The sequence below is a fragment of the Mobula birostris genome, chromosome 11 (assembly GCF_030028105.1).
Source record: "Mobula birostris isolate sMobBir1 chromosome 11, sMobBir1.hap1, whole genome shotgun sequence".
Lineage (NCBI taxonomy): Eukaryota > Metazoa > Chordata > Chondrichthyes > Myliobatiformes > Myliobatidae > Mobula > Mobula birostris.
The window spans coordinates 105,978,032-106,221,824 of record NC_092380.1 but is presented as its reverse complement, the minus strand read 5'-3'; the positions used below and the strand labels follow the sequence as shown (position 1 = coordinate 106,221,824).

At 41.7% G+C, this 243,793-nt stretch overlaps 3 protein-coding genes across 8 annotated transcripts; 1 reads left to right on the top strand and 2 right to left on the bottom strand.

Annotated features, from left to right (window-relative positions):
- The first annotated feature begins 3,068 nt into the window (after positions 1 to 3,068).
- tcp11l1 (t-complex 11, testis-specific-like 1) lies at positions 3,069 to 35,185 on the top strand. 4 transcript variants are annotated; one of them, XM_072272792.1, is made up of 11 exons: positions 3,069 to 3,247; positions 8,553 to 8,662; positions 9,878 to 10,078; positions 11,495 to 11,627; positions 15,437 to 15,557; positions 19,217 to 19,437; positions 23,155 to 23,291; positions 25,277 to 25,464; positions 29,036 to 29,217; positions 32,239 to 32,411; positions 33,411 to 35,185. In XM_072272792.1, exons 3-11 carry the CDS (start codon positions 9,925 to 9,927, stop codon positions 33,644 to 33,646), a joined length of 1,545 nt encoding a protein of 514 aa, XP_072128893.1. In that variant the 5' UTR covers positions 3,069 to 3,247; positions 8,553 to 8,662; positions 9,878 to 9,924; the 3' UTR covers positions 33,647 to 35,185. The 4 variants fall into 4 exon arrangements, with proteins under 4 accessions (XP_072128893.1, XP_072128896.1, XP_072128895.1 ...); XM_072272795.1 differs by having other exon boundaries at positions 3,070 to 3,110; XM_072272794.1 differs by lacking the exon at positions 3,069 to 3,247 and adding an exon at positions 4,327 to 4,406.
- A 1,415-nt stretch (positions 35,186 to 36,600) lies between these two features.
- cstf3 (cleavage stimulation factor, 3' pre-RNA, subunit 3) lies at positions 36,601 to 135,470 on the bottom strand. Of its 3 annotated transcripts, XM_072272789.1 has the most exons (21): positions 135,267 to 135,470; positions 116,529 to 116,630; positions 116,265 to 116,360; positions 59,221 to 59,253; positions 56,133 to 56,230; positions 55,965 to 56,031; positions 55,836 to 55,870; positions 55,605 to 55,731; positions 52,852 to 52,929; positions 52,572 to 52,734; positions 50,505 to 50,614; positions 48,799 to 48,915; positions 48,165 to 48,239; positions 46,365 to 46,508; positions 45,746 to 45,848; positions 44,957 to 45,026; positions 42,329 to 42,524; positions 39,870 to 40,023; positions 39,649 to 39,743; positions 38,527 to 38,587; positions 36,601 to 37,372 (listed from the first exon to the last, which is right to left on the bottom strand). In XM_072272789.1, the coding sequence occupies exons 1-21, from the start codon at positions 135,291 to 135,293 to the stop codon at positions 37,167 to 37,169; spliced, it is 2,157 nt and encodes a 718-aa protein (XP_072128890.1). In that variant the 5' UTR covers positions 135,294 to 135,470; the 3' UTR covers positions 36,601 to 37,166. The 3 variants fall into 3 exon arrangements, with proteins under 3 accessions (XP_072128890.1, XP_072128891.1, XP_072128892.1); XM_072272790.1 differs by lacking the exons at positions 116,265 to 116,360; positions 116,529 to 116,630; positions 135,267 to 135,470 and adding an exon at positions 109,972 to 109,992; XM_072272791.1 differs by lacking the exons at positions 59,221 to 59,253; positions 116,265 to 116,360; positions 116,529 to 116,630; positions 135,267 to 135,470 and adding an exon at positions 57,507 to 57,561.
- Positions 135,471 to 153,015: 17,545 nt separating this feature from the next.
- slc35c1 (solute carrier family 35 member C1) lies at positions 153,016 to 165,574 on the bottom strand. Its single transcript, XM_072272787.1, has 2 exons — positions 164,881 to 165,574; positions 153,016 to 154,615 (listed from the first exon to the last, which is right to left on the bottom strand). The coding sequence occupies exons 1-2, from the start codon at positions 165,383 to 165,385 to the stop codon at positions 154,056 to 154,058; spliced, it is 1,065 nt and encodes a 354-aa protein (XP_072128888.1). The 5' UTR covers positions 165,386 to 165,574; the 3' UTR covers positions 153,016 to 154,055.
- Between the last annotated feature and the right edge of the window lie 78,219 nt (positions 165,575 to 243,793).

Below are 243,793 nucleotides of genomic sequence, written 5' to 3'. Positions count from 1 at the left end.
GAACTCTATCAGGCATGTTAGACAAAATCTGCCCTTCACAAAGCCATGCTGACTGTCCCTGATCAGACCATGATTCTCTAAATGCCTATAGATCCTATCTCTAAGAATCTTTTCCCACAGCTTTCCCACCACAGACGTAAGACTCACTGGTCTATAATTACCCGGACTATCCCTACTATCTTTTTTGAACAAGGGGACAACATTCACCTCCCTCCAATTCTCCGGTACCATTCCCTTGGACAACAAGGACATAAAGATCCTAGCCAGAGGCTCAGCAATCTCTTCCATCACCTTGCGGAGCAGCCTGGGGAATATTCCGTCAGGCCCCGGGGACTTACCTGTCCTAATGTATTTTAACAATTCCAACACCTCCTCTCCCTTAATATCAACATGCTCCAGAACATCAACCTCAATCGTATTTTCCTCACCGTCATCAAGTTCCCTCTCATTGGTGAATACCGAAGAGAAGTATTCATTGAGGACCTCGCTCACTTCCACAGCCTCCAGGCACATCTTCCCACCTTTATTTCTAATTGGTCCTACCTTCACTTCTGTCATCCTTTTGTTCTTCACATAATTGAAGAATGCCTTGGGGTTTTCCTTTACCCTACTCGCCAAGGCCTTTTCATGTCCCCTTCTTGCTCTCCTCAGCCCCTTAAGCTCCTTTCTTACTACCCTATATTCCTCAATAGACCCACCCGATCCTTGCTTCCTAAACCTCATGTATGCTGCTGCCTTCCACCTGACTAGGTTTTCCACCTCACTTGTCACCCATGGTTCCTTCACCCTACCATTCTTTATCTTCCTCACCAGGACAAATTTATCCCTAACATCCTGCAAGAGATCCCTAAACATCGACCACACGTCCATAGTACATTTCCCCGCAAAAACATCATCTCAATTCACACCCGCGTCAATAGTAACTGGGAGCAGTGCAAGCTTAGTCTTCCTAAAGACCATCACCATCTCCTTTGTCTTACTGATGTTGAGCTGCAGATGATTCAGCTTGCACCACTTGACAAAGTCCTCCACCAGGGTCCTGTATTCATCCTTCTGTCTTCCCTTTATAAACCCAACTATTGTTGAGTCAGCAGAGAATTTCTGCAGATGACATGACAGTGTTGTATCTAAAGTCCAAGGTGTACAGGGTAAACAGGAATGGAGCTAATACAGTCCCCTGTGGGGCCTCAGTGCTACTTGTAGCCATGTCTCACACGCGTTTGAAGCTACACAAACTGTGGTCTGCCAGTCAGGAAGCCTATTATCCAGGATACAATGGCATCGATGCTTCACTACCAGATGAATTCAATGCCTTCTATGCACGCTTTGAAAGGGAGAACACAACTACAGCTGTGAAGATCCCTGCTGCACCTGATGACCCTGTGATCTCCATCTCAGAGGCTGATGTTAGGCTGTCTTTAAAGAGAGTGAACCCTGGCAAGGCAGAAGGTCCCGATGGAGTACCTGGTGAGGCTCTGAAAATCTGTGCCGACCAACTGATGGGAGTGCACAAGGACATTTTCAACCTCTCACTGCTACGGGTGGAAGTTCCCACTTGCTTCAAAAAGGCAACAATTATACCAGTGCCTAAGAGGACTAATGTGGGTTGCCTAATGAGTGCTATTGCCCAGTAGCACTCACATCGGCAGTGATGAAACGCTTTGAGAGGTTGGTTATGACTAGACTGAACTCCTGCCTCAGCAAGGACCTGGACCCATTGCAATTTGCCTATCACCCCAATAGGTCAATGGCAGACACAATCTCAATGGCTCTCCACAAAGTTTTAGACCACCTGGACAACACATACACCTACGTCAGGATGCTGTTCATCGACTTTAGCTCAGCATTTAATACCATCATTCCCACAATCCTGATTGAGAAGTTGTAGAACTTGGGCCTCTGTACCCCCATCTGCAATTGGATCCTCGACTTCCTAACCAGAAGACCACAATCTGTGCGGATTGGTAATAATATCTCCTTCTCGCTCACGATCAACACTGGGGTACCTCGGGTGTGTGCTTCACCCATTGCTCTACTTTCTATATACATATGACTGTGTGGCTAGGCATAGCTCAAATACCATTTGTAAATTTGCTGATGTTACAACAATTGTTGATAGGATCTCAGGTGGTGACGAGAGGGTATACTGGAGTGAGATATGCCAACTAGTGGAGTGGTGCCACAGCAACAACCTGGCACTCAACATCAGTAAGATGAAAGAGCTGATTGTGGATTTCAGGAAAGGTGAGACTAAGGAACTCATACCAATCCTCATAGGGAGAGCAGAAGTGGAGAGAGTGAGCAGTTTCAAGTTTCTGGGTATCAAGATTTCTGAGGATCTAACCTGGTCCCAACATATCACTGTAGTTATAAAGGAGGCAAGACAGCAGCTATACTTCATTAGGAGTTTGAAGAGATTTGGCATGTCAACAAATACACTCAAACTTGTATAGATGTACTGTGGAGAGCATTCTGATAGGCTGCATCACTGTCCGCTATGGGTGGTGGGGGCTACTGCACAGGATCGAAAGAAGCTGCAGAGGGTTGTAAATCAAGTCGGCTCCATCTTGGGCTACCTTCTGCAGCTTTTTCCATTCCCTGTGTTTCAGGCATTGGTGAGTCCAAACCAGCCTGTGCTGCAACCAGGCAGGAGACTCCATTGTTGAGTTTTTGGTGATTATACATCCGGTCCAATTAATCAATTAACCTATGTGATCAATTAACCTCCTACTCTATAGGACTTTGGAATGTGGGAGGAAACCCACGCGTGATCGGGAAAAAGTATGAACTCTTCACAGGCAGCAGCTAGAAATTAACCCTGGTCGCTGGCCAAAGATTCGGCATAGCTTCTGAAAGAAAGAAAGAAATCGGAAAACAGGTTTGGGACAAAACTCAGGCAGAGGTGTTCAAAGTTCTTCCCGCAGTTTGTTTCCCCGCCCCGCCCCCACTGTAAATTCGCAGTCTCTTGGAGTCTCTCTCCACATGAATGATGACATAGTGGAACCATTTGGCGGAACTACAGCTCCCATAACACCCAGCGGCGTATTTCCGCTCGTCACTTCCGTAAATAAACGGTCAGTCGGCCGCTTCGGGCTGTCGGCGGGCTGTCGGTGAGCTGTCTGCGGGAGGTGCAGTGGGTGGCTGCCGGCCGAGCGAGTACCGGGGCTCGGACGGGTAGATTAATGGCAACGGGCTGTGGGCTGGGCCTCGCCGGTATGGAGACGTGAGGCGGTGCAGCAAGGAGCGGGTGAGCGCGGTGGCGAACAGGGAGAGGCCGGGTGGGGTGGCCTGAGACCGGGCGTTGCACAGAACACGCTGCACACACTTAAACACTGGGCCGATATACAGGTGCATGCAACTTACCACCTGTATATACAGCTGTCCATCACCTGCCAACTTGTATATATCATCTGTTAGACTGTATGTAATAATCTATATATGCATATTTCTTTTCATCATATGTATGTGTCATAAACACATGGTATCCTATAAAATCTGTTATGATACATAGTTGGACAGCACAGCCTACCACGCCCATGGTTGTTTCCATCCCCACTCATCCAATTTGCCCACACTTTTGTGCCTTGCCTGTCTAAATCTTCCTTCAATGTAGTGATTGTGTCAGACCCTGAGTCCCCTGGCAGCACAGCCCAGATACCAGCCACTCTCCGTGTAGGAGAAGAAAAAAGACTTTCCCCTCAAATTCCTTTAGACCTCCTTCCTCTTATTACCAATTAAACCAAACTAAATTTCAATCAACACACACAAGATGATGGAGGAACTCAGCAGGACAGGCAGCATCTTTGGAAATGAATAAATGGTCGACGTTTCAGGTTGGGACCCTTCTGCAGGACTGATTAGACTGTTTATTCATTTTCATAGATGCTGCCTGACATTTTGTGTGTGTTTCTTTGGATTTTCAGCATCTGCAACTTGTGTTTTAAATTTCATTCAAATAACTTGTTTTCCATTCTTGCACTTAATTCTTTCTTCTCTCCACAACAGTCTACCCTTAAACTTCAAACCCTTTCTCTCTCATATTTCATGCTCACACTATGGGAGAAAGATTTCTGCTAATCTACCTGACATACCTCTTATTAATTGTAAATACCACAATCAGGTCACCCCTCAGTTTCCTTTGTTCCAGAGAAAACAAATGCATCCTCTCCAATCTCCCCCTAAATAAGGTCCTCCAGTCCAAGCAAGATTCTGGAGAATCTTCTCTGCACTGCCATTGTTGTGTTACGATGGAATTGTACAGTGCAGTGTTTAGTAAAGTTGCAACATAACAACTCAAACTTCTGTTTTCTGTGCCCTAACTTATGAAGGCAAGCATGAAGTTTTCAGATGACTCTGCCATAGTTGGATGCATCAGCAAAGGAGATGAGGCTGAGTACAGGGCTACGGTAGGAAACTTTGTCACATGGTGTGAGCAGAATTATCTGCAGCTTAATGTGAAAAAGACTAAGGAGCTGGTGGTAGACCTGAGGAGAGCTAAGGTACCGGTGACCCCTGTTTCCATCCAGGGGGTCAGTGTGGACATGGTGGAGGATTACAAATACCTGGGGATAGGAATTGACAATAAACTGGACTGGTCAAAGAACACTGAGGCTGTCTACAAGAAGGGCCAGAGCCGTCCCTATTTCCTGAGGAGACTGAGGTCCTTTAACATCTGCTGGACGATGCTGAGGATGTTCTACGAGTTTGTGGTGGGCAGTGTGATCATGTTTGCTATTGTGTGCTGGGGCAGCAGGCTGTGGGTGGCAGGCACCAACAGAATCAACAAACTCATTTGTAAGGCCAGTGATGTTTTGGGGATGGAACTGGACTCTCTGACGGTGGTGTCTGAAAAGAGGATGCTGTCCAAGTTGCATGCCATCTTGGTCAATGTCTCCCATCCACTACATAATGTACTGGTTGGGCACAGGACTCATTCCACCGAGATGCAGCACAGAGCGTCATAGGAAGTCATTCCTGCCTGTGGCCATCAAACTTTACAACTCCTCCCTTTGAGGGTAAGACAGCCTGAGCCAATAGGCTAGTCCTGGACTTATTTCCTGGCATAATTTACATATTACTATTTAACTATTTATGGTTTTATTACTATTTAATTATTTATGGTGCAACTGTAACGAAAACTAATTTCCCTCGGGATCAATAAAGTATGACTATGACTATGTAATATGCTTTCCAAGGCCCCTGTGTTAAGCAACATTCCTTAGTGTCCTAATAGTTACAGTATATATCCTGCACAGAACTCAGCAGGTCAGGCAGCATTTATGGAGAGGAATAAGCAGTTGAGGAAGTGTCTCGGTCTGAAACATCAACAGTTTATTCCCCTCCATCAATGCTGCCTGACCTGCTGAGTTCCTCCAGCACTTTTTTTTGGTGTGTGTTGGATTTTCATCTGCAGATTCTCTTGTATTTACTATATATCCTACTCCTATCCTACCCAATGATTTGGAGTATGGTATTAATGGATCGGTGGCTAAATTTGCCAATGATACAAAGATAGGCGGAGGAGTCGGTAGTGTTGAGGAAACAGAGAGCCTGCAGAGAAACTTAGATAGTTTATGGGAATGGGCAAAGAAGTGGCAAATGAAATACAATGTTGGAAAGTGTATGGTCATGCACTTTGGTGGAAGAAATAAAGGGGCAGACTATTATTTAGATGGAGAGAGAATTCAAAATGCAGAGATGCAAAGGGAGTTGGGAGTCCTTATGCAAGATACCCTAAAAGTTAACCTCCAGGTTGAGTCGGTTGTGAAAAAAGAGAATGCAACGTTTGCATTCATTTCTAGAGGTATAGAATATAAGAGCAGGGATGTGATGTTGAGGTGCTATAAGGCCCTTGTGAAACCACACTTGGAGTATTGTGTGCAGTTTTGGGCTCCTTATTTTAGAAAGGATATACTGACATTGGAGAGGGTTCAGAGAAGATTTACAAGAATGATTCCAGGAATGAAAGGGTTACCATATGAGGAATGTCTGGCAGCTCTTGGGCTGTTTTCCCTGGAGTTCAGGAGAATGAGGGAGGATCTCATAGAAACATTCCGAATGTTAAAAGGCCTGAACAGATTAGATATGGCAAAGTAGGGGAGTCTAGGACAAGAGGGCATGACTTCAGAATTGAAGGATGTCCTTTTAGAACTGAGATGGGGAGAAATTACTTTAGTCAGAGGGTGGTACATCTATGGAATTTCTTGCCACGAGTGACTGTGGAGGCCAAGTCATTGGGCGTATTTAAAACAGAGGTAGATAGGTTTTTGATTAGCCAGGGCATCAAAGGGTATCTGGTGAAGGCAGGGGAGTGGGGATGACTGGAAGAATTGAATCAGCCCATGATTGAATGGTGGAGCTGACCTAATGGGCCAAATGGCCTACTTCTGCTCCTGTATCTTATGGTCTTACTTGACCTCACCTTGCATTTGGGATTAAATTGCAAATGCCAATATTCTGACATCTTTTCAGCTTTATCCTGTAACTTTAGACAATCTAATTCGCCATCCCACAACATCGTTTCATGTCAAGTTTATAAATCATACCTCTTACATTCACATCTAGGTCATTAATATACACTTAGTGGCCTCTTTATTAGGTACCACTTGTAGCAAATAAAGTGGCCACTGAGTGTATGTTCATGGTCGTCTGCTGCTGTAACCCAACCACTTCAAGTTTCGATGTGTTGTGCATTCAGAGATGCTCTTCTGCACACCACTGTTGTAACATGTGGTTATTTGAGTTACTGTCGTCTTCCTGTCAGCTTGAACCAGCCTGCCTATTCTCCTCTGACCTCTCTCATTAGCAAGGCATTTTCACCCACAGCACTGTCACTGACTGAATTTTATTTGGTTTGTTTTTTGCACTTTTCTATGTAAACTCTAGGGATTGTTGTGCATGAAAATACCAGGAAATCATCCCTTTCTGAGATATCAAATCACTCCGTCTGTAACTAACAATTGTTCCACGGTCACTTAGATCCCATTTCTTCCCCATCTGATACTTGGTCAGAACAACAACTGAATCGCTTGACCATGTCTGCATGCTTTTATGCATTGAGTTGCTGCCACATGATTGCTTAGATATTTGCATTAACAAGCTGCTGTACCTAATAAAGTGGACACTGAGTGTATATTGCTTGTAGTGGATGAAGTAGATTCAATTGTAGCATTGGAAATGCAACTGAAATGAAGGAAATTGTAAGATTATGAGGACAGTGGGACTACTTTGTATTGAAATGCTATGGATTTGACAGGTGAAATGGACCATGCTGCGTTTTGGTATGTTTTTGTGTTGCGTGTGTTATTATTTATATGTTTTGGGAGTCTCTCTGTGCCAGTAGCACTTTTAACTTGGCTTATAGCCCACTCTAGAGACTTGAACATCTAGAGCAACTGTCCAATTGAGTACAGAGAATGTGCTGTTCACATTAGACCTGTGGGATGAAGGACCCTTGGCTCTATTTCAGAGTTAAGTAATGGACTAATTCCTAGCGTCTTGGCCTGTTGCTTATTTCTCAATCAAAGTTCTAATGTAGATTCTGTATTCACTTGGTGGTTTGTGAGATCTTGCTGTACACAAATGGACTGACGTTTTCCTGTCATGATACCAATCGTTAAATGTAATGTTTTTCATGTAGAAGTAGTTTTGTATGGTTAACAACCAATAGCCCTTTAACATCACCAAGCTACACAAACAGTAATGTGTATTAACAGGGAACATTTAATTTTATAATGCAAAACTTGACACCAAACCTTAGAAGGGAATTTCTGAGTTGAGAGTTTAATTAGCCAAATGCACGGTTGTCAGTAACTGCAAAAGGTACGGCACATTAGTGTAGCAGTTAGCATAGAGCTTTACAGAGCCAGTGGTCAAGCTTCAGTTCCCTCTGCTGTCTGTAAGGGGTTTGTACATTCTCCCCGTGACCACCTGGGTTTCCTCCGGGTTCTGCAGCTTTCTCCTCCATTCCACAGACCTACGGGTTAGGGTCAGTAAGTTGTTAACATGCTATCTTAGCACTGGAAGTATGGTGACACTTGTAGGCTGCACTCAGCACAGTTGATGCAAACAATACATTTCACTTTGTTCTTTGATGTACATGTGACAAATAATTCTAATTTTTAAAAAATTTATAGATACAGTACAGAATAGGTTTTTCAAGCCACTCCCTAGCAACCCACTGATTTAATCCTAGCCTAATCATGACAATTTTCAGTGAAGTATGGGAGGAAACCAGAGCACCTGGAGGAAATCCACACATTTCATGGGGTGGACATAAAAACTTCCTACAGAGGACATCAGGATTGAACTCCAATGCTGTGATTTGTAATAGCGTTGTGCTCACTGCTTACACCATCCTGGCACCCAACCTTTACAAGAAAGATGGATGGGCTAGATGATAGTGTTAGAAGGACACAAGGATTGTAGGGCTGAAGGAGATTATGGCAATAGTAATCTCACACAGATGGGCAGTCCCTTAGCTCACTATCTTTTCACTGAAGAAATGATGCCTCCCTACTGAATATTTACTGCATTTTCTCTCTGTCTTTCAGATTTCCACTATCCATGGTACTTTGCATGTATACACGAAAAGGTTCTTGATAAGTGTACTTCCATCTCAATGAGAAAAGAAGCAGTGCTCGATCCAGGGGAATGAAGTCCGGCAAGTGCTGCATGCTTTACTGAGAAGCCTTTGGAGAATGCTGATCACAATATTAAATTTAAAATAATAATGGAAAATTATATAAGTTAATCATGTGCTGTAGTACTTAACCTGAAAAGGCCTAGCTTCCACAACAAAATGATTTGGCAACTGGAATGGAATCAAATATTGGTAGTCCAAGCAGTAACTGAGCAACAAAAATCTTTTAACGAGGTGATGGACTGAGTATAAAATAGGCACTGTTAGATGAAGAGCATATATCGCATCCAAGAGTTCCCCGGGTGGAAAAAATATTGAGATGAAAATGAGACAGAGGAGGTAGTAAAAATATAGTAGGGATTTAAATGAAGTCTGAAGAATAAAGGGAAAAGGCAAAGAAGGAATGGGAGTAGACCAGTGGCTTACATAGAACATTGCCCAAAAAGTTGGTGAATATAGGAAGTAAGAGCAGGAGCTTCTCATGCCTGCATCACTGTTCTTTCAGAGCATGTCTGACCTTTTACCTCAGTTTCCTGCTCTAATCCTACAAACTTTGATTTGCATGACATACACAATCCTATTCCGTGACTGGATCTCCGCAGCACTCTTATGTTGAAGAATTCTAAACATTCACTATCTCCGGGGAAATATTTATGAAGCCAATTAGGATTCATAAAGGGTAAAGGGCAGAAGGTTGCCTTTCATCTTTAATCTGTCTTCACTTCTTGCTATGGTAATGGTGGTGAATAGGTTAAAAATAGAAGTTTAACAATTCTCCCACTGCCACAGATAGTAGAGTTACTGCCTCACTTCACCACATGTTCAGGCTCATTCCCGACCTCCAGTGTTGTCTGTACAGAATTTGCACAATCTCCCTGTGACTGCATGGGGTCCCTTGGTGCTCCATCTTCCTGTCCCATTTCTGTAATTGCAATTGTAATTTCCCATTGAATTATGACTCATTTGTGAAAGTATAGTTGGAAATTTTTGAAAGAAGTTATTATTACACAACTTATTGAAAAACTTTTGCAATCATTTTGGGTGAGCCTATGAAAATTAAGTTTTATGACATTGGTAATCTTATCACTGAAATAGTTCACAATTCCAGTTGGTTAATTTCATGGATACCAAAGGAATCTCATTTCTGTATGGAATATCTCACTGGGGATTTTTGTAAGTCCCCAATGCCAAGCAGAAATTAAGATCAGCAGAGCTCAAGGCCACTGTCTTTTACAGGTTCAAAGTCAAAAAGCTGTGTTGAATATAGTTGAAGCACTTCAAACATGCCAAAGGAGCCAGAGAAACCACAAGAAGATGACGGGGAGGAAAAACCCATGAGCACACATCATAGCAGGCAGGGTGATTCAGAAGCCGAAAATCTGCATCATCAAACGAGCCAAGGGACTGAAATCTCCCGCAAAGAAAGCACTCTTCATTGTAAGTTTGTAGTTATACATCTTCATATGCCCAAGCGCAGGATCAGAGTTATGAAATGTGGCAAAGTTATTGATGGGATTTGTTATGATGTATTTCACTTTTCCTCTCTTTGTGAACTACTGTGCAAATTCCAAAGTACTAACTCAGGAATTCTTTTCTTCGTAGCCCACTACCCCTGTAGGCCATAAGCCGCCAGTAGCAGCTTGTCAGAGTCCTCTCTCCTGGGCCCGTCTTTCAAATTGTTCCCAACTGTAACCCATCTTTGAAAATCTTTACTCTCTTAAAGATGAGCTTCTGTTGGTGTTCGGTAGCTCTGGGTTATTACAGGATGGGGTTGCCAGCCCAATGCCCAACCTTCTTTTCTCAGCAAGGTTTGGGACTGTCTGTAGCAGAGTTAATAGAAATGGCTACATGAGAAGATTTATTAAGATCAATGGTGTATTGTATCAGTTCGGATTCTGAACCACAAAAAGAGGAAAATGCTTAATCACCTTATAGGAGTAATGCGATTTAAGATTTGTACAGGCAGATCTGCAATGCCATTTAAAAACTCAATTTAAAAATTGCAAATTGCCTGTGGTTTTGATTGTATAATTACACAATAATTGAGAATCAATAATTTATATTTTTTGCAATTAACATTTTGTGCTTTTGTTTCTTAATATTGTAAAAATTTTTTTAAATTACTGGTTTCATTAGTTTTGAATATTTCTGAATGCCAGAGGTAGCAAGGGTTTTCCTCTTTCATGCACATGTCCCAGCCATTCTGGGGTGACAGTGACAGGACCTTAGTAATGAAGATTCAGGAAGTCTTTAACCATATAACCAGAATTTTGAAAGAATTCTCACTGCAGATTCAGACAGTGTATGTGCCAGCAACTTGTATATAAAAAAACAGGGCAATGTTTTTTAACAGTGAATAATATATATTGTAATGGGGGGATAACATTGAAATAACAATGTGGTAATGCTGGAATAAATTGTACTTTATATAGTTCAATGAATACATTCTCTTTACATTTAGAAATTGACTGTTTAATAAAATTGCCAATCCTCGGCTGGGATATGAGAATGTTCCAATCGTAAACATTTAAAAATGGAATACTTATAATATTTAAATCACACTTCTTATTAAAAGGATTTCTATGCAAGGGGAGGCAAACTATTCGGTGATTTTATGGTTATGTGGTTGTCCATCTGATTTGGATTTGATTAGATGTTTAATTAACAGAACTGACTTTTATTCTGCTGATTTCTAAAATTCAATGATTGATTCTTATTTCAGATAGTCACATCAGATCTGACCTTGAATTCCACTACCAAGAAGTGATGGCTATCATCCTGCACATTTATGCAAAGGTCGAGGATATATTGAAGTATGAATGTGTCATGACATAATTTTTCTTGTGATTCCAGCTGTTTCTCCTAGCCTGGCATCTGTAGAGGAGCTAATCGAGACAGAAAAGGGCATTTATAACATGGCTCTAGCCCATGAGATAGTAGTTAATGAAAGCTTTGAAATCAAAAAGCGGGACCTACCAGAGAACAGGTACATTTCTTGAACAGAATAATAGTGTTTATTGTTTTAGCTTTTGAACGTCTGTACTTTTTATTCTCGTTAATACATCAGTTGCTTTACAATCAAGATCAGGTTCTGATTCTTCATTTGGTCTCCGTGCTAATTGCCGATATTTTTATTTGCCTGAGTGAAATCAGTCAAAGCTTAAATTCAGGGCAAGCTGAGCTTTTCTGTTTGTAGGTCACTATGACTTAATTTCTAAGTTCACATACTATCCTTTGGCCTCACTTGCCCTGCCACGCACAATCTGTTCCATTCATGGAAGGCTTAGTGTTTGATTCACTCTAGCCTCAACAGTCACCTCCAGTTCCGCAAAATCATTTTAAAACCCAAGTCAACCTGGATCTGAGGGACTGCCTATGGCAGAAGGGACCTGGACTCTCTTTCTATATTAAAGAGAATATAAAAGTCTGCAAAAGGGACAGACAGATGAGTAGCTTTTGTAATTAATTAATCAAGATAGCCTTTAATATAGAACTTGGAGAATAAGTTCCTTAAGTTTGCCATAGCCAGGCTGTGGTAGTGAGGATAAGCTCCCACTATCTATTAAATGCTCTTGGTGGCCTCTGACCAGTCCAGATCCTGGCCTTCATGTGTGGCTTAGCTACTAAGCCTGGTGGAATTATTTCTACAGACAGGAGAATGGGTAAAGGCAGGTTACTGGTGGCTTAAGTCCCGCTGCTTCGGGCAGATAGGGCTTGTCAGCTGTGGTTGGCTGCACACCTTGGAGAATGAAAACTTTGATGTCAGACCTTCACTGCCTTGCAGCTATACCCACTCATGAGGAAGACCGGGAGTAAATCCTAAGGAAAAATCCAGAGTTGGTGTCCCTAGGGCTGTTCTACGTTGAGTTCAGCGCTGGCAACACTTGTGATGCTGCTGATGCCAAACTGTATTGGTCTCTGCCATTCCTTTGGATTCATCAGGAGAGGGGTGCCTGCTGTACGGGCAACAGCTTACTGCACTGCCGTGGCTTGTATAGACAGCTAGGATGAAACGTCTGTGGTCAACCCTGATCAATGGAGGGTCCACTGTAGAATAACAGTATCAAAAATGACACCTATAGTCATAGTTCCCGCTAAGCTGTGCGTGTGCACGCACACACACGTTTTTCAACCAGCGCACAAAGGAAATTAATGTGCGCACAAATGGTTAGTTACCTAAAATAGTGTAGTAATTAATAATTATACTTATTGAAAATAATCTTTTAGCTAACTGTTTCTGTTAACTAGTTGGTCGGTTTTTCAAATACCACAATGCACGTCACTAATTTATGTCACCTCACCTATCCTGTTCCGGTTTGTACAGCTGCATCACGGTGGCAGCCTTGTTTGGCGGACAGTGTTCTTATCGTAAAGTTTACAAAATCTATTTCAAATCCTGTAGATAGCTTACTAAGTTCTTATTGGAAAAAATACTGATTCACTTATGTCGAATTCAAAAGAAGTGAAGGGCGTGAAGCGCAAAAGAACTGCAAATTTGTTTAAAGTTGAATGGCTTAACAAAATAGTAGAAACTGTTAGACCGAAAGCTCATGAGGTCATGAACGTTCAGCTATGAGAAATATTTATGTATGATTTGGAAACTGGAGTTATCTGTTTGTATTGTCATGATACGAAAGTCGCTGCAGAATTTGCTAGTGGAAAGAAGTGGGATGATATTTGGAAACTTGACTTTTTGAAGCGTCATTTGGCAAGTAAGTCGCATTTGGACGATGTACAAAAGCTCAGGCAACAGAACCCGTCATTACCCGTTACAGGAGTGGTACGCGTGTTGCGGTTGAGTGCTAGGTGAGCAAGAGCGAAAACTATTGAACTCAGAGGAGATCAAAGTTGAGGTACAAGAATGGTCAGCTTTTGATTTCTCCGCAATTGCAGATTGTGACTTCACAATTGGCGATGAACAAGTTTAAATTAGATTAGATTATGAGGACACGCAGTCCTCTTTTATTGTCATTTAGTAATGCATGCATTAAGAAATGATACAATGTTCCTCCAGAGTGATATCACAGAAACACAAGACAAACCAAGACTAAAAAAACTGACAAAAACCACATAATTATAACATAGTTACAACAGTGCAAAGCAATACCGTAATTTGATGAAGAACAGACCATGGGCATGGTAAAAAAAAAAAGGTCTCAAAGTCTCTCAAAAGTCCCATCATCTCACGCAGACGGTAGAAGGAAGAGAAGAGAAACTCTCTTCCTGCCATGAACTTCCAGCGCCGCAAACTTGCCGATGCAGCACCCTGGAAGCACCCGACAACAGCCGACTCTTGAGTCTGTCCGAAAACTTCAAGCCTCTGACCAGCCCTCTGACACCGAGCACCATCTCTGCTGAGCGCTTTGACCCCAGCCCCGGCAATAGTCAAAGCCGAGGATTTGGGACCTTCCCCTCCAGAGATTCTCGATCGCACAGTAGCAACGGCAGCGAAGCAGGCATTTCAGAAGTTTCTCCAGATGTTCCTCCATGCTTCTCACATCTGTCTCCATCAAATCAGGATTGTGCACGGCACCTACTTACAAATACAATATCATTCTGGAGCGACCGTGTGCGCTGTGTCACGTCGCCATCTTCTCCTCCCCTCCTTTTTTAATGCCTTATGTCTAAAATATCATGATTTTCTAGCTGAAAATATTGTAATAGTTAGACAGTTTAATGATTTCAAATTTTCCGTGCAAGAAAAAATTAAATCCAAACTGATTTCAAACTTTTCTCAAATGGTGGCATTTGTACTTCAAAATGGACAGTTTTGCAACCTTGCACAGTTGGTGGACATTGGGGGAAACTTTCTTGCGTCTAGTACAGACTGTGAGCGAGGTTTTAGCCTAATGAATCAACTCAAAAACAAGCTGAGAAACCGTTTAGGTGAATGTCATTTGGATATTTTAATGAGAATCAAAAGCTATCAATGCGATGGAAGTTCTATTAGTTAAGGTAGAGTTTACAAAGAATAGGTAAATGCCAAAGACAGGAGAGAGAAAAAATAACTGAGTGACTTAAATACGATAAAAATTAAATATCTCCAACCTGATGGCATGAACATTGACTTCTCTAACTTCCGTTAATGCCCCTCCTCCCCTTCGTACCCCATCCCTTATTTATTTATTTACTTATTTATTATTATCATTATTATGATTTTTTTCTTTCCCCTTTTTTTCTCTCTGTTTTTCTCCCTCTGTCCCTCTCACTATAACTCCTTGCCCAACCTCTGGACTCCCCCCCCCCCCCCCACCCTTTCTTTCTCTCTAGACCTCCCGTCCCATGATCCTCTCCCTTCTCCAGCCTCGTATCCCTTTTGCCAATCAACTTTCCAGCTCTTAGCTCCATCTCCCCCCCCCCCCCCCGTCTTCTCCTATCATTTTGGATCTCCCCCTCCCCCTCCCACTTTCAAATCTCTTACTACCTCTTCTTTCACTTAGTCCTGACGAAGGGTCTCAGCCCGAAACGTCGACTGTACCTCTTCCTAGAGATGCTGCCTGGCCTGCTGTGTTCACCAGCATTTTTTGTGTGTGTGACTTAAATATGTATGTTATTTTGTTGTTATTCTTTGCAGTTTTATGTCAAGTATTTTGTAAACCTACATAAACTGTCCCATGTGTGCATTCAGTGCGCACATACTTTTGTCACAGGAAAAGAATTTGCACAACATAAGATTTTTGCGCACATTAACTACTAAAAATTAGAGGGAACATTGCCTATGGTACATTAAGATGCTTGTGCATTGAAGTTAAGAGTGACTGTATAACTAATCTACAATTGCCATCATGTCAACAGTTTTCAGAAGACAATTGAAGGAATTGTGAAGAAAGCTTTTTGGGATTGTTTGGAAGCTCAGCTAAATGAGGATCCACCAGTTTATGACCATGCAATCAAGCTTCTAGGTGAGATTAAAGAGGTAAGATCTCCAGGATTATTGTAGACCTCCACCACACCCACCCCCCATCTGATTTCATTTGAAGACTCTTAATTCCTTTGTTTAATGTTTTATTTGGAAATAGTACAGCAATCCCATTGACAGTCATGAGGAGATCGTGATGGTGGACTGTTTTAGAACACAGAACATTATGGCATAGTACAGACTCTTCAGCCCATGATGTTGTGCCAACTTCCAATCTCCAGAAGATGACATATTCTACATTAAGCTATTGAAACCTATCAAATATTGAAAGGCTACCATGGAGTGGGTGTGGAGAGGATGTTTCCTGTAGTGGGGGTGTCTACGAACAGAAGGCAAAGCCTCAGGATAGATGGACAACTATTTAGAACAGACATATTTCTGTAGCTGGAGGATAGTGAATCTGTGGAGTTCATTGCAACAGATGGTTGTGGAGAGCAAGTCATTGGGTATATTGAGTTCTTGATTAGTCATAGCATCAAAGGTTATGGGGAGAAGGCAGGAGAATGGGGTTGAGAGGAATATCAAATCAGCCCTGATGGAATGGTGGAGCCGAATGGCCTAATTCTGCTCCTATGTCTTCTGGTCTAGGTGTCACTCCAGTGCAGAAGTGAGATTGCAGATTTTTCTTTCCTCATACTCCATTAGGAAATCAGCTGGGTTTTTTGAAACAATTGGTAGACCTTACTGTGTTCTCACTAAACTTGCAAATTTCACAAGTTGCTCCAATGGAAGTTGAACACTCCAGCTGTCTTGTCTAATACCATCATCGTGTTGGTAGTAATGCTGTAACGTTAGTGATTGAATTTCCTATTGTATATTGGTCACTTTCTCACTTGCAAGTAGTTTAATGCTTTAATAGGGAACAGCAAGCAGTCCACAGATTCCTACCAGTACTTGGATGTAACCATGCAGTATGTGTGGCCTAATACACAGCCTACCCTGCCTTCTGGAGGTAGAATCTGGAGTGAAGCAGAGAAGCAAAGATGAGGGGTAGCTTGCACACCCAGCAATAGCCATTACTGTAAGCTTTTTTAAAACGTCATGATAATCATACATTGAAATATTGTTAGAACTGTACAGGTGAGCATATGATTTATAAATTATGGTAATTAAATTTATTATATCATGCATAATTTTGAAAAAAAAGTTGATTCATGTCCATCTCCCGTCCAGACTAGTATCCACTGCATCATCCAAGTGGTTGTACTTAATTTGCAAGAGTAAACAGATTGTTGCATTTTGTTAACTATTCTTTGTAATGTAATTTTTATCTATCCATAAGTATAATATTGAGAGTATTTTGAATATTAAATTGAACAGCTTGCATACTCATTTCTGTTTTATTACGGCAGTACGGAATGCAGGAAATATATTTAACCTTATCGCCATGGTGTGGCTACTTGAGTAGTATGAAAGCCACAGTTATTCAGCACAGAAACATGTCCATGCTGCCCACCGTACAAGTTTAATTGCCGTTCAACCATACACATGTAAACAGCCAAACGAAACAGCAGGGCCAAAGTTCAAAAGCTCAAAGCACATTTATTATCAAAGTATGTATACATTATACAGCCTTGAGATTCGTCTCCTTACAGGCAGCCATAAAGCAACGGAGCCCAACAGAACCCACTTTTTAAAAAAGACCATCATACGTGCAACGTGCAGGGAAAAAAAAAACCGTGTAAACAATAAAAGTAAGCAAATAACATTCAGAACTGAAGTTTCTGAAAGTGAGTCCACAGATGTGAAGCCAGCAGCCAATTCAGGAGCCTGTTAGTTACAGGCCACAGCCTCAGTTCTGCGCAGAGGCCAGTAAACCTCGCGTAGCAGCGAGCTGAACTGACCTGTCCTTTGCCTCCGGCCCTGACGCCCTGACCTTTTGAATCTGGCCCAGTGCTTAAATTTTCCAAACCTCAGGTTGTTCCTTGCTCTCGGACCCAAGCCCTGCCTCTTCGTTACATACCCCACCACCTTGATTCAGCCCTAATCCAAGCTTTCCAGTTCAGCTCGGCCCTTAAATCAATCCCACTTTGGGTCTTTCCTCAGTTTGGGGCCTTGGCTCCATCTCCATATTGCCTCGCCTTGGAATCCAAATCCACTGCAGCAATGGCCAAATATTAGCTCATTCCCACTCTTGTGCCTGAGCCAAGCTACTTCAGCTCGGCCCATGCACACTATGCCGCAACCATCCTGCACCTTCGAAATTTCAGTTAACGCAGCAAAAATGCCAGGTTGTACAGGCGGTTCAAAATCTCAACTCTGAAAGGGAAGTTGCAGGTTATTGTTTGCAGTGATCGTTTACCGGAAAATGTGTGATTAATAAAGTAGTTAGGAGTTTTAGCCCAAGTCCCTGAGTGTCATGGTCTGTAGGTTGATAGTGCATGGGGTGTCCTCCTGGAGCGGTATTTCAGCGAGAACAAGCACGCAACAGTTCCTCATCCTGCGCTAGTGCAGCTGCAGATGAACACGATCCGGCTTGTCTTCAACCGAATGAGCACTAGAGAGCAGCACCGATAGGAGAGACCAGTCCACATTAATCTGGCGTTACTTGCATTATGTCTGTAGCATGATGGCTCAGGTACTTAGCCTGATGCTTCTTAAATGTTGTCAGACTACTTACTTCTACCACTTGTTAAGGCAGAGCATTCCAGACTGTGAATGGAAAAAGAAATTCCCCCGCTCCCAAGATCCCCTCTAAGCTTCCAGCTCTTACCTTAAACCTATGCTGTCTGGTCTTAGATACCACCACTGTGGGAAAAAAAAACAGTTTTACTAGCAACCCCACGTAATTGTATATATTACCTCTATGTGGTCATCCCCAATTTTCTCTGTTCAGGGAAAACAAATCTAACCTATCCAGTCTCACCTTAAAAGCTCCTGTCTATAAGGAGTTTATACATAGTCCCCATGACTGAGTGGGTTTCCTCCAGGTGCTCCAGTTTCCTTCCACATTCCAAAGACGCACAGGTTAGTAGGTTAATTGGTCACGTGTGTAATTGGGCAGCACGGACCATTAGGCCAGAAGGGCATGTTACCATGCTGAATCTCCAAATAAATAAACTGTAATGCTCCAATCCTGGTGAATCCTCTTTGCTCCCTCTCCAGTACAGTCACGTCCTTCATGTGAAGTTTATACATTGACTATTCCTTTGATAGTAGTAGGCAGCCATCAATCCCAGAGGATCATGGGTTTGCACCCCTGGTGGACTGTGTCCTCTCCAGGCCGCAAGCCTGGGCGGGAAGATTTGAAGAACTGACTTACCTGCGCAGCGGGTTCCTCCTCTCCATGTCACTGATGTAGTCCAAGGGAAGGGCAAGTGCCAATACAGCTTGGTACCAGTGTCATCGCAGAGGTTACCAGAGTGAAATAGTAAACAAGAGACCCTGGCTCCAGATTTCTTCCTCGGAGTTTACAGAGGACTTTACTGTGGATGGTATGATTTATAAAACATCTATTCTGGTAGCTAAAGGTGCCTCTTGAACATGTAGATTTGTGCATAAATGGGCCATGCCTGTGGTACCCATCAGGGTGTACCCATCAGGGTGTACCCATGTCTTTTGGGAATATGTCAGTATAGATTGTTACACTCACTTTGGAACGGTCTGGATGTTGCTGATGTTTCCATCTAGTTTCTGATAGCACTGTTTTGTTCTAGACTCTGCTCTCATTCTTGCTGCCTGGTCATACCAGGCTGAGGAACCAAATCAACGAAGTTCTGGATCTGGACCTCATAAAACAGGAGGCTGAGAACGGAGCATTGAACATCCCAAAACTAGCTGACTTCATCATTGGGATGATGGGAACACTCTGCGCCCCTATCAGGGATGATGACATCAAGCTCCTCAGGGATGTCTCTGATGTGGTGCCACTATTCAGGTAAGATTATATATTAAGATTCAGTAATAATGTGTCAACTTACTTTTATTTTGTATCAAGTTGTTATTTTGATTAGTAGCAAAGTGAAATCTGCAATGTAATATATCATCCTTTCTACCTTTTTGTTCTTCTTCCCTCTTAGTGAACCCCTCTCCCCCACTGCCCACGAACATGAAAACTAAAAGTTGCTGCAATTGAGGAAGAAACTTAAGAACTTTCATTTCTCTACCTAATCTGACAATTTAATCAACTGTATAATATGGTCTCTTGTTTGGTTAATTGTTGCAATCTCAACTATACTTGGCCAATGCCATTGTGGTCGTATGTTCATAAACCAGAGTTAGACCATAGAACCACAAGGCATAGGATCAAAATTAGGCTATTTGGCCATTGAATCTGCTCTGCTAGTCTAACATAGCTGATTTATTTTGTCATCCAAGAACTTAATTAACTTAATGCTTTGTTTTGGTTTCTGGAAGGAAAGCAGGTGCAAAGTGTTTTGATTTATTGATTAGATTCTATTTCTGAAGCTATTACTTTTGATTTGTACATGATTCTGCAAAAATTTGAAAGTGACACAAAACCTGGAAGTATTGGCAAAAAATGTCGTCGTCGTGGCTCTCCCTCGAGGTCGAGGATGATGGTCCTCATTCTGTTGATCTACTTATGGGCTCTCAAGTGGCTTATGAGTCCAATCTTGGCTTTGAAAGTTCTTCTGCATTCAGGACAGGTAGTTCCAGATGGCAGATCGGGCTTTGGTTGTTGCTGCCTCTCTTTCCATTTTCTTCTCTTTTCTTCTAATTCTGCACATCTGTTGGCTTCGAAAGTTGCTGTTCCTTCTCGGATGATGGCTTGCCAGAGTTTCCTGTCCTTGGCATTGGTTTCCCAATTGTTGATGTTGATGTTACATTTCTTCATGTTAGCTTTTAAGACGTCTTTGAATCTCTTCTGTTGCCCTCCTCTTTTACGTTTGCCTTCTTTAAGCTGGGAGTAGAAGATTTGTTTCGGCAGACGTTCGTCTTTCATCTGAACAACATGACCGCTCCATCTTAGTTGGTTCTTGATGATGTAGGCTTCAATGCTTGTTGTTTTTGCTTCATTTAGCACACTTCTATCTTCCCAGCTGATACTTAAGATGTTTCAAAGACAGCATTGATGGAACTTTTCAACTTAACACCATAAAAGGCCATTATATAGCTGATGTTATGAAGAGACTTCGCTGTTGAAATTTAATGTTTAAAACTGTGAAGTGATGCAGTATGCTACTGAGGCAAAGTAGAAACAATAATGACTAATGGGACCACAGGAACAAAGAGACTTGGGCATGAGTATGTCTGAAATCTGAAGCAATAAATACATAAAATGTAGCAATATATAAAAAGTTGTGTCATTCTGCCAAGAAGGTTAAAGGTTATTTAACGTGCAGATAATTATCTTGATTATTGTAGGGCAGTTTGAGAAAATAATTGTGTAGGAGCGTTTGATCTCTCTGGCTTGTACTCACTGTAGTTTAGAAGAATGAATGGGGATCTCGTTGAAATTATTGAATAATCTAGATCAGTGTTTCCCAACCTTTTTTAGCCCAACACCCCCTAAGCACTTACATACTTGACAACACCCCCTCCCAAAAGCACCTTTATACCTGCCAACGCCCCTCTTAGGCACAATGTATTTTCTGGCACCCCAGTAGTGTAAAATCATGTCAACCATATGCTAACATGAGAAAAATGATTCTGCTTTAAATTTTTATTTGTCTTTAAACCTAGCTTACACAGTACCTGTGTGCTGTACAGCAACTTCGATATCAATGTGATCCATGAGCTGGATGGTTTTTAGCAATTGTTGAAATATCTGGTTAAGTTGTGACAGCAAAAACCTTAAGTTCCCACGTGTAACAATGTCCAAGCGGTTTCCGTTTTTTTGTGAGTATGTGTTTCACTGCACTGAAGCCTCTTTCAACAAGATAGGAAGATGGAAATGCAATGAAGAGTAGCTTTGCTCTTCTTCAAAGACCAGGAAGCTTCATATGCAAGCTCTCTTTCTATTCTTTAACCTTGCAAAGAAATGGGTTAATTACCCTGTTCGGAATTTCCAGAACGTTCAAATCCTTGAATCATTCTGAAAATCCTTCTTCAGTGATTGTAGATATAAGCAGTACTCTTGCAAATCACTGTCTGTGAAAGAGAGTGCTATACTTTCCATACATCGCAGAGAAAGTGTGAGAACATTCTTCTCCCAATATTTCCAATTTTCTGATAAAAGTGGACACCATACATCTTGCCTGGTAAACTCTAGCCGAGATTTCTTGTGAGTTTTTTTCAATAGTAGCTTTCTCTTTCCCACTGCTTCATAATGTTGTGACTGGTAAGGCACCTAACCAACAGTTGGATGTGCAGTCTCTCCCATCTCAGCCACTGAAGGGTTGTAACTCCTCCAGAGTTGTCATAGTTCTCTTGGTGGCCTATCTCACTAGTTCCCCTCTTGCACAACCACTTAGTTTTTGACGATAGCCTGCTCTAGGCAGATTTCCAGCTGTTCCATATTTTTTCCATTTCTTGATGATTGACCACTGTACTCCAAGGGATATTCAGTGACTTGGAAATTTACTTGTATCTATCTCCTGACCTGTGCTCTTCAATAACCTTTCCATGGAGTTGTGTGGCATATTTGTTTGTCTTCATGGTGTAGTTTTTGTCAGGATACTGACTCACCAGCAGTTGGACCTTCCAGATGCAGGTACATTTTTACTACAATTAATTGAAACATGTTGTCTGCACACAGTGTTCTCCATTTAACTAATTATGTGACTTCTACAACCAGTTGGCTGCACCTGTGATAATTTGGTGTGTCATATTAAAGGGGGTGAATACTTATGCAATCAATTATGTTGTGTTTTATATTTGTAACTAATTTAGATCACTTTGTGGAGATCTGTTTTCATTTTGACATGAAAGAGCTGTTTTCTGTTGATCAGTGTCAAAAAAAGCCAAATTAAATCCACTGTGATTCAATGTTGTATAACAATATAACATAAAAACTTCCAAGGGTGTGAATACTTTTTATAGGCAATGTATACTTAACATGCCAACGAGGGAGAGTGTGACAACCTTTTGTGCACAGTTTAAATTCCTTTGTGAGCTAGTAGCAAAAGAGGTGTGTGTGTGTGTGTGTGTGTATGTGTCTGTATGTGCGTGCGCGCACACACACCCACACCTTAGAGAGAACATTGGTCGAGAGGGATAATAAATCTGCCATGATGGAACGGTAGAACACTCTGAATAGGCCAAATAGGCTAATTCTGGTCCTGTGCCTTATGGTCTTATGCTGGCTTCATCAAATAAAACAGAGCTTTAATTGAACTTTTATAATCAGTAGTTAAACCACAGCTGGAATGCAAAGGATATGAGTACCCTCGAGACAGCATGGAAATTTACTAAAGCAATTTCCTTCACTCAGAGGGTCGGGAGAGTGTGGAATGGGGAGCCAGCTCAAGTGGTACATGCCAGCTCGATTTCAGCATTTAGGAGAAGTTTGGATAGATACATGGATGGTAGAGTTATGGAGGGAATACTATGGTCCGGGTACAGGCCAATGGGAGTAGGCTGTTTAATTGATTCAGCATGGACTAGATGGGCTGGAGGGCCTGTTTCTGTGTTTTTTTTTCTATGACTCAAAATAAAGCATGATTTATTCTCAACATGTATTCTCTATTGACAGGGAGATTTTTGCTGTGCTGGACTTAATGAAGCTCGACATGGTGAATGTTACCATTAGCCGCAGTCGACCGCACTTAATGAAGCAGTCTGTTGATTACGAGCGAAAATGTTTCCAGGAGTTCCTTGATAAGCAACGTGGTGAGAATGAAGAGTCATTTTATAGTCATATTACCTAGATAATTTGATGTTTTTAGACTTCGCTAGTTATTTATGTGTAATTAAAAAGAGACTTGCTTTATATGTCACATGTATGCCGAAACACTGAAAAGTACAGCGAAATGTGGTGTTTGCTTCAACAACCAACACAGTTAGAGGATGTGCTGGGGGCAGCCTGCAAATGTCACCATACTTCTGGCACCAGCATAGCATGCCCTCAGCTTACTAACCCTACCTTGTACGTCTTTGAGATATGGGAGGGAACTGGAGCACCTGGGGAAATCCAATTCAGTCACGGGGAGAATGTACAAACTCCTTACAGACAACGTTTGAAATTGAAGAATATTGGTCACGTCAGTAGAGAGGTTAACAAGAGAATATGGGTAAATCAGTTGATTTTGATTATAACGGTGGTGTGCCTTTTTAGGTAGAATGTATCTTTTTTAATCCGGTTATGTTGTTTAGAAATATTCCTCGCTAGTTCTCTATCTCAGCCAGTAACTAAAACCAGGATAATTTAGTAATAATGGTGTGCTAAGATCATATGTTATTCTATCGACATTGTTTGTAATATTGCTGAAGAAAAAAATCATATGTTTGTTAGAGTCTATGACATGATTTAATTCACTTTATATTTAACCAGTTTGGTTTTATGGCTTAGAATCACTGAGTTATACAGCAGGGAAAAGGCCCTTTGGCCCAACCCATCCCTGCTGACTAAATTGCTAGTTCCACATACCTTCATTTGGCCTGTATCCCTCAGGTCACCTTAAATCTGTATCCTTTAGTTTTGCACTCCCCTACCCTAGGAAAAAGACTGTGACCATTCACCTGGTCTCTGCCCTTTATGATGTTGTACACACCCCTTATGTAAGGCCATCCCTCAGTCTTCTATTTCCCAGGCTAAAAACCACAGTCTATCCTGCCCCTCTTTGTAACTCAAACCCTCCAACTGCAGCCACATCCTTTTGAATCTTTTTTGCACTCTTTCCACCTTAATGACATCTTTCTTTATAGCTCAGTGACCAGATCTGCACATAATTCCTTAACTGTGGTTCATATAAAGGACTGCAAGCTTCATACATCCTGGCTTCTCAAGCACTGCATTTTCTGATTTAAAATGAATTTATTTATATTGGATCTTTTATGACCTCAGAATATTTCAAAGCTTAATAAGATCAGGAAAGTATTTTTGAAGTACAACAGACTAATGTACTGTAAGCTTGCAAGAACAAAAATGCAATAATCAGACTATTTATAAAACATTACAGCACAATACAGGTCCTTCGGCCCACAATTTTGTGCTGGATTTTAACCTACTAAAATCAATTGAACCCTTCCCTCCTATATAGTCTTCCATTTTTTTTCTATCATCCATCTGCCTAATTTAAGAGTTTCTTAAATGTCCCTAATGTATCTGCATCTACCACCATCCCTGGCAGGGCATTCCATGCACTCACCACTTTCTGTGTAAGGGATTTGCCTCTGACATCTCCCCTATACTTTACTCCAATCACCACAAAATTATCCCCCCCCCCCCCGCCCCTGTATTAGCTAATTCCTCCCTAGGAAAAAAGCCTCTGGCTATCCACTCGATCGATGCCTCATCATCTTGTACATACCTATCACACTACCTCTATCCCACTTTACTCCAAAGGGAAAAGTCCTAACTTGTTCAACCTATTCTCATTAGACATTTTCTCTTTTCCAGGCAGCATCTTGGTAAATCTCCTTTGCACCCTCTCTAAAGCTTCTGCATCCTTCCTATAATGAGACCAGAACCATCACAATACTCATGTTGCCTAACCAGCTTTATAGAGCTGTAACAAAGTCAGTGAAAATAGGAACAAACTAATGTTAACATTTTCCTTCCCTGACGCTATCAATAGTGTAAAATTGTAAATTTCTTTAGTAAGACAACTTTATTGGAAATGTGAGATCCCCCTTGATTTTCTTTTTTGTCATAGGTTCACTGGAGATCACAACAGAGTGGCTGCAAGAGGCTGCGAGTGAAGTTCTGGGTCCTAATACTTCTGTGCTTGACGGAGCCACAGCCGCCGCCACAGAAGTTTCAGCTTTGGGCCCTTCCTTGGTGTTAAATCATGCCTATGTTAAATTACTGAAATGGGATCATGGCAGCAAACTCTTCCCGGAGGTTCGTACCATTTCCTCACCTCATATGTCCTGACAGGAACACAGAAAATAGTAGGTCAACAGGCCCTTCACTATGACATTGTTTGATCTGTGCTGGCCTTAATTTCTAGTGTGTATCGTTTCTCCATACTTCTCTATTCTTCAATCTAATATTTATCCACCTCCATTTGAAATAGTTCCAGTGATCCATCTTCCACCAAGTTCCTATTTATCACTGTTTGTGAAGAATTCCTACATACCCAAGTTTCAAATTACTGGCCCTTTATCTTGTAGATATGTCCCCTTATTTGAGATTCTCTTACTGGCGAAAACTAGCCTCCTCTCTAGTTCACTGGAAGGTATAGTCTTGACTTCAGTGGTGTCTGTACTTAATGTGACATATATGTGTTTGGGTTATGGATTTGTACTTGAATGAAAGTCTGTCGAGTATAAGTTTTATGTAATTAAACGACAAACTTTGTTGGTAACATAGAACAGTAGAGGCCCTTCACCCACAATTCTGTGCATTTCTTTTTAACCTACTCCAAGATAAGCCCTTCCCTCCCACATAGCCCTCTATTTTTCTTTCATCAATGTGCCTTTCCAAGAGTCTCTTAAATGTTTCTAATGTATCTGCCTCGACCACCACCCTGGCAGGGTATTCCATACACTTATCACTCTTAGTGTGAAAAAAATGTACCTCGGCCATCCCCAATTTCCTTAAAATTGTGCCCTCTCAAATTAGTCATTTGCACCCTGAGAAGGAAGTGCTGGCTGTTCACTCTGTCAATGCCTCTTACCATCTCGTACACCTCTATCAAGTAACCACTGATCTTCCTTGATCAATGAAGGACGATTTGAGGAGGCTAGGCTGTTGTTCAGAGTTTAGAAGAATGATAAGTGATCTTTCTGAAACATGGGGTTATGAGAGGGTTCGACAAGGTGGATGTTGAGAGGATATTTTCCTTAGGGGGAACATTTCATGCCAGTGGCGTAGTTTCACAACAATAAATTTCTTCTCTGAGGGTTGTGAATCCTTGGAATTCTCTCTCCCAGGGAGCTGTGGAGGCAGAGTAAGTGAATGTATTTAAGGTGGAAATTGGTAGACATCTGAACTACTGAGGAATCAAGGGTCAGGAGAGAGAATAGGAAATTAAAGGCACGGATGGTTCAGCCATGACCTCACTGAATGGTAGAGGGACAGGTGGACCTGCTCGTCCATGGGCTCCTATTTCTCATAATATTAAGAAATTGCAGAGAATTGTGAACATAACTCAGCACATCAACATGTTCCATTGTTCAAGAAGGGAACCATGGATAATTCTGGAAACTATAGACTGGTGGGTCTTGCGTCAGTGGTGGGGAAATTACTGGGGAGAATTCTTAGGGATAGGATTTATGAGCATTTGGAAAACTATTGCCTAAATTATGGAAGAGCCAACATGACCTTGTGTGGGGCAAGTTATGTTTTACTAATTTGATTGAGGTTTTTCACAAGGTGATGAGGTAATTTATAAAGATAGAACTGTGGATGTTGTCGACGTGGATTTTGATAGGTTCTTCATAGGAGACTTATCCAGAAGATTAAGAAGCATTAGATCAATGGTGAATTGGCTGTTTGGATCAGAACTAGAATTGCCCATAGAAGATAGAGTGGAGGTCTAAGGGAATTAACTAGCTGGAGGTCTGTGATTAGTGATGTTCTGCGGGGATCTGCATTGGGACACCGCTGTTATATATAAACCACGCTGTTATATATATACACCATGTATATAAACAACATTCCCTTTAATTATTTTATATAGCTGCACAGACCAACCATTGCTCTGGGCAAAAAAATCTTTACATGGCCTGAAAACTGCGTTGAACTTTATATTAACATATAAAAGAAAATTCCAGCTGCGTTGCAACAAAGGCTACATGCACAGGAGCATTTTAGCGCAGCTTAGAAGGAACAGTATATGTAAATGACCTGGATGAAAAGGTAGATGGGTAGGTTAGTCAGTTTGCAGATGAAACGAAGATTGGTAGCGTTGTGGATAGTATAGATGACCAGCAAAGAATACAGCATGATATAGATCAGTTGCAGATATTGGCAGATGGCATTTCAGCTTGCCAATTGTGAAATGTTGCACCTTAGTAGGTCAAATGTAAAGAGATGGTACACTGCTCAGGGCAAGACCCATAACAGTTTTGAGGGGCAGAGGGATTTTGGGGTCTACGTTCATAGCTCCCTAATTGATAATTAGGTTGATAATGTGGTTAAGAGGGCACATGACATGCTTGCCTTTATTAGTTGAGGCACTGAGTTCAAAAGTCAGGAAGCTACGTTGAGCTTTAAAACTTTAGTTAGTCCGCTTCTGGAGTACTGCATGCGGCTCTAGTCGCCCCACTAGAGGAAGGATGTCGAGGCTTTGGAGAGGTGCAGAAGAGGTTTACCAGGATATTTGCTGGATTAGAGGGCACATTGCTATAATGAGAGGTTGGACAAACTTGGGTTGTTTTCTCTGGAGTGGCAGAGACAGAGGGGAGATCTGATAGAAGTTTATAATATTATGTGGCATAGATAGAGTAGACAGACAGTATCTTTTTCCCCAGGGTTGAAATGTCTAATATGATAAGATGGACTATTGATCTTACAATCTACCTGGTTACGATCTTGCACTTTGTTTACCTGTACTGCACTCTCTCTGTATCTGTTACACTTTATCCTGCTTTCTTATGTTATTTTACCTTATTTATTCTACCTCAATGCAGTCAATTGATCTGAATGAACAATATGCTGGACAAGCTTTTCTCTGTTACTCAGTACATGTGACAATCAGAACCAATTTCAATTCCATAGTGATACTTGTACCTGCTTATTGTTTTGGCTTTCGTAGAGGTTGTGTGATTTAAGTTTGAGAATAGCAGCCTTTTCTGGATAGTATCTCAGTTCACTGAACACAAACTACTTACACGATGACAGTCTGTAAACACACTTAAAGGGTTTTTTGCTAAACTGTATAAATGCTAGATTTTTCTTCCTCTTTTAAGTGTGTGATTAGTGGTCTGGTGAAGGACAGCAGTTAGGGAATTAGTAGTTTGTCCCATTTCCTTAGCCAGAGTAAAATCTTTAAGACCATATGACATAGGAGCAGAATTGGGCCATTTGTCCATTGAGTCATTCCACCATGGCTGATATATTATCTCTTCTCAACCCTGCCTTCTCCCTGTAATCTTTGATGCCCTTACATTCAGGAATCTATCAACCTCCACATTAAATATATCCAACAACTTGCCCATCACAGCTGTCTTTAGCAGTGAATTGCACAGATACACTATTTTTCGGTTAAAGAAATTCTTCCTCCCAAGGGGATGTCCTTGTTCTCTGAGGCAGAGCTTGCTGATCCTAGACTCCCCCACTATGGGAAACATCCGCAAGTCCACTCTATCTAGGCCTTTCAATATTTGATATAATGTGAAGCAAAAGGGGAAGAATATTTAAAATCTGACAATAATTGACAGAGAACAAAGCAGTTCCCTGGATGAGCCTCCTGATGCGTTAGATTCTGTACTGAAGTTTGACCTGCCATCGTGTTCCTTTCCTTTAGACTGTACTGATGGACGAGTCCCGGTTCATGGAGATGCAGAGAGAGCTGAATCAGCTGACCATTATTGCAGCTGCCCTGCTGGTTATATACAACATGACCGGTGCTGCCATTTCAGGGCTCTCGGGCTTCCTGGACAGACTGAAGGGGATCATTAAAGTCTTACTGACAGGCATGCATACGCAGTAAGTGATTTATTACATGCTTCAGCTATTTATGGCTCTGTTGATTTGGATTTCACCATCCAGATGGTTTTGTCAGAATATCTAAATCTTAGTTTCAAACAACACACATCAAAGTTGCTCGTGAACGCAGCAGGCCAGGCAGCATCTCTAGGAAGAGGTGCGGTCGACGTTTCGGGCCGAGACCCTTCGTCAGGACTAACTGAAAGAAGAGCTAGTAAGAGATTTGAAAGTGGGAAGGGGAGGGGGAGATCCAAAATGATAGGAGAAGACAGGAGGGGGAGGGATGGAACCAAGAGCTGGACGGTTGGGATATGAAAGGATCATGGGACAGGAGGCCTAGAGAGAAAGAAAAGGTGGGGGGACCCCAGAGGATGGGCAAGGGGTATAGTGAGAGGGACAGAGCTGTGTTCACCAGCAGTTTTGTGTGTTGCTTGTATTTCCAACATCTGCAGACTTCCTTATGTTTGCGTCGTAGTTTCAAAGAACCATTTGATTACACAAGAAAGACTGGTAAGTCTAGGTATTTTATTTTTATTTCTTATTTAGAAATATAGTGCAAAATAGGCCTTTCCAGCCCTTCGAGTCTCGCCGCCAGCAACCCACCAGTTTAATCCTAGCTTAATCATGGGACAATTTACAATGACCATTTAACCTACTAACCAGTTGGTCTTTGGACTGTGGGAGGAAACTGCAGCACCAAAGGAAATGTATGCATGGGGGGATGTACAAACTCCTTACAGAGTCCACTGGAATTGAATTCCAAACCCTGACGCTGAGAGCTGTAATAGCGTTACATGTGGCAGCCACTGCATTTATTGCCTAGTTAACCAATAATCCCTGTCTCCTGGGCTTTCAACTTGAATGTATGCTTGTGTTAGAGGAGACACACAGAACTTAGAATATAGAACTGAGCACAGTACAGTCCCCTCAGCCCACCATATTATGCAAGCCTTCAAACCTACTCCAAGACCAATGTAACCTTTATTTCCCCACACAGCCCTCTATTCTCCTTTCATTCTTGTGCCTATCTAAGAGTGTCTTAATTGTCCCTAATGTACTTTCTTTTACCACCACTCTTGGCATTGTATCCCATGCATTGAAAAGAATCCTACCTCTGACATCTTCCCTAAACTTTCTCCAATTGCTTTAGAATTATAAATACAAGAAATTCTGCAGATGCTGGAAATCCAAAGCAACACACACTAAGTGCTGGAGGAACTCAAGCAAGTTGGGTATCATCCATGGAAATGAAGAAACAGTCGATGTTTAAGGCCAAGATTCTTCTTCAGGACCTTTGTTCTCTTCTGTTCTCCTTTTCTATAAAATCCTGTCAGTCTTTCTTAAACCATAACGCTAACTTGATTTCAATCAATAATGTTCCTTGACCTTGAATCTTCAGACTTCTTCCTGCCCTATGTTGTTCAATGTTTCTATAAATAAGACTCTCTTTGTTCTGGCCCTCTGAACCACCTTCCCTTATGATGGGGTATTTGAGAACCCATTTTTAAATACCCTGTCAAATCACTTTCTCATTTGTTTTCAAGAAGGGTCTTGGCCTCAAACGTTGACCATTTATTTGTTACTGTAGATGCTGCTTGACCTGCTGAGTTCCTCCAGCATTTTGTGTGTTACTTTATTTCATCATGCCAATATTTGCTGTACCCTTGAATATAGCACAAGTTCCTCTATATCCTATACTACCTCGGCAGTATACATAAAATGCACCATGAAGTGTTGATGAAGATCTTGGCCCTGGACGTCAGCTGCTTACTTCCCTGCATAGATGCTGATTGATTTGCCGAGTTTCTCAACACTTGGCGTTTGTATTACTTAAGGTTTCCAGCACCTGCAGAATCTCTTGTGTCTATGCTTGATTACATTTTGAGTGTGGATGTAACATAATATTCAGTAAATAAGGAATACTACCTAATCTGTGGGCATATTGCAGCCTGCAGGACTTGATATTGAATTCTCCAACCTTAGATAACTTTCTGTTTGTTTCAGGACTGACGATTTTTACTTTCCATCTTTTCCTTTGCTCTTTCTTTCAGTTCCCAGTAGGCCAGACTGTACAGTATTACCAAGATTTTAACATTAACACCACATTAATGGGCAAAAGAGCTTAACTGCCCTTTTATTGCTAGATTATTAGTCATAGAGCACTGCAGCCCAGAAACAGGCCCTTCAGCCCATCTAGTCTGTGCTAAACTGTTATTTGGTCTAGTCCTATGGACACATACATGGACAATAGCTCTCCATGTACTTATCTAAATTTCTCTTCAGTGTTGAAATTGAACCCGTATAATGTCACCCTATCCCAGAGGCTTCCTTTGTTACATCCACTGCCCTTTCCATCTTCTCTCTTCCCGAGTTCAGATGAAAGGTGTTCAATCTGACACATCATATCTCTTTCCATGAATGCTGCCTGGGCGGCTGAGATTTTCCAGCCATGAAATTCGGTGTTGCACTTCATGTATGTTCTATGGAATGGTAGATCTGCTTCATAATTCAGTCTCATCAATTCTGATCTGTCGCCTAACCCCATTCATACCGGTCTCTTTCCCATACCCTTCATACCTTCATACAAGTCACCTATCCATCATAGATTGAAAATTAATGCTTCACCTAGTACCAATTGTCGGTTTTAGAAAAGAACTTCAAAGTTCAACCACCCCATAGATGCTAGAATGTCTCTCAGCTGGAGGGCCAGAATGGCCTGTTCCATACTGTATCTCAATAAATACATTAAGAAACAGATATTGCAATCAGGTGACCCCACAGACTGTAATATTGGGAATGCTCTCTGACTAATTTTCAGAATCACAATCAGGTTTCAGGTTTATTATCACTGACATATATTGTGAAATTCAATGTTCTCTGGCAGCAGTACAGTGTAATACACAAAAAACTATAAATTACAGTAAGAAATATTTCAGTCCTCTTGCTTATTCTATGTAGAAGAAACAAAGAACCTTGAGTGATGAAATGAACTGATTTATTTTGAAAATGCTGCATTTCCAGTTCCTTCCACCTTGCTGAGGCCATGACCAGCATGAGTGAGCAGATGTGTGTGGAAGTGAACCACTGCTTAACTGAACACGGTTTCCCACTACTACCTACTGAAAAAGAGATGGTATTGAAAGGTCAAATCCAGGCCATAGCTAGTCCGGATAACTCTGTTCGCAAATTAATAGGTAAGAATGTATGTTGAATTACATTAAAATGATCTGTAGTTGTAACTTGTACATTTGGCAGTCCAGACCAGTCAGTGTCAGATGGCCTTTGTTGAAGTTGTCTGCCGATCAGAAATGCTTCAGTTGCTGCACAGAATCTAATAATTGATCTGAATCTAGAAATCAAAGGATTGGAGGATTGATCAGAGCCAGGAGATCAGGTGACTGAGCTGTGGGTGGGCAAATCAAACGTTTGAGCTGGGCCTGGTCACATTGGCAATTATCTAGCTAAAAATTTTGTAAATTGTGAGTGAGTTCTTATGTTTCAGATGAGGTTGTCTAAAATAATAGAAGCAGGAACTTCTAAAAGGAGATTAGATAAGTATGAGCCCTGATGAAATATCTCATCCTGAAATATTGACTGTTTTTACTCCTCTGTAGAAGCTGCTTGACCTGCTGAGTTCCTCCAGCATTTTGTGAGTTGCTGTGGATTTCCAGCATCTGCAGAATCTCTTGTGTTTAGATAAATACCTTAAGTTGTGCAAATAAATGCTAGCTGTTTAAAATCTCACAGTATCAAGTACCTCCAACCACCCCCAGGACAGCTTCTAACCCTTCTAAGAGGGCAGCTGTCAATTCCAACAGTGATCCTTTTTTATGTGATTGCACCTGTTCAAACCTCATTTCAGTTTTACATTCTAGTTCTAGAACTATAGAAGAGCTAATTTAGAGTGTGTTCCATCATAATTGGTAAATGATCACTGTTTTTAACCAGTTACTTTATTAATTCTGAATTTGCAGTTCTGATGTAGCTATAGTGGAAGAAGGATTATGTTTTTTAAAGGTTTTGGTTTTATTCTTTTCCAGTCTCCACAGAGCTGGTTGGAATCTTATTAAATCCCTGGTTCTTGACTGGATTGTGACTTGGTTGTTCTGGTTTAATCTTAGAAAAAAACCTTTTTCTCAGGAATCACTCTTTGCAACTCTCTACTTTCATTTAGATTTTTTTTCTTTTGCCAGATTCACGAATTCAGACTTTTCTGAAGATGCATCTCATGTCAAGCAGTCCAAAATCCGTTTCAGTCCCTGGAGGGCTTAGCCCCATTAAAACAGAACTGGAAAAGATAACAGTTAAATTTCTTCACCTGGTAAACTATAACAAGATGGTCTTCAGTCCTTATTATGACACTATCCTGGCTAAAGTGCTCCAGAGAAATGAGACACAACTTCCTGGGATGGGTGAGAAGGAGCAATGATCATGAAATCTAAAGCATTGCACACTGAGCAACAAGATCTTTCCATTTGTCTGTTTCTCCACAGCTGATTTCATTCTCTTTATGGTTTGGGAAGGGAAAGTTGTGAAGAAATAGCTGTTTTTGGGGTAATCTGAGGCTTGGGTTGAGGGGGAGTATCTAGCTGACCTTTGCTGTTTGTGTACAATAGGGATGGTGCTCTTTAAGTACAGATCCAATTCTCTTCTGAGATACTCATTTAAAATATTTCTTCTCCAAAGCTTGTCTCCATTCCCCTCCCCCATCCCCAAAACTCAGATTTAAAACACCTTGAAAGTTTTCACTAATTAGAGGTGCAGTGTGACTAATTGGTGAATAATTAATAGAAAGGGCAGCCCTTGGCATTGGTTAGTTTGGGCAGATGCCATGATCTGGTGATGCAACCAGACAATGCAAGAGGCTCACTGCACATCCCTGGGCAGTGCTTGTGTCTTTGGTGACTACTGGTGCTAGTTGGTGTGGTCTGAGAGTAGGAACCCCTTTGATGAGCTCTTGCACAATGAGAAGTGAAGCTCCCTTTTTGATGCATCTATTTAATTGAACTGTAATCAGCAGAAAACCTCCCTGCGGCAGCAAGAATGTCTTTGATGATGCAACTCTTATTTCTAGAGTGTAACTACAACCCTTCAAGCCTCTTCATCCCACCCGATATTCAGGTCAAGAGTTATCAACATTTCATTAATTTATCTAGATTTCCAACCTCTTGTCATCCTTGGCTCAAATCCAATCCAGAAAACCTTCAAATACGATATTCTTATTGTGAAAATAGAAAGACCACTTACACTACAGTTATGCCAGAGTTGGAAGCGTAAAATGGATAGTCATGTACCATTCAACCTAGTTTGTTGCTTAAATCCATAGGGAATATTTTAATCCTTCTCTTTTGTGGTAGTTTGAGATACACTATTTAAAAAAAAATGGAACCAAATGTTTTTTTTTCTTATTTATATATTTTAAAGTCTAAAAAGCCAACACAAAAATGGATTATTTTTGGAGCACTGTAGAAATGGTTTAAAATGAGGATATTGCTTTGATTTGCTTTTATGCACATTACTAATTACTAAATACAGTCATCTTTATTTAAATGAAAGCATTTGAAACATGGTGGCTCTAAACTCAGTATTTTCCTCACTGCTGTTTGTGATCTAGTATCATTGCTTGCTTGCTTGCTGAGCATTCATTATGCTTGCCTCTTGAGTACTGTTATAGACTGGCAATGGAAACGGCATATGTTGTACTGACTACAAGTTGTACTTTACTGGTGTAAATACTAGTAACTTATTTTGTAAAACTTGACAATGGTCACTGATTTTTTTTTTCAGCTGCATGTTTCCAGAATTTTGCAGTGTACAGTAGTGATAATGTATAGTATTTAAACAAAAAATGTATTCTGGTGTAATAAAGGTACATTGAGTGGCAGTAGTTGTTTTATAAAGAAACAACAGTAGGTATGAATATGTTTATACAAGTGATGCACTGTGGTTCTGACCGCAAGTGTTTGTGTTGATGACTACATTCAGGAACGCCTTGGTCAAGGTGGGTGGGGGGGGGGGGTGAAATCAACCTCCTGTTATTAAAGAGCGCATTAGAATTATTTTGAAAGAGATCTTTTAAAAAAAAGGGTTGATGTAGGGTGGTGTATCACCATAAAAGACCAGGCAGTACTATGGTTCAGATATGTCCTGCTATTCACTGGTAGATAACTACACCCTCACCCATTTCTAACTCATCTCTATATCTTCTCTAAAGCCCCAACATCTGTTGCCCTCTGTCCAGCTCTCAGCAGAGACTGTATTGCCCTTTGTAAAATGCCAGATGCTAACAGCCAAAAATTCAGCTGCAGCTCCCACTCCTAATGGAAGCCCAGTATTGCACAGGGCTGTCTGTCATTAGGCCAAATAAACTTGGTTTTAGATGTAAAACATTGACCTGCCTGGCTGTGAACTACCCAGTGACTGAAATAGCCAGAGATTTTTTTCGGAAGATGAAAGGACTGCCTCAACCTGCAGCACCTTCATCTGTCCCATCTCCAAGCAACGAGTGTTGCTTGTGGCAGTGAATAACCCAGCGACAAGAGAATGGAAAACCTTCTGAGCTGACTTTATAATAACTACTTCAGTTCAACTTCAGATCGTGACTATTTCAGCCAATATAAAGTTTTGACTATAAGGTGAAGCCAATCCTTAGAATGTGGTAACTGATTTTCATGTATTATATTGAAAAGTGAGAGTATTAGTGCATGAAGAAGTGGTGAGTTGGAAACCCATTCTTGATTTTAAACACTTGCATGCCTGTTGATCAATGACTCTGATTTCCAGCAACATATTTCAGCACAGTGTACATTTACTATACTAAATCAAGGATGAATTATAATCTACAAATAGACATCACGTAGTAATACTTTAGATGTTGACAGTGGAAAAGTGCTTTTCAAAGTGCTGGATTATCAAAGAGGTTTTTTTTCTTTAGCACGTTTAAGATCTCAAGCCTTCTTAAAAAAATAGTTTAGAATTAAAACCTAATTGTGAGCTACCAATTAATTCCATTACCCATTTTCCAGCAGCCTTCTGTTTTTTATAGTATATATCAATTAACTTTTTAACAATTCCTATTGAATCTGTTTTCACAAACTAAATTGTTTTTGGAAAAAAAAATCTACAACGAATTGCAGAAACACAGGCTGTAGGCTTCTGACAAATGACAGGGTGCTGAGTCATCTTTCCATTGTGCCTGGTTTGGCAAAGCAGCAAACCTGTGCAGCTCCTGACACTTACTGTAAGTTACCTTGTCTTATATGCTTAATAAAACATTCATTTGATCTCTAACAATACCTGGCTGCTGCACCTGCTATTTAAAGACATAGCAAAGACACTGAGCATCTCGCACGTTGATAAGATAGCATAAAACAAGAGTCAGAGTTTAAATGCATTTTCTGTCTTTATTACAAAGATTGTGTTCAGGCTCTCAAATTACAAAAGGAAAAAGGTTGCCTTAAATAATGGTAAAATGACACTTGGCAGGAAACCACAATGCATAACAGGACTGTGGTGTTGTAGTTTACAGGATAATAAAATACCTTCCCTTGTATTTGCACCATCCAGTTTTCTTTAAAAAAAAATGAAACAAACAAATAAAACAAAATATAAGATTCACAAGTTGTGTTGTAATAGCAGACTTGCATGGAACTAGATTGCAGCTGAAATGTTTGCACTGGCTGTGTACAGGTGCAGTGTCTGGCGATCAATACCAAAGTTTATTATTCCGCCCAACAAAAGCCTCTTCAAAAATGCAGTTTTTCGTACAGAAGAAGCCATGTTTTATCCAGTTTTTTTTGTCCCCCGTCCAGCTGAGCCATCTTACTCGAATGAGGCACAACAGTGAAAGCAGTCTCATTTCCACAGGCAAGTGAAGACACAGCTCATTTCTTGACAGCTTAAGAATGACATTCAGCTCCTTCAAGACATAAAATGCTGCTGGTGGATGTTTATCGGACTCGCTTCTGCTGGCGAGCCCTGTATATGTCATGCACGGGAGGTGCCACCGCGCCCTTTTCCTCCTCTTCATCAGAATCTTCATTTGCTGCCCTTTTCAAGGGCTTTTTAATCACTGCATCATTTTCTATAGGTCCATTCCCTTCAGCAACTGTTTCCGCTTGGCCTCCAGTGATCAGTTCAACAGCTTGTTCAACGGCTTGAAGAAATTAAAAGGCACACATTAATAAACCAATCCTTGTGGTGGGGTGGGGGGGGGGGCAATGAAATTCCAGTGCTATCATGATCATTTCAAGTTTGTTATTAAAATTAATGTTGAACTGGTCTTTTACACAAGGATGTTGTTGACGGGAATGTCTTCACGAGGCTGCATTTACATGTTCTGCATTGTGTTTACCTCACTTGCTTGATAATGGTTACTTTCACAGTCTACAACCAGTCCTAATTCTAAGTGAATGGAACACGACCTCTAAGCTGAGGAATCAAATGGTTCCTTGTTTCTGGCAGAAGAAATCCGTGATCTATAACACTTCTGCATCAAGTTATCCCTAAAGGTAAGCACCAACGATCAGGTCACTTTGGGATCCCAGGAACACCGTCCTACACAGTTGGAAATGTTTTCCCACCCTCAGAGTTAAAACTCTTGGACACCATTGATATGCACCTTTATACAGGCTGCAGCCATTGGCAAAACCAACTCATCAGCACACCTCTAGGGTAATTAGGAATAGGTGATTGTTTAACACATTTAATTACTAAAAACCAATGGGAACTGCTGTGGGTTCACTCTAAGTGAAAAAGATAATACTTGCCTTGTCTGGCCTTTTTTTAATCCCCCGTTTTCAGTACCAGGTTTAATATCACTGACATACAGTATGTCATGAAATTGTGGCTGCAGTGCAATACATTAAAAAAAACTATAAATTACTATAATGTGTCTGTATATGGACAACAGCTTGCTCTCCATATTGTACTGTCCTGGCTTGACCTCACTGAAACTCATTGAATATTGAAAAGCCTTGATAGACTGGATATGGAGAGGATGTTTCACATGGTGGGAGAGTCTAAGACCAGAGGACACAACCTCAGAATAGAAGGGTGTCCTTTCAGACCAGATGAGGAGGAATTTTTTTAGCCAGAGTGATGAATCTGTGGAATTCTTTGTCACAGGCTGCTGTGGAGGCCAAGTCTTCTTGTATATTTATGGCAGAGGTTGATAGATTCTTGATTAGTCAGGGTACGAAGGGATATGGGGAGAAGGCAAGCTGATAGCTATTTCATGGCTGAGTGTTTTACTGTATGCACATTGTCTTCACAGAATGTCATGAAGTAGCAGCAAAGAACATCACTTACTATCTGGTAACTGGCAGCGACGCAAAACTTCAATTAGTTCATCAACTTGAACAAATGGCCCCTGTGGGAAAGAAGTTTACAAATGTAATCGGATACTGAGTAACTATCAGTTCAGCTCATTGAAAAGAGAGTTTTCCAGTCACCACATTCTTCAAGCTCTGCCTCATTTCCTTGTGTCAATGTGCAATCCAACACATGAACATATATAGAAAGGGCTCAATTAATTAACAAGATGATGGACTGGTTATACAGTGAGAAGGAGATAAGTGTTGCAAGTGCTGGCTTCTCATACTATTGAGTGTAGACAAGAAACCTTTCGTTCAGGAAATCTGCCAAGATTATAATCAGAACGTATACAACATAGGCCAGATGTAAATCACTTCTTTAAAACAGGAATTTAAGGGGACTGCAAATTGCAAAAGGAGGACTTGATCCTACAAAACCTTCACATCAATAACCTTTTGTCAGAAAAGTTAAAAAACAAGCATGGTTTAAGATGCAGAGGGGGGAGATTGATAGAGACTGAATGCCATTATGCCCTCTGTTGGTGGGGCCAAACGTCCAAGCCATCTACGTGATACAAGCCAGGACAGGACAATATGGAGAGCAAGCTGTTGCCATGCAGCAGGCTCCCCCTCTCCACGCAGCTCATGAATCCAAAGGAACGGCAGAGACCAATACAGTTTGGCACCAGCAGCATCACAGGAGTTGCCAGTCAGCATTGACAGCTCTGGAGCTTTCCATGGGGTTTTCTCCTGAAGCCTTCCCCATCAATGGGTATAGCCACAAGGCAGCAGAAATTTGAGATCAGAGTTTTCCTTTCACTAAATGAGTTGCCAACCACGACTGAGCCACATGTGAAGGCCAGGGCTTGGTTTCAGAGGCTATTTGGGAACATTTAATAGATAGTGGGAGCATCCCCACTCCAACCTCTGGGCTATGACAACCCAGGAGATAGAGAAGTCCTTAAGGGGTTACTCTGACTTTAGTGACAGAGCAAGAGATCCACTACTGGGCAACTCCTCCTCAATCCACTCAGTGTTTTACATGTCTGCTCATTATAGTTCATGTTTCATGGACACCTGAATGGGGTCTATTGAAAATGGTCACTGGTGAACTCACCTGGAAACACATAGGTGGTGGTAACAGTTTCATAAGCAGCACAGATGCTGGGGGTACAGGAAACACTCCCCCTGGGACGGGGTGGAGACCAGGAGCTGTACAATAACAAAAAGTGTTACACTTTTTAAGCAATAATTAAGCAATGCAGCATCCTGACACTGCCCATTAAATTACTGACGATATTGAAATCAGCAAATAAGAAGCAACACCAAGTCACTTACGTGCCAGGTGGCGGGGTTGGAAAGGAATCATCTGGTTTGTGTCAGGTTTTGGATACTCAGGCTTGCGGTCAATCTCGTCCTTCATTATGGTTACAGTGGAGGGGGTCACTATGGGGTCTGGGATAATGGCCGTTAGCTTGGTTCGAGAGACGTCCTGGAAGGAGGCAAATCATTGTATTTAGTACGATGGCATCAACAGAATTTTGTAATGGTTTGTCTGCTGTTCTCAGTTAACTAGTTCTGAGTGGTTTTGTGTCAGCCAACAGTTCTTCACATAGAGAGCCCAGCTCACCTCGACTGTACTGCTTTATACTGCACTAGAGTTGTCCCACTCAATTGTCACATCTCAGCCTTTCAGTATCAAGAGGCTTGCTCTCTGAATTTGCCCATTATTCTTCATAACCTTTAAGCTGTTTGCCTCACTAATTTCCTGTGGTTCCAGGTTCCACAACCTAAATGTAAGAAATCCTTCTGTACTTTTCATCTGACTTGTATTCACAGACCTTGGTTTTGGAAACTCTCTTTCAATTTTACCTAGTATGATTTATTCACCATTTTAAACAGTAAGTCAGACTCTAGTAACAGAAAGGACAACATGAATAGCAAAATGGAAATTGCTTCTAGACCATCCTTACTGAGATTTTTTTTTTGAAGAGGTTACAGAGAGAAGAGTCAATGGTCATGCATTAGATACATTCCTACCATTGTGATAAGAAACTCATAACAAACCAATAATTAAGGTCGGAGAATGTGAAGTCAGAGATAATGGAATGGATCTATAACTAGCTTCAGGGCTGGATGCAGAGCATGGGAGTAAAGAAAGAATGCTGTTCACAGTGAGAGAAGATGGGGAACGAGATCAGTAATTTCTTAATGTGATCTGTATTAAAGACATCACCTGTGGTGACAATTAACCCACTGTTGTAAAAATCATACGACCATAAGACATAGGAGCAGAATTAGGCCACTTGGCCCATCGAATGTGCTCTGCCATTCAATCATGGCCGATCATTCCCCCCGCCCCCCCAGCCTTCTCCCCGTAACCTTTGATGCCGTGTCCAATCAAGAACCTAATCAAGTTCTGCCTTAAATACACCCAACGACTTGGCCTCCACAGCTGCCTGTGGTAATACATACCACAAATTCACCACCCTCTGGCTGAAGAAATCTCTCCGCATCTCTTTTTTAAATGGACTATCCTGAGGCTGTGCCCTCTTGTCCTAGACTCTCCACCATGGGAAACATCCTTTCCGCATCTAGTCTGTCTAGGCCTTTCAACATTCGAAAGGTTTCAGTGAGATCCTCCCTCATCCTTCTAAATTCCAGTGAGCACAAACCCAGAGTTAACAAGCATTCCTTGTATGATAATCCTTTCATTCCCAGAATCATCCTTGTGAACCTCCTCTGGACCCTCTCCAATGTCAGCACATCTTTTCTTAGATGAGGAGTGCAAAACTGTTCACAATACTCAAGGTGAGGCCTCACAAGAGCCTTATAAAGCCTCAGCATCACATCCCTGCTCTTGTATTCTACACCTCTTGAAATGAATACTAACATTGCATTTGCCTTCCTTACCACCAGCACTACCTGCAAGTTAACCTTTAGGGTGATCTGCACAAGGACTGCCAAGTCCCTTTGCATCTCAGATTTTTGAATTTTTTCTCCGTCCAAAGTGCAAGACCATGCATTTCCCAACATTGTATTTCATTTGCCACTTTCTTGCTCATTCTCCTAATCTGTCTAAGTCCTTATGCATCCTAGCTGTTTCCTCAACGCTACCTGTCCCTCCACCATATAAATCATTGATATACAGCATAAAATGAAGTGGTCTCAACACAGACCCCTGCGGAATACCACTAGCCACTGGCAGCCAACCAGAGAAGGATCCTTTTATTCCCACTTGCTGCCTCCTACCAATCAGTCAAGGCTCTAACCATGCCAGTAATTTTCATGTTATGCCATGGGCACTTAACTTGGTAAGCAGCTTCATGTGTGGCACCCTATCAAAGGCCTTCTGAAAGTTCAAATATACAACACCCACTGCATCCCCTTTATCTATCCTATGTGTAATCTCCTCAAAGAATTCCAACAGGAAGACCAGATTTTCTACCAGGCTCTAAAGGAAAAGTGACACTCACACTCAAGTATCCGCAATGATCCAACGTTCCTAGCAGAACAGTTCCTCTGTGAACTGACTACACTTAAGCACAGCAACACTCAACCAAATATTAATAAAAATCAAAGCAGATGTTCCCCTAGAGTGGGGGCCAACTAGCAATGTTTTGAAGAGAAAACTTCAGCTGTAGAACAGTACACATGACATCAGTGTAAAAGAAAACCATTAAAGTGGCTAATGGACTCAGCAAGGGATTATTATGGAGTTTCAAGAAGGAAACATTTCCAGGATCATTAAGGGCAAAATTAATTGAATGGCACACATCCCAGTGGAAGATACATACCTTATATCCAAGAGCTTTAAGCTCACTATTTGAACAGGGAAACAGGTCCATGAACTTGTACCTATCCACCAGTAATGCTGTTTCCTTTCCTTCATATTCCTCCTTAAAAGCAGCAAACCTCCTCTTTTCCACCTTCAGAATACTGGCTAGGTCTCCAATGTTACTTTCAAAAGCTAGAAATCGTGCCCAGATCTCACTGTAATGGTGGCAACAGGAAGAGAGAAAAAGTAAAATTAGGGTGTAATAACCAGACCTATTACAGGTGAGGTCATACTTAGGTTGGAGGAGCAACACCTCATAATCTCTCTGGAAAGCCTCCAACCTGATGGCATGAACATCAATTCCTCCAGCTTCTGGTAAGTTCACCCCCCTTCCCCATCTCTCTTTTTCCATCCCCCTTTCTGCCCCCACTACCTTTTTCTCTTCTCCTCCCTTGCGCCCCTCCTTCTATGATCCACAGTCCTCTTCCTTCAGATTTGTTCTTCTTCTTCAGCCCTTTTTACCTCTTCCACTTATCACTTCTCAGTTTCTTACTTCATTCCCCCATTCATGCATCTTCTCCCTCACTTGGCTTCACCTATCACTTGTCAGCTTGTGCTCCTTCCCACCCTCTATATTGGTTTCTGCCCCCTTCCTTTCCAGTCCCCATGAGGTGCCTTGGACCAAAATGTCAACTGTTTATCCCCTCTGTAGATGCTGTCTAACTTGCTGAGTCCCACCAGCGTTTTTTAGTGTGTACCCTGAGTTTCAAGCTACTTCCTTGCAGACACTTTTAATCCCCAGTAATTGGAAACACACCATAGAGCAGTACATGAGACAGTTAATCAAGATTTCAACAATGCCTCAGGCAGAATTCACACTGGTAGTGGAATCTAGCAGTTATCACAAAATAAACTACTTTAGCAGAGGTGGGTACAATTACAATGTTTAAAAGATATTTGGGCAGGTACCTGGATAAAAGGTTTAGAGAGAACATAAGAAACAGGAGCAGGAGTCGGCCATCTGGCCCATTGAGCCTGCTCTGCCATTCAATAAGATCATGGCTGATCTAGACATGGCTCATCTCCACGTACCTGCCTTGTCCCCATAACCCTTAATTCTACTACTATGCAAAAATCTATCCAACCTTGTCTTAAGTGAAAGATATGGGGAAAATGCAGGTAAATGGGACTATCTTGGCTGGACATCTTGGTCGATATGGATGAATTGGGCAGAAGGACCAGTTTAGAGAGTCACAGAACACCACAGCACAGAATCAGGTCTTTCAGCCTTTCTAAAGCCAGAAGAGATGGAAGCAAAATTAGACCACTCGGCCAATCGAGTCTGCTCTGCCATTCCATTATGGCTGATTTATTAAACCTCTCAACCCCAACCTAGTCAGTGTCAAACTATTATTCTGCTTAGTCCCATATGTGGGCCATAGTCCTCCATATCCCTCCTGATAAGAGTCATACAGCACAGCTTCTGTGACCTACAAATCTTCATTTCTACCCTTCAGACATAGATCATTGAGGATCCCTACCAACAATCCCACAATCTCTTTGACCCACCACCATCAGGAAGGAGGTACAGAAGCATTAGGACTAGGACTGGGTAACAGCCTTTTCCCTCAGGCTGTAAGACTAATAAGGATCCTGCCACCATTGAGGTCTCGCCACTAGGGCAGCAAGCTGTTAGTTGTTTACTGTTTACCTGTGCTGAGCTCTGCATTTAGATTTATATTTTATTAATGTATTATAGAAATATTTTGGCTCGTGCTGTGTGTGATATATGTTTACGGGTGCACTGTAGTCTGGAGGAACATTGTTTCATTTGGTTGTACATATGTACAGTTAGATGATAATATTATTAAACTTGAAAATGTCAATATATGTAATCTCTCACAAGAAGATACAAGTAGATTGCTACAAACTAATCCAAATAATTGTAAATGTGTGGAGGTCCATTCCCTCCAAAGAATATTGAAAAATCAGTGATCTCAAAATAAAAGTTTCTATTCTGATTCATTGATTTCTTTCAAAACTTCCAGTTTTTTTAGACTACTTCTGTATACTTAATTACTAGACAACCAGGTGACCCGTTGGGGCACCTTTTGAGAGAAAGGTAGTTCAGTGTGATGTGATGTGCTTTGGAAATTAAAGAAGAAGAACTCAGTGTATTAAAGAAGAAAGACGCGTAGCAAGACAAATAGTGCTCCTCCTAGTTTAACGAAGGACACTTTTTATGACCACATTTCTGGTTGATCTGCGACCCTTCAGGAATACTCTAACATTTTCATTTCTTTTTCCCCGGCTTAAAGCCACATATAGCTGACCGTGCTGGAATACCAGATAAATCAACACATTCTCCATGGTTTGACCTTGCACCATATGTATAGTCATAGCAAAGCAAGGCAAAGCATGACTGTATCGGGAACTGGCTCCGCTGAAGAGGGACATCTTCCCCATCTGATAAATTGAGAGTAATTCTTGGGATCATGACAATGTCATTTTTGAATGCACCAATGTACTAATTATAAGCTGTTTGCTATCTGTGAAAATTTCTAATAAAGCCCACATTGTTCTACGTACACTTTAAAACAGTGAATTTTTGACGGACCATTTAAAGTTTAAAGACAGGAAACATTACCCAGATTTCTCAGGTGGTAAGGAGCCAGATGTCAGGACACGTTCAAACAGAACCCTGGTGTTATTGTCCTCTGAAATACAGAGAGAATGCAGTTAAACGTCTTGCTGTGCTGTACAATTACCTGGGAATCTGTATAACCCACAAGACTGTGGACCAAGACCTGTGAAGTAGGACTAGATCACAGAGATACATCCTATCGAGTCCGCTCCGCCATTCTATCATGGCTAATTTAAAGATCAACTTTATTTGTCACATGTACATCGAAACATACAATGAAATATGTCATTTTCTGTCAAATACCAACAAAGAGTGAGGATTGTGCTGCGGGCAGCCCACAAGTCACGTCACCAGTACCAACATAGCGTGCCCACAGCTTACTAATCCGGTCTTTGGAACGTCAGAGTAAACTGTAGACCCTAGACGAAATCCTGACGGTCACGGGGAGAACGTACAGACACCATATAGACAGCGATGGGAAACGAACCCCAGTCACTGGTGTGGTAAAGCATTATGCTACTGTGTTTCTCTCTGGAAGTAATCTGTTTGCCGCCCCTCTTGAAATCACCTACAAAGGATGTTGAGACTGACCCCCTTTTTTTTTTACTGTTTACACCCATCTCTTGGGAAAACATGTGCAATGACATCCTTATAGCAAGTGACATTATGGTCCCAGCTTGACTAAATATAGCCACATTGTTCCAAGATAATAATTAAAATAATTATATTTGCCAACATCTAACTCTTCATTGGTCTGAAGAAATTTATCATGCACAAGAATATACAACTTACCATTTAAATGAGAAAGATAGTCAATATAAGCCAATATGTATTCTGGAATATCACCATACTTCTTCAAACCAAGCTCAAATATCTTGAAGGCTACTGCCTTGTCCTGAAAAGGAATGGTCAAACAGTTACTTACTTTAGGAGCACTTTCAGGCCATTTGGCCCATCAGGTCTGCTCTGGCATTTGATCATGGCTGATTAATTTCCCTCTCAACTTCATTCTCCTGACTTCTCTCTGCAAACTTTAACACCCTGACTAATCAAGAACTCAACAGCATACTCCTGCATGTAAAAAGGGATGAAATAAATAAAATCCCCAGTTGATTCAGTGGACAGAATGCAAAGCCATCACTTATGCATCCTACAATATATCAGTACGCAACATGCCAGTGACTTAATTTTATCAAGTAATTTAAACTCTTTGGCATTGCAATGGTGCCATTTGATTGTTTCAGATCACAAGAAAATGCATTAGTTTGAGAAAATGCATTGAATTAGTTCAAATGAAAAAACGTTACTCCATAGAATTAATTATGTATTTGTCTGAAGTCTTTGTAATTCAGCAAGATGATTTTAACAAGAATAATTGCCAGGCTTAATGACCCTGGAACGAGGAGCATACCTTACTGCAGTAGTACTCCATGAGGGCAGCAGACACATAAACATGATGGCGGGTTCTGGGATCTTCCCGTGCCTTCTTAAATATGGATCGACCGGACTTGATACCTTCCGCTCTCCGCGCAAACTTCATATACTGGATGTAAACCTTCAATTCAAGCACAAAAGATTATGATGGAAAACCCTACATCTCTCAGGTCAGCATTACAAGATGGGTTCTGGCCAGTGGAAGTTCTATGCCCAGTCCAGGTCTTCGTTAACTCGATCAATTTGTGCCTATTAGGGCACTAACAGCTGTCCTCAGTGTTCCCCGACTGGGAAAGGGTGGAGGAAACAACACTCTGTCCATAACAGGACCCTGTCTGCTCTGCTCTGCTTGTTAACTGCAATGAGAAGTCCCAAAGGCTTCAGTGTACACAGATGGAAGATGAGGTGCTATTCCTCAAAGTTACTCTGGGAGTCACTGGACCAACGTTGGAGGCTAAAGACAGAAAGCCGGAGTGGGAGTGGGCCAGAGAATTAAAGTGACAGGCAACTGGAAGCTCAGGGGCATCCTTGCAAATTTTTCTGCAAAACAGTCACCCACCCTCAGGGTGAAGAGGCGTGCAAGTGCAATACCCTGAACTGGAAATGTGTCAATGTTTCCTATTGTGGTAAACCATATATATGTTGTAACTGGGTTACCTGTCTGGACACGCCCCTCTGCTGACTGCTCCTGTGGCTCCTCCCACAGATCCCTGAATAAAGGCGATTGTGTCACTGCTCCTCCCTCAGTCCAGGGCAGATATTCAGCATGGACGTGTCCATTTACTGTTAATAAAAGCCCTTCAGTACTTACTCTACCTCCAGTCTTTTGGAGTAATTGATAGCGCATTACCTATTTTCTCTATCTACAAGATTTTGAAGTAACTGTTAACTTGACAAGTTTAGTCTGCACCCCATCACAAACATTCCCACTGCTTTTATCCCACACGCCTCCTCTCGGCAACTAAAACATGTGTTTTCTCACTTTCTCGATTCTGACAGAGGAACCTTGACATGAAATGTGCACCCTTCCCATTCAAACACGAGGAAATCTGCAGATGACGAAGGGTCTCGGCCTGAAACGTCGACTGTACCTCTTCCTAGACATGCTGCCTGGCCTGCTGCGTTCACCAGCAACTTTTATGTGTGTTACTACCCTTCCCATTCATACCACTTGAGAAGCCAAGGAGTTCAACAGCGTTTTCTGTTTTTGTTTGGATTTCACAACATATGCCAGATGTATTAAATCTGATCAGCTTTCTAGCATTTCTTCTTTCAATAAATAAACTATAAACTGGTGAAGCGTTTAATTCAGTTGCCTGAGGTTTCAGTAAAGACATCAGGGGATAGTTAAAAAGTTAGAGGCCCTTTCAGCCAGCCATTAAACCCAGCGTAATCGCAGGACAATTTACAATAAATTAACCTACACAGTATGTCTTTGGAGTGTGGGAGGAAACACTCAGTCACGGAGAGAACATACAAACTCCAACGCCGAGCTGTATTAGCACTGCGTTTATGTTATGCTACAGGGTGGATCAGTGGAAACAAGTTACAGTCATAATCAAATAAACCGTGATAGGGGCTTGAAGAAATGATGGACTCCTGCTCCTATTTTCTTTAATATTCCTAATCTTTCCCCGCTGGAAAAAAATCCACTCGGAATTTGTTTTTTTTTGCCATCTCCCTGCCACTACTTGTAAGTCAGTGAGAGTTTAACAAAAGATGGATTAAAATGCACACACTTATTCCTGCAGATGGTACAAACCAAAGCCACACTTACCAACGTTGGATCGATATCTTCAATAGCCAAGAGCCGATTGTATATGCTGTGTACCTTTTCGTATTTCATTCGACTCTTTATTAAAAAAGAAGCTTGCCATTAACTGCTGGGGTGCAGAATAATAGGGAGCAGTATGCCACAATATTGATTTCACTAACTTCCGATAATTTCTCCCCACACCCCCCCTTTCCATTCCCTCTTCTGGCTTGCCGCTCATCTCTTTTTTCACTCCACACCTGCCCACCACCTACCTCTGGTGCCCCTCCTCTTTCCTTTTCTCTCAAAATCCACTTTCCTATCCTATCAGATTCCTTGTTTTCAGCTCTTTACCTTTCCACCTGCCACCTCCCAGCTTCTCACTTCAGCTCTCTTTTCCCGCTTCACCTATCACCTTCCAGTTTGTACTACACCCCCCCCCCCACCCACATTCTTATTTTGCCTTCCTCCCCTTTCCTTTTCAGTTCTGATGAAGGGTCTCGGCCTGGAACATCGACTGTTTATTCATTTCCACAGGAACTGCCTGACCTACTGAGTTCCCACAGCATTTTGTGTCTGCTGCTCTGGATTTCCAACATCTGCAGAATCTCTTCTTTGTACATTTGATAGACCAGAGGACTGCATAATCTCTATTTACCTCTTCATAATCCGCATATGCAAAGTAAAGCAACATGTTCTTCTTTAGCAAAGTGCTGATGGCCCTCTCGTAGATATTTGCAGCTTCATCACTGAACAGTTTTGCATTGTTCATGTCCTGTCAAAGAGTAACATTCATGAGAAAAGTTCCTCAAATTAATTGGCAGTGACACAACAGACATTTAAGAGTCAAGAACAATTACCAGGAATCTGCCATCTTGTTGGCACTTTTTAAAAAAAACTGTATTTATGGGATAACACACTCAAGATGCTGGAGGAACTCAGCAGATCAGGCAGCATCTATCAAGACCAGGACTGATGAAGGGTCTCGGCCCAAAATACTGACTGTTCACTCCTCTCCATAGATGCTGCCTGACCTGAGTTAGTCCAGCATTCAATGTGTTACTCGGGATTTCAAGCATCTACAGAATCTCTTGTGCCCATTAACCACTGACCATATTTACATGAAAAGTTGCCACTGTAAAGCAGCATCCATCATTAAAGACCCTCACCACCCAGGCCATGCTCTTTTCTCACTGCTGCTATCAGGCAGAAGGTACAGGTGCCTCAGCACTCACAACACCAGGTTCATGAACAATTGCTACCCCTCAACCATCAGGCTCCTGAACAAAAGTGGAACACTACACCCATTCTATTTCTGGTGTTCCCACAACCAAGGGTCTCACTTTAAGGACTCCATTTTGTTATTTCATGCTCTTGTTATTATTTGCCATTTTTTATACTTGTATTTGTACAATTTGTTGTTCATTGATCCTGTTTACAGCTACTGTTCTATAGATTTGCTAAGTACAGCTGCAGAAAAAGAATCTCAGGGTTGTACGTGGTCACATGTATGTAGTCCAATAATAAATTTTACTTGGAATTTTGTCTATCTTTACAGAACTTCACAAACTACTCTTAGTAAGTTTATCTTAATAACAAAATAACTTACATTTATATTGAGCCTTTACTGTAGTAACATCTCCAAGGTTGCTTCCCATGAAGATATCCAGATAAAGTTAAGATACCAGGTAGTGTAGAGATCCCAAAAACAGGATTTGAACTTAATTAAGAAAATCCTGTAGGTTGGGTGCAACAACAACTATAGGTCATAGGTTTAGGTGAAAAGTGAAATATTTAAGGGGAATCTGAGGAGAAGTATTTCACTCTAAGGGTGATACGAGTGTGGAATGAATGCCGGCAGAAGTGGTGGATACAGGTTCAACTGTAACATTTAGGAAAAGTTTAAACAGGTATGTGGATGAAAGGGGTATGGAGGGCTATGGTCTGGGAGCAAGAAGGCATAAAACCAGGATGGCATAGACTTAATGGGCTGAAGGGCCTTTTACTCTACAGTAGTACTCTATGAGTTTAACACATCTACTTTTAAACAACCTAGGAAACATGTACAACAGAGGGAATGTCAAATAGTTCCAAAAGTCTTTAAATGTTCTGAGCAGTCTGACATAATATTAATGACCCTGGAAGTTAACGACAAACAGCCTCAGGAACCCAAGATATCTCAATCAGTTCCATAAAACAATTTGCAATTATTTCTACAAGGATGGTCTGGAGGTGAAACCCATTAAATCATACTAGTAATTCACTTATAGTTGTTATGCTTGGCAACCCTCAAACTAAGTGTGTTGCATCGTCTTATAATCATTGCTTTTATTATCCATTTTTGATGTACTGGTAATTACCTACCCCCTTTTCTGCTAGCAGCTTGCTAGATTGTTCCAAATACTGTGCAGCTTCATACCAGATGTCAGGATGATGCCCCAAGACCAGAAGACATTGCTCATAGGCAAACATAACTGCAAGAAAACACATCCAATTCTTTACACTCAGTAACAGATCTCAAAGGAGACGTTAGCTAGTATAGCACACACACAAAATGCTGGAGGAAGTCAGCAGACCAGGCAGCATCCATGGAAAGGAGTACAGTCGATGTGTCAGGCCAAGACCCTTCATTAGGAATTGGAGATCACAGAGGGGTAGCAGTGAGAGAGGGTTTCACTGAACTCCCTCCGAAGGGAAGATTTAAACTTCTTCAGGACAGGCATCCCTGGGAGAGACTTTGCAATGTCACAAACAAGAGAAATCTGCAGATGCTGGAAATCCAAGCAACACACACAAATGCTGGAGGAACTCAGAAGGCCAGGCAGCATCTTTGGAAATGAATAAACAGTCGATGTACTTAACAGACGAGATGAAGGGTCTTGGCCTGAAATGTCACCTGTACTCTTCTCCTTAGATGCTGCCCGGACAGTTGAGTTCCTCCAGCATTTTGTGCGCGTTGCTTGGATTTCCAGCAATAACAGATTTTCTCTGGTTTGTGGTTAGCTAGCATATGATCAATTACATAATATCTGGTTCTTCCAGAATAACACACACAAATGCTGGAGGAATGCAACAGGTCAGGCAGCAGCTATGGCGAGGAATAAACAGTCAACATTTCGGGCCAAGACCCTTCATCAGGATCTGGATCTGCTGAATTCCTCCAGCATTTTGTGTGTGTTATGTTGACTGTTCATTCCTCTCCATAGATGCTGCCTGACCTCCTAAGTTCATGCTTTGGATTTCCAGCAACTGCAGAACTTCCAGAAACCAATTTTAAAGAAAATAATTCTTGCCAACTCTTAATTAAAAAGATATCCAATTTATTTGGGTGGTGGGGTGGAGATACGTCTCTACTAAAGGAGGTGTAAGGTGCTCCTTCGCTCTTCAGGACACCCTTGGGCAAGGTGAAGCACCTGCTTAGCCCCCACACCCCGATCAGGGTCACGGGAAGCCGTGGGAGCAGGTGGTGGATGGTCGTATGAGCAGCCAGTGCATATCACACATTCCAGTTAAGCGACCACTGACGCCAATCAGACAATCTCTGAAGAGTATTGATAACGACTGGGGTCACCCATCTTGTGAAGATATTGCCCAGAAGGCGGCGATGGCAAACCAATTCTGTAGAAAATTTGGCAAGAACAATATGATTATATATCATGCTTGCGCATGTCATACGACATGGCACATAACGATGATGATGGTGATCCAATTTATATATCTCCTTGTAATGGCTTACTAAGAAATTTCATGATGCTTTATAGACAATTCAATACTCTCAAAACATAACAATAATTTACATTTACCTAAGGAACTTCATGCAGTGCTTCAAAGAAGCATTATGACACTACGCCAAAAAAGAGATGACTAAGTTCTTATTTGGACTAATAAGCAAAATACTGACCAAAGAGACAGGGAGAGTAAATAGAGATATGAACGTTTAGAGGAGGAATTACAGAGTTTGATGCACTGAACATTTTAAAGATAAAAGATCAACTTTATTTGTCACAGGTACATCAAAAGGTACAATGAACCGCGTCATTTGCCCTACAGTCCGAGGATGTGCTGGGGGCAGTCCTCAAGTATCGCCACGCTTCTGGCGCCAATATAGCGTGCCTACAACCTATTAGCTTGTATTTGGGAATGTGGGAAGTTATCAGAGCACCTAGCGGCAATTCACACTGTCACGTGGAGAACATACGAATTCTTCAGACAGCAGTCGCAATTAAACCCCTATCATTGCTGTAAAAGCGTTACACTAGCTGTTACGCTACCATGCTGCCTTAGACAACATGGATGCTATTTTAGGCACATGAAAATCTCTCTTAAGAACAATGAAATGAACAAGCAGTAAATATCTTTTTAGACTGCTTTTGCACAACAGAAAATGATGTTTCTATGAAAATGGCAGCACTGTCTGTTAATTAGCCTCACCTCGCTTAGTAATTAGTGTTTGGTCTTCAGTGCGAAGTGGGTTACTTTTCTCCCATTGAATATACTTCTTCCACATCTCCACCTGCTGTGCTTCCTGAGGGCTGTTCTGTGGCGGAACTGACGGAGCATTGCGGTCCAGACCTTTCATGACAGTTTCATACTCCTGCAAGGGAAATATGTAACTCCATAGCTTTGATGCACAAGAAGAAGGGAGTCCCTTGTATTTTAAAGCTCCCCCAGTTTGCAGCAACCTATCACAAATTAAAATGGGAACACTTACCTTTGCCACTCGTCGAGCGTTCATATAATCCCTGCTCCGATCTTCAATCATTTTCTTGGCCAGGTGTATGTTAATGCTCTGTGGAGGAAGAGAGAAAAACTCTTTATGAGGGGTGATTGATAAGTTTGTGGCCTAAGGTAGGAGTCAATTTTAGAAAACCTAGCACATTTATTTTTCAACATAGTTGCCTCCTACATGTACACACTTAGTCCAGCGGTTGTGGAGCACATGGATCCCCTCTTTGTAGAAGCGGTCCATAGCAGGGGCGATTGATAAGTTCGTAGCCTATGGTAGAAGGAGATGAGATATTAACTTCAAACTTTCTGCATTATCACTGAAAGAGTTGAACTGCACATGCATGTAATGAGAGTGTCTTGGACCTCCAGGTGGTCCACAGCAGGCGCGATTGATAAGTTCGTGGCCTAAGGTAGAAAGAGATGAGTTATACAGCTCTCGTTAAATGCACGTGCAGTTCAACTCTGAGTGAAAATGCAGAAAGTTTGAAGTTAATATCTCATTTCCTTCTACCTTAGGCTACGAACTTATCAATCACCTCTGCTGTGGACCACTTCTGGAGGTCCAAGGCGCTGACTTCTACAAAGGAGGGATCCGTATGCTCCACCACTCCTGGACTAAATGTGTAAATGTAGGAAAAATAAATGTGCTAGGTTTCCTAAAATTTACTCCTTCTACCTTAGGCCATGAACTTATCATTCACCCCTCGTACTTCCATCACTTTACAAGCTTACAGATAATTTCTACAATTTCTTGTTGTCACTGTGGCAACAAGTTCCTCTTTCCAAGTCCCTTTATCATATACTGTCAGTCATCTTATGTACAGATACTGCTGCTCATAAGGTCACTTTATGGCATGCAGTGAGTCTACGTACGTAAGCTAATCTTTGCATATACAACCACACTCAGTGACATGCCCATTGTGTTTTATAGGATTGCTTTCATATTTATATTTATTGTGTTTTATTTGTTTCTTTATTGTTTCCTTTCATCATATTGTATTTTGTTACGCTGCATTGGATCTGGACTAACAATCACTTCATTCTACTTTACAGTTTTGTACTGAAGAATGACAATAAGCAATCTTTAATCGTGAATACACAATCTTGAAATCGTTATTTAAATTTTATTTTATTATTGAGATTACAGCATAGATAGGCCCTTCCAGTTGCATGCCCAGCAATCCCTGATCCAACCCTAGCCTAATCACAGCGACCATTTACAGTGACCAATTAACCTAACCGGTACGTCTTCGGACTGTGGGAGAAAACTGGAGCAAACGGAGAAAATCCATGCGGTCATGGGGAGAACATACAATTTGCTTACAGGCAGCGGCAGGAAATGAACCCAGGTCACTGGTACTGTAAATTGTTGTGCTAATCCTTTATGGAGGCTGCATGCCTATTTAATCTAATTACTCATATTAAAACACAATTGTTTAATAGAAAATACTCAATGTATTGCTTGTCTAATTTTTAAATAGTGTGGGGTGCTAATATTCTTTATGTCCATCTCACCCATTTCAAAGCAGGAGTAAATCATCAGGAAAATGTTTGCTTCAAAATATTTATGTATTGCTAAAATGGTCAGGTAGGAGCTGGACCTGATTTTACTGTATGGAGTTGGTACAACACTTCATGTGGAAGGTGGTCACATATTCAGACTCTGCAGTGATGGTTTCCCAATACAGTGACAGCAAAAGGGCAAATGAACAAATATAAGCTGACTGTTTAAAAGTATTTATCAACTTTGTAACAGACTGCATTAAGATGGTAAAATCAATTCTACCATTGGGAAACTGCACTTAGTGTCCACTTTATTAATTACACTTGTACACTTGCTTGTTAATGCAAATCACTAATCAGCCAATCACATGGCACCAACTTAATGCATAAAAGCAAGCAGACATGGCCAAGAGTTTCAGTTGTTGTTCAGACCCAACATCAAATTGGGAAAGAAATGAGATCTAAGAGATTTTGACCCGTGGAATGAATAATTATTGGTGCCAGATGGGGTGGTTTGAGTATTTCAGAAAATGCTGACCTCCTGGGATTTTCACACACAACATCTCTGAAATTTACAGAGAAGGGTACGAAAAAAATCCAGTTCAGTTGGCAAAAATGTCTTGTTAATGAGAGAAGTCAGAGGAGTATGGCCAGGCTGGTTCAAGATGATAGGAAGGTGATAGTATCTGAAATAACTACGCATTACAACAGTGGTGTGAAGACCATCTTTGAATGAATAACACGTTGAACCTTGAAGTGGATGGGCGATAGTAGCAGAAGACCACAACCATTCTCAAAGGACATTGTGATAAATAAGCTTGCTCTTTGAAAGGGCCGTGACTTTTTTATTTTACATAGAGATACAGCGTGGTAACAGGCCCTTCTAGCTCAGTGAGCCTGCGTCACCCAATTATGCCCATGTGACCATTTAACCTACAAACCCTACGTACGTCTTTGGAATGTGGAACGGAACCGCAGCACCCGGGGAACAGACAATTAATATTCCCTACGCAATCATGGGGAAAACATAAAAACTTACAGAGAGCAGAGGAATTGAATTCGGGTCATTGGCGCTGTAATAGCAAACCACTACACTACTGTACTGCCCATAATAAACACTTGATTGAGTAGGCTTCATAGCTTGCCCTTGCTCAAGTAAAGAAGATATTCTAATTGGCTGTAAACCTTAACCTTCTCCCTCCACAGTATATTATCTGTGTCTAAAGATTTTACCTCTTCATATTTGTTATAATCTCGCCATAACTGTTCAATATTTATCATAGGGTTGACACAGCCTCGCTGATACACCCGGCGCACTGCTGTTATCCTTTGGTTCTCTGCATAGGATCCTACTGCCTCCCTGTCGGAAGTCATGTGGAAGCACGTTAGAGTGAACACAAGCTTTCTCTCTGAATAATTAAAGTCAGAATGAATGAACAAAATATAATAATATTCATTACTTACACTCCTTTCAGAAAGTTAATGTAATCAACCCAGATCTGCAAGAGATTATTAAAATTATTACAGTTTCAATTCACAAAGTATTTATAAAATCTTTTTAACAAGTTGCAGAATGGAAAAGAAAAGAATTACTTGGTAGGACATAATCTCCATGCCAATTTTATCCAAGGCAAAATCATAAGCTTGGGCCATCTTCTCCCTGCAGTGCAACAGATGAAGGAGTTATGGAACATTTTTTGACAGCTGGAAATAAAATTATTTTAAAAACTGAAAGCAAAGCTACAACACTTCAGCACTTACTTGTAACTAGGAAGTTTCCCTTTAGTTTCCCGTACATAAGCCAAATAACATTTCCATAGATCAATATGCAAAACCTTCATAAGACATCGCTGAAACAACTGAAAAAAAAAACAAATTAGAAATTTCTGAATGAGAAAAATTTTAAGACATATTTCTTACTGTTCTTTAGACCATAAATTATGCCATGATCAAGAGGTGCTGTGGCTAGCTCTCCTTAGAACTCTAGACATCTCTGCTTATAGAGCAAATATTGCAAGGACACATTTCCTGCTAGGAGCCCAACTCTATTGAACAAAGGTCTGTGTACTTGATTCATAGAATGTAAAACTCAAAAACATTTAATTTCATTCCAGTGCTGACAGTCTATTTAAGCTTCCTCCCACCCTTCTCTGATCTCTTTTCACTAAAATGGACTTTGCTTTTTTTTTGTTCTAAGGGTTTTTTAAAATCAAAAAAAAAAGTGTACAATTTATGTTTATCTTGCCAATCCCCACCACCCAGGCCACGATCTCTTCTTATTGCTGCCACCAGGAAGGAGGTACAGGAGCCTCAGGATCCACACCAGTAGGTTCAGAAACAGTTATTACATCTCAACCATCAGGCTCTTGAACCAGCGGGGATAACTTCGCTCACCCCATTACTGAAACGTTCCCACAAACTATGGATTCACTTTCATTGACTCTTCACCTCATGTTCTTAATATTTATTGTGTAGTCGCGTGCAAACACGCTACTAAAGAAACACACGGAGGCAGAGAGAGCTGAACTCAGAATGCCCTTACTGATACAAAATCGCGTGCTTAAATCTCCCCTCCCATGGGCCCCTGCGACCCGCGGGGCAGACGTGACGTCAGACTGTCCCTGGAAAGTCCACCCTGAGTGGATAGTTCCAAACGCTACCGCGTGTCTGCCCACAGCTCCCGGTGGCAATTCGAGTCCCGAGTGTGCAGGCCGCCACAATGGCTTATTTATCTATCTATCTATTTATTTATTATTATTATTTCTTTCTTTTTCTAATTGCACAGTTTGCTGTCTTTTGCAAACTGGATGAATGCCCGAGTTGATGCGGTCTTTCACTGATTCTATTATGGCTTTTACTCGATTATGGGTTCATTGGGTTTGCCCACAGGAAAATGAATCTCAGCGTTGTATATGGTGACATACAGTGCCTATAAAAAGTATTCACCCCCCCCCACCCGAAGCTTTCGTGTTTTAGTTTTGCAACATTGAATCACAGTGGATTTAATTTGGCGTTTTTTTTACACTGATCAACAGAAATGACTCTTTTGTGTCAAAATGAAAACAAATTTCTACAAATTGGTGTAAATTTATCACAATTATTAAGCACAAAATGATTGATTGAATTATTACTCACCCCCCTTCGTCAGTACTTAGTAGATGTTCCTTTGGCAGCAATTACAGCCTTGAGTCTGTGTGTATAGGTCTTTATCAGCTTTGCACAACTGGACACTGCAATTTTTCCCCATTTTTCTTTACAAAACTGCTCAAGCTTTGTCAGATTGCATGAGGATCGTGAGTGAACAGCCCTTTCTTTACAAGTCCAGTCACTTAATTAGTTAAATGGAAATCTGTTTTTGGAGATCAGCTGTGTGCAGTCAAGGTGTTTCAATTGATTGTAATAAAAATACACCTGTATCTGGAAGGTCCAACTGCTGGTCAGTCAGTATCCTGGCAAAAACTACACCATGAAGACAAAACGCAAACATGAGGAAATCTGCAGATGCTGGAATTTCAAGCAACACACATAAAAGTTGCTGGTGAACGCAGCAGGCCAGGCAGCATCTCTAGGAAGAGGTACAGTCGACGTTTCGGGCCGAGACTCTTCATCAGGACTAACTGAAAGAAGAGCTAGTAAGAGATTTGAAAGTGGGAGGGGGAGGGGGAGATCCGAAAACCCTGTTTTCTCCTATCATTTTAGATCTCTGCCTTCCACTTTCAAATCTCTTACTAGCTCTTCTTTCATTTAGTCCTGACGAAGGGTCTCGGCCTGAAACGTCGACTGTACCTCTTCCTAGAGATACTGCCTGGCCTGCTGCATTCACCAGCAACTTTTATGTGTGTTCCATGAAGACAAAAGTACACTCCAAGCAACTCTGCAAACAGGATACTGAAAAGTCAGGAGATGGATACAAGAAAATTTTCAAGTCACTGAATATCCCTTGGATATTCCTTGAATATCCCAGTTAAGTCAATCATTAAGAAATGGAAAGAATATGGCACAGCTGTAAATCTGCCTGGATCAGACTGTCCTCAAACACTGTTTGACCGTGCAAGAAGGGGACTAGTGAGGGAGGCCACAAAGAGACCTATGACAACTCTGGAGGAGGTACAAGCTTCAGTGGCTGAGGTGGAAGAGTTGTAGAGCGTACAACAACAGTTGCCTGGGTGCTTCACCAGTCACAACTTTATGGGAGAGTGGCAAAGAGAAAGCCACCGTTGAAAAAAACTCAGATGAACTCTCAGCGAGAGTTTTGCAGAAGGCATTGTGGGAGACTTGAAGTCAGCTGGAAGAAGGTTCTATGGTCTGATGAAACCAAATTTGAGCATTTTGACCATCAGACTAAAAGCTATATCTGGCATAAGCCAAACGTTGCACATCATCAAAAACACACCATCCCTACCATGAAGCATGGTGGTGACTACATCATGCTCTGGGGATGTTTCACTGCAGCAGGCTCTGGAAGGCTTGTGAGGATAGAGGGTAAAATAAATGCAGCAAAATACAGGGAAATCATGGAGGAAAACTTGAAGCAGACTGCAAAAGAACTGCAATTTGGCAGAAGATTTGTTTTCCAGCAAGACAATGATCCCAAGCATAAACCCAAAGCTACACAGGAATGGCTTAAAAACAACAAAGTTAATGTCCTGAAGTGGCCAAGTCAGAGTCCAGACCTCAATCCAACTGAGAATTTGAAAAGGGTTGTTCACTCACAATCTCCATGAAATCTGACAAAGCTCAGATAAGCGAACATGTTAGCTTGCAGTGACTAACTAACTAACCATAAAGTACGCCTGGCTCCTTTCCTTCTAGTGTTTTAGTGGGATAACAATTAAAACCTGTAGCTTACCTTCTCGACTTTGTCGTAGTTTTTTGCTTTTATCTGTAGCAACCAAAAAAAAGATTCATTACATTTTCCATAAGTGAGGAGAAACTCTGTCTTAAAAAGAATAGCAGTTCCACACAGAGAACTCCCTGTGGTTAAATTTTGACATAGAAGGCAACATTATAAAAGAAAAAGATATTTAACGAGGATTCAAATTAGCATGGCAGTGATAGAGATATTTAGTGTCATTATATATAAGGTAGGAAGGATATAAAGTTTGCTTATTCATTAAGATACTTTAATAACTCAAAATACCAAAAGAAAAATAAGATGAAAAAAAAGATGAAATAAAGATCTAAAACTGGTTCTAAATCATTTAACTTGGAAGTTATTGAATTGTATAGCATAGAAACAGGCCCTCAGCCCACCATGTCTACATTCCACCATAATGCCTATCTGCACAAATCCTGCGTTAATTCAATACCTCTCCCTGCTCATTCAATGATGGTTCCAGATGCACCTTAAAAAATGTTATGGCCTGTACTCCAGCACCTCCTCTGGCAGCTCATTCCATATACAAATAGCTGTGTGTCAAAAATTTCTCTCTCAGATCTGCTATAAAACCATCCCCTTACACCTATGACACAGCCACCACAGGAAACAGGCACTAGCTATCCACCCTACCCATCCCTCTCATAATTATGTACCTCTATCATGACTCCTCTCAGCCTCCTTTACTCAGAGAAGATAGACCCATCGCCTCCTATCTTTTTTGTAACTCTAATCATCCAATCTAAGCAATATTTTGGTGAATCTTTTCTGCACCCTCTCCCAAGCTTAATCACATCCCTCCTATAGTGTGGCGATACACAATACTCCAAGTGCTGCCTAATGAACAATTTGTACAACTGTAACGTAATATCCCAACTCTTGACTGATGGCTGATGAGAGAAAGTACACCATACCTGTCACCAGCCTGGCTACCTGTGCTGACATTTTCAGGGATCTCTGTACTTGTATCCCAAGGTCTCTCTGTTCAGCAACACTTCCCAGCCATTTGCTGTGTATGACCTGCCCTGGCTTAACATCCCGAAATGCATCACTTTACACTTGTCTGAGTTTAACTCCATCTGCTATTCCCTTGCCCACTTTCCCAGTTAATCTCTATCCTATTGCAACCTTAGACAAGCTCCTTCACTGTCCATTATATCACCAATATTGGTGTAATCTACAAACCTACTTTTCAAATCGCCTACATTCCCATCCAGGTTATTTATATATTTGACAAACAACAGAGTCAGAAGTGATCTTTGCAGTATACCACTGGTTAGTCCCCCAATGAGAAAAATATCAGTCCTCCACTGCCACCTACCACAAACCCAATTCTGTATCTAATTTGATAGATCACTCTGGATCTCATATATTCTAATCTCTAGGTCAGCCTACTGTGTGGAATCTTGTCATTAATGTCCCTGTACATAATGTTTACTACCCTATCCTCATTAATCCACTTCCTCACCTCCTCAAAAAATCCCAAATTCCTGAGACATGATTTATCAGTCATTGTACTTCCAAATGAAAATAAATCCTGCCCTTCAGAATTCCTTCCAATAACTTTCACACCACTGATGTAGGACTCACTGGCCCGACATTCCCTGGCTTATCCATTATCATGCATCAAAACCAGTTGAAATATAAAAATAATTTTATGTAGGAATGCTTTAGAATATCTTAATTACATTTACATGCTCTGAAAGAAGTCGTGAAGTTCACACCAGTGAGGCACATTTCTCAGCCACCGCCCAGTTTGCATGCCAATACTGCAGTGGAGGCCTATAAAGGTCAGACAGCTGCAATGCTGCTCCAAAAATTGCAATTTGATTCTGACAGAACCCAAAACCCTATAAAGTTCAAACTAAAGATCACAGATTGGAGGATGATTATATACAACTGGATTATATTTTACTGTGCTCTAGTTATCAAAGAAAATCTGGAATTTAACTTACTACTGAAATATTAATGTGCCGCTGTAGCAGGTGAAAATTTGTAGTAGGTGTAAATTATTTTCCTGAATGCATTTCTCTTTCCCAGATGAATATACAGGGTTTGCTTCTACCTCCTCTGGGACAGAGAATTCCTGATCTCAACTACACTCCATATTAGAAATGATTTTTGTCTCATTCCCTTTTGATCTTTTGTCCAGAATACTGTATATAAATCTGCATTTTCTGGACCACCCATTGATGAGAACAACTTCCCTATATCATCCTCTATCTAACCATCAGAACCTTATACAGATGTGCAGCCTACGCTCAATATTCTTTGCGTCAACCTCACTTTTCCTGGGCTAAACTTACAGCTGAAAATCCTCAGCCCTAGAACCATATCTGCGCCCCTTCTGAGACTTTCAGAACATTCCTGGAATTTGATAACCAAAATTTGAATGCAGTTCTCCAGCTGTGCCCTTTAAACAAGTTCATTGTTCCTGCTTTTGAACTCAATGCTTCAATTTATTGAGGTAATAACCCATAACACTGCCTATGCCATGCAAGATTAAAATAATTAATATCATCACTACTTTATGAAGACTTGAATTTTAAAAATACAAGCTAAATCAGTCATGTTTTAATCTTCCTTTATGGAGGGATTGGAGTGAAGGTGTCAAACAGATCAAGTAGTTTAACATAATAAACATTAGTTTGGATGAAGAGGCATTTAATCAGAAATGTTAATTTTGTTTCTCTCTCCAAAGATGTGGGCTAATAAAGTCATTCAGTTACACAGAAGAAATCATTTGGACATCACATCTATGACAACCTCTTTTGTCCCATTCACTAACCCCATTTACCTGTATTAGGGTTGTATCTTTCTACGCCTTGCCTGTTTAAGTGTTTGAGTAGAAGCCTCTGAAGTATAGCATTTTATCTGATTTCCTCACCTCCTCTGGCACTGCATTCTATACATCAAATATGTTCTATGTGAAAAACTTCCCCCTAAAATCCTTTAAATCTTCTCCCTCTCACCTTAAAACTGTACCTTTTGTTTTGATAGATGTACCATGGGTAAAAGATGTCGACTATCTATGTCTCTCACAATCTAACATACTTTTATCTGGTGATCTTGCCAGATAAGATTTGGATAACCTGGTTTTCTCTAGAATAGGGGTTCCCAATCTTTTTTACATCACGGACCCTTACCATTAACCGAGTGGTCCTTGGACGCCAGATTTAGAAGCCCAGCTCTACAGAATACAAGTCCAACCTGTCCAATCTCTCTCCATGTGCAAAGTCCTCTGCACTCTCTCCAGTGCAATCACATATTTCTTATGGTGTGATGACCAGAACTACATACAATACTCGAGATGTGGTCTAGCATTTGGCATTAAGTTGCTGTTTAATAACTAACTTTTATCTTCTTTGTCGTCTTACGATCAGCTAAACATCTCCAACAGGTTCTGCTGATTTTTCAAAATTTTCAGCAGCTAGTGCTTTTGTTTTTGTGTTAATATCTCAGAACTTGTGTCCTGGGGCCAATAAATATATCAATTTCTAATGAAGTACAGTGTCCAGCTATCTGGGCTTTGTACATTAAATTGAATTTATTTAAATTTTACACCCATCTCGCAACGTGAGGGAGTAAAAATCTGTGTGTTGTGACACCATCACAATGTACAGACATGTGAATTTAAAAGTCTACTGGCTTGTAGAAGGAAGCTGTCCCATAGCCTGTTGGTCCTGGCTTTAATGCCATGGTACCGTTTGCCAGATGGAAGCAGCTGGAACAGTTTATAGTCATAGTCATACTTTATTGATCCCGGGGGAAATTGGTTTTTGTTACAGTTGCACCATAAATAATTAAATAGTAATAAAACCATAAATAGTTAAATAGTGATATGTAAATTATGCCAGGAAATAAGTCCAGGACCAGCCTATTGGCTCACGGTGTCTGACCCTCCAAGGGAGGAGTTGTAAAGTTTGATGGCCACAGGCAGGAATGACTTCCTATGACGCTTTGTGTTGCATCTCGGTGGAATGAGTCTCTGGCTGAATGTACTCCTGTGCCCAACCAGTACATTATGTAGTGGATGGGAGACATTGTCCAAGATGGCATGCAACTTGGACAGCATCCTCTTTTCAGACACCACCATCAGAGAGTCCAGTTCCATCCCCACAACATCACTGGCCTTACGAATAGTTGGGGTGACTGGTGTCCCCGATGATCTTCCAGGCCTTCTTTACACACCTGCTGCTGTAAATGTCCTCAGTGGAGGCAAGTTCACACCCACGTATGCGCTGGGCTGTCCGAATCACTTTCTGCAGTGCCCAGCCATCAAGGTTGGTGCAGTTCCCGTACCAGGTGGTGATACAGCCAGTCAGGATACTCTCATGGCGGCCCTTTAGAAGGCCTTGAGGACTTGAGCGCTCATGCGAACTTCTCCAGCCGCCTGAGGTGGAAGAGACGCTGTTGTGATTTTTTTTTGCCACACAACTGGTGTGTACAGTCCAGGTGAAACCTTACCTCAAACATCTGAAATGCAATATGCCCACATCTTCACTGAACAACTGCTAGTTGTTTCAGATTTCTAACAGATACTGTTCTTTGTATAGTGAATTTTCATTGGTGTAGGACCAATTCTGGATCATTGTTCACAGCTTGGGTCTGGCAGGAAAAGCTAAGGTTTAACTTGAGTTTTGCAGTACAGGAGGAATCATCTGCTAACTGGCAGCTCAAACCAACATACAACCTAGAAATAAACCTTGTGTTTCTTCAAGAAAGAAAGAAAAAGATAGGCTCTTAACATTGCTTCTGACTTTCAGGTCTTAAGAAAATGAGAACTTTGTCTTTGCTAACTAACTCATCTATAAAAATGAAGTTATATAAGCAATAAATTTATGGACTCATTGGTCTCCAATGTCAAACACAATAGAACATGAGGACTCCAACATAATTTTATTAACGTTTTATTTTATCATTCGATTTCTTACAAAGTACTTGGATTTTACTTTTCCCCAAAAGGGAACTCCTTTGGGAAGCAAAAGCACAGAGTTGGAGTAATTAAGTTTTTATACATTGCAGCTGAGAAGTAGGAAGCGAGATGCTACATTGCCTCCTGGTAGTCCCAATTATAAAGACAGTATATAGAAATTTACAACAGAAGACACAAAATGCCTAACTCTTGGAACATTCAAAACCCTGACTTAAAAATTCCACAAAGAGGAAAGAATGCCAATAATTTTCAATCAACAACAGGAAATGCAGAATAGATTTCTCCGAAGAATGATCAGCTTGTAATGTAATCAGGGTTAAGGGCCTTAAAAGGGCTTTTGTGCCTTAAAGTTCCATTGAGACTATATAAAAGTGCCAGAAAAGCTCTTCTGATGCTTTCCCCTATGATATAGGAACACTGTGCAATTCTCCTCACTTTGCAGATATTCTGTGAAAACGTCTCAACATCTTTTGGTCTCCTTCTGAACCTTAAAACATTCATGGTGTAGAATTAAATTTTCTTTAATAATCACCAGTGTATTTTGTCTCACTCTAAGACCTCCAATGCCTTTATTAGCACGTGTTATATGCTTCACTATATTTTGAGGGATCATAACAGAATTTGAAGATACTGTCTGACATTAACTAGACTTACTAGTCTGGAGGATATATCACAGATTTGATTAAAACAATAGTAGAGTTTTATTTTATCAAGGTCATGCAAGGAAATTATTGCAGGTCCCTTCAACATAAAGAGTTCTCTTCACATACTGTAAATCTTAGGTAGGAGACTCATCACAACATTGTACAAGGAGTATCTATTGTTTCTGGAGATCATGCTTTTCTTAAAACCAGAATTTTTCTCCTTTGACTTTCCTTGAATCATGAGAATCTGCAGTAAGGATTCAGTGAATGGAACCAGTGAGCAAAACTCCAAGGGATAACTTCTCTGCCTTTGGTTCAACATGCTAACATTACTGCTGGAGCTCTTGCAAAAAAAAAATCCACCAAGGAGTCTTAAAAACTCACAGGCTCTTCTGAACATTGTCAGTCAGATTCTATAAAGAAACTCTAAAATACTAAATCCCTTTAATTCAAAATTCAAGACTGCTTAATGTCATTTCTAGTTTACAAGTGTAAACAAGAACAAAATAATTGTTGAAGCAGCACAAAAAAACACAATAAGACAAAGAATACAATAATAAAAAACACAATAAATATAAATACATGAGAATGTATACATATGGTAGGTCGATTGCATAGACAAAGTGATGCTAGGCACAGAAGTGTCAGTACATACGGTGACAGAAGAAATTATCAAGAAGTGGTGGTTGGGGGATGGTGGAGAATGATAACACAACAGATTCCATTGTTACATTCCCTTGAGTCAGCAGAATATACTTTCCCTGCAACGTAACCCCAATGTGATACCCGGGAATGCTCATATCATCTGATGCACTATTTTTCATGCAATAATCTTTGTGTCTAACTAGATAAGACCATAAAGACATAGGAAGAGAATTAGGCCATTAGGCCCATCAAGTCTGGTCTGCAGTCCATCATGGCTAATTTATTATTCTCAACACCATTCTCCCCACAACCATTGACACCCTTATTAATCAAGAACCTATCAACCTCCACTTTAAAATTACCCAATGTCTTGGCCTCCACACAGCTGTCTGTGGCAATAAATTCCAGATTCACCACCTCTAGCTAAAGAAATTCCTCCTTATCTCTGTTCTAAAGGGACATCTTGTTGAGCAATCCAGAGCTTCTTGTGAATCACCATCTAAAGAATGAAATGAGCTGTGAATCGTGCAATACCTGGATACATTTCAGTCTGAAGCTACTCACAGAACGGGCATCACAATTCATTAACTCTTAACAGAAGCACTTTTTTCCATGTGTACAGTAGCGAACTCCAAATAACTAGAGCAATGAGGAAGAAATTCTCCTAGAAGACATCACTAGCTCAGAAGCATAAAGAGCATTACAGTAACGTGATGCTACTACAGCTCAGGGTGTCAGAGTTCAGAGTTCAGAGTTCAATTCCAGTGCCACCTGTAAGGAGTCTGTATGTCCTCCCCGTGACTGCATGGTTTTCTCCGAGTGCTCCGGTCTGGTTAGTAGGTTAATCGGTCATTGTAAATGGTCCTGTGATTAGGCTAGGGTAAAAAGGGTGGGTTGCTGGGCACTGCGGCTTGTTGGGCCGGAAGAGTCTGTTCTGCACTGTATCTCTATATAAAATAAATATAGGTAAACATACATGAACATGGAACAGTACAGCTCAGCCTACAATGTTGTTCTGAACCAACTAAATCAGTAATCAACCAAACTGATTTCCTCTGCCTACACAATGCCCATATCCTTGCATTTTCCTCATATTCGTGTCCCTAGCTAAACATTTCTTAAATGAGATGCCCCTCTCATCTCCTTTGAAATTACCCCCTTTCACTTTAAATGCACATCCTCTGGTATTAGCCCTTTCAACACTTGGGAAAAGACACTGTCTGACTGCTCGATCTATGCCTCTGATAACCTTATAAACATCTATCACATCTCCCCTCAGCCTCCACCGCTCCATCTCTACTACAAATCTATTCTTCAAAGATGATGTGCATTACAGTCAGCATTAGTCACGATGTGAAACTTCCACTGAGTTTACCTTTTACAGAAACGTGGGATTGAAGAATCTGCGTATCTCTCAAGATCTTGTAGTACTGATCTGAGTATCAATAATTAACAAAGAAAAAGTCCCTCAGCTGGACTCTAACTATCGTGGCTAGGTAGGTGTTTTAATAACCTGGACGGCATAGATTCCAAAAAAAAAGAGCCAGGCACCCTTGCAGAAGGATACTGAAATAACTTCTTCAATCATGTCAGTTATCCATGTTACAGATCTATATGAATTTCATTAGTACACTGTCAGAGGGAATGCAATCTGTGAATTGGGCTTTCTTTCCACTTTTTGTTCTTGGGATGTATAGTGACTTAGTCCAAAGATCAACCATGCCATTAGTTAATTGCCCAAAACACTTAGCAATCAAGGGTAATTCAGCGGAAACTGTCCCTCTCATTAGTTACATTAGATATAACTAACTGTCTTCATTAGTTAAATCTAAAGTCTCAGAAGGCTTTTAGCTTTAAGACTTTTGGTGTGGTTGTTGATGAAACTGTGTCCAAAAACAAAGCTTTTTTGGTTTTATACTCATTCATTCATTGTAGGGGTCAACAAAAGGCCAGGAAACATTTATGTTTATTTATTTAGAGATACAGAACAGAATTGGCCCTTCTGGCCCAACGAGCTGCCCAGCCAGCCAGCCAGCTATTTACCCTTGCCTAATCACAGGACAATACTGATTAACCTACAGATGGGTACACCATTGGAATGTAGGAGGAAACCTGTGGGGAGGACATAGAAACTCCTTACAGACGGCACTGGAATTGAACTCTGAACTCCTTCGCCCCGAGTTGTAATAGCGTCACGGTAACCACTAGGCTACCATGATGCCCTATTAGTCAGAGCAAGAGAGGCAGAGATTTCCAGGTGGAGTGTTGTAACAATTTTATACTTTCATAGTTATAGCACCATGACTGATATGTTTATTAATAAAGATTATTTACTGAACTGTATATAAATTTTTTAGCTATCATATTGGGATTTGAACTTGAAGTTCAGGTTGCGAATTGCTTATTAAGTAACGTGACAACTGTTCTACTGTTTCCACGGCAACAGCTTCTACATGCTTGAGCTGGAAGCCTATGTCGCACTCGCCGCCACAAATTAGCTTTCCCTTTCTGTTTTTGTCCTTTGAGACTAGAACATGAAGTCCTCCCTCATGGGAATGAGAGAAAGAGGTCAATAATGTCGACCAATTCATAGATCCATGGAGTTACTCAACCCTTTTTTTTTGGCTACCCAGCCTCGTCCCTAACCCTAAGATTCAGATGAAACTTTGTTCATAAGAAACTTTTTATGACAATAAGATCACCATGGTACAGGAGCCTACTTTTAAAGCAATTTCTTGTAGTTTACAAATATTTAAAGTGGGACTTGGTTGGTTCTGAGGAGCTTGCAGGAAAATAGTGAGATAGAGTTGTGCAGCACTTGCCGCGAGCCCGTATATCTGTAGGCCAGGGGTTGATTCTGATCTTTGGTTCTGTCTGCGTGCAGTTTGCATGCTCTTGCAGTAATTGCACATATGCTCCAGTTTCCTCCCATATCACAAGGATGTGCTGAATTTTAGGCTAATTGGCCACTGTAAGTTACAGTGGACCTCTGTGATAGGAGATCAAGGAGTGGATGGGCACCTGGAAAAGAACAGGAAATAAATGGGGAAAGGGATTACTGAGAACTGAGACTCAATGGACTGAGCAGTCTTCTTGTAGATCAAAAGGCAAAATGACAAGCATAATTTCTTGAAGGTGATAGGCCACGAAGAGTATCATACCAATTCCGGTCACTACACCTATGTGGTGGGCCAGATTGTTTGTTTCCATGCGATGGAAGGTAGATATCAGAATATTCTAAAGAAGTTGCCAAAAAGACTTAATTATGGCCCCACAAATGAGGAACTAGAGGGTTAGGCTAGCGACGATGCAGTTGCTGCACCTGGGGCAAAGAACATCAATAGGGGATGAGACACAGGTATTCCAAGATATGTCTAGTTTAGACAGGTTAACTAAAGAGAAACTGTTCCCACTTGTTGATGTCAAAAGAATGGGGTACACAAATTTAATAAGATGGGGGAAGATACAGTAGCACTGACAGGAAAAAATATTTTTATGCTGAAATGGTTATGACCTGAAATGCACTGCTAACAAGGTAGTATAGAATCAAACCACAATTTAAAAGGGAAATATTATAGAAACTTGTAGAGCTGAGTGATAGGATGAATGGGTTGGGGCCAAGAGGCTTCCGCTGTAACAATTCTAGTGATAAATCAGAAGTCACTTTCAATCATCAAAAGAGCAGATTCCCTACATCAAGCAACACACATCAACAGGCCAGGCAGCATCTCTAGGAAAAGGTACCCTCGGCCCGAAACGTCGACTGTACCTCTTCCTAGAGATGCTGCCTGGCCTGTTGCTTGAATTTCCAGCGTCTGCAGAATTCCTCGTGTTTGCGGTTCCTTACATCAACAAAGTTCCTGTCAGATAAATACGAGGACACACAGACTTTACTAGAGGTGGGACACATTCAATGCTTGGATAATTTAAATAAGTAACGATCAAATATAGAGAGTTAAAATTATTTCACAGACTTTTCATCATTTGAAAAGTTAACTATTTCTCTCCCTACAAATGCTGTCCATCTTACTGCACATTTTCTAGTTGTATTTTAGGTTCCAGCACCTGCAGCATTTTGCATTTGGGCTGATAAACAAAACTGGGAACAAGTGAGTGCCTGACCATTTGGCAAAGCAGCTTATTGCTGGAACTGTCCATTAAATGTGGTCTGGCTGTGGTGAGGAAGATCCTCTCTGTGTCAAATTGTTAACAACCTTGAATTCTTGGTGCCAAAATGAACTACCCTTCAGAGAACACGACTGTCACCATCTCTTGCTCGATTAAATCTTTATTCAGTAGGTGCATGGAGATACATTGGTATTTGTCCCAGTTCACCTTCAGCAGCATGACAGCAGAGGACTTTATGCTCTGGAGACTGTCCCCAGGGTTGCACACCAGTGAATGGTATTCTCAGCAGAAGGAACTGTCCATGATGTAGTACTACCAACAGGCAGGCACAAGGGCAGGAAGGTAAGCCTGGGATCAGGGTGGAGAGGGCACTCTGACATTCCAGTTAGGGAAATTATCTAAAGTAGAGTCTTGATAGTGGAGATGTCTAGGGTATTCTTCAACAGTTCATTTTTTTCTCTTTGGATCTTCTGGATATGTAGTCCTCCCACCCACCTCCCTTCCCTTTATCTTGCAGCTTTTTCTTTCCCACAGCTTTTCAACAATTTGTGTTTCTACTTCTTTGCATTATCTGAGTGATTTATTATCTAACATCGCATGTTGTTCTACCAAGTTATTATCAATGCTTTAACCGCCTCTTCATGCTGAGAATATAGCTGCTTTCCATATCCATTTGGTTTCGTGCTTTAATCTTCAGACATGAGTTGAACAATGGTTGTGGTATTTTGAGACTGTATGTGAGACAACCTCCAATTTACTAACGATGAATCATCTTGTTTCATATTTAGTAAGTAACATGGTTTGATAGTCCAAAGCAGTCAAGTTCAAAGAATGCCAGGATGATTGAAAACTTCAACTGAAGAATGAAATTGCTCCATTAATTGTGGATAATACTGCTCATTATCAATTTACAAATAAAGAAACAGTGTCAGCTGAAAGACGCAAACATTTCACAAGAACATCTCACTCCTCTGTCTTAATATTCTGCCATTCTCTGAGAACATTTCACATTAACTGTGAAAGGCAAAGGGGAAAAATTATTGATATACCTCTTTTCCTAACCTCAGGAGAACTAAGAGCGCTTTTCAGTCAATAAGTATTGTAGAAACGTTGTAACATTGAAAATACGTCAGTTCATTTACACACCACAAACTCCCTCACACGTCAACATAATAACAGGTAATCTTTTAATGTTGTTGTTGTGGGGATAAACATTAGGGATGCTAAAGAGCATTCCCCCGATCTTTAAAATTACACCAGGGAATTATTTTGTTTATATCCATCTACAGAAGCAGATGGTTTAAATATTTCATGAGGAAAACAGCACCCTCACTCAGGCCTGAGCCAATGGAGTACCATTTGAACCACGTTTCCTACGCTGATGTGAGAATGGTCACCACTGAGCTAATGTGACACAGCCTGCTGCCTCACACTACAGAGGTCACTTCCCATTTGAAATCTCACTTGTCAATATCCAAATGAATACTTTATTTTAAGAGGACAGCAATGTAGAGGATGCAGGTTCCAATTACCTTTCCCCATGGATAGAGGTGAATTGGAATAAATTAAGATCATTAGAGCACACTTCCACAACCAACATAACTATTACTTCTCATTGAATGTATTGCCCAGCAGGCGGCCTTTCTTCCCAATGTGCCCATACTATAAAGATAAGCTTTCAAAGTATTGTGGATATCTGCATATCAAGGGTTCTTCTAAATATTTAAATGAGTTTTGTTTGGCTCCACCACTCTTCCAAACAGCAAGTTCTAAACCACTACCTTTATAAACTACAGTACAGTACCATATTGGTGTGTCACTGTAGCATAGTGGCTAACACAATGCTATTACAGTTTGGAGTTCAATTCTAGTGCTGTCTTTAAGAAGTTTATGTTATCCCTGTGACCACATGGGTTTCGTCTGGTTGCTCTGGTTTCCTCCAGTTTCCTCCCACAGTGCAAAGACGTACTGGTTAGTAGGTTAATTGGTCATTGTAAATTGTCCTGTGATTAATAGGTGGGTTGCTGGGCCAGAAGGGCCTGTTTCTCATTGTACCTTTAAACAAATAAATACATATTACCTGTCCTCCAGCCAGCTGATGTCAGCCAGCCTGTAGCTGAACATGTTTGTTATAGCACCCATTAATCGTTTGGAAGGACCTTTCATATTAGGAGTCCTTAGAAGATTACAAAGCCCAGTAAGCTAGAGATAGATATAATTTCAATAGTGCAGAAGTCGGATCAACCTTAACCTACACACTTAGACTCAGTACAAGCTTCTCAAGATACTTCTCAAAAATTGAAAGCTGATGCCAGGTTGAGAAATAAGAGGACAAAAATAAATCAGAGATAAGGAGTGCCTTCAAATAAGAGCAGAAATAATATTGACACACATAAGAAATTGCAGATGCTGGAATCTGGAGCAAAAAACAAACCACTAGTGATTCAGTAAAGTATAAGAGGTCCGTATATGACCACTGGAAAGCTATCTCACATGCAAAGTGGAACTTCCAGACCAAACTTGAATCGCAGAAGGATCCTCGTTAGATGTGGCAGGACTTGAATGCCATCATCTTCTACAAAGCAAAACCAAGCAACATACAGAGCAGTTCATTTCCTTTTATGCTTGCTTTGACCAACAAAACAAGGTACCTTCATAAACCTCCACAGCCTCTAATGACATTATAATTTCAGTCTGAGGCCAACATGAGAGCATCCTTCAGGACAGTGAGTCCACAGAAAGCATCTGGCCCAGATGGTGTACCTGGCCAAATATTGGATCAACTAGCTTAAGTATTTAGAAATCTTCAACCTCTTGCTTTGGCAATCTGAAGCACCCACCTGCTTCAAGCAGGCTTCAATCATATCTGTGCCCAAGAAGAATGTGGTAACCTACCTTAATGACTACCGTCAAGTAGGACTTACATTCACTATGATGAAGTGCTTTGAGAAGCTGGTCATGAAGCATATCAATTCCTGCCCGAGGAGTCACTCGGATATAACCATATAACAATTACAGCACAGATACAGGCCATCTTGGCCCTTCTAGTCCGTGCCGAACTCTTACTCTCACCTAGTCCCACCGACCTACACTCAGCCCATAACCCTTCATTCCTTTCCTGTCCATATAGCTATCCAATTTAACTTTAAACGACAACATCGAACCTGCCTCAACCACTTCTGCTGGAAGCTCGTTCCACACAGCTACCACTCTGAGTAAAGAAGATCCCCCTCATGTTACCCCTAAACTTTTGTCCTTTAACTCTCAACTCATGTCCTCTTGTTTGAATCTTCCCCACTCTCAATGGAAAAAGCTTATCCACGTCAACTCTATCAATGCTCTTCATAATTTTAAACACCTCTATCAAGTCCCCCCTCAACTCTCTATGCTCCAAAGAATAAAGACCTAACTTGTTCAACCTTTCTCTGTAACTTAGGAGATGAAACCCAGGCAACATTTTAGTAAATCTCCTCTGTACCCTCTCAATTTTATTGACATCTTTCCTATAATTCAGTGACCAGAACTGTACACAATACTCCAAATTTGGCCTTACCAATGCCCTATACAATTTCAACATTACATCCCAACTCCTATACTCAATGCTCTGATTAATAAAGGCCAGCATACCAAAAGCCTTCTTCATCACCCTATCCACATGAGATTGCACCTTCAGGGAACTATGCACCATTATTCCTAGATGCCTCTGTTCTACAGCATTCTTCAATGCCCTACCATTTACCATGTATGTCCTATTTTGATTAGTCCTATCAAAATGTAGCACCTCACATTTATCAGCATTAAACTCCATCTGCCATCTTTCAGCCCACTCTTCCAACTATCCTAAATCTCTCTGCAAGCTTTGAAAACCTTCCTCATCATCCACAACGACACCTATCTTAGTATCATCTGCATACTTACCAATCCAATTTACCACCCCATCATCCAGATCATTAATATATATGACAAACAACATTGGACCCAGTACAGATCCCTGAGGCACACCGCTACACACTGTCCTCCAAGCTGACACACAGTTACCCACCACCACTCTCTGGCGCCTCCCATCTAGCCACTGCTGAATCCATTTTACTACTTCCATATTAATGCCTAACGATTGAACCTTCCTAACTAACCTTCCGTGTGGAACCTTGTCAAAGGCCTTACTGAAGGCCATGTAGACAACATCCACCGCTTTACCCTCGTCAACTTCCTTAGTAACCTTATCAAAAAATTCAATAAGATTCGTCAAACATGACTTTCCATGCACGAATCCATGTTGACTGTTCCTAATCAGACTCTGTCTATCCAGATAATTATATATACCATCTCTAAGAATACTTTGCATCAATTTACCCACCACTGACGTCAAACTCACAGGCCGATAATTGCCAGGTTTACTCTTAGAACCCTTTTTAAACAATGGAACCACATGAGCAATACGCCAATCCTCCAGCACCATCCCTGTTTCTAATGACATTTGAAATATTTTTGTCAGAGCCCCTGCTATTTCTACACTAACTTCCCTCAAGGTCCTAGGGAATATCTTGCCCGGACCCGGAGACTTATCCACTTTTATATTCCTTAAAGGCGCCTTATATTCCTTACTACAAATATCTGCTATCTCCTTACAAATTTGCTCCTCCAGTTCTCTATCCCCATTAGGTGGTCTATAATACACCCCTATAAGAGTCACAACACTTTTCCTATTCCTCAATTCCACCCAAATAGCCTCCCTAGACGAGTCCACTAATCTAGTGTGGATCCACACTAATTTGCTTACCCTTACAACAGGTCAACAGCACATGCCATTTCATTGGCTCTTCACTCAGCTCTGGAACATATGGACAATGAAGCTGCATACAACAGGATGCTCTTCAATGACTACAGCTCAGCATTAAACACTAGCATCCCTTTGAAACTTACCAATAAGCTCCAAGACCTAGGCTTCAATAACTCCTAGTGCAACTGGATCCACAATTTCCTCACTTACAGACCCCAGTCAGTAAGGACTGACATCTCCTCCACACTCATCATCAGCACAGATGCACCACAAGGCTGTATGCTTTGCCCCCTGTTCTAGTCCCTCAATACATGACTGTGAGGCTAAGTATAGCTCCAAAGCCATATTTAAGTTTACTGACATCACTATTGTTGCCAAAATTAAAAGTGGTGACAAATCAGCATGTAGGAGGGAGATTGAAAATCCGGCTGAGTGGTGTCACAACAACCACCTCTTAATTCAATGTCAGCAAAACCAAAGAGTTGATTACTGACTACAGGAGGAAGAAGCCAAAGGTCCATGTGCTAATCCTCATTAGGGGATTGGAGGTGAAGAGGGGCAGTAATTTAAAATTCCTTGGTGCTACCATATCAAAGGATCTGTTTTGGACCAGAATGCAAATGCCATTACAAAGAAGGTATGACAGCACCTCTACTTTCTGAGAAGCTTGCACAGATTTGGCATGTCATCTAAAACTCTGACAAACTTCTATAGATGCATAGTTTGAAAGTATCCTGACTGGTTGCATCATGACTTGGTACGGAAACACCAATGACCAGGAACAAAAAAGTACAGAAAGAGGTGGAATCCAACCAGTCCATCACAAGCAAAACCCTCCCCACCACTGAGCACATTTACAAGGGGTGTTGCCACAAGAAAGCAGCCTCCATCATTAAGGACCACCGCCATGCAGGCCATTCTCTCATTCGCTATTACCATGGAGTGAGAGGTTCAGGAGATCATCATGTTCAGGAACAGTTATTACCCTTCAACCATCAGACCCCTGAACCAGCTGGGATAACTTCACATAACTCAATGCTGAACTGTCTCGACAACCTACAGACTCACTTGCAATGACTCCACAACTCATGTACTCAGTATATGCACAATTTGTCTTCTTTTACACAGTGGTTGTTTATCGGCCTTATGCAAAGTTTTCATAAATTCTATTGTATTTCTTTATTTTCATCTAAATGCCTGCAAGAAAATGAATCTCAAGGATGTATATGTACTTTGATAATACATTTACTCTGACTGGAGGAATTCAGTAGGTCAAGTAGTATCTATAACATTGCAAAAACTATAAAAGACCTATTCTTGAAGTAAGACTTTATATACACTGAATGAAATTGTCACCATAAAATGATACAGAATTCTATAAAGCATTGAAAAATGGACTTAATCTACCTTGAAGTGAAAAATCATAACCTTGTAAAATATTTTATTTTAAAATAACCTACATTTGAAATACTTAAACAGTATCAATGCACACTCAAGGTACTTTGTTAGGGCCAGGTGGCTTGCTAAGCAGCATTATGGTTTAGCTAAACTCAGAACTCATGCATCAAAATGTTGCACTTTCACAGTACTTTGCAGCAAGGCAATTCATTAACAACTTGAATTTACATCAAAACAAAACCTATTTCTTGATTGTCAAAGAAAGTTGAAAACAGCACTGCCAATGGAGAAAGACTGAAATCAACATTCCAAGTAAATTTATTATCAAAGTACATGTATGTCACCATGTACAGTACTACCTTGATTCATTTTCTTGCAGGCATTTATGGACACCAGAAATCCCAAACCCAAGGCAGTTAGTTTCATGGAATAACATTGGCAAATACAGATAGTATCTCCACAATTTCTTCTGCAAAATCTGTGCCACACTATTTCCTTGTAGAAGACTAACAAATTCCCAAACACCCTACCTCCCACCAGACACTCCATTCACTGTAATTCAAGATAAGCAATATTAATGCTACTATTATAGTTAGTGACCTGAAAGTGCCAAGTATAACTTTTCTTGGCATGTTACAGCTCTTAACTCTCATATCCCAAATATATGTCATTTTCTCTAATAACAGCTACAGGAGCTGTTACAAAAATAAGAGTACAAAAATATACTAAAATGTTCAGTTCCCTTGGTTTTGTTCGTCAACAGTATCCCATGACCATGTTAGATTGAAGTTTAAAAGACCATGCTTCCTGAAGCAGCATAATTGCATTATGGATATCATACAGTCCTGCAGCAAATGTGGTTTAATAGTATTGTAAAAACTGCAGAAATTTATCATTATTTAGCTGAAATAGCATGATTAATAATATTCATACGATTGGCAGATTCAGTGCTTTCCTCCACCCAGACTAGTGTAAGTAACAGCTCAACAGTGTGCTGGAAGAACTCAGCAGTTCAAGCAACATCTGTGAGAGGAAAAGAACAATTAATGTTTCAGGTTAAAACCTTGCACCAGGGCCCAAACCATCAATTATTCCTTTCCTCCCACAGATACTGCTTGACCTGGAGTTCTTCCAGCAGATTGCTTATTGGTCCAGATTCCAATCTGCAGTCCCTTGTGTCTAATTAACAGCTCAGTTCATTTAAACCTTGCCATGAACAAATGTTATATCTGTGCATGCTTGAAATCAGCTGAGTCTTTTATAAAGTATTACCTGCACTCTGCAAGCATAGCAGACTGAAATATTTAAATTATTTTAAATATTTATCACCTTTGTCACCTCTTCCCTAGTATTTCATAAATTTAAAATACCTTATTAGTTTATATATAGAAATATCCAGAACCTAGCACACATTTAAGCAGCATTTCAGTAGTCATTCAAAAATTTACATCTTGTTACTGAAATGTAGTACAAAGTTAAATTTAAAGCAATCATGCACTGGCTATTGAATTAACCATTTTTTTTTTTAAAAGAGAAGGTCATGCAAGGCTATTATGTATGACAGAATGCAATACGAAATGTTACCCAAGGCTAGAGAAAGAGGATATGGTTTTATGATTGACACCTACAATTTATTTTGTCTTCACGGTTTCAATATACAAACCTTATTTATTCTTCGCTTCAAATTTTGGGCGTACTGCTAGCATAGTAAGCCAGGGAAGATGGGATTTAGAGCCAATCGAAAGATTAAACCACTGGCCTTTGAAAGGCATTGTCGGAAGAACTGAGAGAGGACTTTACTTTTTAATTTATTAATTAGTAATCTGGGAGCTTTCAACAAACCGAAGTTTATTTCCCATCCGATTGCCATTCAGAAGATGAACTGCTTCTTTAAAATGCTGCAGTCTTTTTTGAAGACAGAGGTGCTGTCAAGGAGGTGGTTCCAGGACTTATACTCAATGACAATGAAGGAATTGACAAGTCAGGATTGAGTGCAATTTGGAGGGGAACCTGCAAGAACTGGCCTTCCCATGCGCCTGCTGCCTTTGTTTTTTCTCCGGTAGCAAAGGTCACTCAATCAGGAACAGCCTGTGAATAACTGCTGTGTACTTTTTTAGGTGATAGTGCAGACACCTTTGCGGAAAAGATTTACAAAGATGTTGCCAGGACTCGAGTGATTGAGTTGTAACTAGAGACTGGATGGCTGATGAAGAGTCTTCCTGGCCTGCTGGGTTCCTCCAGAATTTTGTGTGTGTTGTTTTTGACTTCCAGCCTCTGCAGAATTTCCTGTGGTTGTGGGTGAACGGAAGAGTAGGAAATTGAAAGGTGATATAACATCATGAGGAAGCATACAAAGGGTGAATGCACGCTGTCATTCCCCACCCCCTTTGCAAGGATAGAGAAACCAAAAACTGCAGGAAATAGGCTAAGGCGAGAGAAAAGATTTAATAAGAACTTGAGGAGCAACATTTAAAAAAAACGAGGAAGATGCATGAATGGAATGAGCTGCCAGAGTAAGGGTCCTGACGGAGGGTCTCGGCCCCAAACGTCGACTGTACCTCTTCCTAGAGATGCTGCCTGGCCTGCTGCATTCACCAGCAATTTTTATGTGTGTTGCCAGAGGAAGTGTTGAGGCAGATACAATAACAACTTTTAAAAGACAGTTGGGGTGGGGGAGGGGGGCATTAAAAAAAAAGACAGTTGGACAGGAAAGATTTAAAAGGATACATATCGGCCAAACATGGGTAAATAGAGCCAGCTTTGATTGGCATCTTGGTCAGCATACATCAGCTGGGCTGAAAGGCGCATTCCCATGCTGTGAAACTTTTGAGTCCATACACACAAGTCCCACTTGCTGCTCCCCCAGTGAAGCATATAACCGTTTATGATAGTGTGCAAGGTACCTAACAAGCCACTTCAGCATCTTGCATTAAATTGAGCTTCTTTAGTATTGTGGGAGTTGTACTCATCCAGACAAATAGAGAATATTGTATCATACTCCTTATGTGTGCCCTACACATGGTGGAAAAGCACTGGGGTGTCCACAGGTGAGCCACATGCCACAGGACGAACAGACTTTGCCTTGTACCCTAAGGATTTAAGTGGATGGTTCAAATGTGTTTCTAATCATTGGTGACCACCAGGATCAGCACTAGAATCTAGAAAGCAAAATAAAAGCTGAAAGTACTCCTTAGGTCAGGATGCAGTAGGGCAGAGAGAAACAAATCTATGTTTCAAGTTCATGCTTTGTTATCAGGAGCAGCTGAAGGTGGTATTGGAAATAGGTAATTGACAGGAGACAGAAAATGAAAAGCTTAATCATGGCTGTAATTAGGCAGCAATAAAACAAATTCCACATCACACTTTAATAATGTGAGCAAAGCCAGAAACAAGAATTCTGAATCAGAATCAAGTTTATTATCACTGACATGAAATTTATCGTTTTGTAGCAGCGATTACAAATAAGTTACAAATAAAGGTGATTTGATTTGTATAAAGGAGAAAGGTTCAGAAATACAAAACTGTAATCAAATCAGGAGTATGGAGAAGAACAAGTACAGTGATAGTGTCAATCATTGAGGCAAGCAGTCCAATCAGGTGAATACAGAATTGATATAACCCCGATTTTGTGAAGCAAAGAATTAAAACAGTTACTGAAGGCAAAGTCAGTGAAGCCGTACATCAGAGAGAGGTGGAGGAATACGTGGGTGTTTGGAAAGTGTGCAGAATTGAGCTCAGTCAATCATCTAACAAGAGCTCCATAATCACAGTAGAGATATTCCAACATTCAACAAAATGCATGCAATAGTCACCTAGGCACTCTAATAGTATTGTTATAACAGAAATCTACACCACTACCATATCCCTCAATCTACAACTACTACCAGGCTACGGCATTAAACCCTAGTCTAATGAACGTTGCTTAAGGACAATCCAGGAGCAGTACTAAGCTTACCTCAAAATAAGCCTGATGAAGCTGCAAGACAGGACTAAATGCGGACTAAGCTGATGTGCCCCAAACAAAGCTAAGCAATTCATAATCAATGTATCAGATTTATCAGATGTCAACTTAATTGTGAATAGTCATGCTGAACTAAGAGGATGACGTAACTCCAGAAACATCCCCATTCTCAATGACGGCGGAGCAAAGGACAAGTGCTCGAGACAAGGCTGCAGCATTCAGTCAAACTGCTGAACAGATGATCCATCTCAGCTTCCTTCTGATATCCCAGAGATCATAAAAGCTAGTCATCAGCCACTTTGATTCACTCCACATGACATCAAAGATCCAACTACAAGTACAGGGAGAACATCCCAGCTCTGGCACTGAAAATACACATTCCAGAACTACTACTACATCTGGCCAAAGTCTTGCAGTGTTGTTACAATGCTGAAATTTGTACAATGTAGAAAATTGCTCAGTTTTGCCCCATTCACAAGAAGCGGGACAATTGTAATCAGGCTAATTACTACACAAACCGTCCACTCTCAGAACCAAGTTTATTAAACCATAAAACATAGGAGAATTAGGCCATATGGCCCATTAAGTCTGCTCGACCATTCTATCATGGCTGATTTATTATCACACTCAACCACATTCTTCTGCCTTCTCCCTATAACCTTTGACGTCCTGATTAATCAAGAACCTAACAACCTCTGCCTTAAAATATACCCATTGACTTGGCCTCTACAGATGACTGTGGCAATAAATCCTATAAATTCACGACCTTCTGACTAAAAAATATTTTCTGATCTCTGTTCTAAATGGATGTCCCTCTATTCTGAGGCTGTGCCCCCTGGTCCAAGTCTCCCCCATCAGAAACACTCTCTCGACATCCACTCTAAGCCTTCAATATTTGGTAGGTTTCAACAAAATCCCCCTCATTTCTCTAAATTCCAGCGAGTATAGGCCCAGAGCCAAACGTTTATGTTAACGCCTTCATTCCTGGGATCATTCTCATGAACCTCCTGTAGATGCTCTCCAATACCAGCACATCTTTCTTAGTTAAGGAGCACAAGACTGCTTGCAGTACTCAAAGTGTAGTCTGACCAATGCTTTACAAAATCTCAGCATTACATTTGCCTTTCTAACCACAGATTCAACCTGCAAGTTAACCTTTAGGTAATCCTGCACGTGGACACTCAAGTCCCTTTGCACCTCAAATTTTTGAATTTTCTGCCCACTTAGAAAATCATACATGGCTTTATTCTTTCTACCAAAGTGCATGACCATAAAAGTTCCCTACACTATATTACATCTCCCACTTCTTTGCTCATTCTTCCAATCTGTCTATGTCCGCTCACTCAGCTCTACCTACCTCTTCACCTATCTTCATATCATCCGCAAACTTGGCCACAAAGCCGTGAATTTCATCATCTAAATCACTGACATATAATGTGAAAAGCAGTCCCAACACCGATCCTGCAGACCACCAGCAGTCACTAGAAAAGGCTCCCTTTATTTCCACTCTTAGCCTCTTGCCAGTCAGACAATTTATCCATGCTAGTATTTCTGAAAATTGAAATAAACATTCACCAACACTCCTTTGTCTATCCTGTCCGTTATTTCCTCAAATTCCAACAGATTCGTCAGGCAAAATTTCCCTTTAAGGAAACCATGCTGACTTTGGTCTATTTTGTCATGTGCCTCCAAGTACCCCGAAACCTCATCCTTAATAATGGACTCCTAACATCTTTCCAACTGCTGGTCAGGCTAACCTGTCTATAATTTCCTTTCTTCTGCCTCCCTTTCTTAAAGAGTGGAGTGACATTTGCAATTTTCCAGTCCTCTGAAATCATTCCAGAATCTAGTGATTCTTGAAAGATTACTATGCCTCCACAATCTCTTCAGCTACCTCTTTCAGACCCCTGAGGTACAGTCCATCTGGTCCAGGTCTATCTTCAGACCTTCCGGCTTCCAAGCACTTTTGCTTTGGTAATAGCTAAGACACTCACTTCTGCCTGACACTCAAATTTCAGGTATTCTGCTGCATCTTCCACAGTAAAGACTGACACAAAATACTTAAGTTTGTCCACCATTTCTTTGTCCCTTATTACTACCTCTCCAGCATCATTTTCTAGTTGATTCACTCTCACCTCTCTGTGTAACTGAAAAAAACTTTTTGTATCCTTTTATTGTGTATTATTGGCTAGTTTACCTTCACATTTCATCTTTTCTCTCTTTATGGCTTTATAGTTGCCTTCTGTTGGTTTTTAAAAGCTTCCCAATTCTCTACCTTCCCACAAGCATATGCCATGAAATTTGTTTTTGCAGCAGCAGTACAGTGTAGTACATAAAAATATCACTAAGTGACAAAAATAAAAATAAAAAAATAAATCAGTGCAAAAAGAGAGCAAAACAGTGAGGTAGTGTTAACGGATTCATAGACTGTTCAGGAATCTGATGGTGGGGTGGGGGGGGCGAGTTGTTCCTAAAATGTTGAGTGCGGGTCTTCAGCCTCCTGTACCTCCCCTCTGAAGGTAGTAATGAGAAAAGGGCATGTCCTGATCAGTTAGGGTTCTTAATGATGGATGCCACTACCTTGAGGCATCGCCTTTTTAAGATGTCTTCAGTGGTGTGGAGGGTGAAGCTGGCTGAGTCTGCACCTTTTTCCAATCCTTTGCACACCAGACAGTGATGCAACCAGTAACAGCGCTCTCCACCGTACATCTGCAGAAAGGTTCTAGTTTGTGGTGAGACACTAAATATCCCCAAACTCAATTCTAATTAAGTATAGCCACTTGCATGCCTACTTCGTAACTGCATCAGTATGCTGGGTCCAGGATAGATCTTCAGAGATGTTGACATCTCAGAACTTGAAACGACTCGGTCTTTCCATTGCTAACCCCTCAATGAGGCCTGGTGTTTTCTCTTAACTTCCGCTTCCTGAAGCCTACAAGCAATTCCTTGATCTTACTAATGTTGAACACAAGATTGTTGCTATGACATCACTCAACCAGCTGATCTAACTTACTCCTGTAAGCCTCTTCTTCACCATCTGATGTTCTGTCAACAACAGGCATTTATAGGTGGCTTTTGAGCTGTGCCAAACCACACAGTCACAACTGTAGAGACAGTAGACTGGATGAAAGGCATCATTAACACCAATCATCATCAATGCCCAATTGAGATTTCACCACTCTGCTCCAGACCTCAAAGCCTTGGTCTGTACTGGGACCAAAGAGCTGAAAGTCAAGGGTGAAGTGTGTGATTACCTTTAACAGGTCGGTTTTGAATGTGTGGGGCAACAAGAACCACTGGTAAAACTGAAATCAAAGGACATCAATGCTTTGAATATTGAAGTCTACCTCGCTCAAAGAAAAATAGCTGTGGTTAAGAGGACAATTGTTCCGACCCCAGAACATCACCACATTAGATTCTCAGGGCTTTATCCACCTTCAGTTGTTTCATCAATAACCTCTCTTTCTTTCATCCCAAGGAGTGGGAATATTTGCTTATGAATGCAAAACACTTATAATTTCTCAACAAGTGACAAGGCCTAGTTAGTAATCAGGCATGAGCTGGTAAGTGGAAAATAACATTCACATCATAAATGACCTCCTCAAACAAGTATCTAACAACATACCTTTGACATTTAATGGAATTACCTTTTTTGAGTCTCCTACCTTCAGGTCCAGAGTCCAGAACCTTAATTGGATAGGCTACACAAGCACTTTGGATACATGACCAAGTTAGAGGCCGAGTACCCAGCTGTGAGTGATTCACCTCCCGACATGCCAAAGCTTTCTCACCACGTACAAGGCACAAGTCAAGAGCATGGTGGAAATAAAATTAGCTTCATGTTACATATACATTGAAATAAAGTATACAGTGAAATGTGTCATTTGCATCAATGACCAACACAGTCCAAGGATTATGCTGAGGGCTGCTTGCAAGCGTCGCCATGCTTCTGGCACCAACATGCCCACAATTTACTAATCTAATCTACATATCTTCGGAATGTGGGAGAAAACTGGAGCATCTAGAGGTAACCACATGGTCACAGGGAGAATGTACAAACACCTTACAGATAGCAGTTGGAATTAAACCCTGATTGTGATCGTAACACTAACCCTGCAACTTCAACAACATTCAAGCTCAAGGACATCCAGGAAAAGCAGGTTTTTGATTGATATCTCACCACCCAATGTCTGGAGTATGGGAGGCAACAGGAGCACCTAACAGAAACCTTGGAAAGAATTTACAAACTCCTAAGAGAGAATTAAACCTGGCTTGCTGGCACCGTAATTGCATTATGCTGACTGCTATGCTACTGTGCTGTCCTATTTCCTCTCCAGGTTCCCACTACTATGATCTGGAAATCTGCCCTTCAAAGCTGGGTCTAAATGCTGCAATGGCATCCTGGAACACATTAACTAAGACTGCAAGTTTCAAGAAATTAGCTTAACATCACCTTTAAAAGATCAATTAAGAATAGGCAAATCTGCAAATATATAAAAAAAAATGAAAATTCCAGAAGATTTAGATACCTTTTTCTGCAATTACAGCAGCATTGTGGAAACCAGTGGCTTAGACTTGTTTGTAGGAATTATAAGCAAGGCTAAAACATCAAAGAAAATCATTTTTAATCTGTTTTCATGTTAAAAACTAAACTTGCATGTAACTTAAAATTGGATATGCATCATGGTGAAAAGAATCATTGTTGTCAGTGATGCTTTGATGGAATAAATATTACTGGGTTGTTAGTTGTAAACAAAAATGCAAGACCCATTGGGTGTTTTGAAACATACTACAATGTATATACACTACAAATATAAACTTATTCTGGGAAAGGCTACAAGTATGAAAGTCATAATTGAATAGGCGTGTGTATCAAGTCAAGTTTATTGCATTTAACTATAGACATGTATATAACATACATAACCACATGTATATAACATACATAACCATTTAGTGTATATAGAAACAAGACAACATTTCTCCAAACCAGGGTGTAAAGCACAGTAATACACATAACACACAATAACTTATGAAGATAAGGATAAAATCTACAGATGAATCACAAATTAATAACAAACTAAGGTGCCCCTTAAATATTGTACTGGAACAGATTGAGCAGTGATACTTTAAATACAATATGGCAGGGAGCTCAGAAGCCGAATAGCCTGGGGGAAAAAGCTGTTTCTCCTCCTGACTATTCTTGTTTTTATGCATCATAGTCTCTTGCCTGATGGTAGAAAGTCCGAGGCTATTGGATGGATAGGTGGGATCCTTACTAATAAGGGCAGTGCATATGCAGCACCCCTGATAAATGTCCCTGATGGACGATAGAGAAACCCCTATGATCTCTCAGCTGATCTCACAGTCCTTTGTAGGGACTTCTGGTCCAATGCTCAGCTGCTCCTGTACCAGATGGAGATGCAACTTTGTCAGGATGCTCTCAATGGTGCCCAAGTAGAATTAAGATGGGGGAGGGGAGCCTTGCTTGCCTTGAAGTAAGTGGAGGCACTGCTGTGCCTTCTTGTTTAGGGAAGTGATATAGGGGACCAGGTGATGTCATCCTTGATGTGAACTCCTAGGAACTTGGTGCATTTAACTCCCTCTATGGAGAAGCCATGTATTTGTTGTGGGCGCGGGGAGAAGATGATTTGTATAATTGCAGATGCAAAAATGAAGATGCTCTAGTTGGGGGTAGAGGGGTACAACAAAGTTATATTTTTCGGTGTTTTGAATAAAATTCAAGAGATACATTAAATAGTCAGTAAATATTCGCAGACTATAATGCAGAGCTGATAAGAGGGAAAAAGAATGAAAGCTACTATGGCTGGGTTGAAATTTGGTTTAAACTCATCTAGGATGGGCATACAAGTTTCCGTATTCTGCTAAAGAAAAATAGCTAACATGCCACTGAACCGAAATGTTAACTTCATCCATGAAGGCTTCATCTCCTGCTGACCAGTTCTGGCAGTTTGCTTCTATTCCAGATTTCCAGCATCTCTAGCTCTTTGATTTTCAAATAATTCACAATATTTAATGTGGTCTCAAATTGCAGAATCAATATCCATGGAATGAATATGGGAAGATGCACACACCCAGTGGCCACTCTATTAGTCACACTTGTACACCAGCTCATCAATGCAAATACCTAATCAGCCAATCACATGGCAGCAACTCAGTGGATAAAAGCATGAAGACATGGTAAAGTGGTTCAGTTGTTGTTCATCCAAACATCAGAATGGGGAAGAAATGTGATCTAACTCTAAGAGACTTTGACTGTGGAATGATTGTTAGTGCCAGATGGTGAGGTTTGCGTATCTCAGAAACTGCTGACCAACAGTCTCTGGAATTTAGAGAATGGTGTGAAAAATCAAAGAAAATCGAGTGAGTGACAGTTGTGGGTGAAAATACCCTGTTAATAAGCAAAATCAGGAGAATGGCCAGACTGGTTGAAGCTGACAGGAAGGTGACAGTAACTCAAATAGCCATGTTACAACAGTGGTGTGCAGAAGAGCACCTCTAAACACAAAACTTGAAGTAGATGTGTGACAGAAGACCACACCGGTTCCATTCCTTACCGAATAAGGGTATATTATTGAAACGTAGTGCTTGATTTAAGGGAGTTTTCAACCATCCAACACAAGAATTCGAATAATTGAGAGAATTGGATAGATAGGGAGGGAATGACAGACATTTATTTGTCTAGGAAACTTTTGGACACATTCAAGTGTTCTTGTATCCTGAACCTTTCTATGTTCTTAAAGTTTATAGTCTTCTTCCAATGAGGGTGGCTGTAACTGCATGTATATTTATTTCAACCAAAACACTAATTCAGGCAAAAGTTATTAAAGTTTTTATTTTTTGAACATTTTAACATTGTCCAGTTTTCTGGAAGCATGAAAGGAAATTTACAGTAAAGTCTATATATTTCGTCACCCTACCATGTTGATATTAAGGGAGAGGAGGTGTTGGAGTTGTTAAAATACATTAAGACGGATAAGTCCCTGGGGCCTGATGGAATATTCCCCAGGCTGCTCCACAAGGCGAGGGAAGAAATTGCTGAGCCTCTGGCTAGGATCTTTATGCCCTCATTGTCTACAGGAATGGTACCGGAGGATTGGAGGGAGGTGAATATTGTCCCCTTGTTCAAAAAAGGTAGTAGGGATAGTCCGGGTAATTATAGACCAGTGAGCCTTATGTCTGTGGTGGGAAAGCTGTTGGAAAAGATTCTTAGAGATAGGATCTCTGGGCATTTAGAGAATCATGGTCTGATCAGGGACAGTCAGCATGGCTTTGTGAAGAGCAGATCGTGTTTAACAAGCCTGACACAGTTCTTTGAGGAGGTGACCAAGCATATACATGAGGGTAGTGCAGTGGATGTGATCTACATGGATTTTAGTAAGGCATTTGACAAGGTTCCACACAGTAGGCTTATTCAGAAAGTCAAAAGGCATGGAATCCAGGGAAGTTTGGCCAGGTCAATTCAGAATTGTCTTGCCTGCAGAAGGCAGGGGGTCATGGTGGAGGGAGTACATTCGGATTGGAGGGTTGTGACTAGTGGTGTCGCACAAAGATCGGTTCTGGGACCTCTACTTTTCATGATTTTTATTAACGACCTGGATGTGGGGGTAGAAGGGTGGGTTGGCAAGTTTGCAGATGATACAAAGGTTGGTGGTGTTGTAGATAGTGTAGAGGATTGTCAAAGATTGCAGAGAGACGTTGATAGGATGCAGAAGTGGGCTGAGAAGTGGCAGATGGAGTTCAACCTGGAGAAGTGTGAGGTGGTACACTTTGGAAGGACAAACTCCATGGCAGAGTACAAAGTAAATGGCAGGATACCTAGTAGTGTGGAGGAGCAGAGGGATCTGGGGGTACATGTCCACAGATCCCTGAAAGTTGCCTCACAGATAGATAGGGTAGTTAAGAAAGCTTATGGGGTGTTAGCTTTCATAAGTCAAGGGATAGAGTTTAAGAGACGTGAGGTAATGATGCAGCTTTATAAAACACTGGTTAGGTCACACTTGGAGTTCTGGTCACCTCACTATGGGAAGGATGTGGAAGCATTGGAAAGGGTACAGAGGAGATTTACCAGGATGCTGCCTGGTTTAGCGAGTATGCATTATGATCAGAGATTAAGGGAGCTAGGCCTTACTCTTTGGAGAGAAGGATGAGAGGAGACAATGATAGTGGTATACAAGATATTAAGAGGAATAGATAGAGTGGATAGCCAACGCCTCTTCCCCAGGGCACCACTGCTCAATACAAGAAGACATGGCTTTATGGTAAGGGGTGGGAAGTTCAAGTGGGATATTAGAGGAAGGTTTTTTTACTCAGAAAGTGGTTGGTACGTGGAATGCACTGCCTGAGTCAGTGGTGGAGGCAGATACACTAGTGAAATTTAAGGGACTACTAGACAGGTACATGGAGGAATTTAAGGTGAGGGTTATTTGGGAGGCAGGGTTTGATGGTCGGCACATTGTGGGCCGAAGGGCCTGTACTGTGCTGAACTATTCTATGTTCTACTAAGCCAGATAAGCTCAGTTGTGATTATCACTGACATACATGTAAAATTTGTACGTGAGTGATGTGATGGATGCTGGGCATAGTTTTTGACTGCACTGCCTTCAACGGTACTGGACATCACAGCAAGGATTCAGATTCTGGCATTTGTAGAACTACTTCATATAAAATCAAGTAAATCCATAAGGAATGCTTAATATATTGAATGTTAGCCTAACAGACACTTGAATGCCTAGTGGTCAATGAAGCACCATTAAAGCATAGCAAGTTAAATTTGCACATAACTGGCAGCATTTGCTAAATCGCAGAAACAAATGCTCTGCTTAATCTGTTTCTGGTGGTGTACACTGAAGAATATAAGAATTCTTCTCTTCAATGAATTATTCTACCAAAGCAAGCAGAAGGTGCATCTAGTTCCACTAAGAAAGGATTTTTCCTGCTGTAGGATTCCCTCAACCATTTTGGTGTCAGTCTTGTTTCTAAATGTTAGAGCAGTGCTTGATCTCAAATTTTTATGTTTTGCGTTAATGGCCATTAACACACCCTCATATATTCTAGTTTAAAATACACTCAGTGGCAACTATTAGATATATCAGCTCATTAATGCAAATATTTGATCAGCCATTTGCATGGCAGCAACTCAATACATAAAAGCATGCAGACATGATCGAGGTTCAGTTGTTGTTTAGACCAAACATCAGAATGGGGAAGAAATGTGATCTAATTGACTTTGATCATGGAATGACTGGTAACAGATGGAGCAAACTGAGTATCTCCTGGGATTTTCACACACAAGTCTCTAGAATTTACAGAGAATGGTGCAAGAAACAAAACATACAGTAAGCAACAGTTCTGTGGGTGAAAGTGCCTTGTTAATGGGAGAGGTCAGAGGAAAGCCAGACTGGTTCAAGCTGACAGTAAATAAAATAAAGCATTACAACATTGGTGTACAGAAGAGGAACTCTGAACACATAACGTAAGACCATAAGACATGAAAGCAGAATAGGCCATTCAGCTCAGTCTGCTCCACCATTCCATCATGGATGATTTATTGGTTGTCAAACCTTGAAATAGACCGGCTACAGATGAAAACCACAAACGTACTCAGCAGCCACTTTATTAGGTATAGGAGGTACATAATAAAGTGGCCACTGAGTGTACATACAAAGCTACTTAAGATTTTCAGAGCTTCTCGTAGACTATTTACTCACCTAAGTGCATAAATCCTCAGTTGATAAAACATTATCTGCAGACAAATTTCACACCTTTTAAGCTACTGCTGGCACAACTGCTCAAGAAAATGGTATAATATAACTACATTTTTCATGGTGTTCCTTCACAAATGCCAACAGTACAGATAATGGTAGTTTGTATCAAATACGCAATAGTGTGCGGAGAGCAGTAAGTTTGCTTTGGTGCTGGGAAATTATGCATATGTTTGAGATACGTGTACTGGTGCAGATTATTTTTTTTTAAAAAAAGGGAAAATGCCAAGATAGGTTTAGCACCTGTTAAATCAGGTGAGCTGAACACCAAGAACAATTTTAACCAATCAATTTTCAAGCACTAATACTGATTCACCAAGATTACATTTATTTTCTGTCACAATGGTAAACCAGTTATTAATGAAAAATACCCTGCTGTTTAATATTTTGAAAGCAAGTTTTTTTTTGTTTCCAAGGATTGTTTAGATGGACTACATAGAGGCTTTGAGCGCCAGCTATGAAATATCATCTAAATATTTCCATTTTTTTTACCTCTCAAGATGAACCAATGAGACAACTGGAACTCATTGCAGCTTAGGATAAACTAACAAGAATGGCAATAGGCACGTTAGATTATTACCTCTAAACTCAGCCAGGGAAATATGGTAGCTAGGATTTGAGCCAAGTAACCAGAATTAAAAAGAGGACAGCATCAGTAACAACAACCATGATACTACTGAACTGTTATACAATGCATCACAACATTAAGGAAAAACACTGCCACCTTTACTAGTCTATATCAAATTCTAAGCATACACATCTTTTGATTAGTCCCTAGGACTAAGATGGCCTGCTTTTACTTCAGTGTGGCTACTGTTTCCACACAGATACAGTTGGGCTGTCTGGCAGGGCAGGAGTCACTGTGGCTTGTTTGTTCATGATTTTGCCAGGTTTGAGGTCTTGATTTTCAAACATGTGTTTCTTCAGATGGCTATTGGCTCTGTTGACATATCAAAGGTGATTGAAATTCAAAGTCAATGTTGGTCTTAAGAAGTGGCCCCCAAGACACAGAAATTAGTCCACATTTTCTTGGATTTCATTGATTGCCTTTGCTATCAGAGAGTATTAAACAGGGGGCATGTTGGTAGTTTAGTGAAATCCATTATCTGATGTTTTGGTCAAAAGCGACATAGAGCTCATTTTCTGAACATGCATGAACACAAGAACCATCTGCCATGCACTTGTACAGCTGAATGACTTAAGCTGTAATGATCCTGCTTCTGGAGTAGAGACAATGTAGCTTGAACAGGTCCATAACAGATCCAAGTGAAAAGAATTTCCAAGGACAACCAAGTCTGAAGATTATCCAGATTCTGAGTGATGGAATTAAAGTCACGCCAGTCCATGTACCTCTTTTGGCAGTGAAGATCACATTTATTGTGCATCTAGATCAGAGGTTCCCAATTTGGGGTCCACTGACCCCTTGCTCAATGGTATTACTTTGAGGTATATAAAAAAAAAGATTGGGAGCTCCTGCTCTGTATGGATGGAACCTACATCACATCTTCTGTGGGTTGAATACCACTTTGTAGCAGCACAGTAGCAAGGACATGGAACTTATTTTAGCAGGGAATTTCAATACCCATCACCAACAGTAGCATCACTGACCCAAAGGACATAGTTACCAGATAGGAGAGAGAAGGAGCAAGGGGGAAATCCACTTGACCATGTCTGATAACTGTAAATACTGCAGATGCATCCAACTTTGATAGTATTGGTAAGACTGACCATCACAGTCAAGACAAAATCTTATCTATGTGCAACTACCATTAAGACTTGGTAGCTCAAAAGAGGACATTTACAAGTCACTGCAAACTCTCAACAATCCGTAATTTTGATGCTTTAACATAAGACCATTAGACACAGGAACAGAATTAGGCCTGCATGTAACAGTTTTGGTTCAATGAAGATGGGTTTTCCTGCAAGAGTCTCATGAACCTGAAAGTGAAGGGCCAACTTGGTGAAGCCACATAAACTAAATCTACATGCAATCGTAAATGATGATTAACAATTAAATAGCCAAAGGGAAAGAGGCTCCCAGGATATTCCCGTTTTTCAATAGTGGAATGTCAAAGATGGGGCTCCAGTGTCTTCTGCCTAAAGTGGTACGTAGACAATCCATCACTGCTCCATCCAATAGCCCCATTACCGAACTTGCCTTCAGCCAGCTCCATTAATTCCACAGGAAACCAATGAAAGGCTTGAAAGCAGTGGATAAAGCAAAGGCTCTGGTAGTGTTTCAGAAACGCTAGAACAGGACAAACCCAGCCACATTACCTCAATACAACCATAACTGTCAAATCAACTTGTTCAGGGTCCAGGCTGGACAGGGACAATTTAAAGGTATGCTTAACCAATCAATTAGCTTAGATGTTAGCTAAACATCCTGTATATTATTGAATTCTTATTTTCTATGCTAATGAACAAAAGGTCACATTAAGTTTTATACTATTTTACACTTAGCAAAACATTTAAATACTTGGGGCTCAATTTTGATTAAAATTGTCTTATTGCAAATATTTCTTTCAATAGCACATCAGTAAAATATAGAGTCTTAATTAATATTATTTCTTTTTGTTATTTTGCATTTATCAGATTTCCTGGAGTAATAACCTGCAGAATATAATGGGACTAACAAACAGGATGCTCAGTGAACTAGTCAGTCTTTCAAGTCAAAACTTTTATAGCCTGCATAAAGAGGTGAAGGTTAAGGGTGGAGTTAGAGCTGGCAGGTGATAGGTGGATCTAGATGAGAAGGGCAGATAGGCAAAGGGAGGAGGTAAAAGTGGAAATGGTGGTAGCAAAAGGGCTACAGTTGATGGAATTTGATATGGTTGAACATGGAATCAAAGAAGGGAGGTGAAGTGGGCAGATGGGAAAATGGGGGGGGGGGGTAGAGGGGACCCAGCGGAAGGAGCTTGAGAGTGATGGATAGATCAAGTGGAGGGGAATGAATCTAGTAAAATTATTTCCAAGAACCGGTACAGGCATGATACCAGTACCGGTAACCAATATCCCCCAGGATCAATAAAGTATGACTATGACAACCAGGCAACCTCTTCCCATACTTTAAGATTTCACAATTATTTTATTCCCCATACATGTTATTTAGATTAATTATATCCAAAAATCTAAAAGCCCTGGGAGAAAGAAATGTTGCTGCCTATTAATGAAAACTTAAGATTTTATTAACCAGTTATAGTTACAAGATAAAAGAAAGATGATGATCACAGCATCCCTACTCTTACAATTTAGAGCTCATACAATTACTAGTGATGTTCATTTGCTGATACATTAGTGCTACAGTTTTATTTGCAAATGTTGAAATTTGATAACTTTTATGTTGACAGGGAGGGAGAGAAGTAAATAAATGTCAGGCAGCTTACCAAAAATTTAATTTGCTGACAAGCATTTGGCACATCTTTGGGATGAATTATTACCACAAAGCTAGCAAATCAAAATAAAATATAAGATTTAAAGTTCTAAAATTTAAACAATTACGGATATAGATTAAATCCTATTGCAAATGCTATAAATCAATACATCTTACAAGGATGGGGGTCCAGTAGAATTTTAGAGACCATTTGTGGCAGTCTCATCCAAATTGGAAGATTCTGGATTTGAGGCTAGTGAGATATAGAATAGAATCAAAGTTGATGCTCCAATGGAGTACCAAGTTAGTGCTATCCTGTCCAAGGTGCCACCATCCTACTAAGTTGTCAAATTATGTCCTGTCTAATCTCTGAGGTCTATGAACACAATTTTTTTGTAATGCTATTTCTGTAATTTATAGCAATTTTATGTATTTGCACTTTGCAAGCCAACATATTTCACATTAATCATAACAAATCTGTTAGTGCACAGACTCTTATCTATCTAAACCTTTGAGACATTTTTTGCACTGTAGCATTATCCCTCAATCAAAACTATAGCAAAAGTTTGGCTTCCATTAATCTGGAGGCACTGTGTTCTTTAGCTGCTGCATATCCTATGTGATAAAAACAATTACACCTCAGAAAAGCCTTACTGGCTGCAAGGAACTATGATATATGAAAAGGCAAGCAAAATCACTATACAAATGCATGCTTTATTTACTTTCTTGTCTTGGAAAGCTGAGGTCATGTGCAGTAGGATTATACAACCAGACTGAAATTTCTATGGTTTATGCATCTAGCATGAGCTTTTTCCAGAATGTCAACTTCTGCGACATACTCAAAATGTATCACTTCAAACTACAGCACAACAAAGCTGTATGGCTCAGAGTTGGACTAGCCCACTGAAGGCCAGTTTATTCCACAGCTCTTTCCCTTCAATATGCATCTAATCTTCACAAATGAACTTGCATTAACACTTCCATGTAGTACATGTCAAAACAGCCCAAATCTTCTATGTACCAGCTACAGACCTACTTAACTGTGGAAATAAGGATTCCTGCAAGACACAAACCCAAACTTTCACTGCTGACTACCACTAAAAGGATCACTATGAGCCACAATGATGGAATTCTAAAAAGATTCCTGAACTTCTGTACATTGTCCCAGCAAATACACCAGTAAATCTGTCTGAAGAATGTCCAGCTACCCCATTTATTTAAATGGAAATGAAATTAAAATTCATTAACTCAATTGTATTTAATTTTCTTTTCTGTTTATAAATTTAAATTAGATTAACTAGGTATGGTTAAATCAATAGTTTTTGAATGCTGAACAGTGGCATTCAAACAATAAACCTGTATCTTTGACAGCTCTGGGGAGACAGCTTGGCTAGTGTCTAAAGGCAGACAGCTTGCATTATTATTAGAAGGGGCTTTTGCTGCACTGGATCTTGTCAATCAGCTTGAAGCAGGTTTATTTTTCGAAGTTTGTGTTCCAGAACCTTGTCATAGTTTTTTTTAAAAATATCATTCTTGGACCTTTTGCCAAACTCTTTATTCCCTCTAAACTAAACCCATTAAGATTTTGTACATTTAAGTCAATAGTTCGAGTTTATGAAGTTTGAACTATGAATATACAATCAACTTCATAGTTGCAAAACTACTACATAGAAAACCTGTTAATATATAAAGCAATGAAATGGTAGTTTCCAACTGCATGTCATGTAGGGAGGCTGGTCAAGGGACTTGGTCACAAAATTAGGTGAGGCCCTCAGAAGTTCATCCCACTCTAGACCTAAACCAATATTGTACTAGTGACAATTATACTGGGAAACCTGCAAGCCAAATTTAACCCTTTCATTTGAATAGATGAGCTATTATAGCAAGTACAAATAAAACAATGCAAGTGTACTCAATTTGTTTTGTATCTTCTAGTGTTTAACTCATTGTCAAAGTGCACTGATTTTTTTTGACGTGTACTTTTCTAACTAGATATGATAAATGTACATATGAACACTTCATTCTTTGGAAAGGCTATTATAACAGTGTACGGTTGCAATTAAAATTAGGCAAACAATAACTTACATACACCATGATTTTACAAGTGAAATAATGTTTGATTTATTTAGAATATACATGCTCAAATAGTACGTCACAATAAGATCTGCAAACATTGTAAACCAATTGTCCAAGTGTTTAGTCAAAGGTATTCTGCTAAATTTTAGGTCAATATAAACACTGATCAATAGAATTACAACTATTAAAGTACAGAATACAATGTTCTTTGTACAAGATACACTGCAGACATGTGCCATGAATAAGACCGCTCCCTAAACAGAAAGAATTAAACAGATCATCTGGTTTTGGATGCATTAACATTCCAAGAACAGAAATTAATGTCTTTGTTACCTCAATTAAAGGGATTACAACTGTCAGGTGACATTGATATTTTCATAAAATTTACAAAGCAAATCAATTCAGCATTTGCCCAGAATGTAGCATCCAACGATGCAAAGCCTAGGAACAATTGCCAGTCTTGCATCACACGTAACAAGCCACAATTTGTCAATTCGTTTAGATACATCAGCCAGAGAATAAAACCTAATTTTAAAAAGTTCAGTCTGTGCCATTGGGTCAATGTGTATGTCCAAAGCTTGGTGCATGCAAATTACCTCTCATTCATTGCTTACCCTTTATTACAATGACCATTAAAATCCTGCTTGATTATGGACCTAATGCAGGTAAATGAGATTGTGTACACAAGTGCAACAGTTGATATGATGTGGAGGGTTAAAGGATCCTGTTTTTACTCTATCAAGAGTAGAATCAGCACAGTGAAAAAAATCATTAGGTCTAGAGGGTGACAGACCCACAAAACTTGCTGACTTTGGGCTGCCTTAGAAGTCAGATTACTTAACCCATTAGCAAAAAAGAACCGAATACTTGCGGGTAATTATTGCAAGATTAACTAAGCTTATTTTTAATAGTTTTCAGGATGATGATCAGGTGCTTTTTTGCATTTTCCTTGCCAGTTCTTCTCCACTACTACAAAGGAGCAATTCCTAGATGAGTTCATTCCAATAAATGACTGGTGGCCTCTTGATACTTCAGTAGGATGTCCTGTGTCCATATGCAAGAATGTCACCTTGGATAGAGTCTTGATCCTTCAAATAGACTCAGAGCTGAATTCTATTTTACTTTTAAGAGAAGCATTCAACCTCCACGGGGTTTGCTCAGTAATGACTAAAAGCACTAATCTATTTGATCCACATTTCAAGTTCAACTATCACTGCTGCAGCTAAGATGAAGTTCAGGGCATGGATTGAACTCATGTTTTTATGTTGTACTTCATCTACTCATTCAATAACTGGAAGTAAAATGCACTCTCAAGATCTTTGCAGCAAGAGTAATTTTGAAAGTAGACTGATCCAAGATTGTTTAATGTCATTTCCAGCATAAGTGTAAAGGAGAAAATAATTGTTACTCCAGGCCTGATGCACACAAAAAAAACAAGATAACATTAATAAAAATATAAATTCATAAGATGTATACATAAATTGATTGCATGTCCATAAAGGTGACTGACAGGGAATGTAGTGGCAGGTTGGGTTATTGGGTGGAGCCTTACTGCTTGGGGAAGGCAACTGTGAGCCTGATGGTCCTGGTGTGGATGCTATGTAGCCTCCTCCCTGATGGGAGAGAAACAAACTGCCCACATGCAGGGTGGGTGGGATCCTTAATGATATCACTGGCCTTTTTCTGGCACCATGATACTTGAAATAATGAAATGTTGAGATAGCAAGGACTAAAAGGAAGGTCCACATCTAGAGCACACTGCATGACAAGAAATATTTGTCAACTGTAGTTATCAACTTAGCAAACCAGTTTTTAATCTTCTGAAAAATGTTAGATATAGAATTCTCTACTTCAGTTAGTCCTGACGAAGGGTCTCGGACCGAAACGTCGACTGTACTAAAGCACAATGTCTAAATGATACATGTTAACTTTGACTGGTCCAGTACTGATGAAATCCATTGTTGGTTTCATGTACAAAAGGCCACTTAGATAGAGCGCTATACAAGTGTCACTTATATTAATAGAACCATTCTTCACCATAGATCCGCAGGAAAAGCAAGCAAACCTAAAATAATCAAAACATTTGCCCTTTCGCTCCTTTCCCTTCATTCATAAACTGGAGTGCTACTTCCAAGTGAAAAGGTCATTTGCATTGATTTAATATACCTCCTGATGTATTCTTTTCTATTCAACAGGATCAAAGACGCAATGACCACTTTCAAGAACATCTGAAGCGTGAGTAGACTTCTGGACTGAGTTCAACAATTTCAGACATTGCAACATTCCACACTATACTGTGCCTGGACCCACTCTGGCTTCTTTTCATGAACAATGATCATTTATCAGCTCTCCAAAAGAGGGTTCTTTGTTCTTTTCTCCCTTTCCCCAACAAATCAACTCTAGTTTTAACATGTCACCCACTGGAAAATGAACTTGTTCATCTACAACATTACTGCTTGATGTAATGAACATTTTCACTTATTTTCTCTAATTTTAGATTTTCCACATCAGCAATACTGCATGGGTGAAGTGCAAATGCAAGCTGTATCCTATAGGATATGGATGAATCATTCTACTGTAACTTTTATCTTTTAAAAATATAATCAGTACTTAATGTTGAGAATATTTATAAAATATAAAGGGAAGCTGATCAGCTCAGCATAAAGCCCACAACCAGAAAGATAACTTCCTTACATTGGGCCTTAAGCCTGGCAATGAACAATGCATGCCCGCAATTCACATGGGCACATTAATCTAGCAACATGGGGCAAATAGCCTCGAATGTTGGAACAGACAACCTCCAACTTCAATATGAAAAAAAAACATTTGCAAATGATTTCTCGCTAGTAAACTGCTGTTTAAATACCACACAAATAAAGCATACAAATTCAAGTAGTTTATTATGTTTTATTATGTCAAATACAATGATGTAATGTGGTACACTGACATTTTGCAACAATAGCAAATTCTGACTGCAGAACATTGAAAAATAGGCAAACAATGTAAACATAAGAGATGCTGCAGATGCTGGAAATCCAGAGACACACACAAAGTGCTGGAGGAACTCAGCAGGTCAGGCAGCATCTATGGAGAGAAACAAACAGCTGACGTTTCAGGCCGAAACCTCTCTCCATCAGAACAAAATGTGTTTAATACCTTGGAAGCACTGCCCAGCTTTATAATATATAAACATTGTACTGGTAATGAGGTGTTGGCCCAATAGTACTGTAACACTGCACACAATGTTACATGACTAACAAACCAAGGTGGTGGTGATGGAGGTTTAACTAAATAGGAAAATTGCCTCCCCCCCCCCAAAAAAAATTCCCATCTTCCATAATGCCAGGTCCTTCATATGAATACTAAAGTCTGAAATGTTACGATTACGTGCAACTTCCCCCTGGAGATTCCCACAACTAGATACCAGTTCCAGGCAATTCAATTCACCCCATAGGTCAAAAATGGCTGACAGAACTGGATATAGCAAATGTTATGAACCCAACAACATCCTAGTGGTGGTACTACAATAAATTGATCAGTTATGTCCTCTTCACAAAAAGTAGGACAAACCACAGTAGCTAATCAGGCAATTGATGGAAGCTTATCAGCAGCACTATCAAATGGCACTTACTCAGTAATAACCTACTCAGCAATGCCTTTTAAATTTTGCCAGATTCTACTCCAGCCCTAGTCACAGCTTTGGAGAGCATACAGTAAGAGACAAATTCAAAGTGAGTTGAACGAATGCTCTTGATAGAGGCACATTTGAATGAGGGAGGCTAAAATCACATTCAATAGGAAAAGGGAAAATGCTCCAGTAGTGGGAGTAATATCTTAGTCATAGTCTTAAGAGCATGGAAACAGATTCTTTGGTCCAAATGATCTATGCTTACCAAGATCTTTGGCAAATGGCTGCAGTTGCTGAAGATCAACCATTCCTGTACCAGGATATCATTGCTAGGAGTTCCTCAGGACTGTATCCCTTATCTAACCATCTTCAGTTGTTTAATGACCTTCCATCAGTAGTGGGTAATGCTCACAGACGGTTCCACAGCTTGCAGCACAAAATACAACTTCGTAGCAGATGAAGCTGACAATGCATACATGTAGAAAGGTTATGACAGAAGTGTCAAATGCATTCGTATAATAGACTCCAATAAATCATGGGTTTACTAGTGACTAGAAATTGAACTGGACCATCCACAGGCGGTGGTATCGCACGGCAAACCATTCAAGTCTTGACACTCCAATGCTCTTATTCAACAAGGCACAAAATACGGAGAGGCATGACGACACATCTTCCACTTGCTTGTAAGAATGCTGTAGTGACAATCCCTTATTAGCTTAATAGGCAGGAAAAAAAAGCTGCCCATTTGATTTGCCGTACTTCACACATCAAAAATTGCTTACACCACTGGCATATAGATGTTTCAGCATGTGGCACCTATAAATTCACTAATTACTTGCTGGGGTTTTTCAGTAGCACCTCTAAAATCTGCTATCAAGAACAAAGACAGCAAGTATTGAGTACTCCACCATCTTGTTACCTCCAAGTTGAAAACTATCTTGACTTGGAAAAGTACTGCCAGTCTGTCACCGGATGCAAGCCCTGGAAATTCTTCCCGAAGAGCAGAGTGATAATTTTTGCACCACAGGGAAGTGGATCATTACCTCATCCTCACATTCAGGTTTGAGGGTTGTGTCTGTGATGGAATTGGCTGAGTTTACAACCTTCTGTGATCCCATGCATTAGATGCTGCATACCAGGAAAAAAAGAATGAGCAAATAAAGAGTGAAAACAAATTGGTAAAGTTGTATTAAAAAAGCAACTTAATTATGCTGCTCACCTCACTGCTAAGTCAAAGCTGATTGCAGCGCTAACCCTCACACATGGTATTAAACCATGCTCTGTCTGCCCATTAGAAGAATAACAAAATGTCTTCAACATTATCGGATGTCAAGAAAATATTTTGTACTCGTAATGGCACTACCAAAACATTCTCATATACGCTTACATAGGAAGATAAAGAAAGATGGGTTAGAATGGCCCAGTCCCATGAAATAATGTGCAATTATTACCTGACACCAGTTTAAAGATAAGAAATACATTGAATAACTTGAATTAAATTCTTTAGGCATCTTGTACTGAGAATTCCAATTTGGAAACCCAAATGAAAATTCTTAATTCAACCTTGCCCAAGAGTACAAGGTGCCATTCCAATGCGAGATGTGGCTGTTAACGTATCTCCTGAAACAAATCTATGCAGTTTCAGTCAAGTTCCTAGTAGCTATAGAAATGATTTAATAAACCAAAGATACATACTGTGGAAAAATGGTACCCAAAATCACTATACTCACATTGTTTACAGAAAGGCAAATCAGTCCAAGTCTAATGCTAAATATTCACTGCAATCATTCTCTCGTAAGCGGATGTTTTTCCCAAAGCAAAAGATCTTATTCTTTTGGAATATTTGCCTAATTAAAAAAAATTGCTGCGGCAAATCATTGAGAACCATCGATTTTGAATTCATCTGCTATGCTAAAAATGAATGAGCTTTGTTCCTGAAGGACAACTAATTAGCTTCCTGCAATTTTAATGCATGTACATGAATCACAATTGTAATAAATTTCTGAATACATAATTGGTCAGCAACTGTACAATAAAATAAGTGCTTGATTAGAGAAGTATTAGGGCCAGCAAGCACTCAAATTAAACAGCACTGCAGAGATCAAGTTCAAAGTAAATTTATTAAGTATATGTCACCATATACCACTGAAATTTTGTTTTTGCAAATATTCAGTCGAACAAAGGCATTTTAAATATTATTTATTTTGAGTTACAATGTCAAATAGGCTCTTCCAGCCATGCCACCTAGCAACTCACCCATTTAACCCTAGCTTAATCAAAGGTCAATTTACATTGACCAATTAACCAGTAGGTCTTTGGATTATGGGAGGAAACCACAGCACCTGGAGTAAACCCACAGATTCCATGTGGAGGACACACAAACTCCTTAGAGGGCGATGGTCTTGAACACTGACACCTTAAGCTATAACGTTATGCTAACCATTACGATACCGTGGCGCCCATACAATGAAAAACTACACAAAGACCGACAAACACCTAATGTGCAGAAGACAAACTGTAGAGAGAAAAATAAGTATACTGAGTCTGCAGAAGGACTTAATAGGCAAAGTGGCAGATAGAATTGTGTAAGGAAGTACACGATCATGCACCTTGGTAGAAGGAATAAAGGCGTATACTGTTTTCGAAATGAGGAATGAATTCAGAAAACACAGGTGCAAAGGTTCTTGGGAGTCCTAATGTAGGATTCCCTAAAGGTTACCTTTCAGGCTGAGTCAGTCAATTGTAATGTGAGCATTCATTTTGAGAGTGACTAGAATATAAAAGCAAGATTGTAATGCTAAGGCATTGGCCAGACCATATTTGGAGTATTGAAAACAGTTTTGTTTCTAAGAAAGGATGTGCTGCCATTGGAGGTCATTGAACCACTTATGGAACCACTTTCAAAGAAGCAGAGTTCAGAATAAACCAAGTCCTGATAATAGCCATATTTATTTAAAATGGTAAATACCAATGCTGTAATCTTACAATATTCAAGCGTCATAATCATTTCATTTGTGGTCTATTACGTGATCAAACTTGAATTTAAATAGGGTTTATTAGTTGTGTAAATAGTTTGAATTGTTCTACAGCACTTAGCTCATGCTTTTATACTTTTATCTCTACTGCAATCACAGCTTATGTATAATTAATGCACTGAATACATATAAAATGTCAATTTCCACCCCTCCCTCTATAGTTATGATCCAGTATCCTACTGCCATGAAAGGTTGTAGTAGTCTCTTTGTACCAGTCAGTAAGCTTACTTCCAGTGAAAACATTTACTGTAACTTATCAAATAACTATCAAAACATGTAGCTGGAAATAAAGCAACTAAGCCATTTCAATGTCCTTCTCTATAATTTATCTCACCAGAAATGTTCACTTTCTTTATACTATCAGAAAATCTATGAAAATTTACTAAATACATTTTAATGAGTGGCAGTGTTACCATAACTCTGATTAACACCAATGCTACCAGTTTCAGTGTATTATACAGGAATATTTGAATAAACAATGACCCTAAAGGGATATGCAGGGCCCAAGAGCTACACAGCACTATTATCCTAGACCAATGTTCATTTTCTTAAAGACAAACTTGAGGCTCATTTCAATGACTGCTCATAACTGTATTTCATGCGCTGAATATAATTCCTTTCTGAAACCCAATTGTACTTTTCCGTTTCAAATAGTGGTGTAAGCTCTTGTGCTCTACATCTATTCTGCATGTTCACTCTATCATAAGCTTTAGAAAGCAGTTTAGATACACCAAGTTTTAAAGGCATGCTGCTTCAATGGGAGAGAATAATCGAAGTGTAAATTGAACTGCAAAACTGAGATCCTTTTGGGGATGGCTAAAAGCAGCCAGCAGATATACACCTAAACACTGCAAATCAGTTACTTGTCATCTTTATTGGCAGTAATGCCTTACACGTTTGGACCACATCAGTTTCCAGGAGTGCAAATAACAGAATAAAGCTGCTCTAGAAATACAGATAGATTAACGACCCATCTCAAAATTTTACGGCTGGAGAATGTATAGAGTGCTCTTCTGAAGGTAGTTATCTGGTTGCATTATATTCATTCACAATACATATGAACATGGTTCAATTAAAGAAAATGCTCACTGGTGTGTGAATGAAGTGTAGGGACCTCATACAAGTATTTGCAGTCATTTGGCACTGAGCTTTATCAGAATCAAAACTGTCCTCTTATTCATCTGTGGGATTATGAATATATAGCAAAATAGGGACTGCCTCACCTTGGAGAATAGAATACAACTAATATTAGTCCTTTCATAACTGGACAACACACCCATGATCCCACATTTCAAACTTTTATATTATTTAGTTCTTTCATTCAGGACAAGCAGTAAAATGACAACTTTAAAGTACATAAAACTAAATGAATATTACAAAAATGTAAATGCCAATTAAATAAAAACAAGTGACTTTAAAAGCCTTAAGTGTTCAGTAGCTTATCCCATCTCTCAATGCTTCAACAAGACTGTAATATATTCTAATTTATTACCTATGGAAATGATCAACATTGTGGGCCAAGACACTTTTTCATGACTGAAAAATGGGGAAGACACCAGAATAAAACTGTGGAGAGGAAGGGGCAGTAGGACTAGCTAGGTGACAAGTGAGGCCAGGTGGGTGGGAAAGGCAAAGGGTTGGAGAAAAAGAGTGGACCATGGGAACAGGGGAAGGAGGAGGAGCGCTGGGTGAGGTGATAGGCGGATGAGAAGAGGTGAGCCCAGAATGGGGAATAGAAGAGGAAAAAAGGAGGGGAAGTAATTACGGGAAAGAGAAATTGATATTAATGTCATCAGGTTGGAGGCTACCTAGACAAAATGCAAGGTGTTACTCCTCCACCAAGAGTGGCTTCATCATGGTAAGAGAAGAGGCCATAGACTGACAGTGTTGTAACAGGAAAAGGAATTAAAATGTTTAGCCACCAGGAAATTCTGCTTTTGGCAGTTAGGAGAGTGGAAATACTCAACAAAAAGGCCCCTCTCATTACACTGAGGCCATAATCAGGAGTGCCAGATACAACAGATGATCCCAAGATTCACCTGGAAGACTGGGGACCTGAACAGAGGCAAGAGGTGAACGGGCAGGTGCAGCATTCGTCACTTGCAGGGATGTGTCAGGAAGGAGATTAGTGGAGGGGGGCAAATGGACAAGGGAATCAGAAGGAATGATCCCTGAGGAAAGCAAGAACTGGGGAGAGATAAATGTGTTTGATGGTAGGATCCTGCCGAAGATGGCAGAATTTGTGGAGAAACTGATGCAGAAATGCTAGCTGATTGTTCTGAAAATCAGTTTCAACGTTTATCACAAGACAGCATAATTTAAATTCCAGCAAATCAGCATTTGTTAAAAAAATTCTACTTTAAGTCTATAAATGACCATTAGTTACTACACTCTCATGCCCAAGCAGAGTACTGAACACTACAGTCTATTTAATTTGTATTGAGGAATCAAAAAAGCTTGGAGGTTAATTATGCAGTTATCAAATACGAGTTCTACTTTAGTGCAATATGGGAGAAGTTATTTTTCTCCCCTTCCATTTGCCTTGTAGTAGCATGGGTACTGATGGACATGCTAAGGACCAATATTGGCTTAAGTTTTAATTTTTAAAATCTGTATTTTGCCCCAAAAGAAAAATCTGGAAATCAAGGTCACACCTGTAATTTTCATAGAATTTGGAGAAATCCAGTACTTTCCCTACATTTATAAATGAAGCATTTATTTTGAGTGAATGCAAATAACAGATCATTTATATAATTTCATTACCAGTTGAAAAGGAGTGCAGGAACAGAGAAACCTGGGGTTTACCCAGGTCGAAGGTACGAGGAATGTTGGTAAATGATTTAAAGTCATCATGCATCACAGAGATGCAGTACAAAATACTAAACCACATGACTTAATTAAGAGCTTTGCTTGTTTTTGAAGGCCAGTCTAGGAGATATTAGTGACTTACTATAATGGCAGCAAGGATGAAGGGAATTCAAGAAAAAATTGAATGCTTTAATGCTAATCACATTGTGCTGCACTCATTGCTGCAACGATTCTTCTGTGTAAAAATTAATACTATGGTAAAGGAAATAAATTTTATAATTTTGAAGAAAATAAATTTTCCTGAGATTACAAATAAAAGGGTCCAATGTCATAGGCTTGTTGGGATTATTTTATTTCCAGTTACTGTTTTGAAAGTGATTTCTTCAGGCATTGTGTTCCATGTAGTGAAAATCTATAGCATCAGCCTTACCTGGTGTCGTCTCCTCCTGAGCAGTAATGATTCTCTAAAATGGACTTGGAAAAGAATATCAAGATTACATTTGCATCCCATACATTTTTGCAGTAGGCCTTCTACTAAAGATCTACAAATAGACTATGTATCCCACCTACTGCATTTCCCAAGAAATTGGTTACTAGCTCAGTGCTCCATTTGTACGAGCCTTAAAATATCCTCAACATTGTAAAATTTGCCTACTTAATTAAGCCCACATCCAAACTTCAATTAAGGTTCTATTATTCTCGCACCAAGCCAACCTATTCTCTAGTTTACCACCCTCCATAATTTTGCTCAATTTTTAGTTTTATATTTTTGCCCATTTGCCCTTGTTCATATCATTAGTACACATTTGCTTAGTCCCCTTAAATATAAAATACATTTTCATAGAGCTATCAATCATTTTAATAACATTAGCTTTTTTCTCCCCAGTGAAGTAACCAAAGGTATGTTTATGAAGTCCTTTTAAGTTCCAAGTAAATTTTATTATCAGAGTACATATATGTCACCACATACAACCCTGAGATTCATTTTTCTGCAGGCATACTCAACAAATCCAGAGGATAGTAATGATAACAGGATCAATGAAAGATCAGCTGGAAGACAACAAACTGTGCAAATGCAAATATAAATAAATAGCAATGCATAATGAGAACATGGAATTAGAGTCCTTAAAGTGAGATGATTGGCTGTGGGAACATCTGCATGGATGGGCAAGTGAGTGTAGTTATCCCCTCGTTCAAGAGCCTGATGGTTGAGGAGTAGTAACTGTTTCTGAACATGGTGGTGCAAGTCCCAATGTTCTTGTACCTTCAACCTGATGGCAGCAGTGAGAAAAGAGCACGGCCTGGGGTGAGGATCTCTGATGGATGCTGCTTTCCTACGACAGCATTTCATGTACGTGTGCTCAGTGGTTGGAAGGACTTTACCTGTGATGTACTGGGCCGAATCCACCACCTTTCACAGGGTTCTTCATTCAAAGGCACTGATGCTTCCATAGTCCCAGGCTGTGATGCAGCCAGTCAATATGCTCTTCACTACATGCCAAATGTCCGTAGGCCCCTAAAGAAGTAGAGGTACTGCTATGTTTTCTTCACAATTACATTTACATGCTGGGTCCACGATAGGTCCTCTGAAAATGTAACATCCAGGAATTTAAAGTTGCTAACCTTCTCCACCTCTGATTCTCCAATGAGGACTGGCTCATCGACCTCTGGTTTCTTTCTCCTGAAGTCTGCAATCAATTCTTGGGTCTTACTGACATTGAGAAATTGTGGTTACAACACTCAAATCCCCCTCCTGTATGCTGATTCATCACCACCTTTGATGCGGCCCAAAACAGTGGTGTCTTCAGCAAACTTGAATATAGTGCTGAACCTGTGCTTAGTCACAGTCATAGGTGTAGAGCAAGTAGAACAGGGGGCTAAGCAGACATCCCTGTGGTGCTCCTGTGCTGGTGGAGATTGTGGAGACATTTTTGCAATCCAAACTGACTGGGGTCTACAAGTGAGGAAATCCAGAATCCAATTGCATGAGGGTTTTGGTGACATGAGTTTTAGATGGTGAAGTAAACATTTGGGCAACTCGAAATTGCATACTAGAATATAGAGCCAGAGGAAGATGAAAAGAAGAATAGTTAACACTAGTAAACAGATGGCCAACTATGGTAAGAATGTATTAAGTTCCTGGCAAAACTGCATCATGATATAGATTACCAAGCACAAAGGTCCCGGGTGAATAGAATAGCATGGGTCAGACAGATGCCTCAGGTGTTTTGAATACCCCTCTGACCCTCCCAGAGTACACCAATAACAGAATGAGGGAGCCCAGTAAGCCATGGAAGGCAAGAATGAAAGCTGGGGCAGGATCAATGCAAGAATGTTAAAGGTAGCAATGAACAATCATATAGTTGGTCAAGTGAAACCAAAAACTCAGTTCATCCCTCATTCTGAGAACTGAGGCCTGCTAGAGGACACTTGTTCCTCAACCATTTATAGCTTCAACTATAAACTGAAAAACAAAACTCTTAGTCCCCTACCAATCTAAGTAATTTTCTGCTTAGTTTTGGGTTGAAGCAGAATATTGCAATCCTATCTAATCTACACTGCATTTCATAACCCTTCCAAAATTAAAACCACTCAAATTTAATGAGATCGTCTGTCTGAAACTGCTTCAGCCTATTAGCTGCTAAACCCCAGTGGTTACTTGCAGAGTCAATATGCTGCTCAAACATTTAAAGTGATAACCTTTTTATCTCTGCATTTTTGCTTTGCATCAAAAGGAAAATTCTAAGTAACAGTTAAGCATGGTTCTGATATACTGAGCATCGCAGATACTATTTGAAAGAGGTTTTGTTTGACATTTGCACATTGCATTTGTACCTTACCATTTTCTGCACAAAGTTGTCCTGGAAACAGCTGCTTAAGTATTTATGAAATCAGTGAGGAAATTTCTTCTTGTAATCCAACCTGAAGAGCCGAGACGAAACTAAAGAACAAGACAGATGCCAAACATCGCTGCCTTTTTATCTTTAGAGAGTTATTCTGAAACACTGATCTTTAAATCTCTGAAAGAATCAAGAAGGGAGCGAGGACCTTGTGGGTTGATATGCTGGTTGACTGTAAATAGTGATCTACTCATACGAGAAACAGCATTTACATTTAGAAATGTCACATTATAACATAGTCTGATCCTCTCAAAAGAATAGCAAAATCATCTGGTAAGAACCACGAGAGAATGAATTATTTAGAGTATATCATACGAACCCTGTGCCACTGCTGGCAAAATAGAGCTAATGCTACACTGTGTAGATGCTTGCAGGCTTGCCTTACTTGCAACACCAAGACAGAGGTCAGCATCCTGCAAATGGTGGTAATGAGATCAATGCTTCAAATACAATGAGATGGAAGCTGTGTGCCAAAATGGTGGTATTTTAAGGAACCCATCAATAAAAGTCAAATTTCACAACTAGGTGATTATGATAATGATTTCTCATTTATCGTGGATCCAAAGTAAGCCAATACAAGTTGTTTAACCAAATGTAAGCCTTGGCACATTCACATCTTCCATGCGTAAGCACTATGGTGTAGTCAATTAAAGACCATGAATGACTGCAGATTTGAATGCTTTGAGCTGCACTCAATCAAGCTGGACCTGAAAATGACAATGTATGAAATAAGAATTGAAAACTCAAAATCCATAATCTATTCTTTTTGAAGATTATTGCGAAGGAGAATCAAGGTAAGAAAAGCCCATGCTCCAAGAATCCACAAGCTACCAAGCAACAACTACCATGGCCACACACAACCAGTGAACGCAACTTTCATATTAAGAATTAAGAGCTTGTATAAGAATTTTGTTTCTTGCTGATCTGTGGTATAACCAGCCCCTCCACAACTTAGCCATAAAGTATAAAAAATATTTTACTCCCCCGTAGTGCTATTTGTACTTATTTACTTTTTAAAATAATTCTTTGTCTCTGAGGGCCTAGAACAAAAAACTGTTGTTCTCACACCATCAAGACTATCTGCTTGAGGCTATGGCACAGAGGCAGCATCCAAACACCTCCATCTGGGCCATTCTCCTTTCTGAATATTGCCACCAGGCAGGAAGTACAGGAACCCAAAGCCATACACCTCAGTCTACATTTCTTTTACTTGCACTATGTTTATTTTATCACCCATGTACAATTTGTGTTAACTTGTTTGTCATGTTTATAATGCACTGGGATGCTGCAAAAATCTAATTTTCATGGCATTCACCCATATATGTAAGCCTATGTCATTAAATGTATCGGGATAATGCTTCTCATACCAACAAATGCAATCAGCCACACATTCTCACTGTTCCACAGATGACAAAAATGCCATCCCAGCACAAATGCACTACCAGGGGAGTACAAACAATTGTTAACTGCTATTAGATTCTTATACTTTGGTGAAATTTTGGAGCAGCAGATATAGCACACTAATACAGAACAAAATAAATCAAATTAACTGGTTATACCTAATATGCCATGCCTATTTTTTGTACCCATAGACAACACAATATTAAACATGTTGATGCTAGATAAGGCCATCCTAGAACATTCCAGTAATCCCTTTTATATTAAAAACTTAAACTTTACTCTTGCGTCCTTCCTGCATGCTGTATTTTGCAATATATAGGCTATTTCTGCTAAAATTACCTCTAACGTATTAATTTAGAAAGCAACATTCTGGACTAGGCTACGATTATTTTCTCTAGAGCAAAGGAGGCTTGAGGGGTGACCTTATAGATACGCAAATTATGAGGGGAATAAGATGAATCACCAAGTCTTCTTCCCAGGGCAGGGGAGGCCAAAGCTCAAGGGTGTGGGCTTAAGGTGAGGGAATAATCTAAGAGACTGAAGGGACAAGTCTCCCCCCCACAGAGGTGGAGATATATGCAATAGGCTACCAAAATGGTACAGGTGGGTTTAAAAGATAATTAGGCAGATACACAGATAGAAAAGGTTTAGAGCAGGGGTCAGCAACTTTTTGCCTCTGTGGGCCGAATCCCATATTAATGAGTGGACAGTGGGCCAGATAAATGCCAAAAAACACTTGAAATATGGGAATTATCCATTTAAATACATCTAGTTATGTTTTGCCTCAAATTAATGAAAAATGCATGCTAGAAAATCATTTGTGCTTAAGGTTGCCTACCCCTGGTTTAGAGGGAATTAAAAAATTACCAATTCAGTTTGCTGTCAATTAAGTCACTACTTTTTTCCAGCCTTCAAACAAAAAGGCAAGCAGGCAAATGGGAATAGCTCAGGAAGACATCTTGATCAGTATGAATAAGTTGGTGCAAAGGGCCTATTTCTGAGCAGTACAACTCCATGGTGACAGCACATAAATATACTGATAATCTTCTGGAATTAACCAATCCATGTCTTTAAATGTATGCAGCAGCACAAAATATAGAACAGTGCTTATAGACAAACCACCCAAAACCATAGCTGGGTGGTTGAAAGGAGAAATTTTTTTTTTAAAAATTGTAAGTGCTCACTGAAGGTTACTTCATTTGACAAAATTATTAACACTAAGCAGTTACCTGGCAATCTTGAGTACTTTAAACAATCCATGATACATTCAGAAAAACATACGATTATGCCATGTCATGCCTGAGATTGGAGGTACACAAGAGACCTGAAGACAATGAATGTGAAAATCTTCAGTTATATGAGTGTAAATGAAAATAAATTTCAAGTTTTTCTTCCATGTTTGCTAATTTACATTCTCAAGATTAAGCCAGTTCTTCCAGTGTACAGCCTCAATTTTCTACAGTCACCATTTTGAAGATACTCATGGTGCCAGAGTAAACATCAAGTTGATCAAGAACTCCATTTATTGCCTTGAGATGTTAGAAATGTTTTTTTTCTGAAAATCTCCTGCCTCATATGGTAAGGTGTAGAACTTACCCAAAAGTTATGAATGCGATTCTTTAATGTATTATCACCACAGCAAGGCTAGCAATAATGATTAGATACAAAAGGAGAACGAAATCACTAGGTGTATGAGAAACAAAAGTTATATTTGATAATTCTATCCAAAGAGCCTTTAGTCAGTTCCAGTGAATTGAAAACAGGTCAGAATAATTGCTGTTACAATTAAACTGTTTAGTAGTTATTTGAAAAATGTTTCATTAATTCCTCGGGTTTTCAGTGTTCTAAATTTTATTGCTGAAGATAATGGCCTCATTTCATTTATTGGTGACTGCTATTGCATGTTGAAAGCCACCAAAATAGGAAGGTGAGCAGAGATGACTGAAATACAAGTTGGACCCAAATGAAGCAGAACATGTTTTGTCTCTTCATCTTCAGCAGCAAGAACACAGATTAAGTAGATTTTCCCTTCAGCTCAGCCAATAAACTTGTGTTCAAGAGGAAGTTGTGAAAGTAACATGTGTAATTTCAATGCTGCAAACTGCACAATTTTTGTTATCAAGATACTTAATATTGCACTCCTAGTTTGCTTCAAGGAAATTTTGAAAGAGCAGTGATGTGTGCACTGCTCATTTGCTCAGAATACAAGAACAAATAGATGAAATAAAATTCTATTACTTTGAATTAGCAACTTTAATCAAGAATATACTGTATTAATATTTTTAAAAATGGTGTATGCTGCAAGGGTTACAAACGCACAAAAGCCAAATTTGTTCACTACAAAAACAGGCAAGCTTAAATCATACTACCTTTGCAATGTTAAAAAGCATCATGACAAATGTAGATCAGTGGATGCAACAAACTGGAAAGAGGTTGTGTAAACTTCTCACGCTTTGGAATATGCACTCTATTTGCAACCTTTGAATTTTACTTTGCTTCAATTAAGTTGATGATCTTTAGAATGGCTGCAAGTGGTATTCAAATTACTGGCTGAAAAGGATTAAATTTAGGTTTAGCAGACCATGCAAGTTAGAAATTATAAAACATGTACAATATGTACATCCTCAAACATGCAAAACATTATGTAATATCTCTAAAAGCAAGATTACTTGAAAATGAAGTCAGAGTAGGTGGTAGGTACAATTCTACCATTCAAAAGAGCCAGATCAATATCTGGAAAAAATATGCAATGTTACAGGACAAGAGCAGGAGAGTAAGGAAGGTTGAACTGATCTTTCATAAACCCAGTACAGACTCAGCAGGCCATGTTTCCTTCTGCTCTAATTTGTGAAACTGCACTGATACACAAAATCAAAAAACTCATTGCAAATTTAGTGCCAGGTATACAGTGCAACAGTGTATAAAAATGTCCTCATCGCTGCACAAACTTGTATGTAGTAACATTTTTCATTTGGATATACTACCACCTGCTGTTAGTGGTTAGGCAATGCCCAAACTCTGAATATTGAATCAAGAAATTACCAATTTAGTTTGCTGTCAATTAGGTCCCTACTTTTTCCAGCCTTCGAACAAACAGAAAGGCAAGCGCACAAATTGAGTTGAGCACCCAAGAACAATTTGCCACCCTCCAGAAGTAGATTCTCTGACAAGGCTAGTGGTTTCTCACTAGCTGTCTCCAATTGAACAACTTTGAAAAACCAAATAACAATGTGCTAATCCAGAGTAATTTGGAGTACAGTTAAGAAACAGCGAGTGTGGCACTACAGATACAGATGACAAGTTATTTTCTTTAAAGTGGACAGTTGAAGTTTCCATGTCACTTGGATTCAAATCCTTAAACTGGCATGAAGGGTTTTTGAACTATCACACAATATTCATAATCTAGGGAATAACTGTTTAGTTTGCTGTAGTAAAACAGAACTGGCTGCCAGATGTTACTATGTCGGAGAGAAGCAATAAAAAGTCTATTTACCATTGATTAATTTTGATTCTGAAATGAGTACGCTTTTGAGAGAACAGTAATCTTTTCCACCATGAACTGGCCTGCCCAAAACATTTTGGGCAGAGGAAGAAAAGGCTTTTGCAAGAAGTGTCAATGCTTAAGGAACCAAGTCAAATTGGAACGTGCAGAGGATTTTTTGGTGTATCAATGATTCTGGTAATAAAGTGCAAGGCCAAAGTCAATCTGGCATAAATAAAATCTGGCAACAGGGCTGCTTGAAGTCAGGAAGTAAAGAGCTAGTATATTTATAAGCATTTGTTGAATTGTTTTACCTTAATGCATCTTTACAGACAATAAAGTGCATCTGAAAAGCAAATGTTATAAACAAGTAATAAAATCTTGGGTTCAGTTCCAGGTTAAAACAACAGGAACAATCAGCCCCAAGTCTGCACTATTAGCTATCAAGTGCAAAGCAACTGTAAAAAGTAAACTGCCAACTTCAATTATATGCATGGAAGAAAAAACACTGATTTGTGACTGCATTAGCACTGCCTCAGTAAAAACATCCATTATAGTGAGGGGAGAATGAAAATTTAAACATCTATTACAATGACAAATATAATATGGACTTGTTAAAATAATTGTGTTGCTAAAAGAAACAAGCATTTCTAAGTTTAGATTTAGCAAATTCATAAGTTTATTTTACATATACCATTAAGCAATTCAGTTTATACATTTCTAGGCTTTACGTAGTCCTATTTAATATACATACAGATATCACAGGACATTTATGATTCACTGTATTTTGATATTATGTGCAAAATAAGTTCAGCAAAAGGCTCTTTGTGGGTATATACTAAAAGGAGTAAAGTGAAAGGTACATATTTGGGTATTTCAAAGTAGTTGTATATTTTCTCCCAGTGAGGGTACCATATTACCGTTCAGATTAATACTACAAATGTAATAATAGGAATTTGTACCGGCAAAACACTCAGTTGCCACTTTATTAGGTGCAGGAGATACCTAAAGTGAGGACTAGGTGTTACCAAAACACACAAAATGCCGGAGGAACTCAGCAAGTCAGGCAGAATCTATGGAGGGGAATAACTTTCATCAGAACTGCATTACTAAAATGTTTAAAGAAATTTTCACGATTGAAGCTCTGCTATGGTGGTCAGGTCTCGCAACAACAGTTACTATCATGCTACCACCTCAGCCAAATACATCAGCAATCAATTCTATTAGCTCAAGTATTAATCTAAGGTACTAGTTTAGAAAGTAGGCTTTGGTGTGCCATGTTATCTAACTCTGAGTAATGGCTGGACAAAAAAGGTCAACTTTCAGTACTCATATTCGTTGTTGTTTCCAAGCAGCTAACTCAATTGAAAATGATGTAACTCTGAGCCCTTCTGCAGTCCAAAAATTTACTGCAAGTAATTATTTTTTTTTTAAGTCTTAAATGTAGCTGAACTCAAGCTCCACTGCACCTCTATTAAACCTACATGAGAATCACTACCAATGTTATAGTAAAAAAATATAATCATATATTGTTAACGGGGTATTTAGAGATCTTAACATCCATTTTTTTTTTGGATGATTATACAGACTTATTCTCATGCTATCCAGAAATACACTTAGCAGGATATAACATATAATCAATTTATGTCCACATTTACTATAAAAAAGCAGACTTAACACACGGTTCAAGTAAAGATGCACAAGAGATCTAAAGCTGCAAGAATGAATTACCGATGGGCACCTTCAAGAACCAAGCACAAAATCTGTTATATAATGACATTCCAATTTCATTGCCCAAGTTCTTCCTTTGGGCAAATTCGCCACATTGGGGAGGGCGAAGAAACATTAACAAAGAAACATTAGCAATTAAGAGCTTTGTGGCATTAAAGAACCCCACCAACAATAAAAGCCACAAAGCCAAGAATTATTTTATTCAACTGTTTGCTGAGCCCCAGATGTTGGTGCAATAATTAATTTGTGTGTACTGGCACAGAACCGACAAATTCAACAGTTCCTTGCCAAGTAATACATGCACATTGATGTTGCCAGAAGCAAGCTAGTTTGATAGAATACTTGATGATTCTGTCACAAACCTCAAATGAGAAATATTGCAATAAAAAATGCAAAGCAGGAACATAATTTCCTAAATCTTAGTTTATGAATAAACATCTTCAATATTTGTTAATCAGGTTAACCTCCCATAATGTCAACAATTTGCTACAAGAAAAATTTCTTATATTTTTAATTAATTACTGCACGTTGCTTCTTGTTGCAATGTAATGTATCCTATTTAATGTATTTTAAAGCAACCGTTGGAATCTGCAGGTCGCTCTATGCCTATCCCATAGTTTTGAGATAAATTCCCTTCCAGTATCATTAACTTCCGCCTTAAACTATGTGACTTTACCGATTGGACCTATTCATCTCAGGCATCTGAACTGAACCAGATATTCCAGTCTGTGGTGGCTTTCAAACCAAAGATCTTGCTTTAAGAAAAGTTGAAGTGGAAGAGGAAAAGTGAAAAAGGAAATAATAGGATACCATACCTGACACCTGCCAATTCAAAATCTTGAAAGTGCAGATTAAATCAGATTAGTGGAATGTAATAAAGTTGCAGATAGAAATCCAACAGTATATTAAACCAATGTCAAAGTAAAGGATTACTGTGAATAACAAAGAAGCAGCAATGTGGGAAAATATTAACGATTCATCTCTAAAAGAACTTTGCAACCTGATTTTCCCCCTGACAAATAGGAATACAAATCTTACAGTGCCAGATTACTATAGTTCATCTCAAAGTGAAACTGTTCTAATATTAAGGTAACACTTCCCCCCGAAGTAGTATTTAGGACAGAATAAAAAGCTACTTTGACTTCGTAATAATCAACTGCTGCTGGCCAGATTTGTGAAGATCACCATGCATCAAAGGGTAGACATTGAAACTATACTTTGAGTTGAAACTTAAGGATCAGCTTGATTGAACAGATTCTGTAAACTTTTAATTTATGTAACAAGCTGATGTCTCTAGAACAATGCAATGATTTATAACAATTGCATCAGGGTATGATCAATGTTGGTAAAACCTTTGTGCAATAGTGCAAGCTGAATGCCAAAGCATAACAAAATCTGGTTATTATATTATGCACCAAAACAAACTCTCCTGTTCCCACAGTCATTCAACATCAGTAGTTTTCTGTATATAATTGACAGGAATAAAGTAACTATAATTTTTGATAGACCTTGATTCAAAGCTCAGCATCTCCCATCATATTAATGTCATGAAACTGTGATCATTAGATCCATAGAAATGACAAACTACTGCAATATTAAACTTAAATAAAAATATAAAGATTGCTCATTTAAACTAGTTTATTCAACCAGACATTTAATACTCTTACTTGGAATCATTCATTACACACACATTCAATGACTTAAGAATTTTTGGTTGTGTCTGTTGTATGGGTATCTGAAGCATTTATTTCAGATCTCTTTAAAAAAAAATAAAACAATTTATTGTATTTCTGTGGTGCTAGAACAACAACTGATTACAATGCGAAGTCCTGAAAAGGAAATAAAAGATTAAGCAAATACAGTATTAAATATTATGAGTCTCTTTGACAAATAAATGCCCCAGCTTGATAAAGGACTATTAAATACAAGATACTGTGAGTGAACAGAAGAAATGAACTCTAAAGAAATGACACGGGAGGCAATAAAGAGACACATGACAACTGAATAAAAGGCCAAAAGCACATAAGATACCATTAAAGACTATTTTAATGTTGTTGCAATTTCAACATGCAACAATCATTGATGTGCAATAGGCCCAGACATTAAAATTTCATTAAATACTTTAAATCCCTACATTAAGTACAGTCTGCACCTACAGATATCAAGATCCACCTGTAGCTTTCAAAGTCTGGCTATTCACTTAATATTGGTCTGGTTAATTTAACTCAGTGGTGTGAACTTCATGAAGCATGGTAGGAATATGCCACTTTTAAATTATCCTCTAAAATTGAAATGAAAAAAATTATTAACCTCTGCTTCAATGTATAGTTTCCAGAATCTGCCAGAACTTGGGAACTGTGTGACAAGTCGCTCATAGGTCTTCCGCGCTTTGTCTATTGGTTGGTTCTAAAAGTAAAAACCATCAAAAATGTTTACAGCATTTAAAATGTAAAAAAGCCCTTGATGTTTTACTCCCCAATCTTAGTAAGAGGCAATTTCCACAACTGCTTTAAAATCATATGTGCATTTTTCTTGAACTGTATAATAAGCAAACATAACCCTATGTCACTAAACCTGTGCCTCTCGTATGAGAATGCTCCAAGCATCAAGGTCATATGGATTTTCTTCTAATTTCTTTTCTGCCTTCTTTACTTTTTCCGGGACATACTCTGCAGCCTGTGGAGAAAGAGCATAAACTTATATCACCATTTGTAATATCTGTAATACCTGCTTTATAGATTTCAAAATATTATCAAGTTACACTAATCTTTAAAATCAGCTATTGTAAAATTAAACATACAAATGTCATCTCTATAGTCAAGCAAGCCATATAGCTCAACAACATTCTTGTACAAGAAAACACTAGATTCTAACATACCACCTTATCAGTTGTTTAAGTATTTGGACAGATAAGCAGTCTGATCAGCCTTATTTTGCTTTCCTTATACATAGATTTGAACAAAAATCAATCAGTGCCTTTACAATAAAAATTGCAACTAAATAAAGCACAATACCATTTAAAATCTATTAAATTTTACATAAATCAAATATTATTGCAAGGCACTTTCATATCTTAGACGGTCAGCACTAGTAGTGAGCAAAGAATCATTCAGAACCACAATGTTTATCAGTGAGGTCTCAAAGGAGATGCGAATAGGAAGGAATTGGGAAACACGTTAATGAATGTGCAGACCCTGTTTAAGTATGAGCATGCATGAATTCACTAAGTTTGGGTTCACTTAAGTAGAGATACTAGGACCTTTAAAGCAGCTGTGACCTGAACTAGCTGTACATTTACGTGTTCTTAAAATATTTTACTTTAAGGGGCACATAATACATGTATAGGTACACAGCTTAACAAGGCAGTACATGCAAATTTAAAATTAATGTCAAGTAGGACAATGGACTACTCTTTATTCTGGAGCTGGATTACAAAAGGTCAGAAATTTGTCGATGCTCCTTTTAAAGCATAGGATTCAATTGTGGACATTGCACCATATGAGGATATGCCTTGAAAGGGCTGCTATGCAAATACTCCATGATTGCAAAACTGAGGGTGTATCAGGATTAAGGTGTTAAAAAAAAAAGTGTACCTTTTCTGGGAAAGCTTCAAGTGCACAATTTTAAAATTAAAAAAGTTGACCATTCAGGAGAGAAGTCAGCAACTGTATCACAGATTGGAGAGCAATAATCCCAAAACGCTTGGAAATCTCTCAAGATTAATTTTTGTTCTTTATAAAGGTATACGGTGGTAAAGAATAAAGATGGTGGAATGAGATTGATACACAAACTATAATCCAAGGAAATGGTAGAAAAGGCAAGGAAAATTGCAAAAACACTTCACAGTGAGAGCAAGCAGATAGCTAATATGACAAATGTGCTATATTTGTGTTAACTCCATAGCTATTTGCATCCACTTACTGCAATACACACAACCATCTCTCATTTTTATTGTGGTAATGGGAGAAAAGAAACATGTACAAGTAAAAATCCTGAAGTAAAATATTTTAAGAACACGTAAATGTACAGCTAGTTCAGGTCACAGCTGCTTTAAAACAAGTTGCAATGGAAATTACTTCTGAAGGTTGAAGGTATTTAAGGTCTTAGAGCACATTCCAGATTCCAAAGTCATGACGTGCCTCTGCAAAGATTTATGGTAATCTAAACCATAAGGTAACACACTAACCAAAACTGTGGGAAATGTCTGATATGAGGGGTAGATCAAAGTGCCACTTTTATTTCTTTCCTGAGTCATTTTGTACTCTGTGCCACTAAATGCAAGTTTGTTACGCAGACGATCATGGTTGTATGGAACAAGCTACCACAGGAAGTGTAGAGACAGATACAATTACAACAATAAAAAAGGCATTTGGATAATCTGGGTACAGGCAAAACCTCTGCTCCATGCTTTTGTTGTTGCACAAAAATACATGTGGAAATGTCACTTTTTTTTGTAGGGTGCTGCAAAAGTCGAATAAAAATAGGAAAAGTAGACTGTTGTTTAATAGAGACTACAGAAGGATATTTACTTTTCTTCCTCCTCACTACCTTCTCCCAGTGAATTCTGTAAGAGCAAATTTCTATAACCTGCGGAGACATACTTGGACAGGAAAGTAGAAGGATAGTTTAATGCAGGCAAATGGTTTCACTGGCAAATGGGATACTTGTTAAAATGCAATATAGCTGACATGGACAAGATGGGCCAAACAGCCGGCTTCTGTGCAGTACAACTCGATAATTATTCTCGCTTTGTCACTCCACTCTCCCCAAATTACTTCAGCAACACTCCAAAGCTGTGGTTAAATCCCAACATCAGTAACTATTAAGTCTAATTATAGCTTTAACAAAGCCATGAAATATAATTCTGCACATTCTCATGGCAACAATACACAATATCATTGCCCAAAGCTCCCCCATGGTATTATCCGTATGCTTGAGATTTATAGTAATGATCAGATTGGGTACAAAGTATATTAGTAAGGTTTTAATTTTAACTCTAACAGACCTTTACATTTTCCATTCTTGAACAGTATCACAATTAAACTACGTGCAATTCATATAGTTGATTTTTAGTGGTTCCAAAAATAAAGTGCAAAGTACTTTATCACGCCAGAGGTTAATTTCTTTGCTTACTCCCCCTAGGTTTTAAACTCATTGGTGGGATGCCAATTACCAAGACATTAAAGAAAAGTTTGAAAGCAATTTCGCCGAATTTATTTTAAAAAAGCATTGTCTACAAGTACACAAAAGTGACTAGCATTAAGGCATGAAGGAATTTCAAAGAAAAAGCTTGGACAAGGAGTGGCTCAGGGATTTGCACTGTGACCTCAAATACATGCAATCTATATTAATAGTTTAGAAGGCTGAATGCACAGAGACCGAAACCTACAGACAACTGTCCTACAGAGCACCCTACAATTTACCTGATATTAGAAACTAGATAGGGAGGCTGAAGCTTCTTGAGGTTTTCTAGAATAGGTTCAGAAGAGGGTTTGAGGAAGCAACTGACAATTAAGCAAGCCTGAAAAGCACAAGTGATAGCAGTTTCTTTGCTTATGCTACAGCTGAAGAACTGGGAGAGGTCAGGATAGTGGCCAGGAAGAGGGGTAAATGGGTAAGACCAATGAAAGCAGTATCAAATGAAAGGTGGGAAGAATGAAGAATAAGGAATTATAGCAGAATTCTGTCAATATGCGGGGCAGAGGTCAAGAGGGCATGAACAAGGTGTATTCCTGTCCATGATTGCAAGCCTCTTTACAAATGTTCAGTGGAATTTGAAATTCAGTCATTAAGGATCAAAGCCTTGCTTTGATTACTCATGTACTGGAAAAAAATTTTAAAAAGTAGAATGTAGCTTAAATTGTGACTACAGAAAGATATTCTAAAAAGGACCTGGGTAACTTCAGACGAAATTTGAAAGGATGGCACAATATAGACAATACCCATATTTCAGAGCAGTTGCATTTCCAAAAAACCATCCACATTGCGTTTTACTGTAACACAAATCCTCTCTTCTCTATTTGATGTTTTTCCTTTATATACAAGCTATCTTATCAGATATAAAGTGACATTACCCTCATTAAAATGCTGAAGCCAATACTTGACAGGGGTGGAGGGGTGGTTTGCAAGGCAAGCAACAAATTTGTCCATTTAATTTTGTGGGCAATATGATTTGTATACATTACCATTTCAATTGGACTGGGAGAAACAGCCAAGTTCCACCTTTGCTGTGCCCTCAACACTCTGAGGACATCAACAGATGCTGCCGCACTCTTCATCTGCAAGGCTTGTGTAGCAGGAATGAAGGGACGGGAGTGGAGACACCAGGGCAAGCAATGGGACTTGAGAATCAAGCTTCAGGAGAGAATGGTGGCACAAAAGGAATTTAAAGGGGCAACAGATTAAAGCGTGGTGATTCGTGTAAGCACATCAAAGGCCTAGAGGTTACTTAAAATTATATAGCGAGTCGCGGAGCTGGCTATAACTTTTGCAGCTCCCCACAATGCAGATGGTTGATCCTTCTATTGTGCTTATTCCCTCCTACACCACCCCCAAATGTAAATTCAACAAGGATAAATTTTCACAACATAGGGGTTGCCTGCGGAGTGCTACTGCTTCTGAATTTTGAAGGTTCTCCTTTGAGTTTGACAGGTTCTCCCATTTCCTTCCCAATGACTTTTCTATGTTTCTATGACATGCTGGTATTATTAACGGACTACTAAAATTATCCCATCAATGTAATCTTGTGGCAAAGAACCAAACTGGAGATGATATATACAAGAGAGATTAAATTACCAGGCTTCAGTGAAATTTGAGGTCGGAGAGAAAGACAGGATTGCACTAATAGGACTCAATGTATTTATATCATAATAAACGTTACGCTAACATTTAGATACAACAATTGGCAAGCATAACGAATTTTCACTATTTCTCAGATGAAGTAGTTTTAAAAGAACCAGTAGCTAGATTTCTTATGCGGAACAGATAGAGTAGACCATGTTTCTCCTTCATGGGGATTCTAGAACTAGGAGGAATCCAGAACAAGTGATTGCAAGCTTGAGAAATAAAAAAGGCAAGGCATTTCTAATTTTGGGAGTTGAAAATCTTTGCAATTCTGTATATCTGAGACCTATGGAGGCAAGTCATTGAACATACTCAAGGCCGGAATTTTGGTTCATAGGGGAGTCAGTAATACATACAGTGGAGCCCAGATCCATCATAATCCCATCGAATATTGTAAGTTGGCTCACCAAGGGCTTAAATGGCCTACCACAACTTTTGTTTTCACTGTTCTCAAAACATACTAACGGCTTTAAGAGGCTTCTTTACGTGGCCCAGAATAGGTTTCTGGTATCTTGAACTGACTGGAAAGGTTACAAAAAAACCTCAACTCTATAAAATTAATTGCTAATATCACCAAGCAGTGATTAGAATTCAAATTTCCTTTTTTTGCATATTGACCGTAAATACAGTATCCCTATCAGTTAAACACATTAGAGTTTAGTCTAAGACCCCTATGCTGTTGTCATCCTGTATAGACTCGGTAAAGTGAATGGCCATACATCTTAAAGGAAAATCATCTCACTAGAGTCGTGCTTCTATAATGTAAAAGGAATGCATACACACTTCCAATTCAAAATTCCAACCCATTTCAATCCCTTGATGACACTGTTCTTCCACAACTTCGTGTTCTCCACTGGAAAACCTTCATTCCCCACCAACTTTGGCTTTTATCTGCATTTTCCTCAGCACTCTTAGTCTCACCACGGCTTCAGCTGTCTCAGCCCAAACTCAAGAATCGCCTACCCACACTATACATTATTGCCCCACTACCTTCAAAATCTACTTTGAAGCCTAGCACTGAGACCTAAACTTGCAGCCATCCACCAACAACTTTTTTTCTCAAGTCACTGTGAAGTACATCAGTACTTTCGTTTTGACAAATACCAAAATGGAATAAGGTTAAATTCAAATGATATGAAAAGATTAAACATAAACATTCACCAGTCAACTCCCAGTAAAGCATCATTCACCCATCAGAGTAGCACATCAACTCTGCCACTCTGACCATGCCAGCGTGAGAGCATTTGCAGTCTTCTATGTTCAAAATACCAAATCTTTTCATTAGTGTTAATACATTGCACAAATAAGAACTCAGGCCAGTAACTTGTTTTGACAATGATTCTACTGAAGACAATTATAACAAGAATGACAAAAAAAATCTAAGGGCTATCATACATAAAATTGAAAGGATTGCACAGCACCTTAGTGTAAAGTATAAAATGTAAAAAGCAAGCAAATTCACACAGGAATTTGAAACTCTAAATGTAGGACAACCCTTACAAGCTATTACATCTTATGCCACTTAAGAATTACAGCATTTAATTAAAATTATAAACGTTTTCAGTTTCTACAAAAGTTTTATTAATAATTTAAATTTAAGTGCATGTGATTAACACTAAACAAAATACTTTGCACTTTTAAAAAATTTAGGTGGAATATTACTGCCAAACAGACTTTATAAGGCAGCTGCAATCTGAATTCTGCACATTTTATATAGTTACCATTTAAAATACCAAGTTTTTATACTATCCCATTATGAAATAGCCTACTCTACCTACCCATTGTGCTAATTAGACCCCATGTCACAATTTTCTGCAACACTTCAAACCTCAAATCAATTAAAGACCTACAAAAGTACTCTTGAAATTCAACACATATTTGTGTCAGCCAACATTTCCTTCAAAAATCACATACTTTAACAACTTTTACTCAAATAACATCCTAACTGCCCAACAGCAAAATGAAAAGTCTGATGTGGTACATTCTTCTGATGAGTATATCCAGTAAAACTTTGAGATGACTGCTCTAATCACATTCAAATCAGGAGCTCTGGAATGAATTATTAAAGAATACATGCTTGTACTTTACAAAAGATAGAATCATGCATTGGAATTCCCCATTAGCAAAATCAGGGAATCTAATCCAAGTAGACTTCACTGGCACATTAGTCATTCCTGCCAACCATAGAATATCCAGATAGCACAATTTCCATGAAAAATGTACCACAGGAATTATAAAAACTTGAGATAAGCTAATTGTTATAAATATTGCAATTTCAATGCAGTTAACATTGCAATATTTAAGATACTGCAAATATAAATGGTAGGATTTAAAAACTCAACTAGTCCTCGCATAAAAGCAGTGCAGGATTAAAAAGCAAAAATGGATGTTATCAGTGGGAATGGAAACAAGAAATCATGGCTGCCATGTCACCAATGTATATGCTTAAGATCAAAGATAAGACCTCCAGCATGACATGAAACAAAGTTAATCCCACTGGAATTAAACACATGAAAATCACAGATCACAAGTAAAATGTTTCATGATCTGCTTCATGGAGCTGGTGTTCAAAACTACATTTAGGGTAGTTGGGCAATAGAAAACCAATTTCAGGATTGAAACAGCGATAGCAGAGGAGGCAGAAAGAGACATTTTGAATTTCAAGGGAGTGGAAATAAAACTGATCATCAGGGCAGAGGGTCAAAGAATTCCAGTAAAGACACCAGTAAGTGTTTTAATAGGGCCAGAAAATTAAGTTGGATGGTGGAGGAATCCCTGCATCAACAGATTGTCAGTCCGGGAAAACTAGCATTCACCAGATACAGGACAACTTACTGCTCTTTTCCAGAAACTGATGACTGCTTCAAATCTTGAGGAAACCCTGCATTGAATGAGTAACCGGCCTGTTACCAGCATCAAGGAAGTAGGTATCAAATCCATAAGTGAACATTACTTCTTAATCAAACATTATATATCCAACCTACTAGCCCACGTAAGCACAAGCACATATTCTGACATAATTACAAGAAAACTTAAGAAACTGGCAAACTGTTTTCATTAGTGGGGTTCTGTGGCACTCACTATAGTAGCACTCAACCTTGCGTAGAAATTAGTCAGTAAATCACCATTCCAAAGGTCAACGCAAAATCTATGCTCCCATTCTGAGGAATTATTGCACTTTTGGAGTTTTATTGAATTCAATTTATTTTCATCTGTTTCCATCTTCCTTTAGACTCCTTTCTAATCTTGGACAAACTATATATTGATTATGTGTTAAATGAATTCCTTGCATTTTACATTATTGCATCTGCCAATACCATCTTCCTAGGCAGACCTAAAATCTGTTTCCACTCTAGTTTTGTGGATTCGGAGATAATCATGAGAACTGCATACTTTCCCACAAATTGAGCAGGTAGGCAGTTTGTAACATGGTCTGCTCTTTTTATTGCTTATGCAAGCTTGTGTGTTTCCCATTCCTGGTACCCACTACTTAGAGCAGTTTGGCTCAGAAATATTTGAGTCAATGGTGATGTTGAATTTTTTTGGGTTTCCAGCTCAACTTTTAATATTTTCCTGTATCTATAAATGATCTCTTCCCAATCTCTGATCTCTAAGAGTGGCAATCAATACTGGGGTCTGTGGCCAGGGAAAAGAACATCAAGTATCACACATCAAAGTTGCTGGTGAATGCAGCAGGCCAGGCAGCATCTGTAGGAAGAGGTGCAGTCGACTTTTCAGGCCGAGACCCTTCGTCAGGACTGCGTTCACCAGCAACTTTTATGTGTGTTGCTTGAATTTCCAGCATCTGCAGAATTCCTGTTGTTTGTAGAACATCAAGTATGTTCTGTTGCTATCTGGAAGACTGCAGGATCCAGTTTTCTAATTGATTCAAGATCAGGAGGATACAGCTCTCTCTCTGTTCAACTTCAGCAAACACTCCAGAATCCAGCAAAGACTTGTGACACTAGTAACTCAAGTTAGGGAATTCTACTCCTTTGTTCCATCAAAATGAAACAACATTGTTCGTTATAGTGGGGTTCAAGATAATTTCCAGGCTCTTGAACCAGAGGGGATAATTTCACTCAACTGTTCCCATAACTTATGGACCACTTTCAAGGACTCATCTCATGATCTTGATATTTATTGCTTAATTATTACTTTTTTTACATTTGCAGTTTATCTTTTGTACATGGGTTGTTTGTCCATCTTGTTTGCAGTTTTTCATAGATAGAATTGTTTCTTTGTAGTTACTGTGAATACCCACAAGAAAGTGAATCTCAGGCTAGTATATGTTGACGCATGTACAGTAGATAACAAGTTAACTGGACCATTGGTTAATTAAGACAGCCACTTATTGGGGCAACCCTTAAAGAAAAGCTAATTTGAGAAAATAGCACACACAAAATGCTGGAGGGGCACAACAGATCAGGCAGCATCTATGGAAATGAATAAAAAGTTGATGATTCAGGCCAAGACAATTCTTCAAGACTGAAAGGGGGAAGATGGCAGAATAAAAAGGCGGGGTGGAGGGATAGGAGGATTGCTAGAAGGTGATAGGTGAAGCCAAGAGGGTGGGAAAGGTCAAGGACTAGAGAAGGAATCTTGATAGGAGAGAGGACCATAGGAGAAAGGGAAGGAGGGGAACCAGCAGGAAAAAATAACAGATGAGAAGTAGTAAAAGACCAGAGTGTGGAATAGAAGAGGGGAGGGGAAAGGAAATTGTTGTGATACCCTTCATTAATTGGGACAGAAAACTGTTGTTGATGGGCCCCAATTAACTGCCTTTAATAATAAATTTACTTTGAACTTTCATGGAAGATTGCTCAATTCTCAGCTGTGACCCAATTAGCAGAATTTTCTCCAGAGTTTAAGGGAGCTCTCATGAATCTTATGTATAAAATTCAAAACTGACAACGTCTCACACAGCAATAACTTCAGAAATATCAGCGATTTTGCATCTTCAATTCTGCATCTGCTAGAATCTTCTTCCTCCTAGGCTCAAAGACCAATCCCTATTAATTTATTTTTCAGGATCTCATCGAAACCTATTGAAGGTTAAAAGGCCTAGACAAAGTGCAGATGTGGAGAGGTGGGAGTCTAGGAGCAGAGGGCACAGCCTCAAAATAGAGGGATGGCCACTTAGAACAGATGAGGAGGAAGTTGGTGAATCTTTGGAAGTCATATCCACGAGCTGCCATGGAAGCCAAGTCACTGGGTGTATTTAAGATGGAGGTGGAAGGGTTCTCGATTAGTCAGGGCATGAAAGGTTTCAGAGAACACAGAAGAATGGGGCTAAAGAGGGAAATGGATCAACCATGATGAAATTGTGGAGCAGACTTGATGGACCAAATAGCCTAATTCTGTTCCTATGTCTTATAGTCTTTGCCAGTTGTTCAAACAGATGGCAGCAAAATACAAATCCATTGTTGGAGATACTCACAAAATGTCTGGAGAAATCTTTCAGGAATTAGACCAAACCACAGAGGAATGGTGGTATATTTGCAAGCCAAAATGGTATGCAATCTGGAGGAAGATACAGAGGACAATGTTCCCATACCCTTGAAGTCTTTTCCTTCTTGGTGGCAGAAGTGCTGACAAGGGAACGATCATGTTGGTAGTGAATGGCCAAAACAATCAAGCAGGCTTTGTCTTGTATGGTTTTCAGTTTCCAAGGTTCTTGTTGGAACTGCATTCACCATATTCCTGAATCGTGCTTTGCTGATTGTAGAAAAAAAACTTTGGAGTAATTGAGTGATAGATCACGACAAAAAACTAAGGTGCAAAGAGGTGCTGCACCGGATGACCCTGTGATCTCTGTCACAGAGGTCAATATTAGGCTGTCTTTAAAGAGAGTGAACCCTCACAAGGCAAAAGGTCCTGATGGAGTACTTGCTAATGCTCTGAAAACCTGTGCCAACCAACTAGTGAGAGTATTCAAGGACATTTCACTGCTACAGGCAGAAGTTCCCACTTCCTTCAAAAAGGCAACAATTATACCAGTGCCGAAGAATAATGTGGGCTGCCTTAATGACTATCGCCCGGTAGCACTCACATTGACAGTGATAAAATGCTTTGAGAGGTTGGTCATGACAAGACTGAACTGCCTCAGCAAGGACCTGGACACATTGCAATTTACCTCTCGTCATAATAGGTCAATGGCAGATGCAATCCCTATGGCTCTCCACACGGCTTTAGACCACCTGGACAACTCATATACCCATGTCAGGATGCTGTTCATCTACTATAGCTCAACATTTAATACCATCATTCCCACAATCTTAATTGAGAATTTGCAGAACCTGGGCCTCTATACCTCCCTCTGCAATTGGATCCTCGACCTCCTAACTGAAAGACCACAATCTGTGCAGATTGGTGATAACATATCCTCCTCGTTGACGACCAACACTGGCACACCTCAGGGGTGTGTGCTTAGCCCACTGCTCTACTTCCTATATACACACGACTGTGTGGCTAGGCATAGCTCAAATACCATTTAATAAATTTGCTGACGATACAACCATTGTTGGTACAATCTCAGGTGATGACGAAAGGGCGTACAGGAGTGATATACGCCAACTAGTGGAGTGGTGTCACAGCAACAACCTGGTACTCAACGTCAGTTAGACGAAAGAGTTGATTGTGAACTTCAGGAAGGAACACATACTAATCCTCACAGTGATCAGAAGTGGAAAGAGTGAGTAACTTCAAATTCCTGGGTGTCAAGATCTCTGAGGATCTAACTTGGTCCCAGCATATTGATGTAGTTATAAAGAAGGCAAGACAATTGCTATGCTTCATTAGGAGTTTGAAGAGATTTGGCATGTCAATACACCCAAAATCTTCTATAGCTGTTCCATGAAGAGCATTCCGACAGGCTATATCACTGTCTGGTTTTTTTTTGGGGAGGGGGGCCCCCGAGGATCGAAAGAAGCCACAGGTTGTAAATCTAGTCAGCTCCATCTTGGGTATTAGCCTACAAAGATACCCAGGACTTCTTCAGGGAGCAGTGTCTCAGAAAAGCAACATCAAATACTAAAGAATTCCAGCACCCAGAGTATGCCCTTTTCTCACTGTTACCATCAGAGAGGAGGTAAGCCTGAAGGCACACACTCGTCATCCAGGAACAGCTTCTTCCACTCCGCCATCCGATTCCTAAACGGACATTGAATCCTTGGACACTAGCTTATTTTTTAAATATACAGTATTTCTGTTTTTTTGGATGTTTTTTGTCTATTCAATATATGTATACTGTAATTGATTTACTTATTTATTGTTATTTTATTTTTTTCTTTTAGATTTTGTATTGCATTGAACTGCTGCTGCAAGTTAACAAATTTCACATCACATGCTGGTGATAATAAACTTGATTCTGAATTTGGAATCCGTGTAGGATTCCCTAAAGATTAATTTGCAGGTTGAGTCTGTGGTGAGGAAGGCAAATGCAATGTTAACATTCATTTCAAGAGGACTAGAATATAAAAGCAAGGATGTAATGTTGAAACTTTAAAGCAATGGTGAGGCCTCACTTCGAGTACACCCTATCCTTGTTATATGCGTCTTCAGACTATGCGGATTCACAGTTATGTGAGGAACCTATTTCTACCAACGTCTCGTTATATGCGTCCAAAATTCAGTTATGCGAGGAGCACCGCCTTCCAGTCAATACAAGTCACGTGCTTACACCTCACGGTCTCACTGTTGGAATGAGAAGCACCACTTTCCCACCAATACAAGTCAGGTGCGCGCGCTTCACAATCTCTCCCCCGCCACTCTTGCTTTGGTTTTGGCAAGGTGTGGATGCACGATCTTAAACTTTTGTTGGTTTTATCTACAGTACAGTGATTTTGTGCTTCAAATATTTAATTATGCCTAAGCGTCCGATGTCATATTTTGGGCCGTCAGCCGAACGGCAGAGAACCGCTTTAACACTTGGGAAAAAAAGCTGGAAATTATAAACAGCGCAGCATCAGCTGAAGGTAACACAGCTCTGGGACGCTATTGCTGGGAATAGAATCTTGCCTTTAAAGTTCTCTTGTTGCTTGACGATGCGCCAGCCCATCCCAAACATTTGGACAGCATTCATCCTAACATAACCGTACGTTTCCTCCCGCCTAACACAACATCGCTGATTCAACCACTCACCAAGGTGTGATCCACATTCAAGGCGTACGTATTTTTTTTTACCGTGAACTATCTCTCAGATGCTGCAAGCAACAGACGATTTTGAAAATCCCGGGAGTTTGCCAACGGTGAGGGAATGGTGGAAGTCTGAACACTTAGCACAAATGGCGATGGATATGGACCCACGTTTAGAACGGAGTCAGCATTTCAGTTGTCCCCTGCCGTCAACCCTTCTTCCCTACAAGCAAATTTATGCTGAAAAACAAAATGCTGCCAAGCAAACAACCCTCACCACTTTATGCAAATAGCTGTAATCTCCTGCTGCTGACAATCCTAAGAGTTCTGTGAGTCTTCCTTCACTCCTTGCTGAGCTTGATATTATCCTGACGACCACAACCATCCACCTTAATCCATGTAAAACTGCCCGACACCACAACAACCACTGATCTCCCGGAGTGAACACACCTGCCACTGTTGGTGAGTACCGTACACCAGAGGATGTTAACTTTCTATGATTTTTAACATTGAATATTACCTTAAATTGATTAAATAATATACAAATGTTGTCTTGTAGTACTGCTTTTGTGCCATATTGGTATAAAAATGTGAATAAGTTACAGATAAAACATATTTAGGAAGCCCTCTGGAACACACCCCTATTTTCTCCATTTAAATAATTATTCACATTATGCATCAACTTCGAGGAACGTACCCCTCGCATATAACAAGGATAGGGTGTATTACGAGTAGTCTTGGGCCCCTTAGAAAGAATGTGCTGAAACTGGAGCAGGTTCAAAGGAGGTTCACGAAAAAGATTCCAGGATTAATAGCTTGACACATGAAAAGCATTTGATGGCTCTGGGTCCATATTCAGAAGAATGAGGTTTGAACTCATTGAAACCTACCAAATGGTGAATGACCTTGATAGAGTGGATATGGAGTAGACGTTTCCTATGGTGGAGAGTCTAAGACTAGAGGACACGGCCTCAAAATAGAAGGGCATCCTTTTAGAACAGAGATGAGGAGGAATTTCTTTAGCCAGAAAGTGGTGAATCTGGAATTCTTTACCACAGGCAGATTTGGAGGCTATATTTCTGTATACTTAAGGCAGAGGGTTTGACTGGTCAAGGCATGAAGGGATACAAAGAGAAGGCCGGAGACACAGGCTGAGAGGAAAATTAGATCAGCCATGATGAAATGACAGACTGAAATGAATTGAATTTGACTTTATTACTTACACCCTTCATATAAATGAGTAAAAATCTTTACATTGTTTCCATCTAAATGTGCAATTATAGCAATTTATAATAAATATTATGTACAACAAGATAGTCAATATAACATAGAAATACATTTGCATCAGCATGAATTAAGCAGTCTGACAGCCTGATGGAAGAAGCTGTCCCGGAGCCCGTTTGTCCTAGTTGTTATGCTATGGTACCGTTTCCTGGATGGTGGCAGCTGGAACAGTTTGTGATTGGGGTGACTCGGATCTCCAATGATCCTTCAGGCCCTTTTTACACCTGTCTTTGTAAATGTCCTGAATAGTGTGAAGTTCACATCTACAGATGCGCTGGGCTGTCCATACCACTCACTGCAGTCCTGCAATTGAGGGAAGTACAGTTCCCATACCATGCAGCGATGAGCCAGTCAGGATGCTCTCAATCATGCCCCTATAGAGCGTTCTTAGAATTTGGGGGGAGGGGGAGAGAGGCCCCCCCCCACACCAAACTTCTTCAACCATCTGAGGTGAAAGAGGCTCTGTTATGCCTTTTTCACCACACAGCCAGTATGTACAGACTACGTGAGATCCTTGGTGATGTTTATGCCGAGGAACTTTTTGGCACGGACTAGAAGGGCCAAGATGGCCTGTTTCCGTGCTGTAATTGTTATACGGTTATACAACTTAAGGGGCCAAATGGCTGAATTTTGTTCCTATATCTTATGGACATGGGATACCCTGCCTCTCAGCTGGTTTTGTAGCCACTGTGTGCATGTTGAGTCAGGGCTAACCTCTATATTGATGGAGAGAGATTCAATGATAAAAGATCTTGAATTTCAAGGGTAGAAAGATTAGATTCCTTTGTTGGGAGATGATCAATATCTGGCATAACATGAATGTTACTTGCTTATAAGCCTATGCCTGAACATTGTCTGCAGAAGCATGAAATTAACACTGCACAATAAAAAAAAATCCCAATAATAAAGTAGCCTGAAGATAAACTGGACCCTGGTCACTGCCCTGACAGAGTCATGCAATGTTGTCTTGGGCTGGGTTGATTGACCACTTGTGTAAATGCAAATCCGGGGCCCAAGCCAACATTCCCCTCTGCAGATGGACTCTTTACTTGCTCGCCAATAAACTTCAATCAGAAAGGATAGGTAGCAACTATTACTCTAAGCATGGTGCTCCACAAGGTTTCATTAGCAGCCTGCTACTCTATTTCCTGTAGTCTCGTGACCCTGTGGCCAGATTCTACTCTAACTCCATCCACAAGTTTGCAGATGACACCACCATAGTGATCCGTATCTTAAATAATAAGTTGAAATACAAGGATATTGAAAGCTTAATGATATGGCATCTTGACAACAACCTTTCTCCCAATATCAGCAACAAAAGAGCAGGACCTCAACTTCAGACAAGTGATGGTGCACATGCTCCTGTATACATCAATGGCATAGATGGTGTGGCTTCTCCGTGGATTGTCACCTTGTCGCAGTGGAGAAGCTTGTGTGGTCCTGTGATCCCGAGAGCAATGCCGCCTGGAGCTATGCTCCTGATAGGGTCACCCATGGCAGTAAGGTCGAGGGTGAGGTCCCCTGACAAAGAACAATCCAACCAAGACCTCAACGGTGGAACAGGCGGACGGAGTTATTTCAAACTCAATGGCTGTGAAAGCGGATGAAGGCTGCAACAAATTCATCAGCTCCAATCGTCGTGGTTTCCATGTCATTGGAATCAGTTGGTTGATCTGTGAAATATCGTGTGCTTCTTGGAGTGCAACATCAAGTACACGTTAAACAAATACATGCACAGGCGTCTTCGCTCCGTGGGCCACTTCTTCAGAATGAAGACCATCATCCTCGAACTTGAGGGATAGCCATGACAGGTGAGACGGTGTGGGAGTTGAGTTTCAAGTATGAGGAGTGAACATCACTATAGCCTATCCTGGTGCAATCACATAGATACCATGGCCAAGAAAGCTCACTAATGCTCATACTTACTCAAAAGACTAAAGAAATTCAGCATGTACTCATTAACCCTTACCAATGCACCACAGAAAGCATCTCATCTGGATACATAACAGCCTGGAACAGGAGCAACTGAGCACACAACTGTAGGGAATTGCAGAGTTGTAGACACAGCCCAAATCATAGAAACCAACCTTCCCCTCTACGTACTTTGTCTACCCTTCTCACTGGCTCAGTTAAGAGACCAACATAATTAAAGACCCCACTCATTCTCTCTTCTCCCCCTTTCCATTGGGAAGATACAAAACCTGAAAGTACATACCACCAAACTCAAGGACAGTTTCTACCCTGCTGATAAGTTTATTAAATGCCCTCAGTATGTGCAGATTGGTGATAACATCTCCTCCTTGCTGACAATCAACATGGTGCACCTCAGGGGTCTGTGCTTAGCTCACTGCTCTACTCTCTCTATACCCAAGGCTAGGAATAGCTCAAATACCATCTATAAATTTGCTGATAATATAACCATTGTTGGTACAATTTCATATGGTGACGGGAGGGTGTACAGGAGCGAGATATGCCAACTAGTGGAGTGGTATCACAGCAACAACCTGGCACTCAGTGTCAGTAAGACGAAAGCTGTTGTGGAGACGAAGGAACACATACCAATTCTCAGAGGTATCAGAAGGAGAGAGAGTGAGCAGTTTCAAGTTCCTGGGTGTCAAGATCTCTGAGGATCTAACTTGGTCCCAACATTTTGAAGTAGTTACGAAGAAGGTAAGACAGCGGCTATACTTCATTAGGAGTTTGAAGTGATTTGGTATGTCAACAAATACACTCAAAAACTTCTACAGATGTACCATGCAGAGCATTCTGACAGGTTGCATCACTGTCTGGTATGGGGGGGGGGGGGGTGGGGGGGTGGAGACACTACTGCTCAGGACCAAAAGAAGCTGCAGAGGATTGTAAATTTAGTTAGTTCCACCTTGGGCACTAGCCTACAAAGTACCCAGGACATCTTCAAGGAGCAGTGTCTCAGAAAGGCAGCGTCCATTATTAAGGACCTCCAGCACCCAGGGCATGCCCTTTTCTTACTGTTACCATCAGGTAGGAGCTACAGAAGCCTGAAGGCACTCAGTGCTTCAGGAACAGCTTCTTCCCCTGCCATCTGATTCCTAAATGGACATTGAACCCTTGCACACTAGTTCACTTTCAAAATGTATTATTTGTTTTTGTACCATTTTTAATCTATTCAAAATACACTAATTGATTTATTTTTTCTTTCTTCTATATTATGGATTGCATTGAACTGCTGCTGCAAACAAATTTCACAACATATGCCGGCAATAATAAAGATGATTCTGATAAGACAGACTCCTAACTTCACAATCTAGTTCATTATGATCTTACATTTTATTGTTTACCTGCACTGCATTTCCTCAGTAGATAGTACACTTTAAGTCTGGATTGGTATTATTCTAACCATGTTCTAATGAATTGATCTACAACAATAAGATGCAAGAGAAGCTTTCGCTGTATCTTGGTACATGTGACAATAATAAACCAATGCCAATGGGTCGCTTGGCCTCTCAGGCCTGCTTCACTATTTGTCCTGATCTGCATCAACCCTAGTGTCTACTATGGCTGGTATCAACAATTTTACAACTTTGTTTAAATACAGAATTATCTAGACCTCAGATTTCAGTTCCTGAGGGGTGGGGCTCAGAATTCAACAAATAAAACTGACCACTGTTGAAGATGTTTGGACATTTAAACAAATGAACCCATTTCTTAAACTATCTGGAATGGCAATAGATAATCTTATGATTACAACCTCTTGAAGGTCTCACCTAACACCCCTCAATTGGTGTTCAATGTGTACAAAATAATGATAAGAGTAGTTAGATCATTTCCCCCAGGGTAAAAATATCAAATACTAGTGGGGCAGCACAGTAGCATAGTGGTTAGCACAACGCTTTACAGTACCAGCAACATGGGTTCAACTCCCACTCCTGCTGTCTATATGGAGTTCTTACACTCTCTAAGTGATCCCGGGATTAGTCTGAGGGGAAGTGAGTGCTTAATACAAGGCACTTGTCAAGAGCAAATCTTAAATATTCCCAGTCAGGTAAGATTCTGAAACAAAAAATATTGGGAAAGTGAGTGATCATAGCTCTCAAACACCACCACTATAAATACCAGCGCCTCAGGTTCAAACCCAGGTCTGTAAGCCTGTAAAGAGTTTGTACATTCTCCCTATGACCGTGTGGGTTTCCTTCGGGTACTCCAGTTTCCTCCCACAGTCCAAAGACAAACTGACTGGTAGGTTAATTGGTCATTGTAAATTGTACCGTGATTAGGTTAAATTGGGGGTTGCTGGTCAGTGCAACTCAAGTACCTGTTCCACGCCGCATCTCAGCAATAAAATGGCACAGACTTAAGATGAAACAGGGAAGATTTAAAGGGGTATTGCCCCCCCCGCCCCCATATGCTAAGTGTTTGAAACGGGCTGCTAGAGATAGTGTTGGAAGTAAATACCACATTGACATTCTGTTACATAGACACATGTTGGCAATGGAATTTGGATCAGGCAGACATCGTGGGCGACGGGCTTATTCCTGAGACGTGCCAACTGGGTCACAAATAAGAATCTCCTTAGCAACAAAAGATGATGAGTCCAATCAAGCGTGTCTTTGAACATTAAAATAGAAGCTGAAAAGGGGTAGGTAGCAGCTAAATCGCAGAATCACGACGAAAGACGTCGACTTTCGCGGTTGTAGGTACGACTTCTTTCACACTGGAGGGTGCTGGGAAGCGGCTTAGAACAAGTTCCACTTCAATTATATTCCAGTGACTTTTCTTTGCGCTTGGATTAAAAAATAAGGGGAGAGGATGAATGGAAGTGAGCGAGAAAGACGGTGGCGACAGCAACCAAGTTCACCTTTTGAACAGAAATACGTTGGGATAGGCCTCACCCGCCATTTTGCCACCGCCAGCCGACGAACAGGAGGGAACACAACCATCAGAGATACAATGAAAAACACCCACTACTTCATTTACCGAGTATATACACAGCTTCCACAGTCACAATGACCCAAACTTTTGCCGCCGACCCACTTCCCCTCCCTCACACAACACCAACTGAATCGGACCTACCTGATCCGCGTTCGCTTCACCCGACATTGCTCTTGAATTTTTTTAAAATCTATCTTTTTAAAAACACACACACCATACAAATGAATGAACAGATGTATAATGCTACCGACTGGAAACACCCTCTCCCCGCTCCGCACTCCTGCTTGTCCCCCCACGCCACCACCACCGCCGCCGCCTCCTCCGCACCGCGCTGCTTGTGAAATGGCGGCGGGCGAGAGCTATCGTCCACCGGAAGCGGCGGGGTTGGCGTGCGCACGTGCGCGAGTTCTTCCCGCCCCCTCCCGCCCCAGGACCCGGATGTGTTGCTGCGCTGTCGTCAGAAGCCAGTTGTCCCTTTCCGTGGGAGGGCCGGTTTGAGGATCATTTGTGGCTATAGTTACTTGAGTGTGTATTTTGTATAAAAATAATTATTATGAATAAAGTTAATTTTTGAAATAAAAAAGTTGTACTTAAATAAAGTTAAAGTTGAGCGCCTGTATCACAGATGCAATGAAAAACTTACTTGCAACAGTAGCATCACGACATTCATAAGAAAACCCTACATTATGCACAGATAATTACACATTCGTTTGATCTGTGTACACATCTCCTGCCATGTACTAGTGACAACTGAGCTTCGAGTCACTAAGACAGATCTTGCGGATGCTGGCAATCCAGAGCAACAAAGACAAAATGCTAGAGGAACTCAGCAGGTCAGGAAGCATACATAGAGAAAAATAAACAGTCGACGTTTTGAACCTAGAACCATCAGGAGTTGGATACTGACCCTTCTTTAGGGTAACTATCCTACTTCCACAAAGTTCAAAGTAAATTTATTATCCCGTTATGTATATCATACAACCTTCAGATTCATTTTCTTGCAGGCATCCACAGAAATACAGTAGAATTCATGAAAAACCACACATAACAAAGACCAACAAATGTCCAATAAGAGGACAAATCGTGCAAGTAATGAAAGAAAAGAAATAACACTGAGAATGCAGACTGTAGGGTCCTCAAAAGTGTGTCCACGGATTGTGGAGTCAGTTCAGTGTTCAGGCAAATGAAGCTATCCACGCTGATCCAGGAGCCCAATATCAGCAGGGCAACAGCTGCTGCCAAACCTGGTGGCATGGGTCCGAAGACTCTTGCACCTCCTGCCTAATGGTAGAAGTGAGAAGAGAGGGAAACAGGTCAAATGCAGGCAGATAGGACAGGCTCGGGTGGGAGATCTTGGCTGGCACAGCATAGTGGGGCTGAACACCAGTTTATTTTCCACTTACGGGCCTGGTCACTTTAATCTGACTTGAAGTCCACCAGAGTGGTTCATGCTGATAGTAACTCAAATAACGACATGTTACAACCGTGGTGTGCAAAAGAGCATAAGCGCATAAGACCATAAGATATAGGAGCAGAAGTAGGCCATTCGGCCTATTGAGTCTACTCCGCCATTCAATCATGCGCTGATCCAATTCTTCCTGTCATCCCCACTCCTCTGCTTTCATCCCATACACCTTGATGCCCTGGCTAATCAAGAACCTATCTATCTCTACCTTAAATATACCCAATGACTTGGCCTCCACAGCCACTTGTGACAACAAATTCCACAGATTTACCACCTTCTGACTAAAGTAACTTCTCCGCATCTCAGTTCTAAAAAGACGTCCTTCAATCCTGAAGTTGTGCCCTCTTGTCCTAGAATCCCCTACCATGGGAAATAACTTTGTCATATCTAATCTGTTCAGGCCTTTTAACATTCGGAATGTTTCTATGAGATCCTCCCTCATTCTCCTGAACTACAGGGAATACAGCCCAAGAGCTGCCAGACGTTCCTCATACGGGAACACTTTCATTCTTTGAATCATTCTTGATTCTCTGAATGCACGACGTCGAAATGGAAGTGGATAGGCTACAGCAACAGAGACCATAATCATACACTCGGTGCCCGGTTATTAAGTACAGGATGTACAGGACTTGTACAGGACGTACAAGTGTCGAATAAAGTGGCCACTGAGAGTAGTTCTGTGTGACAATTACAGATGTTTTAAGCACTCTGACATTGCAGATATTTGTACTTTCAACACCATTTGGTCTGCCACATCAGTGAGAACTCAAACTCAATAATTGGAAAGCGTTCCACAGTAAGAATTTTTATAGTACATTGACAACATTCTTATTTTATACAAGGGTCAGATTGTTAAAAATTAAATAAAATCGATTTTGGTATTTCAAGAGCCAAAACCTTTTATTTTGTGTTTTATGTAAGTTACTAACATATAGATGAACATCTTAAAAGTTTATTTATTATCAAAGTATACTTAGCTGAAGTTCTTCACCTAACATCTAACCTTCTCCCAAAAGACATATGTTCGTGAGTGTTTTATGCTGCACCGGATCAGGACTAACAATCATTTTTCCCTCCTTTACAGCTGTGTACTGAAGAATCAGAATCAGGTTCAATATCACTGGCATATGTCGCGAAATATGTTGTTATGTGGCAGCAGTACGCTGCAATACAAACTGTAAATTACTGTATAAATTATACCTCCTGATCCATAGCCATCTGGAGGTTCAGTCAGCATACTCTGTGATGGTTCCTGATGGCTCTTTGCAGAGTCACATGTCCCAGTGCATCCCAGATTGTATTTCAGCGGCATTATACATTCAGAAATCTGATGGCAGAGCAGAAGAAGCTGTTCCTGAATCATTGAATGTGTGCCTTCAGTGTCCTGTACCTCCTCCTTGATGGCAGCAATGAGAAGAGGGCATGTCCTGGGTGATGGTGTCCTTAGTGATGGATGCTACCATTTTGAGGCATCACCTTTTGAAGATGTCCTGGATGCTGGGGAGGCTGGTGTCCATGATGGAGCTGATTAAGTTTACAACTTTCTGCAGCTTATTTTGATCTTGTGCAGCGCCCACCCCCCACCCTCATACCAGATGCTGATACAGCCAACAATCAAAATCAGGTTTATTATCACCGCCATGTGACGTGAAATTTGTTAATTAGCAGCAACAGTTCAATGCAATACATAATCTAGCAGAGAGAGAGAGAAAAAAATAATAAATAAAGTAAAACATAATAATAAACAAGTAAATCAATTACATATATTAAATAGATTATTAAAAAATGTGCAAAAACAGAAATACTGTATATTTAACAAAGTGAAATAGTGTCCAAAACTTCAAAGTGTATTTAGGAATCAGATGGCAGAGAGGAAGAAGTTGTTCCTGAATCACTGAGTGAGGCTTCTGTATCTCCTACCTGATGGTAACAGTGAGAAAAGGGCATGCCCTGGGTTCTGGAGGTCCTTAATAAGGGACACTGCCTTTCTGAGACACCGCTCCCTAAAGATGTCCTGGGTACTTTGTAGGCTAGTGCCCAAGACGGAGCTGACTAGATTTACAACCCTCTGCAGCTTCTTTCGGTCCTGTGCAGTAGCCCCTCCATACCAGACAGTGATGCAGCCTGTCAGAATGCTCTCCACAGTACAACTATAGAAGTTTTTGAGTGTATTTGTTGACATGCCAAATCGCTTCAAACTCCTAATAAAGTATAGCCACTGTCTTGCCTTCTTTACGACTACATCAATATGTTGGGACGTAGGTGTTTGTGTTGTCTAGGTGGTCTAAAGCCGTGTGAAGAGCCATGGAGATTGCATCTGCCGCTGACCTATTGTTACGATAGGCAAATTGCAATAGGTCCAAGTCCTTGCTGAGGCAGGAGTTCAGTCTAGTCATAACCAACCTCTCAAAGCATTTCATCACTGTCGATGTGAGTCATTAAGGCAGCCCACATTATTCTTCTTTGGCACTGATATAATTGTTGCCTTTTTGAATCAAGCGGGAACTTCTGCCCGTAGTCGTGAGAGGTTGAAAATGTCCTTGAATACTCTCACTAGTTGGTTGGCACAGGTTTTCAGAGCCTTACCAGGTACTCCATTGGGACCTTCTGCCTTGCGAGGGTTCACTCTCTTTAAAGACAACCTAACATTAGCTTCTGAAACAGAGATCACAGGGTCATTAGGTGCAGCAGGGATCTTCACAGCTGTGGTTGTGTTCTCGCTTTCAAAGTGGGCATGGAAGGCATTGAGTTCATCTGGTAGTGAAGCATGGCTGCCGTTCATGCTATTGGGTTTCGCTTTGTAGGAAGTAATGTCTTGCGGACCCTGCCAGAGTTGCCATGCATCTGATATCGCCTCCAACCTCATTCGAAATTGTCCCTTCGCCCTTGAAATAGCCCTCCACAAATCATACCTGCTTTTCTGGTACAGGCCTGGGTTGCCAAACTTGAATGCCACAGATCTGGCCTTCAGCAGACGACGTACCTCCTGGTTCATCCACGGCTTTTGGTTTGGGAATGTACAGTAAGTCTTTGTAGACACACACTCATCCACACAGGTTTTAATGAAGTCGGTAACAAATGCAGCATACTCATCCAGGTTTGAATACAAATCCCTGAATACAGTCCAGTCCACCGATTCAAAGCAGTCCTGTAGGCACTCCTCTGTTTCCCTTGTCCAAACCTTCTTGGTCTTCACTGCTGGTGCTGCAGTCTTCATTTCTGCCTATACTCAGGGAGTAGAAGTATAGCCAGGTGATCAGACTTCCTGAAGTGAGGGTGTGGAATAGCATGGACAGCATTCTTGATGGTGGTGTAGCAATGGTCCAGTGTGTTGTTTCCTCTGGTATTGCAAGTGATCTGTTGCTGGTAACTGCTTAGTGTTTTGTTCAGACTGGCCTAAACAATAAACAATCTTGAATCCCCAAGTATAATTAGACCAAATTGTAGATAAATCTGCCAGAAGTTGACAAACCTGATAAATCTGTTTTTTTCCCTAACATCTCACAAAACCCAATTATTCTTCCAAAATAAGATTATGATTAACAAAGTGTATTTAACTTCTTTCCATTGATTAAAAAAAAGAGATGAGGACTAATTTTGAAGTGATTCCACAACCTATGGACTCCCTTTCAAGGACTCTACGACTTGTGCTCTATTGCACATTGGCTGTTTGTCAGTGTTTGTGTGTAGTTTTTCATTGATTTTTTTCAATTTCTCTGATCTACCATGAATGCCTGCGAGAAAATGAATCTCAATGTAGTATATGGTGACATGCATGTACTTTGATAATAAAGTTACTTAGAACTTTGAAGTTTCTTTCATGATCTCCATTTAAAGGCTCATTCTTACCCTCGGCCTTGAGGCTCTACAATCAGTCAATCTATATGTGGTCAAGTGATGGCCCTCCCCTGTTAGACTGTTTTTTAATCTCTGTTTACCACACCCTGCTATTGCAGACACCCTGTGCAATACTACCATCACTTCTTCTCTGGACGTTGTGAACGTGCATCCATTGTTGTATGATATTACGGTAATTCTTGCACTATCATCTTATCAGTGTGAACTTGGAAATCTTGTAAGTGTTGCAATCTTCGATTTGTAAATCTTGTACATCTTATTTTTAAGGTACGTTAATTTTTATTCTTTCTTACTTCTCTTCTAATATTTGTATACCTGTGCACGTGTAATGCTACTGTGATACTGTAATTTCCTTCGGGACTAATAAAGTATCTGCCTATCTATGTATTGAAAAGGAATGTTTGACAAAATATTATAAATAGCAACCGGTTACTGAGGCACTGTGGGAAAAGCACATTCGACAATTCTGAAACACACTACAGCTAAAGAAATATATTTTAAATATTATCAGTCATATTGCAGGAGACGTGGCAGTATTTATGAAGACATGCAAGATCCCCTACAGCAATATAATCATGAATAAGCAATTGATTATTATTTTATTTGTGGGAATAAATATTGGTTACAGAGTGAATTCCCCTGTTGGTTCAAGATAGCCCTGAAGGATCTTTTTCAAACTTCTGCTATGACATCCTACCTGGGTGGCACGGTTGTGTAGCAGGTGGCGCACTGCTTTACAATGCCACCTGTAAGATCCCATTTCCACCGTGGTCTGTAAGGAGTTTGTACGTTCTCCCGTGACCGCGTGGGTTTTCTCTGGGATCTCCAGTTTCCCCCCCACAGTCGAAAGACGTAGGGGTTAGGGTGAGTGAGTTGTGGACATGCTACGTTGGCGATGCTTGCGGGCTACCCAGCGCAACTCTCGCTGATTTGGTTTGATGCAAACTATGCATTTCAGTGTACGTTTCGATGCACGTGTGACAAATAAAGCTAATGTTTAGAAAAAGTCTTTATCTTTACTTCAATAATGGAACCTCTAACAATCAGAACTGCACTGGAAGTATGAACTTGGTGATGTTCTTAATTTCCTGGAGCATCTTAAACCTGTAACTTGCAATTTCAAAGGAGAAAATGCTGCTCATGATCAAACTGCTGTCTTGACTGTTCAATTGCATAAGCTTCAAACAAAATGTTTTTTATTTCCTTTACTATTGGTTTGCATGAGCTACATTTCCAGATTTTTTCCAATCTGTTGAAGCAGTTATTATACTGGGATGCAGTTTTAACAATGCTCGCTACAACAGCTTTCATACCCCTCCCCCCACCCTTGACAATTTTGCCCATCAACTTGCATGTGACTGAGTTAATCATTATATTATATGTGTTTTTTACCTCACAATATGTGCGTTTTTTGCACGACTATGTTTTTTTGCTTGCTATTTCGAATGTGCACTTTGGCCCCAGAGGAACACAGTTTCTTTCAGCTCTGTTCATGTATGGTTGAATGATAATTAAACTTGAATTTGATCTGATTTGATCAGTATATTTCAAACTTTATGAATCAATCCACAATTGGTCATATTCCCCCCCCCCCCACCCCCTTTTACCATCTTATGATGTTTTGAAGACTTGATGCTATTTTACTGATTCGAGGACTGCTGGCTTTCTAATTGCATTTCATTGAGCATAGAACAGTACAGCACAGCACAGGCCCACGATGTGCTGACGTTTTAACCTACTCCCTGATTCTTTTCCACATAAGCCCTCCATTTTTCTTCCACCCACGAATCTATCAAAGGGTCTCTTAAATGTTTCTAATACAGGGGTTCCCAACCTGGGGTCTACAGACCCCTTGTTTCATAGTATTGGTCCATGCGTAAAAAAGTTTGGGAACCCTTGCTCTAATATATCTGCCTCTACCAACGTCAACATGTATTTTACTATTATTGTGAACTCCCTCACTAAATTAGCTCAAAATTTTTCAACTTCAGGGAGCTTTGACCTTTGTTAATCTTCACCCAACCCAAAGAAGGTCACACACATTGGGTTGAGAATCACGGGTCTATTCGACCATGTGGGCGTTAAAACCACAGGTTTGATCCGTCTGTAATGCACTTGCTTGTAGGAGATTCATCACCTGGAGGAACTTAGGCTAATATTTCTCCTTCTTCACTGACGATAGAGTCAGTGAAGAGGCAGTAGAGGAGGCCATGGGCTGATATATTAGAATGGGAATAGGAAGTTGAACTGAAATGCTTAGCCACTGGGAGATCCTACCTTTTGTACTGGATGGTCTGGTCTCCTAATCTGCATGGGGTCTCACCGATGTAGAGGAGGCCACGTCAGGGGCATCAAATACGGCAGATGACCCCAACAAACGCTGAGAATCCTGCCGCTACATGGCTTTCCTCCCACAGTCCAAAGACATACTGGCTGGTAGGTTAATTGGTCATTGTAAATTGTCCCATGATTAGGCTAGGATTAAATCGGGGGACTGCTGGGTGGTGGGGCTCAAAAGGCCAGAAGGGCCTATTCCATGCTGTATCTCAATAAATAAAAAAATTAAAAAATATTCTTTTTGTTCTTCTATATGTCCCAGTATCTATGAAACTAATGTCCCTAATGTACCTATGTCCCAGCTAATGAAATGGGCCCTGAGGATATAATTTTCAAACCTTTGTTAAAAGGGGCAGAACTGAGGAGTTGGATTGCTGGAACCATTTCATCCTTGTGAGGGTTGTTTTCATTTGGGACACTTGTTTGTGTGGGCTGAAGAATGTACCTCTCAGGTGATGTTTGTTTTCCAGGCAATGTTTGCACCTGTAAGCTATTAAAATTTAAGAATACTGTTTCCCATTCTTAAGCTTCATTTGACATATTTGCACAACATGTTGTACTTAGTATTTCCTTCTATTTTAACATTTACAAATACAACTCAAAATTAGGAACAGGAGAATGCAATTGGGCTTTTATGATGGCTTTGATTTCCTGTTAGCCATGGTTGTGCCATTTTTCCTTCAGAATATTTCTTCCTCTTTGGCATGTATGTATCCTGTGCCTTCCAAGTTACTTCCAGAAATTCCAGCCATTGCTGCTCTTCTGTCATCCCTGCCAGTATTCTTTTCCAATCAATTCTGGCCAACTCTTCTCCTCTGTAATTTCCTTTACTCCACTGTAATACTGATACATCTGACTTTGGCTTTTCCTTCTCAAATTTCAGGGTGAATTCGATCATATTGTGATCACTTGCCCTTGAGGGTTCTTTTACCTTAAGGCTTCTAATCAATTCTGGTTCATTGCACAACACCAAATCCAGAATAGCTGATCCCCTGGTGGGCTCAATCATGAGCTACTCCAAAAGCCATCTCGGAGGCACTCTAGAATTTCCCCTTCCTGGAATCCAGCACCAACCTGATTTTCCCAGTCTACCTGCATACTGAAATCCCCCATGACTATTGGAACATTGCCCCTTTGGCATGCATGTTCGATCTCCCTTTGTAATTTGTAGACCACATACTGTTTATGGGTCTGTATACAACTCCCATCAGGGTCTTTTTACCCTTGCAGTTCCTTAGCTGTGTCCATAATGATCCAACATCTTCTGACCCTATGTCACCTCTTTCTAATGATTCATTTTCTTTTTTTTAAACCAACAGAGTAACGTCACCCCCTCTGCCTTTCTGCCTGTCCTTTCAATACAATGTGTATCCTTGGACATTAAGCTCCCAGCTATAATCATCTTTCAGCCAAGATTCAGTGATGCCTACAACATCACACCCACCAATCTGCAACTGTGCTGCAAGTTTGTCTACCTTATTCCGTAAACTGCGCGCATTCAAATATGACACCTTCAGTCCTGTATTCTTTGATTTTGTACACCTTTTGCATTGCAACTCATCCTGTTGACTGCAATTTTGCCCTATCAACAGCTTCTCCTCACTGCACATTGCCTCTGTTTGTAAATCAGCTACCTCGTCTTCAGCACTTTCTTACGATACTTCTTGTATTGCAAGGTAGACAGCTCAGGACACTAGTCGCACCATGCTCAGCCTTTTAATTCCTGACTTTGTCTGAGGTTTACCAGCATCTGTCTCCACAATCTCTCCACTAACTGTTCTGGCACTCTGGTTCCCATGCCCCTGCAGCTTGAGTTTAAACCCCACCGTGCGTCACTAACAAACCTTCCCACTAGGATACTAGTCCCCTTCTAGTTCAGGTGCGATCGGACCCTTCTGTATAGGTCCCACCTTCCCTGGAAGAAAGCCTAGTGATCCAAAAATCTTATGCCTTCCCTCCTACACCAACTCCTTAGCCATGTATTAAACTGTATAATCTACCCAGTTCTGGCCTCACCAGCACGCAGCACAGGTAGCAATTCTGAGATCACAACCCTGGAAGTGTTGCTCTTTAACTTAGTACCTAACTTCCTGAACTCGCTGTGCAGAACCTTGTCACTCCTCCTACCCGTTTCATTGGTACCTATGTGGACCATGACTTCTGGCTGTTCACCCTCCCACTTCAGAATGCTGAGGACTCGATCCAAGATATCCTGGACCCTAACACCCGGGAGGCAACATACCATTCGGGAACCTTGCTCTCGTCCCTAGAACCTCTTGTCCATTCCCCTAATGAATCCCCTATTAGTACAGCAAGCCTCTTCTCGCTCCTGTTCCCTTCTGAGTCACAGAGGCAGACTCAGTGCCAGAGACCTAACCACTGTGACATTCCTCTGTAGGTCATCTTCCCCAACTGTACCCTAAGTGACATGCCTGTTGAAGGGAGGGCCAGAGGGGTACTCTGCACTGGCTCCTTATCCTTAACCCCTTTTTTAAAAGCACAGAGAATGGTAAGTGCACGGAACACATTGCCGGGGTGGTAATAGAAGCAGATTGTGTAGTGTAGTGGTTAGCACAACAGTTTACAGTACCAGTGACCAGGGTTCAATTCCCACCTCTGCCTGTAAGAAACATGGAAAACCTACAGCACAATACAGGCCCTCCAGCCCACAATGCTGTGCCGAACATGTATTTACATTAGAAATTACCAAGGGTTACCCATAGCCCTCTATTTTTCTAAGCTCCATGTACCTATCCAGGAGTCTCTTAAAAGACCCTATTTTATCTGCCTCCACGACCATCGCCGGCAGCCCATTCCACGCACTCACCACTCTGGGTAAAAAAAACTTACCCCTGACATCTCCTCTGTACCTACTTCCAAGCACCTTAAAAATATGCCCTCTTGTTTCAGCCCTGTGAAAAAGCCTCTGAATATTCACACGATCAATGCCTCTCATCATCTTATACCATCTATCAGGTCACCCCTCATCTTCCATTGCTCCATAGAGAAAAGGTTGAGTTCACTCAACCTTTTCTCATAAGGCATGTCCCCCAGTCCAGGCAACGTCCCTGTAAATCTCCTCTGCACCATTTCTAGTTTCCACATCCTTCCTGTAGTGAGGTGACCAGAACTGAGCACAGTACTGCAAGTGGGGTCTGAACAGGGTTCTATACAGCTGTAACATTATCTCTTGGCTCTTAAACTCAATTCCACCGTTGATGAAGGCCAATGCACCATATGTTTTCTTAACCACAGAGTCAACCTGCACAGCAGCTTTGAGCGTCCTATGGACTCGGACCCCAAGATCCCTCTGATCCTCCACACTGCCAAGAGTCTTACCGTTAATACTATATTCTGCCAAAATATTTGACCTACCAAAATGAACCACCTCACACTTATCTGGGTTGAACTCCATCTGCCACTTCTCAGCCCAGTTTTGCATCCTATCAATGTCCCGCTGTAACCTCTGACAGCCCTCCACACTATCCTCAACACCCCCAACCTTTGTATCATCAGCAAATTTACTAATCCATCCCTCCACTTCCTCATCCAGGTCATTTATAAAAATCACGAAGAGAAAGGGTCCCAGAACAGATCCCTGAGGCACACCACTGGTCACCGACCTCCATGCAGAATATGACCTGTCTACAACCACTCTCTGCCTTGTGTGGGCAGGCCAGTTCTGGATCCACAAAGCAATGTCCCCTTGGATCCCACGTTTCCTTACTTTCTCAGTAAGCCTTGCATGGGGTACCCTATCAAATGCTTTGTTGAAATCCATATACACTACATCTACTGCTCTACCTTCATCAACGTGTTTAGTCACCTCCTCAAAAAATTCAATCAGTCTTGTAAGTGTAACATGCTGTAGGGTTTCACTGCCGTGTAACGTGCTGTAAGGTTTCACTGATAATGCAATGGTTTCTCTGTAGCAGCAACGTTTGGGTTATGATTAGAGATAATGGAGTTACAATTGTGGGGGCTCGTCCGGAATTGATTCCGTTGGATGCTGTGTGAATACCTTGAGCAATGAACCAGTGGGACAGTTATTTGTACTCCGGATGAATTGTTAATTCCACTGTTAAGTACCGTTGAAGTTGCGATTGTGGGCAGAGGCTTGATAAAATGGCTGGCACAGCTCTCATTTTAATGCAGACTCATCCCTGAGTTACAGGGCATGCTTGGAGTCGAGAAGTGGAGGACCATGTCCTATCACCCACAGGGTGATCCCCAGCCAGAGAGGTTTAACTAGACCTTGCCAGACATGCTCGGGACCCTGGAGATCAGCAAGAAAAGCAGGTGGAGTCAACATATTGGGCATCTGGTTCACAGTTATAATTGTACGCAAAATGAAGCTACTGGGTACTCGCCATATTATCTGATGTTTGGGCGCGAGGCAAGGTTGCCCATTGACCTTTGTTTTGGGACTGACGAGGGTGACTTACCACTGAAGACTTATCTGAAGTATGCGTCTGACATGAGAAGAGAGTTGAAAAGGGCTTATGAATTAGCTGGGCTGGCAGCTGCCCAGCAGAATCAAGGGAATAAGAGAAGGTACGATCAAAAGGTGAGGTTCTCCCAACTCCTGCTGGGAAACAGAGTCCTCATAAGGAACTTGGGGCTACCTGGAAAGCATAAGTTGGCTGACCGCTGGGTGGCTACGCCCTATGCCGTGGAGAGTCAGATGCCAAACCTACCAGTTTTCCGGGTGAAACCAGAGGAGGGGAATGGGCCTGTCAAGATTCTCCATCGGAACCACCTATTGCCCCTGGGTCAAGAGGTGCAGGTAGACCCAGAGCCAGACTTGGAGCCTACACTTAGTAAGAGGACTCTGCGAAAACGCGGGGTGACTACTGAGCCCCTAACAGGCGAGGTTAGGGATACTGATTCGGAGGATGAGGACCTGGACGTGTGGTATTTGCTGCCTTTTGTTAACTCCCCAGTGATTGAGGAAGAGACTCCCGGCCCTTCTCCCACTGAGTCAGGTGAAGTGGGGGGGGGTTGCTATCTGTGGGCAGCCTGGGTTGCAGTGGGACTCTGCAGGGGAGGAAGCGGGGTTTGATCACGGAACAGAGGGCTCCGAGTTGCAGGTAGGTCTATCTTCGAGTTGCAGATAGATTGGGAGAGGCCTCGCCAGGTAGACCAGAAGTATCGCCAGTAGTGTTGGAACCTGAAGAGTTAGATGATGAGGTGCGGAGGTCTCAGAGAAGTAGGAGACCACCAGATAGGTTGGCCTATGAAGCACCAGGGAAACAGAGTGTGACTCCGACTGTGTTGGGGAGCTATGTCACTGCCTTTTACACCTAGATTGGGCTTTGTGTTTTGCAGGAAGGGTTGGTAGCCTTGTATGCTTTTGGCAACCGAGAAGGAGGTCAAATCGTTCGGACAGAGATGGCGCTCAGTACTCGGTGTCGGAGAGCTGATCAGAGCTCGAAGTTTTCGGATGACTCAGAGTTGGATTGTGGTCGGCATTGCAGGGAGAGTTTTTCTTCCTTCTCCCGTCTGCGTGGGATGTGGGACATTTGAGAAACTTTGAACTTTAATGCGCTCACGGGCTTTCTTCATCAAGTTATGGTATTGTTACACTGTTTGTAACTATATGTTATAATTATGTGGTTTTGTCAGTTTTTTCAGTCTTGGTTTGTCCTGTGTTTTGTGATATCACACCGGAGGAAATAATGTATCATTTCTTAATGCATGCATTACTAAATGACAATAAAAGAGGACTACGCGTCTTCATAATCATTATCTCAATGTCATGAGGACATGACTAAATTTGGTGGGGGGAGAGTGTAACATTCTGTAGGGTTTCACTGCTGTGTAACATGCTGTAAGGTTTCACTGATAATGTAATCGTTTCTCAGTAGCAGCAATGTTTGGGTTATGACTAGAGATAACGGGGTTTAGAATGCCACTGTTCTTTCTTGTGAGCTGGAAGAGAGATTTTCGTGGTCTTTTGGCCGGGGAGAGATGAGGAGAGAAGATGCGAATGGAGAGATTTGGTAGACCGCCAGACGGGGGTGGACTTGGAGTCAGGGTCCGAAGGGCAGCGACGATCGGCTTATCAGTGAGCTCCAACATTGCGCATCAGACTGTTTCATAAGATTGAGCCCTTTTTTTCCTTTTTTTCGGTTCTTTACTAACCATATAGTCAAAGTAAGAATTATAAAGCTTAATCATTTAATCGCATATCGTGTACTGTTTGTTATTTTGGGGTACTGATTTGTAACAGGGGACACATCGCACAGCATCCACCTAAATGAGATTTCTTAAGTTTGGCCGGGCCGAGGGCTATCACCCTCTATATTAAGCCACTAGCGAGAGTTACAAAAGACACAACCTGCCTTTGACAAAGCTATGCTGACTATTCCTAACCATATTATGCATCTCCAAATGTTCAAAAATCCTGCATTTCAGGATCTCTTCCATCAACTTACCAACCACTGAAGTAAGGACTCACTGGTCTATAACTGCCTGGACTATCCCTACTCCCTTTCTTGAATAAGGGAAAAATATCTGCAACCCTCCAATCCTCCTGAACCTTCCCCGTCCCCATTGATGATGCAAAGATCATCGCCAGAGGCTCAGCAATCTCCTCCCTCACTTCCCACAGTAGCCTAGGGTACATCTTGTCCAGTCCCAGAGACTTATCCAACTTGATGCTTTTCAAAGGTCCAGCACATCCTCTTTCTTAATGTCTATATGCCCAAGCTTTTCAATCCACTGTAAGTCATCCCTACAATCGCCAAGATCCTTTTTCGTAGTGAATACTGAAGCAAAGTATTCATTAAGTACCTCAGCTATCTCCTCCGGTTCCATACACACTTTTCCACTGTCACAGTTAATTGGTCCTATTCTCTTGCTCTTCACATACTTGTTGAATGCCTTGGGGTTTTCTTTAATCCTGCTTGCCAAGGCCTTCTCATGGCCCTTTCTGGCTCTCCTAATTTCATACTGAAGCTCCTTCCTGCTAGCTTTATAATCTTCTAGATCTCTATTATTACCAAGTTTTTTGAACCTTCCATAAGCTTTTCTTTTCTTCCTGACTAGATTTTCAACAGCCTTTGTACACTATGGTTCTTGTACCCCACCATCCTTTCCCTGTCTCATTGGAACGTACCTATGTAGAACTCCACACAAATATCCCCTGAACATTTGCCACATTTCTGCCGTACCTTTCCCTGAGAACACCTGTTCCCAGTTTAAGCTTCCAAAGAACCACTGTAAGGGATTTCTACATTCTCCCTGTGACCGTGTGGGTTTCCTTCGGGTGCTTGGGCTTCTTCCCATAGTCCTAATACCTACTGGTGGTAGTTTAACTCTCATTGTAAATTGTCCTGTGATTAGGCTAGGATTAAATGGGGATTGTTGGGTGGCGTGGCTCCAAGGGCCCATTCCACACCACCACTCAGCAAATAAATACATTTAGAGACATTTAAAAGACTCTGAGATAGGCACATGAATGATGTTAAAATGGAGGGCTCTGTGGGAGGGAGGTGTTAGAGTAGTTTAAAAAGTCAGCAAACAATGAGAGCCAAAGGACCTATACGGGACTGTATTATTCTATGTTCTCTGGCTACCACTCCATGGAAAACAAACTAGCCTCTCCTATTCAGGAGCAGTTTATGATTCAGAGTCAGGAGTACGACATCCAAATAAGTTAATCTGGAAGAAACCCGGAGATGAGAGAGAGCTGGTTACGGATAAACAGCAACCGAAGAACTCGGAGCTGTTGGGATTCAAAGCCACGGCACGTACATTACCCTGGGCAGACAGGAGTGGCTACCTCATTTCTTTATTTTCATTTAGAGTCACAGCACAGTAATAGGCTCTTCCAGCCCAACAGACCCACGCCGCCCAACTACACCCGTGTGACCATTAAACTGCTAACCCGGAGGAAAATCCTAAAATCACCTGCAGACAGACTACTGAAGAGTCAAGTCAAGTCACTTTTTATTGTCATTTCAACCATAACTGCTGGTACAGGACATAGTAAAAATGAGACGACGTTTTCCAGGACCATGGTGCTACATGAAACAATACAAAAACTACACTGAACTACGTAAGAAAAAACACAAAAACTACACTAGACTACAGTCCTATCCAGGACTGCATAAAGTGCACAAAACAGTGCAGGCACTACAATAAATAATAAACAAGACAATAGGCACAGTAGAGGTCAGTAGGTTGGTGTCAGTCCAGGCTCTGGGTATTGAGGAGTCTGATGGCCTGGGGGAAGAAACTGTTACATAGTCTGGTTGTGAGAGCCCGAATGCTACGGTGTCTTTTGCCAGATGGCAGGAGGGAGAAGAGTTTATATGAGGGGTGCGTGGGGTCCTTCATAATGCTGTTTGCTTTACGGGTGCAGCATGTGGTGTAAATGTCTGTGATGGCGGGAAGAGAGACCCCGATAATCTTCTCAGTTGACCTCACTATCCGCTGCAGGGTCTTGCCATCTGAGACGGTGCAATTTCTGAACCAGTGATCCAAGATGGTGCAATTTCCAAACCAGACCCAACTAATGAAGGCCAATGCACCATATGCCTTTGTAACAACCCTTCCAACTTGCGCGGCAACATTGTTGTGCCAAACTTTTCACCTGCTCCAAGATCAATGTCACATAGCGCCCCTCCCCCCCACCCTGCCATCCCAAACCTTCTCTTCCCAGTATTCAGATATTCATCACATACAGTGAAATGCATCATTTGCGTTAACAACCAGCACAACCTGAGGACGTGCTGGGGGTAGCTAGCAATTGTTGCTATGCTTTTCTGGTGCCACATTGGATGCCCACTATGAAATCACAAACAGCCACAGCAAAGCAACCAACACAGTAGTACAGAGGTTTGGAATGTGATTGCATTGGTAAGTCAGACTTGTGTTGGGTCAAGGAAGTTATTGCACAAGACTAGTAACTAATAGGATAGAGTTATTTGGTAATAATGGCAGGATATATGGAGTTCTTTAAGGTCAACTCTGAAGTGAGATTTTTAAATGCATGGTAACAAATCACCAACAACCTGTCAACAAAGTGGTGAGACTGGAGACCTAAAAGATGATTTTGTCTTCATTTAGATACCTCCTGCACCTAGTAAAATGGCCACTGAGTCACAGACAATGTCTCCCATCCACTACATGATGGACTGGTTGGACACAGGAGTACATTCAGCCAGACACTCATTCCACTGAGATGCAACACTGAGCGTCATAGGAAGTCATTCCTGCCTGTGGCCATCAAACTTAACAACTCCTCCCTTGGAGAGTCAGACACCCTGAGCCAGTAGGCTGGTCCTGGACTTATTTCCTGGCATAATTTACATATTACTATTTAACTATTTACGGTTTTATTAGCATTTAATTATTTATGGTGCAACTGTAACGAAAACTAATTTCCCTTGGGATCGATAATGTATGACTATGACTACGACTATGAGTGTATATTTCTGGTCTTCTGTAGCTGTAGCCCATCCATTTCAAGGTTCGATGTGTAGTGTGTTCAGAGATGCTCTTCTGCACACCAGTGTTTGTAACTTGTAGTTATTTGTGTTACTGTCGCCTTTCTGTCAGCTTGAATCTGATTGGCCATTCTCCTATAACCACTATTCTCCTATGACCACCATTCTTCTATGACCACACTCATTAACAATTGTGATTTTGCCCACAGAACTGCCACTCACTGGATAGTTTGGTTTTTGCACCATTCTCTGTTAACTCTGGAGATGAGCAGCAGCTTCTGAGATACTCAAACCACCTCGTTTGGCACCAACAATTATTCCACAGTCAAGGTCACTTCAACTAAATTTCCCCCCCACTCTGATGTTTAGATTGAACAACAACTGAACCACCTGACCATGTCTGAATGCCTTTATGCATTGAGATGCTGACACAATTGGCTGATTAGATATTTGTATTAACAGGGTGTACCTAATAAAGTAGCCACTGTGTACTTTGTTCATAAACTGACTTTGAATTCGAAGTTCAAAGGAAATTTATTATCCAAGTACATACTGTATGTCACCATACACAACCCTGAGATTTGTTTTCCCTTTAACCCGTTATACACTAGGATTGGCAAAGCATCCTTTCAATTCAAGGCATTTCAAAACCTACATCTCAGCAATAGATATTAAAACCATTATCAACACTTGTATGTAATATAAAAAACATATTCAAAAAATTAATTCATAAGCCTTTATAAACCAAACAAAAGGATTGAAAGTTGTGGTAAAAGGTTTTATTTTCAGATGATCAAAAAGCAATTTAAACTTTTGATTAACAGGTTTACACCACGGCATGAAATGTATTGGAATCCTCAACAATGAAACAGTTTTTTTCCCCAACTCAATGAGTTTACCCTTTCAGTGAAAACATAAAAGTGTTTTAAGCAATCAAATTACTACAAGATAAATTCTCAAGAAACCCTTTCAGTTCTCCTTTATCCCAAAAGAATTATAATGCTTTTTGCTTTAAGGGTTACAAAGGATGAGATGGAATTGTGTCCTCTTCCCCTTCTGCTAAACAGTAGCAGTTAAAACTTGCATTCTATTCAGGAATTTGGTTATAGTTCAAAGAACTGAAATTCACGAGTTCATTATTATATTACATTGCACCATTGCCCAAGGATGAATTTCTAACCCAATGAGGACATCACAGGCAAAATCATCTCCCTCTTGCTCACCTTTAATCTTTTCCCAATTACCAGAATCACAGTTCAACAATTGCATAGACAGGGGTGGGGCAAAAGCAAATCATGGCTTTCATTAAAAAGGGAGTGTGAGAACAAAAAGACCCAACTAGTTTACGATGTTCGCATGAACAGCCAACCCCCAGGTTACACTGTATGAACAAGGGAGATCCCCCCATTTACTATATACCATAGCCTTAATTAACCACAGGGAATTTTAGGGAAAACCGAACAGAAGTGGCGTCAAGGCATCAGCTTGCTGTCATGGGCAGGAGTCAGCAATGCAACACTTCTAAAGTTGTCATGGCTCCCATGACAGCAATGATCTGAGGGAAGTTGGGAGTGTTACCATGGTGCCTTGAGTGTACTAGTCCTTAGTGCTGAGGACCCACTGATTTGAGTGGGCTGGCAAGTGAAGCTGGAGCAGTGCGGGAACAGTCCAGCACCGTCCAGCGTGTCTGCAGGGGAGACGGCGAGAGAAAGAGGGGAGTGCTATTGCAAAAATTCAACTATTCGGCAATTTCCATCCTCTATCCAGTCAAACTCCCTTTCCCAACACTCAAGTGTAACAGATCACGCCCTTGTTTTAGACCCGAGCTTCGCTCCTCTCGTAGCTCTTGTTTGACGTCTGCTCCTGCATCTTCCTCATTTCGACTCCCTTCACCCAGGTGTAGGCAAAGGAACCACACAGGACCAGCAGGTTACTAGTCCACCAGAGAACGGTCTTGACCTCTTCATAGTAGGACACGGCCAGGACCGTTTGCGTACAGGCCTTGGCCGTACCGGAGACGTTATGGGTCAGTGGGCTGGTGAACTTGATCTGTAGTCCCGTGACATATCCAATGGCAAAACCAAACACGCCTCCTAAAATCATCATCGCCCAAAAGTTGTAACTGCTGAGCTTGTCAAAGTTGAACAGGGTTTTCAGCTCCCCAGTGAAGGTAATTAATGGAATGAACAAGATGCAAGCGTTAACATTGTTGTAGTAGGTGAGTCTCCAGATACTTCCGTCTACTGCTGGCAGAACCTTCTTTGTATAAATGGCGTTCAGTGACACACACAAACTGGCCATTACTCCAAACATCACTCCAGTCCACGACAGACTGCCAGCAACTCCCTCCTGATTTATTCCCAGGCAAAAACCACCTGCAAAGAAATTACAAAATTATACACAAGGCGGCTGGAAACATTGACATTTTTAAAAAAATATGAAGAGCCAGTGGCCTTCCAGAATCTATAAAGGCAATTTTGATTATGGCGTTGTTGATACCATGGTACTGATTTCCACAATCTATGGACTCACTTTCAAGGACTCTACAACTCACACTCTCAACATTATTTATTTACTTAATTATTATTATTTTGGTTTTTCTTCCTCATGTGCACAGTTTGTTATCTTTTGCACATTGGTTGTTTGACTTTGTGCGCAGTTTTTCATTGATTCTATTGTATTTCTTTATATTTACTGCAAACGCCCACAAGAAAATGAATCCCAGGATAGCATATGGTGACGTATACGGACTTTGATAGTAAACTTACTTTGAACGCTGGATGGTCTCAATTCAGTGGTCACTGGTTGAAAGCTGAACAACCCACCTCACACCTACACAGTCAGTCACTATTCTATTGTGTTTTCATGTGCCTTGCTGCTAACTTAAGAAGAACTTCTCTTGCCAAGAGTCACTTTCATAAGTCACCTTATGTACAGATACTCCTGTACTTTATGACAATAAGCTAATCTAATGTAAATACAATCACAAGTAGTTACTTAAGTATCCTGCTTTGTAGGTTTACTTTTATATTTATACTTTTTGAACTTATTGTTTACTTAATGCAGCATCTGATCCAGAGTAATAATCACTGTTTCTTTACACTTGTCCACTGAAAAATGACAATAAACAATCCTGAATTTTGAACTGAATTGAGGAGATTTGGTGGGGTTGTTGATGGGTAAATGGGATGCCTGAAGCTCATATTTAAGCCTTTTGGCCAAAGAAGTAGGGAGAAGGAAAAGGAAACTACACTGCTTTGAATCGGTGGACTGGACTGTATTCAAGGATTCATCTTCAAATCTGGATGAGTATTCCGCAGTTGTTACTGATTCCATTAAAACCTGTGTGAATGAGTGTGAGCCTACAACAACTTGCTGTACATTCCCAAAATGAAAACCGTGGATGAACCAGGAGGGTCAACTGGTGAGGGCTAGACCTGTACTATTTAAGTCTGGTGTCCCGGGTCTGTACAAGAGAACCAGGTATGACTTGTCCAGGGCTATTTCAAGAGCGAAGAAACAATTCTGAGAGAGGTTGGAGGCAACATCGGATGCACGTCAACTATGGCAGGGTTTGCAAGGTATTACTTCCTACAAAGCAAAACCCAATAGCATGAATGGTGGCGATGCTTCACTACCAGATGGGCTCAACGCCTCCTATGCCCGCTTTGAAAGGGAGAATATAACTGTAGCTGTGAAGATCCCTGACGCACCCAGTGACCTTGAGGCTGACGTTAGGCTGTCTTTCAGAAGGGCGAACTGCTACAAGGTGGCAGGCCCCAATGGGATACCTGGGAAGGCTCTGAAAACTTGCGGGAGTATTCAAGGACTTCTTCAACCTCTCATTGCTATGGTTGGAAGTTGCCTCCTGCTTCAAAAAGGCAACAATTATAGCAGAAACCAGGAAGAGTAGTGTGGGCTACCTTAATGACTATCACCCAGCAGCATTCACATCTATGGTGATGAAATGGTTTGAGAGAATTGGGCACGGCTAGAGTGAACTCCTGCCTCAGTTTGTTCACTATCACTCAGTGTTTAACACCATCATTCCCACAGTTCTGATCGATAAGCTACCTAGGGCTCTGCAATTAGATCCTTGACTTTCTAACCGGAAGACCACAATCTGTGCGGATTGGTGATAATATCTCCTCCTCACTGACGACCTACACTGTGTTCTTAGCCCACTACTTTACTCCCTCTCTACCCAAGACTGGGTGGCTACGTAAAGCTCAATTGCTATTTATAAATTTGCTGTTGATACTGCGATTGATGGTAGAATCTCAGATGGAGATGAGAGGGTGTTCAGGGACGATATATACCATCTAGTTGAGTGGTGCTGCAGCAACAACCTTGCACTCAATGTCAGTAAGATGAAAGAACTGATTGTGAACTTCAGGAAGGGTAAGACAAGGGAACACAAACTCATCCTCACAGACGGATCAAAAGTGGAGAGAGTGAGCAATCTCAAGTTCTTGGGTGCCAAGATCTCGGAGGATGTAACTTAGTCCCAACACATCGATGCAGCTATAAAGGAGGCAAGACAGCTGCTATATTTCATCGGGAGTTTGAAGAGATTTGGTTCGTCACTTAAAACACTCAAAAACTTATATAGATGTACCGTGGACAGCATTCTGACAGGGTGCATCACTAAAAAAAAAACAACACACATAAAAGTTGCTGGTGAACGCAGCAGGCCAGGCAGCATCTCTAGGAAGAGGTGCAGTCGACGTTTCAGGCCGAGACCTTTCGTCAGGACAGGGTGCATCACTGTTTGGTATGGGGGTGGAGGGGTTTACTACACAGGACTGAAAGAAAATACACAAAGCTGTAAAATTAGTCAACTCCATCTTGGGTACTAGCCTGCATAACATCCAAGCCATCTTCAAGGCGTCGTCCATTACTAAGGATCCCCATCACCCAGGGCATGCCTCTTCTCATTGTTAGGAGGTACAGAAGCCTGAAGGCACACACTCTGTGATTCAGGAACAGCTTCTTCCCCTCTGCCATATGATTCCTAAATGGACATAGAACTCGTGAACATTACCTCACTTTTTAAAGAAATATATTACTTCCTGTTTTGCACTGTTTTAAATCTATTTAATATACATACATACTTACTGCAATTGATTTACTTATTTTATTTTTTTCTTTCCACATTATCACGTATTGCACTGTACTGCTGCTGTGAAGTTATGAAATTCCACGACACATGCCGGTGATAATAAACCTGATTCTGATTCTGAAGTGCAGTGATCTGCAATGTATTGTCTATAGTGGGGAGTCTAGGACCAGAGGTCACAGTCTCAGAATAGAAGGATGTCCCTTTAGAATAGAGATGAGGAGGAATTTCTTTAGCCAGAGAGCGGTGAATCTGTGAAATTCATTGCCGTGGCCAGCCAAGCCATTGGGTATATTTAAAGAGGAGGTTGACAGGTTTTCGATTAGTGAGGGTGTCAAAGGTTAAGGGGAGAAGGCAGAAGAATTGGGTTAAGAGGGAAAATAAATCAGCCAGGGTGGAATGGTAGAGTAGACTCGATGGGCGAAATGACCTAATTTTGCCCCTATGTCTTATGGTCTGAGAAGGCAGTGGAAATAATGTTATTTCAATGCTGACCAGTACAAAAGTTTACAATAGTTTTGATGGAACACAGCAACTCTTTGCAAGTGGTTTTCAGCAGGTTGATTCATTACATTTACCAGCATCACCACCCTGATGACCCTCTGTTCGAAATAATCCGCCTGGATAGAAAAAAACAAAAGCTTTTCACTGTATCTCAGTACACACGTGACACTAATAAACCAATAACAGCCATGCAGAGTGTGGAATAGAGGCTTGAGGATTGGAGTAGCCGCTTTCAAATCTCTGATGCTCTAGGAATACAAAACTTGGACTTCCTTTTTTTTTTGAGATTAGCTTACAGGCCCTTCTTTAAAATGTGTGTACCCAAAATGATTTAGGTCCCTTAACATTTTACCACTGAGGACATTGCTCCTCTCTTCATTCTGCTCCTTTCCAGACGCCAACGCATCATCTCAAACACCTCACCCACATAGTTCCAACAAAACCCACCAAAAGGAGCGGCATTGTAGCCTCGCATTTAGCATACTGCTGTTATATTGCCAATGGCCTGGGTTTAATTCCACCACTGTCCATAAGGAGTTTGTACTTTCTCCCATTGACTGTGCGGGTTCCTCCTGGGCACTCCAGGTTCCTCCCACGTTCCAAAGACAATAGACAATAGACAATAGGTGCAGGAGTAGGCCATTCGGCCCGTCAAGCTAGCACCGCCATTCACTGTGATCATGGCTGATCATCCACAATCAGTATCCAGTTCCTGCCTTATCCCCATAACCTTTGATTCCACTATCTTTAAGAGCTCTATCCATCTCTTTTTTGAAAGCATCCAGAGACTTGGCCTCCACAGCCTTCTGGCGCAGAGCATTCCATATATCCACCACTCTCTGGGTGAAAAAGTTTTTCCTCAACTCCATTCTAAATGGCCTACCCCTAATTCTTAAACTGTGGCCTCTGGTTCTGGACTCACCCATCAGCGGGATCATGCTTCCTGCGTCCAGCGTGTCCAATCCCTTAATAATCTTATATGTTTCAATAAGATCTCCTCTCAGCCTTCTAAATTTCAGAGTATACAAGCCCAGTCGCTCCAATCTTTCGACATATGACAGTCCTGCCATCCCGGGAATTAACCTTGTGAACCTATGCTGCACTCCCTCAATAGCAAGAATGTCCTTCCTCAAATTTGGAGACCAAAACTGCACACAGTACTCCAGGTGTGGTCTCACCAGGGCCCCGTACATCTGCAGGAGGACCTCTTTGCTCATACTCAATTCCCCTTGTTATGAAGGCCAGCATGCCATTAGCTTTCTTCACTGCCTGCTGTACTTGCATGCTTGCTTTCAGTGACTGATGTACAAGCACACCTCATTGTGCTTCCCCTTTTCCTAACTTGACTCCATTTAGATAACAATCTGCCTTCCCGTTCTTACCACCAGTGGTTAACCTCATGTGGGTTAGGAGGTTAATTGGTTACACGTGTGTAATTGGGTAGTACAGACTTGTTGGGAAGAAGGGCCTGTTACTGTGTTGTATTTCCAAATAAAGTAAATTGAAAATAAACAGATAATGAATATTTCCATCATACATTCCACAATCATTGATACATTCAATTTTCCTGCTTTTGCATTCCATCGAGATTTCTGTCATCTCATGATACCGCCCCTCTAGCTATTCAATCTCTCCTTCCTTCTACCCTATCAGGGACCATTTTGCCTCGTTCCCTCTACCATTCTGTATCTTATAACTGGTTCTCAGATGAAAGGTCATTTACCCCAGACATGCTCTCTTCCTCCACAAATACTACCTGACCTGTTGAACATCTTCAACATTCTGAGCATCCATGGTAGTTTGTCCTTTGAACTGCACTGAATCTCAATCTGAACACTCACAGCAAGTCACGGGCTTTAAAATCTCTGTATTTTTCTGGAGCTGGACCTTCACAGAGTCTTAGAAAAGTACAGCACAGAAACCCGCCTTTCAGCCCATCTAGCCAATGCCAAACTATTTAAATTGCCTACTCCCATTGACCATTGACCTGCAGCAGGACTATAGTTCTCTATACCTCTACCATCCATGTACCTGTCCCAACTTCTCTTAAAGTCAAGACAACAAAAACACTACGATCAATTTACTGCACAAGAATTAGCAAGAACGAACAGTGCAGAGCACTCCTAGCACATAGAACACTTCAGCTTAGTACAGGCCCTTTGCCCCACCATTTTTGCTGACCTGTTAACCTAATCAAAGGTCTAACTAACCCTTCCTCCTACATAGCCCTCCATTTTTCTATCATCCATGTTCCTAATGTATTTGCCTCCACCCCAGGCATGGGGTTCCACACACCCACTACTCTGTGTGGGGGGGAAACCTCTCTCTAAAATGCCTTCTATACTTGCTCCAATCACCTTGAAATTGTGCCCCCTTGTAATAGCCATTTCTGCCCTGGGAAAAAGTCTGTGGCTGTCCACTTGATCTATGCCTCTTATTTAATGCAATTAGCAGAAATGTTACTGGATGAAGACCTACACCCAAAACATGAGGACAGATTTACCATAGATATTTACCAATGAGACCTACAGGATTTGATTTCTGACCTTGCAGAATTATCCACATTATTGTTAAGTCCCTGGGACATTTTAGTATATCAGATGCTCTGTAGAAATGCAAACTTGTCAAAAGATTGGAGCGACTGGGTTTGTATACTCTGGAATTTAGAAGGCTGAGAGGGGATCTTATTGAAACATATAAGATTATTAAGGGATTGGACACGCTGGAGGCAGAAAGCACGTTCTCGCTGATGGGTGAGTCCAGAACCAGAGGCCACAGTTTAAGAATTAGGGGTAGGCCATTTAGAATGGAGTTGAGGAAAAACTTTTTCACCCAGAGAGTGGTGGATATATGGAATGCTCTGCGCCAGAAGGCTGTGGAGGCCAAGTCTCTGGATGCTTTCAAAAAAGAGATGGATAGAGCTCTAAAAGATAGCGGAATCAAAGGTTATGGGGATAAGGCAGGAACTGGATACTGATTGTGGATGATCAGCCATGATCACAGTGAATGGCGGTGCTGGCTCGAAGGGCCGAATGGCCTACTCCTGCACCTATTGTCTATTGTTAACACCACACCTTCTTTCTTAGATTACAATACACTTAAAACTGTTTAAAGCATCCTGCAATTAGCTAATACGAGCTACTTTTTTTTCTTTGAATGTTCAGCATGGTCAGTCTATGCCAGGGGTCCCCAACCTGGGCCCCATGGACCCCTCAGTTAATGGTAGGGGTCCATGGCATAAAAAAAAGTTGGGAACCCCTGCCCTACTTGATCAAAAGTGGTCAGCAGTGCAGAAGGCGATCAGCTTGAAGAACTGGTGAAGAGCTATGCTGAGCCCAACACGCTGATGCAGTTATGAAGGCAGCACTTTAGTACCTATATTTCATTAGGAGTTTGAGAAAATTTGTTATGTCTCCTAATCTGTTATCTGTCAAGTAGGGGACCGTGCACAATCCTGATTTGATGGAGACAGACGTGAGTGCACAGCGGAACATCTGGGAAACTTCTGAAATGCCCGCTTCGCTGCCGCTGCTACTGTGTGGTAACCGGAATCTCCGGAGCAGAAGGCCCTAAAATCCTCGGCTTTGTGTGTTTCAGCGGCTGGGGAGAGGTCGAAGGCGCTCAGCAGAGAATGGCGCTTGGGAGGCTGTATCGGAGAGGCTGCTCGGAAGCTCGGAGTTTTCAGACGGATGGACTCAGGGTCGGCTGCTTCCAAGGCATCGGCAAGTTGATGGTGCCTGGAGGTTTATGGCAGGGAGTTTCTCCCTTTTGCCGCCTGCTATCGGGGACCCGGGAATCGATCGACTTGAGACTTTTTTTTTTTTTTTTACTGTGCCCATGGTCTGTTCTTCATCAAATTATGGTATTGCTTTGCACTGTTATAACTATATGGTATAATTATGTGGTTCTGTCAGTGTCAGTCTTTGATCTGTCTTGTTTTCTGTGATATCACTCCGGAGAAACATTGTATCATTTCTTAATGCATGTATGCATTTCTGAATGACAATAAAAGAGGACCGAGTGTTCTCATACACTAAAAAAAAAATTTCTAGAGATATAGCATGGAGAGCATTCTGACTGGTTACATCACTGTCTGGTATGGAGGGGCCACTCTACAGGATTGGAAAATATTGCAGCCAATTGCAAACTCAGTCAGCTCCATCATGGGCACTAGCCTCTCCAGCTTCAAGGACATCTTCAAATGGGTGATGCCTCAAGGTGTTGGAATCCATCATTACAAACCCCCATCACCCAGAACAAGTCCCCTTGTCACTGCTACCACCTGGGCGGAGGTACGGGACACTGAAGAGACACGCAGTGTTTTACGAACAGTTTTCCCCCTCTGCCATCAGATTTCCGAACGGTCCCTGAATACTACCTCACTATTTTGCCCCCTTTTGGACTATTTATTTTTATACATTTCTTAATGCAATTTGTAGGATATTTTTGTCTTGCACTGTACTGAGCAAATTTTACAACACATATCAGTGACAATAAACATGATTCTGATGGAAAGAGGCCGTAAAAATCAACACATCTATGCTGAATAATAAGCATCTGTGTTAACTCATCTTCCAGTACGTGGCGTGTAGCCTTTTCAGACATCCCACCCTGCAAAAACTCATTTCGGGGAGGTAGCAGCACCGCAACCCCCCTCCCACCCCCGTGGTCGACCTCCAAGGGTGTATGTAATACTTTGTTTAGTGACTTTGTCTAATCTGTAAACCAAGTTGGGTATATGCAGAAAATGTGACATTAAAATATGTACTTATATTATCATGTTTATTCTATTACAACTTTAAGCAAGTCTACAGGGAGTTTGGCGTCATCACATAGGACATCAATAAAGTAGCTCCTCAGCAGCCAGCCAGCTAGCTTAAATAACGTTAGCTACGATAATGAACAAATGACACTTGTTAAACTCACCTCAAAATGTCTTTTACATTTTAACCCACCATGGGCGACAGAAAAGTCACTGTTACAAACAGTGCAGAGAGCAACACTGCCATTATTTTTGAGATCGACTGTAAAGCCTGCCACAGAGAGAACTGATTGGTCTCTCTTCGTGCCAAGTAGACCTATCAGGATGCTCGCTCTCCCTCTCAAAAAAAATCGATTTGCGGGATATTGTATATAATTTCAGGGAACCACTATCAATATGCAGGAGGCTCCCGGAACTTCTGGGAGAGGTGGGATGTCTGCCTTTTACTTGGCTTATTTGGAGATACTGCATGGTAACAGATCCTTCTGGCCCATCTCCTTACAGACAGTGATGGGAATTGAACTGTGGTCATTAGCACTGACACTAACTGCTAAGCTGCCACATTGCCCCATGCCTTCTCTTCCTTGGCAGTTTAAGTATTCATCTGGACACTTGGCAAATTATAAAGAAGGCATGGCAGCACCTCTACTTTCTTTGAAGTTTGTGCATATTCAGCATGCCATCTAAAACGTCGACAGGCTTCCATAGATGCACGATGGAGAGTATTGGGGCTGGACGCATCACAGTCTGGCATGGAAACACCAATGCCCAATAACTCAAAACCCTACAAAAAGTAGTGAATTCAGCCCAGACCACAGGAAAGATCTCCCACAATTCAACGTATCAAGGACCCCCCCCCCCCCCCACCACCATTCAGGCCATGTCCTCTTCCTGCCGCTCCCATTGGGAAGGAGATACCGGAGCCTCAGGTCCCACATCACCAGGTTCAGAAACAGATATTACCCTTCGATCATCAGACTTCGGAACCAAAGTGGATAACTTCACTCACCACAACTCTAAACCGATCCTACAACCCATAGACTCACTTTCAAGGACTCTACAATTCATGTTACTTATTTACTATTTACCATTACATTTATTTGTGTTTGCAGTCTGATTGATTGTCAGCCTTTGGTTCTGTGAAGTTATTCATTGATTCTATTGCATTTCTTTGTTCTATTGTGAACGCCTGAAAGAAAGAGAATTGAGGATAATATATAGGACAACTACATACTTTGAAAATAAATTTCCTTTGAATTTTAGCCATTTTACTTCCAACACTTTGTCCAGTCATGTGATCGAGGTACTTGCCATTCTGTGGGTAAAAGTAGTTTTCCTCAGATCTCCCTTTATCCCCAGGTTTGGGGAATCAAGAGTGAGAGGGCAGAGGTTTTAGGTGAGAATGGAGGAGTTTCACAGGAGCCTGGGGCAACAGTTTCACCCAGAGGGTGGTTGGTATATGGAACAAGCTGCCAAAGGAATTAGCTGAAGCAGATACATTAATAACATTTAAAATATACTTGGGTAGGTTTTGAGGCTTATAAGGTCAACTGGCCAAACCTTGGCAAATGGGTGCCTTGGAGGTGGATAGAACCCAGTCTATCACAGGCAAAACCGTCCCCACCACAGTACATTTACATGGAGCACTGCTACAAGAGAGCAGCATCCATCATCAAAGGACCCCCACCATCCAGGCCATGTCCTCTTCCTCTAAAGGAGGTACAGCAGCCTGAGACCCCCCACCACACCCAGATCATACTTATCCCCCAACAACGATCAGCATCCACTCTGAACTGATTCTATGACCTACAGACTCATTTCAAGGACTTCCTACAACTCTTCTCAATATTGTTATTATTTGCAAAGTTTGTTTTCTTTTGGACATAGGCTTTTTGTCCGTCTTAATGTATAGCTTTTTTTGTTAAATTATATTGTATTTCTTCCTTTTCCTATAAATGCCTGTAATCAAATGAATCTCAAGGTAGCGAATATACCTATTTTGATGATAAATTTACTTTGTACTTCTGGGCCGTTACTGGTTTCCTGCACTCTATCCTGTACTTTCCCCCAGTTTTACACACCCCCATCACAACTCTTAACCTCCTCCACTCCGGAGGAAAGAGACCTCGCTTCTCCAATTTCTCTTCCTCACCGAAACATCCCATCCCCGGTAACACCCGATAATTCTCCTGTGCAAGTTTTCCAGGCAAACATACACGCACTGTCAATTGCTAAGCAGCTGGTTTCATAATTACCTATAATGATACCACAGCACAGTATGGCTCGGAGCGAAGTCGTCTGCTTCAGCATTGCATAGGACAAGAGGACGTTGAAGACGGTGGTCAGCGAACGTCCAACGTTGTAAAACGCCACCCCGACATACTTGAGGCAGAGGTTATTAAAAGTGATCATCCCGATGAAGACCACGGAGAGCGGGAGAACTTCCCTGGAAACCTTGAGGTCGAAGGTAATGGACGGGAAATCCACCAGCCCGGGACAGAATGTGGCTAGTGCGTTCAGGAAGAAGCAGAGCAGTACTGTCACCAGACACTGGAAGCAAGTCACAAACAGGGGGGCGTCCAGTTGCAGAGCCGGACTGGCCAATAGGTACTTGTTCAAAAAGATCATCGTGATCGATACGAACCAATACACGACCACCACACAAGTGATCTTCACTGCCTTCACTGCAAAGGACTCGGAACTCCCCTGCTCCACGTTGGACAACGCCATTTTGAGGATATGGGATCGTTTTAAGTTCATGAATCCAGCAACAACATGTGATTAAAAACAAGTCATGCAATGATATTATTTTCCTTAAATAAAGTAGACAATAAAACGGTAACAATTAAAATAACAAGACGAAATAAATTACAGTATATACAGGCTCAGGGCACCACTCACACATAGACCCACAAACCAAGCGTATCCAGTCACAGCCGACCCGGCGCACCCTCCACTTCCGGGTAACGTATCAAATTCATGGTCGCCCAGCAACTAGCGTTCGAATGGGGTTCCACGTTACAGCGTCACATCGGGAAGCGCAGCTGGGGCTGGCATCCCCGCGTCTGCCAATGATTTGGCTTGCCGGTCTTGGGATGGGGGAGGCGATAAATGCAAGCCTCTCCCTCCTTCCCTTCACCCCTTCACGCCCCGGGGTCCGAAGTGTGAAGTAAAACGGAAAATGTTGGAAATGCTCTATGGAGGAGACAGAGTTTACGTTGCAAAACCCTTTCGCTTTGAAGATTACACTATGGATGTACGGACCACGAATTTTTTGCATTATTTCTTCCTCTGTGTGTGTGTATATATATGTACACCCAGCTCCGGATTTTTTTTCCCTCGCGGTTTAGTTCCGAAGCCTTCCCCATAAGTGGATGGAGCGGAAGTTTTCCTTCTCTAGGATGGGCTGCCAAATACAGCTGACGAGCCCCACCTGCACGAAGCGACTGGTTTAAAGGTGCCAGTCAGCTGCCTTTGTCCGTTCTCCTGTCAGTAGACTCTGTTTACTGCTCTTTATAGTATTTTTTGATATTCAGAATTTTTTCATTTAATTATCTTTGAGAGCGTCCTTGCAGTTATATATATAACTGGGCAAAAGTCTTAGGCACCCTAGATTTTTAAACACATTTTGTTTTTGTCTTCTGCATTAGTATGTCTGTAGAAAAGAGCAAATTTTAGATTTCCAAGCAATAATTTTCCAAACAATTAAATAATAGATTTTTTTTGTATTTTTGTTAAAGAACGTAACACACTAAGAAAAATACCACTTTTCAAATTAAAAACTTTATTACTTTGTAGGTATGTAACATGATTAAAGAAAGATAACAAACAGGTGCTAATGATAAATGACAACAGGAGTTCAATAAACTAAACTGATTAACTGAAATAGAAACGGGTGTGGAAGGAATCATATGAGTGAAGGACAACCAAGGTAAAATGTGAGGGTGTGACAGCTTGACCTTCAAATTATCAATTTTTACACCATGATAAGGATGAGCATAGCAATACGACACAAAGTGGTCATCTTGCATCAGCAAGGTCTCTCACAAGCAGAAATTTCATGACGGACAGGAGTTTCAAGATGTGCCATCCAAGCTCTTCTGAAAAAGCACAAAGAAACGGGCAAGGTTGAGCACCAGCAACGCTATGGTCAGCCATGGAAACTGAGTGCAGCAGATGAGAGATACATCAAACTGATGTCCCTTCTCAATCAGAAGAAATCCAGCATTGCTATCAGCTTTGAACTCCCAGAAACCACTGGAACCCAAAATGTGTGCCTCTACAGTCCGGAACAGTCTTGTCAGAAGAGGTCTTCATAGAAGAATTGCTGTCAAAAAGCCAAAAGTGTAAACAAAGCCAAGAAACTGACCTAGCTACAAAAAACACAGACTGGGGTGTTGAACATGCCAACAAATGCTCCAGACTGACAAGTCAAATTTTGAAATGTTTCACTCAAACAGAGGCGGTTTGTTCATAGAAGAGCTGGAGAACGCTGCGTGGATGCGTGTCTGCAGCCAATAGAGAAGATTCTCTGCAGGGTTGGGGCTGCACTTCTGCAAAAGGAGTTGGTGATCTGGTCGGGATCAGTCGAATCCTCAACGCTGAGAAGTACAAGCAGATTCTCATCCATCACCCATCAGGCACTGCCAAGCCGGAGGCGTCTGATCGGGCCCAACTTCATTCTGCAGCAGGAGAATGACACTAAACACTCAGACAAGGTGATAAAGAACTGTCTTCAGCAAAAGGAGAAACGGGGAGCTCTGCAACAAATGATATAGCCTCCAGAAAACCCTGATCTCAACAACATTGAGGCTGTGTGGGAAGAACTGTGGCAAGTTCTGCAAGATGCTTGGAACAACCTATCAGCCGATGTTCTTAAAAAACTAAGAGAAATGATGTAGTTTTAAAGGTAAAGGGTGGTCACACCGAATATTGTTTTGATGTAGTTTATTTTTACTGCTTACTGCTTTTTGTAGTAATTTTGATACTTAAGAAACTTTAATTTTATTATTTTTAAAGTGAGATACTTTCACAGAATTCTTTTTACATGTGTCTAAGACTTTTGCACAGTACTGTAATGTGTGTATATATCTATATCAGTGGGAGGATGGAAGTTTGGCGAGGTTATAAAGGGATGATGTCAAATGGCAGGCGTGGGTGGTGTTGCTTCCAGTAGGTTGTTTCTAGAGTTTTATTTTATGGCATTGGTGATGTTGTCTTTTTCTGAATGAAAGCTCTCCAGTTAATCCCACAGCCTGCAAACAATTACTCAGAAAATTATTTTTAAATATCAGTTTACTTATTTAGAGATACAACATGGTGATGTGTCTTTCCAGCCTCACGAATCTGTACCGCTCACAATTGATGGAATTAGTCAGACCTGTTGAAGCAATACATGTTTCTGTCCTGTTAAACAAATCCAACCAGATATTTGTAATTACATTAGCAAGCTTGAGAGTGCAAGGAAAATCTAACAGCCCACTGTTGTATCTCCTTAAAAAAAATGAGGCCAGTAGGATTGTGTGAGTGTAAGAGTTGACCATGGATGTTGCGTTCTAACTGTTTAGATACACAAGCCTGGGCAGTACAATATGGAGAGCAAGCTGTTGCCCATGTAGCATGCTCCCCCTCTCCACGCAACGCAAAGGAACAGCAAAGGCCAATACAGTTTGGTACCAGCTGCGTCACGGGAGTTGCCAGTCAGCGTTGACCTCAACAAGGGGCTGCCTTAGGGACTCCAGCTGTGGATTTATCCCTCAGGGTTTACTCCTGAAGCCTTCTCCATGAGTCAGTATAGCTGCAAGGCAGCGGAGGTTTGAGATCCGAGTTTTCCTTCTCCTAGGTGAGCTGCCAGCCACAGCTGGTGAGCCCCATCTGCCCGAACCGACTGGTTTTAAGACGCCAGTAACCCACCTTTGCCCCTTCTGTCAGTAGGAACAGTTCCGCCGGGATTAGTAGCTAAGCCATTTGTGAAGGCCAGGAACTGGACTTGGTTGTCAGAGGCTGTCTGAGGCGTATGCTGCTGGGAGCATTTAATAGTTAGTGGAGACTTGTCCCCATTAAAACCCCTGCTAGAACGACCTGAAGGAACCAGCCAATAGGATTGATCCTGAAGCAATTGGTGAAATAGCAGGAATTCAAGGCTGCCCAAATCCGACAATGCCAAAACTTGAAACCTCGCCCCATCGTCAGACAGCTGCTGCCTCACTGATAAAAGTTCACAAAGTAGATTTATTATCCAAGTATGTATATGTCATCATATACTACCCTGAGATCCATATTCTTGTGGGCATTCACAGTAGAACAGAGAAATACCATAGAATCAATGGGAAAAACTGCACACAAAGGCTGACAAACAATCAATCTTGCAAAAGAAGACAAACTGAGCAAATACAAAAAATATATAATAATAAATATTATTGGGAACGTGAGTGGTAAGAGTCCTTGAAAGTGGCTTGCATAAATGGACCATTTGTACATTAAAATAAAGTCTTGATCTCATAATCTCATGGTCCTTGCACCTTATCTGTTGTTCACCTGCATTGCCCTTTCCCTGTAACTCTATTTTCTTTGTTTTAATTATTGCTTTTTCCTTGTACTGCCTATTACAGTTGCAAGAAAAAGTTTGTGAACTCTTCTCAGTTACCTGGTTTTCGGCATTAATTACTCATAAAATGTGGTCTGATCTTCATTTAAGTCATAATAATAGACAAATACTATCTGCCTAAGCTAAAAACACACACAAACAATTGTACTTCTTGTCAGTACAGAGTACATCATTTAAACAATCACAGTCTAGGTTCAAAAAAAGTCTGGGGTGATGCCTTCTACAGAAGCTATTTAGAGTCAGGGGTTTCAATCAATGAGATGAGATTAGAAATGTGGGTTTTAGAGGTGCCCTGCTCTATAAAAATGACACACAGTCAGGTTACCGACAGAGCCTGCTCTTCTCAAGAAGGATCTCTTTATGTGCACCATATCAAACCAACTTTCAGAGGACCTTAGAAGAAGAATTGTAGAGATGCATGAAGTTGGAAAAGGCTACAAAAGTATTTCTAAAGACCTGAAAGTTCATCAGTCCACAGTAAGAGAAATTGTCCACAAATGGAGGAAACTCAGTACTGTTGCTACTCTCCCTAGGAGTGGACATCCTGCAAAGATCACATCAAGAGCACAAAGTGCAATGCTGCAGGAGGTAAAAAAAAAACCGAAGGGTAACAGCAAAAGACCTGCAGAAATCTCTAGAACTTGCTGAGGTCTCTGTTCTTGTGTCCATTATAAGAAAAACACTGTACAAGAAAGGTGTTCATGGTAAGACACCACAGAGGAATCCAAATACTCTCCAAAAAAAAAATTGCTGCACGTCTCAAGTTTGCAAAAGACCTCCTTGGTGTTCTACAACGCTTCTGGGACAATGTTCTGTGGACACTTGAGACAGAAGTTGAACTTTTTGGCAGAAATACACACCACTATGTTTGGAGGAAAAAGGGCACTGCAGACAAACACTAAAACCTCATTCCAACTGTGGAGCCTGGTGGAAGGAGCATCATAGTCTGGGCTGCTTTGCTGCATCAGGGCCTGGACAGCCTGCAATTATTGAGGGAACAACGAATTCAAAATTGTATCAAGGCATTTTACAGGAGAATGTTGGGGTGGTGGTCCATCACCTGGAGCTTAATAGAAGTTTGATTATGTAACGTGACAATGGTCGGAAACACAAGAGTAAACCAACAATAGAATGGTTTAAAAAGGAGAAAATTTGTATTTTGGAATGGCCAAGTCAGAGTCCAGACCTTTGCTAATTGAGATACTGTGGCATAACCTGAAGAGGGCTGTCCATGGAAGGCATCCCAGAAATATTGGTGAACTGAAACAGTTTCGTATGGAGGAATGGTCTAAAATTGCTCCTTGTCATTTTTGTGCAAGTCTGATCAGCAGCTACAGGAAACATTTGGTGGAGGTTCTACCAGTTATTAAATACAAGGGAATGCATACTTTTTCCAGCCTGGACTATGAATGATTAAACAATGTGTTCAATAAAGACATGTAAGGTACAATTGTTTGTGTGTTATTAGTTTAGGCAGATTGTGTTTGTCTATTATTGTGACTTGGATGAAGATCAGACCACATTTTATGAGTAATCAAGTGAATTGACTTTATTTCTTACATCCTTCATATACATGAGGAGTAAAAATCTTTACGTTATGTCTCCATCTAAATGTGCAATTTATAATAAATAGTATGTACAACAGGACAGTCAATATAACATAGTTATACAATTGTATCTGCATGAATTAATCAGTCTGATGGCCTGGTGGAAGAAGCTGTCCTGGAGCCTGTTGGTCCTGGCTCTTATGCTGCGGTACTGTTTCCCGGATGGTAGTAGCTGGAATAGATTGTGGTTGGGGTGACTTGGGTCCCCAATGATCCTTCGGGCCCTTTTTTACACCTGTCTTTGTAAATATCTCGAATAGTGGGAAGATCATATCTACAGATGCACTGGGCTGTCCGCACCACTCTCTGCAGAATCCTGCAATTGAGGGAAGTACAGTTTCCATACCAGGCAGTGATGCAGTCAGTGAGGTTGCTCTCAATTATGCCCCTGTAGAAACCTCTTAGTATTTGGGGACCCATACCAAACTTCTTCAACCGTCTGAAGTGAAAGAGGCACTGTTGTGCTTTTATAACCGCACAGCCGGTATGTACAGACCACGTGAGATCATCAGTGATGTTTATGCCGAGGAATTTAAAGCTGTTCACCCTCTCAACCCCAGATCCATTGATGTCTCTATTCCTCCTGTAGTCCACAACCAGCTCCTTTATTTTTGCAAAGTTAAGGGTGAGGTTGTTTTCTTGACACCACTGTGTCAGGATGATGACTTCTTCTCTGTAGGATGCCTCATTATTATTTGAGATTTGGCCAATCAGTGCAGTGTTGTCAGCAAATTTAATTAGCAGATTAAAATGCAGAAAACCAGGTCATTGCAAAGAATTCACAAACTTTTCCTTGCAACTATAGTACTTGTATTTTAAAATGATCTGTATAGATGGCATATAAAACTAAATTTTTCACAGTATCTCGGTGAATGTAACAATAATAGACCAATTACTAATTCTTTTGTAACAGCTGCTTCTGTAGTCTGTCTCTTGATTGGTTCTGTAGTATGATAAAAGGACCCCTGATTTCAAATCTATCTCGATCTTTGAATCAGAATCGGGTTCATTATCACCGACATGTATCATGAAATTTGTTAACTTAGCAGCAGCAGTACGATGCAATAAGGATCTTCCACCTTATTGTCTACTTGTGCCACACTTTCTCTGTAGATGCCGATGACTTGTGGAGGTCAGTGCTGGGGCCACATTTTTATGATATATTTTAGTGGTCTGGATGATGGAATTGATGGTATGTGGCCAAAATGATACAAAGATAGGTGGAGGGACAGGTAGTGGTTGAGGAAGCAGTGACCCTACAGGACTTGGACAGATTGGGAGAATGGGCAAAGTGGCAGATAGAATATAATGTAGGGAAGTGTATGCTCATGTACTTAGGTAGAAGAAATAAAAGGGTAGATTATTTTCTAAACGGGAATCAAATTCAGAAATTGAAAGTGCAAAGGTACTTGGGAGTCCTTGTGCAGGATTTCCTAAAGGTTAACTTGCAGATTGAGTCGGTGCTGAGGAAGGCAAATGTATTCATTTTGAGAGGACTGAAACATAAAGAAGCAAGGATGAATTCTTGAGGCTTTGTAAAACATTGTGTAGCGATTACTTTAAAACAAACGAAAACCGCTGAGCGACCAAGCCAGGAGATCGACACTGTATGACGGGCTTCCACAATAATGCAGTTCCAAAGTTGGAAAGGTAATTGCGATCTTTTATTACGAAACCAGCAAAGACGAACGATCTTGTAGAGATAAAGGAAACTAACAAAACTAAATTAGCAAAGTAATGAAGAATAGGGGGAGGGGTGAATTTCACTGAAACCAGCCAGATATTGAAAGACCAAGAAAGAGTGAACGTGAAGAGGATGTTGCCTGTAGTGGGGGAGTGTAGGACCAGAGGGCACAAGCTCAGAGTAGAGGGTGTTCACTTAGAACACAGATGAGAGGAAATTTCTTTAGCCAGAGGGTGGCGAATCTGTGGAAGTCCTTGCCACAGGCAGCTGTGGGGCTCATCGTTGGCGATATTTAATGCGAAGGTTGATGGGTTCTTGATCAATAAGGTCATCAAAGGTTACAGGGAGAAGGCGGGAAAATGGGGTGGGGGGGGAATAAATCAGCTACGATTGAATGGTGTCGTAGATTCATTGGGTTGAATAGCCTAAATATGTTCCTACATTTTACACTTTTCTTTTGCACTCTCAGGAAAGTTGGGTACAAAGCTTTTCAGGAAAGCCCATTGATGTAGATTGTATACAGTTGAGATTCCTGCTTGGATCGCTGTGGCATTTCACTAGTTACAACTTTCCACGATCATTTTCAAGTTTCTGGGAACTTGCTGTGCATTATTTAACTCGCGTATCTCCTGTGATGCAACGCTGACCGCATTTCAGGGCATTTCAATCCCATTGACAGCATCTTTAAGAGACAATGCCCGCAAGTAGACAGCGTCCATTCCTCACCACCTGGGACACGCCCTGGTTGTCTTACTACCATCAGTGAAGAGTTCAAAGTACATTTATTATCGAAGTATGTATACTGTATGTAACCTTGAAATTCATCATCTTGCAGGAAGACACAAAAAAGACACACAATAGAACAACACTCACAACACGCTGAAGGAACTCAGCAGGTAGGGCAGCATCCGTGGAAACGATGAGTCGACGTTTCGGGCCGGAACCCTTCGTCAGGACTGTAGAGGGAAGGGGCAGAGGCCCTATAATGAAGGTGGGGGGAGGGTGGGAAGGAGAAGGCTGGTAGGTTTCAGGTGAAAAACCAGTAAGGGGAAAGATAAAGGGGTGGGGGAGGGGAAGCAGGGAGGAGATAGGCAGGAAAGGTGAAGAAGGAATAGGGGAAAACACAATGGGTAGTAGAAGGAGGCAGAACCAAGAGGGAGGTGATAGGCAGCTGCAGGAGGGGGCAGAGTGACATAGGGATAGGGGAAGGGAATCACAGGAAGTTGGAGAATTCTATGTTCATACCAAGGGGCTGGAGACTACCTAGACGGTATATGAGGTGTTGCTCTCACAATAGAACGCTGTCCCTGTGATGGTGTGCGTTCCCTCCCATATTCCAAAGCCATATTGATTAGGGTTAGTGAGTTGAGGGAGCCAGAGCACGGTGACACTTGCAGGCTAGACCCAGCACATCCTCAGCTTGTGGCACACTTCACCATATGTTTTGATGTTTGGTTATACATGTGGCAAATAAAGTTAACTTCTACCTTTGATTCCAGCAGTCTTGCATTGTGAAGTGGAATCTGAGTCTATAGAATTGAGGCAAAGCAGCGTCAGCTTCATGGACCCTGTACAGATTACAGAGGAGAAGTGTTTGCTACCCTGAGGCAAATCAGGGTGGATAAATCCCCAAGGCCTGACAAGGTGTTCCCTCGAACTCTGCGAGAGGCAAGTGCAGAAATTGTCGGGGTCTTAGCAGAGATATTTAAATCATCTTTAGCAATGGGAGAGTTACCAGAGGATTGGAGGATAGCCAGTGTTTTTCCACTGTTTAAAAAAGAGAAACCAGGAAATTACAAGCTGGTAAGTCTGACACTAGTTGTGGGAAAGTAATTGGAAGGCATTCTAAGGGACTGGATATATGAGTATTTGGATAGACATGGACTGATTAAGGATAGTTAGCATGGCTTTGTATGAGATAGGTCATGTCTAACCAATCTTATAGAGTTTTGAGGAAGTTATGAGGAAAGAGGATGAAGGCAAGGCAGTGAATGTTGTCTTGTGGACTTTACTAAAGCATTTGACAAGGTCCTGCACAGGAGGTTGGTTGAGAAGGTCCAGTGGCTCAGCATTAGAGATGAGGTAGTAAATTGGACTAGCCATTGGCTTTATGGGAGAAACCAGAGAGTGGTGTGACTTGGAGACCTGTGACTAGTGGTGTGCTGCGGGGATCGGTGCTGGGTCCTTTGTTGTTCAACATCTGTATCAACAATCTGGGTGACAATGCAGTTAACTGGATCAGCAAATTTGCGCATGACATCCGTATAGTGAGGAAGGCTCTTATGTCTTTCAGAAGAATCTGCATCAGTTGAAAAAATGGCAGATAGAAATTAATGCAGACAAGTGCATGGTTTTGCACTTTAGTAGACCGACCATGGCAGGTCTTACACAGTGAACGGTAGGGCATTGAGGAGTGTAGTAGAACAAAGAGATCTGGGAATACAGGTCCATAACTCGTTGAAAGTGACATCACAGGCAGATACAGTGATAAAGAAATCTTTTGGCACATTGGCCTTCATATATGAATGTATTGAGTACAGAAGATGGGATGTTGTGTTGAAGTTGGTGAGGCCTAATTTCAAGTATTGAGTGCAGTTTTGGTCACCTACCTACGGGAAAGATGTAAACAAGGTTGAATGAGTGCAGAGAAAATTTACAAGGATGTTGCCAGGTCTGGAGGACCTGAGTTACAAGGAAAGATTGAATCGGTTAGGACTGTATTCTTTAGAACGTAGAAGGTTGACAGGAGATTTGACAGAGGTATACAAAATTGAGGGGTATAGACAGAGTAAATTCAAGCAGGCTGTTTGCACTGAGGTTGGGTGGGACTACAACCAGAGGTCTTGGGTTAAGGGTGAAAGGTGAGAAGTTTTAGAGGAACATGAGAGGAAGCTTCTTCACTCAGAGGGTCATGAGAGTGTGGAATGAGCTTCCAACACAAGTGGTGCATTCCAGCTTGATTTCAACATTTGAGAGAAAGTTTGGATAGGTACATGGATACTAGGGGGTATGGAGGGCTATGGTGCACGTCAATGGGAGTAGGCAATTTAAATGGTTTTGACATGGACTAGATGGGCCGAGCTGTTTCTGTGCTGTACTTCTCTATGACTCTGACCCATTGCAGTAAAGTCAAGGGGGAGATTGTAGACAACAAGTGATCCATCCAAGACTTCACCAATAGAGCTGGCGGTGAAGGCAGAAGAAGGCTGCAGCAGTGGAGTAACCCCAGTCCTCTTGCTCTCCACACCACTGGACCCTGACCCCTGACCCCTGACCCTGACCCTGACCCTGACCTGTCAAGGACGGTGTGGTGACTGCACATGCATCAGCCTCCCCTCATTAAACAAAGTCACGCACAGCCGTTCTCCATTACGGGAATAATCCCTTGGAAGAGCATCATTCTCTCCTCGAGTGACCGCACTACTACTAATAAGAGTGAATGAAGAATTGTCTGTGTAAATATTGGCTCAAAACTTTTAAAAGGTACAATAATATTCTGAACATTACACATGCTTACATAAGAACGTAGGTTTGTTTTGTACAGTAACAATGTCAAACACATATACATTCTGAGTAGCACCTACTGGAAGCATTATTGAATTGTAAGAGAGATTGGGGAGGATTTAATTTGTTTAACTGGTGTCAAAAGATGAAAACCAATAAAAAATATAAACTTGGGTCTCTCTTGTTGGAAGTCTAAATAACCTTGATTAAGATAAGTTCACAAAGAAAGAGCAAGTGAGAAAGATCAGAAAATTATTTTTACTGTAACGCGCTGTAATGTTTCATGCTAATGTAATGGTTTCTCTGTAGCAGCAGAATTTGTGTTCTGACTAGAGATAATGGGGACTTTGGAATGTGCGCTGGCCAATGAGGGGAGGAGTTTTTCTTTCTTGTGTGGCCTGAGTGAAGGTTTCACAGACTTTTGTTTGGCGGCAGATGGAGAGAGAAGATGCCAGAATGGGGAAGTCGTAGTCTGCAGGACGGAGTGGACTTGGAATGGGGTCGGGAGTCAATGCCTGAGGGGAAAATCGATGGAGAACGAACAGACGGGAGCTCCCTTTTTCTTTTCTGTTTCTTTACTAATTTATAGTCAAATTAAGAATTATAAAGCTTAATCGTTTAATTGCATATTGTGTACTGTTTGTTATTTTGTGGTATTGATTTGTAACAGGGGAAAACATCATGCAGCATCCACCCAAACAAGCTTTCTCAAGTTTGGCTGGGCCGGAGGCTGTCTTCCCCTAAATTAAGTCGCGAGCTGAACCTGAGGGTTACATTACTTTATATAAATAATGATTTGGATGACAGAATTGACAGCTTTGTTGCAAAGTTTGCAGACGAAACAAAGATAGGTAGAGGGGCAGATAGGTTGAGTAAGTAGGGAAGGACTTGGGCAGATTAGGAGAACGGGCAAAGAAATGGCGAATGGAATACAGTGTTGGTAAACGTATGCTCATGCACTTTGGTAGAGGAACTGGAAGGGTTGACTACTTTCTAAATGGAGAGAAAATACAAAACGCTGAGGTAGAAAGGGACTTGGATGCCCTTGTGTAGGTTCCCCTAAAGATTAATTTGCAAGTTGAGTCTGTGGTGAGGAAGGCAAATGTAATGTTAGTATTCATTTCAAGGGGACTGGAATATAAAAGCAAGGATGTAATGTTGAGACTTTATAAAGCTCTGGTGAGGCCTCACAGAGTATTGTAAGCAGATTTGGCCCCTTATCTTAGAAAGAATGTGCTGAATCTGGAGCAGGTTAAAAGAAGGTTCACAAGAATGATTCCAGGATTGAATGGCTTATCATATGAAGAATGTTTAATGGCTCAGAGCTTGTATTCACTAGAATTCAGAAGAATGAGGGGTGATCTCATTGAAGCCTATTGAATGACCTTGATAGAGTGGATGTGGAGAGGATGTTTCCTATTGTGGGAGAGTCTAAGACCAGAGAACACAGCCTCAGAATAGAGGGGTGTCCTTTTAGAAACAACGATGAGGAGGAATTTCTTTAGCCAGAGATTGGTGTATCTGTGGAATTCTTTGCCACAGGCAGCTGTGGAGGCCAAGTCTTTGTGTATATTTAAAGCAGAGGTTGATAGATTCTTGATTGTTCAAGGTATGAAGGGATATGGGGAGAAGGCGGGACTATGGGGCTGAGAGGAAAATTTGTTCAGCCACGATGAAATGGCGGAGCAGACTCGATGGGCCAAATGGCCTAATTCTCCTCCTATACCTTATGGTCTTGTGGTAAATAACTAGATACTGTACATTGTACATTAGGTGTTAAACAGAGAAATCCTTGTGAGGACAATGGCTAATTCTCTAATGAACATTGTATCCAACAACAGGCACCACGGTTCGTGTGATACTGTTACACCTTTGGGTGTTCGGGAGTTTGAAGTTCATTTCCAGCACCATTCTATAAGGAGTCTCCACACGTCCTTCCCTTGGAATGAGTGGGGTTTCTCTGCATCCTCTGCTTTCCTCCCACAGTCCAAAGAGGTACTGGGCAGGTTAATTGTTCATTGTAAACTGTCCCGTGATTAGATTCGGGCTAATCGGCACTGTAGGAGCTTGCTGGCCTTTGCTTGAAGGGCCGGAAGGATCTACTCCACATTGTATCGCTAAAATAAAATGAAATGCACTGCTGTGGCTGAACCTTTTGGAGGGTAATTTATCAAAGTGCTTACTGAAGTCCATATAAATCGTGTCTACTGCCCTGTCCTCTTCCATCTTGATTGATCATCTCATCCAAAAAGCTCAATCAAGTTCTTAAATCAGGACGGAAGAAAGGTCGACTCTTTAACCTGTTCCACAGATGCTGCTGGTCCTGCTGAGTTCCTCCAGCATTTTGTGTGGGTTACTCTGGACTGCCAGCGTCTGCAGAATCTCTTGTATTTCTCGTTTATGAGAGGCGGGTGTAGCCTCCTGCTCGGCCTCAGGCTCGCTCAGCTCGCTTTCGTCTAGGGGGAGCAGCCTTCGGCCCCGCCAAACTGGGTAATCAAGTTTGTGTAGATGCTGTGTGATGTACCCCACCCTGTCAAATAACAGACAATACACCATATGTGATTAAATGATTACACTTTATAGATCTTACTGGAACTATGTAATTAATAGAGATAAAATATAAAAGTAAAAAGCGCCAAACTTATCAAAGTTCAACCACTTCATGCACAGCAGTTGGAACTCAATTACCAGAGCCGCCTTTCCACCATCCGATCCCCTCCGACCTCCTCGACCCGCCGCCTGGAACCAAACACGGTGGTCGACCAGACGCCCCACACGAGTCTGTCCTCGTCTCCACTCCTCGTCGAAGACTCTGGGCCTTAGACTCCCGCTCGGGGTCTGTTCAGTTGTCCAGCTTACAGCATCGCGTCTCCTCTCTCTGTCACCATCGTGCCTTCTGCCCCAAAGCCCGCGAAAGCGATAGCTTACAGACACACAAAAAAGAACAACATCTATCCCAGTTGGTTAGCAAATGAATACAATTCTCTCTATCAGTAATTATAACCCAAACAATCTGCTATGGAAAACCACTTTCTCAGCAGTTAACATAACAAAGAAGTCATTTTATTTTAACATAACAACGAAGCCATTTTTATTGGCCTTAGCAGTAACATAAAAGAAGAAACCCCTTACCAGAGAGTAATAATCCATTGACTTTTTAACGGAAGACCATAAAACAGGAGCAGGAGTAGATCATCAAACCCTTCAATCCTCCTCCATTCATTAATCCTCAGACCTCAACTCTTAGCAACTCTCTACAAATGTATGGTGGGAAACATTCAGGCTGGTTGCATCACCCCTGTCAATGCACAGGATTGGAAAAAGTTGCAGACTTCGCCAGTACCATCATGGCCTTCTCACCATCAAGGACATCTTCAAGAAGGTGGCTTTTTGACAAGGTGCCACACATGAGGCTGCTTAACAAGGTAAGAACCCATGGTATCACAAGAAAGATACTAGCTTGAATAGAAATTGGCTGACTGGCAGAAGGTAAGAGTAGGAATAAAGGAATGCCTTTCCGGTTGGCTGGTGGTGACTAGTGGTGTTCTGCAGAGTCAGTACTGGGATTTTTTTTCACATGATATGTCAATGATTTGGATGATGGAATTGATGGCTTTGTGCTCAAGTTTGCGGATGACATGGAGATAAGTGGAGGGACAAGTAGGGTTGAGGAAACGGAGTCTGCAGAAGGTCTTGGACAGATTGGGAGAATGAGCAAAAAGTAGCAGAGGGAATATAGTGTAGGGAAGTGTATAGTCATGCACTTTGGTAGAAGAAATAAAGGTGGAGACTATTTTCTAAACAGCGAAAAAATTTTAAAAATCTGAAGTGCAATATTGAAGACTTTGTGCAGGATTCCCTGCAGCTTAATCTGCAGATTGAGTCAGTAGTGAGGAAAGCAAATGGAATGTTAGCATTCTTTTAAAGAGGACTAGAATACAAAAGCAAGATTGTAATGTTGGGGCTTTGTAAGGTATTACAAACAATGTGGCGGAGGAGCTCAGCAGGTCAGGTAGCAAATCCTCTCGGGAGGGGGGAGCAGATGGCGGTGCGACGGCAGCGCGTGCAGCCACTTCGGTGGTGATGTCTGTTATCTGTCAAGTAGGGGACCGTGCACAATCCTGATTTGATGGAGACGGACGTGAGAGTACAGAGGAACATCTGGAAAATTTCTGAGATGCCCGCTTCGCTGCCGCTGCTACTGTGTGGTAACCGGAATCTCCGGAGCTGAAGGCCCCGAAATCCTCGGCTTTGCGTGTTTCAGCGGCTGGGGAGAGGTCGAAGGCGCTCGGCAGAGAATGGCACTTGGGAGGCTGTATTGGAGGGGCTGGTCGGAAGCTCGAAGTTTTCGGACGGATGGACTCAGGGTCGGCTGTGGTCGGCTGCTTCCAAGGCATCGGCAAGTTGACGGTGCCTGGAGGTTTATGGCAGGGAGTTTCTCCCTTTTGCCGCCTGCTATCGGGGACTCAGGAGTCAATCAACTCGGGGACTTTGAGACTTTTTTTTACCATGGCCGTGGTTTGTTCTTCATCAAATTATGGTATTGCTTTGCACTGCTGTAACTATATGTTATAATTATGTGGTTCTGTCAGTGTTAGTCTTTGGTTTGTCCTGTTTTTCTGTGAGAAACACTCTGGAGAAACATTGTATCATTTCTTAATGCATGTATGCATTTCTAAATGACAATAGAAAGAGGACTGAGTGTTCTCATAATCTAATCTAATCTAATCTATGGATGCATCTTTGGAAATGTTGACTGTTTATCCCCATCCATAGGTGCTGCCTGACCTACTCAATTCCTCTAGCACCTTGTGGGTATTGCTCTAGATTTCCAGAATCTGAAGTTGATCAGACTGCATTTGGAGGATTGTGAGCAGTTTTGGGCTCCTTATCTATGAAAAGATGTGCTGGCATTGGAGAGGGTCCAGAGGAGGTTCATGAGAATGATTACAAGAATAAAAGGGTTAATGTACCAGGAGCATTTGAAGGCTCTGGGTCTGTACTCACTGGAGTTTAGAAGAATGAGAGGAGATGTCATTGAAACCTATTGAATATTGAAAGGCCTAGACAGAGTAGACGTGGAGAGGATGTTTCTTAAAATGGGTAAGTCTAGGACCAGAGGGCACAGCTTCTGAATGGAGGGCTGTCCATTTAGAACAGAGATGGGGAGGAAATCCTTTAGCCAGAGGATGGTGAATCTGTGGAATTCATTGGCACGGATGTCTGTGGAGGCCAAGTCACTGAGAATACTTAAAGTGGAGATTGAAAAGTTCTTGATTGGTCAGGGTGTCAAAGGTTACGGAGAGAAGGCAGGAGATTTGGGTTGAGAGGGATAATAAATGAGCCTTGATGGAATGGCGAATGAGACTTGATGGGTTGAATGGCCTATTTCTGCTCCTATGTCTTATGGTCTACCCGTAAGAACCCTCAGCATCCAGGACACACCTTCTCATTGCTACCATCAGGCAGGAGGTACAGGAGCCGGAAGAAACAAATTTGATGTTTTAGGAACAGTTTCTTCCCCTCTGCTATCAGATTTCTGAACAGTAAAAATGAAATAAAATCAATATTTGGTATGTTATAGATGCTGTACAATTTGTAATATAAATATCCATTTGCTCATTCTTTAGGTGCCATATCATATGACGTGGGCGATCATGGTCTTTCCATGACCGTGATTGATCTTGGCAAATTTTTCTACAGAAATGGTTTGCCATTGCCTTCTTCTGGGCAGTGTCTTAACAGTAGGGGTGACCCCAGTCACTATCAATACTCTTCAGGGATTGTCTGCCTGGCGTCAGTGGTCACATAACCAGGGCTTGTGATGTGCACCAGCTGCTCATACGACCGTCCACCACCTGCTCCCATGGCTTCCTGTGACCCTGATTGGTGGGGCTAAGTAGGTTCTACACCTTGACCAAGGGTGTAGCATCTGCTTAGTTCCCCGCCTCTCCCAGCAGGCAAGCGGAGGGAAGGAGCACATTACACCTCCTTTGGTAGTGTTGTGTCTCCACCCTGCCACCCAAATATAAATATATAATAGTATGTTAATATAGAATATTAACACTATTAATGTGCATTCAGTTCTGTGTCAGGCTTCTCATCGGAAATCCTTCTAACTACAAAGTATTTCTCTGGTTCTGCACTAATTCGAGTACTTTGCCTTCTTGCTGACATTACAGAGCTTCTCCCCATGCTTTACTGCTTGTAAGGAGTCTGTACAAATTCAAATAGAGGAGCCCAGTTTCCAAATATTTTGAACCTCATTGCCATTAGACCGAGACCTTGCTTGAATAAATTGATGCGGTGGTTCTGACCAACAGCTGTGCCATGTTAAATAAAAGATGCAAAATCGCTTACTTCTCACCGTAACAGAGGTACGTCGCCTTTGGTCTCGAAGAACTGCCTCGGCACAAACTCAAGAGATTCTGCAGATGCTGGAAATCCAGAATAACACATGCACAGTTCTGGAGGAACTCAGCAGGTCAGGCAACATCTATGGAGAGAAATGAAGTGCCGATGTTTTGGGCAAACACCTGATGAACGGTTCCCATGAAGGGTCTCCACCCGAAATATCAGCTCCTTATTCCTTTCTATAGATACTGCCTAACCTGCTGAGTTCCCTCCAGCATTTTGTGTTTGGTGAATGATCACAGCTGGCCACTTTCAAGCATGACCACTGGAGGGCACTCTGGGACCATCTTTTGTGTTCTTGATCCTAGCAACCAATATTACCTATTAGACTCTAAAACCTAGTGTGCTTTCATTTGCTCGATTTACACCTCAAATGTATGAAATGTGTAAGATGTTACTGGGTGAATGTTATCAATTTGTTTTAAACATACATCTGGCCTATACTAAAGTACAATAATTGACACTTGGTCTAATTCTTACAGTCCGCCATCTCTTCTCAATATGGATAAACTTTGGCCACGAGGTATGGATATCTGAAGTGGTAAATAATTCACCCAAAAGGCTGTCTAGGAAACACTCTTCGCAACATTTGTTCTTTTTATGTAAGTTAAAAACAATATATTTAAAATCTCTAACACGAGGAATTCTGCAGATGCTGGAAATTCAAGCAACACACATCAAAATTGCTGGTGAACGCAGCAGGCCAGGCAGCATCTCTAGGAAGAGGTACAGTCGACATTTCGGGCTGAGACCCTACATTAGTAGAGGAGCTAGTAGCTCTTCTTTCCAGTTAGTCCTGACGAAGGGTCTCAGCCCGAAACGTCGACTGTACCTCTTCCTAGAGATGCTGCCTGACCGGCTGCGTTCACCAGCAGCTTTGATGTGTGTTATTTAAAATCTCTTTTGTCTCTGTGCAAGTTAAGCCAACTTTGACTTCGATTCTTTTTGGAGACACTTTTAATTATATTCTCTGTCCATAATGAAAATACAACACAAGATCAGATTACTCAGGTGTTAAATGGTGACATTGACGTCCATCTGCACCAGTCATCTCTGCTCCTGAATAGTGGAGAGTATTCTGGCTAGCACTGCAGGATGAAAAGAGGCTGTAAACTCAGCCAGCTCAATCACAGGCAAAACCCTCCCAACCATCGAGGACATCTTCAAAAGGCAGTGCCTGAAGAAGGCAGCATCCATCACTAAGGACTCTCACCAACTAGGACATGCCGCCTTCTCAATAATAACTTCAGAGGGGAGATTCAGAAGCCCAAAGGCACAAATTCAATGTTCCAAGAACAATTTCTTTCCCTCCACCATGAGATTTCTGAACAGTCCATGAGCCCATAAACAGCATACATAAATTACAGATAGACAGACATTCCATTTTTGCACTATCTATTCATTCATGCATCTATTTATTTATTTGTTTACATGTCTGTCTGTCCATCTATAATTTGTTATGTACGCTGCCACAAAACAACACATTTCATGACATATGTCAGTGATGAAAAACCTGATTCTGAACCAATGGTTCAATGGTAACGCTTGATCCCCTCATCTTCGAGGCAATGGGAGATCACCTGGTACTAATGAAACCCTGGTTAAGAGTAAAAAGGAGGTGCATAGCAGGTAGAGGCAAGTAGGAACAAATAAGGTGCTTATGGAGTACAAGAAATGCAAGAGAACACTTAAGAAAGAAATCAGGAAGGCCAAATTTAGTTGCTCTAGCAGACAAGGTGAAGGAGAATCCTTTGGGATTCTACAGATATTTTAAGAGCAAAAGGATTGCAAAGGACAAAATTAGTCCTCTGGAAGACCAGAATGGTAATCCATGTGTGAAGCCAAAACAGATGGGAGAGATCTTAAATTAATTCTTTGATTCTGTATTTACTCAGGAGACGGATGCAGAGTCTATAGAAGTGAGGCAAGGTGGCATCAACTTCATGGAAGAGGAGGTGTTTGCTACCCTGTGGCAAATCAGGGTGGATAAATCCCCAGAGCCTGACAAGGAGTTCCCTTGGACCTTGCAAGAGGCAAGTGCAGAAATTGCTGGAGCCCTAGCAGAGATATTTAAAACATTCTTTGTGACAGGGAGGTACCAGAGGATTGGAGGATAGCGAATGTTTAAAGAAGGCTCTAAAGATAAACCAGAAAATTGTAGGTTGGTGAGTCTGACAAAAGTTGTGGGAAAGTTATTGGAATGTATTCCAAGGGACTGGATGTATAAATAATTGGATAAACATGGACTGATTAAGGACAGTGAACATGGCTTTGTGCGTGGTAGATCATGTCTAACTAATCTTTTGACAAAGTTACCAGGAATGTGGATAAAGCCAAGGCAGTGTATGTTGCTTACATGGACATCAGCAAGGCGTTTGACAAGTTACTGTATGGGAGGCTGGTCAAGAAGTTTCAGTTGCTTGGCAGTCAGGATGAGGTAGTAAATTGGATTTGTGGGAGAAGCCAGAGAGTGGTAGTAGTGGGTTGCCTTTCTTACTGGAGGCCCGTGACTGGTGGTGTGCCGCAGGGATCGATGCTGGATCCTTTGATTGGTCATCTATCTCTTTAACCTGGATGACAATGTGGTTAACTGGATCAGCAAATTTGCAGATAACACCAAGGCTGGGGGTGTAGTGGACGGTGAGGAAGTCTATTACGTCTTGCAGAGGGATCTGCATCGGCTGGAAAAATGAGCTGAAAAATGGCACAGGAGCTTTAGTGTAGACCAGTGCAAGGTTTTGAACTTCCAACTAGGGTAGGTTATACACAGTGAATGGTAGGGCACTGAGGAGTGTGGTAGGACAAAGGGACCTGGGAATATAGGTCCATAATTTGTTGAAAATAGTGTGACGGGTAGGTAGGGTGGTAAAGAAATCTTTTGGCACATTGGCCTTCATAAATCAAAGTATTGAGTACAGGAGATGGGATGTCATGTTAAAGTTGTATAAGACATCAGTGAGGTCTAATTTGGAGAATTGAGTGCAGGTTTGCTCACCTTCCTGCAGGAAAGATGTAAACAAGTTTGAAAGAGTACTGAGAAAATCTACAAGGATGCTGCTGGGCCTGGAGGACCTGAGTTATAAAGAAAGATTGAATAGGTTAGGACTGTTTTCTTTAGAATGTAGAAGATTGAGAGGAGATTTGATAGAAGTATACAAAATTATGAGTGGTATAGACAGAGCTAATGCAAGCAGACTTTTTCCGCTGAGGTTGGGTGAGACTACAACCAGAGGTCACAGGTTAAGGGTGAAAATTGAGAAGTTTAAGGGGAACATAGGGGTAACTTCTTCACATAGAGGGTCATGAGAGTGTGGAATGAGATTCCAGCACAAGTGGTCCGTGCGAGCTTGCTTTCAATGTTTAAGAGAAGTTTGGATAGCTACATGGATAGTAGGGGTATAGAGGGTAGGTCGACGGGACTAGGCAATTTAAAAAGTTTTGGCAGGGACTAGATGGACCAAATGGCCTGTTTTTGTGCTGTCCTTCTCTAAGTCTCTAATAAGTGAAACATTTTGTTAATACTGTGATTATCATTCAGTTTCCTGTGCTCACTTCCCATAAAACTTATCGCGCTCTACCTGCACCCTCCTGCCAGTGGCGGGCATCACTGCACCTCGCAGGTATGGAGGGATGTTGCCTGTGGGAATTTCCCATTTTTAAGTGTAGAGAAGCAGTTTATAGAGGAAAATATAAAAATCCATCACTCTGGTACCTGAATAAATTGGCTGGGGATTGAATTATGTTTCAGTATTCTGGTCCAGCATTTAATTTACTTAGAACACACAACATGGAGCACTACAGCACAGGAGTAGGCCCTTCGGCACATGATGTCCGTGCCAATTTAAACTGATTCACCTAGTCTATATTCCCCTGCTCTCTGCCTGTTTGTATACCTGTCTAAATGTCTCTTAATCCTTGCGATCGTATCTTCTTCCACCACTTCATTCCCCTGGCACCCACCACTCTGTGTAATACAACTTGCCAGGTAAATCTCCTTTAACATTTCCTGCTCTCATCTTAAAACCTTAAAGCATTCACCTCTGGTATTTGATACTTCCACCTTGGGGAGAAAAAGAGCCTGAATATCTATACCCCTCACAATTTTATAAACTTCTGTCAGGTTTCCCCTTGCCAAATGTCAATGACAAAGATCACCTTTTTAAAAACACAAACACATGCAACTGATGCTATTTAAAAAAAAGTTTGTTATAAGTACGATGTAGTGTCTAATGACCTTGCAAGGGCACTTGACTAATGCTAGTGACCCAAATAAATGAAAGGAATCCCAGCTATTTTCGTGATTAATTTTTGACTTCTGAGTGTTGTCCTAAGTAAGTGGCTGCCCTGATTAACTGATGGTCCAATTAATACTGTACACTGATTCCAATCAGCCAATCTTGTGACAGCAACTCAATGCATAAGAGCATGCAGTCATGGTAAAGAGGTTCATTTACTGTTCAGACCAAACATCAGAATGGGGGAGGAAATGTGATCTAAGTGACTTCGACAGTGGAATGATTGTTGGTGCCAGATGGGGTGGTTTGAGTATCTCAAAAACTGCTGATCTCCTGAGATTTTCACATACAACAGTCTCTAGAGCGGGGGTCTCAACCTGGGTTCCACAGACCCCTCAGTTAATGGTAGGGATCCATGGCATAAAAAAGGTTGGGAACCGCTGCTCTAGAGTTTATAGAGAATGGTGTGAAAACAAAGAAAAAAATCCAGTGAACAACAGTCCTGTGGGTGAAAATACCTCATTAAAGAGAGAGGAGAGAGGAGAACGGCCGGACTGGTTCAAGCTGACAGGAAGGCGACAGTAACTCAACTAACCACGCATTACAATAGTGGTGTGCAGAAGAGCATCTCTGCACACACAGCATGTCGAACCTTGAAGTGGACAGGCTACAGAGGCAGAAGATCATGAACACACACTCAGTGGTCACTTTATTAGGTTACAGGAGGTACCGAATAAGTGGCCAATGGGTGTAATTGCATTGCCACCTGCAGATAACTACAAGCTTGGTATCTAAGTCCAAGTTCAAGTTTATTGCTCTTCAACCATATAACTATACCGCCAAATGGAACAACGGTTCCCTGGACCAAGAGGCCCAACATAGTCCATTGGAGCTCTGACCAGTGACCAACCGGGAGATCAGAAGCTTGAGAGGAGATAAATTCACTCGGGTGCGCTGACCGAGTATAAAAGACAGTTTGTTTTGAGCTCTGACCAGCGACCAGCTGCAACTTCTAACAATCCGCATTAAGCAACTGGAATTAGATGAACTCTGGATCGTTCAGAAGGCTGAAGGGGTGATAGACAGGACATACAGAGAGGTAGTTACACCCAAGGTGCAGGACACCAAACACTGGGTGACAGTCTGGAAGGAGAAAGGGGTTAAGGAGCCAGTGCAGAGTACCCCTGTACTCTGGCCCTCTCTCTCAACAACAAGTTATCACTTTGGATGCTGCTGGGGAGTGGTGGTGGGGGGGATGATCTAGCAGAGGAAAGTCACAGTGGTTGGGTCTCTGGCACTGAGTCTGGCTCTGTGACTCAGAAGGGACGTGGGAGAGGGGGGAAGAGGTGTGCTGTGGTGATAGGGTATTCTTTTTTAGGGGACAGAAAGGAGGTTCTGTGGGTGAGAACAAGATTCCCAGATGGTATGTTGCTTACTGGGCACCAGGGTCCAGAACATCTCCAATTAAGTCCTCAGAACTCTCAAGTGGGAGGGTGAACAGCCAGAAGTCTTGGACCACGTAGGTACGAATGACATGGGTAGGATGAGTTAAGAGATTCTGCATACGATGTTCAGCGAGTTAGGTACTAAGTTAAAGGGTAGAACATCCAGCGGTGTGATCTCAGGATTGTTACCCACACCACGTGCTGGTGAGGCCAGAACTAGGAGGATTATACAGTTTAATACTGGCTAAGGAGTTGGTGTAGGAGAGAGGGCATAAGATTTTTGGATCATTAGGTTCTCTTTCAGGGAGGTGGGACCTGTACAGAACAGACGGTTTGCACTTGAACCGGAGGGGGACTAGTTTCCTAGCGGGAAAGTTTGCTAATGCTGCACATTGAGGTTTAAACTAGGGTTGCAGGGGGATGGGAACCAGGGTGCCAGAACAGTGAGTGGAGGCAGATTTTGGTAGGACTGAAAACAAAGTCAGGGATCAGAAGGTTGAGCATGGTGTGACTAGTGTCCTGAGCTGCATTGCAATGCAAGAAGTATTGTAGGAAAGGCAGATGAGCTCAGGGCATGGATCAACGCCTGGAATTATGATGTTGTAGCCATTAGTCAGACTTGGTTTCAGGAGGGGCAGGACTGGTAGCTCAAAATTCTGATGTTGCATTGTTCTGGTCATGACTGAGTGGGAGGGATTAAGGAAGGAGGGGTGGCCTAACATTTTCCCTGACTAGTAATGACAGTCCTCTGTCAGGACAGACTGGAGAACTTGTCAAGTGAGGGGTTATAGGTGAAACTGAGAAATAAGAAAGGTATGACCATGCTAACTGGGCTATATTACAGCCCACCCATCAGTTGTAGGTATTTAGAGGTAAGGGAGAATCCTAAGGGATTCTACAGATGTGTTAAGTGTTACTTACCTCAAGGAGATCTTGTGACTTTCTTGTGAGAATGATGTAATAGTCTTTTGGAGATCACCTGATGTAATTTTCCCGCCGATGTGAGGTCACGTGATGACATGTTCACCACGGGTATAAAAAGGAAGACCTCTGGTGATGCAGTTAGTTTTTAGTTTTTTCCAGCTAGAACATTCGTCAGTTTCTCTGGTCTGTTGCGTATTTGTTTTATGACACAGTTTCATTGTTAAAATGGAGTGTTACTTTCTGTTGCAAGGTACAATAGTGCTGGACTGGCAATTTCTGCTAGATTTGTTGATGTACCTTTTCAGTAGTATTGGAGAGTGAAGACTTTATCGAAGTACAGGACCTGAAGGATTAAGAGAAGTTGGTATTGTTTGGCAGTTTAATAAAGGATCGACTTATTGAGTCTTTGTTGAAGAAGTAGCGACCTGCATTAAAGATAACTCTTACCAAAAGAGAAAGGTAGTTCATGCAGGATTTGCGCTCTAGAAACTTAAGGTCAGTTGTTTTAAGCCGTTTATTTCATCCCTCTTGAATCCCTTGGACAGAATCAGCAGGGAAGTCGCGTCTATGAAGAAATCCTTCTCCAGAGAAGTCTCTCCCAAATGAATGTATAAATCTGTTGGACTTTCGAATTTACCACTTTAAGAACTGTATTTGGCTTTACCACTTTAAGAACTGTTTTCGCATTTATCACTTTAAGAACCAGTACCGAGTGGTGATTTGTTGAACGGCCGCATAGCGGTTAACTTCCGGTTAAAGTTTTTGTTTGTTTTTTATTGTTTATGCGTGTTTAATAAATGTTTGGTTGTTTTTATATAACTTGCCTCGATTGATATTCATTGTTGCCGGTTATGTAACATAAGAGCAAAAGGATTGCGAGGGGCACATTGGCCTTTGTAAGTGTATGTATTGGGTACAGGAGATGGGATGTCATATTGAAGTTGTATAAGACGTTGGTGAGGCCTAATTTGGAGTACTGTGTGCATTTTTGATCACCCATCTATCGGAAAGATGTAAACAAGGTTGAAAGAGTACTGAGAAAATTTACAAGGATGTTGCCAGGTCTGGAGGACCTGAGTTATAAGGAAAGATTGAATAGGTCAGGACTGTATTCTTTAATACGCAGAAGGTTGAGAGGAGATTTGATAAAATTATGAGGGATATAGCTAGGATAAATGCAAACAGGCTTTTTCCTCTGAGGTTGGGTAGGCTACTACTAGATTCCATGGGTTAAAGGTGAAAGGTAAAATATTTAAGGGGAACATGAGGGGAAACTTCTTTACTCAGAGGACGGTAAGAGTGTGGAATGTGCTGCCAGCACCAGTGGTTGCACGAAACTTTGATTTCAACATTTAAGACAATTTTGGATAGGTACATGGATGGTAGGGGTATGGAGGGCTGTGGTCCCTGTGCAGGTCGATGGGAGCAGGCAATTTAAGTGTTTTTGGCATGGACTAGATGGGCCAAAGAGCCTGTACTTTGCTTCTCTATGACTCTATATAACACACACACGGCACATAAGGCAATAAATAATACCACAAATGAATTAACAAGATCTGTGCATCAATGCTGCTAAGGGTTCTGCCACTTATCGTTTTACATTTGATCTTGTAAAGTGCAATACTGTACCTCACATTTCAGAATAAAACATCATCTACTATCAAAATGTCAGGTATAGATTTATTACAGCAATGTTAATGTAATATCACTAATGTGCCCTCCAGAAATTAGAGGCCATAAAATCATAAGATAAAGAACAGAATTAGGCCATTCAGCCCCTTGAATCTGTTCCATCATGGCTAATTTTTTTTTCTCTTTCCTCAACCTCATTCTCCTGCCTTCTCCCCGTAACTCTTGATCCCCTCACCTGTCAAGTCTATCAATCTCTGTCACAAGTACAGATGCAGTAAAGTAAGGGGTAGATGTGGAGGGAGAGGGGTAGGTTAGTGAAGGATCAGAATTTGAAATTTGAGTGGTGTGGTAGGGGGTAGATGTGGAGGGAGAGGGGCAGGTTATTGAAGGATCAGAATTTGAAATTCGAACGGTGTGAAGTCTGTGTATTTGTTCAGCTGACACAAACATGAGACATTATTGGAGACATGAACATTTGTCTACAACGTCATTATTTCATTGGGGTTGTCAAGCCCTTGTTTATCTTCCCTTCATACTATGTATTCAGTGACTCCTCCATCTGCTTTTATGTATACAGTAATCCTCTTTGTCTCTCTATCTGCCTATCCATCTATATGGGCAACATAGCGGTTAGCATAATGCTAGCAGAGTGCTAGCAACTCAAGTTCAATTCCTGCTGCTGTCGGTAAGGAGTTTGTAAGCTCTTCCCATGACCTTGTGCGTTTCCTCCAGGTGCTCTGGTTTCCTCCCACATTCCAAAGACTTGCGATTAGGCTTAGTAAATTGTGGGTGTGTTATGTTGATGCCAGAAGCGTGGTGACACTTGCTGGCTGCCCAACACCTTCGCTGTTTTGATTGATGCAAATAAGGCACTTCACTGTATGTTTCAATAGTTTGGTGTACCGTACTTTGCAAAAGTCTTGGGCACATGTTAAAAAAAATCGGTAAAGCGAAGTTCCTTCCAAAATAATGGAATGAAGAGTTTCGCAATATCAAAAAGTTACTCTAAAGGGTAATATAAAAGACTAAATCAAATCAATATTTAGATTTGAGAACAACAATCTGGATGTACATTGACAACAGGAAATCTGCAGATGCTGGAAATTCAAGCAACACACATCAAAGTTGCTGGTGAACGCAGCAGGCCAGGCAGCATCTCTAGGAAGAGGTACAGTCGACGTTTCAGGCCCTTCGTCAGGACTAACTGAAGGAAGAGTTAGTAAGACTGTACCTCTTCCTAGAGATACTGCCTTGCCTGCTGCGTTCACCAGCAACTTTGATGTGTGTTGCCAATATTTAGTGTGATCACCTTTAAAACAGCACCAGTTCTCTTGGGTACACTGTCGTGCACTTTGTGATCGGCTGGTAAGTTGTTCCAAATATCTTGGAGAACTTGCCACAGTTCTTCTGCAAACTTTGGCTGTCTTGCTTGCTTCTGTCTCTCCAAGTAATCCCAGACAGCTGGATGATTTATTTATTTATTGAGATATAGTGTGGAATAGGCCCTTCAGGCCCTTTGAGCTACACTGCCCAGCAGCCCCTGATTTAACCCTAGTCTAATCATGTGACAGTTGACAATGACCAATTAACCTATCAATCAGTGCGCCTTTGGACTGCAGGAGGAAACCCAAGCAGTCATGGGGAGAACATACAAACCCCTTACAGTCACCGACAGGTTGAGGTCAGGGCCATGTGGAGCCAATACCATCTGAAGCCATTTAAAAACCTAGGGTGCCCTAAAACTTCTCCACACTGCTGTGCATGTGACAAGCAAAGCTAACATTTTGTCTCTTTTCTTTTATCTGTCTTAAGTACCTGTCTCACCGGCTTTCCATTGCTATAGAAATAAAGGAATGGAAAATGATAGAGCCTGAAAAATGTTTCCATTATTCATTTTGTAATTTTTAGAGAGCATATTTAGTGATATTGCATTATCATTAGTGTAATAAATCTTTTCCTGGCATTTTTAATACTATTAGTGAAGCAGTAAGAGATTTTTCAGTAGCGTAACGTCAGAGCTGAGTTATGGACAATCCAGGCTGGTACAAAGTCCTCTGGACTGACTGCAGTCCAAGGTTAAAGGAAGAAGGTACTGCAAACAAATTGTTTGCCGGGTACATTTTTTGGGAAGTGAGATGGGATGAGAAGGAAGGAGGTAATATTGTTTCTGCTGTGATACTGTGTGTCATTTGGGTGGTGGGGTTGCTTCTACCAAAAGAGGTGTAAGGAGCTCCTACCCTCTGCTAATACTTAACTCTACCCTTGGGAAAGGTGTAGCACCTGCTTAACCCCCTCCCCCCTGATCAGGGTCACATGAAGCCATTGGAGCAGGTGGTGGATGGTCGTATGAGCAGATGATGCAGGTCACAAGTCCTGGTTATGTGACCACTGACGCCAGGCAGACAATCTCTGAAGAGTATTGATAATGGCTGGGGTCACCCATCTTGTAAAGGCACTGCCCAGAATGCAAGGGCAAACCAGTTCTGTAGGAAAATTCGCCAGGAACAATCATTGTCATGGGAAGACTGTGATCATTCACGTCACACGACACAGCACATAATGACAATGAGAGGCAGAGTAGGTGGCCAGAATCGTTATTGCCAAGGTGGAAATGTGAAATGCTGGAAGGCACAGTTTTATGGTGAGAGAGGGAACGTTTAAAGATGATATACAAGGCAAGCCCTTCTACACAGAGAGTGGTAGGTGGGGTCACCTGCCTTGTAAAGACACTGACCAGAAGAAAGTGATGGAAAACCACTTCTGTAGAATAATTTGATCATGGAAAGACCATAATCACCGACGTGGCACATAACAAGCTAATGAACTGTGTGCCATGTCACTGGGAAAGGTGGTGATTGTTGCACGTTTCGGGGAAGCAACTTGTGATCGTTGGCTTGTGTTTCCTGAATATATTGGGGATTGGAAATGGTTTATTATTGTCGCATGTACCAAGATACAGCAAAAAACTTGTCTTGCACACTGTTCATGCAGATCAAATTATTACACAGCGCATCGAACTGGATTAAGCTACAACAATAACAACACAGAGTAAAGTGTAAAAGCTACAGAGAAAGTGCAGTGCAGGTAAACGATAAAGTTCAAGATCATAATGAGGAAATATCTGTGGTAGGGTGAGTGCAGGGTTGCTCTGGGGACCCTGCTGTTAAATAGGTTAATAGAGCAATTGGGAGGGATAATACAGAGAAGTGTAATACGTTTTAAATAGAAGGACAGTGAGGAGTTCCCAGCAGGAGAAAGAAAATCCAATGTGCTTGCCAGCGTTCTTGAGGTAGGAACGTTTGTCAAGTTTCTAGGTCACCGCTCTCTTCAAAATTCCTCTTTGGTATTGTTGTTTGTCATCTACACTCAGTGGCCACTTTATTAGGTACACCTGCACACCTAGTTAATGCAGATTTCTTATCAACCAATCATATGGCAGCAATGCAATGCATAAAAGCATGCAGACATGGCCAAGAGGCTCAGTTGTTGTGCAGACTAAAATTCAGAATGGGGACGAAATGTCTTTGACCTAGGAAAGTGGTCATTGAGTGTATATCAATATTTGGATAAGAATATACATGGCAGGGTTAGCAAGTTTGCATCCACACTAAGATAAGCAGAGTAGCGGACTGCCTGTGTCAAAAGGTTGTTGTGATGTGTCTAGCACGGTAGTGCCTGTCACTGTCACTTTTGGCTTCCACTGCTGACCAGCGGTCTTTGTAAAGGAAAGCTGAATGTTGGGTTCAAGAGCCGTGAGGTAATGTCACAGCTATGTAGGACTTTAGTTAGACCTCACTTGAAGTACTGTGTTCAGTTCCGGTCACCTCACTACAGGAAGGATGTGGATACTATAGAGAGAGTGCAGAGGAGATTTACAAGGATGTTGCCTGGATTGGGGAGCATGCCTTATGAGAATAGGTTGAGTGAACTTGGCCTTTTCTCCTTGGAGCGACAGAGGATGAGAGGTGACCTGATACAGGTGTATAAGATGATGAGAGGCATTGATCGTGTGGATAACTAGAGGCTTTTTTTCTGGGGCTGAAATGGCTAATATGAGGGGACATAGTTTTAAGGTGCTTGGAAGTAGGTACAAGGGGGAAGTCAGAGGTAAGTTTTTCACACAGGGTGCGTGGAATGCACTACCAGTGATGGTGGCGGAGGCAGATGCAATAGGGTCTTTTAAGAGCCTCTTAGATAGGAACATAGAGCTTAGAAAAATAGAGGGCTATGTGGTAGGGAAATTCTAGGCAGTTACCAGAGTATGTTACATGGTCAGCACAACATTGTGGGCCGAAGGGCCCGTAATGTGCTGTAGATTTCTATGTTTCTATGTAAGTGTCTTCCTGCCAGTACATAGCCTCTCCGACAGCAAGGCTCATATTGTGCCTCCTCATTGGCCACACACGTAAACTGAACTTACAGACTCTGGCTGAGCTACAGCAGATGGGGAATAGGCCTGGCCCCTGCACAGGTAGTATGCAGGTCCACCGGCGTGTGGACACACCCCTGGTGCTCGTGAACCAGATCCCCAGCCGTGGGTAAATAGCCCCACTGCCTTCTGGGCAGCCTCAGGAGAGACGAAGGCTACGGGAGTAAATCCAGACAGCAAATCCGGAGTGGAGCCCCTAAGGCAGCTGGACGTCACTGAACATCCTTCCAGCAGCTCCTGCAGACGAGCTGGTGCCAAACATATCGCTTCATAAGCTTTCCATTGGACTACACTGGTGAGGCTGAGAGGGGGATCTTGATGACCCAGCATCTCCATACCATCTGCCTGGTCATAGCGCATGCCCATTGTCCTTCGAGGCAGACGATGCCATCATCATCATCACTGAACAGTAAAGAGGTTATTAAAATTATTGTGGGATCTTGATCCGAGTTTTATTTGGATAAGTGCTAAGTATTGTGTAGCCCCCTGGTAAGCCTCAGGCTCGCTCAGCTCGCTGTCGTCTAGGGGGAGCAGCCTTCGGCCCCGCCAAACTGGGTAATCAAGTTTGTGTAGATGCTGTGTGATGTACCCCACCCCGTCAAATAACAGACAGTACACCATATGTGATTTACAGAATACAATTTATAGATCTTACTGGAACTATGTAATTAATAGAGATACAATATAAAAGGAAGGTAAAAGGCGCCAAACTTATCAGAGTTCAACCACTTCGTGCACAACCGTTGGAGCTCAATGAACGGAGTCTTCTTTCCACCATGTGATCTCCTCCGACCCCCTTGACCCACTACCTGGGACCAACCTCGGTGGTCTGGTCAACCAGAGCGCGTCCAGCACGTCCTTCCTCTTCAGTTCTCCTCCCAAAAAACTCTGGGCCTCGGACTCCCGCTCGGGGTCCATTCCGTCACCCAGCTTACAGCATTGCATCTCCTCTCTCTGTCCCCATCTGCCTTCTCCAAAGCCCGCGAAAACAATAGCTTACAGACACACAAGAAAAAATAACATCTATCCCAATTGGTTAGCATATGAATACAATTCTCTCTATCAGTAATTATAACCCAAACAAGCTGCTAGAAAGAACCACTGTCTCAGCAATTAACATCACAGAGAAGCTATTTTTATTATAACATAACAAAGAAGCCATTTTTATTAGCCTTAGCAGTAACATAAAAGAAGAAACCCCTTACAATTGCATTTTGGAAGTGAAGTACCGGCAGGATTTTCTGAGTTTATGGTAGGACCTCGAGGAGTGTTGTAGAGCAGAGGGACCTCGGAGTACAAATACGTGGTTGATTGAAAGTGGAGTCACAGGTAGTCAAGTGGTGAAGAAGCTTTGGCATGCTGGCCTTCATAAGGCAGGACATCGTGTATAAAATCTTTGAGGTCATGGTGCAGTTTAAACTGTTGATGAGGCTGTGCTTAGAATATTGTCCCTGCTATAGGTAAGACGCTTTCCAACTGGGAAGACTGCAGAAAAGACAAGGATGTTCCCAGAACCTGAGGAACTGAGCTTCAGAGAGAGGTTGGACAGGGTAAGACTTTATTCCTTCCGGAGTAGGAGACTGAGAGTTGATCTGATAGAGATGAATCAAATTATGAAAGGGATAGACAGGGTGAATGCACGCAGTCTTTTTCCCAGAATTGGGGAATCAAGAACCAAGAGGATAGGTTTAAAGTGAGAAGAGAGATGTTTACTAGAAACTTGAGGGACAATGTTTTCTCTCCTTTTTTTTTACTGTGTATGAGCAGCTAGAGGAAGTGATTGAGGCGGAAACAATACAAATTTTAAGGGATGGTTGGACAGACACATGGATTGGAAATGTTTAGAAGGTTGTAAACGGGCAGATAGGCCTAACTTGGATGGGGCATTATGGTTGGCATTGACCAGCTGGCCCGCAGAGAGTGCGTCTATGTTGAATGCCTCTATACAAGATGCTCTATCTCTATGAAAGCCCTGCAGAGTTTAAGGATTTCCCTGAGCTGATCTGGTAGGTAACTTCGACTTAAAGTTTTGTCTCAGGTCTACAGTGAGGTGTGTGCCTATTGTGAAGCACGACCTTCCTGACGTGGAGCAGAGACAGAGGCACGCTGACGCGGGCAATGCATGGGACTTTTCTGCTATGGGGTTGGTGATGCTGCAATCCTGGATTGTAAATGAAGACATGTTGCCTGGAGACATGGTGCAAACAACAACAGGAAGGTCACCTGGATATTAAACAGTCCTGATGAAAGCTCTGAGTTCATCCTTTGTGTGATGACAAAGATCTTAGTTTGAAAAGTCATGCATTGTTCAGAGACCCTCTGCTTATCCCTTCATCGTTTTTACAATGATGTTTATTTAGCTGTTGCCTTTCTGCTGTTTGAGATCCAGTTAATCACATTTTTCTGTTTCTTGTATTACAATAACGCACTATGCTTAGTAACACACAAAATGCTGGAGGAACTCAGCAATCAGGTGACATCTATGGAGGGCAATAAACAGTTCATGGTTTGGAGTCAAGACTTTCTCGATGGAGGGTCTCAGCCTGAAACACTGACTGTCTATCCTCCTCTGTAGGCGCTGTCCGACCTGCTCAAAGTTCAAAGTAAATTCATTATCAAAGTCCATATATGTTGTCTTTTACACACTAGTTGTCCGCCCTGTTGGTGCAGTCTTTCATTGATTCTACTATGGATATCAGATTTATTGAATAAACCCATAAGGAAATAAATCCCAGGGTTGTGTGTGTGGTGACATATATGTACTTTGATAAGAAATTTATCTTGAACTTTGAAAAATCCTTGAAAGCGAGTCTGTAGGTATGGGAACAGCTCAGTGATGGAATGAGGGAAGTTATCCCCTCTGGTTCAAGACCCTGATGGTTGAGGGGTTCCTTATCCTGGTGGTGAGAGTCCTAAGGCTCCTGTACCACCTTCCTGATGGCAAAAGTGAGAAGGGAGCATGTCCTGGGCGGTGGGGTTGTCCCTGATGATAGATGCTGCTTTCCTGCAACAACATTTCATGTAGATGTGCTCAGTGACAGGGAGGGCTTTATCAGTGATGGACTGGGCTGTGGACACAACTTTTTGTAGGATTTTCCATTGAGGGGTATCGGTGTTTCCATACCAGGCTGTGATGCAACCAGTCAATATAATCTCCAACACGTATCTATAGAAATTTGTCAAAGTTTTGGGCGTTAGGACAGATCTTCGCAAACTTCTAAGGAAGTAGAGGTGCCACCATTCCAAACAGCATTTTGTGTGTTGCTCAAGATTCTGTCATCTGTGGAATCTCTTGTGTTTATTAAATAGATCTGCTTTTTTCATTTCTTAACCGCATTCATTTACTGCTTAAAGTAATTACAGACAGGATTAAGAAAAGGCTTTTTTGTTAATAACCAAGATTAATCCAATTTGGGTAACAGAGAATTAGTTCTGTTCCAATTGGGCAACAGAGAATTAGCTTCCATTCCTATTGGCCAGAGGATTGCCATGATCCTAGAGTGAACCAATCATGTGCTTTTGGGCACAAGATCATGTGATCAAATGTGCAGAGTGCTTCCTCTCAGAATTAACAGTCCCAAAGTCTGGATACAGTACCTGTACAGTTAGCCAACAACTAAGCTGTCTTAGTTCGAGATTACTTTGAACACGAGATGATTCCAACACAGTGGAATAAATAAATATCCCTTGCTGCACTTCGCTGATTCCAGGGACTCTTGGGTCCAGATTGAAAAGTTTAAAGTTCAAAGTAAAAATTATTATCAGAGTACATAAATGTCACCACATGCAACCCTGATATTATTTTTGCTGTGGGCATACTTAGCAAATCTATAGACAGTAACTGTAAACAGGATCAATGAACAACAAACTATGCAAATGCAGATATAAATAAAAAGTCCTTAAAGTGAAACCATCAGTTGTGGGAACACTAGAAATAGAAGGAGTGTAGTTATCTCCTTCTGTTCAAGAGCCTGATGGTTGAGGGGTAGTGACTGTTCCTGAACCTGATGGTGTGAGTCCTGAGGCACCTGTACCTCCTACCTGATGGCAACAGTGAGAAAAAAGCATGGCTTAGGTGGTGAGGGTCTTTGATGATTTTGCTACTCTTCTATGGCAATATTTCATGTAGATGAGCTCAATGGTTGGGAGTGTTTTACCCGTGATGTACTGGGCCAAATCCATTACCTTTAGTAGGATGTTCCACTCAAAGGCATTGGTGTCCCCATACCAGGCCATAATGCAGCCAGACAGCACACTTTCCACCCCACCACACATCTATAGAAGTTTGTCAAGGTTTTTGATGCCATGTCGAATCTCCGCAGACTCCTGAGGAAATAGAGGCACTGTTGTGCTTTCTTTGCAATAATATTTATTTGATGGGTCCAGGACGGGTCCTCTGAGATAGAGACACTCAGGTATTTAAAGTATTTAACCCTCTCTACCTGTGATCCTCTGATGATTACTGGCTCATGGACCTCTGGTTTCCTTCTCCTGAAGTCTACAATCAGTTCCTCGGTCTTGTTGACATTGAGTGAGAGGTTATTGTTATTACACTGCTCAGCGAAATTTTCAATCTCCTTTTTGTATGTTGATTCATCGCCACCTTTGATATGGCCCACAACAGTGATGTCAATAGCAAACTTGTATATGGTGTTGGAACTGTACTTAGCCCCATAGTCATAGGTGTAAAGCGAGAACAGGGGGCTAAGCACACATCCCTGTGGTACTCCTGTGCTGATGGATATTGTGGGGGAGGTTTTTTTTTTGCCAATCCGAACTGACTGGGGTCTGCAAGTGAGGAAATCCAGGATCCCAATGGGGCATTGAGGCTCAGGGCTTGGAGCTTACTGATTAGTATTGAGGGGATGATGTTGTTAAATGCTGAGCTCCCAGATTTCAGGTGATCAGCTAAAGCAGATACTGTTACTCACTGAGTTGCTGCGACGTTCTGCTGTGGTTGAAGTACTGAGTGATGATTGGTAAATACTTGAAGTAAAGTAATATATTTATAGAGTTATACAGGCACTGCAGCAATGAAGTAGGAGTTGCAGCCCATCTAGTCCATACTGGGCTGATACTCTACCTTGTCTATTCCACTTGCCCCTGGACTATAACCCTCCGTATCCCTCCCATCCATGTACTTGTCTAAACTTCTTTTATGTTCCAAATGAACCTGCATCCCCCTCTTCCAATGCAGCTCATTCCACACTTGCACCGCCCTCTGAAGAACTTCTCCTTCACATTCCCTTCTTAAATATTTCAGGTTTTTACCCTAAATCAAGGATATCTAGTTCCAGTCTCGCCCTACCTGAGGGGAAAAAGCTTGCATTTTTTCTACATGGCTCATAATTTTGTATAGCTTTGTAAGATAATCCCCCATTCTCCTAGAGGAAAAGTGTCCTAACCTACTTAACCTGTCCCTGTAACTCAGGTTCTCAACATCTGTGTAAATTTTCTCTGTACTCTGTCAAGCTTAATATCTTTCCTGTAGGTAGGTGAGCAGAACAGCACACAATACTCTATATTTGGCCTCACTAACATCCCAACTCCCTTACTCAATGCTCTAATTTATGAAAGCCAATGTGCCAAAAGCTCCCTTTATGACTGTATCTACTGGTGATGCCACTATGAAGGAATTATGGATCTCTATTCGCTCCCTCTGTTCTACCGCACTCCCCAGTGCCCTATTGTTCATTGCGTAAGTCCTAGCCTGGCTTGTCCTGCCAAGGTGAAACGCCTCACACTTGTCTGCACTAAATCCCATCTGCCATCTTTCAGCCCGTTTTCCCAGCTGGTCGAAATCACTTCACAAGCTTTTGATAGCGAAGGTGCCTGGAGTAAGACTACAGCAGGGGTTCCCAACCTGGGGTCCGTGGACCTCATAAGAACATAAGAAATAGGAGCAGGAGTAGGTCATCTGGCCCATCGAGCCTGTTCCGCCATTCAATAAGATCATGGCTGATCTGGCCATGGACTCATCTCCACCTACCTGCCTTTTCCCCTTAACCCTTAATTCCCCTACTATGCAAAAACCTGTCCAACTTTGTCTTAAAGATACTTACTGAGGTAACCTCCTTGGTTAATGGTAGGGGCTGATGGGAACCCCTGGACCAGAGTGACAAGGGGCGCAGGAAATCGGGCAGACTTCCCTCCAACTCCTGTCCCATCACAATCTGAAAATGTATCTCCTTACTTCATCATTACAGAGTTCTGAACCCTGGGAATTGCTCCCCAAGCAGCACCTTCTCTATGGTCTCAAGGACGCTTAGGAATAGGCATTAAAACCTGGTCACATCTCTTCAATGAATAAAAGAACGCATAAACTCAGTGGCCACTTTATTAGGTACACATGTACACCTGCTTGTTAATGCAAATATCATCTAATCAACCAATCGTGTGGTATCAACTCAATACATGTAGATGTGGTCAAGAGGTTCATTTGTTGTTCAGATCAAACATCAGAAAGGGGGAGAAATGTGATCTAAGTGACTGACCCTGGAATGATTGTTGGTGCTTTGAGTATCTCAAAAACTGCTGATCTCCTGGAATTTTCACACACAACAGTCTCTGGAGTTCACAAAGAATGGTGTGACGAACAAAAAAACACCCAGTGCGCGGCAGTTCTGTGGGTCAAACCGCCTTGTTTATGAGAGAGGTTAGACTAGTTTAAGCTGACAGGAAAGCGACAGTAACTCAAGTAACCTCGCTTTACGCACACCATGTTGTGCCTTGAAGTGGACGGGCTACAGCAGCAGAAGACTATGAACATGCACTCAGTGGCCACTTTATTAGGTACAGGAGGTATTTAGTAAAGAAGCCACTGGGTGTAGATAGCTCTACTGAAGTTCTAGGACAAGGATAAAGTTATGAATATTTTCATGCGCCATATCATTCTCTGATCCTACCCTACTGTGAACATTTACTTTGTGTAACTTTCATATAATGTGGTTCAGTTGGCACACAGAATATCAGCGTTCTTTATATTGTGTCATCATTTCTTCCAGTGCCTTTTGTTGCTTCAGAACTTAATTCTCATTTGCTGCTCTACATAATTTTGTCCACTTGTTATCTTATTGGCCTTTCAGTCTCCTTGCAATTCCCAACCGTCCTCTCCTGCCCTGGTCTACAAGCTCCGATTTTCCAATAGATTAAAATGTAGCGTTAAGTTTATTTAATGAGGCGTGAATTTATTTTCTTACTGCAGGTTGGTATCGATTTTGTGCAAGAAAATAGTATGTCACATCATCACAACTCCAAGTTTAGTTGCCAAAGGAATTTTGTTGGGATGAGAAATTTGGGGGAAGTCATGGTAGTGTAATGGTTTAGCATAAAACTGGTACAGTATCAGTTATCTGGGTTCATTTCTCACCGCTGTCGGTAAGGAGTTTCTACCTTTTCCCTGTGATCATGTGGGCTCCTCCTAATTTCTAAAACAAAAATGTGCGTGTTAATAGGTTAATTGGTCACATGGGTGTGATTGAGAGGCACGGGCTCATCGGTCAGGGGTGGAATGTTACCCAGCTGTATCCCTATATTGAAACAAAAAAAAAGCAACATAGATTTCAGAACAGCAGATTAGGAAAGGTTTGGACGTGTAAGAGGGATAGTTTTATTAAGGGGTAAATTTCAGACTTGTAAGTGTCTGGAAGGCTTCACGGGGCCCCATTGCACAGCTGCAGTAACATGAAGGAATTTTGGAACGTGTCCTAGTCTGGTGACATGGACACGATAGCCAGGAAGGTGCAACAGTGCCTCTGCCTTTAGTTTATCTATTTATTTATTTGTCACATGTACATCAAAACCTAGTGAAATGAGTTGCTTTGCATCAAATCAAATCAGCGAAGACTGGGCTGGGGACTGCCCATAAAATTTAGATTCAACTTTATTGTCATTGTGCCGAGTACAGATACAAAGCAGGTACAGATACAGATGAAGTAAGTGTTGCCATGCTTCCAGTGTCAACAAACGTGCCCACTAAACTGAACTGTACATCGCCTGGAACGTGGGAGAAAATACTTTCAAAGACTCTATAACTCATGTTCTCAGTATGCTCTATCTATCTTTCTAAAAATCTATTTATTTATCTATTTATTTGTCTATATTTATTTATCTGCACGTCTATTTACTTATTCATTATCTATTAATTTTATTTGCACGGTTCATCTTTTTGCACGTTGGTTGCCTGTCTTTGTGTGCAGCTTTTCATTGATTCTATTATATTTCTCTGTTCTACTGCAAATGTCTGCAAGAAAATGAATTTCAGGGTAGTATGAGGTGGCGTACACGTCCTTTGATAACAAATTTACTTTGAATTTTGAAACCGGAGCACCCGGAGGAAACCCACGAGGTCATGGGGCGAAGGTACAAGCTCCTTCCAGAGTCCGGTGGGAATTGAACCCCGACCTTACAGCCGGTTCTGTGAAGCGTTGTGCTGTCCACTGCGCTACCGCGTCGCCCTTTCTTGCACCGAGAGTAGTGAGGGCCTGAAATGCTCTACCACAGGTGGTAGAGACTGGAAGTGTTTGAGAGACCCTTAGATAGGCAGATGAATGTGCAGGGGAGGGAAGGATATGGTCATTGCCTGGGAAGAAGCTGGAGATTAATGAGTCTTTGGTTTAATTTGACTTCATGGGCTGAAGGGTCTGTCCTGTTATGCACCGCTCTATGTTCTTCATAGGGCACAAGCTCCTTGGGTTCAGTTCCTCTGAACTGATTCTACAACATACAGACTCCCTTTCTTTTTTTCTGTGCCTGTGCGTGTGTGATAATGTCTTTTTCATGACTTTTTACAAGGTACAGAGCGAGAGAGAGACTGTGTGGCGTGCCACTCCTCACACAGACATTTTCGCCGTCTTTTTTCCGTTTATTTTACGAGGTCGAGTTGCGATCTCGACACTCAACCTGGCACGGATGGAAAGCGTATTCGGGAGCAGACCTGACTGGTTTCGAACCCGGGAACCTCCGCTCCCAGGTCTGGCGCTGATGTCATTGCGCCACCAGCCGGCCCATACAGACTCACTTTCAGTGATTCTTTACAACTCGTGCTTTCTCTATTAGTATTTTTATTTTCAGTTTGTTTTCCTTTATGCATTGGTCTGTCATTCTTTGTTATGTATAATATTTTGTAAATTCTATTATACTTCTTTATTTTTCTGTAAATGCCTGCGAGAATATGAATCTCAACACATATGGTGACACATATGCACTTTGAGAACAAATTTTACTTTGATTTTGACTTTCCTGCCATCCTTGAACTGAATGCCCCATCAAGCCTTTCATGAGGGCTGTTGCAACAGGAATCACATAGGAACTGGGACTAGGCAGGGGAGGTACATTTCCTTCCTTTGGGACACTAGATAACCAGTTGTATTTAAAAAATATTTAACAGTTTGATGTTAATTCTCCCACTTGCTGGGCTTTAAACTCGTACCTGCTGCTCATTAATCTGACTATTAGTCCCTGCTGTCACCGTGCCACCGTCATACGGGAACTCCAGACAGACTGTAAAGGTAAAGAAATGAAGATTAGAGTCATAGAACTTTGCAGCACAGAAACAAAGCCATTCGGTCCATCTAGTCTGCGTTGAACTATTAAATGCCTACTCCCATATCCCTCCATACCCCTCCATTCACGTGCCTATCCAAATTACTCTTAAATGTTGAAAATTGAACCCACATTCACCACTTCTGCTGGCAGCTCGTTCCACACTCTCACCACCCTCTGAGTGAAGATGGTGAAACCCCAAGTTCACCTTTCATCCTTAACTCGTGACCTCAGTGGAAAAAGCCTGCTTGCTTTTTCCTTCCTTCAGTTAGTCCTGACGAAGGGTCTCGGCCCGAAACGTCGACTGTGCCTCTTCCTAGAGATGCTGCCTGGCCTGCTGCGTTCACCAGCAACTTTGATGTGTGTCGCTTGAATTTCCAGCATCTGCAGAATTCCTGGTGTTTGCTTTTTCCCTATTTGTACCCCTCATAATGTTAAATGCACAATTTGTGTATTAGCTCTATTTGTCACATGTACAAAATTCAAAGTAAGTATATTATCAAAGTATATATTTGTCAACATATGTAGCCCTGACATTCATTATCTTGCAGACATATTCAGTAAATCCAAGAACCATGAAGGAATCAAGGCCACACCAAACAACCAATGTGCAAAAGACAACAAACTGCAAATACAGAAGAAAAATAAATAAGCCATAAATATTGAGGACACGAGATGAAGAGTCTTTGAAAGTGAGTCCATAGGTTGTGGGAACAGTTCAGTGATGGGGGAAGTGAAGTTATCCCCTCTGTTTCAAGAGCCTTGTGGATGAGGGTAATAACTGTTCCAGAACCTGGTGGTGCGAGTCCTGAGGATCCAGTGCCTACAGGAAACATGGAGTGAAACGTGTCATTTGTATCAAATCAAATCAATGAGGATTGCACTGGGCAGCCTCAAAGTGTTTCCACACTTCTGGCGCCAATGTAGCATGCTCACACCTCACTAACCCTAACCCGTACGTGTTTGGAATGCAGGAAGAAACCAGAGCACCCAGAGGCATAAGCACAGGAGATTCTGCAGGTGCTGGAAATCCAGAGCAGCACACACAGAATGCTGGAGGAACTCAGCAAGGTCAGGCAGCATCTATGGAGGGGAAGTTTAGGGCTGTGACATTCAGGACTGGAAAAGAAGGAGGGAGAAGTATGTGCGACAATGAAATGTTCTGCTGCCTTACTTAACAAATGTAGGGCAGCATCCTGGTCAGCATTTAATCCCCATCAGCTGCTCTTTGTGGGATCTTCCTGTGTGAATTGGTACAATGTTTCCCACAATACACCAGTAAGCATACAGCTAAGATATGTCATTGGCTAGAACTGACCTGGGATTGTGAAAAGTGTTATAGAAATGGTTTTAACCTCTAATTGTAAATTTTTGGTACTTTTTTTTCTTGCTGGCGGTTTGATGTTGATCTTTAGAAGCTTTTTGTATGATGCATCGCTTTGGGGTTGAACACCAAATGGGGTTTTTTTTCCTCACTTTTTCTTGCTTAGTAGGGGATTTTTTTCCTCTTTTTTTATCACCAAAATTTTTTCAATCTTTAAAATCATGATTTTTCTCTTGAGACATTGTAAGTGTTGCTTACTTCGATGTACTCTTGTTAATTTTGGATAATTATAACAAAAAGATTTGAAAAGAAAAGAAATGGTTTTAACCATGCAAGTATAATATATTACTTCAAGCCCAAGCCAGGCTCTTATCAGCCAATCTATGGAGCGGGATAAGCAGTAGACATTTCGGGCCAAGACCCTTCAACAGGATTCGGCCGAAACATTGACTGTTTATTCCCCTTCTTCAGATCCTGCCTGACCTACTGAATTCCTCGAGCATTTTGGGTGTGTGTGTGTGTTTTCTGGATTTCCTGCATCTGCAGAATCTATCAGACAATTATACACACTCAAATCTTTCACCTTACTGCTACCAATTACCAAACATTTAGCAGGTGACTGTTTGCGTATGTAGCACTGGACTGGAAAGACTCTCTCCTGCTCCCTGTGACCTAGACAGTAAAGAATCTCTTTGTTTGTTCAATTTTTATTCCAGACACGTCAGCAGTTGGTGATAAGATTGCAGAGAGTAAAATAATAAGTTCTGTCATGTTACAATTTGCAGATCATTTGAAATGGAACAATGCTATATTCACTTTGAAAATCAGGGTTGATAAAAAGAGCAAAGACTGGAAATCTAAAATAAAACAGAGAATTATAAACACGCGATTCTACTGGAAATCCAGAGTAAAGGCTGATTTATACTTGTGTGTTAAATGTATGCCATAGGTACGGCGTAGCCGCGAACCCTATGCAGTATCTATGCTGAAACCTACGCCGTGGCCTAACGTGCACCTCTCTCAAAATGTAACTATGCGTTGCGGCGTTGCAGACCGCTACAACTGTGATTGGTCCACTTGGTAGCAACACATTTCCTCCTACGCTGCAATAGCTTCCCATTAGGCGACTGAAGGGCAGGGAAGGAACTCTGGCTGCAATGCTTTCCATAAAGCTTTACAGACCTCCGAAATTATGGAGGACCCTGTGCTTGACGCCAGTTTGTAGCTAGCTGCTACAGCCTGTTGACTTCCACCTGAAGCTAAAACCCGAATGGTGATTGCCAGTCTCTGAGTATACTGTGCGTACACTGATGCGAAATAAATGGTTGGAGACGATGAACCAAATCGTCAAAGCTACCTGCCGACATTCGAAAATATTTGAAATGCATTTCCTTGTCAATGTCTCTCAGTGGCTGGACAAGCGCAGAAAATTCACCCTCCTTCAGTTTCAGTCGCCATTGTTTGAAGTTTGAGTTTCTTCGTGTTGAGTTTCAACATGAAGAAACTCAACACAGTGACACAGAAACCCCACCGCCAACTAGCGTTTTGGCGGTGAATTGCAGAGCAACGCAGACACGCCAATGCACAAGTATAAATGCTCACAACGGCGTAGCCCACTTGCGTAGGCTACGGCGTAAGCTAGTACACACAAGTATAAATCAGCCTTTAGACACACAAAATGCTGGATGAACTCAGCAGGTCTGGCAGCATCTATGGAGAGGAATAAAAAGTCGACATTTCAGGCTGAGACCCTTCCTCTGCACTGGGAAGGAAGGGGGAAAGGGAAGAAGCCAGAATAAACTGGTGAGGGGACAGGAAAGAGTACAAGGTGGCTGGCGACAGGTAGGAAAAAGGTAGGTGGCTGGGGGAGGGGAGATGAAGTGAGAAGCTGGGAGGTGATAGCTGGAGAAGGTAAAGGGCTGACGAAGAAGGAATCTGATGGAAGAGTAGAGTAGACCATGGGAGAAAGGGAAGGAGGAGGGGCACCAGATGGGGGGGGAGTGATTGGCAGGTGAGGAGGAGAAGGAGTAAGAGACGGACCAAACTGGGGAATGGAGAAAGAGAGAAAGGGGAGGGGTGAGTGATTACCCGATCTTCTGAGTTCCTCCAGCATTTTGTGTTGCAAAACAGAAAATGCAGGAAACACCAGCTCTGTTTCTCTCTGCACAGACCACACCTGACCTGCCGAGTCTTCCCACAATTCTATTTCCTTCACTTTGCTCAGTTCTTCATCTAGTCATAGTCATAGTCATACTTTATTGATCCCAGGGGAAATTGGTTTTCGTTACAGTTGTCTATAGAGTTAAATAAATTATCCACAATTCCATGGTGAATCTATAAGGTCAGTAAGCATCTAAATAATAATGAATTCCTGAATACAGTATTTAAGTTGATCAATTAACATAATCAAAGTTTAATGAAATGATTTTTGTAATAAGTTTGAATGTTGTTGCTTGACATCCCTATTGGCTGGACACTGCACATCTTGCCAAACATCCACCCCTGACTCGCGGCAAATGTTTGTAGGTGGATAGCAGTGTGATGTTAGGTGTGAAGTATAGGAAAAGTATGGCTATTCAGCCCATCGTGTCTGCCTACTAGACAGTAGGATCATGGCTGATCTACCCCAGATCTTATTTCCACTTGCCTGCTCCCAGTAGCACTCAATTCTCTGATCTTTTTAAAAACTTGCTTCTAAATATCCATAATGTACTCTAAATATATGAAATTATGAGGGGTACAGATAGAATAAATGCAAGCAATCTTTTTCTGCTGAGGTTGGGTGAGACTAGAACTAGAGGTCACAGGTTAAGGGTGAAAGGTGAAGCGTTTAAGGGGAACATGAGGGGGAACTTCACTCAGAGGGCGGCGAGAGTGTGGAACGAACTTCCGGTGAGAGTGGCGGATGTGGGTTCGATCTCAACATTTAAGAGAAATTTGGAAAGGTACATGGATAGGAGAGATATGGAGTGACATGGTCCAGGTGGAACTAGGCAGAATAATAATTTGGCACGGACTAGATAGGCCAAAGAGCCTGTTTCTGTTCTGCTGTGCTCTATGACTCCAATGGTGTAGTCTCCACAATTCTCCGGACTTGAAGTCCAGGGACTCTGAGTAGAAGTTGCTATGCTCCTCATTTTTAAGTGATTGCCCCCCTCAGCATTCAACCACGTCTCCCCATTCACCTCACGCCCACCAGATGGAAATGTCCCAGCACCTCCCCTGACCTGCCCCCTCAGGATCTTGAATGTGTCAGGGTCCAGGAGATGTAAAGTGATACAAAGCAAAGGTATCAGACACCCACTGCTCCAGTATATTCCCAGTAACTTAAAACAAAATGCCCGCTTCAACCACGGCTAAGGAATCTCACCAGACCTCCACTTCCTCACAAGGCTAAGGAAATTTGGCATGTCACTGATGACCCTCAGCAATTTATTTATAGAGGTACTTTAGAAACTGTTATGTTTTGTATTTTCAAAACATTGAACTAATTCAAAGAAGATATAGGGTTTGAAATGCAGACAAAACATAACCAGATGCATCCTATCCAGATCATGGTATTGTGTCTGCTCTGCATGAGGTTGTAAAAACCAGAGGAAGATGCTACTTTCTTGTGACTACGCTCCTGAAACATTAATTCAGCTCCTTTCCTGAGCTATTGAACATTTCCAACATTTTCTATTTTTATTTTCATGTTTTCAACACAAATATGACTTTACCTTTATTGCAGAGGGAAAGAATCTCCATCCATTTTGCTAACACTCAGCAAGAACTGATTATGCTGATTTAGCATGTTCACATAATACCAAATCTCTTCCCTCTTAAAAGTTAACTTTTAAAACATTTCCAATCTCAGGAATTGTATAATTAATTTAATAAAACTCCACATTGTTTGATTAGTACACTGTGAGCAGCAGCACTGGTTTGTTCGTTTAATATCTAATTTTGTTCGAACTAAATCTCTAGTTCCTCCGTTAATGAATATCGAGACGACGATGCTCTACTTTTTCATTTAGATTTAATTTACAGCTTCATGCCGTCCGTCTTAAATAGCTGATGCAGTTATTGGATTAATAAATCGGTTTAAGTATCCTGTGTTAAATGCCTAATCACTTCATCACAAATTTTCTTTTATTTAAGCCTTTTCTCACCAAATCTATTTCATTAAATTGCCATTCCTGCTCCCAATCAGTTTTGAAGTTTAGTTGAACACTCCCCTGGTGCTAACTGTATTATTAGAACATAAGATATAGGAGCAGGAGTAGGCTAATGTCCCCCCTGAGTCTACTCTGCATTCAACAAAATCCTGCCTGATCCAATTAATTTCCTGAATGATCAATTTTCAAACGTTACTTTAATTTCTTCAGCTTCTTTTGGAACAATGCAATATGAAGGCTCCAAATAAACCTGACTACATTACCACCCACTCATCATGAATCTGAGGCTACAGAATACTTGTCTTTAGTGTTTCTAAAAAGTATTTAGAGAGAGTTAGAATATATAGTTGAGTGGCAGGGCGCTGCTCCCCTCCGCTACCCTGCAGGTCACCCTTGGGCAAGGTGTAGCTGTCCCCCCCCCACCCCGATCAGGGTCACGTGAAGCCATGAGAGAATGTGGTGGATGGTCATACAAGCAACTGGTGCATATCACAAGTCCTGGTTATGCGACCACTGACACCAGGCAGACAATCTCTGAAGAGTATTGATAATGGCTGGGGTCACCTGTCTTGTAAAGACACTGTCCAGAAGAAGGCAATGGCAAACCAGTTTTGTAGAAAAAATTGCCAAGAACAATCATGGTCATGGACCGTGATCGCCCACATCATACAATATGGACTGTGATCGCCCACGTCATACAACATGGCACATAATGATGGTGAGACTGTGTAGTGCAGGGTTTTTGGAGAAACCTACATGTTTCCTGTGAATGTGGTAGTACATATACTAATACCAGCATTCTAGAGGGTTCAAAGTACAGTTATTATCAAAGTATTAGATTGGATTAGATTATGAGGACACGCAGTCCTCTTTTATTGTCATTTAGTAATGCATGCATTGAGAAATGATACAATGTTCCTCCAGTATGATATCACAGAAACACAAGACAAACCAAGACTAAAAAAACTGACAAAAACCACATAATTATAACATATAGTTACAACAGTGCAAAGCAATACCATAATTTGATAAGAACAGACCATGGGCACGGTAAAAAAAAGTCTCAAAGTCTCTCAAAAGTCCCATCATCTCACGCAGACGGTAGAAGGAAGAGAAACTCTCTTCCTGCCATGAGCTTCCAGCACCGCAAACTTGCCGATGCAGCACCCTGGAAGCACCCGACCACAGCCGACTCTTGAGTCTGTCTGAAAAATTCGAGCCTCTGACCAGCCCTCTGACACCGAGCACCGAGCACCTTCTCTGCCGAGCGTTTCAACTCCAGCCCCGGCAACAGGCAATAGGCAAAGCCGAGGATTTGGGGCCTTCCCTTCCGGAGATTCTCGATCGCACAGTAGCAGCGGCAGCAAAGCAGGCATTTCAGAAGTTTCTCCAGATGTTCCTCCGTGCTTCTTACGTCTGTATGTAATCATAAGCCACTTGAGAGCCCATAAATAGATCAACAGAATGAAGACCCTCATCCTCAACCTTGAGGGATAGCCACGACGATGTATGTAATACACAACCTTGAGATTCATCTTCCCACAGTCTCCTTGGCCTCGAAGCCACACACTTTGCACAACCTCACCAAACACCCTCAGAGACAGCAAAGTGCCAGACCGCCCAGTCGGCCAGAGAACACACTGCCAAAATGTAGATCACAGGCTCCATTAGCAGCAGAACCACATTTCAATGAAGTAGAAGACGTGAAAGAAGTGAAAGTTGTAATTTTGTGCACAATCTGAAGGATGTTACCCTCTGTCGTACTGTTCACTTGTGCCGTCTTCTTCTGGGAAGAAGCCAACATGAAGAGCAGCTCCACCACGATAAAGCAACACCAACTCCCGTGGATTGGTCACGTCATTCGGATGCCTCACTCACGTCTCCTCAAACAGATCCTCTACTCCCAGTTGAAGGAAGGTCAGCGAGCCTCTGGTGGGCAAAGGAAACACTTCAAAAATAACATCAAAATCAGCCTGAAGAAATTCAACATTACATCTGAAAACTGGGAAGACATTTCACTCAATAGATACACCTGGAGGAAATCTGTTCAAGGGGGACCTGTGCTACATGAAAATGACTTCAGGTGTGCCTCAGAGAACAAGTGGCAGCTAGAAAGGAGAGACTGAACAACCAAAAGACCCAGCCACTGACCACAGCCACCACCTACTCATGTCCATATGCACCAGAATGTGTGGATCCCAGATCAGCGTCCACAGTCACCTGAGGGCCCACCAATAGGCCACTGTAGGAAAACATCATTCTCAACCCAAATGATTGCTCTACTTTGTCTCTGTGAGTATGGATTACTGTTTCATTCTAAGAGGTGGTATGGATGTGGGAAGGAGTTTCTTGGTGTTTCACAGGTATCTGGAGTGACACACACAAAGTGCTGGAGGAACTCAGCAGGTCAGGCAGCATCTATGGAGGGGAATAAACAGTTAACATCTCAGGCTAAGTCCCTTTATCAGGATGGGAAAGGGGAGGGGGCAGATGCCAGAATAAGGCGGTGAGGGGAGAGGAAGGAATATGAACTGACAGGTGATAGGTGAGACCAGGTGAGGGGAAGGTGAGTGGGTGGGGGAGGAGGGATGAAGTGAAAAGCTGGGAGGGGGTGGGTGGGAGAGGTGACGGGCTGGAGAAGAAGGAATCTGATGGGAGAGAATAGTGGGCCATGGAAGAAGGAGGAAGCAGAGGAGAACCAAAGGGAGGTGAAGGGAATTGAATAGGTGAGAGAGCTGGAAAGGAAAGGGGCAGAAGATGGGTAAGGGAGGGGAAAAGGGCATGTGAGAGAGAGTCTGGGAAAGCACATGGCCTAAGAACTGGAGAGCAGCAGAGATCAGAGGGGGAGCCACCAGAGAGAGTCTCACTGAATTCCTGTCAAAAGGAAGATTTAAACTTCTTCAGGGTAGGCATATCTCGCAGATTCTTAGCAGCAGAGCAAGCACTCAGACTTGCTATCCTACTAAACCCCCACCTTCTTATTCTGACTTCTGCCCCTTCCTTTCCAGTCCTGATGAAGGGTCTCAGCCGGAAACAGCAAACTGTTTGTTCCCATCCATAGATGTTGCGTGACTTGATGAGTGCAATTGTTGGACAGATTGGAAGGATCATTGATAATGCTAAGGGCTCTTTTCTTGCAGGCATTTACAGGAGAACTCAAAATAACGAAGATTGACAAACAACTGATGTGCAAGAGAAGACAAATTGAACAAGTAATAAAAAATGAGGTAAATAAATAATACTGAGAACATGAGCTACTGAGGCCTTGAAAATGACTCTATAGGTCGTCTACAAGAGAGTCGATATGTGGAGTCAATTCAGTGCTGAGGAGAGTGAAGTTATCTACGTTGCTTCAGTCTGGCTGGAGATCTCTGCTATAACACTGGAGGGGAGTGTCTGGCAGTGGGTTAATGTGGGTGGGCATCTCTTGGTATATTTTTAAAAATACAGAACAAAAAACAGTCCAGCGCAAATAGGCTCTTCAGCTCAGAATGTCTATGTCAAAGGTTCAAAGGTACAATTTAATGTCAGAGAAATATATACAATATACATTCTGAAATGCTTTTTCTTCATAAACATCCTTGAAAACAGAGGAGTGCCCCAAAGAATGAATGGCAGTTAAATGTTAGAACCCCAAAGTCCCCCCGCGCCCAGCTCCCCCTCCTGTGCGTAAGTGGCAGCAAGCAACAATCCCCCTCCCCCCCACCGGCAAAAAAACAAGCATTGGCGCTGCCACCGAGCACTCCACTGTGAGCACAACAACAGCAGCGACACAGACTTCGTTACCCCAAAGACTTCGCGTTTCACCCGGTATTCAACATATCGCAGGTTCTCTCTCTCCCTAATAAGGGAGAAAGAGGTGTCTCCATTTCCCAGTGAGCAGGGAGACGTAACAAACAACTGGCTGGTTTACGATGTCAAAAGTCCGTCACGTTGCTTTTTTCGAGCTCTTTGCCTGAAGCTCGCAAAGATCCCGGGTCTCCACGCACACAGCAGATATCCCGACTCCCCCGATGACACACGGGTCTCCTGTTGTGACACCGACCCTCGATCCGCCCATCTCCAGAGCCCCGAGATCCTAGGCTTCCGAATTCGAGCCGGAATCTTAAGCCGAGCCTTTGGCGTGCTGAACAACGGCCAGTTATGGAACCCCGAGAGTGGGTCCCATTCCTGCAAGGAACCTTAGTCTACATGTAACTCCAGGTCAGGGTCTTCAAAAGAACCCCGAAAGGGAAAAATAGAGATATTAAAGATGGAAATAGAGCTGTTTCTGAAGATGCAAACAAAGGAGTTGCCTTTAGGTGCCATTAACCCTCCTAAGCTCCGCCAGATATTAATTGTCTCTGCAGGTGCTGAAAATCCACAGCAACACGCACAAGATCCTGAAGGAACTCAGGTCAGGCAGCATCTATGCAAAGGAGTAAAAAGTCGACGTTTTGGGCCAAAACCCTTCTTCAGGACTGTGAAGGGTCTCAGCCCAAAACATCGACTGTTTACTCTTTTACTCTGACCCACTGAGCTCCTCGTCAGCCAAGCCTCATGACCTTGCTGACATTATCGTTCTTCCTCACAAGGGCACGTTGGTCTTGAATTCTGACCAGTCTGTCTTTAAATGACTCCCACATTTTGGATGTGGACTTGCCCATTTACAGTTGTTCCCAGTGTAGAACGGGTTTCTCTGAGTGTCTTCATGTAGTTGAGGAATTTCTAAAAGCAATGTTAGGGAAAGTTAGGGTAACTTTCAATGCTATTGTGTTGATCCCAGTAATATTCCATCATTATTGATCTAACTCTGTTTCAAAGTTGCTATATGGATTTTTGAGCTGCGAATCAGAACCAGAAACAGCTTTAATATCACTGGTATATATCGTGAAATTTATTGTTTTGTGGCAGCAGTATATAGCAATACACAATAATAAAAAAACTATAAATTACGACAAGAAATATATAATGATAATAATGAAGGTCACATCCGGATCTTTTCCGGGAAGCGGACGGCTTCCTCGCACACTGCTCTGACGTAGTGGGAAATCGCGTACTAGGTAAGTTACAGCAGTGGTTTGCCATTGCTTTCTGCCGGGTGAGTTTGTTTTTCAAAGGGATCACCAGCTCGTAACCCCGCACGGATGGAAAGTGTGCAGGGGAGTCGGCTGGGTTCGAACTCGGAACCTGCGCCCCGCAGTCCAAGCGCTGATGGCACTACGCCACCATTGCCTTTTGATGATGTCCTGAATGCTGGGGAGGCTAGTGCCCATGATGGAGCTGGCAGAGTTTACAACTTTCTGCAGCCTTTTCCAATCTGGGCGGTGGCCCCTCCATACCAGATAGTGATGCAAACAGTTAGAATACTCTCTAAGGTACATCTGTAGAAACTAGCAAGAGTCTTTGGTGACATACCAATTCAATTTTAATTGTAATTGCATCAATATGTTCACCTCAGGATAGATCTTCAGAGATGTTGGCACCCAGGAACTTGAAACTGCTCATTTTTTCTCACTGCTGATCTGTCGATGAGGACGGGTGTGTGTTCCCTTGACTTCCCCTTCCTGACGTCCACAAACAATTCCTTGTTCTTACTGACATGGAGTGCAAGATTGTTATTGCGACACCACTCAACCAGCTGATTTAGCTCGCTTTTGTACAACTCCTCGTCACCATCTGAAATTCTGTCAACAATAGTTGTATCTTCAGCAACTTTATTGATGGCGTTAGAGCTGTGCCTGGCCACGCAGTCATGACTGAAGAGAGAGTCGAGCAGTATCATCCTTGGGTGCGCTGGTGTTGATTGTCAGTGACAAGGAGATACAATTTCTGACCTGCAGTGGGTGTGCTCTCTCGGAGAGGAAGTCAAGGATACAGTTGCAGAGGGAGGTACAGAGGCCCAGGTTTTGGGGCTTGTTGATTAGTACTGAGGGTTTGATTGTGTTGAATACTGAGCTGTAATCAATAAAGAACAGCCTGGTGTAGGTATTGCTATTGTCCAGGCCGAGTGGAGAGCCAATGAGATCGCATCTGCTGTAGATGTATTGTGGCGATAGGCAAATTGCCTGTCAATTGGAAGACCATCCCATTCGGATACAGCTGGCAAACAAGTCAATAAATAAAATTATTTAGTATTTTCCGAACTTGTTGGCATGGTGATTTGGGTAATTATCGTTGAATTTAGCTGATAAATATTTGTCATATTGGTTAATCGTATGGCCAGATCACCACATCCCCTGTGTTCAAAGTGAATTCTTAAGTAAATGGGAGGAAAGTTCTTCACAAGCTATTTGGTGCCACCCATGCAAGTCATCACAAGCCAGGACTAATGGAAGCTGGTACACAGGCCCAGTGTATTCCCCATGGCTTAATCAGCTGGAAGGTGTAAAGTGCCTCCTTTTAGTGGCTGTGTCTACTTCAATAATGATCAAAATGTAAAGAAACAATGTTGAAAGGTGCCTGATAACGAATGTTCCACTCCAGCAGAGTCCTGCACAAAGTCCCAATTACTGCAGGACTTCAAAGCTCTAGGTTTAAAATACAATTATTCTCGAAGTATGTATACCATATACAACAATTCATCGTCCTGCAGGCAGCCACAGAGCAAAGAGACACAAAGGAGTCCACAAAAACCCCCACACCACAAAGACTGTCAAACACCCAATGTATGAAAAAGGACAAATCATACAAACAATAATAAAAGTAAAGAAAAATCACACAGAATGTGAATTGCAGAGTCCCTGAAAGTGAGTCCACAGCCACAGAGCCAGTTCAGTACTGCAGCTGTCTGGGAGCCTAATGGCTGCAATTCCACAGTCACAGAACCATATTCAACGCTGAGGTAAGTGCTGATGGCTGCAGAGTCATTTCAGTACTGAGGTGAGAAGAGAGCTGAGCACCATAAGACCATAAGATATAGGAGCAGAAGTAGGCCATTCGGCCCATCGAATCTGCTCCACCATTCAATCATGGGCTGATCCAATTCTTCCAGTCATCCCCACTCCCCTGCCTTCACCCCGTACTCTTTGATGTGTGTGTGTGCACGCGTGTGCACCCTTAACTCCTGGTGGAGTCGTTGGGGCGCTGTCATGACAAACTTTTTGCACCAATCTTTTTTTTTCGTATGCTCATTGTACGGCGTGTCTTGGGCATCTGAAACCTGGCGGAGCCCATCCCTCTCCGGGTTTTTTTTTAAACAAGGTCGAGTTGTTAGCTCGACACTCAACCCAGGTGCGGATGGAGAGCGTGCAAGAGAGCTGGCCGGATTCGAACTCGGGACCTCTCGCCTCGAAGTCCAGCACCGATCCCACTATGCTGCCTTAAATCTGCCTTAAATACACCCAGTGACTTGGCCACCACAACTACGCGTTGAAACAAGTTTCACAGATTTACCACAGCCTGACTAAAGTAATTTCTCTGCATTTCTGTTCTAAATCGAAATCCTTCAATCCTAAAGTCATTCCCTCTTGTCCTAGACTCCCCTACCAAGGGATGTAACTTTGCCATATCTAATCTGTTCAGGCCTTCTAACATTCAGAATGTTTCTATGAGATTCCCCCTCATTCTCCTGAACAGGGAATACAGCCCAAGAGCTGCCAGACGTTCCTCATATGGTAACCCTTTCATTTCTAGAATCATTCTCGTTTGTCCTTCACCCCTGGCCTCAACGCCTTAATCTTTATAATCTGGTTCACTGCTTATGTTGGCTTGTTTCTTGTTCCCAGGCCCGGGCCAAGCCACTTCAATTCAGCCTGAAGTTTCAATTCAACCCCAAGTTGGCTCCAGGAAGGGTCATCGTGGCCATACCTGCCTTCTCGAGATCCTAGTTTGCTGAATCCTTCAGGATACCACAAAATGCCAGACCGTTCAGCCGATTCAGAAGCACACCTGGCAACAGGAAATTACCGGCTGAAGATTGCCGTGATGGTAGTCCAGAAAAAGTATGTATAATAGAATAGTTTGCTGCCTGCAAGATGTTGCCATGTCTTGGCACAGCCATGTTGCAGGTGGAGTTTCCATCTCCATCCGGAATTCCATTCCATGTATTGACTTCTTCCCTTTCTGAGGAATGGCTTGGTTACTGCAGTCCTTCAATCGTCTTCCAATGGTTTGAACTGGTAACAGGGAGAATCAGAAGGCCATAGCACATTTGGTTCAAGGTAGAGTCCTCTACCAAGTGTCTTTATTTTCCTCTTCTCAGCCTTCTTCCCTTTTCTCATATTCTTGTCTGGACTTCCTTTTGATACACTCTTGACAAGAAAAGAAAAGGTCAAATGTCATTACTCAGCCCATTTCTTGAACCATTCCAAATGTCAGTGTACATTCATGTACTGTGTTAATTGGGCATTCAGGCTTCTGTACCTCCTCCCTGATGGTAGTACGTAAAGAGGAGACAGCATTGTCCCGGGTGGTGGAGGCACTTAATCACACTCAGCATCAACGTGGCATTTTCCAAGCAGAAATGGGGGTGGATTCAGATCTGTATAATCAAGAGGGCTGGTCCAGCTGTTGGTTACACACATCAGCTTCAAGGAGCCAAATCTGTGCGGGGACAAGCTTAGTGGCGAGAGGTGTCTCTTCAGAGTGGCTCTGCAGATGTCTGTTTGCTCAGTCTCTCCTTCACGCTGGAGGATGGATGTTAGACAACGGAAGTATTGAGCTAATTAAAAACATATCGCGCTAATTATGAGAAATCTCAAGGTGTGTTTGAATAGCTCTAATAGATTTTTGGAATAGCTCGAAAAGGCAAATATTGATAGATCTAGTCTTTGATGGTGTCCTTTAATTAGCCAGCCTGTTGTTAGCAAATCCTTGAGGGATGAAAAGGGATGGAGATTGAGAGGTTTCTCTGAGTGATGGCAAGGTGCTCTGTGGCCTCTAGTTACAGCCCTGAGGCTGCTTAGCCTGTTTCTTGAAAGGAGGTGTTCAAATTGACCTCCTTTTCCCATGTCGAGTTGCAGAAATGCTACGTAGGCGCCAGAAGCACGGTGACACATGCAGGCTCCCCCCAGCGCAATCCTCAGTGACTTGATTTGACTCAAATGAAACATTTCACCAAACGTTTCGCTGTTTATGCTTACAACAGCAGGTTCCAGAACATCTACTTTCCACCAGCCATCAGGTTCAGCACAACTCTGACTCCACCTCAGCAATGGAGCACTATGAACCACTTCTTGCACTACGATGGACTTGTCTATTTACAATAATGCCTTATTTAGCACAGTCTTTTATTTCTTTTTTTCTGCATAATTCATGTATACTTATGTTCAAAGTCCAAAGAAAGATTATTATCAAAGTACATATATGTCACCATATACAACCCTGAGATTCATTTTCTTGCAGGCATACTCAATAAATCCATAATAGACTGATAACTATAATAGATTCAATGAAAGACTGCATTAACTTTGGTGTTCAACTCATGTGCAAAAGACAACAAATTGTGCAAATAAAATAAAAAGAAAGAATAATAATAAATAATGAGCAATAAATATTGAGAATGAGATGAAGAGTCCTTGAAGGTGATTCCATAGGTTGGGGGAGCTTTTCAAAGATGTGCTGTTATCTGAAGCTACGTGCCTCACGAATCTGCCCCCACCACTGAGTACATCTCAAGGAGAACAGAAGAAATGGGAGCAGGAGTCGGCCATCTGGCCCGTCAAGCCTGCTCTGACGTTCAGTAAGATCAAGGCTGATCTGGCCATGGACTCATCTCCACCTACCTGCCTTTTCCCCATAACCCTCAATTCCCCTTAAGAAAGAGGAATTCCCAAAAGAAAGCAGAATTCATCGTCAAGGACCCCCACCATCCAGGCCATGCTCTCTTCATGCTGCTGCCATCGGGCAGGAGATAACAGAGCCTTGGAACCTGGTTCAGGAACTGTTATTACCCTTTAACCATCAGGGTCCTGAACCAGCGTGGATAACCTCACTCAACTCAACACTGATCTGACTCCACCACCTATGGACTCACTTTCGAGGACTCAACAACTCACGTTCACAGTATTATTTATTTACTTACTTTTTTTTTGTATTTGCTCTGTTTTTCTTCTTTTGTATGTTGGTTGTTTGTCAGTCTTTATGTGTAGTTTTTCATTGATTCTATTGCATTTCTTTGTTCTACTGTGAATTCCTGCAAGAAAATGAATCCCAGGGTTGTATATGGTGATATATATGTACTTTGATAATAAATTTACTTTGAACTATGGACTTTGTGTTTTCTCATTGTACTGTACCTCACCATACTTATGCATGTGATGATAAGCTTCACGTGACCAGTTGTCTCCAGTGTTACTGCTTCTTGGCTCTCTCCTTCAAGTTAGCACCACTCAATTTGACTGTTGCTATGCACGTGGCCAAGTGGTTAAGGCATTGGACGAGCTACCTGAGGGTCGTGAGTTCGAGCCCCAGCCAAGGGAACGTGTTGTGTCCTTGAGCAAAGCACTTAATCACACATTGCTCTGCGACGACACTGTATGGGTCCTAATGCCCTTCCTTTGGACAACATTTGTGTCGTGGAGAGGGGAGACTTGCAGCATGGGCAACTGCTAGTCTTCCATACAACCTTGCCCAGGCCTGCGCCCTGGAGAGTGAAGACTTTCCAGGTGCAGATCCATGGTCTTGCAAGACTAACGGATGCCATATATGCTACTGATTGCAGGAATTTGCTGTGTACAAATTGGCTGTCACATTGACTTCATAAACTGTGAAATACTGAGGCTGAGAGACTCATAGAGAGGATGTGGAAGGGATGTTTCCTATAGTGGGGTTGTCTAGGACCAGAGGGCACAGTCTCACAGTACAAGGATGTCACTTTAGAAGAGAGATGAAGAGAAATTTCTTTAGCCAGAGGGTGGTCAATCTGTGGGATTTTTTGCCACAGATGGCTGTGGAGGCCAAGCCATTGGGTATATGTAAAGCGGAGGTTGATAAGTTTTTGATTAGTAAGGGTGAAAAGGTTACGGGGAGAAGGCAGGAGAATGGGGTTGAGAGATGATGGAATGACAGAGCAGAGTCAATGGGCTGAATGGCCTAATTCTGCTATGTCTTATAGATTCTTGGTGTTAATGCAATATTTTTCCATGACTGACATGGTGCAATTTTTACTCAGAAAGGATGTCTAGTTCTGGAGAAATTTCCATGAAACATTTTTGTGAAAAAATATTTTTTTTGTAGAGATTACATGGAATTTTAGAAAATGTAATTTTAATGAGATTCCCCCCCACCACAGAAATACACGAAGATCATCATTAAGTTTGGAATGGAACAAGAAGAGGGAGAGCTTCAGGTTTAGTTAGATACTTGGCTCAGCAACACTCCAATCCCAGCACGAGCTCTTCATTAACTATATGAGCCTCTTGCCTGCCCTTTAATGGGCACTTAAATTCTGCAGACTAAACTTACTTGGCAAAGCTAAGTATGCCCACCTAATTGGGCTCCCCACACAGTGCAGAATGGCATGGGAATGGTAGATACACTTCTCGGATTGACACGCAGATCACTAATGAAGAGCAGGAAATATTAGGAGTGATCCCAAAGGTTCTCATTTCTAGTCTCCAAAATGAACATTATTCATTTTTAATAATCTTCTTCCTTCCATTTCCAAAACCAATTTTCTATTCAAGTTCCCAGATCGCCTTCCCTCCACAAGGGTCCATTGTTTCTTTAACTGGTTGTCTGTGAAGAATCTCATCAAACACACAGAAATCCAAGTAAATACTCTGCTTCCTGGATTGTTCAGCCTCCATTCCAATCATTTTCGTCACATACCAATAAGCACTCTTGCTGAATTGCAGGGTGTCACTGGGTAATGAATGGGTTCTGTTGTTACGGATGTCCATAAGTCGATACAGTCCTTGGAAAACACACAAAAGTCACTCTATTTATTTATTTAGAGATGCAGCATGGTAACAGACCTTCGTTCCCAATGAGTCTCCGCTGAGCAATCTACTAACTGGTACATCATTGAACTGGGAGTAAACCAGAGCACCTGGAGGAAACCCACATGGTTACGGGGAGAACGTACAAACTCCTTATATATTGGCGAGACCCGACGCAGACTGGGAGACCGCTTTGCTGAACACCTACGCTCTGTCCGCCAGAGAAAGCAGGATCTCCCAGTGGCCACACATTTTAATTCCACATCTCATTCCCATTCTGACATGTCTATCCATGGCCTCCTCTACTGTAAAGATGAAGCCACACTCAGGTTGGAGGAACAACACCTTATATTCCGCCTGGGTAGCCTCCAACCTGATGGCATGAACGTTGACTTCTCTAACTTCCGCTAATACCCCACCTTCCCCTCGTACCCCATCTGTTATTTATTTATATACACACATTCTTTCTCTCACTCTCCTTTTTCTCCCTCTGTCCCCCTGACTATACCCCTTGCCCATCCTTTGGGTTACCCCCCCCCCCGTTCCTTCTCCCTGGGCCTCCTGTCCCATGATCCTCTCGTATCCCCTTTTGCTAATCACCTGTCCAGCTCTTGGCTCCATCCCTCCCCCTCCTGTCTTCTCCTATCATTTTGGATCTCCCCCTCCCCCTCCACTTTCAAATCTCTTACTAGCTCTTCCTTCAGTTAGTCCTGACGAAGGGTCTTGGCCTGAAACGTCGACTGTACCTCTTCCTAGAGATGCTGCCTGACCTGTAGCGTTCACCAGCAACTTTGATGTGTGTTGCTTGAATTTCCAGCACCTGCAGAATTCCTCGTGTTTGCGTTATAGACAGCGATGGGGTTGAACCCGGGTCACTGGCGCTGCACTAACTGCTACACCACCGCCACCCCAAACCTGTAGGGGAAGGTGGGTGGGCGAGTGGGGGGATGATGGAACCTATCACTTGTCAGCTTGTATTCTTTCCCCGTCCTCCAACTTCTTATTGTGGCTCCTTCCCCTTCTCATTCCAGTTCTGATGAAGTGTCTCAGCTCGAAAAGTCGACTGTTCATTCCCCTCCATAGATGCTGCTTGACCTGCTGAGTTCCTCAGCAGTTTTGTGCGTTGCTCTGGATTTCCAGCATCTGCAGAATCTCTTGTGTTTATAAACATGAGGAAGTCTGCAGATTCTGGAAATACAAAGCAATACACATGAAAGGAACTCAGCAGGTCAGGCAGCATCAAAGGAAATGATTTACCAGTCAACGTTTCAGGCCGTGACCCTTCTTTCGGACTCTTGTGTTTTTGCTAAGTTGGTACCAGAAGCACGGTGACACTTGCGGGCTGCCCCCAGCATATCCTCGGACTGTCTTGGTCATTGACGCAAACAACACAGTTCAATGTGTGTTTTGATGTACATGTGCCAAATAAAGCTAATCTTTCTTCTTTTAGCTTTCACTTTTTAAGGATCAGACAACTTCCTGGTCCCATCAATCACTCCAAGTGGGATAGGTTCTGCACAGCTGCTGAAAGAACCATTGATGGACGTACAGTACGTGGGTTTGCAGAGGAACCTATGACAGTAGCCCACTGTTAGTCCAGTTTGAAATTCCTCTGAGCATGTAATGTGTAAAATTTAAAAAGAATAACACTGAGCTACTCTGCTTGGAACGGGAGGCAGAAGACACAGTGAGTGAGAAAGGGGCTCAGAGAAGAGGTAATGTAAAGCACATAAGACATAGGAAGTGAATTAGTCCATTCAGCCCATCAAATCTGCTCTGCCATTCTATCATGGCTGATTTATTTTCCCTCTCAACCTCATTCTCCTGCCTTCTCCCTGTAACCTTTGAAATTCTTACTAATCAAGAACCTATCAATCTCCACTTTAAAGGGCAGGTGATGCATATCAATAAGCACAAATTAATGGATTTCCTGTTGCTGTTATTGGATTTGAGTGTAAAATTGTTATTTTTCACATAGTTTAACTTTCTCTAGGATTGCTCAAATTTTTTAATAATGTTATCACCTACATGCATATGTGTAAGTGTTCAGTGAAACTTTCAGTAATTGTGGTGCAAACACGAGAAAATCTGCAGATGCTGGAAATCCAAGCAACACACAAAATGCTGGTGAACGCAGCAGGCCAGGCAGCATCTATAGGAAGAAGTACAGTCTACGTTTCGGACCGAAACCCTTCGTCAGGATGTGTGCGTTGCCAGTAATTGTGGTGTAGCTGATTCTGTATTTTCTGGAAGCTTCTTAGTTATTCAGTCATGGTGAAGGTTCTGAGCCTCTCCATAGATGCTGTTGAACCTGCTGAGCTCCTTCAGCATTTTGTGTGTGTTGATCAATATTTCCAGCATCTGCAGAACCTCTTGTTTAATTTTATTTATTGATGTACAGCGTGGAATAAGCCCTTCTGACTCTTCAAGCCATGCTGCTCCGCAACCCCCAGTTTAATCCTAGCCCAATCACGGGCAACTTACAATGACCAATTAACCTATCAACTGACATGTCTTTGGACTGTGGGAGGAAACCAGAGTACCTGGCGGAAACCCACGCAGTCACGGGGAGAACATACAAACTCCTTATAGACAGTGGCAGGAATTGAACCCAGGTCGAACTGAAGTATTTTTAGTTTTTTTGCAGCAGGTGTCACATCATTTGAAACTGGCCATTTCGTAAGTTATTTGTTATCATGGAAGTCTTGTTCTCTTCAAGTCTCCTTGATGATATTATGACCGTTGTCCCTTTGCTGTTTCCTTAGCATGATCAAGGTTCACAGCTTTGGAATCTGTGGGCTTGTAAAATCAGGGAATTTCTCTGGAGATAATCCAACTTCCATCGGAGTCTGTCAACAGGAAGTGGAGAATGGTAACCCTTGCATCTCAGGTTGTTCCACAGCAGATGGATTCTGCTGATTGCAAATTCATTTCAGCTCAACTAATTATCCCCAAAGGACATGCTAATAAGACAGCAGAACCACACAGGTGGAGAATTTCAAAATATGACAATTAATATTATTTTATTCACTTGGCCATGATAAGATGCAACGCTATACACTGAGTGGCCACTTTATATGCTCGTGGCCCGCTGCTGCTGTAGCCCAACCACTTCAAAGTGCGATGATCTTCTGCACACTACTGTGTAACATATGGTTATCTGCGTTATTGTCGCTCTCCTGTCACCCTGAACTAGTCTGGCCATTCTCCTCTGACCTCTCTCATTAACAAGAAGTTCTCGTACACAGAACTGCTACTCGCTGGATTTTTTTTCGCACCATTCTCTGTAAACTCTAGAGACTGTTGGGTGTGAAAATCCCAGGAGGTCAGCAGTCTCTGAGATACTCAAACCAGCCCGTCTGGCACCAAAAATCATTTCACGGTCAACGTCACTTAGATCACATTTCTTCCCTGTTCTGATGTTTGAACTTTCTCTTTATGGATTCTGTTGTATTTCTTTGTTTTACTGTGAATGGCTGCATGAAAACTAATCAAATATATGTATTTTGATAATAAATTTACTTTGAACTTTGAAATAAAAGGTCCTTGAAGACCCAGAAATTTGTCTTTGGAATTGAAATTGCATTGGCATGTTGGTCCATGGCCTCCTCTTCTGTCACAAAGGAGGAGCAACACATCTTATTCCACCTAGGTAGCCCGCAGCCCGATGGCATGAACATTGATTTCTCCTTCTGGTAACCTTTTTTAAAAAACTTTCTTTTTTTTCTTTTTCCTTCCCCTTCCCTCTTCTTCTATTCCCCACTTGGGCCTCTTACTTCTCATCATCTGCCTATCACATCCCACAGCTTCCCCCTTTCTTCCCTTTCTCCCATGGCCTATCACCTCCCACATCTCTTCCCCCCTTCCCTTTCTCCCATGGCCTATCACCTCCCACATCTCCTTCCTCTTCCCTTTCTCCCATGGCCTATCACCTCCCACATCTCCTCCCCCCTTCCCTTTCTCCCATGGCCTATCACCTCCCACATCTCCTCCCCCACTTCCCTTTCTCCCATGGCCTATCACCTCCCACATCTCCTCCCCCCCTTCCCTTTCTCCCATGGCCTATCACCTCCCATGTCTCCTCCCCCCCTTCCTTTTCTCCCATGGCCTATCACCTCCCACATCTCCTCTCCCCTTCCCTTTCTCCCATAGCCTATCACCTCTCATATCTCCTCCCCCCTTCCATTTCTCTCATGGCCTATCACCTCCCACATCTCCTCTCCCCTTCCCTTTCTCCCATGTCCTATCACCTCCCACATCTCCTCCCTCCCTTCCCTTTCTCCCATGGCCTATCACCTCCCACATCTCCTCTCCACTTCCCTTTCTCCCATGGCCTATCACCTCCCACATCTCCTCCCCCCCTTCCCTTTCTCCCATGGCCTATCACCTCCCACATCTCCTCCCCTTCCCTTTCTCCCATGGCCTATCACCTCCCACATCTCTTCCCCTCTTCCCTTTCTCCCATGGCCTATCACCTCCCACATCTCCTCCTCCCCTTCCCTTTCTCCCATGGCCTATCACCTCCCACATCTCCTCTCTCCCTTCCCTTTCTCCCATGGCCTATCACCTCCCACATCTCCTCTCCCCTTCCCTTTCTCCCATGGCCTATCACCTCCCACATCTCCTCTCCCCTTCCCTTTCTCCCATGGCCTATCATCTCCCACATTTCCTCCCCCCCTTCCCTTTCTCCCATGGCCTATCACCTCCCACATGTCCTCTCCTCTTCCCTTTCTCCCATGGCCTATCACCTCCCACACCTCCTCTCCTCTTCCCTTTCTCCCATGGCCTATCACCCCCACCCCCGGTGCCCCTCCTTCTCTCTCCTTTCAGACTCTTTCCTCTCCAGGCCCTTCCCTCCCACCAACTGGGCTTCACCTATCACATCCTATCTTGTTCCCTTTCACCTCCCCCCACTGTTTTATTCTGGCATTTCCCCTTTCCAGTACTGAAGAAGGGGCTTGGCCGGAAACATCGACTGTTCATTAATTTCCATAAAGGGTGCCTGACCAGCTGAGTTCCTTCAGCATTTTGTATGTGTTGGTTTGGTTATTTTTTCTTTGTTTAAAATGCTCCTGGTTGAGGTCAGGAGTGTGTATCAGTGCACAACGCTTCACAGGTGGTCGGTGCGCTGTGGTTCTTTGGAGGCCCTGTCTGTTGCCACTGACAGCTGCTCAGACAGTGAGACGTGACACAGACTCTGTCCACTGCTCTGAAGTGGCACTTGCTGGTGCTCGTGTTGACGGGACTCGCATTTCACTTATATATGTGAACATGAAGGATGTAATACTGAGGCTTTATAAAGCATCGGTCAGAATGCACTTGGACTATTGAGTGCGAATTTGGACCTCTTATCTAAAAACATATTGGAGAGGGTCCAGAGGAGGTTCACGAGAATGATTCAGGGAAAGAAAAGGTTAACACCTGACACACACAAAAAATGCTGGTGAACGCAGCAGGCCGGGCAGCATCTATAGGAAGAGGTACAGTTGACGTTTCGGGCTGGGACCTTTCGTCTAAAGGAAGAGGTACAGTTGATGTTTCGGGCCGAGACCATTCGTCTATAGGAAGAGGTACAGTCGATGTTTACAGTCAGTCCTGATGAAGGGTCCCAGCCCAAAATGTCGACTGTACCCCTTCCTATAGATACTGTCTGGCCTGCTGTGTTCACCAGCACTTTTTGTGTGTGTTGCTTGAATTTCCAGCATCTGTAGATTTCCTCGTGTCTGCTTTAACACCTGAGGAGTTTTTGAATGCTCTGGGCCTGTAGTAACTGGAATTTAGAAGAATGAGGGAGGATCACATTGAAACCTATCAAAATATTGAAAGGCCTTGATAGAGTGGATGTGGAGAGGATGTTTCTTATAGAGGGGAGCCTAGGACCAGAGGGCACAACCTCAGGATAGAAAGACATTGTTTCAGGGCTCTCTCCTTCAAAGTAGCACCACCCAAGTTGACCCAGGGTAGCAAACCAATCCTCATAGAGTGATCAGAAGTGGAGAGAATAAACAATTTCAAGTTCCTGGGTGTCAATATCTCTGAGGACCTAACCTGGTCCCAACACATCGATGCAGCTATAAACAAGGCAAGACAGCGGCTATATTTCACCTAAGACACTTGAAAAATTCCACAGGTGTATACTGCAGAGAGCATTCTGACAGGCTGCATCACTCTCCGGTATGTGGGGGTGGGGGTGGCTACTGCACAGGATCGAAAGAAGCTCCAGAAAGTTGCAAAATTAGTTAGCTCCATCTTGGGTTCTAGCCCCTGTAGAATCCAAGACATCTTTAAGGAGCGGTGCCTCTGAAAGGTGGAATCCATCATCCAGGAACCCCACCACCCAGGACATGCCCTCTTCTCACCGTTACATTGTTACAGACATCCCTTTAGAGCAGAGACGAGGATGAATTTCTTTAGCCAGAAGGTGGTGAATCTCTGAAATTCATTGTTGTGGAGACAAGTCATTGGGTATATTTAAAGCAGAGGTTGATATATTCTTGTGTCGCCCCCCCCGGCCACCCTCAGGGTCGCTCGGCTCACTGTCGTCTAGGGAAACAACCCTCGGCCCTGCCAAACTGGGTAATCAGTTTGTGTGGATGCTGTGTGATGTACCCCACCCCACCCAAATAACAGACAATACACCAGATACGATTAAATGATATACAGTTTATAGATATTACTGGAACTATATAATTAATAGAGAATAAAATATAAAAGGAAAATAAAAGGCACCACACTTATCAAAGTTCAATCTCTTCGTGCACACAACAGTTGGAGCTCAAGGACCTTCTTCTTCACCCTGTGACCCCTTGGACCACCTCGACCGGCCGCCTGGGACCACCAACGGTGGTCGACCAGACGCTCCACACGAGTCCGTCTCCGTCTCCTCGCCGAACGTCCCGCTCAGGGTCCGACCCCGTTAGCGGACTCACAGCACCTGGTCCATCCTCTGTCTCGCTCTCCCGCCTTCTGCCCCAAAACCCCGCGCATACAGTATCTTCAAATACACCAAAACCGTAACAACTATCCCAATTGGTTAATAGCACCCTCTTATCACCCTCTAAACCACAATAAGCTGCTAGCGCAAACTTTCTCAGCGTTAAAGCACAACAAAGCCGCATTCTCCAGATTAACATAACAAAAACGACATTTTAATTAGCCTCCGCAGTAACATAAAAGTCGAAATCCCCTTACACTTGATTAGCCAGGGCATGAAGAGATAAGGGGGTGGGGGGGGGAGAGGCAGAAGATTGGGGCAGAGAGGGAAAATGGATCAACCAGTAGGAAATGGTGAAGCAGACTCAATGGGCCAAATAGCCTTATACAAAAGTGTATATTAAGTTCTTGCTATCCCAAAGATGATGGCGAGAAGGTAGGAGAATGGGGTTGAAAGGGAAAATAAATTAACCATGATGGAATGGCGGAGCAGATCTGATGGGATGAATGGCCTAATTCTGCTCCTATTTCTTTTGGTCTTATAAGTACAGGAGGGAGGAGGGATGAAATGTTCTGCTGAAGAGGGTGTGTGGAAGCAGAATGTTAGGAAGACCTTGTAGGGAACATACAGCAGCACAGATCAGGTATTCTGCAGTGCTGATTGAATCTAATGAATTTTCAATGCTAAAATAAATTAAGGATTGGCTATAAAGATTAGCTTTTATTTTTTCACGTGTACATTGAAACATTGAAACACACAGTGAAACGTGCCATTTGCGTCAATGACCAACACAGTCGAGGATGTGCTGGGGGCAGCCCGCAAACGTCACCATGCTTCCGGTGCCATCGTAGCATGCCCATGAGTCACTAACCCCAACCCGTAACAATTTTGGAATGTGTGAGGAAACCAGATCACCTGGAGGAAACCCACACAGACACAGGGAGAGTGTACAGATTCCTTGCAGAGAGTGGTGGGAATCGAATCCTGGTCGCTGATTGCTGGTCCTGTACACCAGTTGCACTAACTGCTATGTTACTGCACCTGCGCTCGAACCTCAGATTGCCTCCACACAGAAATCTGTGCAGGTTGGTGTAAGGATAGGAGAGGGGTAGGCTGAGCAACAAATTTTGTTAAGCAAGATATTAGATTTGATTATGAAGACACTCAGTCCTCGTTTATTGTCATTTAGAAATGCATGCATTAAAAAATGATACAATGTTCCTCCAGAAGGATATCACAGAAACACAGGACAAACCAAGACTAAAATTGACAAAACCACATAATTATAACATGCAGTTACAACAGTGCAAAGCAATACCGTAATTTGATAAAGAGCACTAAAAAAAAGTCTCAAGTCCCGAAAGCCTCATCATCTCATGCAGACGGTAGAAGGGAGAAACTCTCCCTGCCATGAACCTCCAAGCACCGCAAACTTGCCGATGCATTGGAAGCAACTGACTGCAGCCAACTCTGAGTCCGTCCGAAAACTTTGAGTCTCCGACCAGCCCTCCGATACAGCCTCTCCGGGCACCATCCTCTGCCGAGCGCTTCGACCCTGCCCCGGCTGCCGAGCAACAAGCAAAGCCAAGGACTTGGGGCCTTCTCCTCCAGAGATTCTGGATCACACAGTAGCAGCATCAGCGAAGCAGGCATTTCAGAAGTTTCACAGATGTTCCTCTGTGCTCTCACGTCCGTCTCCATCAAATCAGGATTGTGCACGGCACCCCACTTGACAGATAACAGATATCGCCACCGGAGTGGCCGCTGCGAGCTGCGTCGCGCCGCCATCTCCTCCTCCCTCCTCAGTGAGATTTTGAGGTAAAATTAGGCAAATAAAGTAAGAATCAGACAAGATCTAACTGTACCAGGAAACTAACTCAAGCATAAAAACAAGAGATTCTGCAGATGCTGGAAATCTAGAATAAATCTAGAACACACAAAATGGTGGAGGAACTCAGCAGGTTAAGCAGCATCTATGGAGAAGAATGAAGAGTCGATGTTTCAGACTGAGACCCTTCATCAGGACTGGTAGAATAAGAATATGGAGGGAGGGGAAGGGGTACAAGCTAGAAGATGATAGGTGAAGCCAGGTGAGGGGGAAGGTGAATGGGTGGGCTGATTCACTTAATCTTGTTCCTCTGTGCAAAGGAAGGCAGATCACTTCTACATATTGTCAAAGCCTTGTATTTGCAAAGCAAAAGTATGAGGGTGAATGTGTGGAAAGTTTGGGATTGTCCACCCGCAGAGCTGAGGCAGATGAATTATCGATTACATTCAGCACTAAAACAGATTGTTCTTTACATTCTAGGAGAACCAATGATTATGGGGACCAGACAGGAAACTAAAGATAAGAACATAAGATGCTCAAAATCCAGAGCAACACACACAAAATGCTGGTCAGGCAGCATCTATGGGGAGGAATAAACAGTTGATATTTCGGGCTGAGCCCCTTCATCAGGACTGGAAAGGAAGACGGAAGACAGCAGAATAAAAAGGTGGGAAATGTTAAGTGTTGGGAAATCGTGTGACGAATGCTGACAGGATCATCGGAGTCTCTCTTCCACCCATCTGAGATATTTATCAGGATAACTGGGTTCGCAGGGCCCTTAGTATTGTCAATGATCCCTCCCATCCTTTCAACAATCTCTTTGACCCTCTACCATCAGGCAGGAGGTACCGTATCATTAGGATGAGGACTGTTAGGATGGGAAACAGCTTTGTCCCCCAGACCCTGAGACTACTGAACTCCCTGCCACTACTCAGGTCTCATCACGTTTGAAGCGCCAGTAACATTATACTATTGCCTTTTTAACTTGTGTTGTAAATGCACCTTATTATTTGCTAATTTACTTATGGCAATATTACATTGTGTTGTATGCGTTATAGGTACTGTGTTGTGCACCTTGGTCTAGAGGACCATTGTTCCGTTTGGTGGTATACATGTGACAATAAACTTCAACCTGGAATTGAAGGTGGTATAGCAAGCAGAGCCTGTGAAGACGCACTGACAATACCATTGTGTCAACACTAAATGAACATGCCAGATTTCTGCCTAGGGTTTTAATGATAGGTTCACTGTGTTTATTTTCACGCCTCCTTTAGAAGGGAAAAACTTCTATATGTTTACTGTTCAGGGAATATTGCTGCTGACAGTTGTCCTGACTGTGGCGTTTTCATTTTGTGGACCTGACTGCTTGAGATGCAGTTTAAGAAAAAGTGACCCAGCCAGGAAAAAGAATGGAAAGCCATTAGTGTGACTGAAAGCCAGGGGTCAGGCTGAAGAATAGGGACTTTGCTAGCCTGTCAATCTACTGCTCCTGTGTTCTTTGCCAGCCCTGGAAATAAAGTTGTAAGCCCGAGAGTCTAATACCTCATTTTCACTGATGGATGACTCTAGTGGAAGTGTTGTGGCTGGGGACGGTGTTAGTAATGACTTTGTGGTGTCTGGGGGTAAGAAAAACTGCACAGTGGCTACACTGCCAAGGGAGAACTAAACGGATATGTACCAGTTCTGTGACATGAATTTTATTGCATCCAAAAGTGCTATGGGGCTATTAAACCAAAACAATTCACGCCATCTTAAAAATTTCTTCCCCAGGCAGTTAATCTGATCAACCATTCTAGTTAGCCACCCACGTCCTCTATCTGTTATCCTGTCACTGCAGTGCATTGTAAACACTGTAGACCACTTTTTATGATGCAGTCTGCATTGAAAATTACATTGAAGACCACGGGGCGGGGATCTCATTGAAACCTATCGAATGGTGAAAGGTCTTGATAAAGTGGATGTGGAGAGGATACTTCCTATGGTGAGAGACCAGAGGACACAGCCTCAGGATAGAGGGGTGTCCTTTTAGAACGGAGATGAAGAGGAATTTCTTTAGCCAGAGACTGATGAACCTGTGGAATTTGTTGCTACAGGCGGCTGTGGAGGCCAAGTTGTTGGGCATATTTACAGCAGAGGTTGATAGGTTCTTGATTGGTCAGGGCATGAAGGGATACGGGGAGCAGGCAGGAGATTGGGACTGAGAAGGAGAATGGATCAGCCATAATGAAATGGCAGAGCAGACTAGATGGGCCAAATGGCCTAATTCTGCTCCTATATATGGTTTTATGATCTAAGTACTGTAAAAGTAAAGTAAAGGCATCCGTTAGTCTTGCGAGACCATGGATCTGCGCCTGGAAAGTTTTCACTCTCCAGGGCGCAGGCCTGGGCAAGGTTGTATGGAAGACCAGCAGTTGCCCATGCTGCAAGTCTCCCCTCTCCATGACACCGATGTTGTCCAAGGGAAGGGCATTAGGACCCATACAGCTTGGCACCAGTGTTGTCGCAGAGCAATGTGTGATTAAGTGCCTTGCTCAAGGACACAACACGTTCCCTCGGCTGGGGCTCGAACTCACGACCTTCAGGTCGCTAGTCCAGTGCCTTAACCACGTGGCCACGTGCCCACTCTAAATACTATACATGCTAGTATATATGTACTTACACACATCTTATTCCATATCCGTACTTCTAACTTTACTCGATATAATTGTTTATTCTTTATAACTGTCGAAAGTTGTTGTTTTTGCTGCATGATGCTCCAACACACCGTGGCAAATTCCCAGTACATGTAAATGTGTATGGTGAGTAAAGAGGACCCTTGGTCTGCCATGAGATTGCAAGGCTTTCTGTGGCGTTTGACAGTAAAGCGCTATTTATTCATTGATTGTGGATGTTGTGGGAAGGATGGTATTCATTGAACCCCCCCCTCCAATTGGAATGGTTCACTCAGCCTTTTCAGAGTAACCAAGAGCCGTTGCATTGATCTTAGTGAAACAGAGAGGATTTTAATAATGAATCAGTGGTTCCACATTCGCCCATGCGTTTATGGAATTTGGTATATGGAGATGCAGCACAGTAACAGGCCCATCTGGGCCAATGAGCCCAATCAAACCCATGTGACCACGTGACTTACTGACCCATACATCACACAAAATGGCGGAGGAACTCAGCAGGTCAGGCAGCATCAATGAAGGGAAATAAACAGTCAACGTTTCGGGCTGAGACCATTAATCAGGATTTGACGCTGCCTGAATCACTGAGTTCCTCCAGCACTTTTTTTTTGTGTGTGTGTGTGATGGAACAGAATTTAGACCATAAGACTATAAGACCATAAGACAAAGGAGCAGAAGTAGGCCATTCGGCCCTTCGAGTCTGCTCCGCCATTTTATCATGAGCTGATCCATTTTATCCTATTTAGTCCCACTGCCCCGCCTTCTCACCATAACCTTTGATGCCCTGGCTTAATCCATACAAACTGGGGCCAGTTATCTCCAGAGCTTCTCATCACTTGTATCCTTCACTGTTGGATGCAGGATATTTATTTATTTATTTATTGAGGTCCAGTGTGGAGTAAGTCATTCTGGCACATCGAGCTGCAACGCCCAGCACCTCGATTTAACCCTAGTCTAATTACAGGACAATTTACAATGACCATTTCACCTGCTAACTGGTATGCCTTTGCACTAGGCAAGGAAACCCAAGCACCAGACGAAACCCATGCGGTCACAGGGAGAATGTACAAACTCCTTACAGACAACAGCAGGAATTGAACCTAGGTCGCTGTCACTGTAATAGCTTTATGGTAACCTGCTGCACCTCCATGATGTTCCAAATGTCAGATTTTTATTTTATTTATCTGAATTTAAATTCCCGAGCTCTCTCGGTGGGATTCAAACTGCTGTCCCACAATTAATAGCCCAGGCCTCTGGGTCAATTCAAATACTCCTCTCAACCTTATTCCATTGTTTTTATTTTTCAGTAGATTGAATTTTTTTTGCATCAGTTTAATAGATATTAATTTTATTTGTCACCTGTCTGCAGAAACATCAAAACATACTGTATTTAATATTTATTATATTTGAGTAATCTTGTGTGTGTGTGTATATATATATATATATATAATAGATTAAGCATTCTTGTTTATATAATAATTAATTATGGATAACGTGTAAAAGTACATAAATTACATACAGCGTCATGCTACCACATGATATGTGCACGTTTCGCTTAAAGTAAACTCAAAGTTAGACTTGCATTTCAGACTCCTGCAGCTTCCTTTGAATTAGTTTAAAGTTTTGAAGTTATAAAACACTCGTGGTGGCTATCCCTCGAGGTCGAGGATGATGGTCTTTGTTCTGTTGATCTACTTCTGGGCTCTCAAGTGGCTTATGAGTCCAATCTTGGCTTTGAAAGATGGCAGATCGGGCTTTGGTTGTTGCTGCCTCTCTTTCCATTGTCTTCTCTTTTCTTCTAATTCTGCACATCTGTTGGCTTCGAAAGTTGCTGTTCCTTCTCGGATGATGGCTTGCCAGAGTTTCCTGTCCTTGGCATTGGTTTCCCAATTGTTGATGTTGATGTTGCATTTCTTCATGTTGGATTTTAAGATGTCTTTGAATCTCTTCTGTTGTCTGCCTCTTTTACGTTTGCCCTCTTTAAGCTGGGAGTAGAAGATTTGTTTTGGCAGATGTTCGTCTTTCATGCGAACAACATGACCGCTCCATCTTTGGTTCTTGATGATGTAGGCTTCAATGCTTGTTGAAGTGCATCGTCTGCAGAAATTTAAATCAGCGAGGATTATGCTGGGCCGCAGCAAGCGTCACCATGCTGTTGGCACCACATAGCATGCCCTCAACTCACCGACCCTAACCCTGATGTGGATGGATTGTGGGAGGAAACCCATGCCGTCACAGGGAGAATGTAATGTACAAATTCCTTCCAGACAGCAGTGGGAATTCATTCACGATCTTACCGCCGGTGCTGTAAAGCGTTGCAATAACTTCTATGCTACCATGGGGAAAGAAAAGCAGCATTTATATAACCCTTCTTCCTACCATAAAGGAGTGTGTCAAAACACATCTGAGTGAACTACCTTGACCATACTATGTTGGCGTGGAACGTGTAGTGACGCTTTGGGGCTGCCACCAGCACATCCTTAGGCTGATTGTTAACACCAACAATGCATTTCGCTGTACGTTTGGATCTACATGTGATAAATAAATCTGAATTTGAATCTGGATAATTTAGTTTGTAACTCATTCATTAGAAGCAGCCTTGAGAGGCCCCCCCGATGGTCAGACTCGATCATCGATGTTGTGTGATAGCTGTCTACGTGGTAGGCAAGCCAGGGCAGTACGATATGGAGAGCCACTGCTGCCCATGCAACAGACTCCCTCTCTCCACGCAGCTGATGAATCCAAAGGAACGGCAGAGACTGATACAGTTTGGCACCAACATGCATCAGTCTGCCTTGAACTCAATTTAGCACTGCCTTAGGACTCCAGCTCTGGATTTTTCCAGGCAACACACACAAAGCGCTGGAGGAACTCAGCAGGCCAGGCATCATCTATGGAATAGAGTACAGTCGCCATTTTGCACCGAGAACCTTCGTTTTTTTTTAAATCTTCCAATCCTTGCAGGATGTGAGAAAGTCAAAGAGCTAGTGATTGAAAGCATGGATCTGGTGGAGGATAAAGTAGCAGGCTGGTCCATTACAGGCGGCGGAGAGAGAATCCCAGAGTTGTGGAAGTGACTGGGATAGGAACGCCAGGTACGTCCTCATGACGGAAAGTGTGGCATGTAGAATGGGGTGGGAGAACCAGTGGGAGAAACAGTCAATTGACCTGGGGTCCTCAGAGAGTCCAAATCAAGAAGCTTGAAAACAAACCTGGAAGCCATGTGGTACAAGCTGGTGGTGAAGACATGTTCCCGGGAAGGATGCACGTCTGTAGTAGTGGGTCTGGGTAGGCACGTGGTCGAAGATTCTCTCTTGTCTGGATTTTTCCTTGGGGTTTGCTCCTGAAGCCTTTCTCATGAGTGGATATAATCACAAGGCAGTGGAGGTTTGAGATCAGGGTTTTCCTTCTCCTATACGAGCTGCCAACTATGGCCAATGAGCCTTGTCTGCCGGAAGAAGGTTGAACAGAAACAAAATCAGCCTCATCCATTGGTACAGTTACTTAGCAGACTGAACCATGTGAAGAGAGTTGTGGTAAGAATCAAATCAAAAGCCCTTGTGAACAGTTAGAAGCAAGGGGTGAAAACACAGTTGAAAGTAAAGGACAACTTCTTTAGCCAGAGGGTGGTGAATCTGTGGAATTCATTGCTACAGATGGCTGTGGAGACCTAGTCATTGGGTAAATTTAAAGTAAAGTTTGATAGGTTTTCGATTAGTGAGGGGGTCAAAGGTTATGGGAGGAATGGGGTTGTAAGGGATAAAGAATCAGCCATGTTGGAATGGCAGTGCAAACCTGATTGGCCAAATGACCTAATTCTGCTCCTACGGTCTTATGTCAATGAACACATGGGACTGGATAAAGCAAAACCCAACGTCAGCTTGTAATGGATGCTCAGAAAGCCTGGAGGATTATAGGAAGTGCGATGGTGAAATTCAAACAGAATTTTGAAAGGAAAAGAGAGTTCATGAGAAAATCCTCACAGGTCAAACCATGGAGACCCCTCAGACCCTCCATAAATACTGTATGTGAAGGGAAGGATGAACTTAAAGGAAAAAGGTTGGTCCATTGGAGACCTTAACTGCATCCTGGATGTGAGAGGGTAGATGTATAAAGTTCTGAAAGAATTTTATATCTCCTTCTCTGCTTGTTTTTGGATGAGAGGGATGAAACTGATATTGATGTTCAGAGTGAACAATGCAAGATACTAGAGAACATATTACGCAATCCAATGGCTTGAAATATGTTGGCAGGTATGGATAAAATGTATCTTGGGTGCTTGGAGGAAACGAGTGCATATTGTAAGTGTGATTTTTCACTCCTGACACTGGTTGATGTTACGTCACTGTTTATTGAGGCAGTGGGGGTAGACTGATGTTGGTGTTGGGCACATTGTTGGAGAGAGTTCTCAGACAACTCTACCTCCTGTACCTAAGAAAGCGGCACTGAATGTATGTTTGTGGTCTTCACTGTTGTAGCCCATCCACTTCAAGGTTCGATGAGTTGTGCATACAGAGATGTGCTTCTGCACACCACTGCTGTAAGGCGTGGTTACTTGAGTTACTATCGGCTTCCTGTCGGCTTGAACCAATGTGGCCATTCTCAAAGTTCAAAGTAAATTTATTACCAAAGTACATCTACATCACCTTATACAACCCTGAGATTCATTTTCTTGTTGGCATACTCAATAAATCCAATAACCATAATAGAATCAACAAGACGGACAACCAGTATACAAAAGACAACAAACTGAGCAAATACAAAAAGATGGAAAAATAATAGTAAATAAATAAGCAATAAATATTGAGAACATGAGATGAAGAGTCCTTGAAAGTGAGTTCATGGGTTGTGGGAACAATTCAATGATGGGGCAAGTGAAGTTATTCCCTCTGATTGAAGAGGTTGAGGGATAATAACGGTTATCCTACCTGGTGGTGTAAGTCCTGATGTTCCTGTACCTTCTTCCTGATGGTAGCTGCGAGGTGGTCTCTGATGATGGAAGCTGCTTTCCTTCACACCATGTAGATGTGCTCAATAGTTGGGAAGGCTTTACCTGTGATGGACTGGGCAGTATCCACCGTTTTTTTTGTAGGATTTTCCATTTAAGGGCGTTAGTGTTTCCATACCAGGCTGTGATGCAGCCAGTCAATATACTCTCTCCACCACACATCTATAGAAGTTTCTCGAAGTTTCAGATGGCATGCTGAATCTTTGCAAATTTCGAAGGAAGTAGAGGCAAACCATGCTTTCTTCTTAATTGCACTTACACACTGGGCCCAGGACAGATCGTCTGAAATGATAACACCGAGGAATTTAAAGTTACTGACCCTCTCCACCTCAGGTCACCCAATGAGGACTGACTCATGGTCTTCCGGTTTACTTCTTCTAATCAGCTCCTTGGTCTTGCTGACATTGAGTAAAAGGTTGTTCAGACTCCCTCCTATATGCTGATTCGTCACCACCTTTGATTTGGCCTTGTCATGCACCTGTACTGACAGAGATTGTGGAGGAGATGTTGCTGCCAATCCAAACTGACTGGGGTCTGCAAGTGAGGAAATCAAGGAACCAATTGCTTAAGGAGGGATTGAGGCCAAGGATTTGAAGCTTATTGATCGGTTTTGAGGGGATGATAATATTGAATGGTGAGCTGTATCAGTAAAGAGCCTCCAGATGTACACACCTTCACTCTCCAGATGTTCCAATGTTCCAGGGATAGGTGAAGAGCCTATGAAATGGCATCTGCTGTGGACTTGTTGTGCTGGTAGGCAAATTGGAGTGGATCCAAGTTAATTCTCAGGCAGGAGTTCATATATTTCAACATCAGTCTCTCAGTACACTTCATCACTGTGGATGTAAGTATTACTGGACATAACCATTATTCTCCATTACCCCTCATTCTTCTGAATTCCAGTGAATACAGGCACGGAGCCATCAGGCCGTGGATAAAGACAGTCCTTCCAGGTGAGGCAACACTTCACCTGTGAGTCGGCTGGGGTAATGTACTGCGTCTGGTGCTCCCGATGTGGCCTTCCATGTCCCATTCCCATTCTGATATGTCTATCCACGGCTTCCTCTACTGTAAAGATGAAGCCACACTCAGGTTGGAGGAACAACACCTTTTATTCCGTCTGGGTAGCCTCCAACCTGATGGCATGAACATTGACTTCTCAAACTTCCGCTAATGCCCCACCTCCCCCTCGTACCCCATCCGTTATTTATTTATATACACACATTCTTTCTCTCTCTCTCCTTTTTCTCCCTCTGTCCTTCTCACTATACCCCTTACCCATCCTCTGGTTTTTTCCCCCCTCCCCCTTTTCTTTCTCCCTAGGCCTCCTGTCCCATGATCCTCTCATATCCCTTTTGCCAATCACCTGTCCAGCTCTTGGCTCCATCCTTCCCCCTCCTGTCTTCTCCTATCATTTCGGATCTCCCCCTCCCCCTCCCACTTTCAAATCTCTTACTAGCTCTTCCTTCAGTTGGTCCTGACGAAGAGTCTCGGCCCGAAACATCGACTGTACCTCTTCCTAGAGATGCTGCCTGGCCTGCTGCGTTCACCAGCAACTTTGATGTGTGTTGCTTAAACTATGTACAAGTAGGGAGTGATCTTTTTTTTACAACATATTCATTGATTTGTGAGAATAAAATCAGGCCTGCGAGGTGTTATGTAGCTAAACCATTTTTCCCAGTATGAATCAAATTGTTCCAACTTATGATTAACAGATGCTGTTATCTTCTCCATTTTGTAAATGTCCATTGTAATTTCCATCCATGCGTTTAAAGTTGGGCTCTCCTGTGATAACCATTTCCTGGTAAGAGTCATTTTACCAGCCAACAGCAGTATATTCAACAAATATTTACCTCTTTTCAACCATTCTTGAGGTATATACCCAAAATATATGGTCTTACTTTCTAAGGGTATTTCACATTTAAAGATGTCTTGTCGGGCACTGTGTATCCCACTCCAATAGTCTTTGATAACGGGGCATTCCCAGAAAATATGATAATGGTTTGCATTCTGATTTCCACAATTTCTCCAGCAAATAGGGAGGTTACTATCATAATGGGATTTCTGAGAGGGTGTAATAAAATATCTTATCAAGATTTTCCATCGAAACTCCTTCCATTTCTGTGAACTGGTACACTTCCATTGATACCTCCATATTATTGTCCATTCTTCTTCAGATATAATTATCCCTCCATCCTTCTCCCATTTTGTTTTAATGTATGAAATCGAATGTGTTTTAAGATTTGACAAACCCTTATACCCGCTTGAAGTGATTCTACTGCCATTATCTGAATTATATGCTTTCCTAAATAGCTCTATCAAACATGTACTTGCCTTGATTACATTTTTAACCCTCCTATTAACATACTGTCGCATCTGTAAATACTGATAAAAGTCTTGTTTTTCTAATGTGTTTCTCTTTAAGCATTTCAAAACTGAAGTGTTCCTTCTTTCATTATATGGCAAAGAACTGTTATTCCTTTAGCTGTCCAGTCCTTAAATCTAGCATCCAGTTTATTCGGCGTAAAATCCGAGTCATATGCACACCATTTAAGAATCGCACTGTCTCCCTCTAGTTTATATTCTTTTATAATAGTTTTCCATATTTTAAGAGTCCATTTCGGCTGTGATTGGGTGCTTCCAGGGTGCTGCATCAGCAGGTTTGCGGTGCTGGAGGTTCATGGCAGGGAGAGTTTTCTTCCTTCTACCCTCTGTGTGAGATGATGGGACTTTCGAGCCTTCGAGACCTTTTTTTTTACCGTGCCCATGGTCTGTTCTTTATCAAATTACGGTATTGCTTTGCACTGTTGTAACTATATGTTATAATTATGTGGTTTTTGTCAGTTTTTTAGTCTTGGTCTGTCTTGTGTTTCTGTGATATCATACTGGAGGAACATTGTATGATTTCTTAATGCATGCATCACTAAATGACAATAAACAAGGACTGTGTGTCATCATAATCTAATCTAATATATATAACCATCTAATGTATATAGGTACAAGACAACGTTTCTCAGAAACAGTGTTCTAAGCACATAACACACATAACACATGCTAACATGAAGGTAAGGATAAAATTTACAGCTGAATCATGCATAAATAACAAACTAAAGTGCATAAATTAAATATCATGAGTGTGGAGCAGATGACACTTTGAATACAAAGCGGCAGGGAGTTCAGAAACCTAATGATCCAAGGGAGTTGCCATACCAAGCCTTGATACATCCTGACAGAATGCTTTTTATTGTAGAAGATATGGAATAAACAAACAATTAGATCATACTGGAAGTTCCTAAGCTTAAACCAACGTTACAGTTCTGTCACTACAGAATGATCACATTAGAGTAGTAACTTGTTTATTATTGTCAGCCCTACTGAGATACAGCGGAAATATTTTGTTTTTGTATGCCATCCTTACAGGTCATTTTGAAACATAAATGCATCAGGGTAGTACAAAGGGAAAAGCCATAACAGAATTCAGAATATAGTGTTATGGTTACAGTGGCAGAAAAGGTGCTGTGCAGGGGGATTCTTCAGATGCTGGAAATCTGAAGGACCTTGGCCCGAAACATCTGCTGTTTATTCCCTTCCATGGATGTTGCCTGGCCTGCTGAGCTCCTCCAGTGTTTTGTGTGAGTGCACAAGGACCTTGACAAGGTAGATTATGAGGTCAGGAGTCCATCCTTATCATACAAGAGGTTTGTTTATGATTTTTATAACAGCAGGTTAGAAAGTGTCCTTGACCCTGCTGGGTCACCCTTTCAGGCTCTTGTATCTTCTGTCCAAAGGAAAGGGGGTTGGAGTGGGGGAAGAAGACAGAATATCTGGGGTGGGTAGGGTCTTGAATGCCCGTGACATATTGGGCCTTAAAGAGCAATTTCCTCTGACTAACTGAACTCAGGAGGTGAATCAGCTAAAGGACCTGCTTCTGGGCTGTGTAACTCCAGCCAGGACTAATGATCTCATCAGGTAGCTAGTGAAAAAGGGTTAATGAGTCCAGCAGAAGCAGGGAGATGAATTAACACAGACAATTGCAGCGACATGGTCACTGAATCACTCTGAGCCAGCGGCAAGCTCTGTTATTGTTGAAGAAACTAATATTAGTTCAGCCCGCTAACCCAGTTAAATACAATAACTCCTCCCAGCTCATCTCTGCAAAAGGATCAAAGGTTGAAAGCAACTTTAGAAAAGTAAATACATCAAACCTCCATTCTGCTTTGAACTTTTGGGCAGTATTTTTCACTCTAACAATCCCCTTAGCCACCAGGATTTTGAACTGAACTAAGACACTTTCTCGGATTATTTTTATTCCTATCTCAATCTTGTACAAGTGTTGTTTATTTTGCACACGTGTAAGTTACGCACTGTATAATCTAGTTTAAATTCAGGTTCAGTAAGACTGTCTAACACAGGTGTCGTGTATGCTGGAGCGCATGCTTGGCGATGGCTTCTTCAACAAGAACACAGATTGCCACTTCATCCATAGCCTCCTCTTGTGCCAAGATGAGGCCACCCTCAGGGTGGAGGAGCACCAGCTTATATTCTGTCTGGGTAGACTCCAACCTGATGGCATGAATATCAATTTCTCCTTCTGGTAAAATAAAATTCCACTCTTCCCTTCTATTCCCCACTCCGAACTTTTACCTCTTCTCACCTACCTACCACTTCGCCCTGGGTCCCCTCCTCCTTCTCTTTCTCCTACGGTCCACTCTCCTCTCCTATCAGATTCCTTCTTCTCCAGCTCTTGACCTTTCCCACCTACCTGGCTTCATCTATCACCCTCCAGCTACCCTCCTTTCCATTCTCCCATCCTTTTATTCTGGCATCTTTCCCCTTCCTTCTCAGTCCTGAAGAAGAGTCTTGACCCAAAAGTGCGAGAAACAAGAAACAGCCAGTGAGCGGCAGTTCAGTGGCCAAAAAATGCCAAAAATGAGACAGGTCAGAGGAGAATGGCCAGACTGGTTCAAGCTGACAGGAAGGCAACAGTAACTCAAATAACCACATGTTGCAACAGTGGTGAGCAGAAGAGCTTCTCTGAATGCACAACACGTCAAACCTTGAAGTGGACGGGCTACAGCAGCAGAAGACCATGAACGTATGCTCCGTTGCCACTTTATTAGGCATGGGAGGTACCCAGTAAAGGGTCACTGAGTGTACAATTACAATGTTTGAAAGTCATTCAGATGGATACTTGGACATGGAAGAAGAAGAGGGATGTGAGAAAGTGAAATTAGCATAGGTAGACATCACAAACGCACAGATGAAATGACGGGCCTGTTCCTGTGCTGTACATTTCGATGACTCTGAAAGACCAGTTGTATTCAACCCTTCCTTATGACACAAGGCTTCCTCGCAGGAGTTAG

What these genes read in the sequence shown, in the direction of transcription:
- cstf3 (XM_072272789.1), bottom strand. Translation starts at nt 135,293, where the DNA reads ATGTCGGGTGAAGCGAACGCGGATCAG. An exon ending in GGGAAACTTCCTAGTTACAA is followed by an intron (nt 56,032 to 56,132) that starts GTAAGTGCTGAA and finishes GTTGCACTGCAG; the next exon opens with GGAGAAGATGGCCCAAGCTT. An exon ending in TGGAGATTATGTCCTACCAA is followed by an intron (nt 55,871 to 55,964) that starts GTAATTCTTTTC and finishes AATCTCTTGCAG; the next exon opens with ATCTGGGTTGATTACATTAA.
- tcp11l1 (XM_072272792.1), top strand. Translation starts at nt 9,925, where the DNA reads ATGCCAAAGGAGCCAGAGAAACCACAAGAAGATGACGGGGAGGAAAAA. An exon ending in CAAAGAAAGCACTCTTCATT is followed by an intron (nt 10,079 to 11,494) that starts GTAAGTTTGTAG and finishes TTGTGATTCCAG; the next exon opens with CTGTTTCTCCTAGCCTGGCA. An exon ending in TTCTAGGTGAGATTAAAGAG is followed by an intron (nt 15,558 to 19,216) that starts GTAAGATCTCCA and finishes GTTTTGTTCTAG; the next exon opens with ACTCTGCTCTCATTCTTGCT.
- slc35c1 (XM_072272787.1), bottom strand. Translation starts at nt 165,385, where the DNA reads ATGAACTTAAAACGATCCCATATCCTCAAAATGGCGTTGTCCAACGTG. An exon ending in GTGCTGTGGTATCATTATAG is followed by an intron (nt 154,616 to 164,880) that starts GTAATTATGAAA and finishes ATTTCTTTGCAG; the next exon opens with GTGGTTTTTGCCTGGGAATA.